Source organism: Argopecten irradians, chromosome 14, assembly GCF_041381155.1.
Source record: "Argopecten irradians isolate NY chromosome 14, Ai_NY, whole genome shotgun sequence".
Classification (NCBI taxonomy): Eukaryota; Metazoa; Mollusca; class Bivalvia; order Pectinida; family Pectinidae; genus Argopecten; species Argopecten irradians.
The window spans coordinates 30,305,676-30,594,033 of record NC_091147.1 but is presented as its reverse complement, the minus strand read 5'-3'; the positions used below and the strand labels follow the sequence as shown (position 1 = coordinate 30,594,033).

Here is a 288,358-nt window from a genome sequence, read left to right as displayed (position 1 = left end):
TTCTACGGAAGAATTACGAAAAAGAAATCGGCATTTTCATCGATCTACAAATGAAGTAAATGTAGTCCAAAAAAATCTCACTTCGAGTTATACGAACATTTTATGTATGATTTTTGTCATTCGGACCAAAAATACTTCGTTAATTACGTAGTTTACTGAATACGTTATATATATTATCAGAACGTCAAGCTCCTGTAGGCCTACATGTGATGAAAGTGGCTAAAATGTTTTTAGTGACAACCTCTATATGTGCTTTAATATGTATATATAATCTGATAATGTATACATGTGCTTATAAAATTATCGATAATTATGGATGTGGTAAATATTCATACCTTATTAACTGTCGTAAGTTGGAAGATTACGCCAGCTTGGACATTTAGAAAATGTTCATCGTCTCTCACGCGCTATTTGATCAGTTTACAAAGTTTATCCTAAATTTTCTTAGAGTTGTCTTTCTTCCATTGTGGATTTACACGTACATGTGGCATAACGCAGCCGTGATAAACAAATCTCCATTTCGTCCTGAGATTTATTTGCTCCCGAACTAATATGATTCAAATTACAAAAATCATTATTGTAAAAATTTTGATGTTTGAGGTGAAACATTTATTTCATTTTTTCCGTTGCGGGATAATTGTCACTAGTAGGGACAAAACGCGTGGGGCGAAGCGAAGCATTTTCGGGACGAAACGTCTTCATGCATTGTTAACAACATTTTCGGGACGGAGAGTCTAGATACATTGTAAACAATTCAAGTGAAAATTTTCCAACCTAAGATCATTTGGATAATGTATATGGTAAGGATATGAAAGCAGTTATCTACTTCTCCTATTTCAACATTACAGATACGCTTATTTCAGTAACTTTCATATTCAAAATTTGCTATTTAAAATTCCCGGTAAAATCAAAGTTGTTGAATACACTGCCGTTAGGAGCGCTAGTATCTGCGAGCAAGTTCTAAGCCAATCATATTGAGGAAATTGACTGAAAGAGAATTTTGCAACCACGATCACAATGGCGAGGTGATCCTCGCCAAAAATTAATGTAGTGTAACTTACTCAATTTTGGAGAAAATCAACTTTTTGTGTCCCTATTTCCCTAATGCAAATATTCACTCGGAAGGTCTTTATCACTACAGTGTTTATTCCCATTAAAAACAAGCGTTCTGACGCCCTTCGCATGTTAAGTTCATTTTACGAATTTAAAGTCAATAAAGGAAACGGAACAATATTAAGAAACTATGCACTTACAGCTCTAACATAGACATTAGTCGGACACAGAACCCGATATCGGATTATAAGAATTGGCTATAATAGTTGCAATAGGAAAATATTACGATATCAGTAAATAGATGTTTAATTTCTTTCGTTTGATTCAATTTCTAAATTTGATGACTTGATCCCGAACATTTCAGTGACGTCACTTTTAGAAGAAGCGACTGAAACGGCGGTCAGTCCCGCAATGACGTCACAATCATCGGAATGACGTCGCTTACATATTTCCCAAGGTAGTAAAAAGGAGTACACACTCATTCCGTTTAGTGAGTGCATCTTTTCTTGGTCGTCAAAGAAGCACTTCGCTTTGAGCGAAGTCGTGTAAATAACAGGCAATTTGCTTTCGTTTTGAATACCATTTTTTGTATATATATAATGAAAAATTTGCAGGATAAACATAATACACGTTCACTATCTTACAATACAAGTTTCATTTTGGTGTCGACAGTGAAAACCAAGATGACTCGGCAACAACTCCTCATCTCATCGCACAAACGGTGGCGGCATCGATATTAATTATAGCAAAATAAAAATTCCAACGTTGGAAATAATGCAAGTACATTCATTATTTACATACACCAGTACCTAGAATAACCATTTATTTCATCTAGACTAAATAATTTGCAAATCCCATACACCGCCTACAAGGAAACGTCCTTGGCCTAACGCTACCCACGATGCTCTCGATCGTGGTCTTATATTATGTAACTTTTCATGGGATATAAAATCTAGATATATCTGTTTTTGACAGTTAAATTTCTCTGAACATGTGTAAAACAAGAGGTTTCAACTGCTATTCCGAATCCGTAAAATACAATCTTGGTCACCTCAGCCAAAACACAGGGGCACGCAAATTTTGACAGAAACGTTTACTAGTAATTTGATACGTATGTCATTTAAAAGTATTGGAGACCTTTTGATATGCACGTGTGTATCATGATATTTAAAGTGGCTGCCCGCATTATTTGTTTGTGAAAAATGAATTATACGTATCTGTTATAAAATTAGGTTAGCTTTTTTATTGTCATTATTGTTATATACACTGTATGTGATATTTAAACGAGAACACATATTTTACCTAAGAAGCCAATGATATATATAATGTAAGTATCGGTTAGCTGGTAATTATAAGAGCGAAGCTCTACTAACCATAACACGTGTGTTAGCATATAGATTCCAATACATTCCAGTCCCCATTGGACTTTGAAATTGTGTCCCGCGGGAAAAGTCTCGCGCCTCCATGTAGGCAGCCATGTTTTAATTCTCGTTTTCAGCACGACGAGATTTGAAATTTCTGTACTAGACTAAATGTGTTATGAGTATACACTTTAAAATTACTGTAAGTAGTTTTAATTTATACATATACAAGAAAAACGCAATAAATGTACTGGTCCAATATATAATGCATATGTTCTCAAGCGCACTGCACCGTCAGCAGTGACGTCACAAAACCTGACGCCAAAGATGACGACACAGATTCGCGCGTATTTTTGATAGCATGGTTTTCTCTGCATCTGATAATCAAAGTACTGAAAGTACTAAATGGCTCGGTCTCGATGATAGGAGGAATATATTTCTAAGGTCAATACTACTGTAGTTTTGTACAGTAAGAAATAAATTTGGCGGGTGTTCCTTCCAGTTTGGACTTTTGAGGATTCCTTGGACACCAAGGTGTAAAATAAGAGACACATACTAAAATCTTGGAAGCCCATTCTAATATTTCCTATGATGTTATATGTCAAATGATTTTATAACAGCTTTAGCATTTTCCTTGTTATTTTGATGTTAATGAAAATATCCATTCTTAATGACTATTGTCATCAAGTTCCTGGAACCACAGAATCAGTTAACATGTATTGTTTTGCAGCAGAGAAAGACAAGAGGCATACTTTCTATGCCAAAATGTCTTAAATATAGAATATGTCTGTCCTCTAGAAGACTTATCAATATCACCATGTGATTTTTGAATGAATTGGTCAATTGGTCTACTTATAAAGTTTTGTAATTATTCTTTTGTAAAACAGCAAGTTGATTGATATACATTGTATCCGAACTTCAATTCAAACCGGATAACTTGACCATAGACCATGAAATTGATTGTACACTTTATTAACTTCAGGATTGTTTTACAAAATTACAAATGAATTTTTCTACAACATTTTTTATTTTCAAATCCCCATACCTCTGATGAGTATAATAAAACTGTTATTACAAGTGAATCAAATATTTTCAGTTTAAGATGAACAGGAAGAGATACATTCCTTTATTTCTTATAAATAGCAAACACCGATTTAATTGTTTGTTCAGCAGGTGTTTTCCCCTTTCTTTAAAAACGCTACCATTAACATTATTTTCTGTACCTAGATATGTAAACAATTCTTATAAATCTAATTCTGTATTCCATAACATCAACTGGTTTTGTTGTACCGATTTACGTCTTGAGAATATCACAATTTTTATCTTTCTGATATTAAGTTCTAAATTCATGTAACATATTTGTTGTAGACCATCAGATATTTCTGATATCATAACAGTGTTATTGGTAAATAATATAAAAAGTTTGGGATACATTCCAATATCATATACATGTACCGTAAAAACTGGTATAATTTGCGCAGGTACTTTTTAGGGCTGAAAATGCTTAAAAAATCTACTATCAGTATATTTTGCGCATCAAAAAAATGGGGAGTCCCAAAACCGATGTATGAAGGTGACAATTTCAATGCAAAATATTCCCCATAAATGCTTGACAACTTGCACAAAAAGTGTTGTATTTAGAAGAAATAACATATGAAAACCGCATTGTTTGTTTTCTTTTATTGGCCACCGTAACCTTAAACTGAAATATCTAGCAGATGTCCAAAACAGCGGCTGTCTAGTCCGCCGTACTCCGTGCACATGTCAATGTTTTGAGATATTACACATGAATAGTAATCAGGAATATTTGAAAAGAGTAGAATATTTTACTTAAATTGGCACAATAAGTAATCAGTGTGTTTGAGATCATTAACAATTAACAGCAATCAGCTAGCGGATACGTAGTTTAGCTTGCAACAATCACAGTGTGCATAATTTGTCAAGATTTGTAAGACGAATATTTTAAGTCATAAAGGTAGATTGAAAATAGGAAGGGAGATAAAATAACCAGATAAATATTTGTAGCGGGATCAGACTTGGTTGATTATCGGTGATCAGGTAGCTCAGTCGGAAGAGCTACATTTTCTTCTCTCCTGTTACAGAATTGGCACCCAACTAAATAACCAACGGTTGTGGTGTTTGAAAGGGTCTCGTATGTATTAAAAAAAGGAGGGAGGAGTGTAGCGGGACTGGACTGGGTCGATTATCGATGACCAGGTAGTTCAGTCGGTAGAGCACTCAGCTAGTGTTCGGAGAGTCGCGGGATCGAATCCCGGTCTTGCCGCTACATTTTCTCCTCTCCTGTTACATATGGTACCATACTATGCATGTAGATATTCAAGGTAAATCAACAATGTTCGCTGATCTTGCAGAATTGTCTTACAGTGTGATAATTAATGCAGTAAATGTATGTCTCATTGGTGTGATTGATTTAAAGGCAGTTCATGTGGTGACCGAAAAAAAGATAAAATCAATACTTTCAGAGTGATCAGGGAACATTGGTAGTCAAGGCGGGGAAAACATAAGACGACCTGTGTTATACAAATTAATGTTTAATTGATTTTCATTAAATTGCCTCGAAGGTGATGATTAGTGTGTTATGAACGATAAACTTAATATGTTTTTGACAAAAAATATAAACAGCTAATGTCATATTGTGTTTTAAATTTAAATAATCTTTTATTTATTCATTTCATTTCAAGCATGTACATGTCATAGAATATAAACAAATATCAGGTATATGCTTAAATCATATTACAGTTAAATTCACAATAAGGAATTTGAAGATGATGATAGTAATTATTTTCGGATTGAAAATGATTACAATATTAAGCTTCCACAGTTGAAAATTACTTCTTTTTGTTCACACAATTCTTCTCCTAGACTGTTTCCAGTTGAAATGATACATGCATGCTGACATTCTGTAAAAGATAAGGAAACAATAAATGTATTAACAGAGTAATTACTGAAAATGTTAATATCATATAATTAAACATTTTAATCATAAATAGCAATACCAGCATAGAGGAAACATTATTGAAGTCTAATTCCCGCTGTTCTTCAGTCCTCCTGTTCTTACTTTAAGAGTTTTGTCCTTCATAAATTGATTGTAATATAGCAGTTGTTATATAATGTGCACAAAGAAGTATAAATACATGTATATATATATATATATATATATATATATATATATATATACACGTATGCATGAGTACAGTGGTAAATTAACAAGTTATACAGAAAATGATGGTGCTGATCATGAAAAGCGTAAAGTCTATTTTGTTGAGTAAAAAGTTTTAAAAAAACTAAACATTGTTCACACCCTATGATGTAATCGCACTAAAACAGTGATCATGTGGGCTTTTGTGCGATTGCATTTGTACAAAGATTTTATTATAGTCTCCCAGACACATTAAAATGTGTTACATGGATTATAAAATTACAAGTTACATTTTCAACTGCACGTGGCAGGATGGACAATATATATCATTACCAATTACTAAAATATGGACAATTAATTTGGAAATTAACAATACTTATACCGTACTACTATCATAGCTTTTATTCACATTTACAAAAATACCATCATTTTTCTAATGAATAGAGACACCTTCTTCAATAATTGGATATTACAAATACCTATAAGGCCACCCATCTTATGAAGACTGGGATTACTATAATAATACTGTGGGATATATTTAATACGTATATTTTTTATTTCTTCGTGTTTACATACAAAAAGATAGTGAAATTCATCCCCGATATTTTCATTGCATAAATGGCATATTCTTTCACGTTTCTCAACATTACGCCATCTTCCAGTCTCAATTGGAATTTTTAAATTTGATGTACGGAATTTAGTTATGTATACTCTATTCATTTCCGATAATTTTATAAGATAATTTTCAAATCCAAATTCTTTTTTGTATATTAGATAAGTTTGCCCTCTTGAGGAATTTTCCACATCTGAGAACCATTTTTGTATAAACTGATCTTGAAGGCGCTGTTTCATAAAACTTTTATAAAAACTGTTAATCATTTGTATTTCATTGAGGAAGATATTTGACTGACCAGATTCATCAAAAATATTTTTAATGAAAGATATCCATTTAAATGTGTATATTCCTTCGAAATGTAACTTCGAGATTAGTTTATAAAGTATACTACTTAATTTATTTTCATTTTGTATAAGTCTATTCCAAAAACACAGCATTCTCAGTTTGATATTTATTTCGAGTGGGAATCTTCCCAGTTCCCCATACACCATAAAATCTGGAGTGCTACTTCTGACTTTAAGTATTCGTTTGCAGAATTTCAGGTGTGTTTGCTCGACTGACTTTAAATTCCCATACCCCCAAACTTCGGAACCATATAGCAGTATTGGTTCAACTAACGAATCAAATAATTTTAGTTGTAAATCTATTGGAATAGCTTGGTTACGCACCTTTTTATATATAGCGAATATTGATTTTTGGGCTTGGTCAACCAATCTGTTAATAGCGTTGGAAAAATAACCATTATATTTAAAAGTGATGCCTAAATATGTAAAAGTATCTGTTGTTTCCAAGACATGACCGTTAAGCACGAAATTATACACCTGTTTAGTTTTCCTCTTGCTGAACACTAACACTTTAGTTTTGTTAATATTTACCTGAAGTTTCCATGTATCGCAATACTGTTGAAAAATATCTAGTGCGTTTTGCATACCTTCTGGTGTTTCGGAAAGTATCACAGTATCATCTGCATAAAGTAATATGAATATTTTCAAAAATATGCTTAATTTATCAGACATTTTCTGTTCGATAGTCTCAAGGGAGCTAACTCCTGCAACCTCCATATATTGTTCTAAATCGTTTAGGAATATTGAGAAAAGAAATGGGGATAGATTTTCACCCTGGCGGACACCAACTAGGCACGGGAAACAATCAGATATTTGACCATTGTATTGTACACAAGATTTTATATTATCATACATATTATAAATTACTTTAAAACATTTTCCCTTTATTTTGCTTTTCCTAATCTTTTTCCATAAACCTACACGCCACACAGTATCAAATGCTTTTCGAAAATCAACAAAAGTGCAATACAGCTTTTTATTATTAACGAGATATAGAGATATCAGAGATTGCAAAATAAAAACATTATCCATCGTGATTCTTTCTAAATCCTGCCTGATTTTTTGAAATGAGGTTTCTTTGAATAGAGTATTTATTCAACCTTGTGTTTATGATAGAAGTAAACAATTTCCCAAGACAACTTATAAGGGTTATTGCTCTATAATTATCCGGATCTTGCTCACTTCCTTTATTTTTGTACATGGATTTATAATACCAATAGTCCAACTCTCAGGTAATAATCCTGTATCCAAAATGACATTAAAAAGTTTACAATATATAGTTAATAGTTCAGGCGGAGAGTTTTTTAAGTATTCATTTAATATCATGTCAATACCAGGGGCCTTATTGTTTTTTAACTGTTTAATAGCATTACGTAATTCAAGTTCGGTTATTTCACTATTCAATATATCATCCTCATCATCATCATCACCATCATCCCCATCATCATCACCATCATCACCATCATCATCATCAACGTCACCATCATCATCAGCATCACTACTAACTTCATCATCATCATCGCTATCATCATCATCATCATCATCATCATCATAACTTCCACTTCTATCATCATCATCATCATCATCATCATCACCATCATCATTATCATTATCATCATCATCACCACTTCTATCATCATCATTATCATTATCATCATCATCACCACTTCCATCATCATAATCATCATCACCATTATCATCATCATCATCATCATCATCACCACTTCCATCATCATCATCATCATCATCATCATCATCACACGATTAATCTTTTTGAAGTATCTATAGAAAATATCTAAGGGAATACAAGGGGATTTCTTTGTCGACTGACTAAATTTATTCAAAGTTTTCCAAAAAGCCTTAGGACTACATCTTGATAGCGTTCTCAGTTCTTTCGCACATTTCTCTTGATATTTTTTAAAATTAATATGAATTGTCTTTCGATATTCTCTTCCCTTTTTATTTAATTGTGTTTTGTTTTCTCTCGACTTATTATTTTTATAAATATTTTTAATATAATTAAATGCGTTACGGGCTACTTTACATTCTTTGTTAAACCATGGCTTACTTAGTTTACTACAAGCTTTACTTTTGTGAGCCTGGTTTACACCAAATACATTTGACGCTGTAGACGTCAGAACTTTACTCAAGTCCTCAACAATATTGTTAATATCTGTATGATTTACATCAGTAAGTGTCACTATTTCATTTAGTTTTGCATTTATATCTTGTAATTCAATATTCGAATTTAAATTAAGAGCAGATACAAAATCGTCTGTTTTCATAGAATTCCACTTAATACTAGGACAATTACTTACTTGGTTTTTAGATTGCGAGCAAATTTCATAGTTAATATTTACTTTGAAGTGAAGTTGTTTATGAACATCGGAGAACATCGGATTAAATTCACAGACTTCAAAGTCAGATACAAACTTAAAACTTGCAGCTGACAAAAGAAGATAGTCTACCACGCTTACATCTCGACATGTCGTTTCTCCTATAAATATATCTTTTCCTATACGTCCATTAGCTATAAATATAGAACATCGCTTACATAACTCAATAAGTCGTGTCCCATACCTGTTTGGATTACTGTTATCCATGCTATATCTAGTTAAAGGAACATTTTGATCAAGAAGCTGTTGAATTGAATACATGTTATTGCTATCATTATCATTATCAGAAATATTTAGTATACCAAAAAGATTTTCATCCGGTACAATATAATCAGATAATGTCGCTGATCTTGCATTAAAATCACCAGTTAATATTATGTTATGATTATGTTTAGAAAGTGCTATCAATTCATCTTCCAAATCGGTAAAGGCATTTTCTGACGAATATTTGGAATATTCTGGAGGAATGTACACACATCCAAATAAAACATTGTTATGTAGTAATGATTTGTTTTTAGTTATTTCAAACCACTGTACAAACTCCGATTCGGTTTTATGAAAATGCAAAACATCAGCCAATATCTGCTTATATATAACAATAATTCCTCCGGACTTTTTTTTACACTTCATCCTATTTGTCAAATGATAATTATAACCATTGGGTACTACAATTTCATCAAGGTTATCGGTTTTCGTCTCCACACACATAAAAATGTCATATTCTGTAATCAAAGACAGAAAATCAGGGTTATTTAACTTTGATTTTAACCCGCAGACGTTCAAAAAACCAACATGAAGTTGATCAGTTTGTGTATTGCCCGTCCCGGGGTCGTCTGGGCGACTGTCCTACATTTGGTTTACCCGTTCCTCACGTGCACGAGATCGTCCTCTGTCATTAACAATTAATGTGTCGTACACCAATTTAACCCGATTACCATTGTGTTTGAGCTCCCTCATTTTAGGGTACAAGTTGGCTCTTCGTTGCGCGATCTCAGGTGGGAATTGTTGGAAGACAGAATACTGTCGCAGATCCTTAAGGTTTTCTGGCGCTGCTTTTAACACTCTCTCACGGTCCGCGAACCTGACAAATTTCGCTATAATTCCCCTGGGCTTCCCATCGGAGCGGGGACGGAGTCGATGTACATTGTGGAATGGAATGTCATTTGCGTCTTCTAGTTTTAGATATGTCTTAACAAATTCTTTTAACACCAATTCTGTTTCTCGTCCATCGTTTTTATGTTCTGCCTGTGTCTCTGGAATACCGTTGAAAATTAAATTGTATTTCATATTGTGTGTTTGTTGTTTTAACTCTTCTTCTTTCAATGTGAAATTTTCGTATTCCAAGCTTTCATTTGCATGTTCCACATGCGCTATTCTGTTTTCCACTTCATAATGGTGTCCTTCTTGTTTTTGTAACAATTTGTCTTGTCTAGTTACAGTCTCTTTTAAGTTTTCTATTTCACATGTCATGTTTACAATCGTTTTCTCCATTTGCTCAAATTTTTGGTGAATTTGTTGTAATAAATCCAGTTTCGGTAACTGTTCACCCATAAAACTGTCAATTTTTTCTAACTTGTCACTGAGTATCTGAATATTACTAAATATCATTTGCATTGCAATATCTGGGACAGCAGGTGGTGTTGGTGGTGGTAACTGGAATCGGGTAGGTTGTCCGGCCATATATGGTGGGTACATGATGGGCCCGGGGTGCGACACAGGCGCTTGTTGAATTTGAGGTGATATAGGAAAGTCAGAATTTGACGGGCTGGCGCCAAATAGAGCAGAGTGTGCATGGGATATCGTTTGAGATAATAGTGGCGACACTTGACTTGACACTTGATTGACCGGTGTCGCGGTTACTGAAGAGGCTACTGATGTGGACGGTGTAGAGGCGCGTGGAGACGCCATATTGTCATGCGGAATGTGTGTAGACGTTACCTGTATTTTACTAGGTGGTGTAACTCCTGACCCGTCTTTCCGTTTCCTCCGTTTAGTCCGTCCGCCGTGACCCATAGTTAATAAACATATTCACATCACACAAGGCTTTCTTCATTGCTCTAATAACACATTTTTTTAAACATTTTCCTCGAAGTATGGCACCTGAGAATTTAACACGTCCATCTTACCACGCGCATGCGCAGTGATCAAGGATCAAGGATTTGTAAGACTGTGCCAGGTGGTAGAGATTAGTTCCGCTAGAGTGATCACACAATGCAAGTGAGAGTCGGGAATATGTTTATGTAAGTTTTAATTGCTAATCTCTGATGCTTGTTGGTAAAATATAACTCAGGATAATTGCTTAACAATTAACAGTTTTCTCTACATTTGTTACAGATTGAAACAGCTTTTAAGTGCCGTTTTACGGAAGAATTATGAAAAAGAAATCGGCATTTTCGTCGATCTAGTAGTCCAAAAAATATCACTTCGAGTTATATGAACATTCCATATATGATTTATGTCATTCGGCCAAAAATTTACTTCGTATTACCTAGTTTAATGAATATGCTGTATGCATATGATCAGAACGTCAAGCTCCTGTGGTGAAAATAACAAAAATGTTTTAAAAGTATGGTTTAGTGGTAATCTCTGAACGTGCTTTAGTATATAGATATAATCTGATATTTATACATGTGCTTATAAAAGTATCGATAATTATGGATGTGGTAAATATTCATACCTTATTAACTGCCGTTAGTTTTAAGATTACGCCACCTTGGACATTTACAAAATGTTCACCGTCTGTCACGTGCTATTTTATCATTAGACCAAGTTTGTCCAAAATTTTGTTAGAGTTGTCTTTCTTCCATTCAGTGTAGTTTTACGTCCATGTCATCCTGAACACATCGGGTATTATCGGGAGAATCTATTCCCCGAGGAGTTCCGGATGAAGGCCATGTGCCATAACACAGCCGTGATAAATGCATCTCAATTTCGCCATGAAATTTATTTGCTCCGAGACAATTTTGATTCAAAATACAAAATTCATTATGGTATCAGTTTTGATGTTCGAGGTGAAATATTGATTTCATTTTTTTCCGTTGCGGGATAACTGTCACTAATAGGGAGTAAACGTCTGGGGGGGGAACCAGCTTCGGAGCGAAGCATTTTTGGGACGAAACGTCTTCATTCATTGTAAACACCATTTTGGGGACGAAAAGTCTAGATACTTTGTAAACAATTCAGGTGAAAATTTTCAAACAGAAGATCTTTTGGATAGTGTATATAGTTAGGATATGAAAGCCGTAATATACTATTCCTATTTCAACGTTACAGATACGTTTATTTCAGTAACTTTCATATTCAAAATTTGCTATTTAAAATTCCCGGTAAAATCAAAGTTGTTGAATACACTGCCGCTAGGAGCGCTAGTATCTGCGAGCAATTTCTAAGCCAATCATATTGAGGAAATTGACTGTAAGAGAATTTTGCAACCACGATCACAATGGCGAGGTGACCCTCGCCAAAAAAACAAGATTGAAGTATATTGAACTATTCCATTTGGATTATTTTGAATTCTTTCTAACTATCGATAGTTATGTGCATTTCAGTGAAATATTTTATTGTTGATCTCGTAGAAAAATATAGACAATATAAAGTTATGATGTTATAATCTTTTACACGTAGCTGCGCTCTTCTGAGGTTTTGCCTTAAATTCATATCAATTAACTTACATTATATATAATAATAATAATAACAAGAGGCCCAGAGGGCCTGTATCGCTCACCTGGTTTGTAATGCCAAATAATTTTCTGAATACAGGTTCATTGTTTCTTTTCTGAAGGAATTTTAATATTAACCTCTAAATCCCCTATTGGGCCCCACCCCTCCTGCCCCCTGGGGGTCAGAGCCAAAATTTATACAAGTTCTGTTCCCCTTCCACAAAGGATGTTTCTGGCCAAATTTGGTTACAATCCATGCAGAACTCTATGAGAAGTAGCGATTTAAAGGATTTACCTCTATTTCCCCTATTGGGCCCCACCTCTCCTACCCCCAGGGGATCAGAGCCAAAATTTATACAAGTTCTGTTCCTCTTCCCCCAAGGATGTTTGTGGCCAAATTTGGTTACAATCCATGCAGAACTCTAGGACAAGTAGCGATTGATAGAATTTACCTCTATTTCCCCTATTGGGCCCCGCCCCTCCTGCCCCCTGAGGGTCAGAGCCAAAATTTATACAAGTTCTGTTCTCCTACCCCCAAGGATGTTTGTGGCCAAATTTAGTTACAATCCATACAAAACTCTAGGACAATTAAGTAGCAATTTATAGAATTTACCTATAATTCCCCTATTGGGCCCCGCCCCTCCTGCCCCGGGGACCAGAGCCAAAATTTATACAAACTCAGTTCTTATTCTCCCAAGGATATTTCTGGCCAAATTTGGTTACATTCCATGCAGAACTCTATGACTAGTAGCGAATTAAAGGATTTACCTCTATTTCCCCTATTGGGCCCCACCCCTCCAGCCCCCGGGGGGCCAGAGCCAAAATTTATACAAGTTCTGTTCCCCTTCCCCCAAGGATGTTTGTGGCCAAATTTGGTTACAATCCATGCAGAACTCTACGACAAGTAGCAATTTATAGGATTTACCTCTATTTCCCCTATTGGGCCCCGCCCCTCCTGCCCCCGGGGGGTCAGAGCCAAAATTTATACAAGTTCTGTTCCCCTTCCCCCAAGGATGTTTGTGGCCAAATTTTGTTACATTCCATTCAGAACTCTATGACAAGTAACGATTTAAAGGATTTACCTCTATTTCCCCTATTGGGCCCCGCCCCTCCTGCCCCCGGGGGGTCAGAGCCAAAATTTATACAAGTTCTGTTCCCCTTCCCCCAAGGATGTTTGTGGCAAAATTTTGTTACAATCCATGTAGAACTCTATGACAAGTAGCGATTTAAAGGATTTACCTCTATTTCCCCTATTGGGCCCCGCCCCTCCTGCCCCCGAGGGGGTCAGAGCCAAAATTTATACAAGTTCTGTTCCCCCTCCCCCAAGGATGTTTGTGGCCAAATTTGGTTACAATCCATGCAGAACTCTATGACTAGTAGCGATTTAAAGGAAATGTTGACGGACAGACGGACGGACGGACGGACGGACGGACGGACGACGGACGGACGACGGACGCCGCGCCATGACATAAGCTCACCGGCCCTTTGGGCCAGGTGAGCTAAAAATACTGTAAGAGATATCTTCATAATTCCAATTGTTCTAAAATCAGAACGACTTTTTAAGTGTTCCAGCAAAATTAATGTAGTGTAACTTACTTACTTTTGGAGAAAATCGACTTTTTGTGTCCCTATTTCCCTGATGAAATTATTCACTGTTGCCATACTTGAAAGGTCTTTATCACCACGGTGTTTATTCCCGTTGAAAACAAGCGTTCTGACGCCCTTCGCGGGTTAAGTTCATTTTACGAATTTAAAGTCAACAAAACAAGCGGAACAATATCAAGAAACAATGCACTTTCAGCACTAATATCGACATAAGTCGGACACAGAACTCGATACCGGATAATAAGAAATTCCTGTAATAGTTGTAACAGGAAAATATTACGATATCAGTAAATAAATGTTTAATTTCTTTCGTTTGATTCAATTTCTAAATTTAATGACTTGATCCCGAACATTCCAGTGACGTCACTTTTAGTAGGAGTGACTGAAACGGCGGTAAGTTCCGCCAAACAATCGCTGACATATTTCCCAAGGTAGTAAAAAGGAGTACACACTCATTCCGTTGAGTGAGTGCATCTTTTCTTGGTCGTCAAAGAAGCACTTCGCTTTGAGCGAAGTCGTGTAAATAACAGGCAATTTGCTTTCGTTTTGAATACAATTTTTTTGTATATATAATGAAAAATTTGCAGGATAAACATTAAATGCTATTACACAATAAATACATGGTCTAAATATAATAAGAAATTTTAACTTGCCTCGGTTCACTCTTCAAATCACTGGCACTGAAACGATGTTGACCGCTTTTCACCTTGAATTTTCCCGGGATGCAGACACGGTGTCACGTGATGTCAGAAAAAAATCCGATTGTACCGGTATCGGTTCCGGATTTTAGTCTCGCCCTTTTTAAAAATCGTTTCCGGTTTGGTCTTGGTCGAACATGCGATTGCATTCAATATCGAATCAAAGTACTGAAAGTACTAAATGGCTCGGTCTCAATGATTGGAGGATATATTTCTAAAGTCAACATTTTTTTGGACAATAAGAAATAAAGTTTGCTAGTGTTCCTTCCAGTTTGGACTTTTGAGGATTCCTTGGACACCAAGGTGTTAAATAAGAAACATATACTAAACTCTTAGGAGCCCATTCTAATATTTCCTATGGTGTTATATGCCAAATGACTTTATAGCATCTTTAACCTTTTCCTTGTTAATTTGATGTCAATTAAAATATCCATTCTGAATTGCTATTCTCATTAAGTTCCTGGGACCAAAGTATCAGTTAACAAGTATTGTTTTGCAGCAGAGACAGACAAGAGGCATATTTTTCTATGCCAAAATGTCTTAAATATAGAATATGTCAGTCCTCAAGAAGACTTATCAATATAGTCATACCATTTCTGAATAAACTGGTCAATTGGTCTACTTTTAACAAGTTTTTGTAATTAGTCTTTTGTAAAACAGCAAGTTGATTGATATATCCAAACATGATTTAAACTAGCTCTGATAAAATATCTTAAACATCTTACAGCCATTTAAACAAGAGCTGTCGGAGAACAGCAAAGCTCGCCTATTCAGAAGAAGTTGTTGTTCAAGTATTTACTATTTTAACATGGAAATATGACAAATTAACAGACTAAAAAAAACCTAAAGGACCCCAAATTGGTTGTATTATCACGTTCAGCATCCATACACATTAGGAAAATAAAATCATAAACATTTATGATGACTTAAGCTTAAACAATAGACTAAATAGAAACTTGCTCAAAAACTTTAACGTGAAATATGACAAATTAACAGACTCAAAAAAACCCTAAAGGGCCCAAAGTTGGTTGTATTATCACGTTCAGCATCCATACACATTAGGAAAATAAAATCAGAAACATTTATGATGACTTAAGCTTAAACAATTGACGAAACAGAAGCTTGCTCAAAAACTTTAACGTAAAATGGGACGCCAACGCTGATGCCGACGCCGACGCCGGGGTGACAACATTAGCTCCCCCTATTCTTCGAATAGGCGAGCTAAAAACGTCTGGTCTATTTTCATGTTAAGTATACATTATGCCAAAAAGTAATCATTCTACATTTTATTCCAATATCAATTGGGTATCTTGTTAGCTCGCCATAAACCATGAATTGTTTTATACACTTTTTTAACTTGAGGAAATTACAAATGATTTTTTCTACAATATTTGTATTTTCAAATCCCCATACTTCTGATGAGTATAATAAAACTGGCATTACAAGTGACTAAAATATTTTCAGTTTAAAATCAACAGGAAGGGATACATTCCTTTGTTTCTTAAAAATAGTAGACACTGATTTAATTGTTTGTTCAGCAGTTTTTTCCTTTTCTTTAAAAACGCTACCATTAATGTTAAAAAATATACATAGATATATGTATACCCTTCTTATCAAAATAATTCTATATCCCATAACTTAAACTGGTGTTGTTGGGCCAATTTACGTTTTGAGAATATTACAACTTTTATCTTTCTGATATATTAGATTATAATTTCCATGTAATGCAATAATGTAATGCAATATTATTCAAATCCGTTTAACATTTGTTGTAGAACAGTGTCATCGCCATATAAAATGATAAAAGTTTGGGATACATTTCAATATTATCTGTAAATAATTTGTCAATAGTTGTCAGACAATTAACATTCTTTTTCCGCCAGATAAGATTCCAAGTCATCAAGGTATATTGAAAATAGGAAAGGAGATATAAATAAGGTACCATACTGTGCATGTATATGTTCAATGTAAATTAACAATGTAAGCTGATCTTGCAGAATTGCCTTACAGCGTTATAATAAATGCAGTTGTCTCATTGAATTGGATATAATTGATTTAATGCAGTTCATGTGGCGACCGAAAAAGGTAAAATCACCATTTTCAGAGTGATCAGAGAAGATTGATAGTCAAGGAGGGAAAACATAAGACAACCTGTGTTATGCAAATTAATATCTAATTTATTTTGAATAAAGTACGCCGAATATGATGATTAGTGTATTATTAACAATAATCTTAATATGTTTTCTAAAAATATTAACAACTAATGTCATATTGTGTTATAAATTAAATGTTTTATTTATTCTTTTTATTTCAAGCATGTAGATGTCATAGAAAATAAACAAATACCAAGTATATGCAAATTAAAGTAAAGTTCACAAATCACAACACTAATGTGTATTGTATATATGGAATGAAGATGATGATGGTAATTATTTGGATCAAAAATGTTTACAACATTAAATGTATTATATATATGGAATTTGAATATGATGATAGTAATTATTTTCATATCAAAAACTATTACAGTACTAAGCTACCACAGTTGAAAATGATTTCTTTCATTTTGTTCACACATTTTTTCTCCTGGACTGGTTCCAATTGAAATGATACTTGCATGTAGACATTCTGTAAAACATAAGAAAACAATAAATGTATTAACAGAGTAATTACCGAAAAGGCTAATATCATATAATTAAACTTTTTTTTTATTAATAACAATACCAGTTTAGAGTAAATATTATTGAAATTTATTTTCTGTTGTTCTTTAGTCCTCCTGTTCTTTGGAGTTTTGTCCTTCATAAATTGATTGTAATACAGCAGTTGTCATATAATGTATCTGATAATGTGCACACAGAAGCATAAGTATATGCATATGCATGTGTGCATGGGCACGGTGATAAGTTTATTTTGCCGAGTAAAAAGTTCAAAGAACTAGTATTGTTTATACTCAAAGATGTAATCGCACTAAAAACAGTGATCGTGTAGGCTTTTGTGTGATTGCATTTGTAAGGGGTGTATCTCTGAACGCCAACATTTTGGATTTAGCTGTAGGGTAGTTTGTTGTGACAGTGGTTATAGTCTTTTTCCTAAAGGCAGACCCAATGCCACAGGTAAATTTACCTGTAAAAGTTACCTGTGTTGATACTTATCTAAGTGTATATTGATTAATTTTCATTTCAATAAGTGTTCATATTTAATATCAGATACATATATACATAATATATGTTTCTGTTAATATCTATGAAAATATAACAATAGAATCTATGAATGAAATTAAATTAAATTCACAATGATTTTATTTCAAGAATTTTAAAGATTTCCTTGATATATCTAAAATCTCTGGTATAAATCTCATTAGATTTTCAATAGATTGATACTAAAATCAAGCAAAATTCTTTGAAACTTATTTCACATGGAAGTAACTTTACCATTCAGTAATATCAAAGAAAAAATCCAAAAAGGAATTATCCAGTTTCAACTTAGTGTAACACTAATTTGATTAAAAGTTTAAAATAATATAAGCCTTTTGCCTGTTGAAAAGTGATATATTTCCACAAGGTCTTCCATATATGTCTGTTAAGTGACCTTATATACATATATAGTACATGTACATGTAACATCTGCGTTAATAACCTACCAAAGAGTAAGTGAATTTATGTCAAATATGATTTCCAAATTTTACTTGTACTTGACTGACCTTTTTAAGTTAACAGAACATACAATATATTTTGAAAGTTGCATTAGGATGCATCATTTATCATAATTATATAATTTTCCTGCTTTCTTATCCTAAGATGGTATTTCTAGATCAGCGTGATGTTACATTATAATGTAAATGTACATGTACATTTGTATATCATTATAGCAAAAAAGCACCCAATAATTAAACTGTTGTCCGTTAACAGCGCAGTAAAATTATATATTTTTGTGCATGTTAGAAATAACATATAAAGTTCTTTCCTATGGTTGAATTTCGGTCAAACATTGTTACTAGATACAAATTGGTATATGTACTATAATCTTTAAACAGAAAAAAATAGAAAACTGTTAATTTGGTATTCTGAGCACTAAAAGTTTGCAACATTTTGAGAATTACAAGACCTTCAACATATGGACTTGAAATAATTTTGCCAGTATTGCAACATTAACATCTATAATGTGTATTAAAATGAATATGGTTAAGACCCTAAGCAACAGTCTTCAATCTCATTTCATTTAGTATTTTTACATTATTAAGTGACTTCTAAAAATATTTTGTATCAAAAATACATATAGAGCATTAAACCCCAATGATATATTATTACCAATGTTTATAAAACATCATAATGTGTGTTTGTGTCGGCTTCAATAGATTACCAACTTAAACTATAATCAATTGCAACAGGTCAAAATTTCCGACAATATTAATTTAAACTTTTGTGTGATATTGTTTTTCTCCACTCATTTTCTAACCAAATACTTCACGGTGTACGTCTATGCGATAAGAGAAATCATGCGCAAATATTTCACCTGGAACTCAAAATGCATCGTTCTTAATAATCCACATGTAGCTCCATATTAATTCTTAGCATATTAAAGCACTGATTATATCTTTGATTAATAATTTACGTTGTATATAATACGGAATATATTGAAGGAATTTTTATCCAAAACCCACCAATGTTACCTATGATACTGATTGAAATACAGGTAAATCTCAAGTGACTTTACAGGTGAAAATAAAGACAGCTTATATGAAACAGTATATAATTGCCTTCCTATTGTTTCCTAAAACAACACCTACCTGTTGTTGATAAATATGTTGGCGTTCAGAGAACACCCCTTTGTAAGACTGTGCCAGGTGGTAGAGATTAGTTCCGCTCGAGTGATCACACAATGCAAGTGATAATCGGGAGTATGTTTATGTAAGTTTTAATTACTAATCTCTGATGATTGTTGATAAAATATAACTCAGGATAATTGCTAAACATTTAACCGTTTTCTCCACGTTTGTTGTAGATTGAAACAGTTTTTTAAGTGCCGTTCTACGGAAGAATTATGAAAAAGAAATCGGCATTTTCATCGACCTACAAATGAAGTAGTCCAAAAAAATCTCACTTCGAGTTATACGAACATTTTATGTATGATTTTTGTCATTCGGACCAAAAATACTTCGTTAATTACGTAGTTTACTGAATACGTTATATATATTATCAGAACGTCAAGCTCCTGTAGGCCTACATGTGATGAAAGTGGCTAAAATGTTTTTAGTGACAACCTCTATACGTGCTTTAATATGTATATATAATCTGATAATGTATACATGTGCTTATAAAATTATCGATAATTATGGATGTGGTAAATATTCATACCTTATTAAGGATGTATTCTGCTGAGGGGTCAAAAATTTCTTGTAAATACAGTTTTTTCTCTTATGACTTTTTTGAAAGAGGGGTTATAGACAAACAAAAAAATGCAATAAAAAATATATGTTGGTGTGCTTTTTTTTTCTCTATAGCATCTTGAAAATGGTTACTAATTTAAGCTTTTTTCATCAATTATCCATGAAAAATTAAATTATGAATAATAATTATTAAAATAAACAAAATATAAGTATCAGGTTATTTTTCTTCTTCTTCAAATTGATTCATGACTATGTCATTGACAAAGTTTGAGCAAAAAATTGTCAATGAAAATGCATGTGTTGCTATTTGTTTCATATTTTCATCCGGGAATGATTGATCATGTATCGCATGATTTAAATACATTATTTCAGCGTTTTAACTAAAATTTATCCAAATTGTTGTAAATACATATTCTCCAAAATTTTTCACATGATAAAAGAGACCTAAACGAACAAATATTTGAATAAAAAATAATAGGTTGGTGTTGAAACTTTAGAAATAATGATGACAAAAGAGAAACCAAAAAATGGCAGAGTTATCTCCCCTGGCCCAATTTCCAAAAAAACATTGCTATTCATTTGGAGCGCATCCAAATTAATGCAAACATAGCAAAAAACATTTTTTATTCTTCCAATATAGTAATAGCATATAATTAATATATTTTTTTTTCAAAAATTATATTGTTTTTTAGCTACAAATAGAAATCATATATAATAATAAATTTTGCCACATTTATCAACTGACAGAACCACAAAGTACAGGTCCTACCGTCCTAGTTATGATATCAAAATTTATTTTACATACTTATAATTATTTGAGTATGTTGAATATGTTAATTTAATAAAAGCAATTCTTTCAATAGTTTTTTTTTTAATTTCACCTATATGTATTTACTATTTTATTGTTTTCACAAGAAGAATGAATGGTGTAATACCATAACTAAGGTCAGAGAAGAAATATCCAATTTTAAATTTGATGTGAATAGTGAATTTATAAGTAGTAAGAAATTCTATAAATCATTTCAATTCCATTTCACATCTGCTTCAGACTTCTGTATCCAGTTCACTAGTATACATAAATAATTAATCAACACATGTTTAATTTACTCCACATTACAGCTAACAAGTATATGCCAGGTATATATAAAGAGTTGTCAATCACGACACAACAAAAGTGCTAGCAAGAAATTTTGTTGTTGTTGTTGTTATTTTTCTTATACATATGTATATAGTATACATGTTTAATATGTATATTCATATATTTACATTTTATGCGAGAGGTACAATATGTCAGTGATTTTGCACCAGAAATTGCCTTCATTGGCAGGAATAAGAAATTTAATCAAGACTATTCCTATACATGTGTAATGGTTCTGGATCGGTTTTAGGTACAGTAGTTTATCTGTAAATTTGAGATCCAAGATTGGAACCCATGTCTTGTCATGTATTTTTTCTGCTCCTCTTATATTACACATGTACAGTTCATGTCTATATATCCAACATGAAAGAAGCTAACACAATACTGCATTATTTATTTATTTATTTCACATAATAGAATTTCACCTGATAACATAACCAGGTATATATACCTCTTTCACATTATGTGTATGACACATGTCCAAGAAAATTTTACACCATTATGATTAATTAATTGTTAGAGTACCAAAACTGAAAATGTTTTTGGTCACAGAATTTTCATTTCCTCTTGTACACACATGTTGAACACAAATTTGCTCCTGGAGTGGTTCCTAGTCGAATAATACTGTGAAGTGCCTGCAGCCATTCTGTAATATAAAATTGAGAACATACATGTACAGATGTGTATCATGTAGGCCTTTCATGTGCCAAAGAAATATAATTTGTTACTTTCATAAATTTTACAACAATATCAGTTCAGAAAAAAATAAGAGATAAACAAGTTTTCATTCTTTTCTTAATACCCTAATCTAGTATCATTTATATATTATAGATCTAAATCTGATAAATGAATGTGTGCACATTGTACATGTACTTGCAACTGTACTTGAACTGAATGTGTGGAGGGGCTGATGGGGATATGCAATGTACAATATGTTAGCTATAGAATAAATAAGTGTTTTAAACATGGTTAATATACTGCATTTGATAATTGTGTTTAGATAATGCAATAAAGATGTAAATATATTTACATTTACAATGTACCTTATTTACTGCCGTCAGTTGGAAGATCTTGCCACTTTGAATAACTTGTTAGCCTAAGATGAACAGTCAGTATTATAAGCTGGTAAGTACTAGGTACTTAGAAGAGGCAATTGCGTGATATCGATGTCAGACAAGGCTCATTTTCAGCAACTGTATCACCAAACACACTGTCGTAAATCATCAGCATGATCCTCAGTCAACATATACCAGGGCAGCTGTCCAGTTGACGAGTTTATAATCATGAGCTCGACCGTCCGACTGCAAGTTGGTCTGTCCGGTTAGTCACCAGTCAGTTTGCTTTTAATTAAAGTGATCAAAGTTCCATGATACACTAATTCTTGGTGTCTCGTGGTTGTCTTTCTTCTAGTGTTATATAACAAGTGCACTGAGTCTATATTATCCTGCTAAAGACGACTGAAAGACGTCAATCTCACCACACACATGAAAACTCGTCCGACATTGTTTACATTTCCGGTCATTGCGCCGATGTACGATATGTCGTAAAATGATACTATTCTTCACTAAAACTAAAAATAAACACTTTTGACTTCATGGAAACATCATATTTAGTTTATATTTTAACAATAAACACCAAAATAACAAAAAGATATTTAAAAAATGTTTTACGTCATAGTAATGTTGCTAAAGAGTTACGTCCCTTTACACGGATCTGTTCACGTCAAAAACCTCACCAGAAAAATACCTTAACTGCCGTAAGTTGGAAGATTACGCCAGCTTGGACATTTAGAAAATGTTCATCGTCTCTCACGCGCTATTTGATCAGTTTAACAAAGTTTATCCTAAATTTTCTTAGAGTTGTCTTTCTTCCATTGTGGATTTACACGTACATGTGGCATAACGCAGCCGTGATAAACAAATATCCATTTCGTCCTGAGATTTATTTGCTCCCGAACTAATATGATTCAAATTACAAAAATCATTATTGTAAAAATTTTGATGTTTGAGGTGAAACATTGATTTCATTTTTTCCGTTGCGGGATAATTGTCACTAGTAGGGACAAAACGCGTGGGGCGAAGCGAAGCATTTTCGGGACGAAACGTCTTCATGCATTGTTAACAACATTTTCGGGACGGAAAGTCTAGATACATTGTAAACAATTCAAGTGAAAATTTTCCAACCTAAGATCATTTGGATAGTGTATATGGTAAGGATATGAAAGCAGTTATCTACTTCTCCTATTTCAACATTACAGATACGCTTATTTCAGTAACTTTCATATTCAAAATTTGCTATTTAAAATTCCCGGTAAAATCAAAGTTGTTGAATACACTGCCGTTAGGAGCGCTAGTATCTGCGAGCAAGTTCTAAGCCAATCATATTGAGGAAATTGACTGAATGAGAATTTTGCAACCACGATCACAATGGCGAGGTGATCCTCGCCAAAAACCAACAAAACAAGGAAGATATGGAATGAAACAGTGCTTTAATACCAAACGTCCGAGTTTATATGCCTGTCCGAGATTACATGGATTGCCCCTAATACACGTTCACTATTTTACAATACAAGTTTCATTTTGGTGTCGACAGTGAAAACCAAGATGACTCGGCAACAACTCCTCATCTCATCGCACAAACGGTGGCGGCATCGATATTAATTATAGCAAAATAAAAATTCCAACGTTGGAAATATTGCAAGTACATTCATTATTTACATACACCAGTAAAATGCAATCTTGGTCACCTCAGCCAAAACACAGGGGCACGCAAATTATGACAGAAACGTTTATTAGTAATTTGATACGTATGTCATTTAAAAGTATTGGATAACTTTTGATATGCACGTGTGTATCATGATATTTCAAGTGGCTGCCCGCATTATTTTTTTGTGAAAAATGAATTATACGTATCTGTTATAAAATTAGGTTAGCTTTTTTATTGTCATTATTGTTATATATACTTATGTGATATTTAAACGAGAACACATATTTTACCTAAGAAGCCAATGATATATATAATGTAAGTATCGGTTAGCTTGTAATATAATAATAATAATACTTTATTTATTGAGGGTAGCATATTTAGCACGGAGCTAATCTTCCATATGGCCCACACTGTGTAAACACAAATTATATACCTGGTGGTTTTATGTTGTTTTCAGATGAGCCTTGACAAATCCTTCATATGTCCATACCAAAATCTGCACATCAATTAGAATTCAAACTTGAAATAATTACATTACAAACAGTCCAACCATATAAACGAAAACAGCCTTTAACAGATTCAGAAACGGGTAGATAGGGCGCTCCAGGGAGACAGAGCCAAAAAACTATACAAATTCTGTTCCCCTTCCCCCAGAGGATGTTTCTAGCCAAATTTGGTTATGCAGAACTGTTGACACATTTAAAAATTACCTCTATTTCCCCTATTGGGTCCTGCCCCTGGGGGGGGGGGGGGGGGGGGGGGGGGGCAGAGCAAAATTTATACAAACTTTGTTTGCCTTCCCCCATGGATGTTTCTGGCCAAATTTGTATACAATCCATGTAGAACTCTAATACTACTAGCAATTTAAAGGAAATGTTGACAGACAGACGGCGCGCCATGAGATAAGCTGAACACAAGGTGAGGTGTGCCAGGTGAGCTAATGTAATAAAGATATATACTGATGGTAAGTTGACATTCTCTTTATTGCCTCTAATTTGATTAAAACAGATTTATAACAATACTACACACATGCACATACAATAAGGCCTGTGGTGGTGATATCCTGAACACAAATGCACATCAATAGATCAACTGAATTACAAAAGTCCAATGAACAGTCAAAACGGTAGATGGGCGCTCCAGGGGACGACCAAAAAATATACAAATTCTGTTCCCTTCCCCAGGATGTTCAGCAAATTGGTTAGCAAACTGTTACACATTAAAAATTACCTCTATTCCCCTATTGGGTCTGCCCCTGGGGGGGGGGGGGGGGGGGGTCGGGGGTCAGAGCAAAATTTATACAAACTTGTTTGCCTTCCCCCATGGATGTTTCTGGCCAAATTTGTATACAATCCATGTAGAACTTAATACATAGAATTTAAAGAATGTACAGACAGACGCGCCCATGAAAGCTGAACACAAGTGAGTGGCAGGTGATATGTAATAAGATATATTGATGTAAGTTGACATTCTCTTTATTGCCTCTAATTTATTAAACAGATTTATAACATACTACACACATGCACATACAATAAGGCTGTGGTGATATCCTGAACACAGCGATTGGTCACTCAACACTTCAAAGTGATTGGTCAGACCTCTGGACACTTCACAGTGATTGGTCAGAACACTAGACACTTCATAGTGATTGGTCAGAACTCTGGACACTTCACAGTGATTGGTCAGACCTTGGGACACTTCACAGTGATTGGTTAGAACACTGGACACTTCACAGTGATTGGTCAGACTTTGGGACACTACCGGTACAGTGATTGGTTAGAACACTAGACACTTCAGTGATTGGTTAGAACACTGGACACTTCACAGAGATTGGTCAGACCTCGAGACACTTCACTGTGATTGGTCAGAACACTGGACACTTCCCAGTGATTGGTCAGACCTCGAGACACTTACTGTGATCGGTCAGACCTTGGGACAATTCACAGTGATTGGTCAGACCTTGGGACACTTCACAGTGATTGGTTAGAACACTGGACACTTCACAGTGATTGGTCAGACTTTGGGACACTACCGGTACACAGTGATTGGGTAGAACACTAGACACTTCACAGTGATTGGTTAGAACACTGGACACTTCCCAGTTTTGGTCAGACCTCGAGACACTTACTGTGATTGGTCAGGCCTTGGGACACTTCCCAGTGATTGGTCAGACCTCAGGACACTTCACTGTGATTGGTCAGACCTTGGGACACTTCACTGTGATTGGTCAGACCTTGGGACACTTCACAGTGATTGGTCAGACCTCTGGACACTTCACAATAATCGGTCAGAACAGTGGACACTTCACAGTGATTGGTAAGAACACTGGACACTTCACAGTGATTGGTCAGACCTCGGGACACTTCACTTTGATTGGTCAGAACACTAGACACTTCACAGTGATTGGTCAGACCTCAGGACACTTCACAGAGATTTGTCAAAACACTGGTCACTTCACAGTGACTGGTCAGACCTTAGGTCACTTCACACAAACTAGTCAGAGCTGTGGACACTTCACCGTCATTGGTCAGAAGTAACCCTGGAAACTTCACAGTGATTGGTCAGAACACTTGACACTTCAGTGATTGGTCAGAACTCGGGACACTTCACTGTGATTGGTCAGACCTCGGGACACTTCACCTTGATTGGTCAGAAGTAACACTGAGCACTTCACAGTAATTGGTCAGAGCACTAGACATTTCACAGTGATTGGTCAGAACCAATATTTAGAATATAAGCTATATATATAGTCTACATATAACTATATAGGCTATACATATTGTCTACATATATAAGACTCTAGTCTACATATAGTTATAGACTATACATGTAGTTGACATAAATAGATAGGCTTTACATGTAGTCTACATATAAATATATAGACTATACATGTAGTCTACATATAGATATATAGGCTTTACATATAGTCTACACATAAATATATAGACTATACATATAGTCTACATATAGATATATAGGTTATACATGTAGTCTACATATAAATATATAGGCTAAACATACAGTCAACATTATGTGGGCTATACATATAGAACTGCCAGATGAATGACCAATTCCTGTGAGTATCCGCTTACACTATACAGTTAGACAGCTCACTCATGGCTGCCCAGATTGGCCAGTTTTACCAGTAAACAAATAAACCAAGCTATTTCCAGGCACGTTTTTAACAGTAAACAAACCAAGCTATTTCCAGGCAAGTTTTTACCTGTTAACAAACCAATTAAGCTATTTCCAGGGATAGAAAAACAATATTTGAACTAAGAATTTTGATCAAAGTTTGTTTCTTATGGAATGTTCATTTTATAAACTGAATTACCGGTATATACAGAATTATGAAAAATATTTGTCCTGGCTGTTCTCAACTTCGCTAGTGAAACAGGGAGAAAGTATCCCATTGGCTAGTGAAGTTAGACTGTTCTTTAAAAAAAAATTTAAAGTGGCTTATCGCTATGTGAAGTCTTAACAAGAGGCCCAGAGGGCCTGAATCGCTCACCTGGTTTTTCTTTTGTTTTTTGTAATATCACAAAGACTCATACAATTAGAAAAATTAGTAAAATTGACTCCAAAATTTGTTTTATTTTGAAACACAACCATAAAATAATGCTATAGATATCAAAAAAATATGCTATCCAATACAAAGGTTCAGAGAGGAAGGAATTTATATGAAAATAGTAGCCAAATTGACACTTTTGGCCCCACGTCTAAGGCCCCAGGGAGTCAGCCCTATACTTTGTACAATTTTAAATCCCCATCCTATAAGGATGCTACTATTGCATTATGAGTGCTCTTCCATGCTGATTTGCAGAGAAGAAGTTGTTTATATGATAACAGCAAAAATTGCTCCCTTTTGACCCCGCCCCTCAGCCCCCGGGCGGATCAGTCCCATCATTAGTACAATTTTGAATCCCCACCCTATATGGATGCTACCATTGCATTATGAGAGCTCTCCCATGCTTAGTTGCAGAGAAGAAGTCGTTTAGTTGGAAATAGCCAAATTGACCCCTTTTGACCCCGCCCCTCAGGCCCCCGGGGGGTCAGCCCCATCATTTGTACAATTTTGAATCCCCACCCTATAAAGATGCTACAAATGCATTATGGATGCTATTCCATGCTTAGTTTCAGAGAAAAAGTCGTTTATATGGAAATAGCCAAATTGACCCCTTTTGACCCCGCCCCTCAGGCCCCTAGGAGGTCAGCCCCATCATTTGTACAATTTTGAATCCCCACCCTATAAGGATGCTACCATTGCATTTTGGGTGCTATCCCATGCTTAGTTTCAGAGAAGAAGTTGTTAAATGGAAATAGCCAAATTGACCCCTTTTGGCCCCGCCCATCAGGCCCCTGGGGGGTCAGCCCCATCATTAGTACAATTTTCAGTAAGAAGCCCATAAGGATGCTACCAGTCAAATTTTGTTGAAATCCGACAAGCGGTTATGGAGAAGAAGTAGATTGTTGACGGACGGACGCCGGATGCCACGGTATGGCATAAGCTCACCTTGGTCCTTCGGACCAGGTGAGCTAACGATATACTCAACCATTTTTAGGAACAATTTAATAATTGTCTTCAAATCTTAACAAAATTCTTACTTCTGTAGCAATAATAAAATATTCCTGTGGACTTTAATATAAAATATTACGTTTTCATCCTTCATTACTTTGTATCTATACATGAAGGTCTGATGGCAGGAGATAATAAACACAACTTAAAATTTCAAAATTACGCGAATGTCATTCATCATTTATTAAATCATTTATTAAATCATTTATAAATCATTTACCCCTGGAGACATATTTGAACTCTTCTAAATTCAAAGGCTAGAACAGTTCATTATGAATTTTCAAGGGTGCATGAGTTAATAACAACTAAAATTTGAAAATGTTATAACCAATGGGCCATAAATAATTTACAAATTGATAAAATTTGATTTCACTAAAATAGAGTATCATAGAATAAAACATTTCCATTTTCAAAAAAACAATGTTGACCTTTACAACTGACATAGTATATTCATTTTAAAACATTTTCAATACACCAGTTATCAAATTAGACAGTATTTCAGAAAGCTTTCTAGTTTTTTTTAACTCAGACATGATTTTGGGTCCATTTTTGTTTACATGAAATGAGATGTGTTGACGTCAATTAGAAATACTGTTTCTTGTAATGTAGGAATGTTCACACTGATAAAAAGTGAATTGCTTTAACCAGATCCATATGCAATGCTACTATTCCAAACATTGACTAGATCTAATTCAAATATAAAGTTATGGAAAGTTTTGTTGGGACAAACAAAATACTTCAAATAAACCAGGGTCTTTTAAGTAATGCAAGTTTGAGTTACCAAGGTTCAACTACACAACTTTATTAATTAATGTATACTGGGAAGTAATTTTCAGTTTTAATAACTAACTGATGTACAGTGAAATACCTTCAAGCGTCTTGAATGGACTTTCAGATCATTAAAACCACAAATCAATAGTTTCAACCAGTCGTATTAAAATTTATCAGCTCGGCAATAGTGTCAGTCAAATTGATGGTGGAGTTTGGTTAACAGTTTGGTTTACAGCTTGGTTAACAGCTATAAGTGAACTTACCTATTTTGGCGTTTACACACTCAAGGTGTTGGTAATTTCAATCATTGCTACATAATGTTACAGTATGTTAAACAGAATGGTAAACAACTTTCTACATTTTTTGTACATATACAGTGATGACCCACATGTATATGATCTTAATTGACAGGTAGGTGAAAATTTGTGACTTTGTATCCATCAAATTAAAGTGGTAAAGTGATATTGGTGGCTTTTACAGTATACGTACTATTAGCATTAAACTTGAAATCACAGAGACCTGAGAATCACTTTTATACTACATGATTTTGACCTATATTTGTTAGCCCTAATACAGAATTCCAAATAAATTATATATTAATGAACTTATGTGATGATGAGTGACTTACAAAGAGATTTTTAATATTTTTATCTTCAAGTGTATGCTAACAAATCTTTGGTACAAAGGTGTGACCATGTCAATTTAGTAGGTCCCTTATTTGAAGTCAACATTGTTAGCACTCCACCAAAAGGAGTGTAATCAATCATGGTAATTTCCCAGGGTTACATTGGCTGTCCTTACATAATGCTACAACATTTCAAGGAGAAGTGTAATCCGGACGCTTGAATGCATTTCACTGAAAGTAAAACAAACTTGCCATCATCTGCCACTCTCAACATCTATATCTCTAAAACAATGATGTGAGCTTGATACAAAAACGTCATCTTAATTTTTTTTTTAACATAGGGTCATCAACTTAAGATATATAAAGCATTTAAAGATGCTCCACCGCAGACAGAGCATAAATGATATTCATCATTTGAACAATAATAGGTGTTTAATCGTGTGTATATATGCCTAATTAACACAAAAAATAATATAAAATAATTTATTTCGCCTTTGGTGCATGCGCAATCAGTACTTCATTCCATATAGGATATAGTGTCACGAAATTTTTTCGGGATGCAATTAATTATTTTTCATATTTTTAACTTGAAGTAAAAGTAGAAGCTCAATTTTTTCAATGGTGGTAATGGTGTAAAGTAAGTAACTTTTGTAAGTGAAGAAAAATACCCAATCGTCTGCTCCTGTTTTTGATAGTGAAAAAATCCCATTTGTCAGTGGTGGAGCATCTTTAAAATATGAATTATTTCAGACAATTAGTGATTTGGTAATATTGATCAACTTAACAATGAGGAGCGTGCAATGTCCCATTGTACTACTCAACACATATGTATTTGTAAGATCCACTTAGTACATATATATAATCAGATAAAGAAATAACTTACTAATGCCAACACTCAATTTCTGTAGATATAAAACCTTGCTTCTCTGAACTTCTCTTATTGTATTTGCATTTTACAGAGTAAGGTCCCTTGAGGGTCGGCATCGCTTGTTACATCATTATTTTGTGAGTGCAATCTTGTAAAAGTTTGATGTTAGGCTCGAAAACACATGACATCATAATTAATACCTACATGCAAGGGCAGAAAACTTAGTAATATGTAATTGTAGAATTTTCAAACCTTTGTAAATCTGCTGTAACACATGTGATAAAAATAATTTAATTTGTTGTACTAACTTAAGATATATTTGTTCACTGAAGAAAAGATGCAACAGAAGTCAGTCATTGGCCAACTGCACTGTATAAAAAGGTTTTACATTTTTTATACCATATTTGACTCAATAAACACTTCCCATTTAGCACCCCTCCAACTTTTTGTAACATCAATTTAACTACTATCTTAAATTAAATGCATACTGTAAATATATACAATAACCAAACTTGTTTCTTTAAGTTGATTTCTATATTTGCAAATTGATTTATGGCATACGTTTTGCAAAATTTTTTTGAAAGGGTACCCTAGTCCAAATTTAATTCTTTTATGTGCCCATAATTTATTTTCAGTTATCTAAGGGCTCTGGATGCTTATTGGGTCGAATACAGTACTAGTACCAGGCTAAGATACAAATACAGGTAAAATGATTGAAAAATACATATGACAAAATTATTTACTCTATAGCAAACATTTGATAAAAACATATTTCATACTATACCAGCAAGTTACATAACAAATAAAACGTGTTTAAAATCACAATGCTTATTACACTGGAGAATTGAAAACTGATGTTCCTAAATTTGCATGTACAGCAAATATTCTGGCAGCAATGTTAATAGGATGATATAGCTCAGACACATAAATCTGTACTTCAATCAAAACATAAGTAGGTGGAACTAGTGTCATATATACCCTAAGCATGAGTTAATATGATACCAATGTTATTGATGGCAAATGAATGTCAATATCTACTCAGCTATGAACCTCTCACATAACTAAACAACAAATATACAGCCGACAAAAAAAGTTATATAACACATATAAAACCATACACAAATTTCATGTTTCACTGTTACTCCAGTATGAGATTCAGTAGGTGTAGTAAAAAGAGAGTTACAAGCATGAATTTAATGTAATATGCTTGTTGTTGACTTGCTGTCCTTATGTAAATGTCTCTTAATTTAAATCATAAATCTTGCACCTACAAAAAAGCTCAACTTTAAATGTCCCATTTTACTGACAATACTGTTGAAAACAAGAAATTGATATCACTTTTATCATTCACCGTGATGATCGTCAAATTGGGATCAAAGGTTCTACAAATTTATATAATATAATATTGCAAATTCTCAAAATCCACCAAATTTTAAGTTACCTGGTACTGTTATTATTGCTTTTTTGGTGTTTGTTTTTGTTGTCTGACTGATACAAAGACTAAATTGACAAGGTTTTCAGTTCAATTGCATGTAATTAACATCAATTTGTCAAAAGTTGACTCAAATGAAAATGTTGATGTCGCCTGAACAGAAACATAAGAATTGTCTCCCCTTACTCTCAACTATAAAGAGATAAAACAAGGAAGCAGTGATCAGCTATGGGACTATCAGGAACTGAGATCAGTAAATTTAAAAATGACACCTATCCGACAAATAATACCTTCATTTTAATTAAAATTATGACATTTTAACATAATCAGTCTGAGAGGAACTGTACTAGGCTTAACATCGTATCAATACAATAGTGTGCTCAGAAGTTTAAAAATGTGCATAATGATTTCAAGAGAAAATGAATTATTCAAAATTGACACAAATCTTATTATACTTAAAACCTTAACCCAGGGTTGGTTATGATATTATAAAAATGTTGATACAAAATCTATTGAAGCTATTTCAGAAACACTCAGATGACTGCACGCCCAAACATATACACTAAATGACTTCCACACATGAATACATTGATTAGCTGGTACAGCCAGATAATAATAATTCCCTGAGACCGTCTCCGATGTTGTATTCATTAGAAAAAAGGCTGCAAATGGTTTGAGATGGAGGAGGGGGTTATTGGGGACAAAGATGGTGAGGGTCCTCTCGGCCGATAAAACTTCTCGTGAATGGAATAAAATCATGGACACAATTAAGCACATAAAAACCCTTATATGGTGATGGTATGCATATTTCATAGGGGCTTTGCTGAACTTGCTTCTTTAATATTTCAGAAAAGTTAAAAAGTATCAATATTTTCATAAAGAGCTAAATAAATAAAGTTTGAAAAGTTAAAAGATCTACTTTAGTTTGCTAAAATACTAACACTATTACAATACTGCATTTTAAACTTCAAAGTTAACCTTGAAAAAGTGAATAATATATAAAGTAGTGGAAGGTTAGTCTGTCTTTATCTATCGTGATGATAGTCCTGGAAAATTTCATCCATATTTTCAACTATCTTCATTGTAGATATTGTCACATCCTCTTTATTCAAGAAAGACTTTTTTCTTAAATTATCAGTGATAAAAAGAGATATAGAATATTTCAAGATCAAAGCCCTTCCAAGTACTTGTGAATATACATGTTATTACTCTAGAAATCAGTCACACACAATAATTGTATAGATAAGTAACTTGCCAATATATAAGCATGTTTATATTGATAAAACTTTTTGAGAAGAGATATTTTGAATATAGTAATTGCAAAAATCTTAAAAAAATGTTGGCCAAAGAGAGAAATTGATGATGTTAATGCAAAATTCAAGACCTCCAAGAATCAAATTTTGAAGCTGATTTGAATCACAGCAGTTCCTTGAAAGATTTAACTTCACTGCTGTTGCTAAGCTCAAGAACTGGGTCTCAATAAGCAGGAGATATAGATTTAATGAGCTGGCAGTGTACAGTAGATTTGAAAAATTCAGCAAAATAAAGCTCAGGCTTTAATTATGTACACACAGCTTTTTAACCTTAAAGATGCTTCACCGCTGATAAATGGTACTTTTTTCACTATCAAAAACAACAGCAGACGGTTTAGTATTTTTCTTCGGTTACAAAATTACATACTTTACACCATTATCACCATTTAAAAGTTTGAGCGTCTAATTTTACTTCAAGTTCAAAATATAACAAATAATTAATTGCATCCCGAAAAAAATCTGTGACCCTATATCCTATATGGAATGAAGTACTGATTGCGCATGCACCAAAGGCAAAATAAATTGTTTTATATTGTTTTTTTGTGTTAATAAGACAGATATATAAACGATTAAGCACCACTTGTTGTTTAAATGACGAATATCATTTATTCTCTGTCGGCGGTGGAGCATCTTTAAATAACATCTATATAAAAGTATATATATTTTCAATCTACACAACATTTGCAATTGTTATGCAGAGTTCATTTTTGGACAGGTCTGTTTTTTGTGGTTTTGTGAGCCTGTAAAAACCATGGTAACCAAATTTGTTTTTTGAAAAAATGCAAAAATTGGGATTTTCAACCCAAAATTACACCTCCTCTAGACGCACATTCGACTACCCTCTGAACCATTAATTTTGAACCCATTTTGTGGGATTTCTTTATGCAAATGTGAAGCCTGCATATAATTCTCTAGATTGAATTCACCAATTTTAGGACATATACTTTTTTTTATTTTTTTATGCATATAATAAAACAGGGGCTTTCTTCTTAATAAAAATCTCACCCGTGGCCATTCGGTCTTACTGTACACTGCTACCTAAAGTCTGCAATAAAACAAACTTATATATTTGCAAGCCGCACAATGTTGCATGTATTCCATGGATGATGCCTGTGTGTTATGACTGCTGCCAGGTACACTGCTGTACATTGCTATCATCATGCGTGGCCGTTCTGTTTGGAGCCTACATAGTCTCCATAGGCCACCATTATTTTTTCACTCCTATATCGAGTCAATCTTAAGTTCCTACGAACTTCGTTTGTTATAGGTCCGCGGAATCCACCCTTACGAAGAAGAGAGTCTATAGTCTGTTCTATATTCCATCCTGCAAGTATAAAATCATCACATGCAACAAAGTCGGGTAAAAGTGACCAGTAATACAAAGTCAGGTAAAAGTGACCAGTAATACAAAGTCAGGTAAAAGTGACCAGTAATACAAAGCCATGTGAAAGTAACCAGTAATACAAAGTCAGGTAAAACTGACCAGTAATACAAAGTCAGGTAAAAGTGACCAGTAATACAAAGTCAGGTAAAAGTAACCAGTAATACAAAGTCAGGTAAAAGTGACCAGTAATACAAAGTCAGGTAAAAATGACCAGTAATACAAAGCCAGGTAAAAGTGACCAGTAATACAAAGTCAGGTAAATGTGACGAGTGATACAAAGTCAGGTAAAAGAGTCCAGTAATACAAAGCCAGGTAAAAGTGACCAGTAATACAAAGTCAGGTAAAAGTGACCAGTAATACAAAGTCAGGTAAAAGTGACCAGTAATACAAAGCCAGATAAAAGTGACCAGCAATACAAAGTCAGGTAAAAGTGACCAGTAATACAAAGTTAGGTAAAAGTGACCAGTAATACAAAGTCAGGTAAAAGTGACCAGTAATACAAAGTCGGGTAAAAATGACCAGTAATACAAAGCCAGGTACAAGAATTCCACGGAAGTGGATGTGTCGCCTGCACAGCATCACAAAAAATAGTTATTTACAGTTGAAAATATTGTTAATAATTAGGTGAAGTTATCAAATCCCGTAAATCTTGCAAATATTGATGGATATTGACCAGTATCATCCCATCAAAGATCGCATTGATATAAAGCAATATCCCAAATTTGGTTGAAATTGGACAATAAATACTAAAGTTATTGAGCGGAAACCATGGATTTATCTGTTCTGACTATTTTTAAGTCCCGTAACTCTTGCAAATATTGAAGGATTCAACCATTATTTAACTAATCCGGATCTCATTGATATAAAGCAGTATACTAAATTTGGTTGGTATCGGACAATAAATAATTAAGTTATCACACGGAAACCGTTTCCCGGACGCCATGACTAGCCATCCTGAACCTTCGACATATAATCATGACCTAATTAGAATATTCCATTCTAATAATTTTGACAATTTCTGATCCAGAATTGACATTATTTTGCATCACAACAGAAGCTTAAAGCTTCACTCCATTTTTATAGCCACTCAGACCTTATAATTATTATGTCTCTGTGCTTGACAACACCAGTTATCTCCATACCTTGTTCAGTGGCAACTTCGGGTAAATATGTTGCTGTTTTCTTATGGCCCTTCTCATTCAAGAACTCAATCCTAATGCCATGTGTTCCAACCTTAGGGGAAAAAAATGTTAAGTTTGTAAAACATATTAAAACCAATATTGTCACAGGAAAAGTTGGATGACATTTTGGGGGATTTGAATGTTCTTATTTTGGTCCCAAATCTCCATATGTGTTACAAAATTACTTGTCTTCAGTTCAATAATGACAAATATTTTTAAATACTAAATGTGCTAATTAATAATAATATGAAAAATTTCACAACCAAAATGATGAAAAATATGTCACATTTTTTATTCATCCTAAAGGGGATTTTTTTCTTAATTTAATTATAAATTCCTTCAGTGAAATCTAAACAGTAGTAAATCAGAACTAGATTGATCTCTGAACATACTTACCTCCCAGTCTTCAAAGTCTTTGGCATCTTCAAAATTTGTGAGAATGGACACAGAAACATGTAGTTTACTAAACTCGTCCTTAGTTATTGGACTAAAACGACTGTCTTTCATAGCACTGCAATTAGGTAAAAACAAAGCAAACCAGCTAGCATGACAAAAGTCAATAGTAATTCATTTGGTGTAGCAGTCAATTTGTTGGGTTTCCCAGGGAGGCAAGAATTAGCTATGAACTGAAAGTTTCACAGGGGAAAAGCGTAATATTTTCTGAGGCCCAAGGGGAACTACTCCACAATCTTAATTTTACCTTTTCATGCCGAACACAACTTCAGCTAGTTTTTCACGACAATGGAATTTTTGCGATTTACAGTTTTAAAGGTCTATTGTACTTGCAATATTTTCTGAGTGCTTATCTTATATAATGAGTGTATTCCCTGAGGATTAGGATTATTTAAGTCTAAGGGAATATACATAATGTGCTGACAGAGTATTCCCTGAGACCACAATATGTGTGTATTATTAAGGCCTGAGAGGGTACTTACCTAGCTATAGTGACAGTGTATTCCCTGAGGCCACTGTGTGTGTGTACAATGAAGGCCTGATTGAGTACTTACCTAGCTAGTGACAGTGTTTTCCCTAAGGCCACTGTATGTGTGTATTATGAATACATCAGTGAGTTCTTACCTAGTGACAGTGTATTCCCCAAGGTCTGATATGAAGCCCCAGGGCTTTTTTTCAACATGATTTGGGGCCGAAAATCGGCCCCATTCCCCATGGCAAAACCTCTAAATTTTTCCCAATTCAAGCCTTCAATTTTCCAAAATCGAAATTTCTTTCAAAACTATCCAAAAATATTGCATGAGCTTAGTTGGTTAAGACTTTAAGTATTTGTGAATTGGCTTCAGAAAAGTACATAAAATACATTGGAAATAAAAAATTCTTATTTGTTATGCTTAATATCATAATTTTTCCCAAATCCTGGTTTTGTCGCACATTTTCCCAAATTCAAAGCCATAGGCCCCATTCCCAAAGCAGTGAGAAAAAGCCCTGAGCCCTGAGTGAGTGGTTACCTAGTGACAGTGTATTCCCTGAGGCCACTGTGTGTGTGTGTACTATGAAGACCTGAATGAGTACTTACCTAGCTAGTGACAGTGTATTCCCTTAGGCCACTGTATGTGTGTATTATGAATACATCAGTGAGTTCTTACCTAGTGACAGTGTATTCCCCAAGGTCTGATATGAAGCCCCAGGGCTTTTTTTCAACATGATTTGGGGCCGAAAATCGGCCCCATTCCCCATGGCAAAACCTCTAAATTTTTCCCAATTCAAGCCTTCAATTTTCCAAAATCGAAATTTCTTTCAAAACTATCCAAAAATATTACATGAGCTTAGTTGGTTAAGACTTTAAGTATTTGTGAATTGGCTTCAGAAAAGTACATAAAATACATTGGAAATAAAAAATTCTTATTTGTTATGCTTAATATCATAATTTTTCCCAAATCCTGGTTTTGTCGCACATTTTCCCAAATTCAAAGCCATAGGCCCCATTCCCAAAGCAGTGAGAAAAAGCCCTGAGCCCTGAGTGAGTGGTTACCTAGTGACAGTGTATTCCCTGAGGCCACTGTGTGTGGTGTACTATGAAGACCATTGAGTATGAGAAAAAGCCCTGAGCCCTGAGTGAGTGGTTACCTAGTGACAGTGTATTCCCTGAGGCCACTGTGTGTGTGTGTACTATGAAGACCTGAATGAGTACTTACCTAGCTAGTGACAGTGTATTCCCTGAGGCCACTGTATGCGAGTATTATGAATACATCAGTGAGTTCTTACCTAGTGACAGTGTATTCCCTTAGGCCACTGCATGTGTGTGTAGTATGAAGGCCTGAGTGAGTACTTACCTAGTGACAGCGTATTCCCTGAGGCCACTGTGAAGATTTGTCGCTGAGAATGTTCCTATACAACCTCGTAGACGCCGATTACTACCTATTTTCCATGTCACAAACAATGGACTGTAAAATCATAAAATTATAAATGCTTTTTATATTTATATATTTAAAGGCCCACTACCTTTCTAAAACGAGACGGATAATTTTGTTGAGTCACAAAAGTTTATGCTTAACATACTTAAATAATGATCACATTCTGAACAACACATTTAAAATATATACTGTAGTCTGTATTTGACCCAATAAGCGCCCATGTCCCTACATGCCCACCTCCTTTAGTTGTGCCAGATGGCAAAGCAGCAAAATGAATTTTCACTGATATAACATAGAAATTTACTATTGTTTGGTGTTGTCAGGGATCAATCTAGCTCTGATTTATTATCGTTTATGGGTAAATTTCCCCTCAAGGAATGAAATCCCCTCTGGCCTAAAATTCCCCTGAAGATTTAAAAATTCCCCATTTGAAGCTAAAAAATGATCGTTTTCGTAACACAATTTCCCCTTTGACTTATTTTTCATTATTTTTTTTTTTTTTTTTACTTTTGTTTGCAAATTTCTTTATATTTATCATAAAGCTACTGCATATTTCATGATACACTCAAATTCGTCATTTTTGAGCTTAAAATCTTGTTTTACTAAATTCAAAAATAGAATTAGTTGTTTTACAGTAATTTTTCATCAAAATATCAATGAATATAATTTTGGACCAAAATAAGAAGATTCAAATTCCCCTATATTTTGCCAAATTTTCCCCTATTTTGAAAAAGGGTAGTTTCCCCCGAAACCTAGATTGATCCCTGGTTGTATAACCCCATCTTAGGCAATTAATTGATATAAATTTTCTTATGTTATTATTGCGTTGTTTTTACGAATCTTTTATTTTTTATTTTGGAAAGTACCTAGTGGGCACTTGATTGATAATCAATAGCATAATACATATACAATTTATATATCAAAAGCATCAGTCAGAGGCTTGGATGAAAACTTTCAAATCAATTTCTTTTATCTATTAAAATGAAAGAAATTTACAGATTCAATCAGGAAGGGCATATTTTTTGTTTTCCGGTGATTTTCCTATTAAGTATTGCTATATGTGTAGTATATATAATAAAATTTACAATCTGTTTTATACTAACAATTATCTTAATTTTAACAAGGACATAGTCATTCAGATCCCCCGCCAATGGAGATATCAAAGCTGAAGTAAGTTTGATTGTGTGTATCTTATGTGTAGACTTATGTGTATGAAAAAAAAACAGGAAAAAGGAAGTTGAGCTAAAGAAAGATGGAGTATAATTCAAGTAGAGCGGGGCTGCAATTGTTGAATCAGGTATACAGCCTTGACATTTATATTAGACTATATACACAAAGATGGGTGGAGTTTTGCAAAGTAACATTTACCATTTACCATGATATTTTCAGCAATGTTTCCATGGTAACGGAAAAAGTGCAAAAAATGAAAACCTAAAAATAGCAAAAGGTACTACTAGACCATAAACAGAAAGTGTCTATGAAGTTTCGTGGAAATATCTCTGCTGGTTTTAGAGTTGTGCTCCGGAAATGAACCTGCTACAAAAAAATGATATTTTCAGCAATGTTTCTGTGGTTACAGAAAAAAAGCACAAAAAGTGAAAACCTAAAAATAGCAAAAGGCACTACTAGACCAAAAGAACAATGTGTCTAGATCTAAGAAGTTTCATGGAAATATCTCTGCTGGTTTTAGAGTTGTGCTCCGGAAACGATTCTTACACAAAAATCTGCCATTTTCAGCAATGTTTCCATGGTTAGAGAAAAAAGTACAAAAAGTGAAAACCTTAAAATAGCAAAAGGCACTACTAGACCATAAGACTAATGTGCCTATGGAGTTCCGTGCATATATCTCAACCAGTTTTCCAGTTATGCTGCGGAAACGAACCTGGTACAAAAATATGATATTTTCAGCAATGTTTCCATGGTTACAGAAAAAGTGCAAAAAATGAAAACCTAAAAATAGCAAAAGGCACTACTAGACCATAAGAACAATGTGTCTATGAAGTTTCATGGAAATATCTCTACTGGTTTTAGAGTTGTGCTCCAGAAACGATTCTTACACAAAAATCTGCCATTTTCAGCAATGTTTCATGGTTACAGAAAAAAGCACAAAAAGTGAAAACCTTAAAATAGCAAAAGGCACTACTAGACCATAAGATCAATGTGTCTATGAAGTTTCGTGGAAATAACTCTTCTGGTTTTAGAGTTATGCTCCAGAAACGAACCTGGTACAAAAATATGATATTTTCAGCAATGTTTCCAAGGTTACGGAAAAAATGCAAAAAATGAAAACCTAAAAATAGCAAAAGGCACTACTAGACCATAAGACCAATGTGTGTATGAAGTTTCTTGGAAATATCTCTACTGGTTTTAGAGTTATGCTCCGGAAACAATTCGTACGGACGGACAGACGGACGGACGGAACCCATTTGTATATCCCCCGTCAACTTCATTGGGCGGGGGATAATAAGGTGATCTTAGCAAAACTATATTGGTAAGTTCTAATATACATGAACACATTGAACTAACTCTGTTATCATATGGTATAAGTTATGTATGCATATATTCTATTGAATTCAGGGGTGTAAAAATCCACTAGCCCGACGCCCGGGGCTACCAAATTTTCAGCTTGGGCTAGTGGAAATTTTAGCCATACTAGCCCGGGGCTAGTGACTTTTTTCAAAGATATTTCAAAACGAAAAACATCAAAATTAAGTCATAATAACACTTTAAAACATTGCAATTCTATGTAATATTCGTATCTAACTTTAAATCTTAATCTGGAGTCATGTTGTCTAATTTATTGACGACTGTAGACAGGTACAGTAGGCCTCCCGATCACCACAGTGAATAGTGATGCATAGCATTTCATGTGAAAGTGACGTAATTTGCAATACAAGTTCTAGAAAAATAATATACAAACCATCAAATAAGTCATCTCAGCTATCAGATCAGTAAATTTTAATAGTTACAAAAATGATGTTAAAGAACTGGAATCTATTCCTCAAAAAGTCGGCAGCAAAGCCATGCCTGCAGCAGGCAGCCATATTTGTTATGGTTATTCTAATATCCGGGTCAAAGGTCAGGAATCCAGAATCCGGATTCAGGATTAAAAACATATCTTAAAATTGTGTTCTAAAAATAACACAGATTAAGGAATATCTTAATGTTTATTTGAATTAAAAAAAAGAGTAGATGCAAATAATAAAAAAAAACCCACTCAATTAAAAATATTTGAATTTCAATATTATAAATTTTTTCATTTTTTTTTTAGCTGGGCTAGTAGATATTTAGGCCGGGCTAGTGAAATTTTGGTGTCTACTAGCCCTGGGCTAGTGGTTTGAAATAAATTTTTACACCCCTGGAATTAAAGTGATAAATCACTTTTATTAATTAGTAATTGTTCTCATGATCGATGGTACATTAAACTCTTATTCTGATTAAAAAATTATAAAAAGCAAATTAGATCCTAGCTTATTAATTATGATTAATTTTATTTATAAATCAATTAATAAATTATTTAGCCTTTTTCTTGAATTGAGGTATGACCTTTTGGACAGGAAAAATGTCGACAGTACGACATGGACTTTTGGTTTTCATACACAACTGTATACGAATGTTGTGGAGGTTAACGCTTTGTTTACAACGATGGCTGTACCACCCTACAAAGTGGATGGAATCGTCCAAATCAGAAATATAAGTTCGTTTTGTCACATCTATTTTTTTCCCTGTATGACTGATTTAATTCAGAAATAAAGATAATCAATAATGTATCAACACAAAAAATATATGTAAATACCAGAAAGAGTCACAAAATTAAAATAAATACTCAGGAATGACTTAAAAACGTGTTTTTTGAACGAGCCCTATGGCATGTTTTGGTACAACTTACTATGCATCGTTGGTGAAAACTGGGTTTCTGGGCGGATCATAATTATGCAAATAACTATGCAAAACGTCAAAACAGAAGTAACACATGTCCCGGCAGGCTACACTATAACCATTTTTGAAGGTATTCGGATGGACAGCAGAACCATTACAACAAATCGATGGCATCGAATTGTTGAGTTTTTGTTTCTTCACACCACAACAGCTAGCCGCCATGATAAGTCCCTTGGATCACGCAAAACTCTCGCGAGATCCTGAATTATGAAGTTCGGGTGCTCTCGGACGCAAACATTTCCTAAAATGCATCATCTCCGATACGCTCCGCAAGATAAAACTAGACAGGAGAGGAAAAAAGACAGAATTTCTCAGGTATCTGAAACCTTTCACATCACACTAAAGTATGATGACATGGAAGATCTCCTCTCTCTGAAAATGATATAAATGAGAAATGTTCTTATATGATGAATATGCTAACTATTGATCCAATTGATTGTTTAAAGCAAATTCTACTGAAAATGTCGCATCACTCAACATCATGAAACATGCACGTGTTTCTGTTTCTAACGTTACTGTACAGTAAGCTTAGGCCTAGTGTGTTCATATTTTGAGCTACTCTGGCCCTGACATTAGACTTAGACATTTAGATGTCTGGTGTAGCTATAGGGTCAGAACGCACTACTATATGAAAACATAGAATTCGCTGACACCGTTTGGTATAGCCTAGCGCCAGGTCATCACCTAGAACGAATATATGTACCTGGCTACTCCAACAATGTTAGAGGTATATCACGACGAGACACTTTTGGAACATTACGTCGTGTCTAACCTCTAACTTCTGATAGGCCATTTACCCGATGCTGAGGGTAACATTTTCAAAGTTTGGATTGTGACTATATAAAACGTTTAAATCATATTTAAATCATCATCAATGTCAAATACCTACCTCTTTTTCATAAATCAACAAGTATTTTGACAAAATCAGCCGTAAAATCCATCTAAAACAAATATTTACATCTCCTAACGTAAACTTTCATGACCCAGACAAAACTTCATGATGAAAGCGATCCACCCGGTAAATAGAAAAAACGAATTGCAAAGTCCCCATAAAGCTTGATCTGCCTTTACTTTTACTAGCATTCTGCCCGCTTGAATTCACGTTCCGTTTTTTGAAGTAACCAGCCGCCATATTTAGAACTAGGTCAAAATGTTATGGAAAGGATTCATCATATCTAATCCGCTAAAATACTATTTTATGAGGCCTCAAGTTATGGGTTTCCTAGATAAATGGGATAATTAATACCTAAACTGTAAGTACACATCAATGTTATCACTGTTAGAGCTATAAATAATGATATTATTGCACTTTTCATTCCGCCTTCATCTGACGTCGGAAGCTGGATCAAAGAAATTACCCTTCGGAAATGAGAGTCGACAGTCAGCAAAATAACGTCCGATAAAAAAACGGCTGACCAGTCGACTCTCATGTTAATGGGAGTAGTACATGCGTATACATGCATTTACTTATTATTTTTGTCCAAAACAAACATAACTACCATTCTTAATATCTACCGTACCGCTCACACGACGTCAAATTCACAATTTGTGACTTGCCATATAAATTCCCTTCAGAAAGACCTTCATATGTATTATGTAAAAATATAATGCTTTGATGAGAATTTTAAATTTTATGTGGTTCAGTTTTATTGCCTAGTAGGTAAGCGATATCAAACAAGTACGATAAAATGCAAACAAATGTTTTATAATGGTTTGCATAATCATTACTTTGCTCCATTAGCAGTAATAGGCACCAATTGTAGCTCTAAAGACGACACCATTTTCTGTCTCAAAAGTCTTTTGAGCTACAATATTGCAGCTAGTCATCACCCTGTTCAGACTGGTTATATATTATATAAGATATTTATATGATTACAACACTTACAGTACAAAACATTACCGCCGATCTTTACCATGGGTCTTTTCAACAAATGAATAATTTATCTTTGATTATTGAGGTGTTAACTTCATATTTCTGTAGAATGAGTACTTGGGTGTTAAGTTTAGTTTTACATTTCTGTAGGATGAGCAGTGTGTTTAGTTTTATATCTCTGTAGGAGGAGTTAAATGTTTTATTTTATATCTATTTAGGATGAGTGAGGTGTTGTCTGGAGGACACACCAGCAGCGTGCTGTGTGTGGATGTCTGTGATAGTACTGTCGCGTCGGGAGGCGAGGACGGTGAGGTGTGTATCTGGAGTACAGATGGAACACTCTTCCACAAGTTCGTCAATGAGGGCACCGATTGTGGAGCTGTCTTCTTCTCCAAGGATAAAGACAATACACTTTACGCTTCCTTCGATAACAAAATTTGTGTGTTTGATCTGAGAAACTTTTCTGAACCTTTAGAAACATTTAATGTGAATCAAGATGAGGTTAACCAAATAGTAGTGGATGAGAAAGAAAATTTTCTTGCTGCTTGTGACGATTCTGGTGAAATAAAAATTCTTGATATTCAGGAAAAGAGAGTGTATAAAACTCTGAGACATAAACACACTAATATTTGTTCGTCTGTATGTTTTCGACCAAAGAAACCCTGGGAGATCCTGACAGGCGGACTGGACTCCCAGCTTGTACATTGGGATTTCTCGCGGCCTAAATGTTTAAATCAGTTTAATATGCAGGAAATGCAGACGTGTGAACAGGAGGCCTACATGGTGAATCCCCCATTCATCCATAACTTAGCAGCTTCGCGTGATGGACACTACCTGGCATGTGCCTTAGAAAATGGACTGGTAAGTGTGTTTGATATGAGGAGGAAAAACATCCGAGAACATTTCAGTCTGCATGCTCATTCTCAAGGTGCTTCACAGGTCCACTTTGTCTCTGACACGCATTTGGTTTCTGGAGGCAACGACTGCTGTGTTGTACTATGGGACCTGGAGAAATCGGCTGAATCGCCCTCACATATTGGACAAAGTAACGGCGCGAGTGCTCTGACCAACGGTCACACCCATCCAGAGGAACAGAGGAATGAAAATGTGTCAAGTTCTTGTAAACTACTGGAGATTCAACATTCTAATAAGATCAACTGGATGAAACCTTTCGAGATAAATGGCACCAGAAAACTCGCTGTGGCAGATCAAACCACCAACATAACAATATTACTACTACAATAGCATGTTTTATTGGTCATTTTATCAGAGTTTATAGTCATGATCACAGCAGCAGCATTTGAAATTAACGTTTGTCTGTGACCGGCAACTTTATAGTAGGGCAGACAATTTTTGACATCATGCAACTTGTTATTTGACCAGCAATTTTTTGGTCCAGTTCTGATAGAGTACTAAAGATATACAAAACAAAAATAGCTGTAGCATTGTAGAGAGGTTGAAGATCAAATTGTAAAAAACAGATTTTCGTAATATTCTGGTTTTCTGTCAACTTTGTTGAGAGCGCACAAAATTAAAATAGATACATGTATGTGGATATTTTTAGCCCACCATCATCAGATGGCTGTATCTCCATTTGGCAGTATCTACATTTGCCCACTTTTTATAATCTGATAATTAGCAGAATGTTTTGACAAGGATTATCATTATAGTCTATTTCAGAGAAGTTAACCTGGATTTACCTGTGAATTTCACCTGTGATACGTACTGTACTTATTCCATAAGGGTATATCATTTATGTATAGCATGGATAATATTACATGGAAAAATCTCTTTTTGTGATGTCAGTTATGTTCTTGAATTTTTTATATTAATAATATATATATAATAATAATATATAATGTATTAATAAATGATTAACACAGCAAACGTAAAATCAATATTTGGTCCTAACTTCAAAAACTTCAAAATTCCTTTCTCTCTTTTTAACAAACATATATACATGTACAAATATAAACACAGAAATTATGACTATAGTTGCTTAGTTGTAGTTCAATCAAAATATACACTTACTTGGATATGGAGCTACATGTTACGTATCTAGGTACATACACATATAAACTTTAGTGGCATATATAACAAAATCCACATTCAATATATTTACAAAAATAGTTTATATGGTAATAATTATGTAATCATGCAGTTTATGTTTACGTCTCTTTTCATTAGAAATCACCTTTGTGACAATTCTACTGAAATATTTATACTGCAATGTATCTTCATTTTTGGGAATCCCGTTGAGCCAATTTACCGACAAAAATCTTACTTTTACGTTCATAATTTGACATGTTCGAACTGTTCGAAATATGATCAATTATAAAAAAAAAATCAGTGTTCGAACTATCACTAGCTAAAAATTATCTCTATAACATTCACATCCTCTCAAACAATTTGAAATCTGCAGAAGTCTATATTCTGTAAAAATGCTTTGGTTTCATAGTGTGATAAGAGGGATCGATGCGCATTATACATGATAAAATTACTTGTCAAATCATGCAAATTCAAATGCAAATGTAAGCTTTCGCTTTTACAGTGTTACATTTAAAACAAAAGATATCTATATAAATCCAAAATATAACATATTGATTAAAAAGTATATTTAATTTATTATACTTAGCACTTATATCAGCTTTGATATTTAGGGACCATCTGGATTTTTCCAAAAATATCATCCTTGATTAAAAATAGTTTAATTATTTGAATTTCTTGTCACTGTGGAATTGGAATTTCGAGACATCTGTATAGTTTGATATATAAGATATACAATACTGTATCATGATAAAGTTAATTATATACAAGTACAAATGTATACATTTGTATCTACGTGTACATGTATATTGTTACATGTATCATCCTATAGAGTTAAATAATATCTTGTGACATACGCTGTATTCTCTCTATCGATCTGTAGCTATATAAGTGCACATGCCAACATTACTAAATATTACATATTTGTTTATAACTAATTTTTGAAATTGCAACAGTTTGTAAAAATATTCTGACACTTAATTCTCCTAAAACTTAGATGAAATTTTGTTCTTTAATCCACCATTCCAATGGTGAAGTTTATAAAAATGTAATCTATAAAATATTATTTATATTTGTCTTTCAAAACGCACAAAATATTATATACATGTAGTACTCTATTATATACATATATATTGATATCTCTCTATTTCCACACTTTTGACAAACTAGAGGTAGCTCAGGTAAACGAACACAGGTAAGCACAGGTAAAAATTATTATGGAACTGACTATAATTGGTTTTCCATTGTTCTCCTATACCAACACTTTCCTTTGGTCTCTAAAAAGTGGGCAAATGGAGAACACACCCATTTGGTGGGCTATTCCAATCGCCTTTCGTCCGTGGTCCATCGTCCGTCCGTTAACAATTCTTGTTATCGCTATTTCTCAGAATGTGCTAAAGGGATCATTCTTAAATTTCAAGCATAAGTTTCCCTAGGGCCCTAGTTGTGCATATTACATTTTAGGACCAATCGGTGAACAAGATGGCCGCCAGGCAGCCATCTTCGATTTTGATAGGTAAAGTTTGTTATCGCTATTTCTCAGAATGTGCTAAAGGAATCTGTCTTAAATTTCATGCATAAGTTTCCCTAGGGCCCTAGTTGTGCATATTACATTTTAGGACCAATCGGTGAACAAGATGGCCGCCAGGCAGCCATCTTGGATTTTGATAGGTAAAGTTTGTTATCACTATTTCTAAGAAAGTACTGAAGGGATCTGTCTCAAATTTCATATGTAGGTTCCCCTAGGGCCCTTGTTGTGCATATTACATTTGGGGAGTTATCGGTCATCAAGATGGCTGCCAGGCAGCCATCTTGGATTTGATAGTTAAAGTTTGTTATCGCTATTTCTCAGAAAGCACTGAAGGGATCTATCTCAAATTTCACATGTATGTTCCCCTAGGGCCCTAGTTGCGCATATTGTCTTTTGGGACCAATCGGTGAACAAGATGGCCGCCAGGCAGCCATCTTGGATTTTGATAGTTAAAGTTTGTTATCGCTATTTCTCAGAAAGTACTGAAGGGATATCTGTCTCAAATTTCACATGTAGGTTCCCCTAGGGCCCTAGTTGCGCATATTGTCTTTTGGGACCAATCGGTGAACAAGATGGCCGCCAGGCAGCCATCTTGGATTTTGATAGTTAAAGTTTGTTATCGCTATTTCTCAGAAAGTACTGAATTTATATCTGTCTCAAATTTCACATGTAGGTTCCCCTAGGGCCCTAGTTGCGCATATTGTCTTTTGGGACCAATCGGTGAACAAGATGGCCGCCAGGCAGCCATCTTGGATTTTGATAGTTAAAGTATGTTATCGCTATTTCTCAGAATGTACTGAAGGGATCTATCTCAAATTTCACATGTATGTTCCCCTAGGGCCCTAGTTGTGCATATTGCGTTTTGGGACCAATCGTTCAATAAGATGGCCGCCAGGCAGCCATCTTGGATTTTGATAGTTAAAGTTTGTTATCGCTATTTCTCAGAAAGTACTGAAGGGATATCTGTCTCAAATTTCACATGTAGGTTCCCCTAGGGCCCTAGTTGCGCATATTGTCTTTTGGGACCAATCGGTGAACAAGATGGCCGCCAGGCAGCCATCTTGGATTTTGATAGTTAAAGTATGTTATCGCTATTTCTCAGAATGTACTGAAGGGATCTATCTCAAACTTCATATGTAGGTTTCCCTAGGGCCCTAGTTGTGAATATTGCGATTTGGGAACTATCGATCAACAAGATGGCGGCTAAGGAGCCATCTTGGATAATTGAAGTTTGTTCCTGCTATTTGTCAGAAAATATGAAGCGATCTGTCTCAAATTTTATATGTAGTATGTTTGAAAAAGCTTGATAAGCAGAGATAAGATCCCTCTATCCATTGTCAGACATAGATCATTCTTCGGTGGGCGCCAAGATCTCTCTGGGATCTCTTGTTGTTAGTACAAGGATGAATTGTAACTTTGTAAAGACCAGTAACTTTCAGTAAGCACCATAACTTTTAAGGTCAGTCGGTGATCTGTCTCAAATTTTATATGTAGTATGTTTGAAAAAGCTTGATAAGCAGAGATAAGATCCCTCTATCCATTGTCAGACATAGATCATTCTTCGGTGGGCGCCAAGATCTCTCTGGGATCTCTTGTTGTTAGTACAAGGATGAATTGTAACTTTGTAAAGACCAGTAACTTTCAGTAAGCACCATAACTTTTAAGGTCAGTCGGTGATCTGTCTCAAATTTTATATGTAGTATGTTTGAAAAAGCTTGATAAGCAGAGATAAGATCCCTCTATCCATTGTCAGACATAGATCATTCTTCGGTGGGCGCCAAGATCTCTCTGGGATCTCTTGTTGTTAATACAAGGATGAATTGTAACTTTGTAAAGACCAGTAACTTTCAGTAAGCACCATAACTTTTAAGGTCAGTCGGTCCTTAGGACCAGGTGGAAATGTCCTTAAGGGAGAACACTGCACAGCAGTACTCTTTATAATTGTTATTAATGAAAACATAAGTAATTATTATTTTAAGTGATATTTTATGAGGATTTTTACACTTTCATGATCCTTGCAGTCTTTGTTCAAGTCTTATTTCAACTGTGATAAAAAACTTTTTTTAGGGATTTAAAATTATTGTCTCTTTTTAGATGATTCGAAATATTGAAAACACATTTTGAACTTCATTTCAAGTTCTGTTAGTGTGATTTAGCTGAAATTTGCCCCAAATGATCTGAATCCTGACATTGTCTTGACAAAATGTTGTTATTTTTCTGGTTATCTAACAGTTGCAATATTAAAAAGACATTTTTAGCCAACCATCATCAGATGGTGGGCTATTCAAATCGCCTTTCGTGGTCAGTGATCCTTCCGTCCGTCCGTCTGTCCGTTAACAATTCTTGTTACTGCTATTTCTCAGAAAGTGCTGAAGGGATCTTTTTTTAATTTCAAATGTAGATTCCCCTAGGGCCCTAGTTGTGCATATTGCATTTTGGGATCAATCGGTCAACAAGATGGTCGACTGGCGGCCATCTTCGATTGTGATAGTTAAAGTTTGTTACCACTATTTCTCAGAAAGTACTGAAGGGATCTTTGTCAAATTTCATATGTATGCTCCTTGGACCCTACTTTGTGCATATTGCATTTTGGGACCCATCGGTCGAGATTGAAGATGGCCGATCAGCGGCCATCTTGGATTTTGATAGTTAAAGTTTGTTACCGCAATTTCTCAGAAAGAACTGAAGGAATCTTTCTTAAGTTTTATATGTAGGTTCCCCTAGGGCCCTAGTTGTGCATATGGCATTTTGGTACTAATCAGTCAACAAGATGGCCGACCGGCAGCCATCTTGGATTTTGATAGTTAAAGTTTGTTACCGCTATTTCTCAGAAAGTACTGAAGGGATCTTTCTCAAATTTCATATGCATGTTCCCCTAGGACCCTAGTTGTGCATATTGCCCATTGGTGAACAAGATGGCCGCCATCTTGGATTTTGATAGTTAAAGTTTGTTACCACTATTTTTAGCTCACCTGGCCTGAAGGGCGGGTGAGCTTATGTCATGGCGGGCGTCCGTCGTCCGTCCGTCCGTCCGTCCGTTGTCAACATTTCCTTTAAATCGCTACTTGTCATAAAGTTCTGCATGGATTGTAACCAAATTTGGCCACAAACATCCTTGGGAGAGGGGGAACAGAACTTGTATAAATTTTGGCTCTGACCCCCTGGAGGCAGGAGGGGCAGGGCCCAATAGGGGAAATAGAGGTCAATCCTTTAAATCGCTACTTGTCCTAGAGTGTTGCATGGATTGTATCCAAAATTAGCCACAAACATGCTTGGGAAAAGGGGAACAGAACTTGTATAAATTTTGGCTCTGATCCCCCAGGGACAGGAGGGGCGGGGCCCAATAGGGGAAATAGAGGTAAATCCTTTAAATCGCTACTAGTCATAGAGTTCTGAATGGAATGTAACCAAATTTGGCCACAAACATCCTTGGGGAAGGGGAACAGAACTTGTATAAATTTTGGCTCTGGTCCGCCGGGGGCAGGAGGGGCGGGCCCAATAAGGGAAATAGAGGTAAATTCTTTAAATCGCTACTATTCATAGAGTTCTACATGAATTTTAATCAAATTTGACCACAAACATCCTTGGGGGAAGGGGAACAGAACTTGTATAAATTTTGGCTCTGAACCCCCAGGGACAGGAGGGGCGGGGCCCAATAGGGGAAATAGAGGTAAATCCTATTAATCGATACTTGTCCAAGAGTTCTGCATGGATTGTAACCAAATTTGGCCACAAACATCCTTTTTGGAACGGGAACAGAACTTGTATAAATTTAGGCTCTGACCCCCTGGGGGCAGGAGGGATGGGGCCCAATAGGGGATTTAGAGGTTAATATTAAAATTCCTTTACAAAAGAAACAATGAACCTGTATTCAGAACATTACTTGGCATTTCAAACCAGGTGAGCGATACAGGCCCTCTGGGCCTCTTGTTCAGAAAGTACCGAAGGGATCTTTCTCAAATTTCATGTGCAGGTTCCCCAAGGGGTCTAGTGCATTTTCGGACTTATCTGTCGGCAAGATGATCGACAGGTACCCATCTTGGATTTTGATAATTGAAGTTTGTTACTGCTGCATATCTCAGAAAGTACTGAAAGGATCTTTCTCAAGTTTCATATATAGTATGTAGTAAAAGTTTGAAAAGCAGGGAAAAGATCCCTCTTTCTGTTGTCAGACATTGATCATTCTTTGGTGGGCGCCAAGATCCCTCTGGGATCTCTTGTTATTAGTTTTATCTGCGTGATTTAACTTAAACTTGAAACAAGAAGGTCTAGAGATATCATATAAATTATATCTATATGAACATGTATATGTTGATGAAAGGTGGAACCTTTTGTAAAGATGAAGCTTTATTTTGATATGGATGTAGAAATGTATCTTATACATGGAAGTCTTGCTTCTAGGAAGGTCAGTGTGTGATTTCATCAGGAACTTTGGCTTTGATTTCAGATCTGCCATGTAATCATTCCACATTGATAAATAAAACACAATAAAACCTTTCTTGAAGCATCATGATAACAATTAACATGCAACTTGTTGATCTCTTAAGCCCACCATCATCAGATGATGGGCTATTCAAATCACCTTTTATCAGTGGTCCGGATCCGTGGTCCATCCTTCCATCCGTCCCTTAACAATTCTTGTTACCGCTATTTCTCAAAAAGTACTACAGGGATCTTTTTTCAAATTTCATATGTAGGTTTCCCTAGGACGCTAGTTGTGCATATTGCATTTTGGGACCGATCGGGCAGCCATCTTGGATTTTGATAGTTAAAGTTTGTTACCGCTATTTCTCAAATTTCATCTGTAGGTTCCCCTAGGACCCTAGTTGTGCATATTGCATTTTGGGACGGATTGGTCAACAACATCTTGGATTTGATATTTAAAGTATGTTACTGCTATTTCTCAGAAACCACTGAAGGGATCTGTCTCAAATATCATATGTAGGTTAACGTTCCCCTTGGACCCTAGTTGTACACATTGCATTTTGGGACCCATCGTTTGAAGACTGGCGGCCATCTTGGATTTTGACATATAGTTAAAGGTTGTTACCGCTATTTCTCAGAAAGTACCAAAGTGAACGGTCTCAAATTTCATATTTAGGTTCCCCTAGGACCCTAGTTGTGCATATTGCCCATTGGTGAACAAGATGGCCGACATCTTGGATTTTGATAATTGAAGTTTGTTACTGCTATTTCTCAGAAAGTACCAAAGTGATCTGTCTCAAATTTTATATGTAGTATGTTTGAAAAAGTTTAAAAAGTAGAGAAAAGAACCATCTTTCCTTTGTCAGATATATATCATTCTTTGGTGGGCGCCCTTTCGGAAAGGTAGCGGGCCTTTTAGTAATAATATGTTAGGCCTATACCTACATGTGTTATTTTAGTAGGCCTATAGTTCCATTTACAATTTAAAATATTATATTTAGAAATATTGAACCAGGAACATTCTTAACCTATATAACCGTATGTGAATATGTTGTTCAATCTATTTTCTCCTTTATTCAAGTTGACATAATTAAAAAATAATAATAATAAGGACACCATTACCATAGTCAACATATGTACTATGTACATACTTCCCGGTAGTTATACATGTAACCATTGACTTTACTGTGATCAAATGTTAAAATGCATATACATATGCATTGTGTATGAATTTACAAATAAACTATGTTTAAATCAAAAGACTGTATGGTTGCCATGCTACCAGTATTAATACTAAATATTTAGGAATAAACCACTGCAAGGACACTGGCGTTGCTTGTCAAAAGTATTTTCTTACATTAAAAGATCATGCTTGAAAGTAAATAACATAAAAACAGCTTATTAATTGATAAGAAAGGGTAGATGTGACGTAACGTAATTCCCAGAACAGGATACAAACCTCTGGAACACATTGAAAAGGTGTAAGTCCGAAGTCACTTGCGCGGTTGAAAAATGCTTGTAAATTAAACATGACCTGTTGTACATATATCTAAATCTATTATCTTCCATTATTGCACCTAGAAATATCTACATGAATTAAAGTATTGTCGATTTTACTTTTGTAAATAGCGAGCGTATACATGTAATACATATCGTTAAGTAGTACCGTAGTGTACATATGTAGTAGTGCCATAAGATTGTGATAATATTACGTTGTTGCTATCCTTTTGGGACTTTGATATAAAATTCAAGAAATGTGAAGACTACCCTGTTGTTTTTATTTCTACGTTACCCTCAAATAGAATTAGATGATTAAATAATGTCAGAATAATACCGACAACTGAAATACAGAAATGGAATGAACAGACGTAAAATTAGATTGATTAAATATCTTTAAAATCTTATTATTTTGTGTTTTTAGTGTCTAGAGTGTTGTTGCTATGGAGAGAAAATGGTTGCTATGGTGTAACTATGGGCTATAATATGGTTAAGTGTTATGAAACATGACATGGTTTCGATGATTTCTTATACACATCACAAAGTACTAACTTTCTTAAAGTTTCCACCTTAATCTACGCGTTAGAAATTTTTAAAAGCAATTCAAGTGTCTGTTTTTGCATCAATACTGTATGCTCGACGCCAGGCCTGTTGCTAGGCAACAACATAACAGAATGTATTGAAAGTGTGCATTTTATAATTCCCATATATTGATGTATATATAGTATCAAAATAAAGGCAATCTCTATTGGGGCCAAAATTGACCTTTATTGCACCTACTCCTTTCATATTTAGGTTCCCCTAGGACCTTTGTTGTGGATAATGCATTTTGGGACTAATTAGTTAACAAAATGGCCAACAGTTAGCCATCTTGGATTTTGAAAATTGAAATTTGTTACTGCGATATATCACAGAAAGTTAGGAAAGGATATTTCTCAAATTTCATATGTTGTTTGTAGTAAAAGTTTGAAAAGCAGAGAAAAGATCCATCTTTCCATTGTCAGATGTATAAGTCATTCTTTGGTGGGCACCGTGATCCCTCTGGGATCTCTTGTTTCAACTTATTTTGAATATGCTGACATGATGGGAGAATAGAGATTGTGACTAAAATTTTATTTTTGAAGAATAAGCCGTTTGTTAATATCGAAAGCACAAACTGAAAGGTTACACACACACCTTTTGGGAGAATTTTCTGAAACGTTACTTTTCGCAGAATTTTCTGAAATGTTAATTTTTGGGATAATAGACTGAAAAACTACTTTTGGAAGTGTTGACTGAAATGACACCATGGGCCTATTGTTTGATGTATATTGAAGTACCAAAATACCCTCTCATCTGTGGTGGCACAGAGGCTTCAGAACAGTGATAGTAAGTCCTGGAGTATAGAGGATGTATTTGTGCCTGGAATGCATTTTCAGGAGATGACCTGAAAATCCACACATTTGTAATTAAATTAATATTCCAGTAAAATTTGGCTACAATGTACATGTAGCTCTGGTGACATACAAACTCATATATAAAACATAGGAACCGGAAATGAAAAATACTATGAGTTAGTTATAACATGTTTTACAGAATGATGATCCACTCTGTAATCATTCCTACATTATATATTGGTAATAGTTCGTATCATCCTCTTTATTCTAAAGTAAAAACAGAATGATTTTGTTTTTTTTTTAATTTTGAAATTTATTGCTTTAAAAGTTTGTACACTAAAGTGAATTTGAGTCATATACAAATCCTATATATGCTGCTCATCAATCTATAATACCATACAACACAACGGTTTTGTTTCTCTCCAGATACTCAGCTTTGCATGTGATGTATATTAATACTTACAAAGAAGCACAACAAGTTACATAATATACTATAGGGACTTTAAATTGTACATGTCAAGGAAAAACAACTCCATATCACAGAAAACAGCTAACAAAATATACTCAGTTACAACTTCATACAGGATTCTTAATAAACTGTTTATATATAATATATAGTCAATCTAATTAAAATTAGACTTGTAATTCCGCTCCACTGCGATACTCTACGTTACGCTCCAATACAAGATCTAACGATGCCCCATTTGAAGTCACCTCAGCAAAACCTCTGGTCTAGAATCGGAACATCTCGGGACGTACTATTATCCGTTTACACATCCAAATGAATCAACCACACCGAAGATTCCGTAGGCGACACGCTGATTGGCTAACCATAGGGGTCATGCTGAGGTGACCCCGAACGGGGCATCTTTAGATCTTGTATTGGAGCATAACGTAGAGTATCGTAGTGGAGCGGAATTACAAGTCTAATTTTAATTAGATTGAATATATAGTTTGCCTAACTGTTTTTCAAACTGATTATATTTTCTGTTATTGTAAAATTAGCTTAAAATTCTTCTTCTATTGACTAGCTACCAATCAAATTATTAAACACTCCACAAACAAAGAATGATGATGGAAGGTCCATAAAATCATCAATTAACTTTCTACAAATACAGAATTTGGTGACAATATATATACAGATTTTAAATGCATATTAATTAGTATGAACCAGTAATTAGAAAGAGCTATATATTATTTGAAGTTGTAAATTTAACAGCTGTCATCATAATGATATTGTAAAGAAATATATATAAGCAGTACATGTATGAATTATTTTTCGTTAAAATATATAGATACATGTATATGACAAATATCGCCACTTATGCATACATACACTAATATATTTATATTGATACAAATAACGTCCACTATTTTCATCAAATTTAAAACAAACAATTTAAAATGTCTAGCTTAATACTTTATATACGTACATGATAAATAACATATTTTTTGTAGTATTCAAAAATTTGAAATATACAAATTATCTCCAGTAATACAGTGTTATCAAGTCAAACAATTTTTTTGTCAATCTTAACTGTCCCGAATATCACAGGTGAAATGTCAAGTATAAATGGAAGAAAAAATTTAGAAAGTGATTTCAAAATAACCACTATAATGGTCTAATATAAAAACCTTAGTTTTTTAATTACCAAGTATATTATATTTCATTCTCTACCAGAGAGTGGCATTGGACCCCTGATAACCCAGATGGTGGTGGTCTGAAATTGACTCCAGTCAACGGAACAGGGAACAAATTACTGTAACGTGATACATTAATTGACTAAGAACACAGAATTTGGCAGTCCAGAAAGTTATTTGTAATTCGGATATTTTAGGTTGGGATCGACGGTGTCCGGATTATCAAGGGTTCACTGTTAATTATATTATGAACATTGCCTGTATACATTACCACGACTTGGAGATTTGGAACAGTGGAACTTATAACAACGATAATCATTTATTAGTATAAAAATAAAAAAATTCATTTGGAAAGAGAAAAAAAAATATTAAAAAAAAAAACAACAAAAAACGGTTTTACCAGTAGTGTAAGTATCACAGTATTAATTAAACTGATAGTTATCTCCTCTTATCAGCTAAGGATCAATCCATTATGGTTGCGATACCCTATTCTTGTGAGCAATATATCAATAACAAACAATATCACAGGTGAAGTTCAGCCCCCATCTACCAAGTTTTATATCTTTTTTAACATGCTTTTTAGCCCACCATCAACAGATGGTGGGCTATTCAAATCGCTTTTTGTCCGTGGTCCGTGCTTCCGTCCGTCCGTCTTTCCGTCCGTCCTTCCGTCCGTTAACAATTCTTGTTACCGCTATTTTTCTGAAAGTACTGAAGGGATGTTTCTCAAATTTCATATGTAGGTTTCCCTCGGGCCCTAGTTGTGCATATTGTATTTTGGGACCAATCAGTCAACAAAATGGCCGCCAGGAAGCCATCTTGGATTTTGATAGTTAAAGTTTGTTACCGCTAATTCTCAGAATGTACTAAAGGGATCTTTCTCGAATTTCAGATGTAAGTTCCCCTAGGGGCCTTGTTGTGCATATTGCATTTTGGGACCAATCAGTTAACAAGATGGCCGATAGGCCGCCATCTTGGATTTTGACAGTTGAAGTTTGTTACCGCTATTTCTCAGAAAGTACTGAAGGGATCTATCTCAAATTGCATGTGCAGGTTCCCCTAGGGTCCTAGTTGTGCATATTGCATTTTGAGACCGATCGATGAACAAGATGGCCGACACTCTGCCATCTTGGATTTTGACAATTGAAGTTTGTTACCGCTATTTCTCAGAAAGTACTGAAGGGATCTGTCTCAAATTGCATGTGCAGGTTCCCCTCTAGGGGCCTAGTTGTGCATTTTGCATTTTGGGACTGAACGATGAACAAGATGGCCGACAGGCTGCCATCTTGGATTTTGACAATTGAAGTTTGTTGCAGCTATTTCTCTGAAAGTACTGAAGGGATCTGTATCAAATTGCATGTGCAGGTTCCCCTAGGGGTCTTATTGTGCATATTGCATTTTCAGACCGATTGGTGAACAAGATGGCCGACAGGACGCCATCTTGGATTTTGATAGTTGAAGCTTGTTACCACTATTTCTTAGAAAGCACTGAAGGGATCTGTCTCAAATTTCATGTGCATGTTCCCCTAGGTTCCTGGTTATGCATATTGCATTTTGGTACCGATCGGTGAACAAGATGGCCGAAAGGACGCCATCTTGGATTTTGATAATTGAAGTTTTTTTCCGCTATGTCTAAGAATGTACTGAAGGGATCTGTCACAAATTGTATGTAGAGGTTCTTCTAGGGGTCTAGTTGTGCATATTGCATTTTAGGACCGATCGGTGAACAAGAAGGCCGACTTGTAGCCATCTAGGATTTTGATAATTGAAGTTTGTTACTGTTATATATCTCAGAAAGCAGTCAAAGGATCTTTCTGAAATTTCATGTGTAGTAATATGTAGTAAAAGCTTGAAAAGCAGAGAAAAGATCCCTCTTTCCTTTGTCAAAGATTGTTCTTAGATGGGCGCCAAGATCCCTCTGGGATCTCTTGTTTATATTTATCTTCATACCAACTTATCACTTATATTTTATACATGAAAAACTTGCATCTTACACATAAATGAATCAAAATTTCAATGTTTTATAATTTCAATTATCATTATGAAATCATATCTTTCACATTTTGATACAAAACTCAGTAGTAAAATTCTACAGTGATAAGATACACTAATTATTGCTGACAAAATTAATTGAATAAGATAATAGAAAAATAAACATACATATAAATTGTATATGTATTATTGAGCTGCTTGCACTTCTAATCTGTCATCAAGTCTGACACATCTATCTAAAACAAAAACTCCTCCTCTGTAATTTCACCTTAGAATTCACTATAGAAATAAATGCAAGTGAAACTCATGCAATTTCAATCAAACAAAAAACAAACATCTAAGTATAAACCTCTTAACGTTATGGTACCAGTAATTACTTAACATAGCAAATACATCAACAGACACAATATACCTGGTACGTGTTGATTGAAAGGCCTACAGATACAATATACCTGGTACGTGTTGATTTAAAGGCCTACAGATACAATATACCTGGTATGTGTTGATTTAAAGGCCTACAGATACAATATACCTGGTACGTGTTTGTTATTTGATTTTAACTGAGGCCTTTAATAACATGTAACAGTTTTCATTAACTGACATAATACCAGACAACAATCTTTTAAGTATAAATTACATATTTGACGCCAATTACTGTGCCTTCCAGACCAGCCACATGCGTCAAGAATGCTTAATTCATAAAAAGGATTAGGAAAGATCAATTTGGTTTCTATATATATATATATGACAGGATTAGTTTTATGAGAACCCTACTGATTTGTGCAGATGTTTACCACTTTTGAGGCAGATCTATAACTTTATGAAAACCTTGGGGGAGCCTTATCACCCGTCTATGTAATTCTGCATATCAAAAGAGCAATTTTTCATGTATTCAACTGTATTCAGGGGGTAATCATGTAAAAACTCCAAACATATGGTAAAGAACTAGGAAGCGGGGTGATAAAAATTAATATGAAATCTAGTATGACACTCATTAATATTAGGCGAGTGAGTATAAAAGAAACATTTTGGTTTCAAATTTAATAAAATAAGTGAAAGTTTAAGAAGCATATGTGTAAATGATCATTACATTTCATTTTAGTCGCACACATCTGAAATCCTTTCACACACACTCATCTAGCCATCAGTACCTCGACAGTTTGGGTTGCAGTGTTATCATTGTACAGTGAAACCTACTTGAGTGACCACCTCTGTATAAAGACCACCTCTGTATAAAGGCTACCTCTGTTTAAAGACCACCTCTGTATAAAGACCACCTCTGTATAAAGGCCACCTTTGTATAAAGACCATTTTATAGGGTCCCAAATGCCTTTTTAAAACAAAAGTTGAGCTGTGTATAAAAGCCACTTTTACTGTGACCCTTGGGTGGTCATTATAGACAGGTTCAGTTTGTAAAGGGAAGCAATCCTGAGAATTTCAATACTATATAGCTGTCTCTCGTCCTTCATTTTAACGAAATGATGAAAACATTGCACCCCAAATATCACTGAGGAATACAGGAGGCAGTTCAATGGAAGATGACCCACATTGATCATTTCTTCATGGATATTAATACTTTTCTAGGAAGTACTTATAGCTATATAAGTTTTAACTCCTGTGAATTTCCCCTGCCTGGGCCCCGAAGTGATACAAGTATGAGTTTGATTGGTTTATTCTTCCTCTTGCTCAATCTCTTTCTTTGTTCCTTCCTCCTCCTGGACGTCTTCTTTCTTTTGAACTTTTGGTTCCGGTGACTTCGTCTTCTCCTGAGATGATTTTGATTGAGAGGAGGAGCCTCTCTTTGAAACTGTTGTTTTGTCCCGCGACTTTCCTCCTGTTCTCTTTCTGGCATTGCTCTAAATGTATAATATCTCATTATAGGTCTCTAAAATACTGCTCACAAATAATACATCTCGTTAGAACTGATGTTAATGTATGTAAAATAAATTACAGGCGGCCATCTTGGATTTTGATAGTTTAAGTTTGTTACCGCTATTTCTCAAAAAGTACTGAAGGGATCTTTCTCAAATTTCATATATAGGTTCCCCTAGGGCCCTAGTTGTGCATGTTGCATTTTGGGACCGATCAGTGAACAAGATGGCCGACAGGCGGCCATCTTGGATTTTGATATTTAAAGTTTGTTACCGCTATTTCTCAAAAAGTACTGAAGGGATCTTTCTCAAATTTCATATACAGGTTCCCCTAGGACCCTAGTTGTGCATAGTGCATTTTGCGACCGATCGGTAAACAAGATGACCGACTGACGGCCATCTTGGATTTTGATAGTTAAAGTTTGTTATCGCTATTTCTCAGAAAGTACTGAAGGGATCTTTCTCAAATTCCATGCATAGTTTCCCCTTGTATCCTAGTTGTGCATAGTACATTTAAGGACTGATCCATAATGCCTTTCGGGACTGATCGGTTAACAAGATGGCAGACCGGCCGCCATCTTTGATTTCATTGTTAAAGTTTGTTACCACTATTTCTTAGAAAGTACTATAGCGATCTGTCTCAAATTTTATATGTAGTGTGTTTGAAAAAGTTTGAAAAGCAGGGAAAAGATCCCTCTTTCCATTGTCAGACATAGATCATTCTTTGGTGGGCGCCAAGATCCCTCTTGGATCTCTTGTTTCTTTAAAGCTACATTTATTATTTTTACATTTTCCTAAAGCAAAGAGAATTATAACTGTACACAGAGAATACAAACCTGCTGGCGCTGTGTCACCCACCACTCTTTAGGGAAATGGGCAATGTTGTCCATGAATTTTTGGTTTTCTTCCCAATCATTGTTCCATTTCGTTACATTGTATTCTGGCATTCGACTTGTGATTCGATTCAAAATACTCTGGTTCTCTTTGGTTACACGCAACAGCTCACGCTGACGCTTTTCACGATTTAAACTGAAAGTTACCAAAACAACAATTTGTTTAGTTATTTATGTCTTCTGATGGCGATCTTCCTTACTTGTATAATGAATCTGTTTCTGATGTTATAAATATCTCCCTCAATTGTAATTATCTCCCTTACTTGTATGATGAATCTGTTTCTGATGTTATAATTACCTCCCTTACTTGTATGATGAATCTGTTTCTGATGTTACAATTACCTCCCTTACTTGTATGATGAATCTGTTTCTGAGGTTATAATTATCTACCTTATTTAGTATAATAAATCACTTCATTGAGTTGATTATCTCCCTTTGCACAATAAATTATTTTCTGTTACAATTACAAATAGCTGACCTCTACCTTACATAGTATGATAAACAGTTCCTTTTGTAATTTATTTCCCTTACATAGTATGATAAACAGTTCCTTTTGTACTTTATTTCCCTTACATAGCAAGATAAACAGTTCTTTTTGTAATTTATTTCCCTTATATAGTATGATAAACAGTTCTTTTTGTAATTTATTTCCCTTACATAGTATGATAAACAGTTCCTTTTGTAATTTATTTCCCTTACATAGTATGATAAACAGTTCCTTTTGTAATTTATTTCCCTTACATAGTATGATAAACAGTTCCTTTTGTAATTTATTTCCCTTACATAGTATGATAAACAGTTCCTTTTGTAATTTATTTCCCTTACATAGCAAGATAAACAGTTCCTTTTGTAATTTATTTCCCTTACCTAGTATGATAAACAGTTCTTTTTGTAATTTATTTCCCTTACATAGTATGATAAACAGTTCCTTTTGTAATTTATTTCCCTTACATAGCAAGATAAACAGTTCCTTTTGTAATTTATTTCCCTTACCTAGTATGATAAACAGTTCTTTTTGTAATTTATTTCCCTTACATAGTATGATAAACAGTTCTTTTTGTAATTTATTTCCCTTACATAGTATGATAAACAGTTCCTTTTGTAATTTATTACCCTTACATAGTATGATAAACAGTTCCTTTTGTAATTTATTTCCCTTACATAGTATGATAAACAGTTCCTTTTGTAATTTATTTCCCTTACATAGTATGATAAACAGGTCCTTTTGTAATTCGTTTCCCTTACATAGCAAGATAAACAGTTCCTTTTGTAAATTATTTCCCTTACCTAGTATGATAAACAGTTCCTTTTGTAATTAATTTCCCTTACATAGTATGATAAACAGTTCCTTTTGTAATTTATTTCCCTTACATAGTATGATAAACAGTTCCTTTTGTAATTTATTTCCCTTACATAGCAAGATAAACAGTTCCTTTTGTAAATTATTTCCCTTACCTAGTATGATAAACAGTTCCTTTTGTAATTTATTTCCCTTACATAGTATGATAAACAGTTCCTTTTGTAATTTATTTCCCTTACATAGTATGATAAACAGTTCCTTTTGTAATTTATTTCCCTTACATAGCAAGATAAACAGTTCCTTTTGTAATTTATTTCCCTTACCTAGTATGATAAACAGTTCTTTTTGTAATTTATTTCCCTTACATAGTATGATAAACAGTTCTTTTTGTAATTTATTTCCCTTACATAGTATGATAAACAGTTCCTTTTGTAATTTATTTCCCTTACATAGTATGATAAACAGTTCTTTTTGTAATTTATTTCCCTTACATAGTATGATAAACAGTTCTTTTTGTAATTTATTTCCCTTACATAGCAAGATAAACAGTTCCTTTTGTAATTTATTTCCCTTACCTAGTATGATAAACAGTTCCTTTTGTAATTTATTTCCCTTACATAGTATGATAAACAGTTCCTTTTGTAATTTATTTCCCTTACATAGCAAGATAAACAGTTCCTTTTGTAATTTATTTCCCTTACCTAGTATGATAAACAGTTCTTTTTGTAATTTATTTCCCTTACATAGTATGATAAACAGTTCCTTCTGTAATTTATTTTCCTTACATAGTATGATAAACAGTTCCTTTTGTAATTTATTTCCCTTACATAGCATGATAAACAGTTCCTTTTGTTTAGCTTTAATTAAAGATGCTCCATTGCTGACAAACAGTATTTTTTCGGTATCAAAATCAGAAGCAGACAAATTAATGTTTTCACAGTTACAAAAGTAACTTACTTTACACCATTACCACCATTGAAAAGTTTGAGCTTCTATTTTTACTTAAAGATGCTCCACCGCCGACAGAGCATAAATGATATTCATCATTTGAACAATAATTGGTGTTTAATCATGTATATATATGTCTAATTAATACAAAAAATAATATGAAATAATTTATTTGCCTTTGGTACATGGGCAATCAGTACTTCATTCCATATAGGATATAGTGCCACGGAATTTTTTCGGGATGCAATTAATTATTTTTGATATTTCTAACTTAAAATAATATTAGAAGCTCAAACATTTCAATTGTGGTAATGGTGTAAAGTTAGTAACTTTTGTAATTGAAGAAAAATACTAAATCGTCTGCTCCTGTTTTTTATAGTGAAAAAGTACCATTTGTCAGCGGTGGAGCATCTTTAAAGTTAAAAATATAAAAAAAATAATTAATTCTATGTGGAATGAATTGCTGATTGCCATGCACCAAAAGCCAAATAAATTATTTTATATTATTTTTGTGTTAATTAGACATATGAATTTATATTTACATTTTGCCACTGCGACTCCCATTACTCTAATGATAATCGTGATCTGCATTATGAGCCAATAATGCAGCCTAGACTTGGTGAAGTAATATCTACATAAATGAATGTGAGTCTTGTTTACTGACACCATGTTAGTCCGCGCGGGAAAATTGACATTATTGTTGAATGAACCATTTTGGTTATGAAACTGATGAAGAACTCTTTTAAATGTCTGGATACTTGAAAGTAAACTGAAAAGCCATTGAAAAACATTGAAATTTTGTTATCTTTTCAATTTTTTATAGGGACTATTTTTTATCACATTGAACTTGGCTGTTGAGGTTAATTGGCTGAAGCGGGAAATTCAAATGTTCACTCGCATCTAAATTATGTTTTACTTTGAACTAAAAAGTAAAATGTAAATATAACAATTAAAGGATTGTTAGATTGCATTTATTGGAGATATAAATGCAATATGTGTGGCAGATAAATATTCGCTATTCTATTTATCTGCCACCTAGATTGCATTTATATCTCCAATAAATGCAATCTTACAATCCTTTAATTGTTAAAGGCCCACTACCTTTCCGGAGCAAAATTTAAAGGTTTCTTAAACACAATAATAACATCAGAAAATATATACCAATGGCCTAAGATGAGGTTACAACACCAAACATATGCAAGATTTCAAGATTTCTGTCTAATGTACGATAACAGTGGAAATTCATTTCACTGTTTTGCCGTCTGGCGCAGTGATAGTCAACTACCGCGCGGCACTTAGGACGACGGCAGGAAACATAAAACGACCCGCGTTATGAAAATTAACATTTTATTTATTCTAATTAAACAGTTCTGAAGGTGATGATAAGTGTGCTAATAAACGTTACTCAAAATTATTGATCTTGTCTTGCATTCCTATTTTAAAAATTAAAAGCCGTTTCGGAAAGGTAGTGGCCCTTTAAATATACACAATTTAACACTAATTATTGTTCAAATGATAAAAAAATTGTATGCTCTGTTGGCATTCGAGCATCTTAAACCTAGTGTTTATTTATTAGTTAGGAACTGTGCTGAAATTCAACATACAACAAACCAAATATTCACCTTTTATATTCGTAGTTATTCCTATTATCTACCCGCCCCTGTGTCCTCATTACATACGACATCTTTTCTAATAGAATCCTGTTGTCCCTTTCAATAGTTGCTAGTCTCTCCTCTTCCAACTGTAAAGTTAAAATTCACAATAAAAAAAAACTTTATTCATAAATTAAAATATGTAAAAAAAGAAACAAAACAAAAAAAACTATAATATGTAGAATAAATACTGGTCCTATTTCCTAAATGGTTTGTGTGAAGTGTGCGCATGTTTAGAGAGACTGCAGTGTATTAACTCACAATACCAACAAAATGCAGTCTCCCAAAACACAAACACACTTCACACATGCAACACATGGTGTATAAATGCGAGGCCCCTAGTTGTTAACAATAATTTAAATAGATTTTGAAGGTGATTCCAGAACCCTCATTTCCAAAACTATGACAAATTCTAGTACAAAGATATCATATATAGAGGGTTTCCCACCCATAGGAAAACCATGAGCCCTGGACGCTGGCAAGTCTGGTAAATCATCGGTTCATATGTTAATCTGATCGACCAGCCTAAATATTGTCTGTTAATAATTACTGAATTACTGTTATAGTTGCACATAGAAGGATTTCAAAGAATTCAATCCTTTATCTGTAATAGTTGTCATTTTGTTTTTGATTTCTGTAGCGTACAGATGTTGACTTCGGAAAATGACAATTTATAACTAAAAGTTTTAAAGGACAATTATTCGTCTATATAAAGCTGCATGTGTTGACTTAGGAAAGATGACTTTTTATAACTTTAATTTTAAAAGGAGGATTATTCCTATAACCTGTGTCGACTAAAGAAAGATGACTATTTATAACTAAAAGTTTTAAAGGACGATTATTCATGTATATAAAGCTGCATGTGTCGACTTAGGGAAGATGACTTTTTATAATTTTCAGTTTAAAAGAATGAATATTCATATATATATATAAAGCTGCATGTGTCAACTTTGGAAAGATGACTATTTATAACTAACAGTTTTAAAGGACGATTATTCCTATATAAACTTGACAGTTTTCTCAACTTGAGATTTACAGTGTAAATATGTTCTGTATGAGGAACAAATGATATATACACAAGGCTATTATATAGGTATTTAAATGTCAACAGCGACGGCTCTATCTACCTAGGTTAACACAAGTGATACTCCTATAGACCCTTTGTGGGGGATCAGACATTTAAACATCAGAGAAAGCATTGGAGGCTTATATTTACTTCATCTTTCTAAAATATTACCCCAATTTCTTATTAAAAAGAAAATCTTGATGAATTTTTTTTTTACATATTATATACTATTTTACAGAATCATGGACATCCACAAAACAGCAAAGAAAAGCATATCAGTATTGATATTTTAAAAAGTCATGATATTTATAAATTGTATGATTTTCAATTGATTTCAAGCTAACAAGGTTTTAACATATGTTTGATACCTTCCTATATAATCAGTGAAATGTGTAATTGTCCGAATGCATGGAAAAAGGGCAGCTTTGTTACAGTTCTATGTTGGGAAATACACAAACAAATGACCTATTCACAAGCCTATTTACCTTAAAACAAATTTTAAAATTTACAACATTCCTTTGGCTCTTAATTACGTTTCCCCCAGTTTAAACAAAAGTGGCATTGTTGACTTATACGTCAACTTTCCTCTGGTACATGTAACAGGTATTATGTACTAATCATAACTTCAGGTCGTGTAATATTTAACTAAGTCACTTAGCACAGTCACTATAAATTTTAAAAAGATCATTATCAACTAAATTAAAACTATTAGGAATAACTTGCTATATCATAATGCTACTGCATATACAAGCTTTAAATAGTGTATTCACTTAATGGTAGTTTTATCTTTTTATTGATGTTTTTTTCCCCGAGAGATATAGGCCAGTTAGTTACATACTGCCCACATGTTAAAACTATCTCAATATGTCTACTTTATATATGAGAACTTTGATATTGTAAAGAAACATAAGTACAGACCGCAAATATGTAAAATGTTAAATACATACAGTTATATTCCATTGGTTGAAAATATGTGTCAGGTCCATGTGGTATTGAGGCTATAAAATATTTTGTGTACTCACCTGTAACTTTTTCAATTTCAAATGAAGATGCATGTATGTGGGTGGGGCCCTGGTGTCCACCATGGAATGCGCTGTTCTCACCTGGAAATACCAAAATGGTCCTAATTAGATTCGTGTAAACTATGACGTCTGTAATACCACACTTTAGTAAGAAAAAATGTACCAGTGTGGGCACTGGTCAATGATGGAGCTAGCGCTGGTCAAGATCAGTAACAGAACTGGTCAGTATCAAGGTCACGGTCAGAGCTGGTCAGTATCAAGGTCAGTAACAGAGCTGGTCAGTATCAACTATCAATAGGAATAGCAAAGGTTATATATATATGTAAAACTAGCTGTTTGAAGTCGCGAATAATTAACTGTTTATTCCTGGTTATCATTATGAATGAAGTTACCATGGGCAGGATCAATAGCGGTTTGAAGTCATGTCATATAAATAATTAATAAACAATTTATCACATCGGTGCCATACCTGAATACTCATGACAACAGTCTGTCAACATTTTATTGATTGACCCCATTTTTATTGGTGAATCTATGAGTAATTCCTTTTTCTGATACAGGTTTATCTAACATGGTATATTTACTATAACATTGTTTTGATAGATGCCAGCATGAGATGGGGGTATCAAGCAGTTTTAAGATTCTCAGGTTTTCTGTCTATTTAATTCTACAGTACCTGGATATCACATCAAATTATAAGGGCTAGGTATTTTAAAGGCTAAAACAAAATGTTACATATTGATAATATACTAAAAACAATATATGATATGTTATCATCTGTGTTTAACTCTGTCTATTATTATATAATTCTTAGTTATGAAAAGACATTTCTAATGCCTCTAGAGGTGACACAGATGCTTAACGTTTCCTTTCGATTGAAATGCACTTACTTGAATGATGTTCTAAGAATAAATTTGGTTTGGAATTTCCTATTTTTAAATATAACGAAAATAACAGATTGAGTTGTTAAAATGATACAGCGATACTTAAAGCATGTTTATGGATCGATAATTGATACACTGCTGAAACTCATACCGTATACGATATGTACCGTTATATCAATATATTGATCCAGCCCTACCAAATACATAAATTCATATGTCTTAAGTTTGACAAAGAGTCACCTCTGTCTATGACAGAAGGACGTAATTTCAAGTTGTACAATCATCAGTGTAATTCAGAAATTAGGAAAAACTTGTTTACTTGTTTACCAAGACAGATGTAGAAATCCTGCTGGACAATCATTTAGAGGACAATAATGTATAATAATATACTGATTATTATTTGTTTTTGTACTTTACCATTGATGACGTACAATCTGTATCATAACTGATATTTGTCTTATGATGTGGACTTAGTATTAATTAGAGGCTATCAGCCTACGTCCATGATTTTTCGTTTTTTGTTGTTGTTTTTTATCAATAGCATGCATGTACTTAGCTCACTGCCAATATACATATACTTTTTGTCATGTTGCTAATTGAGTACCTGTAATAAGACAAACACAAAAATACAGCAATCGAAACATGAATCTGATAAATCAAACGTACTACTACCAACGTAAACATATATTTTAATTCCTTATGTTTGAATTAACATCGTTTAAACACAGGATTTGTTTTTCTGATATCTTAATAAGCTCTAAATCAGTAGTAATCGGTAGTTAGATATCGATCAGCCCTTTAGATTTAATCTTATCTTACTCTCACTAAGTAAAACCGTGTGTGATATGGGGCTGAACGGACCGTAAAACTCACCTTTCTTCGATGTTCATTGTAGTATGTATCGTCCCATCTCTTTTGAAGGAGTTTATTATGGGTAGGGAGGATGGATTGATAACTTCTATGCATCCTGAATGACTATAATGACCATAAACTGCAAGCACTACACAATAACGGTAGCTTATCATTAGAGTCTCGAGGTTGCTGGTCACGTGACGAAGCCGTATCTCCATAACAACAAAGGTAAATCAGCAAACTCGAACAAATGGATATATCAATGGTATGTTAAAAGGCATTAAGACTTCACAGAATAATACTAAATACATATTTGATAAGAAAACAGTACATTTAGAAAATAATAAACGTAGCATTAATTTATAAATATTAGCAAGTGCGCGTCTTTGTCATGCAGGCGCTTGTACTTGATCTAGCTTAGGGCATACATTTTCTATTAGAGTTACTCCCCTTTATTTAACTACTAATATGAATTTAAGGCAAAGCCTCAGAAGAGCGCAGCTACATGTAAAAGATTAAGATTTTAACATCATAACTTTATATTGTCTATATTTTTCTACGAGATAACAATAACATATTTCACTGACATGCACATACTATCGATAGTTAGAAAGAATTCAAAATAGTTCAATATACTTCAATCCTGTTTTTATCAGATGCAGAGAAAACTTGGCAACATGCCATGCTATCAAAAATACGCGCGAATCTGTGCCGTCATCTTTGGCGTCAGGTTTTATGACGTCACTGACTTCATATATTGGACCAGTACATTTATTGCGTTGTTCTTGTATATGTGTAAATCAAAATTACTTACAGTAATTTTAAAACATATACTGAAAACATATTTAGTCTAGTACAGAAATTTTAAATCTCGCCGTGCTGATAACGAGAATTAATTAAAACATGGCTGCCTACATGGAGGCGCGAGAATTTTCCCGCGGGACACAATTTCAAAGTCCAAGGGGTACTGGAATGTATTGGATTCTATATGCTCACACACGTGTTATGGTTAGTAAGAGCGAAGCTCTTTCGACGCGCGAAGCGCGTCGAAAATCGAAGCTCTGTTCCGGTAACATGTACATAAGCAAAAGTACATATTGAGATCAATGACTTGCAGGCATGGATGGCTAAAAAAATTCGTACTTCCGGTTTTACCTGCGTTGCTCCGGTACTGTTCTCCCAAGTAAATATATATTTAACTAATGCAAATTCATAACAGGAGAAATGAAACATTTTTTATTATTTTTTAAAATAATAATAATATCAATTTGAAAAATAAAAGCTATGATATGTAGTCAAAATATCCCCCAAGCGAAGATGAGCACAAGGAATCATGACGTCACATCACGTCAACAAATGGCGCGAAATCATAGGATTCACAGACGCGGCACTCCAGGCCTTGCATGGACACAGAGAAAGCTTTGAGTTCGTTTCTTTGGGTTTATGCTAGACAATTAGTATATCATATAGTTCTATAGTTTGAAGTACGTCCTTTTATTTCTAAATTATGTCTTCAACATGAAATAAAAAATAAAATACACAAGTAGAGCTTCGCTCTTCCCATGCCGTGCATGATTCATATTAGAGCTTCGCTCTACGCGGCCTTCGGCCGCGCAGAGAGCTGCGCTCTTATCAAACTTTGCTCAAAGTAAAAAATTGAACATATTTTTTATTTTCAATATAAAGATATTGGTCTATGTAATAACCAGATGCGAAAAAACATACGGAGGGGAAAGTGTTTTTTATAAACCTCTCCCCAACGATAAAAAGAAAAGAAAAAAATAGAAGGGAACTGATTTTGATCACAGGAGTTTGACGTTCTGTCAATAATATATAGTGGAGCTCTATTAATATATATTCATACTATATATTATTGAGAGAACGTCAAACTTCTGTGTTTTGATCTAGACCTATGTGGCTGTAAAAAAAATGACTTTCCTCAAAGATGCTCCGCCGCCGACAAACAATATTTTGCTCTTCCAATACCAGGAGTAGGCGAATGTTGTATTTTTCTTCACTTACAAAAGTTACTTACTGATAAAATTTCGTGACACTATGTCCTACCACAGGAGTTTGACGTTCTGTCAATAATATATAGTAAAAAAAAAAATATATATATATATATATATAAATACCCCTATATAATTAGTATATAGGATGCACCAAAAGCAGAATAAATTATTTTACATTTTTTTATATAGAGATGTGTATACACCTTCCATTATACACTATACCTTGGTACCTATCGGCAATCTCCTTAACTATGGGAGATAACTTTTACACTGTGTATTGTAGTGTTGTGTATTGCAAAGATGGTCAAGAACTGTCAATGATTGCCGGTTCTCATATGCTTCACATTTTCTACACATACTTCACAGTGTATATAAACCCCTACCGCTCTATCGCTGACTTGTATCGATGTGATTTATAGACTCCAGTACTGTCACCAAATCCTCAGGTAAATTGGTACTGGATGCTACATGTACGTGTCGGTCTCAGTTGGGGTAGCACGTCTGTAATTGATTTGGTTTATCTAGTTTTGCGTCATATCAACAGCAAGGGTCATCATGTTATATTATCCCCCAATGTTATATGTTATTATATTAATTATTTGACTACACTAAGATCTACTGACTTTTACAGCCGTGCTATATAAACCCCCTTCCGCTCTATGCTTTCTCTATAACTTTGCTTCCTACTCAATTTCCTATATAGCGTGACGGCACGTAAAACTCTAACTCTCTACCGCTGACTTGTATCGATAGACTCGAGTACTGTCGCCAAATCCATAGGTAAATTGGTACTGAATGCTACGCTCCGGCCTCTCATCCAGCTTAACAAAACTGAATGACTAGTTAGCTTACAGATCTATATATCATCAACAATGCGTCTGTACCAACTTAAATACAAAACAAATATTCTTCAAATTGCATCAATATTCACTCGACTAGTATTTCTTTATTTCAGATATTTTAACAAATCTTCATATATCTAGTAAAATTGCATATGAAACTTCTTATAGATCTAGCGATGCTCATTACGTAGGGAACCGCCATACTATGTCCCGGCTGCAGACCGTATGCAAAATGTCAAAACACACGTGGGATTTATAAGATGGGTCTTAAACTGTCCTGTATTTAGGATTTTCAATAAGTGGTTTGTAAAATTATTACAGCAAAACTGACAAGCTACAAGGTTAAGTGGCATTTTTAACAGTACTTTTATTTATAATTAGCCATCAGCTTGGATCTGGAGCCGTACAGGTAGTGAGTTTTACTCACCATGTGATTATTGTAAGCCAACGTACAATGTACAGTTTGTATCTGCTATCCGATTGCTCTTTAAAGTTTGTTAATGATCTCAAACACACTTTTAACTTATTGTTGCAATTTTAAGTAACTAGATTATAATAATTTCAAATAGTTCTGATAACTCTTCATGTGTAATATCTCCAGACATTGACATGTGTACGGAGTGCGGCGGACTGGCAATATTTTGGACATGTTCTGGAAGATATATTTCAGTTACGGTGGCCAATAAAAGAAAACAAACACAGTGCAATTATATTTTGTTATTTCTTCTAAATACAAAACTTCTTTGTGCAAGTTGTCAAGCATTTATTGTGAATGTTTTGCAATGAAATTACCACCTTTATAACATCAGAGATTTCTGATAACATTGAATTTGTGGTTCCCCGGATATCCTTAATTTTACCCCAAAATTTTTGAATGCGCAAAATATACCGATAGAAGATTTTTTTCAGCATTTTCAGCCCGAAGAAAAAACTTATGTGCAAAGAACACTGATGTGTAAGTTGCACAAGTTTTTACGGTATTTGTAACAATTACGATTGTGTTTGGAACAGCTAATGTAGCCAGGTGAGGGCACCCGATATTTACCTGTGGTTGGCGACAGTTCTCGAGTCTATAAATAGCTACACAGTGAGTCGGCCAGTGTCTAGTACAAGCGTTATAAACTTCGAATCTGATTGTAAATAATAAACTTGATTGTTAGCAAAATCAATCAGATCATCTTCATCAGTACCCTAAATGTTTTTATATCGCCAGTATTCGTTCTACCTAACGCATGCGCGGCGGCAGTTTTTCAGTTTTTTTCAAAAAGCTAGCGGCTATTAGTCCGCTAAACCTGCCTATATTATTAGGCTTTTTTTTAATTTTTTTTTGCCTAATATATAGACTATATATTAGGCAAAAAAAAAAAAAAAAATTAAAAAAAAGCCTAATAATATAGGCAGGCTTAGCGGACTAAGCGGCTATATGCTAGGCCTAGTGAAAGATTAAGTTTTTGCGACCATATACGTACCCACAGGGACCTGGCACGATTTTTTAAAACTAACAGTATACATATATCAAGGATTTATAAGTATACATCCTTGACATATATATATTATATTATATTATATATACTATAATATATATATGTATATTATTGGTTGAAAATTTTCGTGCCAGGTCCCTGTGTACGTACCCGGCCTACTATACCTTACGACACCATTTTCTGTCAAAAAGTCTTTTGAGCTACAATATTGCAGCTAAGTAAATACTGCATATTTTTCCAAAATCAAAAATCTACAGTAATGTTGTAACCGTTATAGTCAATATGTTTACATTACGGTAGCTGTTCAATCAGATTGTTTATATTTCTTCAGCTGAAGTACGAGATGAAGTAAACAAAATCCTAACTTCCTCAGTATGTATTCTTACTATAACAAAACCAAAAGATATATCTGACTTAATGTGATACATGATAGTCACCTAGCTTATTGTAAATAGATATCATATACAATGTAGCTTCCATAGCTTCTATATGCCTACTAGAACGAATTTTGAGGGGAAATGGCCACGATCTTTTGACAGTGTACCAAGGATTTGTTACTACGTCCTTGGTCAAGCAGACACATGTTTTATGCATCAAAATTTCCATTAAATGATTATAATAGGCCTACATATCAAGTGCTCTGTCTCCAACGCATGCAGTATTGTAAGGAAGATAACTCAAAGTACAGATGGTCATTACAAAAAAGTTACGGTACTATTAATCAATGTAAAACAGAAAAGATATCTGTATTAATATTTTGGACATTAAAAATCAAATAAAATATGGAATAAAATGAAATATAAAATACAATGTAGGCTTATATGAAATAATATTATTTTTTCATCAATTCTTTTTAATGTTAATGACATTGCTTTTACTAGATTAAAGATAAAGATATCTATGATTTGTATTTTGATGAGAGTCAGTAAAAGGTAAATAATAGTTTCTTAAAATGAAATAAGTGACAGTTGAAACTGTAACCAGTAATCAAATGACCACGATGGATCTTCACAAGCTAGAACTAGCTTACAGCGATCCGATCACAGCGATTCAGCGATTCAAGTAGTTTATTTATTACATGTTATTTATTCTATTTACATCTTAGGAATCATGATTCAATATTAAAATTGATATTTCAAGTCATTGTTTAATTAATATTTTTTTCAAATATTACTTGAGAAGTGCATTTAAAAAAAAAATTCATATGAGAAAGATATACTTTTCATATGGATAACTAATACAGTGATTATTATTTTCATTATTGCATATATATTTTTTACCAATTATATCTTTGTGTTGATTTTAATATTTAACAATTTATATTGGCCTATAATCTCCAGTTTGGAAAAAATACGCCAATGGTTCATTTCTAATTTACTAGCATTCAGTCATTGATAAGTATGGTTATACATGACTGTAAAGTATAATCAATGTACTGTATACATAAAAATTAACATTATCAATAGACAATAAAAGGTAAGCAAATGCAAGTAAATAACTTAATACAAATTAAATAATGAGAATATAACAAATATCTGACACAACTTAGTTGCCCAGTTATTAATAGCTACAACTAAATCAATCATTTATATCCATTATGTTAAAAATGTTTTAAGCTCTCTTGTGCAAAATGTACTTACATGTTTGCTTTTGATTAATGACAGTCAAGTAAATTAATTTATTCTATCAATATATTGACAGCATATAAACTCAAGATACCTCTTGACATTTCTTTTAAATTTTAGAAAGTACATTTTTGAATACATTTATTCAGGAAATACAGTATACTGTACAAAGTTTAAGAAACATGTGGGCATTGATATTTTGGGTTTTTTGTGGTATGGAATGTACATTTCATAATATAATATTTTAAAGTTTGATGGTGGATTTGAAGTTGGAGTATGGCTTGAAGTTGGTTGTAGGTACATCGTCCGTGAGGTTCATAAGTTGAGTTGAGTTGAAAGATGAAAGACTCCAGTATTTAGTCGACGTTTTATTCTGCTGTATTTACATCAAATATACATATGGTGAAAAGGAGTACAATTTACACTGCCAGGCATTATGGACCCATGCAATGGGCCCAAACACACAAGTGTGCGTCCCCGTCTGTATGTCTCCGTATGTATCACTGGCCAGTCCAATATATATACTGATCAAATATCGCATACGTGTACAAATGACAAGTTACTCATGTTACTACAACATAACATTATGACATTGACAGCTAGGAAGAGCTAGGAAGCGACATTAGACTGACCGGTCTGACTGTTACAGACATTAGGCCTTGGGACATACATACATGTACATAGCAATATTTCTTCCTGTTTAATTACCGGTCTAGTTTTAGACAATGACAATATTATTATGGATCTCTAAATAAAACTGATTATGTTATAATAAATCACTGAAATGTTATAAGGATATCTTCATACCTAGTACTAATTTGTCCATCTATTGTCTAAATCTATCTGTATATCTGTTCATCCACTAACTTTGATTATTTTGATTTCATTATTTCATAGTATAAGATTATTCTATTGAAGCTCACATGGATGTTCTCTGAGCAAAATATGTACATGTATGTAAACAGATCAGATTTAGATAGTCCTTTTTTTCCCTTTTTTTTTTTGCACTCAAAATTGAGACGCCAGTCCTGTCTAAATCTGTGATGTAAGTGAGTTTGATTTCATGGTCAACTGTTATGGTCATTTGGCCAAAGTGTCTATATAAATTTCGAATATATTTAGATGAATAGCTTGTGAGGACATATTGAAGTCATAAGTCAAGGCCATTTGAATTACATTTTCCTTTAAACAAAATTTCCTCAAAACCATATAACTATGAGGTCTAAACAGATATACACATATCTCTATATGATCAATAAATAAGAGGCTTACAGCCCTGTCTGTGAGCTTATTACATGCTGGGATGAATGACTGCAAAACAGGTTCAAATGAATAAACTTTACCTTAACTAAAGGTCACATGAATCAAATAGCCAAATACATGTACTTTTAACTGACTTCTTGTCATTAGTTCAGATGACCTTATACATTATTAGAACTGTAGTATTAAATTTAATACAAAGTATAGGGCTTCAAAGTATCTCCAAATAATTTAATCGATTGCATTGACCTCTATTCAAAGTCACAAGGTTCAAATAAGCTATTTGTAACAAATTCCTGTTAATATTACAGCTAGGAGTACTGATATTTAACCAGTGTTATGTTTGTATTTTAAGTGATCGAGTCCAAATGTCCTGGTAGGAAGTGACTAATGCGTTCTATTGAACCCTTGTTTTTTTTTCAATCACAATGAATCTTTGTAATGTATATATAAAAACAAGAGATCCCAGAGGGATCTTGGCGCCCACCAAAGAATGATATATATCTGACAAAGGAAAGATGGATCTTTTCTCTACTTTTTAAACTTTTTCAAACATACTACATATAAAATTTGAGACAGATCGCTTCAGTACCTTTTGAGAAATAGCGGTAACAAACTTCAACTATCAAAATCCAAGATGACTCCTTGGCGGCCATCTTGTTGATCAATCGGTCCCAAATCGCAGTATGCACAACTAGGGCCCTAGGGGAACCTACATGTGAAATTTGAGAAAGATCCCTTCAGTACTTTATGAGAAATAGCGATAACAAACTTTGAATAACAAAATCCAAGATGGCTGCCTGGCGGCCATCTTGTTGACCGATCGGTCCCAAAATACAATATGCACAACTAGGTCCCTAGGGGAACCTACATATAAAATTTGAGACAGATCCCTTCAGTACTATCTGAGAAATAGCGATAACAAACTTTAACTATCAAAATCCAAGATGGCAGCCTGGCGGCCATCTTGTTCACCGATTGGTCCAAAAATGCAATATGCACAACTAGGGCCCTAAGTGAACCTACATATTAAATTTGAGAAAGATCCCTGCTGTACTTTTTGAGAAATAGGGATATCAAACCTTAACTATCAAAATCCAAAATGGCCGCCTGGCGGCCATCTTGTTTTTCCTATCAACCTCAAAATCTGTATGGCACAACTAGGGACCAAGGGTAACCTCCATGTGAAGTATGAACAAAATCCCTTTTGTAGTTCTCAAGAAATGTTGATAACAAACTTCAACTGCCAAAATCAAAGATGGCTGCCTGGCGGCCATCTTGTTTTTCCGATCAGCCACAAAATCTGTATGGCACAAATATGAACCAAGGGGACCCTCCATGTGAAGTTTGAATAAAATCCCTGCAGTAGTTTTTCAGAAATAGTGATAACAAGCATTGTTTACGGACGGACAACGGACAGACGACGGACCACGGACGCAGGGCGATTTGAATAGCCCACCATCTGATGATGGTGGGCTAATAACAAAGGTATAAAATATCCAAGGAGTTTAACAAATGACTTAAAAAGGCGTGGTTATGAGGTTATTTCGAGGAGGACAGATGGCAGAAAAGGTCAGTCTATATGTCTGGTGAGTTAACTTAAGAAACCTGATGTGCTGTTTGCCATAATTTTCATGCTTTAACACTTCTTTTCGGATAAGATCATTGGAGAATACCGGTATGTGAATGAACTTTGAGGAAGCTGTTCTATGCTTTATCTTAATTAACAAAATACCATATAGTTTTGAAATTGGGACCATTACATGTCTTTTTTATGATTTCAAATAACACCTCCTTCAGTACTTTCAGTACTTTGATTTGTATTGCATGATGAGCATCGTTTAAGCCGAGTGTGTTGAAGGTGGAGCTAAAGCATCTTTCAATGAGTACCATATTCATTTAGGAGGTACTGTACTTCCAATTTGGGTACTCAAACTTACATCTGTATAAGTACTGTACTGACTGAAACAGGGGTAGACCGGGCATGCTTAAAGCAAATATTTTTATAATGCACTGCTGACAAGTAAACAAATCATGGGATTAAAACGGAAGGCATCTATTTTGTGAAATGTAAGAGAATTCCAATTCCTGGTAAGAAGGGAACAGATTTTTTTGTTCTAACTCAGTCGAAAGGTCAGGGGTAGGCGATATTGTATGACCTTGAATGAAATGTCATTCATCTCACCAAGGTCAATTTTCTAAACGACTTCTCTTCATCAATAAAATAAAGATGCCTTAAGACTTAATATAAAATTAAGCCTGTGACATGCTGAGATGAAGGGCTACCAAGTTTATTCAAATGAATGACCTTGAGCTTCATTCAAGGTCGCAATGTTCAAATAAAGGCTAAAATATTTAAATGGCTTCTTGACTGGAGACAGAATATTGGCCTGAAGCAAGCTGGGATAAAGCGCTACCAAGTTTGTTAACAAGAGGCCCAAAGGGCCTGTATCGCTCACCTGGTTTGTAATGCCAAGTAATGTTCTAAATACAGGTTCATTGTTTCTTTTCTGAAGGAATTAGAATATTTACCTCTAATTCACCTACTGGGCCCTACCCATCCTACCCCCGGGGGGTCAGAGCCAACATTTATAGAAGTTCTGTGCCCCTTCCCCAAGGATGTTTGTGGCCAAATTTGGTTACAATCCATGCAGAACTCTAGGACAAGTAGCGATTTATAGGATTTACCTCTATTTCCCCTATTGGGCCCCACCCCTCCTGCCCCCGGGGGGTCAGAGCCAAAATTTATACAAGTTCTGTTCCCCTTCCCCCAAGGATGTTTGTGGCCAAATTTGGTTACAATCCATGCAGAACTCTAGGACAAGTAGCGATTTATAGGATTTACCTCTATTTCCCCTATTGGGCTCCACCCCTCCTGCCCCCGGGGGGTCAGAGCCAAACTTTATACAAGTTCTGTTCCCCTTCCCCCAAGGATGTTTGTGGCCAAATTTGGTTACAATCCATGCAGAACTCTAGGACAAGTAGCGATTTATAGGATTTACCTCTATTTCCCCTATTGGGCCCCGCCCCTCCTGCCCCCAGGGGGTCAGAACCAAACTTTATACAAGTTCTGTTCCCCTTCCCCCAAGGATGTTTGTGGCCAAATTTGGTTACAATCCATGCAGAACTCTAGGACAAGTAGCGATTTATAGGATTTACCTCTATTTCCCCTATTGGGCCCCGCCCCTCCTGCCCCCGGGGGGTCAGAGCCTAACTTTATACAAGTTCTGTTCCCCTTCCCCCAAGGATGTTTGTGGCCAAATTTGGTTACAATCCATGCAGAACTCTAGGACAAGTTGCGATTTATAGGATTTACCTCTATTTCCCCTATTGGGCCCTGCCCCTCCTGCCCCCGGGGGGTCAGAGCCAAACTTTATACAAGTTCTGTTCCCCTTCCCCCAAGGATGTTTGTGGCCAAATTTGGTTACAATCCATGCAGAACTCTAGGACAAGTAGCGATTTATAGGATTTACCTCTATTTCCCCTATTGGGCCCCGCCCCTCTTGCCCCCGGGTGGTCAGAGCCAAACTTTATACAAGTTCTGTTCCCCTTCCCCCAAGGATGTTTGTGGCCAAATTTGGTTAAAATCCATGCAGAACTCTATGACTAGTAGCGATTTAAAGGAAATGTTGACGGACGGACGACGGACGCCGCGCCATGACATAAGCTCACCGGCCCTTCGGGCCAGGTGAGCTAAAAAGCGTGACCTTGGCCTGCATTCAACGCTACAGTGAACAAGAGGCCCAGAGGGCCTGTATCGCTCACCTGGTTTGTAATGCCAAGTAATGTTCTGAATACAGGTTCATTGTTTCTTTTCTGAAGGAATTTTAATATTAACCTCTATTTCCCCTATTGGGCCCCGCCCCTCCCGCCCCCTGGGGGTCAGAGCCAAAATTTATACAAGTTCTGTTCCCCTTCCCCCAAGGATGTTTATGGCCAAATTTGGTCACAATCCAAGCAAAACTCTAGGACAAGAAGTGATTTATAGGATTTACCTCTATTTCCCCTATTGGGCCCCACCCCTCCTGCCCCCGGGGGGTCAGAGCCAAAATTTATACAAGTTCTGTTCCCCTTCCCCAAAGGATGTTTGTGGCCAAATTTGGTTACATTCCATTCAGAACTCTATGACTAGTAGCGATTTAAAGGATTTACCTCTATTTCCCCTATTGGGCCCCGCCCCTCCTGCCCCCGGGGGACCAGAGTCAAAATTTATACAAGTTCTGTTCCCCTTCCCCCAAGGATGTTTGTGGCCGAATTTGGTTACAATTCATGTAGAACTCTATTACAAGTAGCGATATAAAGGATTTACCTCTATTTCCCCTATTGGGCCCCGCCCCTCCTGCCCCCGGGAGACCAGAGCCAAAATTTAAACAAGTTCTGTTCCCCTTCCCCCAAGGATTTTTGTGGCTAATTTTGGTTACAATCCATGCAGAACTCTAGGACAAGTAGCGATTTAAAGGATTTACCTCTATTACCCCTATTGGGCCCCGCCCCTCCTGCCCCTGGGGGACCAGAGCCAAAATTTATACAAGTTCTGTTTCCCCTCCCCCAAGGATGTTTGTGGTCAAATTTGGTTACAATCCATGCAGAACTCTAGGACAAGTAGCGATTTATAGGATTTACCTCTATTTCCCCTATTGGGCCCCGCCCCTCCTGCCCTTGGGGGATCAGAGCCAAAATTTATACAAGTTCTGTTCCCCTTCCCCCAAGGATGTTTGTGGCCAAATTTGGTTACAATTCATGTAGAGCTCTAGGACAAGAAGAGATTTAAAGGATTTACCTCTATTTCCCCTATTGGGCCCCGCCCCTCCTGCCCCCGGGGGGTCAGAGCCAAAATTTATACAAGGTCTGTTCCCCCTCCCCCAAGGATGTTTGTGGCCAAATTTGGTTACATTCCATTCAGAACTCTATGACTAGTAGCGATTTAAAGGATTTACCTCTATTTCCCCTATTGGGCCCCGCCCCTCCTGCCCCCGGGGGACCAGAGCCAAAATTTATACAAGTTCTGTTCCCCTTCCCCCAAGGATGTTTGTGGCCAAATTTGGTTACATTCCATTCAGAACTCTATGACAAGTAGCGATTTAAAGGATTTACCTCTATTTCCCCTATTGGGCCCCGCCCCTCCTGCCCCCGGGGGACCAGAGTCAAAATTTACACAAGTTCTGTTCCCCTTCCCCCAAGGATGTTTGTGGCCGAATTTGGTTACAATTCATGTAGAACTCTATTACAAGTAGCGATATAAAGGATTTACCTCTATTTCCCCTATTGGGCCCCGCCCCTCCTTCCCCCGGGGGACCAGAGCCAAAATTTAAACAAGTTCTGTTCCCCTTCCCCCAAGGATGTTTGTGGCTAATTTTGGTTACAATCCATGCAGAACTCTAGGACAAGTAGCGATTTAAAGGATTTACCTCTATTACCCCTATTGGGCCCCGCCCCTCCTGCCCCTGGAGGACCAGAGCCAAAATTTATACAAGTTCTGTTTCCCCTCCCCCAAGGATGTTTGTGGTCAAATTTGGTTACAATCCATGCAGAACTCTAGGACAAGTAGCGATTTATAGGATTTACCTCTATTTCCCCTATTGGGCCCCGCCCCTCCTGCCCCGGGGGGACAGAGCCAAAATTTATACAAGTTCTGTTCCCCCTCCCCCAAGGATGTTTGTGGCCAAATTTGGTTACAATCCATTCAGAACTCTATGACTAGTAGCGATTTAAAGGAAATGTTGACGGACGGACGACGGACGCCGCGCCATGACATAAGCTCACCTTGCTTCAATTGCTTCATTTATATTTATATAGAGAGTCAGGTAACAATATACTATAATATTCATGTATATGTATACTGTTGATAAAAATTTCGTGCCAGGTCCCTGTGGGTACAGTAGCGATAGACATCAAATTAAAGTATACCTCAATCAACATTCAAATGCAGTTGATTTGTGCTTGTTGTCAATGTCTTATCTTAATTATGAAAATACTTCTGGTCTCGCCCTTGACCCAAATGCTGGCCTTGCCCTTGACCTAGGTGCTGGCCTCGACCCGCGTCCAGGTGCTGGCTTCGCTCCGGACCAAGGTGCTGGCCTCACCCCGGACCAAGGTGCTGGCCCACTCCGGACCCAGGTGCTGACAGGTATTTTTTGGCAACAGTATCAGCAAAATTTGAAGTGTGTCTAAAATGGAAACAGTGATAAAAACATCACAAACTCAGGTACATTTAATCTTTACAACAAACAAGATTTCATAACAAGACATATTAGAGGGAACTTGACAGCCATCATTGACATATCTTTATCAGTCAAATTAAAGTATACCTCAATCAACATTCAAATGCAGTTGATTTGTGCTTGTTGTCAATGTCTTATCTTAATTATGAAAATACTTCTGGTCTCGCCCTTGACCCAAATGCTGGCCTTGCCCTTGACCTAGGTGCTGGCCTCGACCCGGGTCCAGGTGCTGGCTTCGCTCCGGACCAAGGTGCTGGCCTCACCCCGGACCAAGGTGCTGGCCCACTCCGGACCCAGGTGCTGACAGGTATTTTTTGGCAACAGTATCAGCAAAATTTGAAGTGTGTCTAAAATGGAAACAGTGATAAAAACATCACAAACTCAGGTACATTTAATCTTTACAACAAACAAGATTTCATAACAAGACATATTAGAGGGAACTTGACAGCCATCATTGACATATATCTTTATCAGTCAAATTATCTTTTCCCCAATTTTCTTTTCTTTTCCTTCAAAACTTTATATTGATAACAATATTAAACAATATTATCAAAACATCTATAACCCCATAATACATATAATTTTTGCTTTTTCATCACAAATCATTAAATGAAATGTATTTACATTTAAGGGCCAAGGGGAACTTCTGATAATTTACGGGCGATAATGAGAAAATCTCTAAAACATTCCCTAAGACAATTCTGTTGTTGATATCGTGCCTGGTTGACCATAGTCTATTCCGATCAATCTAAAAATCACATGAATACAGGTACGTTCTGTGTTTTTTCCTCATGGATTTTAAAGATTCACTTCTTATTACCCTGTTGGGCACCGCCCCGCCTGCCTCTAGGGTCAGAGTGAAGATTTATACAAACTCTGTTCTTCCCCCGAGGATGTTTCTGATTAAATTATGATTACAATCAATAGAAACTCTAGTAGCGATTTAAAGGATTTACAATCCACTGTTTTCCCCTTTTAATTTACAAAATCTCTGCATGTTCCCCCTCCCACAAGGATATTCATGGCTGTAATCCATGCAAGAACTGTGTGATTACTTAGTAGCAGTTCAAAGGAAATGCTGACGGACGATGAACGCCGTGTCATGACATTCAGCTCACCAGCCCTTTGGGCCAGGTGAGGTAACAAGAGGCCCATGGGCCTTTACGGTCATCTGACTCATGGCACAAAACAACAAAGTCACAGTATAAAGTAGTGGTTAACAATTAATATAAATAATACAAGGAACTCCTTAGTTGAATATGTAAGTTTCTGAAATAGGTAAATGTCATTTGTTGAACAAACTTGGTTGCCCTTCATCCATATATGGTTGTAACCCATTCAAGGATTAATATAAGGAGTCAGATTTTAAAGCCAAATTTCAGCTAAGCTCCCAGTTTGGACCTCCGCCGTACTATCCCCATGGGTCTTAGCCTGGTCCTTTATAAAATATGATTGTCCTCACCTAAAGTTCCCCCTTCTGAATCAATTAAAACCCCTTTAGACCAATTTTCATTGAGATCTGGAATGAACCCGAACACAGGAAGTGGGCCAGCAGCCATCTTGAAATACCAAATTTTTTACGAAAATGTTTGCATGTTGTTCGGCATCAATTAAAACCCCCTATAGACCAATTTTCATTAAGATCAGAGACTGAAACATTAAACCAGGAAGTGGGCCAGCGGCTATCTTGGAATACAATAATCTTTACGAAAATGTTTGCACGTTGTTCGGCATCAATTAAAACCTCTATAGACCAATTTTCATTGAGATCAGAGAGTGAAACCTCTAAACAGGAAGTGGGCCAGCTAAAATTAAGAAAATTTGCCCTTTTGGGGCCCCACCCCTCAGCCCCTAGGGGTCGGACCAGGTTCATTTATATAAAATATGATTGTCCTTCCCCAATGATGTTTAACACCAAATATAAATGAAATCCATCCAAGGATGAAGGAGGAGTAGGATTTTAAAGCTTAAAATAAGAAAGTTTGCCCTTTTGGGGCCCCATCCCTCAGCCCCTAGGGGTCGGACCAGGCTCATTTATATAAAATATGATTGTCCTTGCCCAATGATGTTTCACACTAAATATAAATGAAATCCATCCAAGGATGAAGGAGGAGTAGAATTTTAAAGCTTAAAATAAGATAATTTGCCCTTTTGGGGCCCCACCCCTCAGCCCCTAGGGGTCAGACCTATCTCAAATATATACAATATGAATGTCCTTACCTAATGATGTTTCACACTAAATATGGATGAAATCCATCAAAGGATGAAGGAGGAGTAGGAATTTAAAGCTAAAATAAGAAAATTTGCCCTTTTGGGTGCCCCACCCCTCAGCTCCTAGGGGTCGGACCAGGCTCATTTATATAAAATATGATTGTCCTTCCCCAATGATGTTTCAAACCAAATATGGATGAAATCCATCAAAGAATGAAGGAGGAGTAGGCTTTTGTATGAATAGTCTTATGCACGACGCACGGCGCACGACGACGGACGAAATGCGATGACAATAGGTCATCCTGACCTTCGGTCAGATGACTTAAAAATGCAGTTTGCACAATTTAAGGGCCCCAAGAGACTAATGCTATATTTAATCTTTGAGTATGGATCGATCCTTTCAGATATTTGCTATAACATGAATTGTTTATTTATTTACGGATGGATGGACAACAGACAAAGGATGGAATGTGAATTAACACAACAATATAATGTATTGATGGTGGGTTAAAAAGCACAATCTAGTCCAATCAAGAGGAGTTGTTTCCCTTGACTAAACAAAACAAATAACAAATAAAAACAAAACGTCACCTGATAAAACAATAATTTACATAGAACATCAAAATTAATATATCGTAGACCAGTTAAGTGCAAAGAATACCCTGTTTACTTCAAATTTTGATGCAAAGGTTTCCTTTCATAAGCACTTTATGGCCATAGAAAAGAAATTATCCAAAGGCACAAGTGACATAGTGCTTTATCTAAAAAGAAATAGTCACTTTTTAGATAGCTGTCAGCATTAGCCCATGTTCGCATATAAGGGGCTAGGAATATCTAAATAAATAATGTAATTTCATATGTTACACTCATTTCTATTAGGTAGATCTTTCAGGTTATTTTTCCATAGACCGAAATTATTGAATGTAAAGTATTGTGACGTCATGCATACACAATGTTTTCACATGAAACTTTAAAAGTGGCACAGTCATTGGCCAAACTGAACTATTGGATAAGATATCAATGCGCCAAAACTCAATTTGCTTTATTACAAGAGGCCCAGAGGGCCTTTATCGCTCACCTGTTTTTTTTTAGTAATTATCACAAAGACTCTTACAATTAGAACAAGAGGCCCAGAGGGCCTGTATTGAAAAGTAAGTGAAATCACTGAAATTTATGTCTAATTAGTACTTGATTGAGTTGATTAAATTATAAGCATTATTCTCTAAACATTAAGATCTTGTGTGCACCTTTGGATAATTTTATTTCTTATGCCCTAAAGTACTTTCATGCCAAAGGCGACATTTGCATCATGACTTAAAGTAAAAAATATATGATTGAATGATAACTTTGATTACCCGTTATAGTATGTTTGATCAGATTAGAAGGCGGTTAAGTGATATTTTACTTCAAGTCCTGATTTTAAAAAAATGTCCCCTTTGGCATGTGAAGTTTGGTAAAACATCCTACCTTGGTAAATGCATATGGTATATTTCTTCTATTACATATTAAAAGATAATGCAATAAAGATGAACATTTTTTATACTCTGTGAGAATATATGACTCTTTCATATGTACATATGTAGGATAGAACTATTCCACCCGAGGGTACAGAATTTTGGGTCAGAACCGAGGCTTGCCGAGGTTTCTGACCCAAAATTCTGTACCCGAGGGTGGAATAGTTCTATCCTACATAATTTACATATGAAAGAGTTATTTTCTCACATTGCTTGTCGAGTTACTTGCACGAAAGGCGAGGCAGCCATTTTGTGACAAAATCTTAACTTCTTAAATAATTGATCGATTTTAAAAATAAGAACGCCATTCGAAAGAGCTCATCAAAGTTTGGTTTATATTCATAAATATAAACAAGAAATCTTAGTTAAAACGGTTTGAAATGCAAATTAAACAAATGAAATGGTAAATAAATCCGGCAAATCAATCGAAATAGAAGAAAAATGACGTCAACTGTGGCTGATATGACGTCATCTGATTATTCGGCAATTGTGACGTCACAGCTATGTAAGATAGATTTATCTTACATAGCTGTCTTTCATGGGACAACTCTATCTTACATGGCTAGCAATGTGAGAAATACCTATATTCATACAACAACATTATTGAGGATTTCTAAAGACAGATACACAGTTCTACAAGTTGAGGGAGTTAGTATTTTAGACTTGAGTTTATCTAGTAAGTAGTATCTTCCATGAATTACTCCTTTGCTGACTATATATATGGTTACCTCCCTTGATCAGGAAATGTCACAATACATTATTAATCAGATTATATCATAATACTCTTATATATAGTAAAAAAATAAATGACTTATAATGCACAACATTTCCAGACATTATCACATCACTTTGTGTTCGTCTTTGGGATCATGGTCAATGTTATAATCGAGATGGACAAACGCTCGCTCCACTTCTGGTAGCCGCTCCAGTCTCTGTTGTAGTGGTTCCCCGATGTTGTGTGCTTCTGATAGAGTCATATCCTGAGGAAGGACGATATCAACCTCCACTAAAAAGTTATTACCAAAGTGGAATGCCCGCACAGTTTCCACGTACTGAATTCTCGAGTCGTGGTTAATACTAATCCATGTTATTTTCTTCAGAAAGTCGGGGTTGGCCGTGAACCCTGTCAGCATCTTAGTTTGATCTGGAAAGAAATAAACAATCTTGATCAGACAAATTTGTATACTCCAGTCTGTTATAGAGGTTATAATGTATACCCCAGTCTGTTATAGAGGTTATAATGTATATCCCAGTCTGTTATAAAATTTATATTGTATACCCCAGTCTGTTATAGAGGTGATAATGTTTACCCCAGTCTGTTACTGAGGTTATAATGTATACCCCAGTCTGTTATAGAGAATATAATGTATACCCCAGTCTGTTACAGAGGTTATAATGTATACCCCAGTCTGTTATAGAGGTTATCTACATACCCCAGTCTTTTGTAAAGGTTATAATACATACCTCAGTCTGTTATAGAGGTTATTATACATACCCCAGTCTGTTATAGAGGCAATAATGTATACCCCAGTCTGTTATAGAGGTTATAATGTATACCCCAGTCTGTTACTGAGGTTATTTGGTTTGGTTTGGTTTATTTATTTTTACGTCCTATTAACAGCCAGGGTCATGTAAGGACGTGCCAGGTTTGTTGGTGGAGGAAAGCCGGAGTACCTGGAGAAAAACCAACGACCAGCGGTCAGTACCTGGCAACTGCCTCACATGGGATTCGAACCCGCATCCCAGAGGTGGAGGGCTTGTGGTAATATGTCAGGACATCTTAACCACTCGGCCACCGTGGCCCCATGAGGTTATTATGTATACCCCAGTCCGTTATAGAGTTATTATGTATACCCCAATCTGTTATAGAGGTTACAATGTTTACCCCAGCCTATTATAGACGCTATAATATTTACCCCAGTCTGTTATAGAGGTTATAATGTTTACCCCAGTCTGTTATAGAGGTTATAATGTTTACCCCAGTCTATTATAGAGGTTATAATGTTTACCCCAGTCTGTTATAGAGGTTATAATGTTTACCCCAGTCTGTTATAGAGGTTATAATGTAAACCCCAGTCTGTTATAGAGGTTATAATGTATACCCCAGTCTGTTATAGAGGTTATAATGTATACCCCAGTCTGTTATAGAGGTTATAATGTATACCCCAGTCTGTTATAGAGGTTATAATGTATACCCCAGTCTGTTATAGAGGTTATAATGTATACCCCAGTCTGTTATAGAGGTTATAATGTATACCCCAGTCTGTTATAGAGGTTATAATGTATACCCCAGTCTGTTATAGAGGTTATAATGTATACCCCAGTCTGTTATAGAGGTTATAATACATACCCCAGTCTGTTATAGAGGTTATAATGTATACCCAGTCTGTTACTGAGTGTTATAGATTATAATGTATACCCCAGTCTGTTAAAGAGGTTATAATGTATACCCCAGTCTGTTATAGAGGTTATAATGTATACCCCAGTCTGTTATAGAGGTTATATTACATACCCCAGTCTGTTTTATAATGTATACCCCAGCTGTTATGATTATATACCCCAGTCTGTTAAAGAGGTTATAATGTATACCCAGTCTGTTATAGAGGTTATAATGTAAACCCCAGTCTGTTATAGAGGTTATAATGTATACCCCAGTCTGTTATAGAGGTTATAATGTAACCCCAGTCTGTTATAGAGGTTATAATGTATACCCCAGTCCGTTATAGAGGTTATAATGTATACCCCAGTCTGTTATAGAGGTTATAATGTATACCCCAGTCTGTTATAGAGGTTATAATGTATACCCCAGTCTGTTATAGAGGTTATAATGTATACCCCAGTCTGTTATAGAGGTTATAATGTATACCCCAGTCTGTTATAGAGGTTATAATGTATACCCATTACCCCAGTCTGTTATAGAGGTTATAATGTATACCCCAGTCTGTTATAGAGGTTATAATGTATACCCCAGTCTGTTATAGAGGTTATAATTACATACCCCAGTCTGTTATAGAGGTTATAATGTATACCCCAGTCTGTTATAGAGGTTATAATACATACCCCAGTCTGTTATAGAGGTTATAATGTATACCCCAGTCTGTAATAGAGGTTATAATGTGTACCCCAGTCTGTTATAGAGGTTATAATGTATACCCCAGTCTGTTATAAGAGGTTATAATGTATACCCCAGTCTGTTATAGAGGTTATAATGTATACCCCAGTCTGTTATAGAGGTTATAATGTTACCCCAGTCTGTTATAGAGGTTATATAATACCCCAGTCTGTTATAGAGGTTATAATGTATACCCCCAGTCCTGTTATAGAGGTTATAATGTATACCCCAGTCTGTTATAGAGGTTATAATGTATACCCCAGCTCTATAGAGTTATTATTTACCCCAGGTTATAGAGGTTATAATGTATACCCCAGTCTGTTATAGAGGTTATAATGTATACCCCAGTCTGTTATAGAGGTTATAATGTATACCCCAGTCTGTTTATAGAGGTTATAATGTATACCCCAGTCTGTTATAGAGGTTATAATGTATACCCCAGTCTGTTATAGAGGTTATAATGTATACCCCAGTCTGTTATAGAGGTTATAATGTATACCCCAGTCTGTTATAGAGGTTATAATGTATACCCCAGTCTGTTATAGAGGTTATAATGTATACCCCAGTCTGTTATAGAGGTTATACATACCCAGTATACCCCAGCTGTTATAAGTATACCCATGTTATAGAGGTTATAATGTATACCCCAGTCTGTTATAGAGGTTATAATGTATACCCCAGTCTGTTATAGAGGTTATAATGTATACCCCAGTCTGTTATAGAGGTTATAATGTATACCCCAGTCTGTTATAGAGGTTATAATGTATACCCCAGTCTGTTATAGAGGTTATAATGTATACCCCAGTCTGTTATAGAGGTTATAATGTATACCCCAGTCTGTTATAGAGGTTATAATGTATACCCCAGTCTGTTATAGAGGTTATAATGTATACCCCAGTCTGTTATAGAGGTTATAATGTATACCCCAGTCTGTTATAGAGGTTATAATGTATACCCCAGTCTGTTATAGAGGTTATAATGTATACCCAGTCTGTTATAGAGGTTATAATGTATACCCCAGTCTGTTATAGAGGTTATAATGTATACCCCAGTCTGTTATAGAGGTTATAATGTATACCCCAGTCTGTTATAGAGTTTATAATGTATACCCCAGTCTGTTATAGAGGTTATAATGTATACCCCAGTCTGTTATAGAGGTTATAATGTATACCCCAGTCTGTTATAGAGGTTATAATTTAAATCCCAGCCTGTTATAGAGGTTATAATGTATACCCCAGTCTGTTATAGAGGTTATAATGTATACCCCAGTCTGTTATAGAGGTTATAATGTATACCCCAGTCTGTTATAAGGTTATAATGTAACCCCAGTCTGTTATGAGGTTATTACCCAGTCTGTTTATAGAGGTTATAATGTATACCCCAGTCTGTTATAGAGGTTATAATGTATACCCCAGTCTGTTATAGAGGTTATAATGTATACCCCAGTCTGTTATAGAGGTTATAATGTATACCCCAGTCTGTTATAGAGGTTATAATGTATACCCCAGTCTGTTATAGAGGTTATAATGTATACCCCAGTCTGTTATAGAGGTTATAATGTATACCCCAGTCTGTTATAGAGGTTATAATGTATACCCCCAGTCTGTTATAGAGGTTATAATGTATACCCCAGTCTGTTATAGAGGTTATAATGTATACCCCAGTCTGTTATAGAGGTTATAATGTATACCCCAGTCTGTTATAGAGGTTATAATGTATACCCCAGTCTGTTATAGAGGTTATAATGTATACCCCAGTCTGTTATAGAGGTTATAATGTATACCCCAGTCTGTTATAGAGGTTATAATACATACCCCAGTCTGTTATAGAGGTTATAATGTATACCCCAGTCTGTTATAGAGGTTATAATGTATACCCCAGTCTGTTATAGAGGTTATAATGTATACCCAAGTCTGTTATAGAGGTTATAATGTATACCCCAGTCTGTTATAGAGGTTATAATGTATACCCCAGTCTGTTATAGAGGTTATAATGTATACCCAGTCTGTTATGAGAAGTATAGGTTATAATGTATACCCCAGTCTGTTATAGAGGTTATAATGTATACCCCAGTCTGTTATAGAGGTTATAATGTATACCCCAGTCTTTATGGTTATAATGTATACCCCAGTCTTTTGTAAAGGTTATAATACATACCCCAGTCTGTTATAGAGGTTATAATGTATACCCCAGTCTGTTATAGAGGTTATAATGTATATACCCCAGTCTGTTATAGAGGTTATAATGTATACCCCAGTCTGTTATAGAGGTTATAATGTATACCCCAGTCTGTTATAGAGGTTATAATGTATACCCCAGTCTGTTATAGAGGTTATAATGTATACCCCAGTCTGTTATAGAGGTTATAATGTATACCCCAGTCTGTTATAGAGGTTATAATGTTTACCCCAGTCTGTTATAGAGGTTATATAATGTATACCCCAGTCTGTTATAGAGGTTATAATGTATACCCCAGTCTGTTATAGAGGTTATAATGTATACCCCAGTCTGTTATAGAGGTTATAATGTATACCCCAGTCTGTTATAGAGGTTATTATGTTTACCCCAGTCTGTTATAGAGGTTATAATGTATACCCCAGTCTGTTATAGAGGTTATAATGTTTACCCCAGTCTGTTATAGAGGTTATAATGTATACCCCAGTCTGTTATAGAGGTTATAATGTATACCCCAGTCTGTTATAGAGGTTATAATGTATACCCCAGTCTGTTATAGAGGTTATAATGTATACCCCAGTCTGTTATAGAGGTTAATAATGTATACCCCAGTCTGTTATAGAGGTTATAATGTTTACCCCAGTCTGTTATAGAGGTTATAATGTATACCCCAGTCTGTTATAGAGGTTATAATGTATACCCCAGTCTGTTATAGAGGTTATAATGTATACCCCAGTCTGTTATAGAGGTTATAATGTATACCCCAGTCTGTTATAGAGGTTATAATGTATACCCCAGTCTGTTATAGAGGTTATAATGTATACCCCAGTCTGTTATAGAGGTTATAATGTTTACCCCAGTCTGTTATAGAGGTTATAATGTATACCCCAGTCTGTTATAGAGGTTATAATGTATACCCCAGTCTGTTATAGAGGTTATTATGTATACCCCAGTCTGTTATAGAGGTTATAATGTATACCCCAGTCTGTTATAGAGGTTATAATGTATACCCCAGTCTGTTATAGAGGTTATAATGTATACCCCAGTCTGTTATAGAGGTTATAATGTATACCCCAGTCTGTTATAGAGGTTATAATGTATACCCCAGTCTGTTATAGAGGTTATAATGTATACCCCAGTCTGTTATAGAGGTTATCTACATACCCCAGTCTGTTATAGAGGTTATAATGTATACCCCAGTCTGTTATAGAGGTTATAATGTATACCCCAGTCTGTTATAGAGGTTATCTATACCCCAGTCTGTTATAGAGGTTATAATGTATACCCAGTCTGTTATAGAGGTTATAATGTATACCCCAGTCTGTTATAGAGGTTATAATGTATACCCCAGTCTGTTATAGAGGTTATAATGTATACCCCAGTCTGTTATAGAGGTTATAATGTATACCCCAGTCTGTTATAGAGGTTATAATGTATACCCCAGTCTGTTATAGAGGTTATAATGTATACCCCAGTCTGTTATAGAGGTTATAATGTATACCCCAGTCTGTTATAGAGGTTATAATGTATACCCCAGTCTGTTATAGAGGTTATAATGTATACCCCAGTCTGTTATAGAGGTTATAATGTATACCCCAGTCTGTTATAGAGGTTATAATGTATACCCCAGTCTGTTATAGAGGTTATAATGTATACCCCAGTCTGTTATAGAGGTTATAATGTATACCCCAGTCTGTTATAGAGGTTATAATGTATACCCCAGTCTGTTATAGAGGTTATAATGTATACCCCAGTCTGTTATAGAGGTTATAATGTATACCCCAGTCTGTTATAGAGGTTATAATGTTTACCCCAGTCTGTTATAGAGGTTATAATGTATACCCCAGTCTGTTATAGAGGTTATAATGTATACCCCAGTCTGTTATAGAGGTTATAATGTATACCCCAGTCTGTTATAGAGGTTATAATGTATACCCCAGTCTGTTATAGAGGTTATAATGTATACCCCAGTCTGTTATAGAGGTTATAATGTATACCCCAGTCTGTTATAGAGGTTATAATACATACCCCAGTCTGTTATAGAGGTTATAATGTATACCCCAGTCTGTTATAGAGGTTATAATGTATACCCCAGTCTGTTATAGAGGTTATAATGTATACCCCAGTCTGTTATAGAGGTTATAATGTATACCCCAGTCTGTTATAGAGGTTATTATACATACCCCAGTCTGTTATAGAGGTTATAATGTATACCCCAGTCTGTTATAGAGGTTATAATGTATACCCCAGCCTGTTATAGAGGTTATAATGTTTACCCCAGTCTGTTATAGAGGTTATAATGTATACCCCAGTCTGTTATAGAGGTTATAATGTATACCCCAGTCTGTTATAGAGGTTAATAGTATACCCCAGTTATTTAGAGTTATTATGTATACCCCAGTTCTGTTATAGAGGTTATAATGTATACCCCAGTCTGTTATAAGAGGTTATAATGTATACCCCAGTCTGTTATAGAGGTTATAATGTATACCCCAGCATGTTATAGAGGTTATAATGTATACCCCAGTCTGTTATAGAGGTTATAATGTATACCCCAGTCTGTTATAGAGGTTATAATGTATACCCCAGTCTGTTATAGAGGTTATTATCAATGTATACCCCAGTCTGTATATAAACTGAGGTTATAATGTTTACCCCAGTCTGTTATAGAGGTTATAATGTATACCCCAAAGTGAATCTACAGTTAACATTGAGGTTATAATGTTGGGTGTATAAACCCTGTATATCAGTGATTGGTCAGTTTTTATCTCCTGAAATCATTGAATTTTTGCTAAGACATATTCCAGGTGTAGATACCTGTACCGGTATATATACGAAGGGCTAGATAGTGACAACTTTTCACTTTTCATTCAACGGTTTTGTTACATGTTCATTGTGTTTGTGAATACTTTTCACGGTCAATTCTAACAATAAAACATACACATAACTTCTAAGAGTTCATTTGAATGTAGCACACCAAGAGAAATGAATCGTACTTGTATACCTTAGAAACCAAGAAAACGTAGGATGGAAGTCTGTGTTCTACCATGTGCATATGTGAGAATAAATGCTTGTGCTGTAATAAAAAAAATTCTTCTGATGATTTCCATGTGAACCTATTGTGATAAAGTTCTATCCTTTATAAACCAGACACCTGTATAAACCGAACAAATAGACTGGTCCCGTTTACATCCGGTTTAGACAAGTTATACAGTGGTAATTTAACTCATGGAGTATCCAGGTTGTAATTTCTGACACAAAAGATTTTTTTGATACATTGTGAGTTCCATTTATGATAAATATCTGTAAGTTTGACTCAAGCGAGATTTACCAAAACATTGCTAAACAAAGGGTCAAACTTTAGTGTGTTATTACCAATACTGTGAATATTTACCCAAGTAGCCACAGACTAAGGCTACAGAATTGGAAAGCACATCGTTACGGTGATCTTGGGCAAGAGCTTGTACAGTTGGCTTCAGGATTGGGCGACATAACAGGTATAGAATGAATTTGATCACTAAAAAAATAATAATAATTTGGCAATGTTACTGAAAAAAAGCATTAATACAATTCCACTTATTGTGTACAGAAGATAGAATTGAAACTAGACAAATGAGAGGAAGTTTACTAGACTCTACGACAAGTAAGTCTCTAGACAAATGAGTGGAACTTTACCAGACTCTACGACAAGTAAGTCTCTAGACAAATGAGAGGAACTTTACCAGACTCTACGACAAGTAAGTCTCTGTCATTGCACATTATGCAAATAATGATGATGAAATTCACCAGGATTTTTAACCAACTAACGTTGTCCTATGGCCAGATGTCCTGAGCCTATGTATGGTCAGTTGACTCCTTGCTCAATTCAAAATAACATCACACGATGAAGTCATAAGAAAATGTATATCAAAAAGGCAAAATTTGACCTTGACATATGACCTTGTGACTATAATAATAAGCTTTGCTTTAAATTCTGAAGAATTTGATAATGATATCAAAAATAAAAATCTCATCAGTTAACAGCAAGTAAATTGTGATTTCTTTCATGCATAAATCGAAGATAGTGACCTTGACCTCTGACATTATTACCTTGATTGACCTCTGACTTTTGATCACACCATGACAAAATGTTTAATCTAATTTTTGAGCTTTTAAAATGATTTTCGAAAAATTTCAAAAACGAAAAACAAAGTTTTGAAGTAAAAAAGTTTGAGTCCAGAACATAATAAATTTAGTAAATTTCAAATTAAATATTTCAATAGTAATTTGCTATTCCTTTCAGATTTCCAACATATAATTATAATCCAATTTAAGGTTGAAGCCTCTAAACCTACCTACAGTAGAAGCTGTTATGATGATGGTTGGTACAGTGAAGCTTGGTGGTGTGGAGTTGTGGTTTGCAAGATCTATAAACTTTTCTGCTGATTCACGGATTAACTGTAAGGATGCCAAACTCATAATGACAGACAATACCACGATAGCTATGGGCTCAAGTTTAGTTCTACCTGGAACAAACAACAACAGGCTCAAGTTTAGTTCTAACTAGAACACACATACAATGGGTTCAAGTTTAGTTCTAACTAGAACACACAAGCAATGGGCTCAAGTTTGGTTCTACCTGGAACACACATACAATGGGTTCAAGTTTAGTTCTAACTAGAACACACAAGCAATGGGCTCAAGTTTAGTTCTACCTGGAACACACAAAACATGTGTTCAAGTTCAGTTCTACCTGTAACACACATACAATGGGTTCAAGTTTAGTTCTAACTAGAACACACAAACAATGGGCTCAAATTTAGTTCTACCAGGAACAAACAAAAAAATGGGCTCAAGTTCAGTTCTATCTGGAACACACAAACAACGGGCTCAAGTTTAGCTCTATCTGGAACAAACAACAATGGGCTCAAGTTTAGTTCTACTTGGAAAACACAAGCAATGGGCTCAAGTTTAGTTCTACCTGGAACACACAAACAATGGCTCAAGTTTAGTTCTACTTGGAAAACACAAACAATGGGCTCAAGTTTAGTTCTACATGGAACACACAAACAATGGGCTAAAGTTTAATTCTAATTTTTGCATAATTGTATCAGGAATAGACCGATCTCAAAAATTATTCATGTATTCATTGACCCCGTGTCACCAACGCGAAAACGAGGCTAAACTAGGTCATCAGCAGCATCTGGCTGCTATGGACGCCTCAATGGCGGAATCTCAATCGATCGCGAAACGAGATGATTACTGTTGCGTTCCGCATTGTAATGGGAATGCAAGGATTCACATGGAACTAAGTTTTCATCGTTTCCCGTCAACTAAGAAAAAAGATCTAAGGAAAAGATGGATACTTGTAATACGTAGAGATGAAGGACCTTGCTTTAAGGTTAATGTTATTGTTAACGTGACGACACAACCAGTACTGCAGTAGGCTACCGTAACGTGTTAATTTCCACATAGGAAAGTTTTAAGAACTTGTCATCCTATTTTCCTTTATTTTTTATTTTGTTCAGCATAAAAAATAAAACACGGAATCCCATTGAAGTTTCAATAATTCAAATGTGGAATATTTCAGTGTTTACTATCCACATTCGTAGACAGTTGTAAACTTATGCCATTAATGACTGTTAGACCTACTGTAGTCAGATTCTATGAAGTATAACCATGGCCTTTTTAGATCGGTAGCAACACTGTCGTGTGTTCAAGGCACTTTAAACAAGAGGATTTTCGATGGACTATAGTAAGAAAATGTCTGAAATCCGACGTTGTTCCATCTATATTTCCTTGGACTACAACATCAACAACAAGGAAACCACCCACACACAGACACACCGTGTTGACAGAATTACCCCAGACATCTAATGCCAATGACCATACAGATCCTCAGACAGAAAATCAGGCATCTGAGTCAATAGCACCCACAGGGTAAGTTGCAAGTAAATAAACAGAAAACAAAGGGTGACCAGATTGTAACTTAACATGAAAAAATGCAGCAACCAGACCGAGGTTCAAACCCGGGACCCTTCAAACTAGTAGACACGGACACTCTACAACTTGAGCTACCTGGTCGCCAATGATCGACCCAGTCCAGTTCCGCTACAGTTCTTTACCAAATTCTTTATTGATTAAGAGATAAAAAAAATCAATGGTGGACATATGCATAGTCCACATCATTCATACTTCCTCAGTTAATTAACAATTTACAAAGTTGGTAGGTCAACTTTTAAATTAAATTTTAAAAATAGATCTAGATTCAAGCAAACATTATTATCTCTCGAGTAGATGGAAAATGTACTGAGGAACTTTACAGCTTAAATTCAGAACTGAATTTTCATTTCAATTAATCATACCAATTAATTTAAATTTGACTTATTCAATTAGTGTTTGGGATAATTTAGTGTGACATTCTGAATCTGAATAGAAGTTCTTTTTCACAGAGAGAAAAAAATCTTAAAAAGTCAATATGATGAATGAAATAAAAAAAAATATTGACGCAGTGTCTGGAACTTGCCATTTCTGTTAGGAGTTTATCGAGATAATTAAATAATCAAAATGACTGTTGATGAAATAAAACAATGAGTTCATTATATAAACAAAGAATGTTAACTTATGATTATATTTGTTTTCAGCAATAATGATATCCATGGGGATTGTAATAGGAGAATTTCAGAACATCAGAAAACCATAGAAGAACTGGAACTTGGACTTAAAGCTAAAAATGAAGAGATAGAAAATTTGAAAAAAAAAACTGTCAATTGAATTTCAAGATTTTCAAGTGATGACAATATGATAGAGTTCTATACTGGACTACCCACATACACCTTGTTTCTGGCCTTTTATAATGCTGTTAAGCCAACAAGAATGAGAAGCATCTACTATACACCAGCAGAGGAAATGAGTGCACAAGGAAGGCCGAAAGCTATGGACCCAATAGATGAGCTTTTCATGTTTTTGTGTAGACTCAAAAGTGGTTTCTTATCAGAGGACCTTGCTGTGCGTTTTCATATACACAAATCTTCCGTTAGTCGTAAAATCATTACTTGGGCAAATTACTTATACTTTATGTTAGGTGGCATCAATATTTGGCCAAGTAAAGAAACTGTGCAGTGTCACATGCCTCAAGACTTCAAATCAGCTTACCCAAACACACGCATTATCATTGACTGCACTGAGATTTTTACTGAACGACCCTCATCTCTCGCCTTAGCTTCAAAAACTTTCTCTACCTACAAGAGTCACAACACTTGGAAAGGCCTAGGTATAGCACCACATGGCGCTGTCACATTCATCTCGTCGCTGTACTCTGGATGCATGTCTGATATTGAAATAACAAAGAACTCAGGATTAATAGAACTGCTTGAGCCTGGTGATGAAATCATGGCAGTTAAGTGCTTTTTTCTTAACAAAATCCTAAAAGGAACCGGAATAACTATAGCCACACCTCATTTCCTGTCAGGTGATGGTCAGTTCAGTCCATCTCAGATAGAGGACAATCAGAAAATAGCCTCATTACGCATCCATGTTGAGCGTCACATAAAACGTCTGAAGGAATATAGACTTCTTCAGTCAACTGTGCCACTATCTATTACAGGATCAATTAACCAGTTCTGGACTGTTGCAAACATCCTCACCTTATTCAGAAGGCCATTAATCAAACAAAAGGTATACTTATTTGCTCCCGAACTAATATGATTCAAAATACAAAAATCATTATTGTAACAATTTTGATGTTTGAGGTGAAATATTGATTTCATTTTTTCCGTTGCGGGATAATTGTCACTAGTAGGGACTAAACGCGTGGGGCGAAGCGAAGCATTTTCGGGACGAAACGTCTTCATGCATTGTAAACAACATTTTCGGGACGAAAAGTCTAGATACATTGTAATCAATTCAAGTGAAAATTTTCCAACCTAAGATCATTTGGATAATGTATATAGTAAGGATATGAAAGCAGTAATCTACTATTCGTATTTCAACATTACAAATACGCTTATTTAAGTAACTTTCATATTCAAAATTAGCTATTCAAAATTCCCGGTAAAATCAAAATTGTTGAATACACTGCCGTTAGGAGCGCTAGTATCTGCGAGCAAGTTCTTAGCCAATCATATTGAGGAAATTGACCTAAAGAGAATTTTGCAACCACGATCACAAAGGCGAGGTAATCACCTCGCCAAAAATGTATTATTCAATTGGTAATCATGGTCAATAAAACATACATGTAAACAATTGGCAATGTGTTTTTACATACACATGTACTTAAAATTTCAAGGAAACAACTCAGTTATTGTTATTAACATTCACTGATTCAAAGATGAATTAGATAGATTGGGTGTAGGGTACATATGGCAATATGAATATACCTTTACACCTTATTATGTTATCAATGTTAACGTTATTCAAACAAGTTTCAATGAAAAGAAACAAATACATAGAGTTGGCATATTCTAACTCAAATAATAATGCAAGAAAAATGCATCTAATTTGTCTTTAGCTCCCTGCCAGAATTCTGCATCAAACCACACAGTCTCCAGATGACTAGCATTCTCCAGCCACACATAAAAATCACACCAGCTTAAACCGGACACTGCCATCTGCATCTGAATTTGATAATGATAATTATCAGTTGTTTTTAATTTTCTCCCTCCGTTTTCCTCCTTTAAACATTTGGACACTTAATTTCCAGTAACCCATAGGGAGGGTTTCGTGATGGGCAGTAAACCTTACGGTCAGGTGTTGCAGCCAGCCAAGGGCAGTAAGGGCTCACAATGACACCACATGGATAAACATTCACCCTATTTTCCATTTCCTGAAAAATGTTCAACAATAAACATGAATCAGCATTATATTTTTATTACGTCATCACTTAAAAAAACAAGAGGCCCAGAGGGCCTGTATCGCTCACCTGGTTTGTAATGTCAAGTCATGTTCTGAATACAGGTTCATTGTTTCTTTTCTGAAGGAATTTGAATATTTACCTCTTATTTCCCTATTGGGCCCCGCCCCTCCTGCCCCGGGGGGTCAGAGCCAAAATTTATACAAGTTCTGTTCCCCTTCCCCCAAGGATGTTTGTGGCCAAATTTGGTTACAATCCATGCAGAACTCTAGGACAAGTAGCAATTTATAGGATTTACCTCTATTTCCCCTATTGGGCCTGCCTCACCTGCCCCCGGGGGGTCAGAGCCAAAATTTATACAAGTTCTGTTCCCCTTCCCCCAAGGATGTTTCTGGCCAAATTTGGTTGGAATCCCTGTAGAACTCTAGGACAAGTAGAGATTTATAGGATTTACCTCTATTACCCTTATTGGGCCCCGCCCCTCCTGCCCGCAGGGGGTCAGAGCCAAAATTTATACAAGTTCTATTCCCCTTCCCCCAAGGATGTTTCTGGCCAAATTTGGTTACATTCCATGCAGAATTCTAGGACAAGTAGCGATTTATAGGATTTACCTCTATTACCCCTATTGGGCCCCGCCCTTCCTGCCCCTGGGGGCCCGGGTCAGAGCCAAAATTTATACAAGTTCTGTTTCCCTTCAACCAAGGATGTTTGTGGCCAAAATTAGTCACAATCCATGCGGAACTCTATGACTAGTAGCTATTTAAATTAAATGTTGACGGACGGACGGACGACGGACGCCGCGCCATGACATAAGCTCACCAGCCCTTCGGGTCAGGTGAGCTAAAAAAAGGTTGAGGTGACTCCATTTGTACAGGATGTTGACCTACCTATTATAGTACATTTGTTTTTTATTTTTGTCTTTTTTTTTTAATTGTATTACAGTTTACAAATATTTTACCACATCATTGAGATCATTGCAACATCAATCATATACACAACTAAAAGAAATACCGCCAAGAACCATACCTATCAGTTTAAGACAGGAGAACCAAAATACAATTGTTACCTGACTGTATGCCTGGGCAGCTGTAGATTCACATTCAACTCCCCTTTTCATAGCTGCTGACTGATAACTTCTAGCTGCCTTCAGTCTTTCTGCTAGTTTTTGGCCATCTGAAAAATTTGAAATAGGGTATCATTACCTTGAAAATGTATCTATGAAGATAAATTTTAAGTACATTTAAATACTTAAGGTGGTAGTCTCACATCCCCCAAAATTTTCCTGTCGTTCAATATTTTTCATATTTGATTTATGAAGTAAATATGTTGTTATGCATCTTCTGTCAAAGTTTCGAAGAAATTGAACCATCTATTTTTTCTAAATAAATATTCAAATTTGCCATTTTTGAGTAGATTCTGCACATGAAAAAACAGCATTAGTCTGTACTAAATCCGCCCAGTAAATGAAATTAATTAACAAAATGTTCTACGATATATATATTGTTTAATTGACGTGATATATATCAGTCCTTTTTTAAAAAAAATGCTTTACTTCTCGTCAGAATTAATTTCTAGTGATCATTTTTGGAGGAAATTAGGTAAAAAAGACGCAAGTAAATCACCTAAAACATTCTCACCAAAATGAAAATAAATCGAAATTGTGAAGTTCAATTTTTATAGAAAAATAACAGACTAAAAAGTGACAAAGTTGCCTTTAATCAGTCAATTTTCAAGAAAATTGAACCACAATTTGTCAAGATAGAGCATTTTTAGAACCAAAAAACCTTCATTTTTCATTGAAAAAGATGAGATTCACAATAGAGTTATCTCCCCTATAATATATACTTTTTATACATTCACTACAGAATTTTCTGTTACAATATAGCCTAGATGTCAATAGTTTTAGTTTTAAAATAATTAACAATATTTAATCAATATATATTTACCATAAAATTGCAATTTAAGACTGATAGGATTATTTGTGTTGTTATTTTTAAAAATAATAAAATAATTTATTCATAAATTCAAACTTCAGAAAAGGGGTTTTTAATCAAATCGCGGTCATTCAAATGCTTGAAGAGCTTGGGGCACTGTCATAACTCAAGCGTCTGTATGAAAAAATCATGATCTGTCTCCCTTACCATGAGACTACATTCTTAATACAATAAATGTGTTTTTTATTTTGTTTTTAGGTGTCTTTATGTTAAACTGTAACATACTCCGAGACAGACATATATTCCATAGTTGTACAAAATGAATCTACACAAGTATTTAAATAATAAGCTGTATTCCAATGCAAGGTCGGAGTACCGGAGCTTAAACTTTTCGCAATAATTTGTTTCATGAATATGTTTTGTTTTATATCCTATTAACGGCTTTTGTTAATTAATAACGGGTTAGGTCTAGGAGGTTTAGGAATACTGGAGTACCGGAGAAAAACCACCAACCAACGATCAATATCTGGGTCCAGTTTCATCAATATTCCCTAGCTTTAAGGAATTTTTTTAACTTAAAATTCTCCATAGAAAAACATTACAGAACCTGAGGAAACATTCCTTAGTTAAAGAACCTTCCTTAAATTCTGTAATGCTTTCCTATGGGGCATGTTAATTTAAGGAATTCCTTAAAGTTAAGGAATATTCATGAAACTGGACCCTGGCAACTGCCCCTGTATGGGTTTTGTACTTACAACCCATTGATGGGGGGCTAATGGTAATATGTCAGGAAATTTTATCTTATTGACCTCCATAACCCCAATTTGAAGCAAAACAGAAACAGAAATATCATACCTCTACCACTATTTTACATGAAAGTATTGTCAATATATATACCTGCATGTCTTTTAGCTATTTCTCCTGCATTGGATGCAGTCAATCTATCACTCCTTAGTTTGTGCCATCTAGGATCCTTAGATTGACTTCTTGTGCTCTCCTCTATATTTTGACACATTCAATTTCTGTGAGCGTCAGAGATTGAAGAAGTTTCAGATGTGGTTCCTGCAGGACAAATGGCACATGGGTCTCCATCACATTCCTGATTGGAAGCTGAGGAAAATCATTCATATCTATCAAATTAACAAGGTAATCGTGATCACTTGACTTCTTCTGCCGGTAGCTAATCACACTGCCTTTGGGAAAATTGCCAAACCCTGTATATACCATATCTGCTGATTTGGAGGCTACAGTTGGGAACAAAATGTCCATATCACCAATGTCACTAAGGAAGCTCTCCATATTGAAAGTCTCACCGACATTACTTGGATTGTACAGAGTTGACCGGATACCTTGAGTAGCCCTCTGTGGATCCTGACGGTCATATCCCTGAATGACTAAGTTGTCAACCCTGTCACCTTTCAGCTTTTCTCCGCAAGGAACATGCCATGTCTGAGGTAGCGAGGTCTTGGCAACGTCAGTAGGTATAAGAACTAGCTTCATCATTTTATAATGAGCTAGTTGATATAGTAGAGCAGTGATATGGCCACAGTGTCCACTTTTTCCAATGGTACATGAACAATATGCAGAGTGAACATTGTCATGAGTGATGAGAATCTGAAATGTAAACAAATAATTCACCTCACTGAGTTTTAGCTGCAATATTGTAGCTCAAAAGACTTTTAGACAGAAAATGGTGTCGTCCGAAAATGCCGGCCGAAAGGTATAGTAAGCCGGGTATGTATATTCATTCTAACTGAGTGTATACATATGGTGTGGAAGCCAGAACCTGGAGACAAACCAGTACCTCTGTAATTAGGATAAATTTGTGCAATGTGAACTGTCAAAAACTTCTTTTAAAAGGCTGGTTATAATTACATTGTGCCTTTAAACTCTTTCCTACCTAATATCCTTATACATGTACTGTATCTTTGTACATATGTACACACTTTTTATATGAGAAATATTGATAATTGTCTGAGTTTTGTAGTTTTGTAAGAATTTAATTGAAATCTTTATAGGTCGACTAATGCTGTATACGTCAAATATAAGATCTTCCTCATCTGATGGTCAAAATCAAGATACTTGAAAATTATATATAAATATATATAAATAAATTAAAACAAACAAAAAAACCCAGCAAAATCCTCTTACCTTAACATCATGAGGAGAATCATTTTTCTTTTGAGATCTGAAACATTTCCCCTTCACTAGGCAACCAGTTTCATCTTGGCAGAGATTTAAATAGTATTGGGATAAGTAACTAGGGCTGTTCTCGCGATATCACGTACACACCTATTGTTATCGTAAACGGATGAACGGTTACCGCGAGACCAAGCCGTGCGTCTGCGCACTAATAGCTGGAGGCGAGTTATCATAGTTTTAGCCCGTGAAGCTGTGTACGGCATATTTGACTACAAACCAATAAACATCGAAAAGTATCTCATAATTTTTTTACTGTTACATTAGAGACGCTCATCTCATGCATGTATATTTTACGTGTTATTTTTTATGAAAAATTGTAAAATTAAAACCTATGTATTGAAAATTCTGTAAGTAATGATCATAATGTTAGTAAATTTTGGTGATTAATGACATATTATAAAAGCTTTTCTTGATTTGTTAGAATGAAAATTACGACACATATAAATTAAATGAATTAAAACCTGGAAATTCAATTCGGCTTTAGTAAAAAAATTGCTTGGTAAAGTAGGATAGTTAAATAAATTATATTCAAATCTCTGTTGAAGCGGAATATTTACATTTCACTTAAAATTGATTTTTATTTCAATATGGTTCTATGCATTATAAATAAAGCTGTTTGGGAAAATTAAGATTAGAAAAATATTACCTAATTTACAAACTTAATGTATAGCCTTCAAGACTCAGACACAGGTAAATGGACCCCCGTTGAGTTAGTGAGGCGATGACCTGGGGCGGTGGACAGGTGTTCTGGCCAACGGTTCACCTGATGACAGTATGACACCTGTACATAGCAGTTGCAAATCACTTTCCGTTAATTAGATATCAAATTACGCTATCACAGCTCGATCGACACTATCTCTTCGCCATGATACATGTATGTTGGGTACCATCGATAATTTGTTAACACTTGTACTTGAGCTTTTAAAGTTTCCATATGTACAAACTCAACCAATAGAAAATTAATATTTGAAAACTTAATGGAAATCAGTCAATTATTGAATTCAGAGTATGTGGTTTTAATTGTGCTATCTTTCACGACCCTATCTGAACAGTATCGTCGCCAGTATAAATTTAGGGTAGCATCGATGATTTGTGTGTACAGTTTTACCTCCGAAAATTCAAAAGGTTCAATATGTTCAAATTAGATCAATTTAATATATTAACATTTAAAATTTACCAAGCAACAAATATTTGAAAACTAAATGGAAATTGGTCAATTATTGAAATCAGAGTATGCAGGTTTTATTATATTAATATTTCACGGGGCGATCGATTGTACCGATCGAGGAAGTAATCATGTCGGGATGAGGACATTCACAGTTAACATTACGTTTTAGTGTAACACCTCTACAATTATGAAAATGTGATGGATTATTCAAATAAATTACATTTTCAATAAAGAGCAAACTTTAAGCTTTTTGGTGGGTTTTTTCTGTTCATCTCCTGTAATAGCCTTGATCGCTTCATCGGACGAAGCGTAGTTTCAATATGGCGTCGTTAGACTGTACTCGACTGTAAGTTATATTAGACACGCGATGCACTCTGGGATAGCTTCCGCTGCGGGCGTCGTTAAGTAAGGCTATGAGCTACATTCTTATCCCTACTATTTAAATCTCTGATCTTGGTACACTGGAAAATAAGTCATCAGTCAAACAACTTTCCTGTTAGAATTTCATTTAGGTCTATCCAACATCAAGAACACCAAGTATTTTTCATGAATTGAAAAAAAAGGCTCAGAGTTTAAAACATCCATGCCATCAATTTAAAATATCAAAATATACATTTATAAGGGCATATGGCCTATGACAAATGTCTGTACCAAAGACATTTGTCCTAAAACAATATTGTCCGAACTTATCACCTGATGCTATATTATCTGATTATAAACTGTGATACTCGGACGAAGTTTCCTCGAGCCCCTGTGCTCCAATAATACACTTGTAACAGTTAGCTTTACCGGAGAGTCCATGTGACTGGTCCTTACAGATTTCCACCATGTACGATTCTATTAATAATAACTACAGAGATACCTATAAATCTCGGATATTTACCTATTATTGATACAAATTATTTATTAAAGAAACGTGCCATTGCTTCAAACCAATCAACGTTTAGTTAGGTAAAACCGATTTAGATTACAACATGTACCGTAACAGTTAGTGTAATACGGAGTACGGTTAAAACGGCCCCACTGCAATAACGGCCCCAGTTAAAACGGCCCCAGTCGAAACGGCCTCACTTTTATGTAGGCAGATATAAGACAAAGCTTATGACGGAACACATTGAGATTAATTAAAAGTAAATTTAAATGAATGAACATGTTTGTTGTCTATCTTATTAAAGATGGTTGGTTAGGTTAATACTGTATACCTACATATACAAGTAAATGATATTTCAAATGATGATTTTTTTTACGTTCACGATCTCTAGCAGCGTTTGATAGATCTAATATTCAAGTAAGAAATCAATTTGAAATGTCTTCAAAATACTTTTAGTATTGATTTCTCATCGATTCATGTATGGTTGAGACGAAGATATTGTTGAAAAGGGAAGTGCTAGCATTTAACTGGGAAATTACTTGTACTTGTTTAGTAGGAGTTTTTGATATTTTGACAAACGGAAAATATTGAGAATGCAGTTAAAGTAATAAATATATTCAAATCTTTAATTATTGCAATTTTTTTTAATATGTTCAGTGTGTTGATTATATACATTTGTTTTCTAAATGTTCATTGTAAAATATGTGGTAAGTTTTGCTTGTAACATTATCTTACAAAACGAATTACATGTAGCTCACATATCAGTATCTAAGAAATTACAAGAAATAGATTATCTTTCTCATTAATTAAATAGAAAACGTCCAAATGATAGTATGTGAAACATTTTGTTAAACTATTAGAAATCAAATGTACATGTGTCAAAAATTTAGTGAATTTGAGCAAATGATTGTTCTTAGTTATGAAAGACGTTAAAATAAGTTTTAATTATGTGAATTATGATAACATGCACTGAAATTTCGAAGAGAACGGCTTGAGTTTTACATGAGACCAACAGAATGTATGAGGCAGCATTGAATTGTATCCTTTATATATAGACAAGTATTGATTTACTAATATTCATGATTTGATTTGTTCTTTCCCGTACAGTTTACCGTAATTTTGTGGGATATCAGCGCCTTTACAATTACACCGTATACACTATATAATTACCATATAATTAGGTATACACTGACCACGGCTAATTCATCTTGTGGTGACAACTGTCAATCATAACTTGTTATGGGTTCAGATTCTCTATTTGCTTTGGGTTTACAGTGACGATATACGCCACACTCACACAACTTTGATAAAAACATACATTCTTGATAAAATTGAAATGTATTGTAGTAGAGAAAGAGAGCACAAAACTTGGTCTTAATCTTAATTACAGTAATGTTCTTTTCTAGGGCTAATGAAATATAGTTACAAAGATTTATTTTATTCTTTTATATTTTGTGCATTAAGTAATTGAGCATTAAGTAATTGAACTAACTTAAACATGTTGGAATATCGGACAAAAAAATGGTTTTCTAATATGAAATCTTCATACACTTTGCACTTTTAAGGAAATAAAATTCACCCTCACTATCGTTATTGCAAAATGCAATATTCTCCTTTCTCTTCTCCTTTCTATATATAATTACACCTTATGCAGATAACCGAGATGTATGCAATAATAAGATGTTTGTATGAAGTTAATTCGAAAGTATTTCCAGCAAAAGCCATCTGTATTAATGTTTTTGTTTTTTTTACCGAGGCTATGGAAAAATAAAATTAAAGCTTTCGAATGAAATATGATTGTGTCTATGACCCACAGTCCGTTCTTAGTCTCCGTGATGAACACGTATATTAAATTGTTGAAATCACTAATAACAAGAGGCCCATGGGCCTTTACGGTCATCTGACTCATGGCACAAAACAACAAAGTCACAGTATATAGTAGTGGTTAACAATTAATATAAATAATACAAGGAACTCCTTAGTTGAATATGTAAGTTTCTGAAATAGGTAAATGTCATTTGTTGAACAAACTTGGTTGCCCTTTATCCATATATGGTTGTAACCCATTCAAGGATTAATATAAGGAGTCAGATTTTAAAGCCAAATTTCAGCTAAGCTCCCAGTTTGGACCTCCGCCGTACTATCCCCGTGGGTCTTAGCCTGGTCCTTTATAAAATATGATTGTCCTCACCTTAAGTTCCCCCTTCTGAATCAATTAAAACCCCTATAGACCAATTTTCATTGAGATCTGGAATGAACCCGAACACAGGAAGTGGGCCAGCAGCCATCTTGAAATACCAAAATTTTTATGACAATGTTTGCATGTTGTTCCGCATCAATTAAAACCCCTATAGACCAATTTTCATTAAGATCAGAGACTGAAACCTTAAAACAGGAAGTGGGCCAGCGACCATCTTGGAATACAATAATCTTTACGAAAATGTTTGCACGTTGTTCGGCGTCAATTAAAACCCCTATAGATCAATTTTCATTGAGATCAGAGAGTGAAACCTGAAAACAGGAAGTGGGCCAGCTAAAATTAAGAAAATTTGCCCTTTTGGGGCCCCACCCCTCAGCCCCTAGGGGTTGGACCAGGCTCATTTATATAAAATATGATTGTCCTTTCCCAATGATGTTTCACACTAAATATAAATGAAATCCGTCCAAGGATGAAGGAGGAGTAGAATTTTAAAGCTAAAATAAGAAAATTTGCCCTTTTGGGGCCCCACCCCTCAGCCCCTAGGGGTCGGACCAGGCTCATTTATATAAAATATGATTGTCCTTCCCCAATGATGTTTCAACCAAATATGAATGAAATCCATCCAAGGATGAAGGAGGAGTAGGATTTTAAAGCTAAAATTAAGAAAATTTGCCCTTTTGGGGCCCCGCCCCTCTGACCCTAGGGGTCGGACCAGGCTCATTTATATAAAATATGATTGTCCTTCCCTTATGAAGTTTCACACCAAATATGGATGAAATCCATCAAAGGATGAAGGAGGAGTAGGATTTTAAAGCTAAAATTAAGAAAATTTGCCCTTTTGAGGCCCTGCCCCTCTGACCCTAGGGGTCGGACCATGCTCATTTATATAAAATATGATTGTCCTTCCCTAATGAAGTTTCACACCAAATATGGATGAAATCCATCAAAGGATGAAGGAGGAGTAGGAATTTAAAGCTAAAATAAGAAAATTTGCCCTTTTGGGGCCCAACCCCTCAGCCCCTAGGGGTCGGACCATGCTCATTTATACAAAATATGATTGTCCTTCCCCAATGATGTTTCAAACCAAATATGGATGAAATCCATCCAAGGATGAAGGAGGAGTAGGATTTTAAAGCTAAAATTAAGAAAATTTGCCCTTTTGAGGCCCTGCCCCTCTGACCCTAGGGGTCGGACCATGCTCATTTATATAAAATATGATTGTCCTTCCCTAATGAAGTTTCACACCAAATATGGATGAAATCCATCCAAGGATGAAGGAGGAGTAGGATTTTAAAGCTAAAATAAGAAAATTTGCCCTTTTGGTGCCCCACCCCTCAGCCCCTAGGGGTCGGACCAGGCTCATTTATATAAAATATGATTGTCCTTCCCCAATGATGTTTCAAACCAAATATGGATAAAATCCATCAAAGAATGAAGGAGGAGTAGGCTTTTGTATAAATAGTCTTACGCACGACGCACGGCGCACGGCGCACGGCGGACGGCGGACGGCGCACGGCGCACGGCGCACGACGACGGACGAAACACGATGACAATAGGTCATCCTGACCTTCGGTCAGATGACCTAAAAACTAAATGTACATCGCTAGAACCGTGACCAATTTCACGGCAATTTCGTCCAATTTGATCATTCCTTGATCTAATAATAAAATATCAGAAACAAAAGTATCCATAATTTAACATTTATTCTGCCAAAGAAATGTTTTACAGAGGTGTATAATTTACAATGTAGTGTTGTTAGAATAAATAGTTTCCAATTTGAAAAAAATACGTTGTACAAAAGAAAGAACAAAACACAGCAAGAAAACCTATCAAAGATATTAAACAATTTCACTGTAACAAGCAATGTAGAATATCTAGGCATAAATTCTACATGTATGATGAAATGATTAGTTACAAATTAGTGCCGTCAAGGATTTATATGTCTCATATACGTCCTTGGTGCCGTGTTTCGTATTTTTCTATCATTATAATGTACAAGACAATATATAAATTCTTATAAATAAAATAAACGAAATCAACGCTGAATATAAGCTGAAATAAACATGTGTTCCTTTTTTAAACATTTTTTGTAACGGGGCCGTTCTGACTGGGGCCGTTATTGCAGTGGGGCCGTTCTGACTGGGGCCGTTTTAACAGTGGGGCCGTTTTAACTGGGATTCGTGTAATACAGCTGCCTAATATTCCAACTTACCGGCAACAGAATGCACAAATTCCTCGCTGTAATATTTGAAACCTTTGGTCATTTGTTCCCTCCCGGAACTGGTTGAGCTTTTCTGGATAAAGTTCTCAACAAAACTGAACGATATGTCCGGAACAAGTGATAAATCTCTGGTGTAAACATCACCGCTCATGGAAGCCGCCATGTTTGTTTACGAAGATTGCCTTGCTTAGCCTAGTTTTGGATATTGGTGAATATTCATGAGTATCTTATTAAGGTAGGTCCATACTTTAGACTGGTTCCCTTCCCTTAGTTCTCTACTCTCCGCCAGGCTGTGCTCCGCTCAGTGAAGCGTACGCAAGGGAGGTAACTGAGGCGGGAACCAGTCTAGTCCATACTTTTGAAAATCGCGCCAATTCATATGACGCTATACCGGAAGTTGCGGAGTTGTTTTGAATTCCAGAATGGTTTCCGATACGCCACGACATCCCACTTGGATATTTTTTCAATAGGTGAAAATTGTCTACATATAATATTGAATGTTTAAAATCATTAAATAAATCAAATAAAAGCAGTGAAGTGAAAAGTATATGCTATCTCTGAGGATTTTGCGGTCCCTATCGTAAATGGGAATGGATTTTTAAACACCGGAAGTCCCGTTCGTCGCTATAAATCATAAGACGGGACCCGGCCGGACCGAAATTCCGGAATTCTAAAAAAAATCGCATACGGATTTCCTATAAACACACAATTTGGAGAATATCATAAAAACAAACAGACATAAACCAGATATAATATCACAAAAACGTATGACCTGATGTGGAATGTTTTTTTGCGGCATGATTTTCAAAAAATAGTCAAATATAACCCATCTTAGCACTGGATGAAATGGGGGTAGGGTTGCGAGTTACAAACTTCAAGCTTACAAAATTGTGAAATTTTGATCGAGGACCCCGTGTTTTTATATGATATTTGAAAAACATATTACCTTGGGCATATCATATACAAATATTGTGAAATTGACATGGGTTTTCATTTCCTTTTTGGCCTATTCATTGATTTTTTTACGGGCGAAAATATGGCAAAACATGGTAATTACGTATAGAAACGGTCCTGGGAAATAACAAAAATTAGTTAGCATTTGTAAAAATAAAATAGTTTTGTATATTGTTCTATCGTAAGAAATTTAGAACAAAAAATCAACAGGATCGAGACTACATTCACCCTAATATTACAGAAAACATAATTTTATGAATTTTTCTATTTTCGGTCAGCAAATTTGCATGGATGGTATATTTCAAGCTCAAATATCTCAAAAAGTAGTTCGAGAACACCCATTTATCTTTACAGATTTGAAATCTACATGAAAAATGCAAGAACATAAGACCTGTTAGAAAAAAATGACATGGGTTTTTCCAAAAGTATGGAGCTACCTTAATATCGGTCTATACACTGGATAATTGAACTTCAACATTAAAATCACTAAATAACAGGGTTAAAAAATTTCTATATGGAAATCTTCCAACTAATTCTTTCAGCCTATTTCTAGTCTAAAAGGTAACTTTGTTTGTTTGATTAAATTAGCGTCTTATTAAAGTTGTATGGTCTGTGACTTGTCGTATATTTGGCAAAGAAAAAGTATTCAAAGTGTTCTACGTATTTTTCTCTGCCTCTCTGAGTTTTAAACTTTCGATATTTACCGACATTTGTAAAGTTCGTATTCGCATAGTTGTTAAAGGGACATGAACCTTAAATACATGTAATTTGTTCTGTATGCTTAGATATGGTTTTCAGATGTTTATTGAATATCTTATTACAATAATTGGTTATCTAAAACGACAGGAAAACGTGGGGAATACCTACCTCAAAAATGATAAGAATAGACCGTCATATTCTATTATACTATAGTTACAAAATTCGACCGGGCCGATTCAAAATACAGAAAGATGGAATTTCCATTATAATTATTTTATTTTACACATTTGCACAATAACTGATATACAGTAAAACCCCTCTAACTCGAACCCGGATTCCTCGAATACCCCCTATTTGTCGAACTGGTCGTACGGTCCCGACCGTGTCCCTATATAATCTATGTAACAAAATCCCGGATAGCTCGAACAGCTATTCGTCGAATACCCCTTATTCCTCGAACAGAAATATATCCATGTTTGAGCAAATGCATAGTATGTACCCATGCATTCGTCGAACAGGTGTTCGGCCCTTGGTAATTGTTTACCTGTGTCACACCTGACTGTACCGACCGTCACAGATAATAGCTCACGACCTGTGTTTATACAGGTGTCGTATCAAGCCTTTCGGTAATTAAGGGATTAACGGTGTCAGTATTACCTACCTTCACGATCGCCAGTCGTTGTTTGATGCAAACTTTATTTGAATATTTCAGAAAAGGCATTAAATAATCGATGTCTCTCTCGTAATAATCTTCGCTTAAATACGAAAATAGAAAGTACGCATTGTGAAATGACAAAAGAGTCGGAAGAAATCGCTGACGTCAGACAATTTGATATTGCTACGTACATATCAGTGCGTTCCGTATCTTTTCCCGCATATTGTATTTTCGTAACTTTCCTCGTGAACACGTGTAACCTAACGCTTTTACAAGGTAGACATAGGTATCGTTGTTTGTTCGTAACTATGCTGGTTAATAACTTTATAGTGTGTATTTATTTTGTAAATGTGTTAAATGATTTTTTTTAATTAAATCATCGATATTGTACACATTGTCTGTTTAAACCAATATGGTATTTTGTACCACGTTTGACGATCGTTTACATTTGATTTACTTTGTCGTCAGTATTTTCAAACCCTCATTTTATGCAATACATATTTTTTTCAACTTGATATTGCTATCAAAAAACACTTTCATAAAAAATCCAAAATGCTGAAATTACGATAATTAAAATGTCATTACAATGTATTGTTTGTCATAGGGAGACCGGACATTTTGACTGTCAACGGTCGATCATGACCAACCTCGGATGAGTCGAATACCCTGTATTCCTCGAATTATTGATATGGTCCCCTGCTGTTCGAGTTATAGGGGTTTTACTGTATATTACTTACTAAGGTATCTGACACATCTTAAATATGTATTTTACTCAAATTTACATGGTTTATTTAGGTTCATGTCCCTTTAAACAATTTTTAACGTACAAACGTACACGTTTGAAACAGCTTGGAAGTATCCAAACTGTTCCGATCTATTCCGATCTGTACTGGTATTGCCGATATTGACCATGTGATACAGCTCGGGAGTTTCCGATCTATACAGTTATTACCGATGTCAGTCAATTGATGCAACTTGGTTTTCCGATATTACTCGAAAGTTTGATACATGGCGTTGACAGTGGCTGTTCTTTCAAAATGTGTGATATTTCATGTGACATTTACTGCTATGTCAATAGTATATTGGTGCTTTCATGGATCTGAACCATCATATGCAAGCATCCATATTAACACATTGTATGTTTTATGGAAGTTTGTGATGGCGAAAATTACAAGAAATACAACTTTAATAGTCAGGGTAATTTAAAAACAGCCTCCAATGTAATATGCAATGTGTAACCTGTATGAAATGTGTGACCAGTGTGTGTTTTGGGAAACTGCGGTTTGTTCCTATTGTGTCTTCTTGTATAGTAGAATTCTTGACCTTTTTATAGTGCTATATCACTGAAGCATGCTGCCGAAGACACCAAGCAACACATTCCACCCGGTCACATTATACTGATAACGGGCAAACCAGTCGTCCCACTCCCTTAATGCTGAGCGTTAAGCGGGAGCAGAGACTACCATTTGTATAGACTTTGGTGTGTCTCGGCCAGGGAACAGAACCCAGAGCCTATTTCACAAAGGCGAGCACTCGAGGCCAAAAGTGAGGCGGTGTCAAGGGAGACATTATGAAGAAGAAAGGTATAGAAAGAAGAGAAAAAATAAGATCCTAAATTCAGTCGCTTTTTATGATCATGCAATAGGGGCAGCAGATACAATTCTATTGCCCTAAGTGCAGGCCAATTCTAAATAAAAAAGTTGCAGAGTGAGTGACTGTAAATCATTTCAAGGTTTGAATGACTTTCAGAAAACAAAGTTTCACTGTAAATCATTAACTCGAAATTAACCATAACATTTTGTACACAAGGGTGCACTGACCTTGAGGATAGTCATAAAGGTTTATTGAACTGACCTTGAGTATCATTGTACTGACCTTGAGGATCATTGTACTGACCTTGAGTATCATTGACCTGACCTTGAGTATCATTGACCTGACCTTAAAAATCATTGTACTGACCTTGAGTATCATTGACCTGACATTGAGTATCATTGTACTGACCTTGAGGATCATTATACTGACCTTGAGGATCATTGTACTGACCTTGAGTATCATTGACCTGACATTGAGTATCATTGTACTGACCTTGAGGATCATTATACTGACCTTGAGGATCATTGTACTGACCTTGAGTATCATTGACCTGACCTTGAGTATCATTGTACTGACCTTGAGGATCATTGTACTGACCTTGAGTATCATTGACCTGACCTTAAGCATCATTGTATTCACCTTGAGTATCATTGTACTGACCTTGATTATCATTGTACTGACCTTGAGTATCATTGAAGTGCCCTTTAGAAAAGTCATAAAAGTTCACTATAATGACCTTGAGAAATGTCATAAAGGTTCACTGTGATGACCTTGAGGAAAGTCATAAAGGTTCATTGCACTGACATTGAAAATGTTCATACAGGTTCATTTGAATGACCTTGAGGAAAGGCATAAAGGTTCATTGCACTGACTTTGAGAATGTTCATAAAGGTTCATTTTAATGACCTTGAGGAAAGTCATAAAGGTTAATTGTACTGACCTTGAGGATATTCATAAAGGTTCCGATTTTTCATGGCTCTCGTTGTTGCCCAGATCACAATTCCAGATGCAAAATCAACAATACTATCGACTAAACTAGAAATAACAGATATGGAGCCTGACATGATCGCAGCTGCTAGTTTAGCTATCAACAGGACCTGAAATATAAAACAAGAGGCCCAGAGGGCCTGTATCGCTCACCTGGTTTGTAATGCCAAGTTATGTTTTGAATACAGGTTCATTGTTTCTTTTCTAAAGGAATTCAAATATTTACCTCTATTTCCACTATCAGTCCCCGCTCCTCCTGCCCTCGGGGGGTCAGAGTCAAAATTTTTACAATCTCTATTCCCCTTCCCCCAACGATGTTTCTGGCCAAATTTGGTTATATTCCATGCAGAACTCTAGGACAAGTAGCGATTTATAGGATTTACCTCTATTTCCCATATTGGGCCCCACCCCTCCTGCCCCCGGGGGGTCAGAGCCAAAATTTATACAAGTTCTGTTCCCCTTCCCCCAATGATGTTTGTGGCCAAATTTGATTACAATCCATGCAGAACTCTAGGACAAGTAGCGATTTATAGGATTTACCTCTATTTCCCCTATTGGGCCCCGCCCCTCCTGCCCCCGGGGGGTCAGAGCCAAAATTTATACAAGTTCTGTTCCCCTTCCCCCCAAGGATGTTTGTGGCCAAATTTGGTTGCATTCCATGCAGAATTCTAGGACTAGTAGCGATTTATAGGATTTACCTCTATTTCCCCTATTGGGCCCCGCCCCTCCTGCCCCCGGGGGGTCAGAGCCAAAATTTATACAAGTTCTGTTCCCCTTCCCCCAATGATGTTTGTGGCCAAATTTGATTACAATCCATGCAGAACTCTAGGACAAGAAGCGATTTATAGGATTTACCTCTATTTCCCATATTGGGCCCCGCCCCTCCTGCCCCCGGGGGTTCAGAGCCAAAATTTATACAAGTTCTGTTCCCCTTCCCCCAAGGATGTTTGTGGCCAAATTTGGTTGCATTCCATGCAGAATTCTAGGACTAGTAGCGATTTATAGGATTTACCTCTATTTCCCCTATTGGGCCCCGCCCCTCCTGCCCCCGGGGGGTCAGAGCCAAAATTTATACAAGTTCTGTTCCCCTTCCCCCAAGGATGTTTGTGGCCAAATTTGGTTACAATCCATGCAGAACTCTAGGACAAGTAGCGATTTATAGGATTTACCTCTATTTCCCCTATTGGGCCCCGCCCCTCCTGCCCCCGGGGGGTCAGAGCCAAAATTTATACAAGTTCTGTTCCCCTTCCCCCAAGGATGTTTGTGGCCAAATTTGGTTACATTCCATGCAGAATTCTAGGACAAGTAGCGATTTATAGGATTTACCTCTATTTCCCCTATTGGGCCCCGCCCCTCCTGCCCCAGGGGGGTCAGAGCTAAAATTTATACAAGTTCTGTTCCCCTTCACCCAAGAATATTTGTGGCCAAATTTGGTTACAATTCATGCAGAACTCTATGACTAGTAGCGATTTAAAGGAAATGTTGACGGACGGACGACGGACGGACGGCCGGACGGACGGACGGACGGACGACGGACGCCACGCTACGACATAAGCTCACCGGCCCTTCAGGCCAGGTGAGCTAAAAAATCAACAATACTATTGACTAAACTAGAAATAACAGATATGGAGCCTGACATGATCTAAGCCGCTAGTTTAGCTATCAGTAGGACCTGAAATATAAACAAAATCAACAAGACTATCCACTAAACTAGAATTAACTAAAATGGAGAGCCGGACATGATCACAGCTGCTAGAAGAACATTGTATAAATATAAATTAACAAGTAAAGGGAAACAACTAGTCAATAGATCGGAGTCAAATCAGTCAAATGACTGACCCCCAGAGTATCAGACTCTACCACAAGTCAGGGAGGGCCGCAGTAAATGACTGACCCACCAGGGTATCAGACTCTACCACAAGTCAGGATGGGTCCCAGTAAATGACTGACCCACCAGGGTATCAGACTCTACCACAAGTCAGGATGGACCCCAGTAAATGACTGACCTACCAGGGTATCAGACTCTACCACAAGTCAGGGAGGGCCGCAGTAAATGACTGACCCACCAGGGTATCAGACTCTACCACAAGTCAGGATGGGCCGCAGTAATTGACTGACCCACCAGGGTATCAGACTCTACCACAAGTCAGGATGGGCCCCAGTAAATGTCTGACCTACCAGGGTATCAGACTCTACCACAAGTCAGGGAGGGCCGCAGTAAATGACTGACCCACCAGGGTATCAGACTCTACCACAAGTCAGGATGGGCCCCAGTAAATGACTGACCTACCAGGGTATCAGACTCTACCACAAGTCAGGTAGGGCCGCAGTAAATGACTGACCCACCAGGGTATCAGACTCTACCACAAGTCAGGATGGGCCCCTGTAAATGACTGACCTACTAGGGTATCAGACTCTACCACAAGTCAGGAAGGGCTGCTGTAAATGACTGGCCCACCAGGGTATCAGACTCTACCGCAAGTCAGTGAGGGCCCCACTAAATGTCTGACCCACCAGGGTATCAGACTCTACCACAAGTCAGGAAGAGCCCCACTAAATGACTGACCCACCAGGGTATCAGACTCTATGACAAGTCAGGATGGGCCCCAGTAAATGACTGAGCCCCATCAGGGTATCGGACTCTACCACAAGTCAGGGAGGGCCCCACTAAAAGACCAACCCCTGTGGTATCAGGCTCCACCACAAATCAGTGAGGGCCCCGCTAAATGACTGACCTATCATTCCTGGGTATCAGACTATGAATACTACATATTGTCTCAATGGATGAATACATGATTTCCTACTTTTCCATCTCAATGTGAGGCTTAATTAAAGATGAATGTCTGAATTCCTACTTTTCTGCCTGAATGTGAGGCATATTTAAAGATGATTGTCTGAATTCCTACTTTTCCATCACAGAATTAAGCATGTAAAATTAAGGACCAAATTGATAAAATGAATGAGAATCTATAGTAATTCAATTTCCAGATGACCATCTCATGAGAAATTGCAGTAAAAATCTTTCCAAGGGAAACTTAAAGAGGAGTAATGTCTTAAGACATGGTAACAGCCATGATAAAAGAGGGAGTTAACGCTTACCAAGTTAGCAGCAAGGCTGAGCTTTGCTAAGAAGGCTGCGGAGGACTTTTTCTCTGGTTCACGACTGATTTCTTCTGGGGTTTTCCTCTCTAGTTCCTCAATATTTTCATAAGTTTCTATAAGTCCATCCTGGGCTTTGTAATAGGACCTAACAAGAAAATAATGTGTACCCGGTATTAGGATCTAACAATAAATTAATGTGTAATAGGATCTAACAATAAAATCAAAGTACTGAAAGTACTAAATGGCTCGGTCTCGATGATTGGAGGAATATATTTCTAAAGTCAACACTTTTTTTTGACAATAAGAAATAAATTTTGCTAGTGTTCCTTCCAGTTTGGACTTTTGAGGATTTCTTGGACACCAAGGTGTTAAATAAGAAACACATACTAAACTCTTGGGAGCCCATTCTAATATTTCCTATGATGTTATATGCCAAATGATTTTATAACATCTTTAACCTTTTCCTTGTTAATTTGATGTCAATTAAAATATCCATTCTGAATTGCTATTCTCATCAAGTTCCTGGCACCAAAGTATCAGTTAACAAGTATTGTTTTGCAGCAGAGACAGACAAGAGGCATATTTTTCTATGCCAAAATGTCTTAAATGTAGAATATGTCAGTCCTCTAGAAGACTTATCAATACAGTCATACCATTTCTGAATAAATTGGTCAATTGGTCTACTTTTAACAAGTTTTTGTAATTATTCTTTTGTAAAACAGCAAGTTGATTGATATAATATCCAAACATGATTTAAACTAGCTCTGGATAAAATATCTTACACATCTTACAGACATTTAAAAAACATCTGGTCCATTTTCATGTAAAGTATACATTAATTCATAAATATTACTTGATAATTTATTTGATATTATGTAGTTATGCCAAAAAGTAATCATTCTACATTTTATTTCAATATCAATTGGGTATCTTGTTAGCTCGCCATAGACCATGAATTGTTTTATACACTTTCCTAACTTGAGGAAATTACAAATGAATTTTTCTACAATATTTGTATTTTCAAATCCCAATACTTCTGATGAGTATAATAAAACTGGCATTACAAGTGACTAAAATATTTTCAGTTAAAAATAAACAGGAAGGGATACATTCCTTCCTTAGTTTCTTAAATATAGCAAACACGGATTTAATTTTTTGTTCTGCAGTTTTTGGCGAGGGTCACCTCGCCATTGTGATCGTGGTTGCGAAATTCTCTTACAGTCAATTTCCTCAATATGATTGGCTAAGAACTTGCTCGCAGATACTAGCGCTCCTAGCAGCAGTGTATTCAACAACTTTGATTTTACCGGGAATTTTAAATAGCAAATTTTGAATATGAAAGTTACTGAAATAAGCGTATCTGTAATGTTGAAATAGGAATAGTAGATTACTGCTTTGATATCCTTACCATATACATCATCCAAATGATCTTAGGTTGGAAAATTTTCACTTGAATTGTGTACAATGTATCTAGACTTTTCGTCCCGAAAATGTTGTTTTCAATACATGAAGACGTTTCGTCCCGAAAATGCTTCGCTTCGCCCCACGCGTTTAGTCCCTACTAGTGACAATTATCCCGCAACGGAAAAAATGAAATATATATTTCACATCAAACATTAAAATTGTTACAATAATGATTTTTGCACTTTGAATCATATTAGTTCGGGAGCAAATATATTTCAGGACGATATGGAGATTTGTTTATCACGACTGCGTTATGCCACATGTACGTGTAAATCCACAATGGAAGAAAGACAACTCTAACAAAATTTTGGACAAACTTGGATTACTGATAGAATAGCACGTGACAGACGGTGAACATTTTGTAAATGTCCAAGGTGGCGTAATCTTAAAACTAACGGCAGTTAATAAGGTATGAATATTTACCACATCCATTATTATCGATAATTTTATAAGCACATGTATAAATATCAGATTATATCTATATTAAAGCACGTTCAGAGATTACCACTAAACCATACTTTTAAAACATTTTAGTTATTTTCACCACAGGAGCTTGACGTTCTGATCATATACATACAGCATATTCATTAAACCAGGTAATACGAAGTATATTTATTTGGCCAAATGACATAAATCATATATGGAATGTTCATATAACTCGAAGTGATATTTTTTGGACTTCTAGATCGACGAAAATGCCGATTTCTTCTTCATAATTCTTCCGTAAAACGGCACTTAAAAAGCTGTTTCAATCTGTAACAAATGTAGAGAAAACTGTTAATTGTTTAGTAATTATCCTGAGTTATATTTTACCAACAAGCATCAGAGATTAGCAATTAAAACTTACATAAACATAGTCCCGACTCTCACTTGCATTGTGTGATCACTCGAGCGGAACTAATCTCTACCACCTGGCACAGTCTTACAAATGCAATCGCACAAAAGCCTACATGATCACTGTTTTTAGTGCGATTACATCATGTTAGTTTTTTTAAATTTTTACTCAACAAAATAGACTTTACGCTTTTCATGATCAGCACCATAATTTTCTGTATAACTTATTAATTTACCAGTGCACTGTACCCATGCATACGTGTGTATTTATACTTCTTTGTGCACATTTTATAACAACTGCTATAGACTGTATATTACAATCAATTTATGAAGGACAAAACTCTTACATGTAAGAACAGGAGGACTGAAGAACTGCGGGAATTAACTTCAATAATATTTCCTCTATGCTGGTATTGCTATTTATGATTAAAATGTTTAATTATATGATATTAGCCTTTTCAGTAATTACTCTGTTAATACATTTATTGTTTCCTTATGTTTTACAGAATGTCAGCATGCATGTATCATTTCAACAGTCTAGGAGAAGAATTGTGTGAACAAAAAGAAGTATTTTTCAACTGTGGAAGCTTAATATTGTGATCATTTTCAATCCGAAAATAATTACTATCATCGTCTTCAAATTCCTTATTGTGAATTTAACTGTAATATGATTTAAGCATATACCTGATATTTGTTTATATTCTATGACATGTACATGCTTGAAATGAAATGAAATGAATAAATTAAAGATTATTTAAATTTAAAACACAATATGACATTAGCTGTTTATATTTTTTGTCAAAAACATATTAAGCTCATCGTTCATAACACACTAATCATCACCTCCGCGACAATTTAATGAAAATCAATTAAACGTTATTTGTATAACACAGGTCGTCTTATGTTTTCCCCGCCTTGACTATCAATGTTCCCTGATCACTCTGAAAGTATTGATTTTACCTTTTTTTCGGTCACCACATGAACTGCCTTTAAATCAATCACACCAATGAGACATACATTTACTGTATTCATTATAACACTGTAAGGCAATTCTGCAAGATCAGCGAACATTGTTGATTTACCTTGAATACATTGTATCTACATGCACAATATGGTACCATTTGTAACAGGAGAGGAGAAAATGTAGCGGCAAGACCGGGATTCGATCCCGGGACTCTCCAAACACTAGCTGAGTGCTCTACCGACTGAACTACCTGGTCATCAAAAATCGACCCAGTCCAGTCCCGCTACACTCCTCCCTCCTTTTTTGAATACATACGAGACCCTTTCAAACACCACAACCGTTGGTTATTTAGTTGGGTGCCAATTCTGTAACAGGAGAGAAGAAAATATAGCTCTTCCGACTGAGCTTCCTGATCACCGATAATCAACACAGTCTGATCCCGCTACAAATATTTATCAGGTTATTTTATCTCCCTTCCTATTTTCAATCTACCTTTATGACTTAGAATCTTACCTGGTGGAAAAGAATATTTTGTCTTACAAATCTTGACAAATTATGCAGACTGTGATTGTTGCAAGCTAAACTACGTATCCGCTAGCTGATTGCTGTTGATTGTTAATGATCTCAAACACACTAATTACTTATTGTGCCAATTTAAGTTAATAGATTCTACCTTTTTCAAATATTCCTGATTACTATTCATTATGTAATATCTCAAAACATTGACATGTGCACGGAGTACGGCGGACCAGACCGCCGATGTTTTGGACATCTGCTAGATATTCCAGTTTCAGGTTACGGTGGCCAATAAAAGAAAACAAACACAATGCGGTTTTCATATGTTATTTCTTCTAAATACAACACTTTTTGTTCAAGTTGTCAAGCATTTATGGGGAATATTTTGCATTGAAATTGTCACCTTCATACATCGGTTTCGGGACTCCCTGGACATTGTTTTCCCCATTTTGTTGATGCGCAAAATATACTGATAGTAGATTTTTTAAGCATTTTCAGCCCTAAAAATATACCAGTTTTTACGGTATATGATATTGGAATGTATCCCAAACTTTTTATCATATTATTTGCCAATAACACTGTTATGATATCAGAAATATCTGATGGTCTACAACAAGTGTTACATGAATTTTAACAATATTGCATAACATGGAAATTAGAACTTAATATCAGAAAGATAAAAGGTACAACAACACCAGTTGATGTTATGAAATACAGAATTAGATCTATAAGAATTGTTTACATATCAAGGTACAGAAAATAATGTTAATGGTAGCGTTTTTAAAGATAGGGAAAAAACCTGCTGAACAAACAATTAAATAGGTGTTTGCTGTTTACAAGAAATAAAGGAATGTATCTCTTCCTGTTCATCTTAAACTGAAAATATTTGATTCACTTGTAATGACAGTTTTATTATACTCATCAGAGGTATGGGGATTTGAAAATAAAAAATGTTGTAGAAAAATTCATTTGTAATTTTGTAAAACGATCCTGAAGTTAAAGGCCCACTACCTTTCCGAAACGGTTTTTGATTTTTAAAATGGGAATGTAAAATGAGATTAATAATTTTGTCGAGTAGCAAAAGTTATTAACTTAACTTTAATACTACACTTATTATCACCTCCTAAACAATTCAATTAAAATAAATAAAATGTTAATTTTCATAACGCGGGTCGTCTTATGTTTTTCCTCGTCGTCCTAAATACCGCGCGGTAGTTGATTATCACTGCGGCAGACGGTAAAACAGCGAAATGACTCTCCATTGTTATCCTATATTACGCAGGAAATCTTGCATATGTTTGGTGTTGTAACCTCATCTTAGGCCATCGGTAGATATTTTGAGGTAATTAATGTTTTTACGAAATCTTTATATTTTGCTCCGGAAAGGTAGTGGGCCTTTAAGAAAGTGTACAAACAATTTCATGGTCTATGGTGAGCTTACAAGTTATCCGGTTTGAATTGAAGTTCGGATACAATGTATATCAATCAACTTGCTGGTTTACAAAAGAATAATTACAAAACTTGTTAAAAGTATACCAATTGACCAATTTGTTCAAAAATCACATGGTGATATTGATAAGTCTTCTAGAGGACAGACATATTCTATATTTAAGACATTTTGGCATAGAAAAGTATGCCCCATGTCTTTCTCTGCTGCAAAACAATACTTATTAACTGATACTGTGGTCCCAGGAACTTGATGACAATAGTCATTAAGAATGGATATTTTCATTAACATCAAATTAACAAGGAAAATGCAAAAGGCGTTATAACATCATTTGACATATAACATCATAAGAAATATTACGAATGGGCTTCCAAGATTTTAGTATGGGTCTCTTATTTTACACCTTGGTGTTCAAGGAATCCTTTAAAAATGTTACATTTGTAATTTGGTGTTTTTTTTTTTGCTCGATAATTTTACAGAGTGAAATTGGGAAATGACTTTAATGTAAACGGCCATCTGGATTTCAAAATGATCGGTCACGTTGAAAATTAAAATAAGCAAATCAAATTATTTATGTATCAAACACTATCACAAAATATAAGTACTAGCTCACAAATATATAAGTACTCTCACTATATTTGCTTACAAGTCAGCTTATCCATTTAAATGCATTAAAAGTGAAGATATGGCTCGCAAAGTTCGCGGCCATCTTGAAATACAAAATGGCGGTCCTTCTACATGAAGTTTAAATACTAGCAGAATGTTTCCTAAGTAATCAATATCTTAATTTTGGTGGTAGCACGTTTTTTAAAGTTTGGGTTTAGCTGGTAAGAACGTGAGTTATGGGTCACAGAAGGTGGTTTTTGGGCGGCCATTTTGAAAACCAATATTGGCGGCCGCTAAGGGCCATGATTTTTTGGAGTCCATTTTTTCCCGAAACCTTATGTCCCAAAGAAGCCATGCGCAAAGTTTCATGCTTTTTTCAAACTTTGAACGATTTTGTCGAAAAATCGACCTTAGCCGCTCCACTACTAGTTAAAAAGGGGATTTAACAGTATAAATATATTTGCATTTGATTGATTTAATCGCCTGTTATTGAGACGTTCATAACAGCATACGGAACATACATAATAAACAAGTGATAAAATAATAAGCGATATTTATATTTCCTATATATTTAATTTTATCATGATAAAAACCCAACCTTGTACATGACAAGAGATATAAACTGTCTAAACAAACAGAAGATTAAAAAAAAAGTTTATATCTTTAACAGAAGATACAGAAATGGCATATCGATATGGCTGTACTTGTGATGCATTTATACAATATATTCGACCTAAAATAACTGTAAGCACTCTTTTCCAGGTCTCGGAAATCGATTTGTGGTCTTAATTTGGTCCTTAATGCACCCTTAAATAGCGTCACTGCCAGTTTTGTTCTTGTTTTTTTGACGATTACGCCATTTGTGAGTCTTGAAAAAAATATGAATAATTTCCAATTTTCAAACTTAAATAAGAGGAAGTAAGGATGATATCCCGAAGATTATTTTTTATTATCGTTCCCGTAATTTTTGAGGACATTTATACCGTAATAATTTTTACGACACCAGTATTTCAGATCTATAATTGAAAAAATAGTCAATAAATGGTAATGTATTTCAGCATATAGTGGTTTTTTTCTTTGAATTTGAAATTACGAACAAATAGATGCGACATTTTTGATAGAACAAGATACGACCCAAGAATGAAAGATTCTCTTTATTCTACAGTAAATTAAGTCTTTTATTATCAATTGAAAGTCATCAAAATGTTTGTAAATATACTGCCAAATTAGTATGTAAAAATGTAAAATACTAGAAGTTGATTGTAAAGTGTTCTGGAATATGTTTTCACATGTAAGAATAGATTGTGATTCAGTTTCAGAAATTCAGAAGATAATTAAAGGGGAAAATATATACACAACGAAGTTGATGGATATATATATGTAGACTGTGTATTTGCAATTGTCTCCCTTTGTATGTGTGGTCATTCGTCTGTATTCCGATGAGTTTAGCGTCGGAGTGCGCATGTAGCTCAGACGGGTCCCGGCGAAGCGTCCATCAAAACAGATTCCATCCCGAAAGCAGAAGGACCCAGTCCCCTCTAATTTTTAAAACGTTGTCACGGGTGCATAAGAAGGTAGGGATGAACCATTTTACATACCGTAAACTTATATATCACATCAGAAATGGGACATGTCATGTATTATTCCGAATCGGTACCTTCGGTTGCAGCGCGTTTTGAAGCTACCGGCATTATTCGGGAAGTGTTTTCTAATTCCGGTTTCCTATTTCATTTCACTGGTTGATTGACCATTTTTGGCACAGCCTGATTGGGTTAGCGTTCAGAATCGGATCAGAAGTGGATCGGTGAGGTCAGGACGATCCACACAACATCTGTCTAGTTGTAACAGGACGAAATCGGATCCGATGTGATTAAGTTTAATTGGTTTTTTAAATCGATAATTTAGAGGATTTTTTATGTATAGCAACAAGCGAATTGTTTGTATCATGACATTTTACAGCGCTATTTCTGAGAGTGTGTCAAAGTGCATGTAAAATTAAAATAATTGAATGGCGTAACAGAAAAAATGTGTATTGAAGCTAAAAGTATACAATTGTATGTATTTTATATACAATGTATAACTAGATTATGTATGTAATTACATAATCGATATAACTAGTAAAGCAACATTGAAATACATTTGTATACAGTTATCAATATTCAATAAACAGGTAGTTGATACATCATGTAATCTAAATAAATTAATGAAGCATTTTCATTGTTAGCAATTTTAAACATTTTAAATGATAAATACAACTTTGAAGAAATTAATTAAGTATTAACATTTCAATTTATTGAAATTTTATATTCGAAGACATATGTATGTTTTCTAACTTGATATACATATAAAAAGCAACTGATACTATACCTGCATATGTATTCTCACCAAATTCAAAACGAAAAGAGAAAAAATAGTCGAGCTCAGCTTCCATGGATATAATACTAGTACTGCTGTCATGAATAGGTTGTGTTAAAATTATATTTCTGGTAGGCGCGACTAATTAACCAAATAATAGTATTGACTCACAGGCATGATTACAAAATGATAGATTTACTCAGGCATGATACAAATTTTATGTATACTAGCGTTTCAAATAAACATATTGCACAAAAAAAAAAAAAAAAAAAATGAGAAATTGCTGTAGGTAGGACTAGATTTATTTCTATACTTGAGTACTCAAATGAGAGTAGTAGGTCACATTATACATTAACTGATGTATGTTGTACTGGTTAAAGACTGTCTTAGACATACAAAAAAATATCTGTGACGGCGTGTGACCTCTATGTACATAAACAACAGGTAACCGAGGAAATCCTAAGATTAATTATATCCAGGTGTTGTTTACCAGGGAAGGTCGTCTAAGGGTCAGTAGCCCATTTTCCTCCTGACCAAATGCCACCTTCCTCTTGACCAAAATCTTTGTGTTTGGATTGAGTAAATCGGTATCCAAAGCATATGAAATCATTGTAATATTTCTCCGATGTGACATTTCACCGATGAAATTTTTTTCACATGAAATTCCATATGTAAAAAGGTGTGGGTGGGGGGGGGGGTAATTTCACTACAAATTTCATGTGCTTTTCAGGGAACATCACATGAAATTCGATTGTGAAGAAATATTGCTCAGGTGTAGGGGCAGATGGGAACATAATCAAGTGTTATTCATTTCTGATAGTGCCCCATGGACTCTATAAGGGGTAAACGATGGGGCAACGTTGGGTTGGGTGCATGGGGAAGGTAGAGAGAAAGTCGACAAGCTTAAATTTATTTATACAGGTTACATGTACATCTATAATGTTATCTTGTATATGCATATCAGCATTAAACGGCTATTTTGCCCGTCAGAATACTGAGGTAGAACATGTGGTTGATTGTTGATTCTCTAACATACAGAAACATGTGGCATATGTACATGTAAGAAGGTAATCACATGACATGTGTATATTGTACAATGAAAGATGGAATCATGTATGGGCTATATTATGGTACATGAAAGATGTAACAAACATACATATGTATCTTGTACATGTAAGATGGTAACATACAGACATGTGTATAGTGTCACATGTAAGATGTAACATAAATTGTACAGTAAAATGGTAACATACAAGACATATGTTATATTGTACATTCTAAGAGGTAACATACAGACATATAGATTTACACGTAAGATGGTTACAGTACGACAGTGTATTATGCATGTAAGATGGTAACATACAAAATATTATATTGTACATGTAAGAAATAACATACAGACATATGTATATGGTACAGTAAGGATGGTAACATTACAGACAAATGGATATTGACATTAAACATGGTAACATACAGACATATGTATAGTTGTACATGTAAGATGGTAACATACAGACATACGTATATTGTACATGTAAGATGCGTAACATACAGACTTTACTTACATGACCTTTCTACGGTAGAATTATCGAACACAAGACATCGCGTCGAACTGATTTACATCGCATCAACAAAGCAAGTAGCCCAAAAAAAAATGGAACCTTCGAGCTTATACCGAAACACTTTATCGTAATTTGTGGGAGATTTACGGTTCAAATATTTCACTATTGTTCTAATTAACGTCAGTTTCTAAAGAATAACTGCACATTGTATATATATTTATCAGAACGTCCAAGCTCCTGTAGGCCCTACATCTTGAGAATGAAAAGAGGCTAAAATTTATTTAACAGATATCAAGGTTTAGTCTCTGAACACACCTAAGACAATGTCGCTTGCTGATGTATACAATATTTTTTGAAGTCTAAGGTTTTCTCTTCTACATGCACATCAGACAAGAGCTTGGCGTACCATTTTTAGTATAAACAGCACAGACTAATCTATAATGTTTGAAACTATTCACCCCTGAAATCTTATAAAATGTGCCTGCCCAGATCAAGAAGTCCGAAGATTCCCAAATGAGTCTTCAAGGGTGGATGGTTCGAGAAGTTGAATCATCACTGCTTTTATATTGAGTCCAAAAAGGTACAGACCATAGGCACTGTGGGGGGAAACCACGAATGTAATATTGGGACATATCTGGGCACTGTTCTGTAATACGAACAACATATGTTTGTACACAATTCAGAGATACAAAAATTATTCGGTATAGATATGCATTTTGATTGAATTTGTTTGGCAGCATTTTAGGATCCCGATACTATAATTTGTCTATGAATTATTTATGTGAAAGTGAACAATTCTGATTTACCCTTGAGCGGCCCAACTGTCTGTTTACAGATGCGCCTTCGCATTGTATTATGTCTTAGGAAACTCACTTCGAGATCTAGTTGTTTGTTTGACCTATTATTAGTGCTGGGAATGTTTCATGGATCAAACTGATACCATATATGGTTTGTCACGTTCAAAGTAAAAAAAAAAAACATTGTTCTGTAATTAAACAATTTTTAAGCACAGTTGTTTAGTGGTGCAGTACCAGTGCAGTGATATCTTATCCAATAATTCAATTTGGCCAATGACTGCCGCTTTTAAAATTCCCCGCGAAACCATTTTGTATACCTGACGTCATAATTGACATACAGTTCTCTCGGGCTATGGAAAAATAACCTCAAAGATCTAAGCAATAGAAATGAGCGTAACAAATGAAATTAAATCATTCAAGGGTATTCCATGGTTGCTAAAGGAAAGTATTAATAAAATCTGTTGCCTATAAGTGATCAGCTAATGCCTTGACTGGATTTTCTTTTTTTTATTAATATGATATTAATTTTATCTATTTTTTCTATCTCGCCCTGGGATAAAAAAATTATGACGTCGCGACACAACTATCCCAACGTAGCGGTAACAGTTGCATTACGTCTCGACACAAATTCAATGACGTCACAATGACGACGACGATTTATTCAGGTCACGTTATGACATCATTGCTTGCATTGCTGACTCGTTCCTATTAGAGAAAACGACGTAGCGCACAAGGCGCACAAGGTAAAAGAAAAAGTATCTTTCACCCTCTTTTGTGTAGGCCTACGACAAGAAACCTCAACTCTGCAAAGCACTCAGTGTACAGCCTCGTGTTTGACAACTTACATTTGTACGATTATCTTACCCCCCCCCCCCCCCCCCCCCCCCGGATTACATTTTCCTGTGTCACCCCAAAGAGTGTGATCATACTGGTATTATCAACTGTACTCATAGTTTATATGTATATTGTGGTGTGACAAGTCCAAATTGTGCATTGTCCATGATAAAATAAATCGGTTATCTGTTTTATATTCATTTTGTTAAAATGCATTATATAAAAAATAATATATTTCGTCCCCAACAGATGTGCTTTGAACTAGGGACCCTCGTGTCACTGAACGGCTGGCTAACCGACTGAGCTAAGCGCGCTTTTAAAAGCTGACAACAACATTACATAATATAGTTTCAAAAGCATAAGAATAACAAATAACATTTTGAGATGATCCCCGTCAGAGTTCACATTCACAGCTCATTCTCACATCCGCTCAGTTCGTGGAAATGTCTATTAGGATTCCCATAATAAATATTAATTTCTTCGCATACAGAGCGATTTTGATGGGAGATTTTATTTTTCTATTTCATAAGAAATTATACTGGATATATTAACACCATTTTACCGATTTTAGCCCTTCTTTGCCCGACTATTCGGTTTAAATATATTTGACGGCCGAATTACGACGACCTTATCTAAACTTACCGTCACTAGCTAGTATAGTCTATTACATCGTGCACATGTCTTAAATTATAGCCAGGTCTAAATAAAATAGTTTGTGGTCGATAGCTTTGTCATTACTTACGTATTCATATGACCGGTCTTGTGTACGTATAGTGTGTCGTCTCTGATGTAGTTTACGACCGTTTTAATACGTGCAGGTCGTGTCGAACGTCAGTCACGTGATACGATTAGGAATCCGACAAAACCCGAAGTCACTGAACATGGCGGTGATTGAAGGCGCTTTATTCAAAACCAGGAATATATGATTCCTTGATTTCGACTCTCTAATAGGCCGACATATGCTTTTGGGGAGCTAAATCATCAAGTTACATGTCAATGTTTAAATATCAAATGTTTAAGTTACATATCGTTACAGTGAAATTAGCAGCAATACAACTTTAATCTCCCTTACAAACATGTTAAAGAAAAACTCTACTGTGTATTTTTTGACTTCGACAAAGCCTTTGATAAAAATTGGAGAACAGGTTTGTGGAATAAGTTATTAATTAATAATGTAAATGGTAAAATGTACAATATTATATATGATATGTATCAAGGAATTAAGTCTAAAATTAACATAAATGGTCAAAATTCGATTTTTTTTCCTTGTGATATTGGTTTAAGACAAGATGAAAATCTATCGCCTTTTCTCTTTAGTCTATATCTCAATGACGTAGAAAACTTTTTATCCTTAAACAATATTAAAGGAATTGAATGTCTCGGCAATAAGATATGGGGTTTTTCAAATATGCAATCTATTGAACAATTCTATTTAAAATTTTGTAAACTACTTCTTGGTTTGAAGAAAAGTACACCAAACTACATGGTTTATGGAGAATTGGGTACAAGACCACTTATAATTGATATAAAAATGAAGATGATTAACTACTGGTCGCCTATGATGATATCTAAAGAAAGTAAAATTAATGTTATATTGAATCATATGCTATACCATGTATTTACAAACGAAAACAGAGCAGTTCCATACTTAATTTTTATACAAAACATTTTAAATGAGTGTGGTCTTGTATATATATAGAACTTGCAGCAAAATAACTTGAATCCACAATGGATAAAAGTGCAAGTGAAACAAATATTATATGACCAATTTTTACAGAAATGGAATCATAACGTTTTTCATTCTTCAATGTCAGTATGCTATAGAATATATAAAAAAGAGTGTAATTTTGAAATATATCTTGAATTATTGAATGATAACAAAGATTATCGATGTGTAAATTAAGAACAAGAAACCATAAATTTATTGTTGAAACTGGTAGGTGGAATAATATAGAATATCAAAACAGAATTTGTCCTTTTTGTGATACAAACGATATTGGTGATGAATTTCATTATTTACTAAAATGTCCATTTTTTAAGCTGGAAAGAAGGTTCTATATTAACAAGTACTACTATACGCAACCAAATATTCTAAAATTCTCACTACTTATGAATTCTGTTAATATTAAAACATTAAGAAATTTATGTAAATTTATCAAGGTTATTTTCCAAAAGAATTTATGATTTGTCCTTCCTTATATGTACATATTTTCTACTTTTCAAATTTTTGACTATTCCGATCTCAAAATCGGTCCGGTATTCGGAATTGGGAGGGATCGGTTTAGGGAAGTTTTATATACTATTAATAAAGAGGAATTCATTCCGTTCATGACATCCATGTTCGGTTTCTAGAGGTGATCGGTTTTGAGAAGGTTCGGTTTTGGGAAGTTACACTGTACATATAATGATAATTTATATGACCAATAAACGTACTGCATCACTCTGTAGATGATTGCTTAAAACAGAGATTTAGAATAGTTTGATATACTATCTAAATGTTTGCTTAAAAGAAAGAAAATCACATATTCAAATGGTATCGGGATTACGAGACGTGCACATCTAATTATATTTATAGATCCCTTTAGACAAGGAATTATAAGTCATATTAGACTATGTATTTTAGAATTAGTTCAGTTGCATTACTTCGTTCGTAATAAATTGGCAAAGAAGCTTACAGCTTAAACAGACCGAGGATCAGGTATAATTGTGTGTATATATATAGTTGTAAATTATCTTAGCCCCATATCAGAAATACTACACTACAAAACATTCGGTTATCCCCCCCCCCCCCCCAAATCAGCAGTCGCATGAGTCGGTATACAGGTACAAATTGATCAATTTTGAGGATGGTATCTCGGCACAGCGGCCGATTTTTATGCGGTTTTGATATCATTGTCAGCAAATTAAACAGAATAACATATCAAAACATAAGCGAGCCAACATGAGCTAGGTAATTCGACAGCGGTATCGTTACCCAGACCAAGGACGTATATGAGACTTATAAATCCTTGCCCAGACGATTTTTCTTGAGATGTGCATCATGCGATTTTTACGTTGTTTTTTCTTATTGAATTTAAACGGCGCTTTAATTTTAGCTAAATTTAAGTGTCCGAATGAGAACCAGAGAGACAGCGATGGGCGATATCTTTTAGTTAACTAAATCTGCCGATATATTTGAAATTATCTGATCCATGTTACGTGTTTAGTGAATAAAAGGATAACATTAATTTATTAATTTTTAATTCATATCCAGAGATTCTGAGGGTTCATACCTCTTAGCACAGGGAAATACCGTGATCGATTGAACGACTTGGGGGGGGGGTTCATAGTTTACAAAATGTCGCTCGATTTTAGCTGAGAAATTGTCAACATTGGATTCAAATGCATGTATCTGATTGTTAACAAAGTTAAAAACTCGACGTCTACAGCTAGAATAACATCCCCTACTAACAACCAGGTATGTGTCAAAGCCGTGTTTGATCGGAATAATTTTTGACAAGACATAATCGATGGTCGGTCGTGCCTGATTTGGTTTCCCACACCTTTATAGAGGGACCTTGCATGCAGTAGCGGAAAAGTCAGTCAGAAGGTGACATCTTTTCCGCTACAACAGTAGCTAATCAAAATTCGACCCGGTTGCTTAAATTAGATCATTGCTATAATATTAAACTGAGGCCATCACAATTTGACCCAGTCGCTGAAAATTAGACTCGTCACTGAAAATTAGACCACCACTGTAAAACTAATTAGACTTGGTCATCAAAATTAGACCCGCCACTGATAATTAGACCACCGCTGCAATATTAGACTGTGGTCACCAACATTAGACCCATCACTGAAAATTAGACCCATTAGACCCATCACTGAAAATTAGATCCGGTCACTGAAAACTAGACCCATCACTGAAAACTAGACCGCTGCTGTAATATTAGACCGGGGTTATGGAAATTAGTACCATGGTATTTAATTTTAGACCAGTTTGCTCAGAATTAGCTTTTTCTGATTATTAGGTAATTTTCTATCAATATTAGGCCTGTTTTGAAAATAAGGGCAATTTTTGTCAAAATTAGGCCTTTATGGTCTTCTAGAGCTAATAGCATATATGGATTCTTAACTAAATAATAAGCTACCATGACAATAATTAAGCTTTTTTGCTTTCAAAAAAAGTATATATATTAAATGAAATTAATTCTTTCCCTCAAGTTAGAGCTGCCAAAATTTTGTATTTTCCAACCATTTTCCCAAGTTGTCTCCCTTTTACACCCTTTCAGAGACGGTGGATACAGACTATAAATAAACTGCTTAAATTGTATGAGTAAAAATAACCAATCTTATCACATAATTAAATAACATGTAGTATCTTACATATAAGCATAAGAGTACTTCAAAATAAATATATTCATAAATAATCTACTTAGAGCCGTATAAATAAGCATTGTAATATATAAATATAATTATCACTAATCTACTGAGAATAAATAAATAAAAATATATTTGTCACATTATCAAATATAAATAATATCTGTAAGCACTGAATATTTAAAAATATAATTTAATAATCTACGTCTAATAAGATTATAAATAATATAGGATATAAGACAATAGAATTATTGATATAATAATTACATAATGTATATACAAAAGTCACACAGATATGAAAAAGAACAGATCATACATACCAAGGATAAATGAAAATATATTTTAATTGTTTGAAAAGGATTTCTTTTCATTATGTGTGGATATAACTGTGGGAACAAGAGAATTATTGACCACACTTTTCCTTTGTGAGAGGTTGGAGGTATGAAGCAACCTGGGTTATTTAACAATCAATGAAAACAATGCACGTATGTATGTCGAATTGGTCGTAATTACCGCTGTCATGAAACATCTGGTTACGTCGCAACATAAAAACAAAGTTATGAAACTATATATAAATGAAGAATTGATTAAAACCTGCTCACCAGAGAAAACAGAGATAGTTGTATTAGCATGGCTGTTATGATCGCCATATCGTTCTATCATAGACTGGGTGTAGCATCTTCTCGAATCACACGCCTGCAAGTAAAACCAACCGAAGTTGATCGTACCGTGTATTACTTTGTTTTTCGCCTCGTTGTAAACATTAGGTCCCTTCACGGTAAACATCCAAGGACTGAAACGGCCTATCGTGTTCAGTAGTGTCCCAAACGCCAGCACCACGGCGGAGCCATACACAACTTTCCTAGAAAACATGGCGGATCTCCTTATCTTAGAAACAATAGTTTACGTATGTAAGGCTTCCTCCAAGTCTCGGTGTACAGGTAACGGCGCCGTATATATAGTTTAATAAATGAGTGTAACGACCTTTGTTTATATACTTATACAGGTCGATATGTCATATACGGCTCAGTGCCTCGGTAAATCATAAACTATGGGAGGAAGTAAATGTCACCAAAACCTATACAAAAAAGCCAGCGGTTTTGTTATTGAGTTGTATACAGAGCAAAACATTACGGTATCAGGATGAACAGACTGCACTGTACATTCTAAGTGATTATAATAATTGCAAATTTGGTTGATATGATATGGAATCCAATAGGTACATAGACAATAAAACACATATATCCTGTTTAATAAACTAGTGATATTTCGTATGCCTATATATCATTTCTTAGGTGTACTTGAACATGACTTAGTTGATCAAAAGCTTCTGTGCATCAGGCCTTACCTTAGATATTACTGTTGACTCGAAGATCTTTGTGTTGTTTGTAAATTTTGGTTAAATATGAAAACAATTGTATAATTCAGGTAGTCCAGAGGATTCGGTACATTCTTCTGTCACCAATTATAACCATGCCATTGCGTTTACCTGCGTCTATAGCATGTACAAGGAGCGCTGTTTTGACCGTAAACGACTTAACAAAAGAATACACATCTGTACCCGACCGACCCTAATTCTTTTACCCCTGGACCTTATTTTTGTTTCCACTTTTCTTCGAAAAAAGGGTAATTAAAAAATCGGCACTTCGCTCTCAGACTCCGGTTCCGGCCATCATTTTAGAGAGAAAGACACTTTAAAAAAATCCTCCCGACCGACTGACCCTATTTTTTGCCAATGTAACCCTAAACAGACATATTTTTTGGCCTAAGTGCTGGACAAAAAAGCACAAGAAGGGGAATATAAATATTTTAATGCTGCCTAGCAAGACTGCTAGAAGGTCCCAAGCCCTTGAAAAAGCAGAGGGGAAATAATTGTATTCGCCGAAAAAAAAACCACTGAAAAATCATGTAGTGCTGGTAGCAATTCCCATAGTGAAGTGGCTATCACACATGTCAGATTCAGATTCTTTTATTTCCTTGTTTTTAACATATTGGAGAGTTGACACAAACATATACAATATAACAATGCAGACAGTGTTGGACAATCATATAACTACATTTTGCATAACAAAACAGATACATTTTATGATTAATTATGTATATATACCATATCATAAGATACGATATCAATGATTTATAATGCACATTTCAAAACCTTGAAAGATTAATTAACTTAAATTAGAAACAAAATTATCTCGTAGCTTTAAAGATGCTCCACCGCCGACAAATGGTATATTTTCACAACCAGAGACAGTAGCCGACGAATTAGTATTTTTCTTCAGTTACAAAAGTTACTTACTTTACACCATTACCACCATTAAAAAGTTTGAGCTCCTAATTCTACTTCAAGTTAAAAATATGAAAAATAATTAATTGCATCCCGAAAAAAATCCGTGGCACTATATCCTATATGGAATGAATTACTGATTGCGCATGCACAAAAGCAATATAAATTATTTTTATATTATTTTTGTGTTAATGAGACATATATATTCTCGATTAAACACCAATTATTGTTCAAACAATTAATATCATTTATGCTATGTCGGCGGTGGAACATCTTTAAAGCCAAATCTATATACTTTCCAAACCTGTTTAACTCCTCTATATTCTGGGTTGATAATAAAAGTACCAAGTGAAACACACTAGGATGTCTATAATAATATGATTTAATATATTTTTTCTTAAATCAGAGTAACAATTACATATAAGTATAAAGTGAAATTCATCTTTAATGTCATTAGCATAACATACCTCACACAATCTTTTAATTCTCTGTCGATTCCTATATCTCCCTTGTTCAATATTTAAGTTATTTGAACTAATTCTTATACGTGCAATATTCTTCTTATGTGAATTATCAATTGATTTCGTTAAGTAAAAGTGAAGAGTGAATTTATCTATAAGATGTCTAAGAGAAACTCCTTTGATATCGTTTGTAAAAATCGTATAATCTATTCTCAATAATTTTATAAGTAACTTTATCATCTACTGTCATATTAATGCAGAGATATGTTAATCCTAATTTATTCAATCCCCACGTATATTTAAAATCCAACTGTCATCAGATCGTATTTTGTCTTCGTAGCAAGCTCTTAATGCACAGTTATTTGAGGTATGAATCTAATTATACGTAATTTTCTTAATGTTGACAATGCCAATCTTCTGAGTTCACTATATACTCAATTATAACAAGTGCTCTTCTTTACCCCTAGTATTTTTTTACAAAAAAATAAATGAACCTTTTATATATCTAAGGTTTTATGAAAACCCAGTCACTATGTGGCAGGAGACCCTGGGTTCGATTCCCGGCGGGATTTTCAGCACAATTGGTTTGTTACTGCTTTTCGGTCAGATTTTCATATATCGGAATCTTCCAAAAATCGGTATGTAATGAGTAAACAAGTGTCATCGTTGTTATTTCAGCCTCGTAGCAGGCGCGTAGATAGCACTCGAGCGATAGCCCTAACCACAAGCACAGATGCCAAAATAAGTAATTGTTATATACATGTATATATTAATAAGCATGTTTAATTGGCTGGACCAATGGTCCATTGCAATTGAATGAAAGAACCGGTACCCGCTTCCTTACAAGAAGTTGTTTGAAGATTGTAGTTTTTTTACCACTATGACCTTGAATGAAAGTCAAGGTCATTCATCTTAACAAACTTAGTAGCTGTTTGCATGTCGGCATGCTATAGGTCTAAAACAGAACTTCACATGATTTAAGGTTATTTGGCTCAGTGACCTTGAATGTTGGTCCACCTAAATACGTTTCGATATTCATATATATATTCTATATGTAAATACCATCCAGTTATATAAATGAGTTTTATTCTATAAACTATATGTAGATCCTATATGTAAATATCATCTAGCTAATGGAGTGTACGCTTCATTTTTGTCTGATATTGTTACAAGAAACCATCTACAAATGTACGTCGGTTATGCCAGAAAAATACCCGTCTTTTCTCTTTTTGTACCTTCGCCATCATATGCATGTTGGATACGGGGAACTGCAGTTACTCTAATCCGGTTCCCCCCCATGTAATGTACATGTAGTTAACAAGAAATAGTGTGGTTTTTGTGTGTGTAAATATTGATGAATTCATAACATTTAACTCTATAATGGTTTTAGTAGTCAAATCAATTTCTCTGACATTTTTATCAAAAGTATATAAATAACTAGTTTATCCTTGTACTGCAATCTAATTAAATTTAGATTGTCTTGTACTGCAACATTGACTTGTGCAAGTCTATGTGTTATACTAAAATTACGGAAACTAGCCAGTGCTTATCCGAAAGACAGCGACGCTCATTGTGATTTATCTTCCTTCGGTCGCTCCGATTACTTTAGGTGGATGCTATTTTTTGACATTCGATTCCGTCATTGTATTTCCGGATGTATAATATATATATATTATTATTATCCACTGGATAACTTTTAGTAAATTACTGCACAACGTGTCTTTCCGGTGCGATGTAAACTTCCGGTTTTAATCAAAACAACTGCATGGTGCATGTTTCACATTTTGTATGCAAGTACAACAGGTCGGAGAGAGAAGTCCTGATTCAATCAATACAAAGGAATACAACTACAGGTATAATATACTGTTACAGTAACATTGTTATTTAGCAACTCTATGCATCTCTACTGAGTACATCCCTGGACCATCTCATAGTAAAACTGGATACTTATTGTTATTTCTCAGAAAGTACTTCATGGATCATTCTCAAATTTCATATGTAGATTCCCCTAGGGCCATAGTTGTGCATATTACGTTTTGGGACCGATTGGTCAACAAGATGGCCGCCAGGCAGCCATCTTGGATTTGACAGTTAAAGTTTGTTATTGCTATTTCTCAGAAAGTGCTGAAAGGATCATTCTCAAAATTCATATGTAAAGTTAGGTTCCCCTTGGGCCCTAGTTGTGCATATTGCGTTTTGAGACCGATCGATCAAGAAGATGGCCGACAGATAGTCATCTTGAATTTTGATAGTTAAAAATTGATATTTTTCAGAAAGTACGTAAGGGATCATTCTCGAATTTCTTCTGAAGGTTCTTTGAGGGCCCTCGTTGTTCAAATTGCGATTTGAGACTGAGCAGTCAACAAGATGGCTGCCAAGCAGCCATCTTGGATTTTGATAGTTAAAGTTTGTTATCGCTATTTCTCAGAAAGTACTGCAGGGATCATTCTCAAAGGAGTAGATATGATAGGACCAGTATTTGGCCTTAATTTTTCAGGCCGAAAAAAAATAACTCTGATCCCCATCTATTTCATATCAATAAATACTCTCATACTTGCCATTCATTAAAACATATTTTTTTATAACCATGTACACGGTGTGTCCCACCTATGACGTCATCAAATTGATGATTTTCCTCTTCTTGCCAAATTTTGCTAGAAATTCATCATCTTTAATTTAGAAAAGGCTTGAAATGAATTTGGCCGCCACCTTGGAGAAACTTTACATTTTGCATGGATATGCGTAAATACACGATACACAACGTGTGAAAATCTCTTTCTGCTCCACGAAGGCGGCCACATTCATTTTTAGAGAAAACCACTCAAAAAGTATGATTTTTCAAGGATTTTTGTGAAAAATGGCGGGAAACTGCATGTTGATGATGTCATAGTGAACATAATTGGCACATGCGGGATATTTTCGAGATGTAATGTGTTAGCAAATGTATTCAGCTGTTATATGGCAAAATATGTTGTTCTTTATTGGAGAATTAATTTTGAGGCCATATTCGAGTCTTAACGTACCTTCTCCTTTCTTCTGAAGGTTCTTCGAGGGCCCTCGTTGTGCAATTTCATATGTAGGTTCCCCTAGGGCCCTAGTTGTGCATATTGCGATTTTGGGACCGATCGGTCAACAAGATGGCCACCTTACAGCCTCCTTGGATTTTGATAGATGAAGTTTGTTATTGCTATTTCTCAGAAAGTACTGAAGGGATCATTCTCGAATTTCTTCTGAAGGTTCTTTGAGGGCCCTCGTTGTGCATATTGCGATTTTAGACTGATCGGTCAACAAGATGACCACCAAGCAGCCATCGTCAACAAGATGGCCGCCAAGCAGCCATCTTGGATTTTTATAGTTGAAGTTTGTTATCGCTATTTCTCAGAAAGTACTGAAGGGATCATTCTCAAAATTCATATGTAACGTTAGGTTCCCCTTGGGCCCTAGTTGTGCATATTGCGTTTTGAGACCGATCGATCAACAAGATGGACGACAGGTAGCCATCTTTAATTTTTGATAGTTAAAAATTGTTATTTCTCAGAAAGTACTTCAGGGATCATTCTCAAATTTCGTGTGTAGGTTCCCCTAGGGCCCTAGTTGTGCATATTGCGATTTTGGGACAGATCGGTCAACAAGATTGCCACCTTGCAGCCATCTTGGATTTTTATAGTTGAAGTTTGTTATCGCTATTTCTCAGAAAGTACTGAAGGGATCATTCTCGAATTTCTTCTGAAGGTTCTTTGAGGACCCGCGTTGTGCATAATGCGATTTCAGACTGATCGGTATACAAGATGGCCGCCAAGCAGCCATCTTGGATTTTGATTGTTTAAAATTGTTATCGCTATTTCTCAGAAAGTACTGCAGGGATCATTCTCAAATTTCTTCTGAAGGTTCTTCGAGGGTCCTCGTTGTGCAATTTTGTGATTTTGGGACAGATCGTTCAACAAGATTGCCACCTTGCAGCCTCCTTGGATTTTGATAGTTGAAGTTTGTTATCGCTATTTCTCAGAAAGTACTGAAGGGATCATTCTCGAATTTCTTCTGAAGGTTCTTTGAGGGCCCTCGTTGTGCATATTGCGATTTGAGACTGATCGGTCAACAAGATGGCCGCCAAGCAGCCATCTTGGATTTTGATTGTTAAAAAGTGTGATTGCTATTTCTCAGAAAGTACTGAAGGGATCATTCTCAAAATTCATATGTAAAGTTAGGTTCCCCTTGGGCACTAGTTGTGCATATTGCGTTTTGAGACCGATCGATCAACAAGATGGCCGACAGGTAGCCATCTTTAATTTTTGATAGATAAAAATTGTTATTTCTCAGAAAGTACTTCATGGATCATTCTCAAATTTCATATGTAGATTCCCCTAGGGCCATAGTTGTGCATATTGCGATTTTGGGACCGATTGGTCAACAAGATGGCCACCTTGCAGCCATCTTGGATTTTGATAGTTGAAGTTTGTTATCGCTATTTCTCAGAAAGTACTGAAAGGATCATTATCAAATTTCTTCTGAAGGTTCTTTGAGTGCCCTCGTTGTGCAAATTGCGATTTGAGACTGATCGGTCAACAATATGGCCGCCAAGCAGCCATCTTGGATTTTGTGCTTAGTTGTGCATATTGCGCTTTGGGATTAAACGGTCAATAAGATGGTTGACAGGCTGCCTTTTTGGAATTTAGTTTAAACAATATTTATTCAAATATATACATACATATACACCAATACATACAGATAGCTAGGATAGGAAAACAAGCTAAGAGCTTATATTAATTCCTCTCCTAAAATAAAGCACGGCGTTTTGACATGGACATATACACAATAACAGAACAACCAGTGAGACAATACATTTATACTTAAGTAGAGATATTTCTCTCTCTCTCTCTATATATATATTTTTTTCTCCGTAGTACATTAAGTGTTTAATATAGAAATATACTGTCAATAGAAATTAATTTTATAGTTACTTTTCAATTAAGTGATAAATCTATATGATTTACGTATACATCTACTGCAGACATTTAAAATAATAATTTTGTGATAGTAAATGTTAAGTTATAATTATGAATTAATTATGTGGTTTGACAAGTAATATTGATTGAAACCCCAGTGAAAAAACAAGAAAACTATACAAGGTATGAATTACTAAAATCTTTTACTGTAAAAGATGAACTTCTGTACTGAAACAAAAATTTCCTCGTTCATTTTATTTTCAAATGAAGGATCACCCCATAAAAGGATATTTAAATTGTTTTTGGAATTTGATAGTTGAAGTTGTTTGTTAACTCTATTTCTCAGAAAGTGCTGAAAAGATCTGTCTCAAATTTCATATGAAGGTTCCCCTAGGTCCCTAGTTTTGCATATTGCATTGTGGGACTGAACGGTGAGCAAGATGGTCGACAGGCTGCCCTCTTGTATTTTGATAGGTGAAGATGTTACAGCTATTTCTCAGAAAGTACTGAAGCGATCTGTCTCAAAATTTATATGTAGTATGTTTCCATTGTCAGACATAGATCATTCTTTTGTGGGCGCCAAGATCCATCTGGGATCTCTTGGTAAAGAAAATTTTTGCAGGCATGTCTGTGATTGTTTCAGATTTGTTCCTCTGAGCTGCCTTAGTACTATGAGATTGTCCAGAGGTGTAGAGATCATATATGAACGGAACCTCTGGATTATCAAGGATATTTAAAGTAGACCTGCACATGTATATAACTCCCCGGCTCAATCTAGCTATGATTAACGACAGTTTATAGGTAGTTTCCCCTCAAGGAATGAATTCCCCTCTGGCCTAACATTCCCCTGAAGATTTAAAAATTCACCGCTCTGAAGCTAAAAAATGACCGTCTTTGTAATTCACCTGTGGCTTATTTTTCATTAATTTTGTAGACTTTTGTTTGCAAATTTCTTCATATTTATCATAGATACTGCATATTTTATGATAAACTCAAACTGTAATTATATGGAATCTTGCTTTACTAAATCTGAAAATTAAATTAATTGTTTAAAGATACTCCACAGCCGACAGAGCATAAATGATATTCATCATTTGAACAATAATTGGTGTTTAATCGTGTATATATATGTCTAAGTAACACAAAAAATAAAATAAAAAAGATTATTTTGCCTTTAGTGCAGGCGCAATCAGTACTTCATTCCATATAGGACATAGTGCCATGGAATTTTTTCGGGATGCAATTAATTATTTTTCATATCTTTAACTTGAAGTAAAATTAGAAGCTGAAACTTCTCAATGTTGGTATATGGCGTGCCGAACGTTGCAAAATTCAATAAGTAAAGTAAAATGTGTAAAGAAAAAAATGGTTTTGTAATATATCGTTATATGCGTTCAATATGTTTAATAGATGTGTAAAAACAATAAATGTTTGTGTATTTTTTTAATATTTATATGTAAAAATAAAATATTTGTTCAATACTTTTTTTTTGTGTGTGAAAAATACATATTTGTGTGTAAAAATATATATTTATGTGTGATTTTCACACACAAACATAAAACAACATCACACACACATATATTTTTTACACACAAACCATTTTTTTCACACACAAATATAAAAAAAATACACACAAATGTATTTTCACACACACAAAGAAATTTTGTTCACACAAATATAAAACAAAATCACACACAAATATATATTTTTACACACAAACTATTTTTTTCACACACAAATGTAGAAAAAAATGCACACAAATATTTTTTCACACTCACAATTAAAAATAATGAACACATATAACGATATATCACAAACACATTTTTTTCGCACAAATGTTTTTACTTATTGAATTTTGCAGCGTTCGGCACGCCATATTGGTAATGGTGTAAAGTAAGTAACTTTTGTAACTGAAGAAAAATACCAAATCATCTGCTACTGTTTTTGATAGTGAAAAAATACTATTTGTCAGCGTTGGAGCATCTTTAACAGTATTTTTTTGTCAAAATGAACATGATTTTGGACCAAAATAAGAAAAGTTAAATTTCTCAATATTTCTTCAAACTTTCCCGTATTTTGAAAAAGGGTAATTTCCCCTAAAACCTAGATTTATCCCTGAACTTACATGTAGTAGTAGTCACTATAGCCAGTTCGACAAACCAGACAATTCCTGAACAAAGCAACAATTGCATGCTTTGATCTAATAATTATCTAGCATACTAAAACATACATTCATGCATTATGACAATAAAACATTTATTTCAAACAAAAGTCAAAGATTCAGATATGGACGTTGATTTTCTGTGTCCATGCAGTGCCACAGGCCTAGGTAGAACGAATATACGTACCCGGCCTACTATACCTTTCGGCCGAGTACGAATTGGTCCCCATGTGTTGTAGTGGAGCACTGCCACCGAAAATCACTCGGGCACAGTTTTCTATATTTTTTTTGTAGGTTTCCGATTATTTTATGCAAATACATGCATTTACATAATATTTTTGTCCAAAACAAACAAAGTACCATTCTTTATATCTACCGTACCGCTCACAAGACGTCAAATTCACAATTTGTGAACTAGCAGTATTTATAAATTCCCTTCAGAAAGACCTTCATATGTATTATGTAAAAAAAAATTGCCTCGATGAGAATTTGATATTTTATGTGGTTCAGTTTTATTGCCGTGAAGGTAAGCGATATCAAACAAGTACGATATAATGCAAACAGACGTTTTTCTTACGGTTTTCATAATCATTACTTTGCTCCATTAGCAGTAATAGACACCAATTGTAGCTCTAAAGACGACATCATTTTCTGTCTATAAGTCTTTTGAGCTACAATATTGCAGCTAAGGCCTAGGGTGCCGCGAATTCAATATGTTGATATTTTAAATTCTTTTAGAACATATTTATTAATGAAGTCAATTTCTTCCTTTTCTGATTGTAAGTGATAGAACCTTTTTCATTAAGACACCAAGAACAAATTTACATACCTGGCCTACTATACCTTTCGGCCGGGTACGAATTGGTCCCTATGTGTCATATAGTGGAGCACTGCATCCGAAAATCACTTGGGCATAGTTTTCTATACTTTTTTGTAGGTGTCCAATTATTTTTTGCGTATACGTGCATTTACATATTATTTTTGTCAAAAACAAACATAACTACCATTCTTAATATCTACCGTACCGCTCACAAGACGTCAAATTCACAATTTGTGGACTTGTCGTATAAATTTCCTTCAGAAAGACCTTCATATGTATTATGTAAAAAAAATAATGCCTTGATGAAAATTTGATATTTTATGTGGTTCAGTTTTATTGCCTAGTAGGTAAGAGATATCAAACAAGTACGATAAAAATGCAAACCAATGTTTTATAATGGTGTGCATAATCATTACTTTGCTCCATTAGCAGTAATCGGCACCAATTGTAGCTCTAAAGACGACACCATTTTCTGTCAAAATGTCTTTTGAGCTACAATATTGCAGCTATAAGATACCTAACATATAAATGTAACGGTATGAATTGCTTCTTTTTTTTCTGCTTTTTTTTCGTAAAATGGCCAGGGCTCGCTCGGCCATCAACAGCAGACAATCAGGGGGCCCGTAGCAAATTTGAGGGGCGTGGGCCCCCGGTCTTATGTTAGCATTGATGGTCGACATAAATATGCGGAAGACACAATTAACGACAAGATAGCTTCTTCAAGCTTAAATGAAAGCCATGCAAAGTCACCAGCCGGCAGAAGAAATTGTCGAAAAGTGATACCTCGCAAATTATAGTGACACAGACTAGATTCTACTAAGTTTGCAGAATAGGAATAGGCCACCTTATTTAAGTATGGGATTATTGTTCAAAATAAAATCCCAACACAAATAAATGTACAGTCTAGGTCTACTGACATACACTTCTTGGAATGATATATGAAAAGAAATAAGAAATTCCATCAAGATAGGCTTTATTAAGACAAAATTTTGTATACTGTATTTAGGGCTTTTCACCATGTGGTGAAAAGATCTATTGTTTTTGTTCTGTTTTTAGCACACCATCATCAGATGTTGGGCTATTCAAATCGCTTTTCATCCGTTGTCCTTCGTCCGTCCTTCCGTTCATCCGTCCGTCCGTCCGTCCGTCCGTCCGTCCGTCCGTTAACATTTCTTGTTACCGCTATTTCTCAGAAAGGGCAGAAGTGATCTTTCTCAAATTTCATATGTAGGTTCCCCTAGAGCCCTAGTTGTGCATATTGCATTTTGGGACCGATCGGTCAACAAGATGGCCGCCAGGCCGCCATCTTGGATTTTGATAGTTAAAGTTTGTAACCGCTATTTCTTCGGAAAAGACTGGAGAGATCGCTCTCAAATTTCATATGTAGGTTCCGCTGGGGCCCTAGTTATGCATATTGCATTTTGGGACCGATTGGTCAACAAGATGGCCGCCAGGCCGCCATCTTGGATTTTGATAGTTAAAGTTTGTTAACGCTATTTCTCAGGAGTACTAGAGGGATCTCTCTGAAATCTTATATGTAGGTTCCCTTGTGACCCTAGTTGTGCATATTGCATTTTGGGACCGATCGGTCAACAAGATGGCCGCCAGGCCGCCATCTTGGATTTTGATAGTTAAAGTTTGTCACCGCTATTTCTCAGAAAGTACTGAAGGGATCTCTCTCAAATTTCATATGTAGGTTCCCCTGGGGCCTTAGTTGTGCATACTGCATTTTGCGACCGATCAGTCAACAAGATGGCCGCCAGGCAGCCATCTTGGATTTTGATAGTTAAAGTTTGTTACCGCTATTTCTCATAAAGTCAGGGGTTTCATTATCTTTCAAGTGAGGCGGTACAATTACAATTTCAGGGGGTACTTTTCTATACCATCTGTATGCTATATAATGTGATTTAGCCCAAATCAGGCGGTACCACAGCCAGGTTCAACCGGCAAAAAGTACCGGGTATCGCCTGTTATTGAAACCCCTGTAAAGTACTGGAGGGATCACTCTGAAATTTTATATGTAGGTTTCCCATGGACCTTAGTTGTGCATATTGCATTTTGGGACTGATCAGGCAGCCATCTTGGATTTTGATAGTTAAAGTTTGTTACCACTATTTCACATAAAGTACTGAAGGGATCTCTCTCTGTTGTGCTTATTGCATTTTGGGATTGCTCAGTCAACATGATGGCCATCAGGCCACTATCTTGGAGTTTGACAATTGAAGTTTGTTACCGCTATTCCTCAGAATTAAAGTACTGAATAGATCTCTCTCAAATTTTATATGTAAGTTCCCCTAGGACTTTAGTTGTGCATATTGCATTTCTCGGACTTATCTGTCAACAAGATGGCCGACAGATAACCATCTTGGATTTTCATAATTGAAGTTTGTTATATATCTCAGAAAATAGGATCTTTCTCAAATTTCATATGTAGTTATATGTAGTAAAAGTTTGAAAAGCAGAGAAAAGATCCTTCCATTGTCAGACGTAGATCATTCTTTGGTGGGCGCCAAGATCCCTCTGGGATCTCTTGTTTATTATTATCCTTATTATTACAAGCTAACCAATACTTACATAATATATAATTCATTTTTCGCAATATTTAATTACGTGTGGACATGACGTACAAAGCCATTATTTTACATGATGAATAATTTGCGTGCCCCTGTGCTTGGGCTGAGGTGACCAATATTACATTTCAAGGTCCCGAAATAGCAGTTGAGATGGGTTGTTTTTATCTTGTACACACGTTCCTTCCACATATTTGTAATTCTAAATGTAATTTTTAAGTAGGTCAAAAATCCAAGATGGCCGCCATGACGTCATACCTAAAAAGTTTAAAACAGCCATAACTCAAAAACCGTTTAAGATACAGCAAATATTTTTTATGTTTTATGTAGATCGTATAAAAGACTAACTTTTATTCAATTACAGCAATGAGGTCAAAGGTCAAACAATTTCTTTGATTTTTGGATATGTTATGTAGAATTGATAGTGAAACAAATAACATACAGACCACTTTTCTGTTATACGTGAACTTTCGGTTGTAAATAAGGATCAATGTTCAAAAGTGCATTTTTTTGACAAACTCATTAACAAATCTTCTTTTGAAATTCTAGAAGGCCTAGACACCTAACATTAGGCATGTGGCATGCTGACATAAATGCCTACCAAGTTTTTCAATATGATTGACCTTGACCTATATTCAAGGTCACAGGAGCCAAAACATCTAAAATATCCAAATGACTTCTGAATTTCTGGAAGGCGTAGAGATCTTATATTAGGCCTGCAGGATGCTGAAATAAATGGCTGTTAAGTTTGTTTATATAAATGACCTTGACCGTAATACCTTTTAGGTGAAAAGCCCGTCAAATTGTCCCGGTGACAATTTCTAGTTATTATTATTATTAGGGCTTTTCACTATTTGCGAAAAGACCTATTGTTTTATTGTTTTCGTTAAGTTTCTTATTCTTATTCTTATTATTATTCTTATTATTATTCTTCCTGTTTTTGTGAACGCTCTATCGGACAAACGGTATGACATAAGATAAAAATTATTTCAGTATATTTAAACCATGTATCTGAAGGTGTTCCATGAACAAAATTAAGTAGGTCAAAAAATCCGATATGGCCGCCATGACAGAAAACCTAAAAACACAAAAACTGCTATAACTCAAAAAGTATGAAAGCTATTTCAAATCTGAAGGTATTTTATTGTAAGAAATGGACATATCTAACTTTATTCCATTACATGTTAATACAAAATATGTCTCGTGAAAAAGCTCGCTAGAGGTCAAAGTTAACCTAATGTTACTATTTTTAGATTTTTTTTCATTATTCAATTTTTCTCAAACTTTTTGCATTACATCGATGCAGTATGCCATTCTGAAGATTTTAATGTCTTCAAACGTAAAATTGGTCCTCTAATTAATTTTTTATGACGTAATCAATATTTAAAGATGCTCCACCGCCGACAGAGCATAAATGGTATACATTATTTGAACAATAATTGGTGTTTAATCGTGTATATATATGCCTAATTAACACACACAATAACATAAAATAATTCATTTCGCCTTTGGTGCATGCGCAATTATTACTTCATTCCATATAAGATATAGTGCCACGGAATTTTTTCGGGATGCAATTAATTAGTTTTCATAATTATAACTTTAAGTAAAATCAGAAGCTCAAACTTTTTAATGGTGGTAATGATATAAAGTAAGTAACTTTTGTACCCGAAGAAAAATACTAAATCGTCTGCTCTTGTTTTTGATAGTGAAAAAATACCATTTGTCAGCAGTGGAGCATCTTTAACAAAGAAATTTTTGCAAATTTTGACAATTATATTTTAAACATCTCCTCTTATTCCACCAGTCCAATCAAGCCCAAACTCACACAAAATCTTACACTTATTACCGTGACCAATTCTTGTTAATATGGTGTTGATTCAAATTCAAATATGGCCGCAATTTCCGGTTGATCAATGACTTATAGTGCAAAATTGCCGTTTTCGGTGAAAATCACGAAAATATCTTCTTGTCAAGTTCTACATGGTATAGAGGCTTCATATTTTGCATGAAGTAAGCTTAGGTAATTGACTATCAAGTTTGAAAAAATAAACGAGCCTGAGCTTCATCCAAGGTCACAGAGTGCGTGTGATAGTAGAGCTATGAAAATAATCCTGTGAAAATTCAGCTCATTGAGACAGCCGTAGCTCGTTAACCGCTAAGTTAATTTCTTTCATTTTTACGCTTAAGGCTATATAGCCTTACAGCGTATTGTCATTGCCTGCGATACCGGAAATACTGGTAGGCCTAATGCCTTTTCGACTACGACAACACCTAGCGTGAAAAAGTACTACACCTCAGGTCCAAAAAAATCCGCTTTCTAAAGCAAATATGTTGTCATGGTGTAATTATGATTGCATGAAAAAAATCTGTAGTATTTCCTTAAGTGTTATATAGTTTCAAAAATGTGTCCAAAGCTATAATATCATGGTCTATTTAAGGAAAATAGTGAGAATAATTTGCATGAATGATAGCGATCGATGACCTAAATTCTCGCCAATCATTTGCATATAGGATGAACTTCTAGTTTAGATAACACTAAATAAAGGAATTGACAGGATTTAAGTATGTATAAGTAGGGTTGGTATGGGTACTAAATTTTGTCCTCGTGTACCCGAATTGAAGTATCCGATCCGTACCTAGATACTCGACATGTATTCCTACAGTATGTGAACGTATTCCTATGTGAACGTATCAACTTCGTGAGTTAGCTTAGTGGTACAATTTACCGATGTTGTTTGGGGCGATCTGCAGATGGAGCAAATTTCAATGTAATCATAATGAAATGTGAGAGATTTATTCTCCAATACTGCAAATGGCATTGGTATATCAATTTAATATCAATCGGTAACATCATACAATCGTAATGTAACAAGCTGACAGAGCCCAGAATGTCCGTGACATATGTTGTTTACCGCACATGCGCAACAGGAAGTACAAAAGAGTGACGTAGTCTTCATTCGGATAGCCTCTGGTGTTGTCATATACAGCATACCGATAGTGAAAGTAAACATGTGCGCCATTCATGATCACTTCTCCGATCATGGGAAATAAGAATTGCAACAATGTTGCTTGTGAACATGTCGTTAGCAGATGAAGTGTCATCCTTTGTGAGTATAATAGAACAAAAGAGTGCTATTTTGTACTTCTTCAGGGGCGGATTCAGGTTTTGAGGTTAGAGGGGGCGTGTGACCAAGCAAATCAGGCGAGGGGTCTGGGGGCCGCCTAGGCCCCCAGAAGCTCTAGAATAAATGGTGCAAAATCCTGCATTCTGAGGATTTCATGAACACATTTTCCAGAAAATAATTGAAGCCATTTAAGGATGTTTATTTATGGTTTTCGTCTCAAGTGTCATATTTTTTATTTGAAGTTTTGATTTAATTTTTTTCTTACAGAATTGCATTATCAAAATCTTAATATTTATATGGACATAAAGCGAAGAAGGGTGGGGGTCTGGGGGCCGCCTAGGCCCCCAGAAGCCCTCGAATAAATGCTAATAAATCCTGCTTTCTGAGGACTTCATGTACACTTTTTACAAAAAATAATTGAAGCCATGTAAAACTGTTCGTTTATTATTTTTGACGTCTAATGTCATATTTTGAATATAAAGTTACAGAATTGCACTGCCTAAAATCTAAATATTTATAGAGGCACGAAGCAAAGAAAAGGATGGGGGTCTGGGGGCCGCCTAGAACGAATATACGTACCCGGCCTACTATGCATTTACATATTATTTTTGTCCAAAACAAACATAAATACCATGCTTACTATCTACCGTACCGCTCACAAAACGTCAAAATCACATTTTGTGAGCTTGCCGTATAAATTCCCTTCTGAAAGACCTTCATATGTATAATGTAAACAAATAATGCCTCGCCTAGTAGGTAAGCTATATCTACGATAAAATGTAAAACAAACGTTTTATAATGGTTTACATAATCATCACTTTGCTCCATTTGCAGTAATAGGGAACAATTGTAGCTCTAAAGAAGACACCATTTTCAGTCTAAAATACTTTTGAGCTACAATATTGCAGCTAGGGGTCGCCTATTGAAGGTTTTTATAGGACTAATAAAAATGTATGTGAACTTTTTTAACGATATAAGCTTTTACTTTTATACATTATCTGTCAGATTAGATAATTTATTTCCACTCACATACACAATCTTCATAATTCGTGTATTGGACAATGACAGAAAAGAAGGCTAGTGGTCTTGTTTATGGCCAGACGCTGCCTGGAATTATTATTATCATCCTGTTTTCTAATAGGGAGCCTTTTGTCATGTGCATTATTTTTTTTAACATTGTTTGTCCCATCTTATAACATTATCGGTAAGATATGTTTTTGTTGAAACAAAATAGGAAGGCATCTGGCCATGGTGTGCACCCAGACCCCTAGAAGCTCTCATTTTCTGTCGCATTTGGTTCTCCATTTGGCTTGATTTTCCACTTTTTTCTTTACGCACATTTTCTTAGGACAAATAAAAAGCTTCTAGAAGCATTCGACGTCAGTAGTAATCTTGTAACTGGCGTTTTGAAAGTACGCACACATTTGTGAATTGATAGTCGGATTTAATACAGGACTTTAATGCTGAATCAAAAATGTGTAATATGTCATTTACAACCTGAAGAACGAAGGGCATGGCATATAGTCAACCAGCGAAGACTCATGGCCAGCTACAATTCCTTCCACCCACCCCCTCCCCCTTTTCTTTTATTTGCTAAGGATATCGAGATATAACCTGTCAATATTGAATATTAATGACGATAAATTATCTAATATATTGGGATTTTATCGGGTTTTTTTTAGGAAAAAGTAAATACTTGAAGGGATTTACATTGTACCTTTTAAGCGATGGTGATAAAACCTTATGTTCATGCATGTATGTACCACAAAGTCGAATACATTTAGATTTTAAAATGATAACATCAAACGGTAAAGGTAGGAAATGGAGCTTTCTGTCTAATTCTCACTCTTTATCTAATTCCTTATTTTTTTTCCCTTTTCCTTTCTCTCTCTATTTTTTTCTTTCTTCCTTCTTTTCCTTCCCTCCCCTCTTTCCTTTTCCCTTCTTTTTCCCTTTTCTTTTTTTTCTCTCTCCTATTTTAGGGGGGGCGTACGCCGGGTCCGCCCCCCCTTGGATCCGCGCCTGCTTCTTGTTACTGAATTTTACGTTTACACAGACATCTAACACTCAGTATCAGTATGTTTCGTCAGTATTTTGACGGATGCCCGGCCGGGAAGCCTACACATGGTTCCTACGTGTATTTTGACGGGTACCCGGGTACTTCCCCAACACGACCCGTGTGGCAATAATCAAGGCCTACAACATCCCATTCGTATTTGGACACAGAAACAGCAAAAATCGTAAGTGTTCATTTCGTTTTGCTTATACATGTCTACAGTAAATAAATTACACATGAAGTGAACTTACGTGTCTCTGTGTATTTCTGCTAACGTATGTGATATAGATGTTTTATTTTATTACAAGAACAAGAACATTACTTTATATTTTGGAGCAGTTTCCTTTTCAAATTCGAAGTTGACAAAAATTAACTGCTAGCATTATTTTCTAATTTTATGACATACAATTTAATGCATTTAATTCAGTAGGTATAACAGATTTAATTTGCCAAATTGTCCATATTGATACCGTGTTAATGGAGTGTCACATCACAAAACATAACAGTATGTAGGATTTTGTATAGTGTGTAACATACATGACAATGAATTAGCATATTGATGTAATCAATTAATATATAGCTACTGTTGTAGAGGAAAAGATATCACCTTCTGACTGACTCTGCTACAACAGTAGCTAATCAATATAGAGATACAATTGTAGCGGGATTGGACTGGGTCGATCATCGGTGACCAGGTAGCTCAGTCGGTAGAGCACTCGGCTAGTGCTCTGAGGGTCCCGGATTTGAATCCCGGTCTGGCCGCTACATTTTCTCCTCTCCTGTTACAAAATTGGCGCCCAACTAAATAACCCACGTTGGTGGTATTTGGAAGATTCTCGTATGTCTTCGAGGGTGAAGACTTCGAGAAAGGAGGGAGGAGTGTAGCAGGATTGGACTGGGTCAATCATCGGAGACCAGGTAGCTCAGTCGGTAGAGCACTCGGCTAGTGTTCTGAGGGTCCCGGGTTTGAATCCCGGTCTGGCCGCTACATTTTCTCCTCTCCTGTTACACAATCATGCATACACAATACATTTGTACATAATATACATGTGTGTATATGAAGTTTAAAGAGACAAGTGTAATCACTAATAAGGCTAGATTTTATTAAGACAATTATTATCTCTGATTTAAAAACTGGAAACATGAGCTTAAAATATTGGATAAAAATTAAAAATAAAAAGATTAAAAATGATGCTAATATATTAACTCAAATTACTTGTAAACAAGACTCCACAACTGACTTGAACTTAACAAAATTCTTTAAGTTTATGTTAGAGGACTCTATAACTTTTTATTGAAATTATTGCATATTTTGTTAAATTCTAAAAAATAACAGGACCCAATATTTGCTAGTCATCCACAGCAGACTCAAAATGTTGAAGAATTGAGATTATCAAGAAGCAGTGAAATAATACCGGGCATATATTAACTAGCTGCAATGGCAGATATATAAAGCTCTAGACAACTTTGTCGTCAGATCTAGGGTTACAATTCTGTCTAATTGACCATAGTGTTGCAAAACATCTAATGATGAACATGACATAATTAGCGGACTGCAGGTTTCAAGTAAATTTGCAATTGAACAGATTTACGGTATGTAAAAACATATCAAAAAGCAACGTTCAGATGGACATGTATCACTAAAGAGTAAAATAAAAATAATGTTTTGTTATGTTATGCTATGTTATTTTATTCAAGTATTTTTGAACAAACATAATTAAACACAGTTCACTTCAGTGATAGGGAAGGAGATTTGTTACGATGCGACTATGTCCCCTTGAAATAAAATTTCGATGGGACATTTGATCAGACAATGCGCCAAAACAACATTTTCTAGGGACATTGAGGCGAAAACAAAAATTAACATCAGCATGTATCATCAATGTTTTATTAGTCACTCATTAGTCAGTGTACTGTTGATTCAGCAAATAAGTAAATAATGCTAGCAGATGAATTTGTTAACTGATAATTTAACCAGAAACTGCTTCAAAATTAGAAGTAATATTAAACTTTTTTTTTCTTGTTGTAAAACAAAACATTGATTATATGTATGTTAGCAGAAATACACAGACATGTTACCTAGTTCACTTCATGTGTCATTGTTTGTCAAATACAAAATCAGAAACATAAGTGTAGAAACAAAACGAAATGAACGCTTACGAATTTTACTGTTTCTGTCTCCAAATACGGAAGGGATGTTGAAGATTACTAGCGTAATGCACGTGGTTGCGTTGTTCAGGTGTTCTTCAGATAAAGTTACGTGAATGTGATCGACCACATCGGGGGGATGCTAAAGAAATTGTCTCTGTCGCTTTCAAGCTGTTGAGTGAAAAGAATGGAAATTATCTCTCATAGATGATTTCGACCAGTACAGTATCAGATTTACATCTAGGTTCTAACGCAGGGAACTCCCTGAACAGTATCAGATTTTGCGTTATGACATCTTTGTTTACATCGGACCGCTTATACCATTGCTGAGTGTCACGTGACAAGTCGCTTATTTAGATGAAAAACGTTTACACTCGAAGGCAGAACACGATAAATAGTTACATTTTCTTAAAAAACGATAAACAAAACTCGATATTTCAACGCATTAGTGGTTTGTAATACATGTCATATAACCTCTGTATACATTTGACAAATCAGCGGGTGGGGAACCAATAAAAAAAGACTTTACGTCATCGTGTTTAGAAACTGGGGTCCGTCTCAAAAACCATAATATCTTACCGATGATCAATCAAAATGTCTAAGTATGTTTTTTGATGCGTCATTTATCCAACAAATGCGCGTATGGCGCAGGGCGCGTGGCCTTCCTTATCACTGCACTTTGATTGGCTTTCCCAAATGATTTACGTGTGTTGTTTGTTTGATTAATTAACGTCCTATTAACAGCTAGGCCTCCTATGTATGCAGTGTGTTGCGTGAATGTTGTGCGAGGTGCGTGTTTTGGGAGACTGCAGTAAATTCATGTTGTGTCTTCTTGTATAGTGGAACTGTTGCCCTTTTTATAGTGCTATATCACTGAAGCATGCAACTGAAGACACCAAACAACACCCCCACCCGGTCACATTATACTGACAACGGGCAAACCAGTCGTCCCACTCCCCTTATGCTGAACGCTAAGCAGGAGCGGAAACTACAACTTTTATAGACTTTGGTCTGTCTCGGCCAGGGGACAGAACCCAGAGCCTTCCTTTAACAGGGGCGAACGCTCATCTCAAGGCCAAAAGTGAGGCAGTGCCAATGGAGGCATTGGGAAAGATAAAGTAAGTTAGGAAGAATAGAAAAGATAAGATCCTAAATTTAGTCACCTTTTACGATCATGCAATAAGGGCAGCAGGTACAATTCTAACGCCCTACCTGCAGGGCCAACAAAAAATTGGTTACTTGTTGTTGAAGATTTCATGTGTGTAAGGGGTACCAGTGGGGAAATCATTGCAAACAAATTATCATTAGATAAACCCAGAGAAGTCTGAATGTTTTTTTCTGGTTGTTGGACATTATTCTCAGAAATCACATAAGGCGTCGCTACACGTACTGAATAGAAACATTGCCGGGAGCACGTGGAGCATCTAGATATAGCCTAACTGGTACTGTACGCTAGATGGCCATGACCTACTTGTAAAAACTGTCGGTACATGGGAGATGCTGAAACAAAGTTAGGCTTTACTTAGGGGATATCTGTGGATCTGTATGCGCTAAATTAAAGTACAGTTTTAAACCGAAAAGTTATGCTTGTATACTATGTATTTCACCAACTTGTCCAAGTACATGTAAATGTATATCAGTATAGTGTATATTTGACGGAAAACTTGTTAGCATAAGGAAAAGGCCCTCTTCACATTATGAACAACTTTATTGAAATAAATAAAAGGTTAAGTTTCATATCGCAGGTTGTATTATGTTCCTGCATCGTCATAATTACAATGGGTTAGTTGACCATTTCTGCGCCACAAGGCAAAACTTCAATTTATTATATTATAATTGTTATAAAAAGATTTTTAATTTTTTGTTTCGGAAAGGTAGCCTAGTGGCCCTTTCATGAATATCATGAAGTTGATAATCTTTTACATTGAATGTGAAAGCATTTGAATTATCATTATTCAAAAACGAGAATAAGAACTATGGCAGCTACCCTAGGTAACTGTGAAAAGAACAATTTGTCAAGCTTTCCTATCATTGCTTCCTAATAAACAATACTGTAAGGTAGCCTTCTTAGTTTTTTGGGTAGCTAACACTTGTTTTTTATGTCTACTCATCTGAATACCTGCAAATTAAATTTCTTCACTTGCCTTAAGCTCTCAGTACTTTCAGTACTTTGATTGGATATGTTATGAAGAATAAAAAATGAAACAATTAATTCAACTACCACATTTCTGTAAAACGTCAACTTCCTCTTGTAAATAAGGAACAAACTTCAAAAAAGCTTCTAAAAAATTTCTAGAAGGCCTAGAGACCTAATATTAAGCATGAAGCATGCTGACATAAATGTCTACCAAGTTTGTTAATGTGATTGACCTTGACCTATATCCATATCTTTATCTATAAGGGCACTGAGGCGAACATTTCTAAAATGTTCAAATGACTTATTGTAAAGTTCTGAAATGGTAAAGACCTGGAATTGGACGTGTTGGATGTTGAGACAAAGTGCTACCAAGCTTGTTAATGTGAATGACATTGGCTTGTAGGTGAAAAGCCCGTCAAATTGTCCAGGTGACAATTTCTGGTTGATTTTAGAATTATATATCATAATGTGCAATTTACTGCACCACGTCTTTGTCAAACTGCCATTTGGATGAATACAAAATGTACGATGGCCGACAGCGGCCGTCACCTCGTACACGCATATTAGAAAAATGTGTACCTGAAAAATGTGTACCGTGACACCTCGTACACGCGAATTAGAAAAATGTGTACATGGAAAATGTGTACCGTGACAAATCTTATGTACACATTTTTCTATAACCTACGCTGTGTCTATAATAAACTTTTCCTAAATGTGTGTTTGTGAAATATAAGCTTTTAAATAAAAGTGTTTATCAATATGGATCATTCTAAACCTGATCTCCACATACTAATACAATGAAGGATAAACTTAGCCTTAAACTTAGGATATATTTTTTTTATGTTATGGAGATATAACACAAAAATCTGAGCGTACTATAAATAAACCACTAAGCCGTTTATGATATATCTCCATAACATAAAAAATATATTCAAATTAATCCTTATAATTCAATCTACTGAAGATAATCTATGCAGAATTCCAAATTCATTTTGGGACTCTTTTTTCTATGAAATCATTACACCATTGTCTCAATTAGAAGCGACGTTGCAAACGGCGACGTCATTTTTTTCCTTTATGGGCTGAGAAAGTAAATTGTTAAGCCAATGGAAATGCTTATTACAAGCAAAATTGAATTATTGAACGATAACTTAATGTTCAAGTTTCAATTAAAGTAATAAGTGCCAAACAAAATAATGCATAACATGACAGTTACAAAAGATTACCATTATATCTCGATTCCTACATATCATGTATATTTATAAAAATAGGTAATAGAAAAATGTGCACACAAGATTTGTCACGGTATACATTTTTCAGGTACACATTTTTCTAACATGCTTGTACGAGGTGACGGCCGCTGTCGGCCATCGTAAAAATGTGCTTGCAAAGGTAATTATTTGTGGTCAAAAGATCTTCAAAATGGTATGAGGTATGGCAATGGCCTTATTTTTATTAGCTCACCTGCCCGAAGGGAGTGAGCTTATGCTATGGTGCAGCATCCGTCGTCCGTCTGTCGTCCCGCCGTCCGACGTCAACTTTTCCATTTAAACAACTTCTTCTCCAAAACTTGGAGACCTAGAGTCCTGAAATTTGACTTATAGCATGCTGGGATAGAGGGCTACCAAGTTTGTTCAAATGAATGACATTGACCTTCATTCAAGGTCACAGAGGTCAAAAAGGCTAAAATCTTTAAACAAGTTCTTCTTAATAACCAAACAGCCTAGGGACCTGATATTGGGCCTGTGGCATGCTGGGATCAAGGGCTACCAAATTTGTTCAAATGAATGACCTTGAACTTCATTCAAGGTCACAGGGGTCAAAAAGGCTAAAATCTTTAAACGACTTCTTCTTAATAACTAAGAGGCATTGGGACCTGGTATTGGGCCTGTGACATGCTGGGATCAATGCCTACCCAGTTTGTTCATATGAATGACCTTGACTTTATTTCAAGGTCACAGGGGTCAAATAGGCTAAAAAAATAATGACTTCTCTTTAATAACCAAGAGGGCTAGAGACCTGATATTAGGCATGTGGCATGCTGGAATAGAGGGCTACCAAGTGTGTTCAAATGAATGACCTTGATCTTCATTCAAGGTCACAGGGGTCAAAAAGGCAAAAATCTTTAAACGACTTCTTCTTAATAACCAAACAGCCTAGGGACCTGATATTGGGTCTGTGGTATACTGGGATACAGGGCTACCAAATTTGTTCAAATGAATGACCTTGAACTTCATTCAAGGTCACAGGGGTCAAAAAGGCTAAAACCCTTTAAACAACTTCTTAATAACCAAGAGGCTTTGGGTCCTGATATTGGGCCTGTGACATGCTGGGATCAAGGGCTACCAAGTTTGTTCAAATGAATGACCTTGACCTTTATTCAAGGTAACAGGGGTCAAATAGGCTAAAATCTTTAAACGACTTCTTCTCAAGAACCAGAAGGCCCAGAGTACTGATATTTGGCCTGTAGGATGCTGGGATGAAGGGCTACCAAATTTGTTCAAATAAATGACCTTGACCATCATTCAAAGTCACAGGGGTCAAATAGGCTAAAACCCTGTAAACAACTTCTTGTGAATAACTAAGAGGCCTAGAGACCTGATATTAGGCCTCTGGCATGCTGGGATGAAGTTTTACCAATTTTGTTCAAATAAAGGACCTTGACCTTCATTCAAGGTAACGAGGGTCAAGTAGGCTTAAATCTTTAAACGACTTCTTCTCAAGAACCAGCAGGCCCAGGGTACTGATATTGAGCCTGTGACATGCTGGGATGAAGGGCTACCAAGTTTGTTCAAATAAATGACCTTGACCTTCATTCAAGGTTACAGGGGTCAAATAGGCTAAAATCCTTTAAACAACTTCTTGTGAATAACTAAGAGTCCTAGAGACCTGATATTAGGCCTGTGGCATGCTGGGATGAATGGCTACCAAGTTTGTTCAAATGAATTACCTTGATCTTCATTCAAGGTCATGGGGGTCAAATAGGCCAAATTCTTTAAATGACTTCTTCTCAAGAACCAGAAGGCCTAGTGTACTGATATTGGGCATGTAGCATGCTGGGATGAAGGGCTACCAAGTTTGTTCAAATAAATGACCTTGACCTTCATTCAAGGTCACAGGGGTCAAATAGGCTAAAACCCTGTAAACAACTTCTTGTGAATAACTAAGAGGCCTAGAGACCTGATATTAGGCCTCTGGCATGCTGGGATGAAGTTTTACCAATTTTGTTCAAATAAAGGACCTTGACCTTCATTCAAGGTAACGAGGGTCAAGTAGGCTTAAATCTTTAAACGACTTCTTCTCAAGAACCAGAAGGCCCAGGGTACTGATATTGAGCCTGTGACATGCTGGGATGAAGGGCTACCAAGTTTGTTCAAATGAATGACCTTGACCTTCATTCAAGGTCACAGGGGTCAAAAAGGCTAGAATCTTTAAACGACTTCTTCTCAAGATCCAGAAGGCCTAGTGTACTGATATTGGGCATGTAGCATGCTGGGATGAAGGGCTATCAAGTTTGTTCAAATGAATGACCTTTACCTTCAATCAGGGTCACAGGGGTGAAAAAGGCTAAAATCTTTAAACAACTTCTTCACAAGAACTAAATGGCCAGGATACTCATATTGGGCCTACTGCATGCTGGGATGAAGGGCTACCAAGTTTGTTCAAATAAAAGACCTTGACCTTCATATAAGGACACAGGGGTCAAATAGGCTAAAATCCTTTAAACAACTTCTTGTGAATAACTAAGAGGCTTTGGAGACCTGATATTGGGCCTGTGACATGCTTGGATGAAGGGCTACAAATTTGTTCAAATGAATGGCCTTGACCTTTATTCAAGGTCAGGGGTCAAAAAGGCTAAAATCTTTAAACGACTTCTTCTCAAGAACCAGAAGGCCCAGGGTACTGATATTTGGCCTGTAGGATGCTGGGATGAAGGGCTACCAAGTTTGTTCAAATAAATGACCTTGACCATCATTCAAAGTCACAGGGGTCAAATAGGCTAAAACCCTGTAAACAACTTCTTGTGAATAACTAAGAGGCCTAGAGACCTGATATTAGGCCTCTGGCATGCTGGGATGAAGTTTTACCAATTTTGTTCAAATAAAGGACCTTGACCTTCATTCAAGGTAACGAGGGTCAAGTAGGCTTAAATCTTTAAACGACTTCTTCTCAAGAACCAGCAGGCCCAGGGTACTGATATTGAGCCTGTGACATGCTGGGATGAAGGGCTACCAAGTTTGTTCAAATAAATGACCTTGACCTTCATTCAAGGTTACAGGGGTCAAATAGGCTAAAATCCTTTAAACAACTTCTTGTGAATAACTAAGAGTCCTAGAGACCTGATATTAGGCCTGTGGCATGCTGGGATGAATGGCTACCAAGTTTGTTCAAATGAATTACCTTGATCTTCATTCAAGGTCATGGGGGTCAAATAGGCCAAATTCTTTAAATGACTTCTTCTCAAGAACCAGAAGGCCTAGTGTACTGATATTGGGCATGTAGCATGCTGGGATGAAGGGCTACCAAGTTTGTTCAAATAAATGACCTTGACCTTCATTCAAGGTCACAGGGGTCAAATAGGCTAAAACCCTGTAAACAACTTCTTGTGAATAACTAAGAGGCCTAGAGACCTGATATTAGGCCTCTGGCATGCTGGGATGAAGTTTTACCAATTTTGTTCAAATAAAGGACCTTGACCTTCATTCAAGGTAACGAGGGTCAAGTAGGCTTAAATCTTTAAACGACTTCTTCTCAAGAACCAGAAGGCCCAGGGTACTGATATTGAGCCTGTGACATGCTGGGATGAAGGGCTACCAAGTTTGTTCAAATGAATGACCTTGACCTTCATTCAAGGTCACAGGGGTCAAAAAGGCTAGAATCTTTAAACGACTTCTTCTCAAGATCCAGAAGGCCTAGTGTACTGATATTGGGCATGTAGCATGCTGGGATGAAGGGCTATCAAGTTTGTTCAAATGAATGACCTTTACCTTCAATCAGGGTCACAGGGGTGAAAAAGGCTAAAATCTTTAAACAACTTCTTCACAAGAACTAAATGGCCCAGGATACTCATATTGGGCCTACTGCATGCTGGGATGAAGGGCTACCAAGTTTGTTCAAATAAAAGACCTTGACCTTCATATAAGGACACAGGGGTCAAATAGGCTAAAATCCTTTAAACAACTTCTTGTGAATAACTAAGAGGCCTGGAGACCTGATATTGGGCCTTTGACATGCTTGGATGAAGGGCTATCAAATTTGTTCAAATGAATGGCCTTGATCTTCATTCAAGGTCATGGGGGTCAAAAAGGCTAAAATCTTTAAACAACTTCTTTTCAAGACCCAGAAGGCACATGGTACTGATATTGGGCCTGTAGCATGCTGGGATGAAGGGCTACCAAGTTTGTTCAAATGAATGACCTTGACCTTCATTCAAGGTCACAGGGGTCAAATAGGCTAAAATCTTTAAATGACTTCTTCTCAAGAACTAGAAGGCCAACTTAAGGGTACTGATATTGGACATGTAGCATGCTTGTATGAAGGGCTATCAAGTTTATTCAAATGAATGACCTTGATCTTCATTTAAGGTCACGGGCGGCAAATAGACTAAAATCTTTAAATGACTTCTTCTCAAGAACCAGAATGCCCATGGTACTGATATTGAGCATGTAGCATGCTGGGATGAAGGGCTACCAAGTTTGTTTTAATGAATTACCTTGACCTTCAATCAAGGTCACAGAGGTCAAATAGGCTAAAGTCTTTAAACGACTATGTTGTATTGTACTAATTGTCAGATGACCGTTAAGGCCCATGGGCCTCTTGTTAGAAAACATATTTAGTTTATCGTTAAAAATACACTAATCATCATCTTCGGCATAATTTATTCAAAATAAATTAAATATTGATTTGCATAACACATGTTGTCTTATGTTTTCCCTCCTTGACTATCAATCGTCTCTGATCACTCTGAAAGTGGTGATTTTACCTTTTTTTGGTCACCACATGGACTGCCCTTAAATCAATTACATCCAACGCAATGAGACATACTGCATTTATTATAACGCTGTAAGACAATTCTGCAAGATCAGCTTACATTGTTTATTTACCTTGAACATACATTGCACAGTATGGTACCTTATTTATATCTCCTTTCCTATTTTCAATCTACCTTGATGACTTAGAATCTTATCTTGCGGAAAAAGAATGTTAATTGTTTGATTTGATTTGATTTGATTTTAAACATATTTTTATTGTCGTAAAGTATTGACAACAGGGATTGGACACAAGTTTTGCCAACTTAGTAACGACCTCTCCCTAATACATAATATGAATATATACATAATGGACAGCAATGAAGACAATACATATGCATAATATGAATCAAAATTTTCTATTTTAAGAATGAAGGAGAAAAGGGAAATATAGAGGAGTATAGGAGAGGAGAATAGTTATTTATTAAGTTATAATTATTTGTAAAAGTGATAATTGTATACATAGTTATCTGACTGGCTGGGAAACACCGATCGGTTACTTCCTTAAAAACGTTAATTGTTTGACAACTATTGACAAATTATTTATAGATAATATTGATATGTATCCCAAACTTTTTATCATTTTATATGCCGATGACACTGTTCTACAACAAATGTTAAACGGATTTGAACAATGGTGCATTACATGGAAATTATAACCTAATATCAGAAAGATAAAAGTTGTAATATTCTCAAAAACGTAAATTGGCCCAACAACACCAGTTTACGTTACGGGATATAGAATTATTTTGATAAGAAGGGTATACATATCTAGGTATATTTTTTTAATATTAATGGTAGCGTTTTTAAAGAAAAGGAAAAAACTGCTGAACAAACAATTAAATCCGTGTTTGCTATTTTTAAGAAACTAAGGAATGTATCTCTTCCTATTGATTTAAACTGAAAATATTTTAGTCTCTTGTAATGCCAATTTCATTATATTCATCAGAAGTATGGGGATTTGAAAATACAAATATTGTAGAAAAATTCATTTATAATTTCCTCAAGTTACGAAAGTATATAAAACAATTCATGGTCTGTGGCGAGCTAACAAGATACCCAATTGATAGTAAATAAATTGTAGAATGATTACTTTTTGGCATAACTACACAACATCAAATAAATTACCAAGTAATATTTTTAAAGTAATGTATTTTTTACATGAAAATGGACCAGATGTTTTTTAAATGGCTGTAAGATGTTTAAGATATTTTATCCAGAGCTAGTTTAAATCATGTTTGGATATATCAATCAACTTGCTGTTTTACAAAATAATAATTACAAAAACTTGTTAAAAGTAGACCAATTGACCAATTGATAAGTCTTCGAGAGGACTGACATATTCTATATTTAAGACATTTTGGCATAGAAAAATGTGCCTCTTGTCTGTCTCTGCTGCAAAACAATACATGCTAAACTGATACTGTGGTCCCAGGAACTTGATGAGAATAGCAATTCAAAATGGATATTTTAATTGACATCAAATTAAGAAGGAAAAGGTTAAAGATGCTATAAAATAATTTGGCATATAACATCATAGGAAATATTAGAATGGGCTCCCAAGAGTTTAGTATGTGTTTCTTATTTAACACCTTGGTGTCCAAGGAATCCACAAAAGTCCAAACTGGAAGGGACACTAAAGAATTATTTTTTTCTTAATGTCCAAAAAAGTGTTGACTTGAGAAATATATTCCTCCAATCATCGAGACCGAGCCATTTAGTACTTTCAGTACTTTGGTTATGTCATATAATATGAGGCGCCCTTTTATATTCATTCATCTTTTTCACATACATGTATAATTTGATTTTCATATATGTAAAACATCTGTAACATAAGGCAATTCTGTCTATCCTCAACTTCCCCAAGAGTCACTCAAGATACAAATGTACATGTAGGCCACATATCGTGAGATTTTGATACTTGCAAATGGTATAGAAGCGAACTCATACTTATTAAATTCATGTACAGGTAGAAAAAGGACATCTAAGTTGATTTTATTAACTCAAGTTTAGCAATACCAAGCAGCATTACCAAGTATTATTTTCAGGGGCTATACAATTCCTGAAAATCATTTTCCGTCACGGAGCATTGCCACCACTCCCCCGAACCCACTGGGCTTGCACATGTAAAAACCTTTAGCTACGCCCCTGGAAAGAGCTTCGCTCTTTAATATATTTATCATATACATGTACTGTATGCATTGGAGACCCCAGTTTAATTGATGGTACATTCATTATCACATTGGAGACCCCAGTTTAATTCTTTGTTAGTAGTCTTGACAGAAATATGAATTTTCCAGTCGAATTTTTTCTAAAGATAAATTGTTGTGTAGCAGGTTTTAATTGTAGATAGTAATACAGTCGACTTTTGGGTTCGCTCTAGGCAGAATTGCTCTTTGGCTCAGTAGGAACAGCGACGCACCAGTAAGTCCAAGGCTAGAACTACTACTAGACTCATCAATCGTAGTTATTCGGTAGGTATTCACCAACATATCCAAGGCTAGAACTACTACTAGACTCATCAATCGTAGTTATTCGGTAGGTATTCACCAACATATCCAAGGCTAGAACTACTACTAGACTCATCAATCGTAGTTATTCGGTAGGTATTCACCAACATATCCAAGGCTAGAACTACTACTAGACTCATCAATCGTAGTTATTCGGTAGGTATTCACCAACATATCCAAGGCTAGAACTACTACTAGACTCATCAATCGTAGTTATTTGGTAGGTACACACCAACATATCCAAGGCTAGAACTACTACTAGACTCATCAATCGTAGTTATTCGGTAGCTACCCACCAACATATCCAAGGCTAGAACTACTACTAGACTCATCAATCGTAGTTATTCGGTAGGTATTCACCAACATATCCAAGGCTAGAACTACTACTAGACTCATCAATCGTAGTTATTCGGTAGGTACTCACCCACATATCCAAGGCTAGAACTACTACTAGACTCATCAATCGTAGTTATTTGGTAGGTAATTACCAACATATCCAAGGCTAGAACTACTACTAGACTCATCAATCGTAGTTATTCGGTAAGTTTCCACCAACATATCTCAAGGCTAGAACTACTACTAGACTCATCAATCGTAGTTATTCGGTTAGGTACTCACCAACATATCCAAGGCTAGAACTACTACTAGACTCATCAATCGTAGTTATTCGGTAGGTATCCACCAACATATCCAAGGCTAGAACTACTACTAGACTCATCAATCGTAGTTATTCGGTAGGTACTCACCAACATATCCAAGGCTAGAACTACTACTAGACTCATCAATCGTAGTTATTCGGTAGGTACTCACCAACATATCCAAGGCTAGAACTACTACTAGACTCATCAATCGTAGTTATTCGGTAGGTACTCACCAACATATCCAAGGCTAGAACTACTACTAGACTCATCAATCGTAGTTATTCGGTAGGTATTCACCAACATATCCAAGGCTAGAACTACTACTAGACTCATCAATCGTAGTTATTCAGTAGGTACTCACCCACATATCCAAGGCTAGAACTACTACTAGACTCATCAATCGTAGTTATTCGGTAGGTACTCACCAACATATCCAAGGCTAGAACTACTACTAGACTCATCAATCGTAGTTATTCGGTAGGTACTCACCAACATATCCAAGGCTAGAACTACTACTAGACTCATCAATCGTAGTTATTCGGTAGGTACTCACCCACATATCCAAGGCTAGAACTACTACTAGACTCATCAATCGTAGTTATTCGGTAGGTACTCACCCACATATCCAAGGCTAGAACTACTACTAGACTCATCAATCGTAGTTATTCGGTAGGTACTCACCAACATATCCAAGGCTAGAACTACTACTAGACTCATCAATCGTAGTTATTCGGTAGGTACTCACCCACATATCCAAGGCTAGAACTACTACTAGACTCATCAATCGTAGTTATTCGGTAGGTACTCACCAACATATCCAAGGCTAGAACTACTACTAGACTCATCAATCATAGTTATTCGGTAGGTACTCACCAACATATCCAAGGCTAGAAACTACTACTAGACTCATCAATCGTAGTTATTCAGTAGGTACTCACCAACATATCCAAGGCTAGAACTACTACTAGACTCATCAATCGTAGTTATTTGGTAGGTAATCACCAACATATCCAAGGCTAGAACTACTACTAGACTCATCAATCGTAGTTATTCGGTAGGTATTCACCATCATATCCAAGGCTAGAACTACTACTAGACTCATCAATCGTAGTTATTCGGTAGGTACTCACCAACATATCCAAGGCTAGAACTACTACTAGACTCATCAATCATAGTTATTTGGTAGGTAATCACCAACATATCCAAGGCTAGAACTACTACTAGACTCATCAATCGTAGTTATTTGGTAGGTACTCACCAACATATCCAAGGCTAGAACTACTACTAGACTCATCAATCGTAGTTATTGGTAGGTATTATCCAAGTAGAACTACTACTAGACCATCAATCAGTTATTTGGTAGGTATTCACCAACAATCCAAGGCTAGAACTACTACTAGACTCATCAATCATAGTTATTCGGTAGGTACTCCACCAACATATCCATGGCTAGAACTACTACTAGACTCATCAATCGTAGTTATTCGGTAGGTACACACCAACATATCCAAGGCTAGAACTACTACTAGACTCATCAATCATAGTTATTCGGTAGGTACTCACCAACATATCCAAGGCTAGAACTACTACTACTAGACTCATCAATCGTAGTTATTCGGTAGGTACTCACCAACATATCCAAGGCTAGAACTACTACTAGACTCATCAATCGTAGTTATTCGGTAGGTACTCACCAACATATCCAAGGCTAGAACTACTACTAGACTCATCAATCGTAGTTATTCGGTAGGTATTCACCAACATATCCAAGGCTAGAACTACTACTAGACTCATCAATCGTAGTTATTCGGTAGGTACTCACCCACATATCCAAGGCTAGAACTACTACTAGAACTCATCAATCGTAGTTATTTCGGTAGGTACTCACCAACATATCCAAGGCTAGAACTACTACTAGACTCATCAATCGTAGTTATTCGGTAGGTACTCACCAACATATCCAAGGCTAGAACTACTACTAGACTCATCAATCGTAGTTATTCGGTAGGTATTCACCAACATATCCAAGGCTAGAACTACTACTAGACTCATCAATCGTAGTTATTCGGTAGGTACTCACCACATATTAAGGCTAGAACTACTACTAGACTCATCAATCGTAGTTATTCGGTAGGACCACCAACATATCCAAGGCTAGAACTACTACTAGACTCATCAATCGTAGTTATTTGGTAGGTACTCACCAACATATCCAAGGCTAGAACTACTACTAGACTCATCAATCGTAGTTATTCAGTAGGTACTCACCCACATATCCAAGGCTAGAACTACTACTAGACTCATCAATCGTAGTTATTCGGTAGGTACTCACCAACATATCCAAGGCTAGAACTACTACTAGACTCATCAATCGTAGTTATTCGGTAGGTACTCACCAACATATCCAAGGCTAGAACTACTACTAGACTCATCAATCGTAGTTATTCGGTAGGTATTCACAACATCTACTACAAGACTCATCAATCATAGTTATTCAGTAGGTACTCACCAACATATCCAAGGCTAGAACTACTACTAGACTCATCAATCGTAGTTATTCGGTAGGTACACACCCACATATCCAAGGCTAGAACTACTACTAGACTCATCAATCATAGTTATTCCGTAGGTACTCACACCACATATCCAAGGCTAGAACTACTACTAGACTCATCAATGATAGTTATTCGGTAGGTACTCACCAACATATCAAGGCTAGAACTACTACTAGACTCATCAATCATAGTTATTCGGTAGGTACTCACCAACATATCCAAGGCTAGAACTACTACTAGACTCATCAATCATAGTTATTCGGTAGGTACTCACCAACATATCCAAGGCTAGAACTACTACTAGACTCATCAATCGTAGTTATTCGGTAGGTACTCACCAACATATCCAAGGCTAGAACTACTACTAGACTCATCAATCGTAGTTATTCGGTAGGTATTCACCAACATATCCAAGGCTAGAACTACTACTAGACTCATCAATCGTAGTTATTTGGTAGGTACTCACCAACATATCCAAGGCTAGAACTACTACTAGACTCATCAATCGTAGTTATTCGGTAGGTACTCACCAACATATCCAAGGCTAGAACTACTACTAGACTCATCAATCGTAGTTATTCGGTAGGTACTCACCAACATATCCAAGGCTAGAACTACTACTAGACTCATCAATCGTAGTTATTCGGTAGGTACTCACCAACATATCCAAGGCTAGAACTACTACTAGACTCATCAATCGTAGTTATTCGGTAGGTACTCACCCACATATCCAAGGCTAGAACTACTACTAGACTCATCAATCGTAGTTATTCGGTAGGTACTCACCAACATATCCAAGGCTAGAACTACTACTAGACTCATCAATCGTAGTTATTCAGTAGGTACTCACCAACATATCCAAGGCTAGAACTACTACTAGACTCATCAATCGTAGTTATTCGGTAGGTACTCACCAACATATCCAAGGCTAGAACTACTACTAGACTCATCAATCATAGTTATTCGGTAGGTACTCACCAACATATCCAAGGCTAGAACTACTACTAGACTCATCAATCGTAGTTATTCGGTAGGTACTCACCAACATATCCAAGGCTAGAACTACTACTAGACTCATCAATCGTAGTTATTCGGTAGGTACTCACCAACATATCCAAGGCTAGAACTACTACTAGACTCATCAATCGTAGTTATTCGGTAGGTACTCACCCACATATCCAAGGCTAGAACTACTACTAGACTCATCAATCGTAGTTATTCGGTAGGTACTCACCAACATATCCAAGGCTAGAACTACTACTAGACTCATCAATCGTAGTTATTATTGGTAGGTACTCACCAACATATCCAAGGCTAGAACTACTACTAGACTCATCAATCGTAGTTATTTGGTAGGTACTCACCAACATATCCAAGGCTAGAACTACTACTAGACTCATCAATCGTAGTTATTCGGTAGGTACTCACCAACATATCCAAGGCTAGAACTACTACTAGACTCATCAATCGTAGTTATTCGGTAGGTACTCACCAACATATCCAAGGCTAGAACTACTACTAGACTCATCAATCGTAGTTATTCAGTAGGTACTCACCAACATATCCAAGGCTAGAACTACTACTAGACTCATCAATCGTAGTTATTCGGTAGGTACTCACCAACATATCCAAGGCTAGAACTACTACTAGACTCATCAATCATAGTTATTCGGTAGGTACTCACCCACATATCCAAGGCTAGAACTACTACTAGACTCATCAATCGTAGTTATTCGTAGGTACTCACCAACATATCCAAGGCTAGAACTACTACTAGACTCATCAATCGTAGTTATTCGGTAGGTACTCACCCACATATCCAAGGCTAGAACTACTACTAGACTCATCAATCGTAGTTATTTGGTAGGTACTCACCAACATATCCAAGGCTAGAACTACTACTAGACTCATCAATCGTAGTTATTTGGTAGGTACTCACCAACATATCCAAGGCTAGAACTACTACTAGACACATCAATCGTAATTATTCAGTAGGTACTCACCCAAATATCCAAGGCTAGAACTACTACTAGACTCATCAATCGTAGTTATTCGGTAGGTACTCACCAACATATCCAAGGCTAGAACTACTACTAGACTCATCAATCATAGTTATTTGGTAGGTACTCACCAACATATCCAAGGCTAGAACTACTACTAGACTCATCAATCGTAGTTATTCGGTAGGTACTCACCAACATATCCAAGGCTAGAACTACTACTAGACTCATCAATCGTAGTTATTTGGTAGGTACTCACCAACACATATCCAAGGCTAGAACTACTACTAGACTCATCAATCGTAGTTATTCAGTAGGTACTCACCAACATATCCAAGGCTAGAACTACTACTAGACTCATCAATCGTAGTTATTCGGTAGGTACTCACCAACATATCCAAGGCTAGAACTACTACTAGACTCATCAATCATAGTTATTCGGTAGGTACTCACCAACATATCCAAGGCTAGAACTACTACTAGACTCATCAATCGTAGTTATTCGGTAGGTATTCACCAACATATCCAAGGCTAGAACTACTACTAGACTCATCAATCGTAGTTATTCAGTAGGTACTCACCCACATATCCAAGGCTAGAACTACTACTAGACTCATCAATCGTAGTTATTCGGTAGGTACTCACCATTATATCCAAGGCTAGAACTACTACTAGACTCATCAATCATAGTTATTCGGTAGGTACTCACCCACATATCCAAGGCTAGAACTACTACTAGACTCATCAATCGTAGTTATTCGGTAGGTATTCACCAACATATCCAAGGCTAGAACTACTACTAGACTCATCAATCGTAGTTATTCGGTAGGTACTCACCAACATATCCAAGGCTAGAACTACTACTAGACTCATCAATCGTAGTTATTCAGTAGGTACTCACCCACATATCCAAGGCTAGAACTACTACTAGACTCATCAATCGTAGTTATTCGGTAGGTATTCACCAACATATCCAAGGCTAGAACTACTACTAGACTCATCAATCGTAGTTATTCGGTAGGTACTCACCAACATATCCAAGGCTAGAACTACTACTAGACTCATCAATCGTAGTTATTTGGTAGGTACTCACCAACATATCCAAGGCTAGAACTACTACTAGACTCATCAATCGTAGTTATTCGGTAGGTACTCACCAACATATCCAAGGCTAGAACTACTACTAGACTCATCAATCGTAGTTATTCGGTAGGTACTCACCAACATATCCAAGGCTAGAACTACTACTAGACTCATCAATCGTAGTTATTCGGTAGGTACTCACCCACATATCCAAGGCTAGAACTACTACTAGACTCATCAATCGTAGTTATTCGGTAGGTACTCACCAACATATCCAAGGCTAGAACTACTACTAGACTCATCAATCGTAGTTATTCGGTAGGTACTCACCAACATATCCAAGGCTAGAACTACTACTAGACTCATCAATCGTAGTTATTCGGTAGGTATTCACCAACATATCCAAGGCTAGAACTACTACTAGACTCATCAATCGTAGTTATTCGGTAGGTACTCACCAACATATCCAAGGCTAGAACTACTACTAGACTCATCAATCATAGTTATTTGGTAGGTATTCACCAACATATCCAAGGCTAGAACTACTACTAGACTCATCAATCATAGTTATTCGGTAGTTACTCACCAACATATCCAAGGCTAGAACTACTACTAGACTCATCAATCGTAGTTATTCAGGTACTCACAACATATCCAAGGCTAGAACTACTACTAGACTCATCAATCATAGTTATTCCGTAGGTACTCACCAACATATCCAAGGCTAGAACTACTACTAGACTCATCAATCGTAGTTATTCGGTAGGTACTCACCAACATATCCAAGGCTAGAACTACTACTAGACTCATCAATCGTAGTTATTCGGTAGGTACTCACCAACATATCCAAGGCTAGAACTACTACTAGACTCATCAATCGTAGTTATTCGGTAGGTACTCACCAACATATCCAAGGCTAGAACTACTACTAGACTCATCAATCGTAGTTATTCGGTAGGTACTCACCAACATATCCAAGGCTAGAACTACTACTAGACTCATCAATCGTAGTTATTCGGTAGGTACTCACCAACATATCCAAGGCTAGAACTACTACTAGAATCATCAATCGTAGTTATTCGGTAGGTACTCACCAACATATCCAAGGCTAGAACTACTACTAGACTCATCAATCGTAGTTATTCGGTAGGTACTCACCAACATATCCAAGGCTAGAACTACTACTAGACTCATCAATCGTAGTTATTCGGTAGGTACTCACCAACATATCCAAGGCTAGAACTACTACTAGACTCATCAATCGTAGTTATTCGGTAGGTACTCACCAACATAGATACCAATATGGACCTAGAAGATCATGAACAGAACTTTAAACAGTATTAATTTATTAAATGTTCCTTTCAACTGTAATCATTAAATAAAATTATGATGCAATACTTTTTCATTGTTTAACTTTGTAGAAATATTTGTTTATATTAGTCCTCTAGATCCAGTGATTATAATTCTTGCATCCATATGCCTGCCCATTTGTTTGTCAGGGCTTGTGAGATAGCTTTTCAAGTACTTTTAAAATATAAGGATTTTTTTTACATATAGCAATATAGATACCATTGTCTTAGGATTTCTAAATTCTACTTTACAAGAGAGTAGACTCAACATATAAATCAAACCATAAAACTAGCAAGTTATCTGAAATGTTACAAATCTTTTTGTCTGAACCAAATTTCACATTTATTGTGTATGTGTAACTTGTACATCGACCATTTATGTATCAATACTGTAGTAACAGTGATTACAAACACATAGACTAAAATGTAGTATGTAGTACTATGTACATCTGTCTTTGATTTGAGTTCTAAACAAAAAAGTGGTACCTATTGGGAAGTTGTGACTTGGGCGGGGGGGGGGGGGGGGGGGGTGAAATACAGAAGAAATAGCTACGCATGGAAAAAAGAAAGATATACAGTACCATATGGATTCAAAGTTGCTCCAAAATCAATGAGACTAAATAACCAAAAAAAAAGAGCCATGTAAACCCCAAATATGCAATGACCAGATCGATGATAAAGCACCCTTCCACCACTTCCAGTTATCTGTAGCTATTTCTTCTATATTTCAACCCCCCACTCAAGTTACAACTTTCCAACCTCATGATTCTTCTGTCTTTTAGCCCCCCCCCCCCCCCCCCCCCCCCCCCCCACACCATACCTGATTGATTGTCATGTTATTTCAGGTTCCTATTCAGGTATTATTCCGAAAAACCAAAAAGGGTATACACACTGTGTACTCTCAAAGGAGGGGAACCACTTCATTCAAAAATGGAATTTACAATTTCATCTTAATTTTGAAATTTTCAATTTAATTATTAATTACTGGACTATTAAAACAGTATAGAACCCCTCGGCTACAGACAAAGTACTGTGGTACACATTTCTCTTAATTAATTACTTTTCTTCCAACTCAATCATCTTTTTCTCCAGAGCACAAAAAAGAACAGGAAACAACAGAAAAGGAAAGTAACATACATGTAGGCCTATATGTTTTCTGGAAATATATATGATGTGCTAATTCTCACAGCATAGGCCTACATGAATGTGAAGAATTAAATATTATCAATGTTTGAGAGAATTTCCTAGTTGTAATTCTATAGCAGCTACATAGATAAATTAATTAAATCTCTGCAAAAAACTACACGAATAATTGAACACATATATTGTACTTGTAAAATATCTATGTATGAGCTAATTTATTTTCACATCTTTGACAGCTACATGTATGGACGTTGTATGGAACGTTTTCGTGTGGTTTTAAATGGGAAATTATGTTACGATTATTTGTATTTAACCTTCATGATTCGGTTGATGTAAAATACGACGAATGCGATGCTGCAATAATTGCCCCTTGCCGGGGCCCCATCTCTGCATCGGCCGAATATTTGTGTCGATTTCCATGTATAAAGATGCTTTTATCGAAAAATGATTACAAAGCATTGTCATTAATGTAAGAATACTTCATTTGCATCAAATGTATCATCTCAAAACAACAATTTACATACCGCATTAGTGGTTTATCACACGAAACGAAACCGACACGACTGAGAAACACATGTCCATATTGACATTTCCACGCAGCCTCGTTTTCAAAGAGTGTGGCGAATTTATATTTAGAACTGTGCTAAATTTACACGGGGCTTCCCCAAAATTTCAATGGTCAAAACTGGACACCGTAAACAGAACTTGACCATCATTATGGTATACAATGACTTTTGGAAGGCCAAAGAACGCATTTAGACTGGTTTCCTTTGCCCGACTATTCACTGTAAGACATAGATCATCAGTGATGGGTTTTTTTTTCTTCAGAAAATGGTGTAAAATTCAAACTAGCAGAGAAACTTTAAGGCACAAGATAAGGAAATTTCAGTGAAATCCTTTGAATGATTAGACAGATCTAGTACAGTTGGTAGTAGACTAAAGGTTACACCCTTGTGCACACGGAGTACACTACGTTTAGACTACAGGTAGACACAGAGTGCACTACGTTTAGACTACAGGTAGACACGGAGTGCACAAGATTTAGACTACAGGTAGACATGGAGTGCACAAGATTTAGACTACAGGTAGACACGGACTGCACTACGTGTGAACACGGTGTCCACTACAGGTGGACATGGTGTTCAGGTACATTCAGATCTAGACAGACAAGGTGATGTGTTACAGTTAGGGATCGGGAAAGAATACGTTCTTCAATTTGAAATAATACATAATTATAATTTTTTAGTGTTTATTTTTTTTAATTACAACATCTACAATTTAATGTACAGTATATATAACTATATGATACGATATTTTTTAGTATACATGAAAAAAACCTTTTCACTACTTAAAGATTAATTTATATTCATAAGTATTTGTCTATTTAATTTTATATCAGAAGTTTCCATTTCATATCTTAAATTGTCTATATTACGTTTTCAAAAGTCAATGTTTTATGGGTAAATTGAATTAAATATATATATATATATATCATTTACATGAAATAGTTAATACAAGCATTTTCACAAGTCAAAAACAACTTTGAATTGCAGCAAAAACCAGTCCTATTGTGCTTTTGAGACACTTTTTCTTTTTTAATAAGCTATCAGTAATACAATCATATACCGGGTAATACATAGCTTTTAAATAAAAAGATTTGGTGCCGATCAATCAGTTGTCTAGCGATACCCTTGTAGATCGTCTTTCATTAAAAATATATACACTTTTATTATATTTTTCTTTGCTATTTTAAGTTCTAAACATATTGTACGAAAAAATAGCATAATTACATATTCTTTATTAAAAACTGAACGTCTTTAAAAGATCATGCAGAATAAATCCACTTCAAACTTTATGACGTAGCTACATGTATAGTGTACCTACAAGTACCCAATTCAGCTTGTTTTAATTCTAATTACCGGTAAACACAATATGTTTATGATCCCAACCCCGCAAGTTATCTTGACCGTATATTGCGTCATTGTCCAATAATTATAACTTGTCAAACATACAGGTAAGCCACAATATCCAGCTACACAGGTACCTCAAGGTGACCATCGATAGATGGCCAGAGGGCAGAAATCGTTGCCTTCTGTGTTTAATGGGGGGCAGTATCTTTATATAATATGTGGTTTTAGAATTGTTTCAATGGAAGTTTGTTAAGACAAACAAATATACTTAACCGTTTAAAAATCATATAGGTTTATGAGTTTGAAACACATAAGTACCATTCTTATTAGATACATGTACATGCTTGTTGTAGAGCCCGGGAGGGGGGGGGGGGTATTTAGATTGGGATGAGGTAAAAACTAGCTGGCAAAACATAAAGTATTTGATTCTGAATACATCTCAATTATTGTCATGACAGGCAGCCGTGAAGTGGAGCTGACGGGAGCTGTCCAATGCGTAAATCAAGCATGTCTGTTACAACCTTGAATTTACCAATTACACATTTATATATTATAATCAAATTTAATTCAGATTAGGTACTTTTTTATGTACATAGTCATGATAATCAGGTTTCTGATATATGTAAAAAGCCAGTGTAAAAATAATAAATTAATGAAAAGATATTGGATGAAATATGATATTCCAATAATCTTGAAATAAATGTTTTAGTTAATTATACACTTGGTATTTTGATTATTTTTAATTTTAATATATAAAGCTTAATTATCAAATAAATTAAAATGCACTAACAGTTAAAACACATCTCCCTATTGACTAACATTGTTGTAGAACTGTACGTATTTGTGTGATGAGTACAATGTATGTATGTAGAGAGGCTGCCACCTAAGTACAGCATGCTATAAATGGACCTCCTGGGGTTGGGATAAGGTACTACAGGTATACAGGTTGTTAGTCTGTGATACACTTGACTGAACATATTGAAGGGTGCCCAAAGAAGGCCCCAGGCCCCTGGCTCCACTCTGACCAATGTTAGGTAATTTAGATTACCATACCCGTGTGGTTGATGGAACAGTATGAAGTCCAAGTGACCATGGCAACTGCAGTCCTAGCCTAGTAGGGTTCAACCTTTCGAGCAGGCATATTTTAAGTATACGATATACTACATGTATGGATCACACATTGTTATCACGTAACTCACGCGGTTTGTAAAAGAAGGTCAGAATAGGATATTGTCAAATTATTAAGAGTTTCTAGAATTAAAATAATTGTGACAAATTCAGAATCTAATCAAGAACTATGAATCTACAGTTTAAATGGGTAGAAGTTGGATTTATTTTGATTCTGTCTTATTATTTTTATTATCAGGCATGTGATCTACATTTTAGCGATCGGTCCTTCGAACAGTGTTGATGCTCACGAGCAGCCACATGCACGATACTAAATTTTTGCTTTCTTAAGCCAGTGCTTACAGGTTCCTCAATCGGTTGACACAATAAAATGTAATTTCGAATGCCGATTTCTAACGTCTATGGACGATTTCTCATATTTCCAATGCTTTGCAACGCGCCAGGTTCAATGTAGCAAATGTATACGTATTATACATTTGACAGGATTAAAACTATTTCGCGCACCTTGCCGTTTAGAAAACTATATTCCATACATACATAGTTAAACATTTTATGAAGAATTTAATTTGTTAATGTTTATATGTCCTTGCTTTTATTATGCCCATCAATAGATCCTTTTTAATCAAAATATTTTGCCGATCAAAATATCTCTTGGGCGACGATTTGCTAACACTGAAAATCTTACTCCACGCAAGGTTCATCACTTTATGCGTTCGAAAAAGAATTTTATCTTTAAACTACATATCACCAGCTAAGAAAAATAGTTTTTACTGGGAAAATGCGGACTTGAACTATCCATTGATGAGACATAACCAGTACGTGGTTTACCGTACGCAGTCAATTTGCAACGAAGTTAATTTGCTTTTATAAATTCTAATAAACGTCCTTATTTATAAATTAAATTGTATGATAATATATATTGATACATTTTACTTTATATGTATCTATTCAAATAAACATTACAGTACGAATGATTTCCAGTAATTAATGGCAATTTTATGTTGCAATAAGTATTATGCTTCTGATCGCAATAAATATTTCTATATGTCCATATAGACTTTAGAATAAATACATATTTTCTCATATCTCTGTGGCACATCATCTAGTCTGTCTGTGGTCTGGATGTAGTGGACATTTTACCTGGACACGATGTCCACCTGTAGTGGACACCGTGTTCACACGTAGTGCACTCCGTGTCTACCTGTAGTCTAAATCTTGTGCACTCCGTGTCTACCTGTAGTCTAAACCTCGTGCACTCCGTGTCTACCTGTAGTCTAAACCTCGTGCACTCCGTGTCCACTCGTAGTCACACCGTGTGCACAATGTGTAACCTTTAGTCTACTACCAACTGTACGTGGTCCTTCAATATTTGACTCGGCTAGATAGACCGTCTCTATAATATTTAAATGATGTTACCAACATTAGTCCCGGTCGCTGAAAATTTGACCACCGCTATAAAATTAGGCTGAGGTCATCAAAATTCGACCCAGGCGCTTAAATTAGATCATTGCTGTAATATTAGACTGTCTGAAGCCATCACAATTTGACCCAGTCGCTGAAAGTTAGACTCGTCACTGAAAATTAGACCAACACTATAAAATTAGACTTGGGTCATCAAAATTAGACCCGCCACTGAAAATTAGACCACCGCTGCAATATTAGACTGTGGTCATCAAAATTAGACCGGTCACTGAAAATTAGACTCATCTCTGAAAATTAGACCCATCACTGAAAATTAGACCAGGTCACTGAAAATTAGACCCATCACTGAAAATTAGACCCATCACTGAAAATTAGACCGCTACTGTAATATTAGACCGGGGTCATGGAAATTAGTACCATGGTGGTTATTTTAGACCAGTTTGCTCAGAATTAGACTTTTTCTGATTATTAGGTAATTTTCTCTAAATATTTGGCCTGTTTTGAAAATTAGGGCAATTTTTGTCAAAATTAGGCCTTTATGGTACATCTGGTCCCATAGTAAGTGCAGGGAATTCCTAGTGATGTAACATATATAGTGACTTAATTCAGTCATTTATACTAAGCTGAAGAGAAACATCGTCTCATTTATATTAACTTTATTGAAAATATAGAATAGACACGGATTTAAAGAAGGAAAGGACTTTTTTAAATGCAAGAAGTAAGAAACTTGATATCTAGCAAGGCATGACATGAACAATGGAGACATAATGACTGAAGTATTGGAATATTTCCTTCAGAGACAAAACGAAAATCAAAACCAGGAAAGACTTCTAAATTCAACACCTACCAACAAGTGGAGAAACAAAAAAAAAAGAACCAAAAGATTATTCTGACTGCACACGTGTCTTTAGAGAAATTGTGTGACGGTACACAAAATAATTCTAGGATATGCCAAGAAATGTCCATGTTGAGAAAAGTAACAAGCACGGGAAAATATAGAAGTCACACAACACTTGTACATGTACATACTTCATAGTTTTAGTGGGTTTTTTGTGCGGAGACCGATGTTATAACTTGGTGTGGGCAATTGAATTTTTTTTTCATATTTTTTCAAGTCCAGTTTAGATAGAAACTGAAATATTCATACAATAAAGCAATTGATGCCCCGTGATGGACCGACATGACGAGTTGCCCACCCTCGAGTCGTCATGTCCCCCGAGGGCGAAGTAATTTCACCCGAGGACTACACCCTCGGGTGACATAACAACTCTCTGATGGTCAGTTCGTCATGTCACTTCATCACTGGGTCATCAATATATAACGCTGACAATATATAACGAATGTAATACAAAAGACTAACAATATATAATGAACGTATTACAAAATACTGACAATATATAATGAATGTATTACAAAATGATGACAATATATAATAAATGTATTACAAAATACTGACAATTTATAATGAACGTATTACAAAATACTGACAATATATAATAAATGTATTACAAAATACTGACAATTTATAATGAACGTATTACAAAATACTGACAATATATAATAAATGTATTACAAAATACTGACAATATATAATGAATGTATTACAAAATACTGACAATATATAATGAATGTATAACAAAATACTGACATTATATAATGAATGTATTACGAAAGACTGACAATATATATTGAATGTATTACAAAAGAGTGACAATATATAATGAATGTATTACAAAAGACTGACAATATATAATTAATGTATTACAATATACTGACAATTTATAATGAACGTATTACAAAATACTGACAATATATATTGAATGTATTACAAAAGACTGACAAAATATAATGAATGTATTACAAAAGACTGACAATATATAACTAGATATTGTCATAGACAATTTGGCGGGCTTTTCACTATATTTAGTTTACAATACCGTCATTGCCAGGTAAGTTAAGAACTAGATAATGCATGGGTTTTGAAGTTGTAACCAATAAATGACCTTTACTTTCAGCCCTGAATAAAAGTGTTTTAGTGAAAATCTGCATGAAGTTTGATCAGCCGAAGAGAACTCTCATCTTAATCCAATTCATATTTCCAAATTCGTTGGAGCAAATGATAACGAGATCGAATGCGCCTTAACGTCATCTGACTTGCGGTGTTATTAAGTATATACACCCCGGTATGTATATCTAAACTCTGGACCCTGTAGATTATCTTCAAATAACATAATTGCATGAAATCTGTAAAACCAACGATAAGTTAGTTATGACCATTTAAACAATTTATTTATGATATGTGTATTGGACCCCTGTGAATATGGGCCAAGGTCATTCCTAGTATCTGACTTTATAGCCCATCCCCTGGACATCTTATATATGAAATATGAAGATCCTAGACCTTACAGAACTTCAGGAGAAAAGTTTTCAAGTTTATTGTTAAAAACAGGAACCGGAGGGGGGGGGGGGGGGGGGGGGGGGGGGGGGGGGGGGGGGGGGGGGGGGGGGGGGGGGGGGGGGGCTAAACATTTGACCCTTACCGAAAACCGAAAGTTGCCATTTTTTGTAATAACATGTAGAGAAAAAAAGTTTACGCTTAAGATTATCTGCAAAAAAATATTATTAGATGAAATCTGTGAAAAGAACTGCTAGTGAGTTATAAGCATTTTTAAATTTTAAGATATGACGTTATAGCGGCCATTTTGTTTTTTTGATGAAGATGAAAATCGTATCAAACGTTAGAGAACATTAGAGGGATCTTTTCTATAGCAATTGCAGACTATATTTGTCATTTAGTTCGGCAATATATAATGTTAAACATTTTGGCGGGAATTTAGCAAAGATCAAAGGATTGCTCAAAATGGCATACAGCATTAACCGGAAGTGCTACCGAAAAATAAAAGGCACCAAATTCATCAGAATGACATTCTGCATCGATATGTAAAAAGAAATTCCGCAAAATAAAAAAAATACAAATTCGTGAACTTTGACCCCATAGCGAACTTTTTTGTTTGACCTTTGACCTAATTGCTGCTGTTGAATAAAAGTTAGTCTTTTATTCGATCTACATAAAACATCAAAAATATTTGCTGTATCTTAAACGGTTTTTGAGTTATGGCTGTTTTAAACTTTTTAGGTATGACCTCATGGCGGCCATCTTGGATTTTTTACCTTCTTAAAAATCTTGCGGTCACCTCTTCAACTCATGCCATACAATATAACAATAAGGCCATTGGCATGTATACCTCTTACCATTTTGAAGATCCTTTGGACACAAATAGAATAATAATAATAATAATTACTTACATAATGTATACTAATACTAATAAAGATACTGTTAGAGGTATCTTCATAATTCCAACTGTTCCGAAATCAGAATGATTTTTTAGTGTTCCAGCAAAATTAATGTATTTTATTTTTCTTACTTTTTGAGAAATCAACTTTTTATGTCCCTGTTCCCCGATGCAAAAATTCACTTGGAAGGTCTTTATCACTACGGTGTTGATTCCGGTTGAAAACAAGCGTTCTTACGCCCTTCGAATTTGCGAATTCAAACTCAAAAAAAGTAGCGGAACAATATCAATAAACCAGATATTTTCAGCACTAATATCGAGATTAACCAGGCATAGAACTCGATACCAGGTAATAAGAATTTCCTGTAACAGTTGCGATATGAAAATATTGCGATGTGAGTAAATAAATGATTAATTTCTTTATTCTGATTACCATTTCTAAATTTGACGATTTGATCCCGAACATTCCAATGACGTCACTTTTTTGTCCTCTATGAGCCCGGGTGATTCGACCTTGCAAGCTGACGTTTTGAAGGATTAAATAAGCATTCATTTGTGGTATTATGGTGGCAATTTGCACTCATATACAGCTTAACATAGTTTAAAATAATAGTGTTACTTTATCTTGAAACATTTCATTATTTAAACGTCACTTTGACAAAAAGAAAAAGAAACAGTAGGCCTACGTAGGCTACAATGTAAATATTACAGCTTTTGTGGATACAGCTAGTGCTTCGTTTAGTAGATAAAATTCATGAAATATTGCACAAAAACATCATTAACATGTTTCTGAAACATATAATTAATGATTGAATTGAATATGTTTGACATTGTGTGTAAAAAATCTATTTTGGTCTTTCGCCGTCGAAAACCGATGAAACCGCGGTACCACTGGGTTGCGAGCCTCTTGTTTCACTTTTCTTCAAGCTGAAACAACAGCTACATGCACATTACATTAACAAATTTTTATTTTTCCTATTAGGAAATACTAAATCATACATCATCAAAAAAATAACAATATTATCTTCTTCTTATAAAAAAAATCACTGTATGTAAAAAAACAGAAATCTGGCTTAATGTTACCGTGCAGATCTTCCGATCTTTCGATTCTCACCACCGGCGGCATTTTTAATTTTTTTTTTAATATGTCATGCAAACATGCCTATTCAAACTATTCACAATATCTGGCGAGGGCTACATGTACATGTAGCTGTATTACTACAAAATAAATAGTTATATATCTGAGGATTTACATTGGATATATACACGGTCAGTATCTTACAGTAGCTAGGCCAAGGACGTATCCTTGAATAAGTATGTTAGTTTTATTTTGGTGTCGACACGGAAAGACGAGATGACTCCTGTCTCCTGGACATTAAAACAAATCATTTATTTCATCTTGGCAAATGATAATTTGAAAATTCCATATACCGCCTGCAAAGAGACGTCCTAGGCCTATCGCTTACCACAATGCACTCGATCGTGGTCTTATACATATGTATTATGTAACTTTTCATCAATCATTTGATCCAGATATATCTGTCTTCGACAGTTATAATTAGAATTTTGAATATGTGGAAGGAACGTGTGTACAAGATAACAAGAGGCCCATGGGCCTTAGCGGTCACCTGAGTTCAGACACAGAATGAAACAAAGACATGCATATAAACACTATAAATATATATTGGCCCATCAGGCCCTTGAAGTCAGTCGGTGATTTTATAAATTTTTAATCTATGAAGATTATTTGGTTCCATCAAATCTGTGAATTCAGGAGAAAGATTTTTGAAATGTTATCCATTTTGACCCCTTTTGGCCCCACCCCTCTCGCCCCTGGGGGTCGGCCAGGACCAATATGGATATGATGTTAAATGCTATCTCAAGCTAATAATTCTAACCTAGATTGACTAATTTCCTATGAAAACTAAGCAAATCATGTTCCTAAATGTGTTTTCCTATATAAACTATAGTAAATTTGACCCCCTCCTTAGGGGAAAATCTGAGATCCCAGGGCCATGAAATTCACAAATTTTTGTAAAGGGCCTTAAGACCTTCCAATCTATCAAGAGTATCTGGTTCCATCAAATCTGTGAATTCAAAAAGAAGATTTTTGAAATTACCATTTTGACCCCTTTTGGCTCCGCCCCTCTGGCCCCTGGGGGTCAGCCATGACCAGTATGGATATGATGTTAAAATGCTATTTCAGGCTAATAATTCTAACCCAGTTTGACTAATTTCCTATGAAAATTAGGCAAATAATGTTCATAAATGTGTTTTTCCTATATAAACTTAAGTAAACTTGACCCCCTCCCCAGGGGGAAACATGAGACCCCAGGGTCATATTATTCACAATTTTTGTAAAGGACTTTAAGACCTTTCCATCTATGCAGAGTATTTGATTCTACCAGTTCCAGAATTTCAGAAGAAGATTTTTGAAGTTTTAGCCTATTTGACCGGTTTTGGGACCGCCCCTAAGGCCCCTGGGGATCAGTCATGGAAAATTTGGTAATAAGATTCAATGGCCATCACATAGGGATAATTCTGACTACAATTGACTAATTTCCTATTATAATGACTAAATAATGCTCAAAAATGTGTTTTCCATATATAAACTTATATATAGTAAACTTAACCCCCTCCCTAGGGGGAAACCTGAGACTCAAGGGTCATATAATTCACAATTTTCATAAAACACCTTAAGACCTGTCCATCTATGAAGAGTATTTGATTCTACCATTTCCAGTATTTAAGAAGAAGATTTTTAAAGTTTTAGCCTATTTGCCCATTTTGGCCCCGCCCCTCTGCCCCGAGGGGGTTGACCAGGACCAATATAGATATGATATTAAAATGTTATCTCATGCTTATAATTCTAAACAAGTTTGACTCATTTCGTATTAAAATTGAGCAAAAAATGCTCATAAATGTGTTTTCACTATATAAACTATAGTAAACTTGACCCCCTCCCCAGGGGGAAACGTGAGACCCCAGGGTCATATAATTCACAATTTTTGTAAAGGACCTCAAGACCTTTCCATCTATGAAGAGTATGTGATTCTACCATTTCCAGAATTTCAGAAGAAGATTTTTGAAGATATAGCCTATTTGACCCCTTTTGACCCCGCCCCTAAGGCCCCTGGGGGTCAGTCATGGAAAATTGGTTAATAGGATTCAATGGCAATCTCATACTGATAATTCTGACAATATTTGACTCATTTCCTATTACAAATGATCAAATAATACTCAAAAATGTGTTTTCCCTATATAAACTATAGTAAACTTAACCCCCTCCCCACGGGGAAACCTGAGACCCCAGGGTCATATAATTCACAAATTTGTAAAGGACCTTATGACCTTTCTATCTATGAAGAGTATTTAATTCCATCACATCTGTGAGTGGAGAAGAAGATTTTTGAAATTTTAGTCAATTTTACCCCTTTTGGCCCCTCCCATAGCTCCCTGGGGGGTGGGGACCATATAATTCACAATTTTGATTGGCCTTATGCCTTAGAAGGTTTGTGCAAAATTTCATTGAAATTGCTTCGGCAGTTTTGGAGAAGAAGTCGAAAATGTAAATTGTTTACGGACATACGACGCACGACGGACGACGGACGACGCACGACGACGGACAAAAGGCGATTAGAATAGGTCACTTGAGACTTCGTCTCAGGTGACCTAAAAACCCATCTCAACTGCTATTCCGGGACCGTGAAATGTAATAATATTGGTCACCTCAGCCCAACCACAGGGGCACGCAAATTATTCATCATGTAAAATAATTCCTATGTACGTCATGTCCACATGACTGAAAATTGCGAAAAATGAATAATATATTATGTAAGTATCGGTTAGCTTGTAATAATAATGATAACTAGATTTGATCGCGATCAAAACACGGGATTTCCACCTATGTAATGATATAAGTAATGTTAGCGAACAGACGATTGCTTTAATACTCTTTTCCTTCGCTTCAAGTCGAATTCTTGAACGAACGGTCGATCTCATTCAATATTCATCAGAAAGCGTTTCTTACGAAAGTAGTCTGGTCCAACCAAAAAACAAATTTAGGGGAATACCCTTTTCAAGATTTCATATAGAGGTGAATATATCGGAGCCTGCTGATTGGATATATTCAGGGTATATCAGTTAATGGTTAATGTGTGGGTCGGGCAATACATGAAGATGTAAAATTTGTAAAGAATTTTGATGTGAATTTGTTTGGTTCTGTGGTTTCAAAACTGCCGGGTATTTTCCCCAACATAGCACCGTATTGCTTAAACATCCGGTGTCACAGGTGACAGCTCTGCCACACACAAAATGTTTTGAACCTGTCAGTTATTGGGTTTGTGCATTACCTTTTTTGTTTGTTTGCTTGTTTGATTAAATGTACGTCCTATTAATAGCTAGGTTCACGTAAAGACGGCCTCCCATACATGCGGTGTAGCTACACATGTACATGTACGTGTATTAACGCAAACATGGCGATTGTATACATTGTTCATGTAGAACTAAAGGGACTAAATCGCTAAAAAATCATGTAATAAAAGATAAAAAGAGTTATAGGACTAAAATTAATTGTAAAAGTTGTGTACTTTGTGTTAATAACAATATTTAAAAGTTTATATAACAATTTTGTTCAAAATGGAGAAAAACTGAAAATAAATAGGACCGACCTAGTCACTATTTCATATTATTATCTTTCGGCGAGTGTAAACAACCCCTATGTGCATGCGCGACGCATGAACATTCCAAACATCCGATCGAAGGAAATTTCATCTGTCTAATGGACATATCTACTATCGACTGAAAACACAAATTTATCGACTACAGGTTCCTGATTACTGTGTTAATCTAATAAACGTTGAAACGTATGCAAAGTTTTGTGAAGAGTTTCTAAGTGTAAATAATCCTATACTGTACAGGTTTTTGTAGCCATAAAGAAGGGTTTTCATTATATTATATGGTTTTATACTTGCTTCTACCATTATTTTATTTTCATTTGTCATGATATTATGTACTATTCCGCTAAACCTGCCAATATTATTAGGCTTTTAAAAATAGCCTAATATATAGACTTTATAATAAGGAAAAATGACGAAAAACTAATATTATAGGCATGTTTAGCGGACTAAGTAAGTACGTGTATTTCTTTTATCATTATATCAATATTTGACATTCCATATACATTGTATATCCTTAGTTATAATGTCTATCCGTCTAATGGGCATTCCCTATATATCTCTAGTTATAGTCTTTGTCCGTCTAATGGACTTTCCTTATATAGCCCTAGCTATAATATATATCCGTCTAATGGAAATTCCCTATATATCCTTAGTTATAGTGTCTATCCGTCTAATGGGCATTCCCTATATATACCTAGTTATAGTCTCTATCCGTCTAATGGACATTCCCCTATATGTCACTAGTTATATAACTTTTTTACACCCGATTTACTTAAAAAAAATCAGCCTAACTATATATATAAATTTTATGTGTACTTTTATGTATTCAAAGCAAAAATATACCTTACATATACATTGTAGACCTATGTACATATATGTTTGCTTAATAATGTACATGTACACCTGTATTCATGTATAATATATATACATAATTAACGGGTGAAAATACCTCTCACTTCTTGTCATATTTCCATCAAATACTCTAAAGCTTCATAGAACTATGCTGTTTTATTTGGCAATGTAGATACAGGGGCGTAGGAAGCGGGTGTGGGAGGTGGGGGCGGGGTTGGAGGGGGTCAGGGGGGGGGGGGGGGCAAGGACGAGGACATACATTTCTTGTTTTCGCCGACTGAAATGTTCTAAAATTGCACATTTGAAAGAAAAAAGGGTCCTCCTGCACATTTTCGTGAACTAGACTTAAAATGTCAATCAGGGGGTTCTACTACGTACTATTTAAAAAAATGTCTCTTAAAAGATTCATCTGTTTATATGACTTAGCAAAACAATTAATTCATTATTATTTTGTGTTAAACAACAATGTACCGATGGTGTGAAGCCAGTATGTTCAGATCGAGTTGCATAGATATGACGGCATTCACAATTACCAATTCTTAATGCAGGTAAATTTAAATAAAAAAAGTATTATGTTAAGAACGCTTTAAAATCATTAAAATATATCGTAAAACTCATCACAGCCATTCTAAATCTAATATTTTACCCGGGGGAGACCCTCGGACCTCCTCAAACACCCAAATCTCGCGCCATCAGGCGCTCCCACATTCATCAAAATGCATCGTAAAATTCTAAATCGTAATATTTTTTTCTCGTAGGAGATTGTCGCCCCCCCAACACCAAAATATCGCACCTTTGGCGCTAGCATGGCAATTTGCGTATTCATTAGTTTCCGTTTATCGACGCCACTGTCTATAAATGTGTACAAGGATTCTACTCAACGATATATGAAAAAAGTTTATAAAGTATATATGGTTGTGTGTTGAATTAAAGAATCAATCTCCTCCTGCGGGTGCGGGGCGAGGAGGGGGGTCCAAATATTGAGGACCTTTGCACCCCTCCCCCCCCCCCCCATTACGTTTCTTTCTACGCCACTGAGATACGCTGTAAATGTATCGGCTATTACGCTTAATCAGGCCAATGTAACCGATAAAATATAAGTTGCCTCTTAGTGGTGTTATTACATCTATATCCATTAGCCGGATGAGATTTTCAGCGACCTCGATTCCGAACTCAATGATGCACTCGGTTCTTTCCGTTGTAAACATTCAATGCCGACAGATACAATTTCTTGTTGTGTTTGGCGATATTTTAACGTTGATAAACATTGCCAATAGTTCAAATTAAATGTTGTAATTTTGAAAACTTTCTAATTTCAGGTATAAGAACGTTTGAAGGAAGTCAAAAACCCTAAGAAATCTATGTAAATCTAATGATTTAGTAACTTTAAAACATCTCGAAATTAAAGTAGAATACTGGGGTATTATCGACCATTTAAGTATGAATTCACAATAATGAAACGATGTATTTCAGCACCACAAACAAACATTGCTGATCCGATAAATTCATTTAAGATGCATCGTTTTACATAAGTTCCATGCATACAAATGTTATGACTTTAAGAAAATCTTCAAGGTCACACAGATTTATCAACTGTATATTATCGACCACATCCGGGTATTATCGACCAACTATAAAGATGCTCCAATAACCTTTACTATTTTTGAAAATATCTATTTTACAAAACAACTCAATTCAAAAATAATAAATTTATTTAGATCTACTGTTCATAAAATAAATTCTTGAAAGAACTGATATTTTCGGCATTTCAAGTAGGCCTAGTAAAGAACCTGCCGCATTTGTCCGACCTTAAGGTCTTATTAACAGAAGTCGCATGTAAACCTGTACGCCTCGATATCAGCCTCCCGACGGAGATTGATCAAGGTTATATCGGAGCTGCACAGAATATGCCACCACAAATTACATGTAACACATGCAACCCATTCAGACACTCTTCCACCGGTCGACTGACAGCCAGGGCAGAAATGTGAATCGGCGTCGGACTCGAAGTCTTCAAGAAACTCCTCCTCACTATCCGTGTCGAACAGCTTCTTGCACGATCGCTTTAATGCTCTTTTGCTTTGTTCCTTTTCTTCTCTAATTCGTTTTCGTTCCTCTGCACGTTCTTGCTTAGCTTTTCTTTTTTCTTACTTTTTTTGCTTGTTTTCAATTCTCTTTTCAGCCCTTTCTTTCTTATTGCGTTCCTCCTCAATTTTCTCTTCCTCTTTCTGCTTGAACATTTCAAGTGTCTCATGTCCGGATAAAGCCTTTGGCAGTTTTTTCCGCTTTGACTTGTTTTTTCCTGTTTTAATTTCTGGAATCACAAGCGTTTGGAACGCTGCAGATACGGCATGCTCATTGCGTGTCATATTCCCAACGACGGCTGAAACATGCACATCTGCAATATCACGTTGAACAATAACGTTCTCTTTGTCACAGTCCTTGTCGTTTGTGGTTGAGTGTTTTGCCTGACAAGACAAGGCAACAGCGTTAGGCCTATTATCACTCAAATTGATGTCATTGGTACCTGCATCCCCGTCATCAGTTTCTTCTGCTTCTCTTTCTTTGGTTTCTAATTTTTCTTTGGAGATAAGTTTGCAAGGACCCAATTTGCTTTGGTCTATGCCTTCTGCTGTTAAGGGAAATAATCCTGAACGCTTAAACGCATGGGCGGCGTTAGAAAGTGTGGCACATGTCTCCCAAGATTGCTTGAAGACTTTTGGGAAGTCATACTTTGTGAAAGCCTTTCCAAGATTATCCATTTGCCATTGCTTGACATTTCCTCTCCATGCTGATTTCATTGGTGGGAAATCAGCATGGGTAGCGTTTGGCAAAAGGCAGTACAGAATAATATGATTTTCAGCACAAAATCTGGCTGCTTCCGCCGTCATATGAGTACTGTGGCCGTCCACAAACAGAATCACAGGCTTTTCAATGGTCTTTTCCTCAACGAAACTGTTGATCACGGCCAGAAAGCTCAGGAAAAGTTCCCTGTCCATCTATCCATTTTCAGAGTGAGCATATATTGCTTCGGGAAACTCTTTTATCCCCGTATCTCTAAATCGTTGTCCCGGATATACAATTAACGGAGCGACGTAATCCCCGAGAGCATTGAAACAAGCCATAACAGTAATTTGTTGTTTGCTGTTAGACACGACTTGGTAAACATGTTTTGCGCCTGTTTAAGATAACACCTTGCCCAACTTCATGCATAAAGGAAAATCGGACTCGTCGGCGTTGAATAACCGTCTTGGGTTCTTAATAAGAAGTTCCCAGTTTTGAATGTCTTTTTCCAAAAAGGCTAAAGGCCATCATACCACGCCTGTACCATTGGCATTGAAATTGCAGCGCGCTCGTGTCCAAGTGCCTGTGGAATTTCATGAATGCCGTGTACCAGTCATACCCAGGCAAGTTGTCTTTGGATGGTGTTTTCCTTCCATCCAGATCTATAATTCGTTTAACCTCAAAGCACAGTTCTTTCCTGGTTATAGGATACCCTATTTCCGCCATGAGGTTGGCGTAATTTACCAGAGTGCTCTCTTCTGCCTTCGTTAACACAGGTTTCGGGCCAGGTTTTGTTGGTTCCAAAGGGACCCTGTTTGCCAGCTTGTCTAGAAGGGTTGTTTTAGGAACAGAGTATGTCCTAGATGCCATTGATTTCCCCATCCCGTTTCTTACAGCTTCAATTGCTAAGGCCATATTTTTAGACGAGTATTGAACTTCTTCACAGAGAGTTGAGATGCCATTTCTAAGAGAAAGAGAACATAAAGTTGAAAAGTAAAATTTCAACTAAAACGTTGAATATTTTTATCAGTAAAACACATGCACAAAATCTCTTTGTCTTAATTCGCTCAACACCAGTCAAACTATCCGAACAAATTCACAGATTTAAACATATTTCGTATACTGGTACATGTACATGTACATGCAGACATGTCAGAGGTCACCTGTCCGATCCAATCACGTGGGTTTCCCGGGTACTCTTGTTTCCTCGCACAGTAAGACCACTCGCGCTCTTCCATCCGATCCAAATAGGGTGATTTATTTAAGCTGTATAGCTTGTTTCGCAATTGTTGTAAAATAAATAGTTTATATTCTACATGCAGACAAAGTTCTTGATAAATATGTAACACGAAGGCAAAACAACAGTTTGTAATTATTAAAATTATTTTTGGAACGTTCAGTATCAAATTATTATACTAACTGTACTAAAGGAAAATTGTAATTAAACGAATATATTCTTTATCTTACATTTCTATAGCTGTAATTGTTTTCACATATATCAATAAATCAAAGGTCACCTTGTGATGAGCCCCGTTGCAAAAAAAAAAAAAAAAAAAGCTAAAAAAAAATGTTTTATGTCCTTTTCACCGCACAACAAGTCTTTGAAAACGATATTAAGACAAGAAAATATAAATTGATGGGCTAGCATGAGGTTACAACACGGAAAAACGCCCCCTAATGTAATCTATGTTAACAGTGTTCAACTTAATGTCGCTAGTGTCCGTCTGGTGCAGTGATCGTCAACTACCGTGTCCTTATAAATATAATTTATTAGGTCGATGCTGGGAATCATAACTATGACCCGAATTATTAAAGAAATAACATTGTTTAATTAAATGAAAAGGATGGTAATAAGTGTATTATTAAACTGAAGCTAAAATATATACATTGTAGTTTACGTCTCTGCAAAATTATCAATCTCAATTCCCATTTTAAAACTAAAAATTTGTTTCGGATTTGTAGTGGACCTTTGATTGAGAAAAAAAATGAAGAAAATTAAAAACAATATCTAACCGGCGTGATTTGAACCCTCCGTGAGACCTACTAAAACTATTCCCTGCTAACCATTACACAAATGTTTACCGGATACTAACTGTAGTAAATACATTGTATATATATGTTGCGCAGTAAAATCTGTGTCACTAGCCAACTGTCGTTAATACACGGAGATTGTGATTTCGTCTGGATATTATCGACCCTTCTATTTTTTGGTATCTGAGCTACCTGTCCATGTTTTCTTTGAATATTTCAACAAATACCTGTCAGTTATCACTGATTGAACACAAAATTGAAGCTGTAAACGATTATATTTAAATCAAGTTTTAATCAGAAAAATTGTCGATAATACACGGAGGTCGATAATACCCCAGTATGCTCTATTCAAGTTGGGTATAGATAACAACCAGCCAAATGAAAAAAAGACCTTCGAAACGGCCCGTAGATTGAGCACAGGACAGAATTTTAACCGCGCCGCTGATTGGCTGGCTAATCTTGAATTTCAAAAGTAAAATGTTTTCTGACAGGTAATTATTCCTTGATAACCATGATATGAATTTGGAAATTCAGATTGAGATTTAGGTTCAAAATATCAATTTTGATAATGAATAGGTAAACACATTAGAATTTCAGGTTTTTTAAAGTGCAAAAATTCTCCTTTTCTTATGAAGATCTTGGACCAATGCGGAATAACTCTTACAATATTATTAGTATTAGAGTATTAAAGGATTATCTCCCTTTGGTCACATCTTGTAATCTCAACTAAATACACATCACCCAACGCACAAAATAAAATCGCTGAAAGGACAATTGATGTCCTATACCTCCGTCATTTTGAATCATATGACCTTGAAATTAGTCATTTTATGTGTCTGAGAGCATGCTCTTTCACATTCGATTCAAAACCTTTCTCTTGGAAATTTCTTAAATCACGGTAAAATTTACGTTAAAAAAGTGAACAAAACGCCATATTCGGAGGGCTATATTTCGGCCATTTTCTAATTCGTGATTTTGAAATTATAACCCTGTACAGACAATATATCAATGTCTACATTTACATAAAATCAACACCCTAAATTAAATGATAAAGGCCCTACGAGCTCACAAATTACGGGAAAAAAATAAGTAAATGGAACAAATGGACATATTTGGAGAGCTATATTTCCGCCATTTTTCTATATAACCCCTTTAAAATCCATAACTTTTGAAGACAAAAGTTCATACAACGGAGGTATGAAAAATCAACACTGTACATACAGGTATTATGGCGTTGAAACGTCTCGCGCAGGGACTAAAATTTCGATTTTTAATGTCCTATAACTCCGCCATTTTGGATCATATGACCTTGAAATTGGTCATTTTATGTTCCTGAGAGCATGATCTGTCATATGCGCCCTTCAAAACTTTTCTGTGACAAATTTCGTTTTTGACCTTTGTTTGACTCCGTAGCAAACTCTTGACCTTGACATAATCTCTGATAACATGGCATGGGAAAAGCACTCGCAATGTCAGGATCTGTCTGAATAACTTAACATGAACGATGTATGTGTTATGTTATGTTCAGTGTATGGTTGTGTTTTGTTGTTTTGTGGTTGTGTGTTTTTGTGATGTGTGTTGTTTGTTTGTGGTGTTGTTGTGTGTTGTTTTGTTGTTGTGTGATGTTGTGTTGTTATGTTATGTGGTGTTGTGTTGTTGTGTTGTGTTGTTATGTGTGGTTGTGTCATGTTATTGTGTTGTGTGTCATTAGTGGGTTGCTGTGTGGCTGTGTTTTGTGTTGTGTTGTTGTGTGCTGTGTTGTTGTTCCGTGTTTGTGTAAAGTGTTGTTACGTGATGTTTTTATGATGTGTTGTTACGTTATGTTGTGTACTGTTGTGTTGTTGTCGGGTTTTGTGTTGCTGTGTATTGTTGTGTTGTTAGGTGTTGTTGTATGTTGTATTGTGGTTGTGTTGTGTGTTGTTGTGTTGTGGTATGATGTTTTGTTGTGTGATTTTGTGTTGTGTTATGTTGTGTGATGTTGTGTTGTGTTGTGTGATGTTGTTGTGTGTTATTGTGTTGTTTATGAGTGGTGTTGTATTGTTGTTGCGTGGTTGTGTGTCGTGGTTGTGTTGTGTTATGTGTTGTTGTGTTATGTTTTGTTACGTTGTGATGTGTTGTGATTTGTGTTGTGTTTTTGTGGTGTTGTGTGTTGTTGTTGGGTGGTGTTGTGTTGTTGTTGTGTGTTTGCGTGATGTGTATTTGTGTTATGTTGTGTGATGTTGTGTTGTGTGATGTTGTGTTGTGTGATGTTGTGTTGTGTGATGTTGTGTTGTGTGATGTTGTGTTGTGTGACGTTGTGTTGTGTAGTGTTGTTCTTGGATGTTGTTGTATTGTTGTTGCGTGGTTGTGTGTTGTGGTGTTGTTGTGTTGTGTGTTGTGTGATGTTTTGTTGTGATGTTGTGTCGTATTGTTGTGTAATGCTGTCTTGTGTTGTGTGTTTTGTGATGTTGTGTTTAGTGTGATGCGTTGTTGTGTTGTGTGATGTTATGTTGTGTTATGTTATGTTGTTTGATGTTTTGTTGTGTGATGTTGTGTTATTTTGTTGTGTTTTGTTGTGTGATGTGATGTGTTGTTGTGTTGTGTAGTGTTGTTGTGTTGTTGGTGTGTTGCTGTGCTGTGTGATGTTGTGGTGTCGTGTTGTGTTGTTGTGTAAAAACGAGTTCTTATGGGGTCACTTTTCAACGGGGTCTATTTTCAACGGGTCGGTGTAAAAAGTGCGCTGAAAGTTCAGTTTTCAACGGTTTTCGGGGTCATTTTTCAAAGTTGAAAAATGACCCGAGGTCAGTTTTCAAAGGGGGTCCATTTTCAACGTTACACCGGCCGAGTTATAGACCTTCGCATTGTATTACATATCAGGAGAGAGAAAAAATTCTATAGAGTAAAATGCCTGTGGTCTAACGGTGATACTTCCATTATAGTATTACTTTATATTTCAGAGACTTGGCTTGCTCGGAGAATCGGGGAACAAACAATTGAGGTATTCGCATTATTGTTTAATTTGGCGGGGCTAGCAGGTACTGGAATCCTTATCTATACGTGGCAATCACAAACACGACTGCGGTATATGATCACACTGGTTACAGCAACCGTACTACTGACATCAGGTACAGTATCGTCTGTATTCTATCACACTGGTTACAGTCACCGTACTACTAACATCAGGTGAGGTATAGTCTGTAGTCTATCACACTGGTTACAGCAACCGTACTAACATCAGGTACAGTATATAGTCTATAGTCTATCACACTGGTTACAGCAAACGTACTACTAACACCAAGTACAGTATATAGTCTATCACACGTGTTGCAGCCACCGTACAGTATAGTCTATAGTCTATCACACTGATTACAGTCACCGTACTACTGACATCAGGTACAGTATCGTCTGTAGTCTATCACACTGGTTACAGCAACCGTACTACTAACATCAGGTACAGTATATAGTCTATAGTCTATCACACTGGTTACAGCAAACGTACTACTAACACGTAGTACAGTATATAGTCTATCACACGTGTTGCAGCCACCGTACTACTAACATCAGGTACAGTATAGTCTATAGTCTATCACACTGGTAAAAGTCACCAGTTTGTAGTCTATCAACTGGTTGCAGAAACCGTACTACTGACATCAGGTACAGTATAGTCTATAGTCTATCAACTGGTTGCAGAAACCGTACTACTGACATCAGGTACAGTATAGTTTGTAGTCTATCACACTGATTACAGTCACCGTACTACTGACATCAGGTACAGTATAGCCTGTAGTCTATCACAATGTTTACAGCAACCGTACTACTAACATCAGGTACAGTATAGTCTATAGTTTATCAAATTGGTGACAGTCACCGTACTACTGACATCAGGTACAGTATAGTCTGTAGTCTATCAGACTGATTACAGTCACCGTACTACTGACATCAGGTACAGAATAGTCTATAGTCTATCACACTGATTACAGCAACCGTACTACTGACATCAGGTACAGTATAGTCTATAGTCTATTACATTGGTTACAGTCACCGTACTACTGACATATTGTACAATATAGTCTATAGTCTATCACAATGGTTACATCTACCTTACTACTGACATCAGGTACAATATAGTCTGTAGTCTATCACACTGGTTACAGTCACCGTACTACTGACATCAGGTACAGTATAGTCTGTAGTCTATCACACTGGTTACAGTCACCGTACTACTAAATCAGGTACAGTATAGTCTATAGTCTATCACACTGGTTACAGCAACCGTACTACTGACATCAGGTACAGTATAGTCTATAGTCTATCACACTGGTTACAGCAACCGTACTACTGACATCAGGTACAGTATAGTCTGTAGTTTATCACACTGGTTACAGTCACCGTACTACTAACATCAGGTACAGTATAGTCTGTAGTCTATCACACTGGTTACAGTCACCGTACTACTAAATCAGGTACAGTATAGTCCGTGACTCTCAAAGAATAGCCACATACTTCTCACCAATGGAGATTAGTGTAACATGTTCAATTAAATTGTTCATGTATACATGAAAAGTGAAATTCTAATAGAAGTCTATTTTTATTTCATAAAATTTATCCAATTTTATTACAAATTGCATATATCTCTTAAACATCACATTTGTTCGTTAGTGATTTTCACTTTGTTTCAAGTCTTGAAAAAGTACTTACAAACTTTGTTACAATTTTGTATAATGCATTGATTTTGTTATGACAGTGTATAAGGTATGATAGAAGGTGTCGTATGACAAACTTTTCAGACATCTGATGTTAAACTTAGAGTGTTATCACATGGCATGTATCCAAATTGATACCCATAAAGAAAAACGTTTAAATATAAGAAAACTCTATATCTATGGATATAATATGATTTTACTGTATGAAAGGGCTGTAGTTGTGCTTATTATATAGAGAATATATCTTGTATCTTACAATACAAGGTTAATCGTAGTGCGAGGCTTTGCCGAGTCATCTCGGCTTTCAGTGTAGAGCGCCAGAATAAACTTTGCATTGTAATATACTTACCGTATATTCTGTTTATCCTGCAACCATTTCCTTATAGACGACATTCAAAACGAAAGGTATTCACCGGCTATTCACTTGTTTTCAATCGAAGTGAGACGCTTCTTTAAACCGAATGAGAGTAACCCTTTTACTACCGTGGAAAATATGTAAGCGCTTTCGCAAACAGTCCTAGTAATTATGCTCAGATTGTATTGTCATTTGAAAAAAACGTGTAAATACTGGAAAAAAACCCAATTATTATCCATTAAATAATTACTTATAGCAATACATACATTTGCCATAAGCCAAGAAAAAGACGACTCTGCAATACGGAGATGTATATGCCGTACAAATAACGTCATTCCCGTGAATGTGACGTCACGTGTTGGTGGAACTGAATGACTTTTCATTCACTGAAGGTTAAAGTTAGAAAAGGTTTTGTCAAATGTGGAACAAATTCACGTGATCGTATTGACAAATAAAACATTTCGTACTGACGGATGAAGTTTATGCGGCAGTGACAGTAGTTATATCGGTCAGTAAGTAAGACCCCCTGTTATGATTTATGTGATGTTTCATTGATTTAGGTTCATTGTTACATGTTGTATCTACCATAGAAACACAACCAGATATGTTTTTTAATGGTTGTAATAATTTCTAATGAAAAAAAAACCTACAGAAAAGATTATGGGTCTATAAGTTACAAGGCAGTTTTTTTCGGGTCAATAATGATATTAGACTGAATAGCGCACTTTATTAGCTCACCTGGTCCAAAGGACCGAGGTGAGCTTATGGGATACCGCAGCGTCCGGCGTCCGTCCGTCCGTCGTCCGTCAACAATCGATTTCTTCTCCATAACCGCTGGTCGGATTTCAATAAAATTTGACTGGTAGCATCCTTATGGGCTACTAACTGAAAATTGTACAAATGATGGGGCTGACCCCCCGGGGGCCTGAGGGGCGGGGCCAAAAGGGGTCAATTTGGCTATTTCCATATAAACGACTTCTTCTCTGAAACCAAGCATGGGATAGCACCCATAATGCAATGGTAGCATCCTTATAGGGTGGGGATTCAAATTGTACAAATGATGGGGCTGACCCCCCGGGGGCCTGAGGGGCGGGGTCAAATGGGGTCAATTTGGCTATTTCCATATAAACGACTTCTTCTCTGAAACTAAGTATGGTATAGCACCCATAATGCAATGGTAGCATCCTTATAGGGTGGGGATTCAAAATTGTGCAAATGATAGGGCTGACCTCCCGGGGGCCTGAGGGGCGGGGTCAAAAGGGGTCAATTTGGCTATTTCCATATAAATGACTTCTTCTCTGCAACTAAGCATGGTATAGCACCCATAATGCAATGGTAGCATCCTTGTAGGCTGGGGATTCCAAATTGAGCAAATAATAGAGCTGACCCCCGAGGGCCTGATGGGCGGGGTCAAAAGTGGTCAATTTCCATATAAATGACTTTTTCTCTGCAACTTAACATGGGATTGCGCTCATAATGCAATGGTTACATCCTTATAGGGTTTCACTTTGGATTTAAAATTTTGCAAATGATGGGGCTGACCCCCCGGGAGCCTGAAGGGTGGGGTCAAAAGGGGTCAATTTAGCTATTTCCATATAAACGACTTCTTCTCTGCAACTAAGAATGGAAGAGCACTTATAATGCAATGGTAGCATCCTTATAGGGTTGGGATTTGAAATTGTACAAATGATAGGGCTGACCCCTAGGGCCTTAAAAGGCAATAGATGCGAGGTCAAAAAGGTCAGTTAGGCTACTATTTTCATATAAATTACTTTGTCTCTGAACCTATGTATTGGATAGCATATTTGTATGGTATCAATAGCATCATTGTATGGTTGTGATTCAAAATTAAACTTTGGGAGTCAATTTTGCTTATTTTTCTAATTGTCAGATTCTTGTGATAATTACTAACAAAAAGCCAGGTGAGCGATACAGGCCCTCTGGGCCTCTTGTTAGAAAAAATTGGGTGAGGCAACAGTATATTTCTTTCCTGTTGAGTGTTTATATCCTGTGTTTAATTATTTAACAAATTCTCTTTCGCGTGGCCTAGAAGAAAAGGATAGTACAAAAAGTACTTGTTGTGCGTCACATTTTCAGTATTTCACACATTTCAGACCAAGTTATCAATTTCAAAGTTATGTTTCAGAGAAAATAACAAATATTTGCATAAGACAAATCATAATTATCAATAAATGATTCATGTTTGGCGTCATCACTGGGAAATGGGGTAAACTTTTTCCACAAAAAGGTTTCAGCTGTTTTCTCAATGGGAATAATTCACGTACCACATGATACCCTATAACATTTCTGCGGGACCATTGCTTCTATAGGTGATGGAATGACGTCAAAAGGGTATCAATTTGGGTACAGTATAAATTTGGATACAATGACGTTACACTACACAATGATCTGAAACGATTTTGACATAAAAACGTAGTTTTTGCAATGCTGGATATTACATTATGAACACATATCCAAAATTTCTGGAGAAAGTTTAAAGGTTGTCTAGTCAACTAGATCTAATCCTCTGATATATTTCAGCCGCATTGGAATGGGCCAATCTGGGAGAAGTGTTGGCTGAGATGGGAAGCATAGTGCGATACAATGACCCTAAGATACAGCTCTTCACGCCCTCCTCTCTCGTGCTGTCCGGACTCGGGTCCACGTGCATGTTTGCTGTCAGTGTGTTGTATTACCTGGCAGTGATGATGATCATTTACCAACACAGTGACATCACAAATACACGAGCCACAGAAAATCGTGGACAAGATGCCAACGGCGGAAGTGACTTCACACCCGCGCCATCTCAAAGTCACATCGAAAGTTTGGAGGTGCAAGTAAACACTGATCAAACAAGTGTATAAATGATTTAATTCTCTGTATACGTTTATTATATCTCATTGTATGAATCATTTGGAATATTTCGAATTTACTTGTTAATTGGTAATGAAAGAAAAATATATAAATTTTGCCTGTATTGTTATAGTGATATTGATAGGTTATAGTATTCATCACCATGCTGGCTGCCTTCTAAAATGGGTTTTAAGAAAAGTGAAGCAAATAGTTTATATATTTATTCCAAATATGTGTCTAGTCTGCAAATTGATAATTATCATTTTCCGAGCACAACACTCAAATAAATAATGATTTGATTACTGTGTGCGTAGTTCGTTTTTTCCGAATGACTGCAAATTAGTCAAATAGTGCACTTTTATGCGTTATTCTATTTCAAAACACATGTTAGGTGAGCGAAAAAAGTTTTATCAGTAATGCTGAAGTTTGTCAATAAACTTTCAAATCGAACCGATAGAAATTGAGATGTTCAAAATATATTTTTTCAAGATGGCGGCTGTAGCGGTCATCTATGATTTTCGAAAAATAACCATAATTTGTCGCGACCATGTCAGGATCATTTTAGACATATTTCAGCCAATTTGCACCAGTAGAACTTGAGAAAAAGTTCAAAATGTGTTTTCAAGATGGCATGTGTGGCGGCCATCTTGACTTGCGAATTGACCCAAAAATAACAACATTATGTCGGGATCCCATTGATTTCGACTAACGCCTACTTTTGGATTCTCGAAAATCCAGCAGGTTGATGACAGCTGATTTGTGCACATTTATAACACCTTTCGGAAGATACCTCTTTAAGAGATTACCGTTTGGAATTTCGTGTGTTCCAGAAACGCATAAAATCAAATTAATTTGCACTGTGGAGTATTTAACATGAGATAAATAAAACGATTTATATTTTCACATCGGGAAACCCCTAGATATATGCTTCAATAAACGGAGCCCATTTTATTTGTATGTACAATTGTATTGTCCATTGATACATTGGCGGGAATTTGTATCACTTTTATAATTAGTGGCTGTTCAAAATGCCTGTCTGAGCGAAACGATATCATTCAATTTTAATGTTACAAATGTCATATGAGGTCAATATTGAACCATAAAAATTTAATTAAGATTGTAAATATAAAGTTTAAGTATATTTCTGGTGGGTCTATCGAAGGATAATTATTGTTGTGTAGCATCATTTCATCCCGATCCCGTAACTCAGATGTAAATACCACACGGAAACCTTTGCATTACTAATATTTTTGATTTGTATTATTCAGTATACTACTATAAGGAGACATACGACATGAAATTTTGGACGATGTCAACGACAACATGATCGTCTGGATGAATGTCGTAATTCTCATACCCTGCCGTCATATCCCAGATATTTAGAAACGTGACATTTTTTTTGAGATTGGAAAACTCTTCTGACTAGATCTGTTGATGAACACGAGCCAGGTAGTCGAGGGATTCTATAATTTCCCGCGATAGAGTAGCATGTGGCCCTTTTATATAAATACTCACTTCCGGCGATCTTCACAATAACCTTTGGGCAGCATTGCTAATGCCCCGGATGTGTTGTCTGAATACATGTGGCGGTGTCCGTACATGGTGTGCCCACATATGAATCAAAACAACACTGTTGTTTTTACTGCCGATGTTGTCTAGTCTAGTTGCAATAGACTGTAGTGCTTTTGTTGTTAGATATTGAGAGTTAAAAAAAGGATGTTCATGAGGGAACCAAGATAACGATATATTATTTGAATAATTATGTTCGAAAACAAAATGAACGTACGGCCCTATCGCCGGAGGACCGGGAAACAAGTCTAATTTTAATTGTGCAGTAAAATAGGAGACTATCTGTCTGGTAGTGGAATCCCCTATGATCAGGACATGTCTTCCATTCAAGCATTTTACATAGGATTTCGCCGACCACTTCATTCGACCGTGACAATTTAATGAATTCCAAGTTTGTTTGTAGTAAAACCCAGCTGGTTCATTCCATGTAGAAATCTTTGGTCTGCTGTAGCACGGGATATTTATCCTAGTCATAATGTCTTTCTCTGTAGAAAACAAACACATGTAAGAGTAAGTCTTTTGAAAATAAAAACAAATCTGACATAAAATGTCAACACAGACTAATAATGTTCTATCTAGGCGGTGGCAATTTTGTCAAATATTTTTCTAAGATTGTATTTAACGTTAGACGATTATCTAAAACAGTAAATTACCTTGACTTTGTGTTGTACACTTCCTGCCTTGACCTTTGTGTTACCTTACCTCTACCTTGACCTTTGTATTGTACACTTCCTTGACATATATGTTGTACGAGACCTTGCATTTTGTGTTGAACACTACCTTGACCTTTGCGTTGTACACTACCATGATCTTTGTGTTGCATACTACATTGACCTTTGTGTTGCATACTACCATGACCTTTGTGTAGTTCACTACCTTGACCTTTGTCTTGCACACTACATTGACCTTTGCGTTGTACACTACCTTGACCTATGTGTTGTACACTACGCTGACCTTTATGTTGTACATTACCTTGACCTTTGCGTTGTACACTACCTTGACCTTTATGTTATACACAAAATTGACCTTTCTAATGTATACTACCTTGACCTTTGTGTTGTACATTACCTTGACCTTTGTGTTGTATATTACCTTGAGCTTTGTGTTGTACACTACATTGACATTAATGCTGTACACTACCTCTAACTGATATTGATATCATATTTGTTTTTTTTTGTCCTTGTGAGTATGACTTTCTGATATCATATTTGTTTATCTTTGTCCTGGTGCGTATGACTTTCTGTTATCATATTTGTATATCTTTGCCCTAGTGAGTATGACTTTCTGATATCATATTTGTTTGTCTTTGTCCTGGTAAGTATAATTTTCTGTTATCATACTAGTTGGGCGACACCTGAAGGAGTGTCGCGGATGAAATGAAGAGAAGAGAAATGGGAAATAACTCTTGTTGTTATTCTTAAAAGGGACCAATTTCATAAGGTTATGGAAAATATACCAGAGTTTGAAGTCATATCAGGATTTTAGTCTATTTGACCGGTGTGACCATGAATAAAGGTCAAGGTTATTTATTTAAAAAAAAACCTTGGTAGTTCATTATATAATATATACTAGCAGTTAACCTGAAAGATACATTTTAATTGATTTTCTATAAAAACACCAACAAAGGAAGGTAATCAAAAAATGATAAATCCTTTTAAGCTACATCCTCAATATTCCATGGGTTACTATCACTGACGTAATATCCACCCCTTGACTATCTCATAGTAAAATTGGAACCACTTCAGAAGAAAAAACTGACCAATCACAGGCTTGCAGAAATTAGGGCTTGATCAATATATCGATATACCGATATGTATCAGTTTTCACCAGTGTACCGAATATCGATATGCAAACATGTTGGATATCGCTGTATCGTTTTACATCTCACCCTACTGTTTTTGTTATAGAAATAGGAAATTCCAAACAAAATTTATTCTAAAACATCATTCAAGTAAGAGCATTTCAATCAATTGGAAGTGTTTAAGGCATCTGTGTCACCTAGATGGATTAGAAATGCCTTTTCATAACTAAGAATACAAATTGACATGAATCAATTAACACAGATGATAAACCGAATCAAATGTTTTGTAGATTTTTTTTCTGGTTATATAATGTTTTATCAAAATTGTCTTTTATTGTCACAATATTCAAAACACATTGGTCAACTGAATTTGAAAAAGAGGTCCACTGTGTCGTCAATACATATCGTATCGTTATAGACCTTCCAATACCCAGCCCTAGCAGAAATCATTTTTGGCTGCATCCTAAATACTCCAGGGGTTACTATCACTGACGCAATATCCACCCATGGACTAATATCTAATATAGTAAAATTGGAGGCAGTTCAAAAGAAATCAAGAAGCCCAAGAGGCATTATTAATTAAAAGAAACCTCTTTTGGACCTACTCCTCAGGCCCCTGTGGGTCAGTCATGGAAAATATGCTAATAGGATTCAATGGCCATATCATATTGATAATTCTGACAACATTTGACTCATTTTCTATTACAAATGACCAAATAATGTTCAAAATTATCAAAACTATAGTAAACTAGACTCCTTCCCCAGGGGGAAACATGAGACTCCAGGGTCATAGATAATTCAAAAGTTTTGTGAAGGACCTTAAGACCTTTCCATCTATGAAGAGTATTTGATTATACCATTTCCAGAATTTTAGAAGAGGTTTTTGAAGTTTTAGCCTATCATATTTGACCCCATTTAGCCCCACCCCTCAGGTCCCTGGGGGTCAGTCATGAAAAATTTGTTAATAGGATTCAATGGCCATCTCATACTGATAATTCTGACAACATTTGATTCATTTTCTATTACAAATGACCAAATAATGCTCAAAAATGTGTTTTACCTACAAGTTATAGTAAACTTGACCCCCTCCCCAGGGGGAAACGTGAATTCATCTATGAAGAGTATTTGATTCCACTATTTCCTGAATTTTAGAAGAAGATTGTTGAAGTTTTAGCCTAATTGACCCCTTTTGGCCCCAACCCTCAGGTCCCTAGGAGACCATATAATTCACAATTTTGATTAACCTTTTGCCATGAAAAGGCAAAATTAGATTAGGTCACTGAAGACTTCATCTCAGGTGACCTCAAAACTGAGTCCTGCATAGACTTCCTTTCAAGATTGCAGAGAAAGTGCCACCCAACTTCAAACCAACACATATGTACAGTGAACCACATTATACAATTCCTTTGATGTACGTAAAATAATCTAATTCCTGTGTCTTCTGTTGGCTGCAGTTTCATTGACGATTTGCCAGGTGTAATATAGCCACGCCTCTACCCGCAAACTTTCTATTCAATGTCGGAACAAACAATGCGGTTTGATTGACAGCTGGCGATCAGTTAATTATGAAATAGTGCAGGGGTAAATATAATGTCAGTGATAGTAACCCCTGGCGTATGGAGAATGATTAGGCTATTACTCTGCTGTTTTCTTAAATAAAGGGATTTCTTAAATAAAGGGAGACTTAAAACTTGAATGTGGCATTTTATAATTGTCCCTATGACATACAATTAAGCAAGGAGTTCATCATAATTGCTATTGCCGCCTGGAATATGCATTTTCATGAATAATCATGTAAAAGTCTCTACTAGCTACCCCCATTTTATCGAAAATAAGTAAACAAATTGGTAATAATAGACAATATCGCCTAGCTGGACACTCATTCTCTTACAAATACATACATTTTAGAGAACAAGAAATGTTAAACAGTTTTTTACTGACAGCTGGTTGATGGTTTTTCTCCGGGTTCTCCGGCTTTCCTCCACAATCAAACCTGGCACAATCTTAAATGACCCTGGCTGTTAATAGGATGTTAAACTAATAAAAAAAGAGAACTCTATTCTTCATTCGAATTGGAACACATATGGTACCAGGTAATTAAATTATTTTAAATCCTTGATACTGCTGAAGGATAAGAAAATCAGTTAAATAAATCATCACATTAATGATCTATTTGTAGCTTTTTGTGTATACTCACAAAATGAATTACCTGGTATGTACCTTTCATGCTTCTCTTTTGTTTTATTAATCATTTACATCAATAGATAACACAGTATATTTATTTTTTATATTGAGGAAGATTACCTATATATATATATATGTATATATAAACATGTAGGTACTAGTATTTAAGATAGTTACTGTTTCCAAGTGTTATTCATTACAGATGAAAAAAAATGTCAAGAGCAAGCAAATCATATATTTAAAAGTCTATACCTTAACCGAAATGGCTTTCAATTTATTATTCTTTTCAATATTGTTTTTTGATTTAGAAAAATTTGAAAACTCAAATTTAAAATTTATCTGGTTTCTAAAATGCTTAAAACTGATGAGGCTGTTACAAGTTTGACAATCACTGTATAGTGAGTGTTATAACTACAGTGTAGGTCTCCTTTCTCTAGATATTGTATGATATGAAAAAAACCCAGAAAAACTATTGTTATTTTGGAAATAAAATGTCAAAATGTCCTTTAAGTCTTGTGGTATATCAAATTTCATAAATTTCAGTTTATTAATTTCAAATGATGTAGCAATGAGTGTATTATATTTATCACATAACTAGTATTAATCAAAACATAGTAAAAGCTTCAGTATTTCTTACAGGAAAAAAAGGGTGCTTAGTTTAAAGCGCACCTTGACCTCAATAAATGTATTAAATGACCACCAGATCAAAGTACAGGGGCACTTAGAAGATATCAACAACTTCCTTCTCGAGGGAGATTTGTCTTCAGTGGAAGCTGAAGGGGAAGCTGAGTGATTTTGCTATTTCATGTTGAAATACACATCATGCAAAGAGGCAGATAATAATTCAACTGAGACCTGAAGAAATATAACTTTTTTTTTTATTTATTTGAGATGTAACGTTAAAAACACTGGGATTGAATGTGGCTTGTATTGCCAATACAGTAGTCGAATTGTACGATTCATGTCGTTTTAATGTTACTTCAGTTAAAGGCCCACTACCTTTTCGGAGTAAAACATAAAGGTTCCTTTAAAGCAATAATGACATCAGAAAATATATACCGATGTCCTAAGATGAGCTTACAACACCAAACATATGCAAGATTTTCTCCGTAAATTCATATATAACAATGGAGTTTTGTCGTCTGGTGCAGTAACAGTCAACTACCGTGCGGTATTTAGGACGACGGCGAAACATAAGACGACCCGCGTTATGAAAATTTACATTTTATTTAATTTAATCAAATTGTTCAGAAGGTGGATGATACGTGTACTATTAACGGTAAGTTAATAACTTTTGTGACTCTACAAAGCTATCGATCTCGTTTTACATTCCTATTTTAACAAGAGGCCTATGGGCCTTAACGTTCACCTGATATTTGATAAAAATTAGTTATGTAATTTACCAGCCAACTGATGTCTTTTGTTCACGAAATAGGAACATACATCTAATAGGTCTACATACAAATTTTCATTAAGCTTGGTGAATATTTATTCACATTACCATGTTCACAAGGTTCAATAATTATTATTGCAAAGGGTTATAACTCCGTAATTTACTGCCGAATCAAGCCGATTTTCGAACTCGTCCGAGATCTTTCCAATATTAGTCTACATATCAAGTTTCATTAAGCTCGGTGAATATTTATTCAAATTACCGCGTTCACAAGGAAATGTTAACGGACGTCGCACGACGGACGACGCCGGACAAAAGACTATCGCAATAGGTCACCATGACCTATGGTCAGGTGACCTAAAATTAAAAGCCATTTCGGAAAGGTAGTGGGCCTTTAAGGAACAAAGAGTTTGGGTTTGTTTGTTTTTTTTTTTTTTTTATGATGACAAAAACTGGAATTGTTACGTAACGATGACACAAAAGAGGTGAAACCAGTTTTTCTTTCGGCTGAATTACTTTGCTGATTAGTATGCATGCACAATGTCCCTCCTTCTTTCTCGAGATTTTGCCATCAATATACCTCGCAGATGATTATTTTAGAATTCAACATATTCGCCGTAATAAGCGCCCCTCCCTTTTTCTGGCGAAAAGTTGAAGTTGTATAAACGCCACCATCCCACGGATTTAAGAATGTTTTACTACATGTGATGACTCTAATATCAGCATTGTATCTCATATTACATGAACTTGCAGGTCGTTTACGTTTAAATCACGACATGATAATGCGTCTCAAAGGATAAAAGACATATACATGTCCTTTCTACGGTGGCTGATTTATGCCAAAATTAAATATCTTAATTCTCGGGGCGAAAAGACGAAAAATGGAAAGTGAAGCACGCTAATTAGCGCCTTTAATTTTCGCCTTCAAAAATCTCGTCTTTTCGCCCCGAAAAGACGAAAATTAACAAACCTTAATTTTCTTCTTTTCGCCCCGAAAAGATACAATTTTGTTTGTTTGTTTAGTTTTACGTCCTATTAACAGCCAGGGTCATGTAAGGTTTGTTGGTGGAGGAAAGCCGGAGTACCCGGAGAAAAACCACAGGTCAGCGGTCAGTACCTGGCAACTGCCCCACATGGGATTCGAACCCGCATCCCAGAGGTGGAGGGCTTGTGGTTATATGTCGGGACATCTTAACCACTCGGCCACCGCGCCCCCACCGAAAAGATACAAATTAAAGATATACTTTGTCATCTTTCATATACGACGAAGATTATAATGTAATTTCTTATGTTCAATTATGAAGACCACGTCGTGTATGTAGTCAAAATTTCTTTTTAAATGATACACAGTACATTGTACCTACTGATTGACTGTTATAATTAACTGTATTTGAGCAATTTCTTGGTACAAGTCCAAGTCAACAGAATTTCCAGAGAGCACAAAATCTAAAGGAGATTACGGAAGCCGTCTGGCTCCACACCAAAAAATATATTTATTGTGTTACCTCACAATAATATTGTGAGAGAACACAATCTTATTGTGAGGCCACACAATCTTATTGTGAGGCCACACAATAATTATTGTGAGGCCACACAATAATTAATGTGAGGCCACACAATAATTATTGTGAGGGAACACAATCTTATTGTAAGGGAACACAATCTTATTGTAAGGCCACACAATATTATTGTGAGGGAACACAATCTTATTGTAAGGGAACACAATCTTATTGTGAGGCCACACAAGAATTATTGAAACATGCGTCTGCTATATAATGATTTTAAAGCTTTGTTTGCAAACAAAAAAGGTATTCTCAGCTTTATTTGGCCACATTACAACAAACTAATAATTCAGGGCATTAAACACACATATTCTATAGTACATGTATTATATGAATTCTCCGTTAACGACATACATTCCTATATATACCAGTCAATATTTCGGTAAATAAATATCACATCGCGTTTCAGAACTCATCAAAATATTACAATACTGCATGTCCATGTCGGTTTCCATGTTCATGTACACTCCACTTGTATATAGCAATAAGAAATAAGTTTAATTGACTGTCCACATACTATGATATATGACTACAGACCAAAGAAAATTTGACATATAAATGTTGAACTGCCAAAGGGTACCAGCGTCATATGAAATATGGTATGTATATTCAGTTCACACTTGAAATCAAGTAGAGGCTTCAAGTGTAAGATCTGCAGTGATCTCGTACTTGGTGTGTAAATTAATTTAGAACACTTTAGCATAAAAGGGAGTGAGACTACTGGTTTGCCAGTTGTCAGTATAATGATCGAGGGGATGTATCTCAGCCGGCATGTTTCAGTGAGATAGCACTATAAATGGACAAGAGATTCCACAACTGCAGTATATGGTCAGTGCATATACATAATTACATATACATAACAGAATATTTCCACTGCTTATATCTAAAGCAAAATTATATCCGTTAAAAGCAGCACTGAAACTAGTGACCGCTGCTCCAAAAGCATCTGTCGTTAGCCACATACAATGTATACAGTCTCAATAAAGATGACCTATATACAAATCGGTCGTTATACACAGGTGGTCGTTATACACAGGTAGTCATATACGCAGGTTTTACTGTATTATCAAACAAAACGCTATATCCATTCCAGGGTCGTTTCGGTACTTTACTGAAGCGTGTCAGTTCTAGATTATTGTTTTTAATCGCAACTAAACTGAATTGACAACTTCACGTGCGAATGTGCGTACATGTAGATATGCAATGCCCATATTTGCAATTAGTCTACGCGACTGTCGTGCTAATATTAGGAGATGACACAGAAATCGGGGTTTGGATCACCGTGCTTAACGCCTATGTATGTCTTGAAATTACCAATCGAAAATCATTCTAATTATAACTATAAGCAATCTGTCTGTAATTTTGCTACCATCGCTCGAAAATGGGAAATAAACCCATGGAATTTGTCCCATGCATGAAATATATAAAAAAGACGTGGCCAAATACTTTTGGCACGGTGTATTGCCAAGTATGCATCGACACTATCTAAGTGCCTAAAAGTGACACGTGCAACGTATTGAACAATGAATATATGGTTGTACAGGTCACTGTGCGTGTATATGATCAATATAGATGTGCGATAAATTGGATCAGTACTTATATCATTTCATAAGTCTGTCGGAATTTGCATGTATCAGACTGCTTAAATGTTATATAATAAAATAAGTTTATGATGATTTATTTTTGTTCGCAAAGATCTATTTTTCTTTTGGGTCCGAACGATTCGGTGAAAACCCATAAATTACACACGTTCGACGTCACTTCCATCGGCGAATCGCACATCAATATCTTAGACGTGATCACTCTCGGCGAGAGAAAATAGATATTTGCAAACACTAATAGATAATCGCTTTTGGAGCGCGGTCACTAATTTCTGTGCTATTTTTAACGGATATATTTTTGCTTTAGATGTAGGTAGTGGAAATACATGTATTCTGTTATGTATATGTAATTATGTAAATACATTGACCATATACTGCAGTTAAATGTGTTTGTGGGGGATAGTACCATACGCTTTTTAGGCTGATTAACGTTGATAACCTTTACGATTATATATACAGTTTCAGACGCATCTCTAGGACCCACTCTTTGACATTCTGGTCCTCGACATAACTTTCTAGACCAGACAGACTTCAGAAAAGAGCTCCTTTATTCCGCGAATGGCATCTTCTTACGAAGAATCCCGAGGATATATTCTTCTGTACTCCTAAAAGTTTCTGTATTTTTTTTTTACCGTCAGTGCGTTGTTAAAGTGTTTCCATTTGTTGCTAAATGATTTTGGGCGCAATTTATAGTTGTTTGATTAGGTTTTATGTCATTATTATCTAATAGTTTTTATTCGTGCTGTGTCTCTTTGCAATAGTGGAATCTCTTGTCCATTTATAGTGCTATCTCACTGAAACATGCCGGCTGAGACACAACCCCGCGGTCATTATACTGACAACGGGCAAACCAGTAGTCTCATTCCATTTTATGCTAAAGTGTTCTTAATTACTTTACACTCAAAGTACGAGATCGCTGCAGATCTTACACTTGAAGCCTCTACTTGACAGTGTGAACTGAATATACATACCATATTTCATATGACGGCGGTACCCTTTGGCAGTTTCACATTTATATGTCAAAATTTCTTTGGTCTGTAGTCAGATATCATAGTATGTGGACAGTCAATCAAACTTGTTTCTTATTGCTATATACAAGTGTAGTGTATATAACCTCAAACTTCATAAAACATAATTATGTACAAAAATGACACGGACTTGCAGTATTGTATTTTTTTTTTTTTTTTTTTTTTTTATTTTTTTTTTTTTTTTTTAGTTCTAAAACGTGATGTGATATTTATTTACCGAAATATTGACTGGTATATATATATACATATGTATAGGAATGTATACCGTTAACGCTATGGAGAATCCATATAATACATGTACTATAGAATATTTGTGTTTAATGCCCTGAATTATTAGTTTGTTGTACTGTGACCAAATAAAGCTGAGAATACCCTTTTTGTTTGCAAACAAAGCTTCTAAAATCATTATATAGCAGACGCATGTTTCAATAATTATTGTGTGGCCTCACAATAATATTGTGTGGCCTCACAATAATATTGTGTGGCCTTACAATAAGATTGTGTTCCCTTACAATAAGATTGTGTTCCCTCACAATAATTATTGTGTGGCCTCATAATAATTATTGTGTTCCACACCAAAAAATATATTTATTGTGTTACCTCACAATAATATTGTGAGGCCACACAATACTATTGTGAGGGAACACAATCTTATTGTGAGGCCACACAATAATTATTGTGAGGCCACACAATAATTAATGTGAGGCCACACAATAATTATTGTGAGGCCACACAATAATTATTGTGAGGGAACACAATTTTATTGTAAGGCCACACAATATTATTGTGAGGGAACACAATATTATTGTAAGGGAACACAATCTTATTGTGAGGCCACACAATAATTATTGAAACATGCGTCTGCTATATAATGATTTTAAAGCTTTGTTTGCAAACAAAAAAGGTATTCTCAGCTTTATTTGGCCACATTACAACAAACTAATAATTCAGGGCATTAAACACACATATTCTATAGTACATGTATTATATGAATTCTCCGTTAACGACATACATTCCTATATATACTAGTCAATATTTCGGTAAATAAATATCACATCGCGTTTCAGAACTCATCAAAATATTACAATACTGCATGTCCATGTCGGTTTCCATGTTCATGTACACTCCACTTGTATATAGCAATAAGAAATAAGTTTAATTGACTGTCCACATACTATGATATATGACTACAGACCAAAGAAAATTTGACATATAAATGTTGAACTGCCAAAGGGTACCCAGCGTCATATGAAAATATGGTATGTATATTCAGTTCACACTTGAAATCAAGTAGAGGCTTCAAGTGTAAGATCTGCAGTGATCTCGTACTTGGTGTGTAAATTAATTTAGAACACTTTAGCATAAAAGGGAGTGAGACTACTGGTTTGCCAGTTGTCAGTATAATGATCGAGGGGATGTATCTCAGCCGGCATGTTTCAGTGAGATAGCACTATAAATGGACAAGAGATTCCACAACTGCAGTATATGGTCAGTGCATATACATAATTACATATACATAACAGAATATTTCCACTGCTTATATCTAAAGCAAAATTATATCCGTTAAAAGCAGCACTGAAACTAGTGACCGCTGCTCCAAAAGCATCTGTCGTTAGCCACATACAATGTATACAGTCTCAATAAAGATGACCTATATACAAATCGGTCGTTATACACAGGTGGTCGTTATACACAGGTAGTCATATACGCAGGTTTTACTGTATTATCAAACAAAACGCTATATCCATTCCAGGGTCGTTTCGGTACTTTACTGAAGCGTGTCAGTTCTAGATTATTGTTTTTAATCGCAACTAAACTGAATTGACAACTTCACGTGCGTACATGTAGATATGCAATGCCCATATTTGCAATTAGTCTACGCGACTGTCGTGCTAATATTAGGAGATGACACAGAAATCGGGGTTTGGATCACCGTGCTTAACGCCTATGTATGTCTTGAAATTACCAATCGAAAATCATTCTAATTATAACTATAAGCAATCTGTCTGTAATTTTGCTACCATCGCTCGAAAATGGGAAATAAACCCATGGAATTTGTCCCATGCATGAAATATATAAAAAAGACGTGGCCAAATACTTTTGGCACGGTGTATTGCCAAGTATGCATCGACACTATCTAAGTGCCTAAAAGTGACACGTGCAACGTATTGAACAATGAATATATGGTTGTACAGGTCACTGTGCGTGTATATGATCAATATAGATGTGCGATAAATTGGATCAGTACTTATATCATTTCATAAGTCTGTCGGAATTTGCATGTATCAGACTGCTCAAATGTTATATAATAAAATAAGTTTATGATGATTTATTTTTGTTTGCAAAGATCTATTTTTCTTTTGGGTCCGAACGATTCGGTGAAAACCCATAAATTACACACGTTCGACGTCACTTCCATCGGCGAATCGCACATCAATATCTTAGACGTGATCACTCTCGGCGAGAGAAAATAGATATTTGCAAACACTAATAGATAATCGCTTTTGGAGCGCGGTCACTAATTTCTGTGCTATTTTTAACGGATATATTTTTGCTTTAGATGTAGGTAGTGGAAATACATGTATTCTGTTATGTATATGTAATTATGTAAATACATTGACCATATACTGCAGTTAAATGTGTTTGTGTGGGATAGTACCATACGCTTTTTAGGCTGATTAACGTTGATAACCTTTACGATTATATATACAGTTTCAGACGCATCTCTAGGACCCACTCTTTGACATTCTGGTCCTCGACATAACTTTCTAGACCAGACAGACTTCAGAAAAGAGCTCCTATATTCCGCGAATGGCATCTTCTTACGAAGAATCCCGAGGATATATTCTTCTGTACTCCTAAAAGTTTCTGTATTTTTTTTTTTTACCGTCAGTGCGGTTGTTAAAGTGTTTCCATTTGTTGCTAAATGATTTTGGGCGCAATTTATAGTTGTTTGATTAGGTTTTATGTCATTATTAACTAATAGTTTTTATTCGTGCTGTGTCTCTTTGCAATAGTGGAATCTCTTGTCCATTTATAGTGCTATCTCACTGAAACATGCCGGCTGAGACACAACCCCGCGGTCATTATACTGACAACGGGCAAACCAGTAGTCTCATTCCATTTTATGCTAAAGTGTTCTTAATTACTTTACACTCAAAGTACGAGATCGCTGCAGATCTTACACTTGAAGCCTCTACTTGACAGTGTGAACTGAATATACATACCATATTTCATATGACGCCGGTACCCTTTGGCAGTTTCACATTTATATGTCAAAATTTCTTTGGTCGGTAGTCAGATATCATAGTATGACAGTCTCTCAAACTTGTTTCTTATTGCTATATACAAGTGTAGTGTATATAACCTCAAACTTCATAAAACATAATTATGTACAAAAATGACACGGACTTGCAGTATTGTATTTTTTTTTTATTTTATTTTTTTTATTTTTTTTTTTTTTTTTTAGTTCTAAAACGTGATGTGATATTTATTTACCGAAATATTGACTGGTATATATATATACATATGTATAGGAATGTATACCGTTAACGCTATGGAGAATCCATATAATACATGTACTATAGAATATGTGTGTTTAATGCCCTGAATTATTAGTTTGTTGTACTGTGACCAAATAAAGCTGAGAATACCCTTTTTGTTTGCAAACAAAGCTTCTAAAATCATTATATAGCAGACGCATGTTTCAATAATTATTGTGTGGCCTCACAATAAGATTGTGTTCCCTCACAATAATATTGTGTGGCCTCACAATAATATTGTGTGGCCTTACAATAAGATTGTGTTCCCTTACAATAAGATTGTGTTCCCTCACAATAATTATTGTGTGGCCTCATAATAATTATTGTGTTCCACACCAAAAAATATATTTATTGTGTTACCTCACAATAATATTGTGAGGCCACACAATACTATTGTGAGGGAACACAATCTTATTGTGAGGCCACACAATAATTATTGTGAGGCCACACAATAATTAATGTGAGGCCACACAATAATTATTGTGAGGGAACACAATCTTATTGTAAGGGAACACAATCTTATTGTAAGGCCACACAATATTATTGTGAGGGAACACAATCTTATTGTAAGGGAACACAATCTTATTGTGAGGCCACACAATAATTATTGAAACATGCGTCTGCTATATAATGATTTTAAAGCTTTGTTTGCAAACAAAAAAGGTATTCTCAGCTTTATTTGGCCACATTACAACAAACTAATAATTCAGGGCATTAAACACACATATTCTATAGTACATGTATTATATGAATTCTCCGTTAACGACATACATTCCTATATATACTAGTCAATATTTCGGTAAATAAATATCACATCGCGTTTCAGAACTCATCAAAATATTACAATACTGCATGTCCATGTCGGTTTCCATGTTCATGTACACTCCACTTGTATATAGCAATAAGAAATAAGTTTAATTGACTGTCCACATACTATGATATATGACTACAGACCAAAGAAAATTTGACATATAAATGTTGAACTGCCAAAGGGTACCAGCGTCATATGAAATATGGTATGTATATTCAGTTCACACTTGAAATCAAGTAGAGGCTTCAAGTGTAAGATCTGCAGTGATCTCGTACTTGGTGTGTAAATTAATTTAGAACACTTTAGCATAAAAGGGAGTGAGACTACTGGTTTGCCAGTTGTCAGTATAATGATCGAGGGGATGTATCTCAGCCGGCATGTTTCAGTGAGATAGCACTATAAATGGACAAGAGATTCCACAACTGCAGTATATGGTCAGTGCATATACATAATTACATATACATAACAGAATATTTCCACTGCTTATATCTAAAGCAAAATTATATCCGTTAAAAGCAGCACTGAAACTAGTGACCGCTGCTCCAAAAGCATCTGTCGTTAGCCACATACAATGTATACAGTCTCAATAAAGATGACCTATATACAAATCGGTCGTTATACACAGGTGGTCGTTATACACAGGTAGTCATATACGCAGGTTTTACTGTATTATCAAACAAAACGCTATATCCATTCCAGGGTCGTTTCGGTACTTTACTGAAGCGTGTCAGTTCTAGATTATTGTTTTTAATCGCAACTAAACTGAATTGACAACTTCACGTGCGAATGTGCGTACATGTAGATATGCAATGCCCATATTTGCAATTAGTCTACGCGACTGTCGTGCTAATATTAGGAGATCGCTCGAAAATGGGAAATAAACCCATGGAATTTGTCCCATGCATGAAATATATAAAAAAAGACGTGGCCAAATACTTTTGGCACGGTGTATTGCCAAGTATGCATCGACACTATCTAAGTGCCTAAAAGTGACACGTGCAACGTATTGAACAATGAATATATGGTTGTACAGGTCACTGTGCGTGTATATGATCAATATAGATGTGCGATAAATTGGATCAGTACTTATATCATTTCATAAGTCTGTCGGAATTTGCATGTATCAGACTGCTTAAATGTTATATAATAAAATAAGTTTATGATGATTTTTTTTTGTTCGCAAAGATCTATTTTTCTTTTGGGTCCGAACGATTCGGTGAAAACCCATAAATTACACACGTTCGACGTCACTTCCATCGGCGAATCGCACATCAATATCTTAGACGTGATCACTCTCGGCGAGAGAAAATAGATATTTGCAAACACTAATAGATAATCGCTTTTGGAGCGCGGTCACTAATTTCTGTGCTATTTTTAACGGATATATTTTTGCTTTAGATGTAGGTAGTGGAAATACATGTATTCTGTTATGTATATGTAATTATGTAAATACATTGACCATATACTGCAGTTAAATGTGTTTGTGTGGGATAGTACCATACGCTTTTTAGGCTGATTAACGTTGATAAACCTTTACGATTATATATACAGTTTCAGACGCATCTCTAGGACCCACTCTTTGACATTCTGGTCCTCGACATAACTTTCTAGACCAGACAGACTTCAGAAAAGAGCTCCTATATTCCGCGAATGGCATCTTCTTACGAAGAATCCCGAGGATATATTCTTCTGTACTCCTAAAAGTTTCTGTATTTTTTTTTTTTTACCGTCAGTGCGTTGTTAAAGTGTTTCCATTTGTTGCTAAATGATTTTGGGCGCAATTTATAGTTGTTTGATTAGGTTTTATGTCATTATTAACTAATAGTTTTTATTCGTGCTGTGTCTCTTTGCAATAGTGGAATCTCTTGTCCATTTATAGTGCTATCTCACTGAAACATGCCGGCTGAGACACAACCCCGCGGTCATTATACTGCAACGGGCAAACCAGTAGTCTCATTCCATTTTATGCTAAAGTGTTCTTAATTACTTTACACTCAAAGTACGAGATCGCTGCAGATCTTACACTTGAAGCCTCTACTTGACAGTGTGAACTGAATATACATACCATATTTCATATGACGCCGGTACCCTTTGGCAGTTTCACATTTATATGTCAAAATTTCTTTGGTCTGTAGTCAGATATCATAGTATGTGGACAGTCAATCAAACTTGTTTCTTATTGCTATATACAAGTGTAGTGTATATAACCTCAAACTTCATAAAACATAATTATGTACAAAAATGACACGGACTTGCAGTATTGTATTTTTTTTTATTTTATTTTTTTTTATTTTTTTTTTTTAGTTCTAAAACGTGCTGTGATATTTATTTACCGAAATATTGACTGGTATATATATATATATACATATGTATAGGAATGTATGCCGTTAACCCTATGGAGAATCCATATAATACATGTACTATAGAATGTGTGTGTTTAATGCCCTGAATTATTAGTTTGTTGTACTGTGACCAAATAAAGCTGAGAATACCCTTTTTGTTTGCAAACAAAGCTTCTAAAATCATTATATAGCAGACGCATGTTTCAATAATTATTGTGTGGCCTCACAATAAGATTGTGTTCCCTCACAATAATATTGTGTGGCCTCACAATAATATTGTGTGGCCTCACAATAATATTGTGTGGCCTTACAATAAGATTGTGTTCCCTTACAATAATTATTGTGTGGCCTCATAATAATTATTGTGTACCCTCACAATAAGATTGTGTTACCTCACAATAGTATTGTGCCTCACAATATTATTGTGAGGGAACACAATAAATATATTTTTTGGTGTGGAGCCAGACGGCTTCCGTATAAAAGTTTTTTTGCCTATATATTTTGTAAATATCGACTAAAAATGAGATTTATGACTTGTGTTTTTCTATTGGACATTGCGAAAAAACGAGCACACGGTCATATCATAAATTTACCAATTTGAAATGAAAAGTTATGTAGATTTTTTTCTTGCACATACATGTACGCTCTTCACGATCAGACGAATAACGTCAAGGCTTGAAGGGTGTCCCACAATATTCATGATATGAATGTGTCAATGTCGGCAAGAGTGTACCAGTGCTGTAAACATTTCATCAGCATCTTCCATGCTTTCAATAATGGGAATTTGGTCTGGATGCATACCACTTAAATGTTGCAAAACTATTCTTAAATCATAAGAACAACCATGTGTTGGCAATTTTTCAGTAAATTCGTCCATTAGTTTATCAACTGTTTCCTCTGAGCAATACGTCACGTTGTGATCTTATTCGATGCGAGTTCCAGGTTTGCATAAACACATCCAGCTGGTTCTGAATTGTATTCAGTACCTAATATATTCAATATGAAGTACATTGCCTTCATCAAATATACCCATGTCCTTCATGCCCTCAAATTTTGCTTTCCAAAAGTCGGTGAAAGAGAGGCGAAATGTTCCACATAACCTTTCGATCCTTTGGTTACCACTGGACCTTCCTCAACCAGAGAAACCAGGAAACTGTTCACGCCTCTATAATGATCTCTGTGGTGCATAAGCTCACTTTCTTCGTGACAAACCGTAGATAAATAACTGTGCTACGTTAGAAACAACTCAACAAGTAAATGATTTTCAAGTTGTCTTTTTATCAACAAGTTAGAAAGACAATATTAAAATAAAACGACTTGTTTTAAAAACTGTAACGACACATTCTCTTTTGTCAACATGTGAAATTAATTAGGCTGGACGGAACAACGTAAAATTGGTATTTCTAGTTCAACGTCGGAATTTGAGAATGTTGAAGAAGTTGATGTCATTTTTTTTCTCAACTTTTGCAAATGTAAAAGTCGGTTTGTTGACATAAATATCGACAAGTCGTAAAATGTTAATGCGTCAAGGTCATATCTAATTCGGAAAGTAGACTTGTCTACAATGCTACTTCTTGTTATTAACTTTACAACAGGTGACCAATATACGCTTCCATACATATCCCTTATGATTGACGTCATGTCGACATTTCTTTGTCGACTTGTACAGATACAAATCGATAGGCGACTTAGAAAAGTCGTTTGTATCAAAGATTTTAGACCATGTCGATTTTATAATTACGACTTGTCATTGAAATAAAAAGAAGTCGATATAGTCCAGTAAAGATAAATAATTGCAACAGAATTTTTTCTTTATACAAGAAAAAAAGTCGCCACAAATAAAAATTTGGGAAAGTGTTTTACTTGACCCCCAAAAAATCAGAAAAATAGGGATATTTACATAATTTGCCAACTTTGAAGCCAAATATAAACTTACATGATTATCACGAGATACCAGAAAACTAATGTACGACAAGAACGTTATAAGGACAGCACAGATTTCCAAAAACATAAGTTTAAATCAACACAGGGAAAAAGTATGACAGCATGAACATTGCATAATTATGTCCTTGCAACAGCCATATATGCTTTTGTTGGATTTTTTAAGATAAAAAAATTGTTATTATTAACAATACCATTGATACTCATTTTGGTGGAATCTTTTTAAATAAAACTTATTAAAGGCTTTAAAAGTAAAACATTTTACTTTCACTACCTGAGATAATATGGTTGCTCAAAGTTGGTCTTTTGGCCTTTTCCAAGGACACTTGGAAGTCCAAATTGAATGATATGTCGTTATCATTCAAGAATTATTCAGTAAGTACCGCCTCAAGTGTTTAGATAGTTATTAATTCAGATTCTATGTAGGCTAACTCACCTAAAAGCTGTTTGATTATTGGCAAGTACTATGAATAATGATTACTTAACTAAAAGTGAATGAACTTTATTTGACGGTGTATGTTGTTTATTCACATTCAAGAACTTAATTATCGAATGGTGTCAGAAGTTTTAGAAGAAAAAAAGAACCGTAATAGAGAATAGATAAAGAGAAATATTTCAAATGTATCAGAAGTGGTTTGGTTTGGTTTGATTGGATGTTTTAGGTCAAGATTTAGGTTACAACCCCTACTCGAGACCTCCCCTCCTCCTTTCACAACAAGGGCTTGGGACGGCTACGGCGGAGTTAATCAGAAGTGGGATATAAACAGAGGCTATATGAGAGATAGAGTGGTCGATCGTTGGTTATGGAATTTATTCCACACGAGTAAGTCCAGTTACATTAGACACGAGCTTTAGCAAGTGTTTTTTTTTTTAAAATCAATTTTAATTTACTGAAACCTTATTGTAGTACCTCAATTGTTTTTAATTAAAAACACATCGTATATTTAATAACTTTGACGGCTGATTTCATCGGCAGTTTCTACAACGAGCGGCGGAGAACATAAGGATTGATCTGCATTTACATTGCGAATACAGAAGTATGAACGTAGTTGGCAACGAACATTGTCTATGGAGCGCGTTAGTGCTCCATTAAGAATATGTTCGTTGCCAACTCCGTTCATACTAACGTATTTGCAATGAAAATGAAAATCAATACTTAAATTTACATCCATGACATGGTTTTCTACATCAGGGACGCTATACATGTATTTATAATTCTGGTCTTATTACGTTTCTCGCCAATTTCCGGTGTCGTCCTAATTTTAATAAACATTCATATCTTGTTCCGGAAAGGTAGTAGCAACTTAACGAACCAAGGTTTTTCTGAAGCCTTATGACCCACTGATAACGAAATCGAGAGGTAACATTGTATAAACTGGGATGAACTTCCGGTTATGACGTCATCAAGATGGCCGCCATCTCGTATTTTCACTAAAGATTGAAAAATAGTCATAACATTGACATTTTTCAACCGAAGAAGACAAATGAGGCATCAAAATGACCACAATAGAACAACAAATACATATCAGGACCATATATTCCAATATATGTAGTTATTTCTACGCAGGAAATGAAAAAATCGGATTTTAAGCTCAAAAATGGTAATTTTTTAGCAAATTTTTCATATTTGGCTTGACGCAGCAAAAATGTTTGTCAACAGCAAACTATTATTTCTAATCAGTTATTTGACCTCTTATCAATCAGTAAAAACAACACCAACAAAAAAACAATGTTAACATTGTATAAGCTCCGGTTATGACGTCATCAAGATGGCCGCCATCTCGAATTTCACTAACAATTGAAAAATAGTCATAGCATTAACATTTTTCAACCGAAGTAGACAAATGAGGTATCAAAATGATCATAATAGAACATCAAATTCATATCGGGACCATATAATCCAATATATGTAGTGATTTCTACGCAGGAAATGAAAAAATAGGATTTTAAGCTCAAAAATGATAATTTTTTAGCAAATTTTTCATATTTGGCTTTACGCAGCTATAATTGTTTCCCAACAAGAAACTATTATTCGTAATCAGTTATTTGACCTCTTATCAATTAGTAAAAACAACAACAACAAAAATATATAGAAATTCAAAAGAGAAATGATTGTTATACCATCATTTGGTTTACAAAACATCACCGGGTGCGTATACAGGGTACATGATTGCTGTTTTTTCCAAACCGCTGACACTACAGTTTCCGGATGTCTTAGAACTTCCTGAAGATAACATTGGCAATTGACGATCCATATCTTAACACATTTGAATTTTAAGGTGGCTTAATATCTAAGTGGGACTTGACAATTTCCTAACAAAATCCATTTTCGTGTTCGAAAGTTTGTAGACTAGTAGCGTCTCAAAATGAATTTTTACTGCACAACGCCAACTAATAGGGTATCAAATTAAAACTGAAGAAAGCATTTGTTTCCGTTAATACCACGACACTTTCCGAAATTTGTTTCTTTTAGAAATAGCGCATCCACTGTTAACTTTATTTGTCTGTGTGTAACGTAAGGAAATGTCAGATGGTTACTGCAGTATCACATATTTCTTTCAATAGTTCTTAATGATAAGCATTATCTTTGTGCGTGCTTTCTCGCCAGAGTGTCGATGAGCTGATGAGCTGATGTGACATTACATTACCGGTTTACCATCGTGGTTCTAACTTCTCAACCGTCCATGGCCAGAGGTAACATCAAGAACATCGGGTTCGCGGATGTTGGAGCTCATCCTGTTTTTCAACCTAGTGATTCACATATCGTATATGATGTTCCAGACCTCTCCGGTAGGATGGAAAAGACACCAGAGCCACATTCTGCGAAGGGTTGAGTTGCATCTCCTTAATTCGTATGAAGCACAATTCCTCATTCTTGTGAACCCTCAGTGACCATAGATGACACAGGTGAATTATTTGAGGTCATAAATGAGGTCTACAGTGAAGTTCCTCTCTTTGCCAAGTCTGGAGAGCACTGTAGAAAACTTTTTTCTGGAGAGTTTTCAATGGTGTATCCACGCATACACCAGATGCGACACAACCAGTACCTTCAAGGGACATGGGAAAGTCTGACCAATGAAAAACATTTAACATTAATGACCTCATTAAAGACCTCGAGGATATCAACTGTGCCATCTATAGTCGCACGAGTGTCCACAAGGTTGATGAATGGTGCTTGAATCATTCCACCATTCGAAGAATCTGGATCTGGTGTAATTTCCTGAGAAGTCTGAAACAGCATATACGATATGTTAGAATCTGAAGGAAATCCCACATCCCTGAACCTGTTGTTCCTGATATAAACTCTGGCCATGGATGGGCCATGAAAGATGACAGGCTAGAACACCACTGGTAATGTAGTGTCACATCATCTCATCGACATCGAAGACGACGCTCTGGCTTTCGACGAATTAGATACTGATATCTCGATTACTCTGATTTGGACTGCATGTACCAGCTACCAGACATGCCGAGTCACGTCAGAGGATAGTGCAGTGAGGTGGGAAAGCATGCACAATGATAATGGTTATAATTGAGAACCAGTGAAAGAAATATGTGACATTGTGGTAACTATCTGACATTTTGCTAATAATATGCATAGGAAATAAACGAAACTGTGACTTGTCCTACCCGAGGCTAGATATTCTGTCAACTTTACATTCATGTTTCCTACTTATAAATCGTCAATAGTCAAACTTACTTAAGGAACTTGTAATACACCAGGAAACTGTAGTGTCAGCGGTTTGGAGTTAGAAAAATAGCATATACCCAGTATACGCACCCAGTGATGTTTTGTAAACTTAATGATGGTATAACAATAATTCTTTTTTGTATCTCTATATATATTTTATTGTTTTACTGAGTGATTAGAGGTCAAATAACTGTTTACGAATAATAGTTTCTTGTTGGGAAACAATTATAGCTGCGTAAAGCCAAATATGAAAAATTTGCTAAAAAATTATCATTTTTGAGCTTAAAATCCTATTTTTTCATTTCCTGCGTAGAAATCACTACATATATTAGATTACATGGTCCCGATATGAATTTGATGTTCTATTATGATCATTTTGATACCTCATTTGTCTACTTCGGTTGAAAAATGTTAATGCTATGACTATTTTTCAATTGTTAGTGAAATTCGAGATGGCGGCCATCTTGATGACGTCATAACCGGAGCTTATACAATGTTAACATTGTTTTTTTGTTGGTGTTGTTTTTACTGATTGATAAGAGGTCAAATAACTGATTAGAAATAATAGTTTGCTGTTGACAAACATTTTTGCTGCGTCAAGCCAAATATGAAAAATTTGCTAAAAAATTACCATTTTTTGAGCTTAAAATCCGATTTTTTCATTTCCTGCGTAGAAATAGCTACATATATTGGAATATATGGTCCTGATATGTATTTGTTGTTCTATTGTGGTCATTTTGATGCCTCATTTGTCTTCTTCGGTTGAAAAATGTCAATGTTATGACTATTTTTCAATCTTTAGTGAAATACGAGATGGCGGCCATCTTGATGACGTCATAACCGGAAGTTCATCCCAGTTTATACAATGTTACCTCTCGATTTCGTTATCAGTGGGTCATAAGGCTTCAGAAAAACCTTGGTTCGTTAAGTTGTGGGGGGGGTGCACGTAGACCCCCCCTAGATCCCGGCCTACCACGTAAACTATGTCCGTTTGCTTCTTAAGGGACGAACTCCATTTCTCTGTGTATCAAAAGTTATTTTGAGCTATGCTACATGATATTGCTGCTACGTGCTCACATCAGGTAGCTCCTTACACAATTGGAGGTCCAGCGTGAATCTTTACATTCAAATTCAGATTTTTAATAAGCGAATACTATTGGAGAATTATTTTACGTAACACTCTCCAATCTCTGTAGGGATTTGAACTCAGTATTGCACCCAGTTGGGTTTACTGTATTTTTTTTAAATAAATGACTAACGGTATACAGTTAGGACGTGAACAATTTTTCATACATCTGACCTCGGTCTAGGGTGTTAATAGGATGGACATTTCCTTAATGGAAATTGATAATGACATGTGGGATGGTCATTTATGCATATAAAATGTACGTCATTATCTCCGACTTATCCATTGTACCGACATCCGACAGGCAAAGGTAATCAGACCAATTGGGGTGTCGGTATTTGCTATTGACGTACTTATGCCTCATTCCAGGATCCTAAGTGAAATTGTAGTGGATCTGGAACGCGGAAACACTATAATCTCTTATCTATTATTAAAAACAAAATCCTGGCTAGAGCACTATCACGATAGATAATTATATCATGTCTATGTTGGAGAACCTATTGGATGGGGGTATAATGGTATCGACTCTCAATTGCAGTTTAAGGCTTTGCTGGATAATCGAAACTTTGACTTGATCTATTATTGCGTTAATGCAATTAAGAGTGTTTAAGTAACAATGGGACTGATTTTTGATTAATGGATACTATTCAATATTTAATAACGATCTTTCATTTTCACTTAATAATAAGTATAAGTTAGTGATATATATTATATTTATCGTCTTCCTCCTGCCTGTGTTATAACATTGAAAACATATCTTAACCGCAAGAAGTATAAAAACTTGCAGAGATGTTACTGGGGGTTACTATTTTATGAACATCGCTTTCTAATAAGACGGCCCCCCGAGTGATGGACCAATGAAAGTTTATGGAGAAACAGGAAAATGTCTTGCTCTTGGCTCTTTTGTATTTAACTAAAGACCCGACAGATTGATCAATAAGATAGGTTTGGTCTCATGTTGGATTTGTTGTGCATCTATGTTTCTGGAAACAACTTTCAAGTCTTGTCATGTGAGTTGACTCTCCGACTGTTAATGTCTCTCTCTATGTCCCAGTTACACAGTCGCTGGTCCATTAATCTCGCATTAGGGAATCTCCAATAATTGAGATTTAATTGTTTATTTTTTGTTATCGTGTTGGGGTAAACATAACTATTTCTTTTTAGTATTAATTCTTTAATTTATGTTCTTGCTTTCGTTATGTTCCATAGGCATTTTGATTTGAATTAAGGAAATCGTTGGTTAACTCTTTTGGGCAACGAATTTCATTCAATATTCATACAAACGATTCCTAATTACTAAACTGATTCTTTTCCTAATTTTAAGCACTTATCGTCACCCTTATTAAGAAAAGGCAGGAGACTGTATCCTGTATTAGCTAAACACTAGCAGCAAGCCAAGATTTTTTTTCTTTTTATAATTGTTGAATAAATTGGAGCAATTAGTGTACTTGGTTGATGTAGAAAAAAAAAATAATTACAATGAGTGCTGTCTTTTATAAGGGACGGCGTGGTGTTAAATCCTTTTTTTTTTCTTCCCATTTTCTGAACACCGTAAATGGAGATATTTCCCCCAGAAGAAACAGAAATTGTTGGACGGCGCTTAGTCAGGTGCTGTGAGGACATAAAACAATAAGCGTTAAAACTCTTGGTTTGCAATTCCTTGTATGGAAAACATTAAAACCCATGCAGAACTGTTCACATGTAAATTCTGGTTCAGGGACTTGAAGGCGATCGGATTCAATATACATGCTTTTGTGTACCATTAAAGAAGCAGATCATTGTTTATTCATGGGATCAAAATTAATATCTATTTCCAAATTATCGTTGGGTTTCTTTTTAGATTAAACTAGGGTGTTTATCCCAAAATATTTGTTTTGTGATGTATCACTTACTATTAGACGTCACTTCAATTGAAGACATTTCAAAACAGATTATAAATTACAACACCATAAAATGTAGTTGATATGAGTAATGGTATCCGGAAAATTTCCCTGTGATGATTAAGTCATATGTTGTTAGATAAGCATATCCTCGACTATTATGTTTATTATGGTGGTGGCTGATTACGGCCATCTCGTGTTGTTGTGTTGTCGCCTTGTCGTGTTGTCGCCTTGTCGAGTTGTCGCGGTCTCAAACTGTGACAACCCGAGATTTAACAGTTAAAATGTCGACTTGTCGCGTTTTCGAACCGCGACAAGTCGACAACACGACAAGACGACAAGTCGACAACACGACAAGTCGACATTTCAAACACGCTAATTAGCGCGTACAGAATCTCGTGTTGTCGCGGTAAAATGTCGACTTGTCGTGTTGTCGAGTTGTCGACTTGTCGTGTTGTCGCCTTGTCGTGTTGTCGACTTGTCGTGTTGTCGAGTTGTCGAACTTGTCGCCTTCCTGTTACACATGCGCAAACAATGGATAACACTCGCCATATTGGATTGCTAATGAAAATAATTGTGTGCATGTGGTTGTAGCTAGATGAAGATATTTGATAGCAATTTCTTTACCGAGAGTTGTCAAAGTATTTTTTCTCTGAACTATGAATTTCAATAATTTGTTTTATTATATGATAATCGTGTAATAATGGTCTGATTAGTAAGCAGTAATCGTCATCTGTTAATTTTAAGGTCACTTGAACCGCTAAGGCCTAATAGTTTGAAGGCCCGTTAATCCGAAAATTAGAAAATATTGCAATTATGTAGTTGTTTTACTTCATGTAAATTTATAGTTTGACATGTTTTCAATAAATTGTGATAAATACATTTTTCGGGAATTCTTTAAAATTATTTAACTGCAAACTTCTATGGACGGCAAGTTGTGATTTCTTCAATGAGCATTGCATGATAAAAAATAAATCAAAATTATAAATAAAAAAAATCATAAAGAGATAGAAAATATCTTACATTTTATAAGATGTCACATAAATATACATTTTATGAATTATCTTACAAACATACGCCTAATGTAAAGCTTATGTGTACTGCAATTTGATTGCATTAGGGATAACATGGCTGCATGAATGGATGATATATATCACCAATTCTAACCTGCCTACATGTTTGAAATATGTATTTCACGACTTATTTTTGTGTTTCCTGCTTCCTTTTACTTGTTTATTCTCTCCTTTTTCAATGATGAAAATGGTTCGCATAATGGCAATTTCAGGGAAACTAATAACCAGGATTGCAGTGTAAATATACACTCTTTCATATCGGATACGTTTACGTACATGTATTGCAAGATTATGTTTTTTTCACAATTTCATTTCGTTTTTTGTCGGTGACCCTACGTTACATTTGTGATAATTGTAGCGTAGTGCAGTGCAATCATCCGTGGGTCACATAGAGATGATGTCAATCTAGAGTTACACACATATCTTAGCAAGTTTACTACTGAGTCTTGTAATTAAGTCTGTACATTTATATCGGTTATCGGACTATCAGACTTTCCGACTTATGGGCCTTAGGACTAACGGTCGTTCGGACTAACGGACGTTCAGATTAACAGGCCTTCGGACTATTAAGGATAAGGTGGTCACCCAGGCAGGTGACCTATCGACATCACTTTTATTTGTCGTCTATCACCATTAAACATAACAATTCGATCACCTTCTCAACTGGTCCGAATTCAACTAAGCCTGTTAGGGAACATGTTTAGGATAAGTTGAAGTGTAAAAATCAAGCGGCTGATCTCAACAGGGTAACAGATCTACATATTTGAAAAATCTTATAATGTTGCCACGCCTAGGAATCAAAGTTCAATATACGCTATTCGGATAATATATACATGTACCTATATCATGGTTTATGTATGACGGCTGGGAACATTTTGTTTTATTAATTACCCGATTTTATGTGTTGATTAATTAAGTTATATGTGTCGTAACTAGGCATGCATTTTTTTCTTCAAGAAACTATTGAAAACCATCAGGTTCTTTTAAGGTGTGATAATCATTCAAATGGTCAGAAAACCATGTACGATGCCTTGTAAACATTATTTGCAAGTCAGAATTTATGTCTTATGTATGTTAAGATAAATGCATACCTGCAGTTCTCACTTTATAATTTCTTATTACTTTATAAAAATGTTAAATGAAATTGTAGACCACATCTTGGCTTCATAGCCTGACCGCATATGTACTGTCAAAATCATTTTCAGTTCTTATTCATACTTATAAATGTAATTTTCGAAAGGTTGATGGTGAATAAAATATCAAAAAGCTCTTGATTCGTAAGTATGAAAATTACGGCACATATATACAGCTTTTAAGACCAACTACCTTTCCGAAACGAAAAATTCAATTAGCGTTTGCTTCTTAATTGTTTTTATTTTCATGATATGAATTAACAAAATAGTAGCACATCTAAAATTAAAAACAAAATCAATTTTTTTTCTTATATTGGTGATCCAATATAGACACAGGATTAATTGTCTACATGTAGATGGCGACCCAATAATTTGGACCCACCAGAGTGTCATGCATAGACTATTTTGGACGTTTTATGAGTTTAAATACAAAAATCGGTAAAATCGTAATCTACATGGTGATATATATATTGAGAAGGATGGATAGATCCCGAGACAAACAAAACGTAGTCCACCTATATGAAGTTTTAGCGGTTAAAATCATATTTATAGTAAATCTTCACAAAAACGGTTACTACCGTTGGTAAGAGCAATAATTTCCTTTTCAAAATCCTACACAACTATTCAAAGTGCTGTCACTAAGACGAAATCAGCCGAAAAATTATGCAAATATTATAAGCCGGATTTGATCTTCATTATATAAATGTTTGCACATTATATAAAGATAGTTGCACATCATAGAGTGTATCCATCCTCGATACTCCAGGGCTTCCGATCACTTACGATATCTACACCCCTGGACTATCTCATAGTGAAATTGAAGGCAGCTCAGCGGAAAACATTTGACCAATCACAGGCTAGCAAAGATTTCCTTTGAAGACTACAGAGAGAGCGACGCCTCACATCAAAGCCACACAGTTAACCACAGTGTACCGTAATACGGCTCTTTTGATGTACATCAAATGACTAAGTTACCTGTTCTATTCTGTTGCCTTCAGTTTTACTATGAGATAGTCCAGGGGTGTAGAGATCGTAAGTGATCGGAACCCCTGGAATATCGAGGATGCATATAAAGAAGTGTGTACAGAATTTAAAGAAATTTGTACCGAATATAAAGTTTAATTTTAGCTACATAATATAAAGGAAAAGGCATCGAATATCTCGATATAACGACGGAGCATAATGGTAAATGTATCAAATATAACACAGGAATTACCGAATATAAAGATAAAAGCACTGCAGATATACATGCATAAGGATGTATATATGTTGTTGTCCCGCCCTGGTAGAATAAATAATAACCCAGACCATAGCCCGAGGTCATTATTTTAAATTATACCAGGGCGGTATAACACACCATATGAACCGAAACTGAGGTCCTTATTTTTTATACTAGATATTATTTTCTTTGGCAAGTATCAAAGCATTCTCTAATGTGCATGTTACTTACAAGAAAAAACATCGACCATAGGACACCACCCTGAAGAACTCAATGTTTGCGTAATGTAACTTGAGTTGCTTTTATTGACTTTGCACTCGGACCATATTAACACAGGTCAATTATACTTGGATGTATCATAATTAGCCAAGCCTCTCTTAACCACAAATTGATCGCTTTGAGAAAGATTATATAATTATGATATTCATTTCGTAAAATGAACACATGTTTTATGTATTAGGAATTTCTAGACCCAGAAATACTAATTGTGTACTTTTCTTTTGCAAGAGTTCCATTATATTAAATGTCTACTGGAAGTATCTATGCTACAGCATTTGATTACTATTGTATGAATTACTGTAGTCAAAATGCACAATCAAACTTTCGAGGGTTAAATCTTGCTGTATTACAATAAACAAATTTTATAAATAAGAATATTAACATTATATACGTTGTGATGCATGCAGATGATCAAAATAGATGAACTAATTACCAGAAAGATGGGGCACAACACCTTATCTGTTCTATAACGCTTTGGACTAAATGAAAGTTTTAATGATTTTTTTCTTATCGTTTTAAATCAAAATCTTTATTAGATCTTAAATTAAGGTTATTGTTTGATGTACTGCACACATAACCTATTACAGTAATTAGTAATAATAGATAATATTTCGTCTTATCATCCGTGTTCTCTTCAATTCTTCAAATTGAATAATAAGTTTTAACCGATTAATAACACAATATTTTGTAAAGGAGATTTTACAATATTAAGTTAATATACATGTACATTTGTCCTCTCTGTTACTGTTCATTGTACAAACATTTTTGTTCTGTGTTCTGACAATATCCTTTGTTTTGTTAATATTCAATTAATTTAATATTATGATTTCCGTTAAGTATAATACATTTCAAAAGAGTTAACAATGGGGAAAAATATAATTTTTTAACAATTTTGAACATCGAATATCTTACATGTACAAACACACCAAATATTCACAAGCACTGACTTCAGTTTTCTATATTCAAAGATAGTGGTTATTTCATATGATTTGCGCATGTGTAACAGGAAGGCGACAAGTCGACAACACGACAAGGCGACAACACGACAAGTCGACAACTCGACAACACGACAACACGACAAGTCGACATTTTACCGCGACAACACGAGATTCTGTACGCGCTAATTAGCGTGTTTGAAATGTCGACTTGTCGTGTTGTCGACTTGTCGTCTTGTCGTGTTGTCGACTTGTCGCGGTTCGAAAACGCGACAAGTCGACATTTTAACCGTTAAATCTCGGGTTGTCGCAGTTTGAGACCGCGACAACTCGACAAGGCGACAACACGACAAGGCGACAACACAACAACACGAGATGGCCGTAATCAGCCACCATAGTTTATTTTCCGGTGATAATAACCCTGACTACAGAGTCTCCTTCGAAGACATTCGACTACGAGTCTGCAAGGTCAAGGTCAATCCTGCTGTTATCTATGCTCAGAGTAAAGCATTGGAAACGGCCAACGCCAAATACCCCTTTACTCAGACCTCTGTTAAGCAGATGGCCATACCGTCGGGAGCAACTAGCTTCACGTACGACAACATCTTCCAGGGAATGAGACCCAATCAGGTAGTCGTGGGATTCGTAAAATCGACGGGAGTCACTGGTGATTATGAGGAAAACCCCTGGTTCTTCCAGGGCTATGACGTCACGGACATCGCGCTATACGTAGACGGGAATTGCGTGGGTGGTAATCCATTCAAACCGAAATATGGAACGGACACTCAAACCATTTCGGTTCTGAGGAGCATGCTCCAGTCGACAGGAAAGTGGCTAGACGATGGTGGATCCAACATCCAGAGAGACGACATCAATCAGGGCTACGCGCTATACACCTTCGACCTGGAACCTAAGTTCAGAGGAAGTCAATATCTGACGTTGCTAAAGCAGGGTAACGTCAGACTGGAAGTGACTTTCGGTACTGCCTTGACAGACACCGTTTCCTGCCTTTTATATGCGGAATTTCAAAATTGTTTCGAGGTCAACGCTGCGAGGGACATTCTGATACCATGAATACACAGGAGCTGAAGTGTGCAATCGAATGTGATTCAGAAATGAGACGTAAGGTGCGCGGAGTGTTTGCTAGAGATGATATAACGAGACCGACGTACTTTCCGAGTGGATGTATTGTAAACACGGATACTAGCAACCTTCCTGGACAGCATTGGGTGGCATTCTTCTACGAATCTGCAAAACAATCGGAGTTCTTTGATAGTTACGGACATTCTGCCAAGTACTTCGGTTTTCACGCTCATGATCATAACAGGAAACGCTTACAGAGTGCTAGTTCTGACACCTGCGGACAATATTGTCTGTATTATCTATCAAAAAGATGTAGAGGTATGTCAATGGAGTTGATTCTTAAGGATTTCGGGGATAATCTCGAGGAAAACGATATATTTGTACAAAATAATCGGAACACATCTAGTATAGCGGACCCCATTTTTTCCGCGAAATATCACGAGTTTATTGACGGCGACCTGTATATATAGAGACCGCGTGAGCGGGCGGTCAAAAATTAAAAATATGGGTTTTTATGCAAAAAAATGTTAAAATTTGAGCTTACCGTGTCCTTTTTTGGTTAAAAACTGAAGTTTTCAACAAAGTTTTTAACTAGGGATCATGCGGAAAACATTGTAGACTGTACGAGAAAAAAATTCGGGATTTCGTTTTGGTTGTTAGCCGAGCACGCGCTGAACATGCGCAATGAGTGATTTTACGGACTTTGATTTTATTTGTAAACAGAAGTACACGTGTAGTTTACGATGGTGACGATTCGAATGAATGATATATGACAGAAATAATGAAAACGTGGCAATATCCATCCACTGGCTTATTGAAATTGGATCATTATTCAGTTTGTCAGGTAAATATTGCTCAACAGAGGAAAATTTGGCGTGGAAAAGACAGCGACTCAGTGTTCACATGTGCTGGCCATGGTCCAAACATTATCGAAGATCACACTGAGGCCAAAGTTCCTTTCAAACGTCCTAGAATTGTTTTTTTTAGATATTTCAAATGCTACAAAAACAGTTAAGATGAGTTCAAGATGTAAAATTGAGGTTTTTTTTTTCTTTTCTCGGGGGTTTCACCCCCGAACCCCCGTCGGCTCTTCGAAGCGGTGATTCAAAATGGCGACATATTTACATGACCCGTAGCAACCTCTGACATGCGCACTGATTATTATGTTTCTAAACTTCCGGGGTCCGCTATACTAGAAACTTCCCCATTTCCCACTATACCTAGTGCTTATCGGTATTGTTTTAACAAAATTAATGGTCAACAAACTTGTTGTGCAGAAACTAATAATCAATAAATATATCTAGAGAGATTCTGTTTGTTTCTTCATTTACGAGTTGATCATGGATTGGTATATACGCGAAAGTCTCGTCAAATTTCAGTCACCCTGTAGGATCATGGTAGCTGGACCATCGGGTAGTGGAAAGACGAGGTTAACTATGAAGATTCTAGAACATGCCAACGGTATGTTCAGCGAACCCGTTAAACGAATAATCGTCTGTTATGACACCTGGCAACCAATGTTTCAGGAGATGCAGAACAAGATAGATATCACGTTTCATAAGGGGTTACCAAACGAGGAACAGTTTGATGAATGGAGCTCTACGGAAGGGCATAAGATTCTAGTTGTTGATAATTGTATGAGTCAGGGTGTGAATTCTTCGGATTTGGAAAAAATGTTTTGTGTAAAATCTCATCACTTGAAATTTACCGTCATCTTCCTAGTACAGAACCTGTATTACAGATCAAAGGCTATGAGGACTTTGAGTCTAAACACGTCTTACTTCGTTCTCTTCAAGAACTATAGAGATCAATTACAATTAGAAACACTAGGAAGACAGATGTTTCCAGGTCGGCTGTCGTATTTCAGAAGTTCGTTCAAAGCAGCAACATCTGAGTCCTTTGGTTATCTAGTAGCAGACGTATCTTCCGTCAGACCTACGGCTAATGTTGAAGGTGCTCTCATTGACCTTCCACCATTACGAACAAAGGTATTGGTTGGTGAGGACACAATTTTGTACTTTCCGAAATGAGACATTTCGTCGATTTCTGGTTATCCGCTTCGAATGAACAAAGGAAGTTGATACTATCGACTTTAACGAAGGAACAGCTACGGTTTATCACCGAAGTTATATATAACACAATCACCGGAAACATTCATATTACAGCGGAAGACAAGAAGAAGCTATCAAGGTATAAACGCGGCATATCGACTGTGTTAAGTAAAAAACATTACACGGAGAGAGCGTCGTCGAAGAATAACCAGTGCGATCAGAATATTACCGATCTTTTTCAAGCATTACATAAAATGGCACGAGAAATGATATTGGTTCCGGTGTTAAAATACCAAGAACTCGTAAAGAAAGGGAAAGGTACGAAGGACGAAGAAATTGAAGAAAACGAATTGAGAACATTAGACAAAGGGGCTGATCCGCGTGACGATACAAAAGACGAAACAGGCGGGGCAGAGATAAAGGATCATGTAGTTAAAGACAAGGCGAGTGATGTTGTGATAGATAAACGAACCAATAAGGATCCTGTAGTTAACGACATGATGGGGGAGGTTGTGATAGATGAAGGAACCAATAAGAATCCGTTGAGAAGGAGTAGGCGTGTTAAGAAGAAGTCACAGAAGGGTGGGAAACTTTTTGTGAAATCGACACCGAACCAATTCATGCGGAAATTACATACAAAACGTGAATGGCATTCGTTCAACGTAAAGCTGGTGAAGCGAAAACGTATTTGATTGGTTGAGTGTACGAACAGAGCTGTGTAGATAATATTACAACATCTAAAGCAGTGAAGCGGAAACCTATCTGATAAACATACACAATACCTATGTTATGGATCGTGGTCGTATTTCATCAATGTAAGGAAGCAGACTGTCCTCACAGCTAACTTCTCCTCTCATCATGGCGGACATATCCGATCTCCTAAACAAAATCGTCAGGGAGACGAACGTGCTAAAGAAACGCTAACAGAACTAAAAAGGAAATTGGATACAGTCGACATATCATCCAGCTCTATCAAAAAGGTGAAGACTGGCATTAGAGATGAAGACGTATCCTATCATTGCGAAGTGTGTGAAAAGAAATTCAATACGTTAAACCAGCTTAAACGTCATACACAGTGTCATTATATACAGAAAAAATGTGCGAGAAGGTATTTAACAGTCAAACAAATTTAGTAAAACATGTGACTGACATACACAAAAGGAATATCGAATATAAGTGTGAAACCTGTGGTAAATCATTCAGCAACGGAAGTAATTTAAAAAGACACGTAAAAAACATGCATGCAGAAAAGGGAACACTTTATACGTGCTGCCTGTGTCAAAAGGCATTCGGTAGAAAAGACAATTTAAAAGTGGATATGAGAAACTGTGTGGATAAATCATCCCTTCATAAGCAACCAAGTGGTGTAACGTCGTCAGCTGTACGGTCTGATCCATTAACAGGGCCTTCTGATGATTTGAGACATACAGATGTGAAACCTTCAGACAGAGAGATAACTGAGACGTTTTCACAACCAGAGAGTGGTGTGCTATCTTCACCACCCAAGTCCTCGATTATTTCAGGAGGATCTCACAGTGACCGGCAACAGCTTAACGACACGACAGTTGATAATCGACAGCATCCTCGCATCGGGAACATCCGACCCTCGGATAGGGGCTGATGTGATACACAGAGAAAACAGTAGGGACGGGTACAAACTTAAACACAAATTCGCAGACGAAAGTAGTCAAAACGGAAGTGCTCGTGTAAGGGAGATTTACCCCAACTTTGAGGATAACCTAGACATATTGACATTTTTCGCCAACACGAAGGAAGAGATAATAGAACATTTAATTGATGTATGCAAACAATTGAATGGTTATGTTATATATATTTACATATTGGTCTTCTTTGGCATAGTAAAACGAGTCTGTATTCATATCACTGTAAGTCGGGTCAGGTAACATAGCAACGACAAGCATAGTTAGGCGGATGAATATTACAATCAAAATGGCCCCTGGCTACTTCTTTGTTTACTTCACGCTCCAACGAGATTTCATCAAAACAAAAACACATGTACTATGAGCTCCCCTTTCATAACAAACACAAACCATTTATGTACCAAAACACACAAAAAGTTCTATAAATGATATTAAACCATTAAAAAAAACACATTTTTCCGACGCATGCCCATCATCAACATAAAAAGAATCGTCTGCTCAACAATCATCATGATCATGGAGCAAAATATGTCGGACACTGATGAGAGTCTTAAAGACATGGACATTGGTCAGTTCAATGTCCCTTTGCCGGATGGACTCAGTTTTAGTGATGAAGATTCCTTTGATGAGTTGTTTTCAAGTAACATTGTTATTGAGGCATCCGATAATGCTTCGAACATAGAAATTGAGAAAATGTTGAGAGATTTGAGACAGAGCGAAGACATCCAGATTCCCCAGCCAGGATTACCTGCTATGCCGGCGCCTAAGCCAAGATTTAAAAGTTTCTCAGAAGAAGAAATTGAAGAGTTCACCATATCCGCTCAAGCGAAAAGTACTCAAAAGAACACTTTGTGGGGAATGAAAATATTCCAAGGTAAGCTTTGATCAAAGGTGTAAAACTGCAATAAATAAACAAGGAGTTAAAAAAATGAAAAAAAAATTGCAGAAACCTGGTATCCAGCTGATAGTTCTCTCTCGGTGTTGTTAAAATTTAACCCGTGTAAAACGCCGGAACAGCTTCGGAAATTACAAGTAATTGCATCTTCAATTATATCGCAATTATCAAGTAATACCGATTACACAGGAGAAAAGTAATATAAACTTTGTTTTTTGTTTTTTTCTCCCTGCAGACTGGAGTAACGAGGTATATGGGCATACCACAGATATGCATGACATCACTGCAGAAAACCTGGCAACCAAACTAAAAAAATTCTACTGTGAAGCTACCCCTAGAAATGTACAAAAACGAAACCAAAATTTGACAGAAAAACAAGCCGAAGTCTACCATAAGAACACCATGATAAACATTAGAGCCGCCATCAACCGTCATTTACAAGACTTGAAAAGAGATATCGATATTGTTAGAGACAAACAGTTTAAACCCGCCAATAAAACCCTTGATGGCCTATTAAAAGTCAGAATGACAACAGGGGCATCCAGAGCAACAAAACACAAAGAAGTAATACCTGAAAATGACATGAAAAAAATCAGCACTTACCTGCAAGGGTCCATTAATTCTCCTTACATCCTCCGACAGGCGGTTTGGTTTAATTTGGCGTTACATTTCGTTTCTCGTGGGCTTGAATTCCACAAGCAACTGCGCCTAGATTCATTTGCGTTTTCCGAGGACGAAAACGGAAATTTTGTGACCCTCAGGCACTTAACTCACCAAAAAAATCACACTGGAGGTATTTCAAAATCTGAGGATGAAAACACAAAAAAAATGTATGCTGTCCCGTCTGCCGGCCAGTTTTGTCCCGTGTCATTGTTGAAATTACTGATAGATAAAACTGACCCATCAGCAGAAATGTTGTTCAATCAATATCACAAGAATGCTCTCCCAAATGCAGTTTGGTACACTCAGAAACCACTTGCTCCAAGAACATTCGTCGGCTTCATGCCAGAAATTTGCAAACACAGCGGTGTAAAAAAATACACCGCACACTGCCTCCGCGCGACGGCTATTACTGCCATGAATGACTCGGGCTTTGAAGCGCGGCATATCATGTTCATGTCTGGACACAGGTCAGAAGCTGCTATACGATCCTACAACCGAACATGTTCTGATCAACAAAAGAAGTCGTTGTCAAATACACTGTCTTGCTTAGCATCTGGCGAAACTCCTCAAAATTCAGCTTCAAATTCTGAAATCGTCCCACGACCACGTGTGTTACAACCTTCCCACACAGTCACACGTAATCTTGACGAAGTTAGGTCTAGTACTAACCTGATGCCGAATGTCGGTGCCTTGGATGAAAACAAAGCGTATTCCTCCTCCGTTATGTCTAATTATACTTCCACGGGGATGCTAACTAACTCCGTATTCCACGGATGCACATTTAACTTTTCCAACTGACGAATCCAGCTCGTTTTACAAATGGCGTGTCTCTGCAGTGTCACGCGCCGCTTCACAGTAACAGTGTTATCAATGCGCGGACTTGCCGACAGTTTGAATATAATAACACAGCGACGTATTAAAAGGCGTTTAATTCACTTTCGGAAACGATTAAATGTTTGAAGAAAAACAAATTGTGTTGAATTTTTATTATTTAAAACTCGAATGAAATAAAATTTTACGTAAATCGTAACCAAAACCCAGGGATTATATTTACCCAGTTCCAGTAGCTGCATAGACTACCGTAGCTACTCTACTTAGCAACCAATATATTGTTTCAAAACCATTAAAATAGCTACTTTAGAGGACAAAAAATGTAAATATAAGTATTGAAAAGCGTTTTTATTGTGTTTACGGTGGTATGAATGCAATGTGGATACAGTCATATTATACATGTAGCGCTAACGCGCTACATTAAATATGACTGTATCCACATTGCATTCATACCACCGTAAACACAAGTATTGAAAAGCGTTTTTATTGTGTTTACGGTGGTATGAATGCAATGTGGATACAGTCATATTATACATGTAGCGCTAACGCGCTACATTAAATATGACTGTATCCACATTGCATTCATACCACCGTAAACACAATAAAAACGCTTTTCAATCCTTATATGAACTATGTACTGTTTCTCTTGAAAAAGAAGATAAAGAAGGTAATGTAAGTCAGACCATGCCTCACTTTTTAAGTAGGGCGTATGTACAAATGGCGAATGAAAGTGACTTAGAACACAATGTAAACGAAGCTTTTCAAAAAATGTACGCCTCTTTCGAAGAATTTATTCGAAAGGGATCAGGTTGGGTTTTGAAAAGGGTAGTAAAATTAGAGGTTCGCTTGGCAAATTATTCGCCTATTGGTGGTTCTTCCTACATTCCAACCCCGTCTACGTTTAGTAATAGTAGAAGCCTAACAAACGTTCAAAACAATGACGAGTTTTGCTTCAAGTGGTCTATACTAGCTTCTCTCCACCCTGTATCCTACTTACCTGAACGTGTATCAAATTACATACAGTACGAAAACGATCTCGACATGACCGGTATGACCTACCCCATTCCCATCTCGCAAGTATCTAAATTCGAGAAACTAAATCAAATCAGCGTTAACGTATTCGGATGCGAAGGCCGAGACATATTTCCCATGCATGTAACGCAGATGCGTGAAACTCGACACCATGTAAATCTTCTATTCTTGCGAGAAGATGAAAAATCACATTACTGTCTCATTCGCGATCTAAACTCCTTCTTGTCCAGAACAAAGAAAGTCAGAAACAAAACATATTTCTGTCAATACTGTCTTCAAGGTTTCGTGCGAGAGGATTTGTTAGATAAACACGTAGAAAATTGTGCGCGGCACGATCCTCAATGTATAGAATTTCCGGAAAATGACATGTTAAAATTCGAAGACTTTCGAAAGCAGCTGAAGGCACCCTTCGTTCTGTTTTGCGATTTCGAGGCGTTCGTACAACCCATGGACTCGTGTGAAAATGATCCGAGTATATCGAGCACAACGAAAACTGCTCAATTCGAACCATGTAGTTTTGGATATCAACGTGTATGTATAGACGATAAATATACAAAGCCTCCGGCTATTTACAGAGGTCAGGACGTAACTAGAACGTTTTTAGAATATTTATTGGACGAGGCAGAAGAAATCAAAGAAATATTAGGTATTGTGGAACCGATGATCATGCGTCCAAAAGACGAACGAGATTTCAAAACAAGTTCGCGGTGTCATATGTGTGGAAAGTGTTTCACAAAAGAGTGCAAGAAGGTCCACGATCACTGTCATATCACAGGACTCTATCGAGGTGCAGCTCACGAGTCCTGTAACCTGAATTATAAATACCCATCATACATTCCATGCGTATTTCATAATTTACGCGGGTATGACAGTCACCTGATCTGTCAGAGCGTTGGTCTATTTCAGGATATCCAATGCATACCGAATAACACAGAAAAATACATTTCGTTTTCTCTTGGCCCCTTACGTTTCATCGATTCATTTCAATTCATGTCACAGAGTCTTGAAACATTAACGGAAAACTTGGCTAAGAATGATCTTTCTCATTTCAAACACTTTTCTAAAGAATTTTCTGTGTCGGAGACTACACTGTTGCTTCGCAAGGGTGTATACCCATATGAATACTTAGATTGTGCGGAAAAATTTACAGAAACGCAACTCCCGTCTAAAGAGTGCTTTTACAGCAGTCTAACCAAGAGTCACATTTCGGAGGAAGACTACGTACACGCACAAAAGGTGTGGAAAGAAATGAAAATAAACAACCTCGGCGAATATCAAGACCTATATCTGAAAACCGACGTATTGCTGCTTGCAGACGTCTTCGAGAATTTCAGAGCAATGTGTTTGGGCTATTACGGTCTAGATGCGGCGCATTTCTTTACCGCTCCCGGTCTCGCTTGGAGTTCAGCGTTACGTATGACGAGAGTTAGTCTTGATCTGATCAAAGATCCGGATATGTACCTTTTCTTTGAAGCAGGAATCCGTGGTGGTGTCTCGATGATATCGAATAAATACGCGGAAGCAAACAACCCTCGTCTGTCAGACACATACAACCCACTTAAACCAACGTCGTACATCATGTACACCGATTGTAATAATCTCTATGGTAAAGCAGTGTCTGAACCTCTACCTGCAGGCGGTTTTAGGTAGGTGGACGACGTCACAAACATCAACGTCATGAAAGTTGAGGATAATGACGCGCATGGTTTTCTATTAGAGGTGGACTTGGAATACTCATCCTCATTACACGACTCTCATAGCGATTACCCGCTCGCGCCGATTAAAAAAAACCGTTCGCGCCGATGAATTGTCGCCCGCGAGTCGACGACTTTGGAGAGAACTCCACCCCGATTCTCATGTCGATGGGAAGTTGTGATGGGGTCACCACTGAGAAACTGATACCAACTCTTGAAGACAGGGTGAAATACGTTTTGCCATTATCGAAATCTTAAACAATATTTGAAATTGGGGATAAAACTCGTCAAGATTCATAGAATACTACAATTCGAACAGACTCCGTGGCTCAAGAAATACATAGATTTTAACAGTGAGAAACGGAAACATGCAAAAAACGATTTCGAGAAAGATTTCTTTAAACTGATGAACAATGCCGTATTTGGCAAGACAATGGAAACGTGAGGAAACGTGGTGACATCAAACTAACCCACAATGAGATCAAATTCAAAAAGTACGTAGCGCGACCTTCCTTTAAGAGATTCACCATCTTTGATGAAAATCTAACTGCAGTCGAAAATCAGAAGGTCAAACTGACATTGAACAAACCTGTTTACGTTGGACAAGCGATTTTAGACCTGTCTAAAGTTGTCATGTATGATTTTTATTATGGTTACTAGAAAGAGACATATGGCAATGACCTTACCCTCCTGATGACGGATACCGACAGTCTCCTCTACCACGTGACATGTGATGACGTGTATTCAGACATGTACCGAGACAGACACAAATTCGATCTAAGCAATTATCCCTCTGAAAGCCCCTATTTCGATCAAACGTGTAAGAAAGTACCAGGCTTTTTTAAGGATGAATGTGGTGGAAATGTGCTTTGTCAGTTCGTAGGACTTAGAGCCAAAATGTACAGTTACAAATATGCAGTAGATGAAATCGGTGATACTACATTTCGTGAGAAACAGATCGCCAAAGGTATAAAGAAGGCAACGATAAAACGTGACCTACGTCACGAAATGTACAAAGAATGTCTTTTTAGCCCACCATCATCAGATGGTGGGCTATTCAAATCGCCTTTCGTCCGTGGTCCGTCGTCCGTCCGTCCTTCCGTCCGTCCGTCCGTCCTTCCGTCCGTCCGTCCGTCCGTAACAATTCTTGTTACCGCTATTTCTCAGAAAGTACAGAAGGGAGCTTTCTCAAATTTCACATGTAGGTTCCCCTAGGGCCCTAGTTGTGCATATTGCATTTTGGGACCAATCGGTCAACAAGATGGCCGACTGGCGGCCATCTTGGATTTTGATAGTTAAAGTTTGTTACCGCTATTTCTCAGAAAGTTTTGAAGGGATCTTTCTCAAATTTCACATGTAGGTTCCCCTAGGGCCCTAGTTGTGCATATTGCATTTTGGGACCAATCGGTCAACAAGATGGCCGACTGGCGGCCATCTTGGATTTTGATAGTTAAAGTTTGTTACCGCTATTTCTCAGAAAGTACTTAAGGGATCTGTCTCAAATTTCACATGTAGGTTCCCCTAGGGCCCTAGTTGTGCATATTGCATTTTGGGACCAATCGGTCAACAAGATGGCCGACTGGCGGCCATCTTGGATTTTGATAGTTAAAGTTTGTTACCGCTATTTCTCAGAAAGTTTTGAAGGGATCTTTCTCAAATTTCATATGTTGGTTCTCCTAGGGCCCTAGTTGTGCATATTGCATTTTGGGACCAATCGGTCAACAAGATGGCCGACTGGCGGCCATCTTGGATTTTGATAGTTAAAGTTTGTTACCGCTATTTCTCAGAAAGTTTTGAAGGGATCTTTCTCAAATTTCATATGTTGGTTCTCCTAGGGCCCTAGTTGTGCATATTGCATTTTGGGACCAATCGGTCAACAAGATGGCCGACTGGCGGCCATCTTGGATTTTGATAGTTAAAGTTTGTTACCGCTATTTCTCAGAAAGTTTTGAAGGGATCTTTCTCAAAATTCATATGTAGGTTCCCCTAGGGCCCTAGTTGTGCATATTGCATTTTGGGACAGATCGGTCAACAAGATGGCCGACTGGCGGCCATCTTGGATTTTGATAGTTAAAGTTTGTTACCGCTATTTCTCAGAAAGTACTTAAGGGATCTTTCTCAAATATCATATGTTGGTTCTCCTAGGGCCCTAGTTGTGCATATTGCATTTTGGGACCAATCGGTCAACAAGATGGCCGACTGGCGGCCATCTTGGATTTTGATAGTTAAAGTTTGTTACCGCTATTTCTCAGAAAGTACTTAAGGGATCTTTCTCAAATTTCATATGTAGGTTCCCCTAGGGCCCTAGTTGTGCATATTGCATTTTGGGACCAATCGGTCAACAAGATGGCCGACTGGCGGCCATCTTGGATTTTGATAGTTAAAGTTTGTTACCGCTATTTCTCAGAAAGTACTGAAGGGATCTCTCTCAAATTTCATATGCATGTTCCCCTTGAACCCTTGTTGTGCATATTGCATTTTGGGAGTGATCGGTCAACAAGATAGCCGACTGGCGGCCATCTTGGATTTTGATAGTTAAAGTTTGTTAACACTATTTCCCAGAAAGTACTGAAGGAATCTTTCTCAAATTTTATATGTAGGTTCCCCTACGACCCTAGTTGTGCATATTGCATTTTGGGACAGATCGGTCAGCAAGATGATCGACAGGTAGCCATCTTGAATTTTGATAATTGAAGTTTGTTACTGCTACATATCTCAGAAAGTACTGAAAAGATCTTTCTCAAGGTTCATATATAGTATGTAGTAAAAGTTTGAAAAGCAGGGAAAAGATCCCTCTTTCTGTTGTCAGACATAGATCATTCTTTGGTGGGCGCCAAGATCCCTCTGGGATCTCTTGTTTAAAACAATCAAAGCTTTCGTCAGATGGCTACGATTCGTAGTGATAAACATCAGCTTTACGTGTATTGCATCAACAAAGCCGGACTTGTGCCTTTGACGACAAAAGATTTGTTCTCGACAATGGTGTCGCAACTTTAGCATTTGGCCATTACAGTATACAGTAGACATTGTTTTGAATGTTAGGGTTTTATCAAGTTAATTGTTATGCGCATGTATTGTATAGCAGAATGTTGTTGATCGATGTACTCTATTTATAACTGTTTTCTAAATTCGCTTGTAGCTATCTTATGTTCATCATTTATGTATGTAACGACTATTTCAAAAATAAATTAATATCTTATGTTTGGATGGTTGTTTTCTTGTTATTGCTGAAATATATTAACACCAAGATTTATTAAAGGTTACGGTCAAGGGTCATGGAGCAAGTTTGCAAAAAAAAATTTTTTTCATGGCGATTTACAGGGCGACTTCTAAATCTATCCTATATATTTATACTAAGATCAGCATTACTGACAGGGACGCTGCAATGTGAATGCATGTCTGTCTGTAGATGTAAAGGATCTTCTGTTTCAAACTTGATAGTGTTAACCAACATGGCATTGGGATAATGTTGATTAAAAGTTAAAGGTCACTCGATCATGAAACAAACTCGGCAAACCTTATCTGTCCTTGATAATCTAGGATCAATATCAGGACAACTTCTAACGCTATCCTATATATTTAATCCAAGACGGCTTCCAAGATCAGGGTGACTTATGCCCGGATCAGGACGACTTTCAGGACGACTTCCAACGTTATCCTATATATATATACCAAGATCAGGACGACTTCCAGGACGACTTCCAACGTTATCCTATATATTTATATTAAGATCAGGACGACTTTCAGGACGACTTCCAACGTTATCCTATATTATTTATACCAAGATCAGGACGACTTTCAGGACGACTTCCAACTTTATCCTATATATTCATACCAAGATCAGGACGAGATCAGGACGACTTCTAACACCCTTAATATATAACTACTTCAGAGTTTCTAGAATTAAAATAATTGTGACAAATTCAGAATCTAATCAACAACTATGAATCTACAGTTTAAATGGGTAGAAGTTGGATTTATTTTGATTGTCTGTTTAATTTATTATCAGGCATGTGACCTACATTTTTGCGATCGGTCCTTTGAACAGTGTTGATGCTCACGAGCAGCCATATGCCCGATACTAAATTTTTCTCTATTCTATAAGCCAGTGCTTACAGGTTCCTCAATCGGTTGACACAATAAAATGTAATTTCTAATGCCCATTTTTAACGTCTATGGACGATTTCACATATTTCCAATGCTTTGCAACGCGCCAGGTTCTATGTAGCAAATGTATACGTATTATACATTTGACAGGATTAAAACTATTTCGCGCACCTTGCCGTTTAGAAAACTATATTCCATACATACATAGTTAAACGTTTTATGAAGAATTTAATTTGTTTATGTTTATCATGATATCCTTGCTTTTATTATGCCCATCAATATATCCTTTTTAATCAAAATATTTTGCCGATCAAAATATCTCTTGGACAACGATTTGTTAACACTGAAAATCTTACTCCCTGCAAGGTTCATCACTTTATGCGTTCGAAAAAGAATTTCATCCTTAAACTACATATCACTAGCTAAGAAAAATGGTTTTTACTGGGAAAATGCGGACTTGAACTATCCATTGATGAGACATAACCAGTACGTGGTTTACCGTACGCAGTTAATTTGCAACGCAATTAATTTGCTTTTATAACTTCTAATAAACGTCCTTATTTATAAATTAAATTGTATGATAATATATATTGATACATTTTACTTTATGTGTATCTATTCAAATAAACATTACAGTACGAATGATTTCCAGTAATTAACGGCAATTTTATGTTGCAATAAATATTATGTTTCTGATCGCAATAAATATTTCTATCTGTCAAAGTCCATATAGACTTCAGAATAAATACATATTTTCTCATATCTCTGTGGCACATCATCTAGTCTGTCTGTGGTCTGGATGTAGTGGACATTTTACCTGGACACGATGTCCACCTGTAGTGGACACCGTGTTCACACGTAGTGCACTCCGTGTCTACCTGTAGTCTAAATCATGTGCACTCCGTGTCTACCTGTAGTCTAAACCTCGTGCACTCCGTGTCTACCTGTAGTCTAAACCTCGTGCACTCCGTGTCCACTCGTAGTTCACACCGTGTGCACAATGTGTAACCTTTAGTCTACTACCAACTGTATTCCGGGACCGTGAAATGTAATATTGGTCACCTCAGCCAAAGCACAGGGGCACGCAAATTATTCATTATGTAAACTAATTCCTATGTACGTCATGTCCACATGACTGAAAATTATATATTATGTAAATATCGGTTAGCTTGTAATAATAATAATAATAATAATAGACTTTATTTAGAGTCGATAACACTTTGAGTCAGAGACTCGTCTTCCAAGTGGTCGACATAAAAATATACAATATTTACAACATGGAATATATCATAGACAATACATATTACAGCGTTGCATGTATTATTATAATGGATATCACAGTCAGATTATCACAGAAAATAGTAAAAATTAAAAAGGCACTCATAAAGCTCATGGTGCATAAATATATGGAAAAATAATAAAAACACATCTTAATGAATTAGTGTCTAATATACATATATGCCAATATGACAAAAGAATAAATATTGACAGAATATATGCTATTATAGCATTATTAAAATTGATTTTGTTTGATTAATTAACGATAGTTTATTAAGACGATAAAAGAACAAAGTGCTGGGTTTACTAAAAATAGGTATTATGAAGCAAATGAAACAGTGATTATTGGGATACATGTAGGAAGTGTTTTTTGCATTCGTATTTGAATTTGGAGAGTTTTGTATTTTTAGAAACACTTTCTGGTAGACCATTCCATAGTGATGGTCCACTATACCTAAATGAGCTCTTAATTTTTTTCTGTTTTAAATCTAGGTAATAAGTATTTCCCTGAAGTGGCTGATCTAGTCTTCTTTTCATGAATATAGGATACTAAATTGTTACAATCTAAATAATTAGGACATAATTTGTTAATAACTTTAAACATAAGAATACACTCATTATATTTTACTCTTTTGCTAAAAGGTAGCCATTTTAATTTACAAAGAAGTTCCTCACCTGATACGGTATAATCTTCGTCTAAATTAATACGAAGTATTCTCTTTTGCATTCGTTCAAGTTTGCTTATGTATAGCTGGCTACAATGGCCCCAAACATTTGAACAATAATCAAGGTAAGGTAAAATGAAACAATTAAAAAACGTAATTCTAGATGAAATTGGTAAAAATTTCTTTATACGACATAATTGATGAATTTTAAAAATTGACCTTTTTTATAACATCTTGGGCATGTTTATCCCAAGTAAGGGTATCATCAATGCAAACACCAAGTAATTTTTCATGTTTGACATTTTCTAACTTACTGTTGTTGTCAGATACATCACATAATATATTAATCTCATTTGAAATCCTTTGTTTTTTTTGTTTACTTCCTATTAACATAACTTTTGTTTTTTCAGTGTTAATGACCATTTTGTTAGTTTCACACCAACTTTTAACATTTACGAAGTCAGATTGTAGACAAGACTCAATAACATCAGTTTTCTTGTCTGCTACTTGCATGGATGTGTCATCAGCATACATAAAAACTTCACATTGTTTACAATGGAGAGGCATATCGTTTACATATAATAAAAACATCAGGGGACCAATAATCGAACCCTGTGGTACGCCAGTTAAAATTTCACATGGGTCGCTAAGCGATGATTTAAAACATACAGTCTGAAAACGATTGGACAGGTACGACGTAAAAAACTTTCACAAATCAATATACATAACACCAATGAGGTTTCCTTTATCAATTTCCTCGTACCATCTATTGGATAATGCTGTAAGAGCAGTTGGACATGAATGTTTACTCCTAAATCCAGACTGGTTTTCAATAATAAGGTTGAATTTAGTTAAAAAATCATAGAAGGTAGAGTGCACATGTTTTTCTAAAATCTTTGATAATAATGGCAGGATTGAAATAGGTCTATAGTTGGTAACACTACTTTTTTCACCCTTTTTGTAGATAGGATTGACTTTAGCATGTTTAAGTTGATCGGAAAATACATTTTGACTTATACACATGTTTAACAATGAGGTAATAGGTTCAGCAATGACAGTAGCTGATATTTTTAAATATTTGGCGGATATACCATCTAGTCCTGTAGCTTTAGTACAGTCAATACTGGACAGAAACTTGGAAACAAAAGATAATGAGATTTCTGGTTATATCGTATACAGTGTCCACAGGTAGGTGTCTAGATACAAAAGCTTTTATAGTACTTAGACTATCAGGTAAATGTGTTGATTCATTATCAGAGATATACTCTTTGACAATATTGGTAAAAAAATTGTTAAAGTTATTTGCAATTTCATTCTGTTCATCAATTTGCATGTCATTTGAGGTAATAAAATCAGGTTTAGTTTCCGGTTTATTTGGAACTAATTTTTTAAAATATTTCCAATATTTGTTTAGGCTCTTTTTTACAGGCATCTAGGACATTTCTGAAAAAATCACTTTTGGCTTTTTTGGTTAAAGAAGTAACTTTGTTTCTCCATTTACGATACAAATCAAGATTGTTCATGTTCTTATGATTGTCTCTGATTTTCATGGATGTGCTTATGTCCTCATTCCACCATTCTGGAATGGATTTGTATTTTACTCTCTTCTCTTTGAGTAGAGCATGTTTGTCAAGCACATTCAGTAAAAGTCGTAGTCCAGGAATCAAATGCAAGGTTAACATCATCATTTATATCCTGCGGGAGGCTTGAAAGGCAGACTCTAAGCTCGAACAGAAATTTTCTTCATTAAAAGTTTTAGGTACATCTATACTTAATGGTGTTTATTAACTGTTTGTTTCACATTTCGCATGATACTTTTTGAACGGCAAAATACAGGTTTATGGTCACTTATGTTAACGTTAGAAGTATCACAACAGGTAAAGATCCCTGGGAGTATTGAGTCCATATATGGTCTATACATGTAGAAGTATTGTTAGTTACTCTCGTAGGTACTGTAACTACATTGTATAGGCCAACACTTTCCATATCAACACTTAACTTCCGGTTTTCTGGGGATGCGATGAACAAATCAACATTAATAAATAAATAATTTTAAAATAATTTTTTGTTTGTTTGTTTGTTTGATTAATTAACGTCCTATTAACAGCTATGGTCATGTAAGGACGGCCTCCCATGTATGCGGTGTGTTGCGTGTATGTTGTGCGAAGTGCGTGTTTCGGGAGACTGCGGTATATTCATGTTGTGTCTTCTTGTATAAGTGGAACTTTTGCCCTTTTTATAGTGCTATATCACTGGAGCAATGCCGCCGAAGACACCAAGCAACACACCCCACCCGGTCACATTATACTGACAACGGGCGAACCAGTCGTCCCACTCCCTGTATGCTGAACGCTAAGCAGGGAGCAGAAACTACCACTTTTATAGACTTTGGTGTGTCTCGGCCAGGGGTACAGAACCCAGAGCCTTCCTCACAGGGGCGAACGCTTAACTCAAGGCAAAAGTGAGGCGGTGCCAAGGAGGCATTAGGAAAGATAAAGGGTCAGTTAGGAAGAATAGAAAAGATAAGATCCTAAATTTAGTCGCCTTTTACGATCATGCAATAGGGACAGCAGGTAGAATTCTAACGCCCTACCTGCAGGGCCACCCCATTAGAATAACATCAACGGGATTCGGCTGCAGCCTTTTCTACATTGGCCACCAAAATGTTCATTCCAGTCACTTCTGAAGTTCGGTGGTTTGTAGAATGAACTAACCATCTGCGGTCTGGTGTTTGGTTAGACAGATCTCTATCCAACATATTTCAAGGCCGCTATGATTTAGACCAGGTCTTTCTTTGTATTTTAATGTCTTCTCTGATGAGAGAATCCTACTCCACCACCACTTCTATTAGCCTGATCACGCCGAATCAAATCATATCCTGGAATACTATAGCTACTACTGCAGTGGTTACTATTTAACCAAGTCTCACATAATCCAACAACACTATTGGTTTTGACTGTAAAATTTGATATGAAAATTTCTTCAAAGTGATTTTGGAAGACTTCTCACATTCCAGGTTATAAACGAAAGTCCCTTTGGTAAATTGCTCGGTAGAAGATTGGATACCCTCCTAAATATTGAGTACAAGGCTCCCTTGTACAATTAATCACAAACCAGGAGAGCAAGAGTTTTGAGTTGTCGTTCAGTATAGTATGACCAGTATTGGTAAGGGTCATTGACTGTGCCAAGGACTTTAACGACGTCCTCGGTAGAATCAGAAAACGTTTGTCCTTCCTAATGTCCATTACGCTCTACCCATGTGATTGTAACCAAAATTGGGGTATATTCCACACAAAACTTAACCATTCTAGATTCTGCTGAGGTAACCAAATATCTTATCCAAAATTTGCAAAAATGTTTTATCCTTGAAGTCCAGTCCACTTTTGAAATGCTTGGTCCATTCATTCCGATATGGACCAAGGCATTTCAAAAGTGGACTGGTATCCATAGTCCTGTAATATGATACATGTAGGTTTCAATAATCGTTATTTATCGTCGCCATGTGAATCATTTTGGCTAAAATCGGAATCTCGTTCCGGCAATATATTAGGCAATAAAAAGCCTAATGTAAAGTCAGGCTAAGCGAAGTAGGCAAATGCACGTTAATTTCTATCAGAATAAGTCGGAACTTTCTCAGCGACTCGTGACATGGATGAGTTTTTCACATGTAAAAGTGAAAATCAAAACAAATAATGAATTATTTTCTTATATGTAATACGAGTCCAATGCTTCAGATTTTTTTTTCCAATATATCATAATGTGAAACTAAAAGCACGTAGTATGTATTCTTATCCCTAATATAAAACTACTTTCTTCAACATGTAGTACAATTTCGACAGGAAATTCAAATCTATAAATACTGTAACAGTAGTTCCCTGGGCAATAAAGTATATTCTATCAGAAGCTTTGAACTTCTAAATTATAAAACCTCTAACGCTGTCTGTGGTATTGAGTGTGTAATTAAATATATGTTGGTTGAATGGTTATCGTTCTGCACTGAACCATGGTAAGAGTCAATGTTTGAATAAACATTTTAACCTCTATGACCGTCCACTTACTAGAAAAAATGACTATCAGACCAATAGTCCTATACTGAGCACACCGTTCCTCACACAGGGGCTAGATGCGGACCTATGGCACAGCAAACACCACGAGAGAAAACAATATGCCCCATCCCACGACCACTTATCGATATGATAGGTGGTCGTGGGATGGGGGATATACTCGGAAAAGATTATATTTTTCCCTTTTGCTGTTGTATGTGACAAAGGTGCGCGCCTTGCCCTGTGGTTCCGCTGGGAACAAAATAATCACTATATAAGACGTCTTTATACAGCTGCGTCTTATGAAAAGACGCGAAAAGAAAACAACTAAAATTACTTAGAGAATACCTTTTTTAAGACTTTTTTTGCGTCATGTACCTGCGCCACGTTGTAGTTAAACTAATATATTCGTCATTGTTCATTTGATAGAAACGACGTATTCGTAACCATTGGCATGTCGACAACTGTAAAGTTCGGTAACCTAATGAACTCTTCAGAAGCCATGGGATATCAATATTTTTTCATTATTTTTTTTTATACAATAAACATGTAAATCACACAATCAACATATTCAGTACATTATTTTCCAGTTTTCAATACATTCACTCTCAAGCTTCAAAAACAATATACATTGTGTAAACACCAACTGAATTCACAATTTTTCAACTTGTATCACAGACAAAACACACATTTTGTATCTTCAATACTATTATTGTACATTCATTTTTTTCAAAAAACATTTTTCAATGCATTCCAAACATAATGATATTTTATTCATCCTCAAAAAGGCTCTAATCTTATTGATAACACATTGTTTATTTTCCATTATGTTTTCAAATTTTATTTCGTTTCTCGACTTCCAAATTGACCATTTCGCAGAAAGAATGATCATATTCACAACTAAATTTAATTCATTTTTTAAATTGTAGGAACAAAAAATAATATCCTTTTCCGACAGAATATAATTTATATGACGATCAGGTATTTTACTAATGACAATATTTATCAATGGAACTTAACTTTTCCAAATTTCTTTTGTGAATATACATCTAACATTACAAGTTTTACAAAAATGACATTTCCCATCTGATAGACCCATTTTCATAAGTTTGTAATTAGTACAGACTATATTGTGGATGCATTTCCATTGGAAATCTGTACACTTTCTATCTGCAATTGATGAATTTTATATTTTCTATATATTTTTCAAATTAATGTTTTCATTTTCGTGTAATGATTGCCATTTCTGTTGTGCTTTTGGTTTATAATTTGATTGCAATAAAATATCACTCATAATTTTGTTAGTTTATGTGGTTCTATAACATTGTCTGCTTTTTTCAGTAGTAAGTTTTCGTATTTATAATCAGGTTTAAAATAATTCGTGTTGTCTACACCTTTTAAAATATCTATCCATTTCTTTGATATCGCTTTCTTGAGAATTCTGATATCCAGTTTTCCTTATGTATTGATTTTTGTAGTATATCTGATGATATAAATGTGTTATTTTGAGAATTCCATATGTCTGTGATTGTTGTTTTGTTAGATTGCGTCCAGTTTTTAAAGAATAATGGGTTCCTTTTGTAGATGATATTAGTGTTTCCAAATAGTGTTTGATTATTTAATGCAGTTTTGTCAGAAGTAATTGATAGACATTTTAGGAAGTATTGCCACTCAGTTAGCTGAGCTTTATAAAAGTCTGGTAATTTAGAAATATCTAAAGATTTTTAGTTACTGCCTAAGAAAAACTCAATGCCAAACTTAGTATCATACCTCTGAAGCCAGAATTTTCCCAGGGCATTCTAGTTTGTGGCTCTGAGTTCAAATTTTTGTAAATGTTTTTAATGCTCTTTTTCTTGCATATCATTTCGACGTCAGTCTTATTTAATCCACCCTTTATTTTAACTCTGTAACAAGTTTCTTTCGATACCTTATTTACTTTACTATTCCAGAGAAATTAAAATAAAAGTTTATTTATCAAATGTTTGTATTGGTTGGAATAATTGTTTGCGCTAACTCGTATGTAATGGTGGATAAGATAAGTGAGTTAATTATTAAAACTTTTCCTTGTAGAGTGAGATTCAGCTTTTCCCTTTTATTTATTAGAGATTTAATCCTTTGCAATTTTCTTTCCAAATTAATTCCTGAGCGATATTTGTCCCATGTGTTATTCCTAATGCTTTTATATTTTTGACCCATTTTATTTCATCAAATCTTGGAGATCTTTGTTTCCAAACACCTAAATATATTCCCTTAGTTTTCTAATAATTGATTTTTGCTCCAGAGGCTTTTTCATATATTCTGAGTGTTTTAAATGCTTCAGTTAAACTTTTTTTGTTCCTACAAATAATTGAGAGTCATCAGCAAACATACTTATTTAAGCTTCTATGGATTGATTTTGAACGCTTGGTATAGTGATGCATGTGATATCTTTATTCTTGCGTATAGAACACGCTAAGGGTTCAGCTTGAATTATGTAGATTAAAGTGTATGGACAACCTTGCTTTACTGAGCGGCTTAATTTAAAGAATTTTGAGAGAAAAAAACATTCGTTAAAATTTGACTGTAGGAGTTAATATAAGTCATTTTTATCCAATGGATAAATTTATCGCCAAAACCAAATCTTTCCAGGCATATTCTAACCCATTCCCATTCCACCATATAAAAAGCTTTTTCCTGATCTAAAAAAATAACTCCTCCCTCCATGTTTTCAAACTGTGCATATTCTGTAATATCTTGAATTAAGCGTATATTTTCTTCAATGTTTCTTGCTTTCACAAAGTCTTTTTGGTCTGGGTGTATGCTAGAAGGTAGTAATGTTTTAATTCTTTCAGCTATAATTTTTGTTATTATCTTATAGTCATTGTTGATTAGGGTAATTGGTCGCCAATTCCTTCACGTTCACCTTGCTTATACAAATAGTGTTATTATTCCTCTATTCTGGCTATAGGTTAATTTATTAGTTTGAAAAATATGTGTTATTACTTCTCAAAGTTCATGTTTTATGAGGTACCAGTATTTTTTTTTATAAAACTCTGAAATAATACCATCTGTACCAGGTGCTTTATTACATTTTAAATTATCAATTGCTTTCTTTATTTTAATTTCGGTAGGTAGTAAGTCACAACCGTTTTTTTAATATCAGCTATTTCCTTATCAACATTTTGTAAAAGTTATATTGCTTTTTCATTATTAATTCCTTCTGTTGTAAATAGATTAGAGTAAAAAAGGACCTGTTCTTTAAGAATATCTTCAATATTACTTTTATAAATCCCATCTTTGCATTTAATAGACTTCCATTTTTTGTTAATCCCTCTACTGTTTTCAATACAAAAAATATGAGGTAGACATACATGTATATCCTTCTTCAAACCATGTTACTCTTGAACGGATTCTAGCAGCTGTTTTCTTTATAGAAGGATTCCAAAATTTCTTGGATATGTTTCGATCTTTCATTGTTAAAGCTTGATAAATGTGTCATTGTATAAAATTTAGAATGGAGAAAGTACGAGTTTCATAGCAAATGCGGTATAAGAGATAATGCGACTTTTCTCTAGAACACACCTGAAGCCCCAAGCCATTGACCCCGATTCGGGACCCCTGACCTCTGACGTCACGAGGACAACGGGACCTACTCTACTCGCATAAGATAGAGTGGCGATTTTCTGTGTCTGCCATCTATCTGTTTGTAAATATCGATTTTTACAGACACAAGTACCTGTGTACATGTCCATACCTATTCAATATATCCTCAATCACATATATGAGTTTGGAATACGCTTGAAAATAGGGATTTATACCATGCATATATTGATGAACCTGTCGTAGATAAATGAACATTTCTGCGCGATTTCTGCACAATTATACACAATATAATGTGTATAATAATCCACGTACGTTGTACGGTATTTGGAACCACATATACATGAATATTATGTAAAGGATTCTTGACTATGTTATCCAAAACCCGACTCGGGTCGTTGTACTGGTCAAACCCGCTTAACAAATTTCTGACTTTTTCATATAACCTACCCATACGAATTAAGTTATGATTCTAAACAGAATTTTTTGCATATATGTAAATGCGTCTACTAATTGCGTTATATCTGAAATCGATCCATTTTTTTTTTACGAAATACATTCAGCTTTCACATTATACAATACATCCGACGACTTGTTGATATTTCGCTCAAGTTCATTTATTAATTGAAAAAATAAATCATGCCCGAGTCAGACGAAAAAAAGACTGAAGATGTTTATGTCTAATCCAAGTTGCAGATATCAAGTACAGAACAAAATCAGAACTGTACTTCCGAATAGCCAATGTCGTGCTGCGTTTATCTCTTTACCTGTATACTGCAGTAACTAAAACGCGTGGTCAGCCGAGACTAATGAGCAGGCTAATAACCTGATAACGTAAGAAAGGTGTTTAGTGACCTGTCACGCTTCGTTGATTAGCTCACGTCAGGTGTCAAAAGTAAGATCTCAGGTAAGTTAGCGATGGCCCATCATTTAATTGTTGTATAATGTCATATTTGTTTACACTTATAAATCCTTAGTTTACAGTAAAATACCGTTCGAACATAACATACAACAAGTGTATAAATCACTAGACGTATACATAATTGTATATTTCAAAATGACCAATGTATACATTTGTCTCGTATATATATTTCTAGTTATATGTATATGGATTTTTATAACAGAAACTACAAAATTATTTACAAATGGCATGTCGAGAAAGAACAATGCAAATATGATGCACAATGTCAGAATTTTGATATTTCTTGTTCGTAGTTGCTAGATTTTGGATATCCAATTCTTTGTGAATTTTGGTCAATATCGATCATTATATAATACTAATAATAATAATCTATATGACCAATAAATGTACTGTTGAATATAAAATAACACGTTCTCATTCATGTACATGTAGCTATAAAAGGAAGATAGACTCGTTACAGCTATAAATGAATTATGTATTTTAAATTCAATTTCTCAAGTGGTTTATTGGTTTTATTTACTCCCCCTCCCAATTTATGTCTATGATATTTACGTGTATTGAACTATGAAATACATTTAACACCTTTTCTTTTCGTTATGCTGATTCTTGAAATCCATAGGCCAAGTGAATTTTTATTTATACAGAAACATATTCAAATGGATAATTATATGACCATCATTTTTCGAATTCGTCTCTTTTCATATGACAATATGAAAGTTGATTATTCCCCAGGTTTGATAATTTAGTAAGCTGTTAAAACAGAGATAAGATCTCTACTTAAAAGTTTTTATACAAGGTACACCTGGCTTATACCAGAAACATAAATAACTTATAATTTCCGCTAATCTACTTATGTATTTAGCATGATTTCAGTTGCAATATTTCCTATTTTATATATAATCAAATCGTCACCATAACTGTATACTGTAGATATATCTGTAAAATTCTCGTAACCCCATTTTAGGAATACATATATGACCAAACACCTCACTGACGTTGTCCTCGTGACATCACATCCGGTTATCCCCCAAATCAGCGTGAGCGGCCGATTCCCTGATTAGCAGTTGATACACAGGTAAAAATCGAGCACTTCGGAGGGCGGTATCTCGGTACTGAAGCGGCCGATTTTGATGCGGTTTTCAACATTCTTGTCAGGGGATCAAACAGAATAACATATCTAAATATCATTTTCCATTCCATGTACACTTGAAGGTCAGGGTTGGTTTGTAATTTTTAGTTGTTTTTTTTTTATTTGATCTTCCTAAACATTTAACATTTACTAACAGTAATACAAATATCTTTGATTTTTAATTTTGTTATATCCCACCATTCCTCAAGTGACTCAAATTCTCGCTTATTATTTTTCCATATGTTCCAGAAATCTGTAAAGGCTTTTTAAAAAAAAGAGTACTATCAATTACCTTGAACCAATAACCTGGACCTTTTTTACTGTCATTTAGATGTATATTAAACATAGAACACCATAATGATATGTTTAAGTAAAGGGACAGTATTCTATCGATGTTGTTTTAACAGTTGCATCAAGATCTATTGAAGCATAAAATCTATATATTCGGGATCTTTTATTGCCCCTTCTAAAGGTAAATGACTTTTTATTTGGATTCCTACTTATTCATACATCTTCAATTTCCAATCCAGTTACCAAATCTTCTAATTCGTCTTTTTCAGAATCATGTTGATATCTTGTGCTATCTCTATCAAGTATCCATATGCCATGTGAAGATGCATTTGATAAGTTTTACAAACGCCTTCGAGGAAACAGCTCAGTGGTCGTTACAAACACCTCGGGGAAACAGTTTTCACTTTTTACTTATAATGACTGTGGCGCACCTTCTATATATAAGGACAGATTTAAAGGTTAATTTGCGCTTCATCTTCTATAATTTAATGATGAAGCCATGCTTCTTTCCACAGTAATTCATCAACAGTTTTGGCCAAAGCCCATTTCAATGCACGTAGCACGGACAAGGGAACCCGGATTACAAAATAGTGATAGATCTGTTATTTTGAACAATTAATTATTATCATGTTTTTAAATAGTAAGTGGACAATTTAAAATTCAATATTTTGTATGGATAAGTTAAAACTGATGACAATTAATGCTAATGGGTTAAATGTCAAAGAAAACGGTCAAATTTTTTTTATAGGTTCAGAAAGGTTAAAACTCGTATAATCCTCTGTCAAGAAACTCATTGTGGAGACAATAAATCTTTATTTAAATGGAATGGTGAATGGGATAGCGGAATCTATTGGTCCAATGGATCATCTGCTTCAAGAGGTGTAGCAAACTGAAATATTGAGACACAAAGATGGAAGGTACATTATACATACATTTGAGCACAATGGGCATTTAATGACATTAGTAAATATATATGCACCGAACTATTCTAACCAAAAGAAAACTTTTTTTCTATCATTTGAAACAGGAATTATCCAAAAATAAGGACAATGGAAATAAATTAATAATTGGGGGGGGGGGGGGGGGGGGGAGGATTTCAATTGTGTAACTAATTGCGTACTTGATAGAGATAGCACAAGAGATCAACATGATTCTGGAAAAGACGAATTAGAACATTTGGTAACTGGATTGGAAATTGAAGAGATCATGGAGAAAGAGGTATCCAAACAAAAACTCATTTACCTTTAGAAGGGGCAATAAAAGATCACGAATATAAAGATTTTATACTTCAATAGATCTTGATGCAAATGTTAAAACAACACCGATAGAATATACTGTCCCTTTACTAAAACATATCATTATGGTTTTCCATATTTAATATACATCTAAATGACAGTAAAAAGGTCCAGGTTATTGGAAAATAATTGATAGTACTCTTTTTAAAAATGCCTGTACACATTTTTGGAACATATAGAAAAATAATAAGCGAGAATTTGAGTCACTTGAGGAATGGTAGGATATAACAAAATTAAAAATCAAAGATATTTGTATTACTGTTAGTAAAATGTTAAATGTTAAGGAAGATCAAATAAAAAAAAACTAGAACAAAAATTACAAACCAACCCTGACCTTAAAAGAAAGATCAAAACATATCCAACAAATTTTGGAATCCATCTATAAAGAAAACAGCTGCTGGAATCCGTTCAAGAGTAAAATGGTTTGAAGAAGGATATATATCTACCTCATTTTTTTTGTATTGAAAACAGTAGAGGGGTTAACAAATAATGGAAATCTGTAAAATACTCGGTATCAACAAAACTTGTACAACCCCATACAGACCACAGTCTGACGGAATGATCGAACGGGCCAATCGCACAATTGAGTCTATGCTATCAGCATTTGTCTCTAAAAATCTTAAGGATTAGGACGAATACCTTTACCTACTAATGATGGCATACCGTTCAGCTGATCATGAGTCACTGGGAGTGTCACCAAATGAAATGATCTTTGGCCGATCAATTACACTACCAGTAGATCTTGTACTGGGCAGGGTTGAGGCTGAAATAGACAAAATACATACAGATTATGACCTATCAAAAAGGCTAGACAAAATACACGAATTTGCTCGTGAAAAACTAAAAATATCAACCACACACATGAAGAAGAATCATGATAGGAATCTCAATCTCAACAAGTATGAAAAAGGAGATCCAATATGGTTATATAATTCACGGAAAGCAAATGGTTCAAAACTGTGTTGCCTGTGGGAAGGTCCATATGTAGTGTTAGACAGATTAAATGACGCTATATACAGAGTAAAAAAGGGTCCCAAATCAAAACCAAAAGTGGTTCATCATAACTATCTTAAACCCTATGAGGGTAAGAATAAACCTAATTGGTAAAGGGGGATGACTCTGTAAAGTACAACTATACTAAGTAAGTTACAAGCAGTTTACCAGATTAATTTCTTGATTGCAGGTCACGGAATTCCAGTGCATTAGATGCGAGAGGGAATTTGGAAAAAGGTCGCTCTGCGAAAGGCACCTGACATCCTCCCACTCGGGTTTCGGGTACCGATGTTCCATTTGTAAGATGACATTCTCCCGCCCAGATTCCAAGCACGCCGGCTGTCCTAGAGGTCCATTGCATATTGTGAAAAGGGAAACTATGAAATTCGGAGAGGAGGAAAGACAAGAGTTTGAGTCCTTCCAACAGAACCGACATAAGGACGTCCTGGTGATTAGGAAGCCTCAAGTTTTCGATGAGGGAATCCGCAAGACTAAGCAACCTATTAAGGATGTCATTGCTCCGGTCCAGTCAAAACCCAACAGAGGAAAGCCGACTGAGCTTACTCTGAAGCGGAAGGCTGTAGAGGACGTGGTGGTCGAACTTGAGTGTGCCCCCGTCAGGAAACCAACCAAACCTAAGGCCGTCTACAACAAGTTCCGTAAAGTGGAGAGTACGGCGACATCAGTGAGTGGCTCCACCGTGCATCCAGCCGATTTAGCAATAACATTGGACTCAGAGGAATTAGAGGAATATGCCGTTTCTGAAACAAGTGCAAATGTAAGATATGAGCCAACAAAGATCCTCTCAAAGATTGACACCAAATTGGCCACCATCGCAGTCAACCAGAGTCAGAGAGTAATGCTGAACGTGGGAGGGACTCATTTTGAGACATGCCCCAACACCCTCCTCACAGAACCTACATCAGTCTTGGCAAGGATGATGGATGACCGTGGGAAAACGGTTCAACCTTACAATAAGGAGAGTGTGTTCACATATTTTCTGGATAGGGATCCTAAGCATTATAGGACCATATTAAATTACCTTAGAAATCCCAATAGTGAACTCCTATTGCCCGTCACCCGTTTTCACCTCAAAGAACTTTTGGCCGAGTGTGACTACTTGGAAATCGACACCCTAGGGGACGCTGTAAAGCAACAGTTAGAGGAAATGTAAACTGGACAATACATAGACAGTGTCATCAATGTTAAATTTATTAAGACTTTTAAAGAATCACATATAGAAAGGACACTCAAATTTCAAAATGTAACTATTATTAGTAGATATCTAAATAATCATCATTATTCAAATTCACATCAAATATTTTTCTTTTAAATAATCAATTCATCAAAGAAAATGGATTATGAAAAATATATTTTTACTTTAATATCATAAAGCAATTTAAATTTAATTAAATATATTACTACATATTTATTACAATATTAACTTCAGAAATAACTGGATGTCCATTACTTTAATCATTCAGAGTTGAGACAATTTGTACATATGTTACTACATTAATAATCATTGTTGTTTGTTACTTACAGTTTTACTTGCCTGAGGGGGAAAAATCCAAAGAAAATCCTCCATATAAATTCATTTTCCAAATTTCATAATGGCTTTGTTGAATTATATGCATATGGGTTACTACTGGAGAAAATCCTCTAAGTCATTTAAGTAATCGGGAATTGCCCGGCTGTGAACATGTCGTCTGCGGTGCGCACATGCTCCAGCCTCGTTCTGAAATCAAAAATTAATTGCCAATTAAGTGGCAAAAAATTGCAAATATTTCGAAAGTTACATTCGGGACGAATGTCTTACAAGGAATGGGGCAATGTTACGAATATTAGATACCCTTAATAAAAAGACAAAGTCGTCAAAATGTGAATGAATCGAAATATATGACTGACGTAACGGTTTTGACCGGTACGCATGTTACATAACATGGCAGAAATCGAATGTGGTTTATTTACCATAATTGACCACGGAAGAGAAGTTAATACATCTGACAAATGTTAAAAGGGGTAATTAATTCACTCATATACAGGATGTAATGTATTAACAAGTCTGAAGTGATTAAATAAGATCAAATCCAGTTGAAGCTGTCCGGTAAATTGGCAGGGTGCCAAAACCCGGAAGTCTGCTTACTTTACGCTTTGGATGTAAAAACGAAGTGAAATATGACAATTATACAATAACTACGGCAACGGAACATACATGGAAACCTTATTGAACGATTCATAAGGTATTTACCTTGTTTAAAGAGTTTTCGATGGTTATTTTAATGATAGTCCACTCACGAAGAAAGGCGTCAACAACAATGACAGTTGGAACTCTCCTGTGCGTGAAACCGGAAGAAGTCGATCGCACGCGCTGCCGCGAAAAGTATAAATAGCGGTTGCCTCCCTTCTATCAAGGCATTCCAATCTTAGACGGAGCTTAGCCCGCAGACTTGATAGGAATCAAAGGCAAATGATCTAAAACCACAATAATGGTTGACAGCGAATCGGAAATGGTAAGGAAATAGGAAACGAGTCTTATTTTCAATCCTGGTTTAGTTGTTACACCAAGGTTGCTCTTATTATTAGAACCAATATGTGGTTTTACTCTTTACCAATATTTTAATGGTAACTCAGGTAAACCGGTATCGGTTACCAACAAAAACTATCTTAGAGAATTAAGTTCTCTATTGGAATTTTTATGGTATTGGTAATTTTTACCAGATAACCAGTATTTGTTCAATTTCTAAATAATGAAATTAATATAATTTATCTACTTTGTAAAAATTCCTTGAAAATACTTGGGAACCGGTAACGGTTAACAGAGAACCGGTATCGGTTACAGAACCGGTACTGGTAACAAAACCGGATCCGGTATCACTAAAATTAAAGGAATAAATATTGGTTATATATGGTTTTAAACCAATTGACCAGTACATCTATACATATTGCTAATGTATATTTACCAAAAATAAGTGGTATCTAAATTTCAGTGTCTATAGTCATTATCAGAACCAGAATATTTCACCAAGAGCAACCATGGTTACTTCACCAGAATTGGAAAATTCTGGGAATGGGTTCTATTACACTAAAGAAAGACAAGACAAATCTCCATAATAATTTGAATTACTAGAAAAAGTTGGTGGATTCATCATTGGTATTTTAATGTCTTCAAATTATGTCATAAAATATCTTTAAAACAGAACATCTTGAGTCTGGTTTTGCCTTTGGTCGAAACGCTTAGTCTGGGACGAATCTTCTAAAAACGTTTTGTGCTCCTTATTCTGATTAAAGATAATCAGATAAGGTTTGGCAAAATAAGCACACACGGAAAAAAACGTTACACCAGTCTACTTTTGAAATGCCTTGGTCCATATCGGAATGAATGGACCAAGGCATTTCAAAAGTGGACTGGACTTCAAGGATAAAACGTTTTTGCCAAATTTTGGATAAGATATTTGGTTACCTCAGCAGAATCTAGAATGGTTAAGTTTTGTGTGATATATACAAGTAGGGCGTAATGGACATTAGGAAGGACAAACGTTTTCTGATTCTACCTAATTCTCCACGCTTAAAGTCATTAGATAAATGTACCCACAGTTGAAGGCGTTTTGATTGGTGGAAATTTCAATCTTTGACTCGATCTACACAAAGCGAGGACGTCGTTAAAGGGCCACTACCTTTCCGGAACAAGATATGAATGTTTATTAAAATTAGGACGACACCGGAAATTGGCGGGAAATATAATAAGACCAGAATTATAAATACATGTATTAACAGTTTATTTTTTATTAAATGGTTTAGAACGAAATGTCAAGTGTAGTATTAAGACTAATTATAAGCTGTTATTTTTTGCGGCTCTGCAAAATTAATAAAGGGATGGTGTCATACAGATATATTTACATATGCCCCTATATAGTCAACGGGAGGGGAGTTGCGTTCAAATTAGCGTAAACGCAATGACGTATGAATACAAACGCAGTGCAGGTTCGGACTACTTCTAGTTCACGCTTCGATAAGATTTTGCGTCATAAGTTGACGGATTTTAAAATAACAATAAAGAGTTTTTATTAGATCCAATTAAATATGTATTTGACATCAAAACAAAACATGTGTTCAAGCATTGTAACGGTAATAAACTACAAAACGAATCGCTGGTCGGGGCTACAACCGGGGGGCTTTCCTCAGGAATGTTCGGGGAATCCCATAGTTACGTCAGATCTACATGTGTGTACGGTCACTCATCTCACCTAAATATACAGAACATCTGATTGTCGGTGAATAATTCTGGGAGCGTCTAAGCGAACAATAGGTTAACAGATCATATACAGGTTTCCAGAAAAAAAACATTACAGGTAGCCTATCCGAAACAGTATCATCAGCTTAAATGGCCCCGTCTTTGCATTCAAAATAGGCCTACACACACGCAAATACTTGTCTATCCTCCGTACAATAAAATAAAAGTCATGACTGCGAAGAATTTAGTGTATATCGCATTCTTAGAACGATACATACATGACAAACATTCAGCAGCTCAACGGTCATACCATCAATAGGCTTTATCACAGTCACTTTCCTCGGTTGAAAATCAAATATGGCGGCTCGCTACACTTCGGACCGCATCACTACCCTGACAACGATACATACCGGTAGTCGTTCCGCCTTGGTTATCTCAATATTATTCGAAATGGACATTATTAATATATATTATCAAATGAAAAAAAATATATGTTGAAAATAATTGAAAAGTGTCATTGTTGTATTTCAAACCAAACTGCAGCTATAACATTCAACAATCGGAACTATATCTTCGGTCATCCTGACTACCGTAGTTACCCAACTTAGCAACCATCACCGTTTTAAATTGTACGTAAAGGTAGATTTATTTATGTAAATATATAGATTGAACAGTGTTTTGATTGCGTTAAAGGTGGTATGAACGCAATGGGATACAGACATATTCTACATGTAGCGCTAACGCGCTACATTGAATATGTCTGTATGCCATTGCGTTCATACCACCTTTAACGCAATCAAAACACTGTTCAATCTCTATATATTTACATCTCTTCCTTCTTGAGCTTAATAACGTCATGTTGCATTCAAACGAGCATAAACGCAGTTGACGTAACATAGCAACCAACGTTAACGTAGTTGATAGCGTCCCTGATGTAGAAAACCATGTCATGGATGTAAATATAAGTATTGATTTTCATTTTCATTGCGAATACGTTAGTGTGAACCATAATATGGTGGCTGATAACGGCCATCTCGTTTTGTTGAGTTGTCGCCTTGTCGTGTTGTCGCCTTGTCGAGTTGTCGCGGTCTCAAACTGCGACAACCCGAGATTTAACAGTTAAAATGTCGACTTGTCGCATTTTCGAACCGCGACAAGTCGACAAGACGACAAGATGACAAGACGACAACACGACAAGTCGAGATTTCAAACACGCTAATTAGCGCGTACAGAATCTCGTGTTGTCGCGGTAAAATGTCGACTTGTCGTGTTGTCGAGTTGTCGTGTTGTCGCCTTGTCGTCGCCTTGTCGTGTTGTCGACTTGTCGTGTTGTCGACTTGTCGCCTTCGTTACACATGCGCAAATCATAATATGAAACAGCCCCTATCTTTGAATATAAAAAAACTGAAGTCAGTGCTTGTGAATATTTGGTGTGTTTGTAAGATATTCGATGTACAAAATTGTTTAAAAATTATATTTTTCCCCATTGTTAACTCTTTTGAAAAGTGTTACACTTAACGGAAATTATTATAATATTAAATTAATTGAATATTAACAAAACAAAGGATGGTGTCAGAACACAGAACAAAAATTTTTGTACAATGAACAGTAACAGAGAGGACAAATGTACATGTATATCAACTTAATATTGTAAAATCTCCTTTACAAAATATTGTGTTATTAATCGGTTAAAACTTATTATTCAATTTGAAGAATTGAAGAGAACACGGATGATAAGACGAAATATGATCTATTATTACTAATTACTGTAATAGATTATGTGTGTAGTACATCAAATAATAATCTTAATTTAAGATCTAATAAAGAATTTGATGTAAAACGATTAGAAAAAATCATAAAAACTTTCATTTAGTTCAAAGCGTTATAGAACAGATAAGGCATTGTGCCCCATCTTTCTGGTAATTAGTTCATGTATTTTGATCATCAGCATGCATCACATTATGTAAATATTTTTTTTATAAAATTTATATATTGTACAGTAATACAGTAAGATCTAACCCTGGGAAGTTTGAATGTGTAACTTGACTACAGTAATTCATACAATAGTATACAAATGCTGGAGCATAGATACTTCCAGGGGATATCAATTTTAATGGAACTCTTGCAAAAGAAAAGTACACAATTAGAGTATTTCTGGGTCTAGAAATTCCTAATACACAACACATGTGTCCAGTTTCCGAAACGAATATCATAATTATATTATAATCTTTCTCAAAGCGATCAATTTGTGGTTAAGGGAGGCTTGGCATTCAAGTGTAATTGACCTGTGTTAATATGATCCGAATGCAAAGTCAATAACAGCAACTCAACTTACATTACGCAAACATTGCGTTCTTCAGGGTGGTGTCCTATGGTCAATGCTTTTTCTTGTAACTAACATGCACATTAGAGAATGGTTTCATACTTGCCAGTGAAAATACATATCTAGTACAAAAAATAAGGACCTCAGTTTCGGTTCATATGGTGTTATACCGCCCTGGTATAATTTAAAATAATGACCTCGGGCTACGGTCTGGTTTATTATTTATTCTACCAGGGCGGGATAACAACATATATACATCCTTTTACATGTATATCTGCAGTGCTTTTATCTTTATATTCGGTGATTCCGTGGTTATATTCAATACATTTACCATTATTCTCCGTCGTCATATCGAGATATTCGATGCCTTTTCCTTTATATCATGTAGCTAAAATTAAACTTTATATTCGGTACAAATTTCTTTAAATTCTGTACACACTTCTTTATATGATGTGCAACCTTCTTTATATAATGTGCAAACATTTATATGATGAAGATCAAAGCCGGTGCAAATGCAAATGTGAGGAGTCTGCATATTGCTAGGGTCACAGGTAGAAACGGATGGAGTATGGATATTCTCAGGATGACACTTGAAAACGGAAGGAGTCTACATTATTAATTCTAAATGTCACACTTTCAAAGCATACACATTTATTAACAAATTGTGTCACACCAAAGACATATTTTTTTACTGAAAATGTTCGTATTAGATTGTAAGTGTATATGTACATGTATATCAAACACCTACATATGTATCTCGATATATCCTCAAAATATCATAAACGGCACTCCGATGTGGTATCATGAGTGTAGGTCATTTAAACACCATGTGTTATTACATATATTGACTAGAATGTCAACATTTCCCATATTGACGTTGTGGTAATACCTAATATCGTCTGCTAGAGCTTTTACAGTCCATTTATTAAATTATGCCATTTTTTTTGCCTCGCACATGCGCAATGAGTCACGGGTTACACTTGAAAACGGTCACAAATGAAAATGCCACACCGGCTAATTTCTGTTTGTCTCGGGATCTATCCATCCTTCGCAATATATATCACCATGTAGATTACGATTTTAACGACTTTTGTATTTGAACTCATAAAACGTCTAAAATGGTCTATGCATGACACTCCGGTGGGTTCAAATTATTGGATCGCCATCTACATGTAGACAATTAATCCTATGTCTACATTGGATCACCAGTATCAGAAAAAAAATTGATTTTGTTTTTATTTTAGATGTGCTACTATTTTGTTAATTCATATTATGAAAACGAAAACAATTAAGAAGCAAACGCTAATTGAAATCTTCGTTTCGGAAAGGTATATGTATTGGCTCTTTAAAGCTTTATATATGTGCCGTAATTTTCATACTCACGAATCAAGAGCTTTTGGATATTTTATTCACCATCAACCTTTTAAAAATTATATTTATGAATAAGTAACTGAAAATGATTTTGACATTACGTATGCAGTCAGGCTATGAAGCAAAGATATGGTCTACACTTTCATTTAACATTTTTATAAAATAATAAGAAATTGTAAAGTGATTACTGCAGGTATGCATTCATATTAACATACATAAGACATAAATTCTGACTTGTAAATAATGTTTGCAAGGCATCGTACATTGTTTTCTGACCATTTGAATGATTATCACACCTTAAAACAACCTGATGGTTTTCAATAGTTTCCTGAAGAAAAAATTGCATGCCCAGTAACGGCACATATAACTTAACCAATCAATACATAAAATAGGGTAATTAATAAAACAAAATGTTCCTAGCCGCCATACATCATCTATGATATAGGTACATGTATATATATGAATAGCGTATATTGAACTTTGATTCCTTATAGGCGTGGCAACATTATAAGATTTTTCAAATATCTACATATATATGTAGATCTGCTACCCTGTTGAGATCAGCCGCTTGATTTTTACTCTTTACCTCATCCTAAACATGTTCCCTAACAGTTGAGAAGATGATGAAATTGTCATGTTTAATGGTGATAGACGACAAATAAAAGGGATGTCGATAGGTCACCTGCCTGGGTGTCCACCTTGTCCTTAAGGCTTAATAGACCGAAGGTCCGTTAGTCCGAAAGACCGTTAGTCCTAAGGCCTATTAGTCCGAAAGTCTGATAGTCCGATAACCGATATAAATGTACAGACTTTAATTAAAAGACTCAGTAGTAAACTTGCTAAGATATGTGTAACTCTAGATTGACACCATCTTCAGTGACCCACGGTTGATTGCACTACACTATTTATCACAAATATAGCGTAGGGTCATCGACAAAAAACGAAATGTGACTAATTTTAAAAATTATGAAAAAAAAAAATCTTGCAATACATGTACGTAAACGTATCCGATATGAAAGAGTGTATATGTACACTGCAATCCTGGTTATTAGTTTCCCAGAAATTACCATTATGCGAACCATTTTCATCATTGAAAAAGGGGAGAATAAACAAGTAAAAGAAAGAAGAAGGAAACACAAAAATAAGTCGTGAAATACATATTTCAAACATGTATACAGGTTAGAATTGGTGATATATATCATCATCCATCCATGCATCCATGTTATCCCTAATGCAATCAAATTACAGGGGACATTAGCTTTACATTAGGCATTTTATTAAGATAATTAATAAAATGTATATATTTTTCTTTTTATGTTTTTTTTTTTATTTTATTTTTTTTTATAATAATAATGTATTTTTTTATCAGACAATACTCATTGAAGAAATCACAACTTGTCGTCCATAGAAGTTTACAGTTAAATAACTTTAAAGAATTGCCGAAAAATGAATTTATCACAATTTATTGAAAACATGTCAAACTATGAATTTACATGAAGTAAAACAACAGATAACGATTACTGCGTACTAATCAGACGGCATGACCAGGCCATCATTACACGATTATCATATAATAAATAAATTATTGAAATTCATAATTCAGATAAAAATACTTTGACAACTCTCGGTAAAGAAATTGCTACAAACACATGCACACAGTTATTTTCATTAGAAATTCAATATAGCGAGTGTTATCCATTGTTTGCGCATGTGTAACAGGAAGGCGGCAAGTCGACAACACGGCAAGGCGACAACACGACAAGTCGAACTCGACAACACGACAAGACGACATTTTACCGCGACAACACGAGATTCTGTACGCGCTAATTAGCGTGTTTGAAATCTCGACTTGTCGTGTTGTCGACTTGTCGTCTTGTCGTCTTGTCGTCTTGTCGTCTTGTCGACTTGTCGCGGTTCGAAAACGCGACAAGTCGACATTTTAGCTGTTAAATGTCAGGTTGTCGCAGTTTGAGACCGCGACAACTCGACAAGGCGACAACACGACAAGACGACAACACGACAAGGCGACAACATAACAACACGAGATGGCCGTAATCAGCCACCATATAAAACGCATCAAAAGACGACTGGGATTGAAAACAAATATGTGTGAAAGTCCTTTGGATGTGATTGTAGAAAAATATTGATGTTGCGTAAAGAAGGTTATTCAAATCTCGAATACAGATCCATGTGGCGTATGCTGAATGTATTTCACAGAATACGTGCTACACACGTAGCTACGGTGGATCATCTTTAATGTTGCGATTCATGTACTAAGTTTGTGGAGATTCACTTTCAGGGAATGAAAATTTTACACAATTAACTTTCGATGTATCGTCAAACCTCTTCAAAGTTCTCGCTGTATCAAACCTTTTGCTTGGTCCTGAATTTCTTCACACCATTCCATTTCAATCCTTGGCGTTAATACGGTAGTAAATTGATCGGTCTAAATCAATGTATTTGTGTATGTTGTATCCAAGTACTTTCGGTTCCTCCTTTATAATTCCAATTTTATAACGCGTTTTTGTTTTTGTAACCAACAGTGTATGAACGAAAGTGTATAGTATAATCATTAGTTGCTTTTTGTATCGTACATGACTTGTGAGTATCGAAGCGGGATGATATACATAATAGACGTCCTTATAACATGTATATTAACAAATTTATGAACATGATTTTGAAAAGAATGTTAGCAATAGAACATGATTTTGAAAAGAATGTTAGCAAAAGAAGTATAATCACTGAATTACGATCAAAACTGCGATGTGTTTTCGGAGGAAATTGCGTTTTCCTCCGTTTTTCCTGAACTAAATTTTATAATTGTAACTTAAATGAGTAATTTGATTACAGTTTCTTCATTCTACATTATTCGTAATTAGAAAGCGGCTTAAACATAACTTAAAATATGCATACTACTATGCAGATAGAACAGTTTGTTAAAGCGCCATCCCTGGATGTTCTTTTGCAAGTTAGTAAAAAGGATTTACTGTTATTGGGTAAACATTTAGGCTAACTATCAAAACTAATTTGAGGAAAGCTGAAATAAGGAATGTAATTATAAGATATTTTGATGACAATGACAAATTTGACTCTAGTGCATTAGATAGTAAAGACGAAACAGTCAATTCAGAAATTCAAATTAGACAAATGGAACTTGAACATGAAATGAAACTAAGACAAATGGAAATAGAAAAGGAATTAAAAGAAAAAGAAAGAGATCAGATGTTAGAGCTAGAGAAGCATAAAATTCAAGCTGAAACAGAACTTAGAATGAAAGAATTAGAACTAGCATCTCAGGACAGTTCAAGTAATCCAACTTTTAGGGGTTTACAAGGAAACAGAGGTTTTGATGTTAGTAGAAACATAAGGTTAGTTCCTCCTTTTCAAGAGAAAGAAGTTGACAAGTATTTTCTGCATTTTGAGAAAATAGCTGATAGTATGAAATGGCCTGAAGATAAGCTTACAATGCTTCTTCAGAGTGTCCTGATTGGTAAAGCTAGAGACATTTATTCTTCTTTATCTGTAGATGAGATCTCAAATTACCAAGTAGTCAAGAAAGCTATTTTGAAAGCTTATGAGTTAGTTCCTGAGGCTTACCGCCAGTAATTTCGAAACTCGAGAAAGAGAGATGAACAAACTCATGTAGAATTTGCCAGAGAAAAAGAACAATTATTTAATAGGTGGTGTGATTCTAAAGAAATTGATGAGGATTTCGGTAAATCGAGGCAATTATTGTTGATAGAGGAGTTTAAACGTTGTGTCCACATAAACATAAAAACTCACTTAGATGAGAGAAAAGGTGAAGCAGCTACAATGGCTGATGATTACGCTCTCACCCACAAAGGCTCATTTGTTAAAAACAGTTCTCAAGACAAAAACAGTACCACAGGTACTAGTAAATTTGGTCAGCCTAGGAACCCAACCTTTAGTGGGCCTTCTAACGAAAAACCTAAATTAGGTGATAAGACTAAGTCTGATTCTAAAACAGATCAAAGGGCAGGTGTGGGGTCTCCTTCTGGTCCTGTTTGTAATTACTGCAAGAAAGTAGGACATATTATGTCTGAATGTTATTATCTCCAGCGTAAGGGGCAAAGGCGTAAACAGTCAGTTCCTTCTGTGTTAGCTATGTCAAAGCCTAGTCAGAAACTTAGTGATATTGTGGAAGATTCTAAAGTGTCTGTTGAGATTAAGAGCTCAGAGTCTTATAGTGTCTTGGAGAAGTACTCTCCATTCATTTCTGAAGGTTTTGTTTCACTTATTAGTGATATCACCAACTTGAAACCTGTGAAGATTTTGAGAGATACTGGGGCTTCTCATTCTTTAATATAAGATGGTGTAGTGCCTTTGTCTGAGGAGACCTCATCTGGTAGTAGTGTTTTGCTTCAAGGTGTAGAGTTAGGTTTTGTTAATGTGCCTCTCCATTGTGTTTATTTAAAGTCAGACTTGGTAACTGGGCCTATCACCATTGGTGTTAGACCGGAACTTCCCATAGAGGGCGTGTCGCTCATTTTAGGCAATGACTTATCTGGAGAGAAAGTTAGGGTAGATCCCTTAGTGTCCAGTATTCCAGATAAAACAGGTGATGCTGAGAATATTCAACAGGAATTTCCTGGTATTTTCCCTTCTTGTGCTGTAACTCGTTCAATGAGTAAGAAGGTTTCTGATGTTGCAGTAGTTGAGGATCATTATAGTCCAGGGTTAGGTGACACTTTCTTGGCTCATGATATAGAGGATATCGGGGGCAAGTGTGATCTTTTCAGCAATCCTGTAGACTTTGATAGTGATGGAGTTGTTCCTAACAAGGGTACTTCTTTGTCTGACATGATGAGTAAATCATCTTTGTCTAGAGAGGAGCTTATAGTAGAACAGGAAAAAGATCCTGAAATCTCCGTACTGTGTTATCGGGCTTTGAGAGAGGAGGAGGCGGAGAAAGTCCCGGTTTGTTACTTCCGTAGGTCATGCGTGTTGATGCGCAAGTGGCGCCCCCTGATGTGTCTCCTGAAGAAGACTGGAAGGTTGTCAATCAAATAGTTGTCCCACCGAGGTATAGGCAAGATATTCTGAGTTTGTCTCATGACGTACCTATGGCAGGGCATTTAGGTGTGACCAAGACTTATAACAGGATCTTAGATCACGTCTTTTGGCCCAAGTTGAAACGGGATGTGGCTGATTTTTGTAGGTCTTGTCATACTTGTCAGGTGGTAGGGAAACCTAATCAGAAAATCCCTGTTGCACCTTTGCATCCCATTATAGCATTTGAGGAACCATTTAGTAGAGTCATTATAGACTGTGTAGGTCCTCTACCCAAAACAAAGTCTGGGAATGAGTATCTTTTAACTATTATGTGTGCTTCCACACGCTTTCCTGAAGCCATTCCACTCAGAAATATTAAGGCCCCTAACATAGTCAAGGCTTTGGTTAAATACTTTACACTGGATGGTCTTCCAAAAGCTGTCCAATCGGACCAAGGTTCGAATTTCATGTCTGGGATTTTTCAACAAGTCATGTACCAGCTCCAGATCAAGCAGTATAAGTCTAGTGCTTATCATCCAGAGTCTCAGGGTGCTTTAGAACGTTTTCATCAGACATTGAAGAATATGATGAGATCTTATTGTTTTGAAAACAAAAGAGATTGGGACGAAGGCATACACATGTTGTTGTTTGGCGTTAGAGAATCTGTACAAGAATCTCTTGGTTTCAGTCCCTTTGAACTTGTGTTTGGACACACTGTACGTGGTCCGTTGAAATTTTGAAAGACAAAATTTTGGACGAACATTCTAAAGTGAATCTCTTAGAGTATGTGTCTAACTTTAAGCAAATGTTGACAAGGGCATGTGAATTGGCAAAAGAAAATTTGGCCCTTACTCAAACCAAAATGAAAACATGGTATGATAAAGATGCCCGTGCAAGAAGTTTTGATCCAGGTGACAAAATTTTGGCTTTATTACCAATACCGAGTCAGCCTTTGCAAGCTAGATATTTTGGACCTTATGTTGTTGAGAAAAAGGTCGATGATGTTAACTACATTGTACAAACTCCAGGGAGGCGCAAGAAAACTCAATTATGTCATGTTAAAGTGCTTAAGAAATATGTAGATAGAGAAGAGAGCAAGACCTCTCAACCTATTGCTACTTTGGCCTCTGTACCATTGTAACGTTTTCGACCCTTATGGTCCTTTCACATTTGAGTTCTCTACATGTACATGTAGATATACACCTTGTGATAGCCACTCTTGTGGTCGGGTCCCGCTTTGTACCGTTACATACAATTTTTAGTTCGTTCCCAGCCTAGCACTGAACCGGAAGAAAACCAAAACAGAGTTTTACATCCAAATTGTTTTATTTATTAAAACATGAAATATTATGCCAGATTTATGATGGTTACATCTCCAGTGTATAGAAGAACCTTATAGGGTACAAGATGGTTGCTGTTACATAATATACATGTAAGTTCCTATAAACTACACACATACCAATACCAGTTTCAGAACGATCTCCATGGACATTGACATGTTTTTTATACTTTTAAATTTTACCTCTTTGCTATATAATATTAAATATATATACCCAAAGACTGGAAGCATATATTTAAAAAGCTAGGTATTTAAAAATCCGGTAATATCCGGATCGGTATAGACATCGTCTATAACTAGATCGGGTTACGTAATCTACCGGTGCTGAACCAGATCGGGTACACGCCTGGAACCGGTGCTGGTTCAAATATGTATCAGAAGTTTGTCAATGGAAACCTTTCGTTACCAGTATTGGTTAATTCACTGATCTAATTATGTACCATATTGCATTCTGAATCTGCCATGGTGAACAAGGGCTATTAGATCGCTCTGTGAATTGTAAAATGACAGTGCTTGTCTGACTGAGTCTGACTGTGTTTGAAACTGGAAGGGTCCAAACGATCACCCTTGTCAGCGCCGGTAGCTGGCATTTAATTTGTATAAATATGTTTCGTATTTTTAGGTATGCGATTCCCTGTGTATCAATTTACAGAGAATACATTTCAATGTTATCTTTAAATTAAGTAAGAAATAATAATTGCCAACAATATGACATTTTATGTATATATAAGAATATAAGAATTCGTGTAAGTAATGGATTGGAACAATGCCGAAATTTCCGAAGAAATTACAGCTCTTCCGAATGCCTCGGACTTCATTCGGCGCTTCTCATTTAAACACGGTATGTTTCCATTGTTAAAATCTTGTCGTTTTTGTCAATTAAGATAGCAGGTTTAGTTAGCATGTAAATAACGGTAGCTTACAATGTTAACATAAATTTATACAAATACTTTCTATGCACTATATATTTTAAACGGGCTGATCTAGGTCTTGGTGTGCAGGGGGGCGGGGCACAATTTGAGCACAGGAGTTTGACGTTCTGTCAATTATATATTGTATACATATATAAAAATACCCCTATATATAGTATATAGGGGTATTTTTTTATATATGTATACTATATATTATTGACAGAACGTCAAACTCCTGTGATTTGAGGGAAAAAAATCCCATATGATGGCATTGAGAATTCATTATGCTATTATTCTCAGATCTCAGCAAAATGTCGTATAGGCCTACTGCTTGTAAAAGTAATAATGTAAAGATGCTATAGCTTGTAGCCAAAAACACTCTCTAAGTGTTTAATTCAACAAATAACAACAAGAAACCTATATCAACATACAAATTATATTCTGACTTCATGCATTAAATTCAATTGTTATTTTTTAAACAATGATCATCACTTACAAGACTAGAATTGTGAAAGATTTTTAAGCTACACATTGAATTATTAATGATATATATATATATTCTTATGAATGATTGGAGTCCTACATCTTATAATTTAAAAAAAACTTGTTAAATTAAAATATGAAACCAATAATTTATATATTACACTACTACTACTATCACATTAGGTACTACTGCAGTAAGTCATAAGACTTAGCATTATATACTTTTATACATCAACACTATCATCATATTAGCTACTACTGCAGTAATTAAATCATAGACTTACAAACTGTGTACATTACCAACATACTACAAACCACAAGGTTGATGTGAAACTATTATCACATTAATAACTACTATTTTCATAAAATAATACTTAATAACATCATTATCACATATATCACCTATTGCTACTACTTCAGAAAGTCTTAAAATTGATAATATGATGTTAAATGTCTCTAATGTCAGTTAACACTCCATTGTATAAGTCTAATCCTCAAACAGGATATTTGGGACCTGCATTCTCCTTGGGTGTTTCCTGGCAAATTCTGTCACAATGTCAGTGACCCTATCACTGTCCTATGGATTGGATAAACATCAGTGCAAGAGCACTTAGTCTGTCCTGTCCCATGGTTGATCTCGGATAGGTTTTAAGAGTCGCAGACAACTTAAATACTTCTCTCACACTCACAGCTTGTCACCGGAAAAGGTTCCACATATCTTTAGAATGATGTGAATGATTCACATCATTCTAAGGATATGTAGATGTTTGAAAAGAAATCTTTGTCACAAGCCTTGGTGGTGGCAGAGAGGGATGAGGGTTTTTCTAGATTTTCCTTCCAAAATATTTTCCACTGTAGCAGGTAGAAAATCAATGAAGACGTGGAAGGCATCATGGCGTTTGACCCACCTATAGTTCTACATAACTCTTATGAGTTTGTGACGCTTGTTTATATAGAAAGAACAATATTCTTGTGATTAAGCAAGTGATTAAGATGTCTCGACATACTATATCACAAGCCCTCCACCTCTGAGTTGCAAGTTTGAATCCCATGTGGGGTAGTTGCCAGGTACTGACCACTGGTCTGTTTTTTCTCCGGGTACTCCGACTTTCCTCTACCATCTAAATCTTGCACAAATATTTTGCAAACTTTTAAATTAGATAAAGTTCTACCATATTCAATATTCCAGATGTTATTATCAATGACGTTATATCCACCTCTGGACTTTCTAATAGTAAAACTGGAGATGGTTCAGTTTAAAATCTGCTTTCAGCATATTAGCTGAATGAGACATTCAAATTCTTGGCTTTTAATATAAATATTTAATCTCATTCAGCTAATATGCTGAAAACAAACATTAGACCGAGTTTGTACATGTATGTTTACGTAATCCACTACAAGTTACTTTTTAAATTTAGGAAATAGGATTTTTACTTCTAAAATTATACCTAAATTGCAATCAAATAATTGTAACGTAATTACTAAGCAGGCTGATGTCTTGGAGGAAGTTAAGAAATTTTATTAAAAATTGTATGATTCTAATGATGAAATAGCAGATGTAAATTTAAATGAGCTCTTAGATCCTTAAAATATAAATAAGATTAATGAACATGATTCTGAAAATTTAGAAGATCATATCACACTAGAAGAGTCTGGTAAAACACTTAAAAACATGAAAAATAATAAATCTCCATGGATAGATGGTTTCACAGTAGAGTTCTTTAAATGTTTCTGGAAATCCATAGGTAATTTTGTTGTTCTTTCTATAAAGTTAGGTTATAAGAATGGTATTTTATCTATCTCACAACAAGGAGGCATTATTTTATGTATTCCAAAGGGAGATAAACCCATTTTATCGCTCACCTGGTTTGTAATGTCAAGTAATGTTCTGAATACAGATTCATTTACCTCTACTTGATTTATAGGGCGACTACCCCTCCTGGTATCAAATTTGGTTTTAATCTATGCAGAACACTAGGACAAGTAGCGATTTATAGGATTAACCTCTATTTCCCCTAATGGGCCATGCCCCTCCTGCCCCCGGGGGGTCAGAGCCAAAATTCATACAAGCTCTGTTCCCCTTCCCCAAAGGATGTTTAGCAAATCTAAAGGCTCCAAAGTGTTTTATAATAGTCTGATAAAAACCAATATTGTACCATCAGGACAAAAGAAATTCCATTTATGATTATAAAAAAAACACAAAATTCCAGTGGTTTCAATGTAGAGTTAATCATACGTATTCTGGCAACTAATTCTTTCTTATTTAAAGCTCAAATTGTTCAGTCACCTATATATGTGTACACTTTGCAACTCGGAATATGAAACTATTACACACTTGCTTTGGGAATGTCAAGAGGTGCAAAAACTTCTTGTGAGTCTTGAAACCCTTTTAGACACTTTTTTTCTTCCTTTTAGTTTCAATAAAAAATCTTTCCTTTTTGGGCTTCTCCTTCAAAATGTAAATAGTATTTTTTTTTAGAATTGATAATGAAATACTCATTATAGTGAAACACTATATATATAATGCGTTAATGTCTTCACAAATCTTTAAATTCTCTACTTAATGCTATTCAAGACTATCATAATGCTCAAAAATGTTTGGCTTATAACAAAGGAAATGTTTATGTAGTGAAATTTTGAAAGGAATGGCAAAAATGGGAAAAACTTGTTTTGCTATAATTAATGTATAATTAATTAATTTTCTTTCTCCTCTCTGTTTCTCTCTCTCATATGGACCAGTAAAATCTTATATATCAACCACACAAGCCAATGATATCTCTTTGGTCTACAGTCAAGCCCCTAATCGGAGTAGGGGCAAGATTATCTCCCCTTACAATTTCCAACAATGACATGTTGTCAATATTGGGTATGTAGCTTGCTTGAATGAAGGGCTTATAAGTTTGTTTAAATGAATGACATTGACTGTCATTCAAGGTCACAGGGGTCAAATGGCTATAATATTTAAACCACTTCTTACCAATAACTAAGATGCCTAGAAACTCGATATTTGATCTTAATATCTTGCTTGGATGAAGGGCTTATATAAATAGAACATGCAATAGGTTGATCAAATAAATGACCTTGACCAATGACCATCATTCTAAATCACAGGGATCAGATAGGCTGAAAAAAAAGTTTTGTCACTTTGGGCATGCAGCTTGCTAGAATGAAGAGCTAATATGTTGTTCAAATGAATGACCTTAACTGTTATTCAATGTTGCATGGGTTAAATAGGCTAAAATCTTTAAACCACATGGACAGCACAATTTAATGACAATACATGTATTCTTGATAATTACTCATAAATACAAAACACAACAGTAACAGAAGAGTCTTAGATATATAGACTCAGATAGTGTAAGTGTGAATGGAGTTGCAAAATTGCAAGCAATTCTTGGACAGAATTATTTCTGTAAAAAATTTCACAATTTTTTGCTAAAGTTAAAATCTGTGTAATGCAATAATAATAGAAATCCCCAATTTCTGGTAGTAGTATAATCTATTCATTTTGGAATAAGAGAGAAATTCATCTTGTAACAGTAATGACTTTGATACTCAATCTAGTTTTGCAAAGATTTTTAAAACTGAAAGTGGGACATTTTTGTAGAATGCCTCATATATAAATAATTTCATTTTAAAAGGAAGTGTTTAATACTGCTTATTGCTTGATTTTGCAATCATTGAATGATAAATACACTGTATATATGGCATGAATCAAATTGCTTTCAAATGATTTAATTCTGATATTGAGTTGTCAGCACAGAAATCCCAAACATTTTTAACAACTAATAAACAATGTATTCAGTATTTCCCCCTATCCTGTTACTATAAATGTTACTTATTTGGTTGATTGTAAGGTCTAAAGGTCCCTCTACCAAAATGGTGAATTTCATGGCCGTGGGGTATCAGATTTTCTCATGGGGAGGGGGGCAAATTTACTATAGTTTATATAGGGAAAACACATTCATGAGCATTATTTGCTCAGTTTTCATAGGAAATGAATAAAACTTTGGGTGCAATTGGGCCAATAATATAGTGTTTACAATGTATATAATGTCTTTTGTTTCATTCTGTATCAGAACTCATGATCAGGTGACCGTTTGTAATCATTTGTTATCATTTAATCAATATAGTAGGTAAGCATAGAACTACAGGTACTTACACAAATGTCATACACTTTTACACTACATTTATCCTCAATATTCCAAGGGTTACTATCACTGCTGTTATATCCACCCCTAGAATATTTCATAGCAAAACCGTTCTGTTGAAAAAAAACCCTGACCAATTACAGGCCTGTTGAGATTTCCTTTGAAGATCAGAGAGAGCTACACCCAAATTCAAAACCACACAGTCAACTATGGTGAAGTTATACCGCTCTTTAGATGTACATCAAAGAATCAAATTACCTGTGTTTTTGTGGCCTCCAATTTTCCTATGAGATAGTCCAGAGGTGGATATAACGTCAGAAATAGTAACCCCTAGAGTATGAAGGATAATCTACACTCAAGCTTCTATAATCTTTTATTGTATGCTACTCACTGCATTCATAATGGCTTTAATGGGGGTGGGGGACAAAAACTGAGTCAGTGTCAAAACAAAATGCATGAGAAACAAAGAGAACAAAAAATATATATACATGTTGATAAATATTGATTTTAAAGAGGATAAAAATATACACAAAATTTAAAAGAACACCAACAATCACACACACAACAGAGTTTTTACACACACACACACACACACACACACACACACACACACACACCCACACCCTCACCCACACACACCCTCACACACAAATACACACAAATGAAAAGAAGAAGAAGAAGAAGAAGAAGAAGGAAAAGATGAAAAAATAGTTTATTAGTCTTGTATTTCTATTTCAAAGGATATTTTATTGAAGCTTCTTTCATAGTTTAACTGAATGATAGAACGTACAACTTGTATATTATAAAACAATATATGACAGCATAGATGTATAGTTACAAATATTATTACTTCGAATTGATATTAAATTCGATGTATGAGTTGTCATGTTATAGACTTGGGCATACACAAGACATTTATTTAAATTTCATGAAAAAAAAACATGCATGTATTTGATACCAATATTCGTTTTCTCTTTCCAAGTACACTGTATCTGTAGATATATATTTTTATAAGCAAAATAATTTAGTCAAGTTTTAAAAGCTGAACTATTAAAATTATTCATATTTTTTTGATTTAGTCAATATGGAATAAAAACAGCATCCAATAATTAAAATTATTCATATTTTTTTGATTTAGTCAATATGGAATAAAAACAGCATCCAATACATTGTATTATGTCAAATCTTTCTAGAAGGTTTTGGAATATATTACCAAAACAAGAGACATGTGGTCCTATATGGTCATCTGATTCGACAGCTATGACATTGAATGAAGGTCAAGGACATCCAGCTTGTAGGCCTTCATCCCAGCATGTCACAGTCCCAATATCAGGTATCTAGGCTTAGGCCTCTTAGATATTCACAAAAAAATTGTGTAAAGATTTGACATTCTCACCCCTGTGACATTGAATGAAGGTCAAGGTTATTCATTTGAATAAAATTGGTATACCTTCATACCAGCATGATCGATACATGTCTAATATGAGTAACGCCTTTCGGTAATTGAGAAGAAGTTGCAATTGTTTGGATGAAAAGTTCAGTCAGATGATCTAATATATAGGTGCATGTATATGTGTATACCTATATATGACTTAACACTGCATATCTATATATACCCAATGTAGATAGGTAATATTAAGGTGACAATGTTAAATGGATAGAATAATTATTAGTGTGGTCATTCAACTACTACTAATACTTTTTTGTTGAAAACTATTATTAAAAACAAAGTTACTTATAAAATACATTGTATCTATTATACAGTGTATTATAATAATTAAATACATATATCAAGTCCAAGAAAAGGGAAAATATAAGAATTAATTAGATATTTCAATTTGTTAGTCAGTAACAGAAACAACAAAATCATACATGTATGGAAGAATTAATTATATAGCATTTAACAACAAGTTTATTGTTGTAAATTTATATGGGGGAGATATATATACATGTGATATATATATACATGTGATATATATATAGACATGTGATAGATATATAGACATGTGATAGATATATAGACATGTGATAGTTATATAGACATGTGATAGATATATAGACATGTGATAGATATATAGACATGTGATAGATATATAGACATGTGATAGTTATATAGACATGTGATAGATATATAGACATGTGATAGATATAGACAGGTGGTAGTTATATAGACATGTGATAGATATATAGACGTGATAGATATATATAGATGTGATAGATATATAGACATGTGATAGATATAGACATGTGATAGATATATATAGATGTGATAGATATATAGATGTGATATATATATAGACATGTGATAGATATATAGACATGTGGTAGTTATATAGACATGTGATAGTTATATAGACATGTGATAGATATATAGACATGTGATAGTTATATAGACATGTGATAGATATATAGACATTTAATTGAATGTAAAATTATTTCCAAGGTCACTTTACATGTATATGTACAATTTTAAATACACATCTGTACATCCCAATTATACCCCCCCAAAAAAGTACATGTACAATGGATATGGTTTTGAGGAGAGGGAGAAACCAACATCATATTTCTTAAATTTAGAAAACAAAAATTTCACTTCTAAGATCATACCTAAAATACAAAAAGATAATGGAAATATTATAACTAAACAAGAGGAAGTCCAGTCTGAAGTAAGATTATTTTATGGAAATCTTTATAAGTTTAGGGAGACTGATACTATTGACTTAGAAGTACATTTAGAAAATTGTAATATTCCAAAATTAAGTAATATTGAGTCAGATAGCTTAGAGGGTAAGATAACGTTTGAGGAAGCAGGAAAAGTTCTAAGAGGTATGAAAAATAATAAAAGTCCAGGGTCAGATGGTTTCACTTCAGAATTTTTAAAAGTTTTTTGGAAAAAGTTAGGTAGTTTTGTTGTGCGCTCTTTAAATCATGGTTTTTTAGTAGGTCAATGTTCAGTTACCCAAAGACATGGAATTATTGTGTGTATTCCCAAGGGAGATAAGCCACGCCACTTCTTAAAAAACTGGAGGCCAATTACTCTCTTAAATATTACATATAAAATTGCTTCAGGGGTAATTTCACAAAGAATCAAAACAGTTTTAGGTAAAATTATCAATGAAGATCAGACTGGCTTTTTATCTGGTAGGTATCTGCACAGTGTATGATGTAATGCAATATGTTGAAGATTTTAATATTCCAGGTATGTTGATGTTAGTAGATTTCAAAAAGGCTTTTGAGTCCGTTTCATGGAGATTTATTGATAAAGTTTTTTAACTATTTGAACTTTGGACCAGAAATAAGAAAGTGGTTAAAATTATTTAACAATAATGTATATTCTTCAATTAAGCAAGGGGGGATTTATCGGAACGTATCAGTATTGAAAGAGGTTGCCATCAAGGAGATCCAATAGCTCCCTACATTTTTATTATATGTGCAGAAGTGCTAGCTGCAAGAATTAAAAATAATAATCATATTAAAGGCATTGATGTAGATAATGTACCAATTTTGAATGTGCAATATGCAGATGACACTGGTTTGATACTAGATGGGTCAGAGAGGTCTCTTAATGAGTCTAAATCGGAGTTGAATAACTATGCAAAAATTTCAGGTTTAAATATTAATACTAGTAAAACACACGTTATATGGTTAGGGAGCTATAAATACAGTGATGTAACATATAGGCCAGATTTGAATTTACAGTGAGGGAAAACCACATTTACATTTTTGGGGGTTGAATTTTCAGTTGATTTAGATCAGACACCAAAAATGAATTTTGACAAAAAAATTCTAAAACTCAAATCACTTCTTACTGCTTGGAAGAGGCGGAGCTTGACTCCGATTGGGAAAATCAATGTTATTAAATCTTTATTGATCTCGTAACTTAATTATCTATTTATAACCTTACCAAACCCACCAGAAAAACATTTAGCTACAATAAATTCTTTAAAAGCAAAAAGGGTGTGAAAGACTTCTATAGGTTTATCATAACTCCATCAACAACTCCAACAGGTACTAGAAAATGGAATTTGAGCTTTAACTTTGATATAGAAATGTGGTTAAAAATATATACTCTTCCATTTAAGGTAACAAAAAATTACAAATTGATATGGTTTCAAGTCAGAATTATTCATCATATATTAGTTACTAATACCTTCCTTCATAAGATAGGAATAAATCCTAGTCCTATGTGTACTTTATGTAATACTAAAAGGGAGACAATTATACATTGCCTATGGGAATGCAATGAGGTGCAAACTCTGCTTCAAAATTTTGAAACGTTATTAGATTTATTGTTTATTCCCTTTGCATATAATAAAGATTCATTTCTTTTTGGAATAGTTTTACAAAATTTTGATAATTATGAAACATTACATTTATAAAACCATGTCTTAGCAACTCTTTAAATACCAATGCTCTTATTAATGTAATTAAGGATAATTTTTTAGTTCATATATAGTTAATATATGTTTTTTAGTCAAAATGACCGTGTTAAAAGGCAATTTGAAATAGGCTGGAGGAAATGGAAACCTTTATTGGACCTTTGAGTATATACCTTTACCCTAGTCTTTCACTTAGTCTTTTACTACTGCTAACTTACTTTAATTTTCTTTTTAATCTTTTGTTTGGGTTTATATAGCTGATCAGCACAAAGATTCTTCAGAACATTTTTTTTTTATCTATTTAGTATAAATATATTTAAACTGTAATATACATGTATGTGTAACGGTACCTCCTCCTCCCTCTTCTTTCTTCTTCCTTCTTATCTTTCTTCTTTAGTATGTCTGCTTGTCTGTCTGTCTGTCTGTCTATAAGTATGTGAGTGTGTGTGTGTGTGTGTGTGTGCGAGAGAGAGAGTGAGAGCATGCATATATGTGCGTAATGGTTGTATATATGTTATGGTGCTATATATGTTCTGTTATGCTAAGTATTTGTGTGTCATGCAATGCCACTGCCATGATGCTTATGCATATGTATGTACACATGTTTTGTATTATGTATGCATCATGCAGGAGTGTATGTATACATGTATGAGGGTACATATGTGCATATGTATGTGTGTATGCTTGTGTACACATGTGATGTTAGAGTTTGTTTGTATGCATGTACCTATGCATGCATGCACGTATGTATGTATGTATGTATGTCTGCATGCATGTATGTGTATTGTGTCATGTTAGTACACATACATGCATATTATGCAGATTATATTAACACCATGGCATGCTATGTAATGTTTTATATATGATGTATCATAACGTACAACTTGGTGTTTTAAGTATTGTGAATGAGTGTGTATGCAAGTGTTTGTGTGTTCGGTGTCCATTTATATATACTGTGTAAAATGTTTGAAAATAAAAAATTTAAAAAAAAAAGAATTCAAAATCTACGATATAAAATTCTCCATAGAATTCTAACTACAAATACTTTTTTACACCAAATTAATGTAATTGATGATGATTATGTACCTTCTGTAAGAACTCTTCAGAGACTTTTGAACACTTACTGTTTTATTGTGGCAAAGTAGACAAAATATGGAAAGAATTCAAAAATTGGTTAAATAATATAAGCCAAAACAACTTTCATATAGGTGAAGATTTGGGAATAAGAGATATACTATTTATTTGTGAAATCGGACCACCTGTTATTAATCATTTGATACTAATAATCAAATACCATATTTATAACTGTCGCTTCAGGAAGATCCAACCAAATTTTGAGAGCTGTAAGAAACAGTTTTGTAAAATAAAACAAATTGAAAAAATAGTGGCTACTGAAAATAACACTGTTAATGAATTTACCCAAAAATGGTTCCCCTTAACTATTTAACTACTTTATTAATTTTTTTTAAAATGAAAAATATCAGAAAAACAAACATTTGTTTTTTTTTTATATTATGGGCAACTAGATATTTTTCTTGTGCTAAAAAAAGGTGTTGTTTATGTTTGTGTTATTTTGTTGTTGTTTTGTTGTCTCCTATACATGTGGCATATGTGGAACTATCTATGTACCAATTATGGTTACAACAAAATTAGCTCTTCAAGAAGGTCAATATCTCATACTACCCTAGCCAATAAATTGCAAAAAATATATTTAAGAAAATGTGCTTATGACATATATGAACCTTCTTATGTATGAAATCTTATAAGGATTAATTCATTGGCTTTTATTAAAGTTACACATATACAATGCATGTATGTATACCCATGGTATGTGTGAATATATGTATATGAGTTAATTTAATTTCCCTATATTGCATATGCAGAATTGTTTTACTTCTTAATTTTTATCAACCAGTTTTAACTGACCCTTGTGGTAACACAATGGACTTTTATGGGTCATGGTGCTGCTGAAGATAAAAATAATTTGTTACTGCTATTGTGAAAAATTTATACATGTATGTGTTAAGTCTGTATTAGGGCCCAAAAGTGCGCGAACAACTATATATGTAAAAATACATGTAATATATGTGTACTGGTATAGGAAAATGAGTAATGGAACATATATGTATTTTTGAGGTATTTTTGAGGTTCCCCATTGATGATTGATACTGTACCTAGCGTCTTTTGTACACATACATGTAAGCAATTTATGTCTAAAGTTTCAGAAAATTAACAAGGTACGTGTATTTATAATAACATGACATAATCTTCAATCAGATGAATGCGACCATTATTGCATAGACACAGATTTAACTAGTTGTATTACGTACATGTCGTACGGCTCCTCTTGTCTGTTAAACGTTTTGAATATCGACTAAAGGAGACTCAAAACGATGCATAATTATGTTATAACATTATACTCTGTAACATCCACATGTTTAACTGTCTCAGGGGCCGCGGTGGCCGAGTGGTTAAGATGTCCCGACATATTACCACAAGCCCTCCACCTCTGGGATGCGGGTTCGAATCCCATGTGGGGCAGTTGCCAGGTACTGACCGCTGAACGGTGGTTTTTCTCCGGGTACTCCGGCTTTCCTCCACCAACAAACCTGGCACGTCCTTACATGACCCTGGCTGTTAATAGGACGTAAAACTAAACAAACAAGTTTAACTGTCTCAAAAGAAGTAGAGATTCTCTGTGCTACTTTCGGTTTGTGAATACATTCGAACTCCTCGGACTGTTTGAATGATTAGTTCCGGAGGCAAAATACGAAACGAAAGGGTAAAGGTCAAAACAAGGGTGATCATAAGCCAAATTGTTGAAACTGCCGCTACACGGCTATTTATAGTGAAAAACGTTGCCCGTGACAACGAGCTCGCGCTACTAAACTTAGTATCCCGCCTCCCGCACTAGAGAGTTCCGATTTCTCGCGGAAGATGACAACAGTCAGACGAGTCACAGAATCACGTAAAAGTTGTGTTTACAATGAAAATACCCATGGAAATATTGGATTAATTACTTACTTAAGACTTAAGGTATATATACTGTTTGCGAATTTGACTGAATATACTTGAAACTCTTATAATCGTACCTGAGTCGAGGCGGATCCATCCGGTGCCCCACTCGGACATGCTAAACAGCAATCGACACAAAAACCCGAATAGTTTTCTAACTTCTACGTTATATTGATATATATTTTGATAAATATGAGAGAACAATATTCGTTACACCATCACAAAGTGAAAGTACAGCTGATATTTGTAAATTAGACCAGAGATTTAAATACTATTTAAATCTCTGATTAGACTTAGATGGTGGTGTACATGTACAAGATGTAGGTTTAGACTGTGGTGTTAAGTTACAGAACTCAGATGTGCTCGCGAACTTGGACAAGAAACTATGTCATCTATCAGAAAAGGAACGCAATGACCTGAAAGATTTGATACTTGAGTATAAACATTTGTTTCCGGATACACCAGGCAAAACAGATGCTATCTAACATGACGTGGATGTAGGCGATGCGCCACCTGTCAAGCAACATCCTTACCGTGTCAATCCTTTGAAAGAAGAACATTTAAAGAAAGAAATTCAATACATGTTGGACAATGATATTATTGAACCAAGCAAAAGTGAATGGAGCTCTCCATGTGTTCTGGTGCCAAAGCCAGACAAGACATACCGGTTCTGTACCGACTTCAGAAAAGTAAACTCTGTCAGTAAAACAGATTCAGGATATTGGCAGGTGCCATTAACAGAAAGAGCTAA

At 35.5% G+C, this 288,358-nt stretch overlaps 9 protein-coding genes and 2 long non-coding RNA genes across 11 annotated transcripts; 5 read left to right on the top strand and 6 right to left on the bottom strand.

The window, feature by feature from the left end:
* Positions 1–21,798: 21,798 nt before the first annotated feature.
* LOC138307570 (uncharacterized) lies at positions 21,799–25,168 on the bottom strand. Its single transcript, XR_011206007.1, has 2 exons — positions 22,457–25,168; positions 21,799–22,059 (listed from the first exon to the last, which is right to left on the bottom strand). It is a non-coding gene; the product is annotated as an uncharacterized lncRNA (long non-coding RNA).
* A 3,678-nt stretch (positions 25,169–28,846) lies between these two features.
* On the bottom strand, positions 28,847–42,781 carry LOC138307568 (nuclear protein AMMECR1-like). Its single transcript, XM_069248368.1, has 5 exons — positions 42,528–42,781; positions 38,558–38,668; positions 36,666–36,780; positions 36,231–36,321; positions 28,847–35,028 (listed from the first exon to the last, which is right to left on the bottom strand). Exons 1-5 carry the CDS (start codon positions 42,737–42,739, stop codon positions 34,862–34,864), a joined length of 696 nt encoding a protein of 231 aa, XP_069104469.1. The 5' UTR covers positions 42,740–42,781; the 3' UTR covers positions 28,847–34,861.
* LOC138307567 (WD repeat-containing protein 53-like) lies at positions 42,774–54,356 on the top strand. The gene is made up of 2 exons (XM_069248367.1): positions 42,774–42,892; positions 44,669–54,356. The coding sequence occupies exon 2, from the start codon at positions 44,670–44,672 to the stop codon at positions 45,693–45,695; it is 1,026 nt and encodes a 341-aa protein (XP_069104468.1). The 5' UTR covers positions 42,774–42,892; position 44,669; the 3' UTR covers positions 45,696–54,356.
* A 1,453-nt stretch (positions 54,357–55,809) lies between these two features.
* Positions 55,810–69,666, bottom strand: LOC138307569 (sperm axonemal maintenance protein CFAP97D1-like). Its single transcript, XM_069248369.1, has 5 exons — positions 69,468–69,666; positions 67,711–67,791; positions 65,593–65,711; positions 61,666–61,858; positions 55,810–60,814 (listed from the first exon to the last, which is right to left on the bottom strand). The coding sequence occupies exons 1-5, from the start codon at positions 69,558–69,560 to the stop codon at positions 60,629–60,631; spliced, it is 672 nt and encodes a 223-aa protein (XP_069104470.1). The 5' UTR covers positions 69,561–69,666; the 3' UTR covers positions 55,810–60,628.
* A 6,098-nt stretch (positions 69,667–75,764) lies between these two features.
* LOC138307153 (uncharacterized) lies at positions 75,765–191,252 on the bottom strand. The gene is made up of 7 exons (XM_069247782.1): positions 190,513–191,252; positions 182,790–182,802; positions 119,316–119,498; positions 116,170–116,326; positions 96,237–96,407; positions 95,277–95,419; positions 75,765–87,838 (listed from the first exon to the last, which is right to left on the bottom strand). Exons 1-7 carry the CDS (start codon positions 191,250–191,252, stop codon positions 87,455–87,457), a joined length of 1,791 nt encoding a protein of 596 aa, XP_069103883.1. The 3' UTR covers positions 75,765–87,454.
* LOC138307424 (uncharacterized) lies at positions 98,637–105,937 on the bottom strand. Its single transcript, XM_069248166.1, has 4 exons — positions 104,818–105,937; positions 103,564–104,280; positions 101,799–101,905; positions 98,637–100,705 (listed from the first exon to the last, which is right to left on the bottom strand). The coding sequence occupies exons 2-4, from the start codon at positions 103,679–103,681 to the stop codon at positions 100,556–100,558; spliced, it is 375 nt and encodes a 124-aa protein (XP_069104267.1). The 5' UTR covers positions 103,682–104,280; positions 104,818–105,937; the 3' UTR covers positions 98,637–100,555.
* Positions 191,253–192,294: 1,042 nt separating the features above from the next.
* On the top strand, positions 192,295–201,366 carry LOC138307152 (uncharacterized). Its single transcript, XM_069247781.1, has 3 exons — positions 192,295–192,325; positions 196,113–196,280; positions 200,755–201,366. Exons 1-3 carry the CDS (start codon positions 192,295–192,297, stop codon positions 201,075–201,077), a joined length of 522 nt encoding a protein of 173 aa, XP_069103882.1. The 3' UTR covers positions 201,078–201,366.
* Positions 201,367–232,551: 31,185 nt separating this feature from the next.
* Positions 232,552–233,250, top strand: LOC138307151 (uncharacterized protein F54H12.2-like). The gene has a single exon (XM_069247780.1). The coding sequence runs from the start codon at positions 232,552–232,554 to the stop codon at positions 233,248–233,250; it is 699 nt and encodes a 232-aa protein (XP_069103881.1).
* Positions 233,251–237,141: 3,891 nt separating this feature from the next.
* LOC138307149 (uncharacterized) lies at positions 237,142–239,565 on the top strand. The gene is made up of 2 exons (XM_069247779.1): positions 237,142–237,850; positions 238,014–239,565. The coding sequence occupies exons 1-2, from the start codon at positions 237,437–237,439 to the stop codon at positions 239,325–239,327; spliced, it is 1,728 nt and encodes a 575-aa protein (XP_069103880.1). The 5' UTR covers positions 237,142–237,436; the 3' UTR covers positions 239,328–239,565.
* Positions 239,566–240,401: 836 nt separating this feature from the next.
* On the top strand, positions 240,402–242,042 carry LOC138307148 (uncharacterized). The gene has a single exon (XM_069247778.1). The coding sequence runs from the start codon at positions 240,402–240,404 to the stop codon at positions 242,040–242,042; it is 1,641 nt and encodes a 546-aa protein (XP_069103879.1).
* A 17,972-nt stretch (positions 242,043–260,014) lies between these two features.
* LOC138308323 (uncharacterized) lies at positions 260,015–261,520 on the bottom strand. The gene is made up of 3 exons (XR_011206111.1): positions 261,431–261,520; positions 260,557–261,149; positions 260,015–260,158 (listed from the first exon to the last, which is right to left on the bottom strand). It is a non-coding gene; the product is annotated as an uncharacterized lncRNA (long non-coding RNA).
* Between the last annotated feature and the right edge of the window lie 26,838 nt (positions 261,521–288,358).

What these genes read in the sequence shown, in the direction of transcription:
- LOC138307568 (XM_069248368.1), bottom strand. Translation starts at nt 42,739, where the DNA reads ATGGCGGCTAGCTGTTGTGGTGTGAAGAAACAAAAACTCAACAATTCG. An exon ending in AAGACTTTGAAGACTGGGAG is followed by an intron (nt 36,322 to 36,665) that starts GTAAGTATGTTC and finishes TTTTCCCCTAAG; the next exon opens with GTTGGAACACATGGCATTAG. An exon ending in CGAAGTTGCCACTGAACAAG is followed by an intron (nt 35,029 to 36,230) that starts GTATGGAGATAA and finishes TTATACTTGCAG; the next exon opens with GATGGAATATAGAACAGACT.
- LOC138307567 (XM_069248367.1), top strand. Translation starts at nt 44,670, where the DNA reads ATGAGTGAGGTGTTGTCTGGAGGACACACCAGCAGCGTGCTGTGTGTG.
- LOC138307569 (XM_069248369.1), bottom strand. Translation starts at nt 69,560, where the DNA reads ATGCATAGAAGTTATCAATCCATCCTCCCTACCCATAATAAACTCCTT. An exon ending in TGAAATTGAAAAAGTTACAG is followed by an intron (nt 65,712 to 67,710) that starts GTGAGTACACAA and finishes TTAACTTTACAG; the next exon opens with TTGGAAGAGGAGAGACTAGC. An exon ending in GGGTGACACAGCGCCAGCAG is followed by an intron (nt 60,815 to 61,665) that starts GTTTGTATTCTC and finishes TTATACATTTAG; the next exon opens with AGCAATGCCAGAAAGAGAAC.
- LOC138307424 (XM_069248166.1), bottom strand. Translation starts at nt 103,681, where the DNA reads ATGTGTCAAAATATAGAGGAGAGCACAAGAAGTCAATCTAAGGATCCT. An exon ending in AATAGCTAAAAGACATGCAG is followed by an intron (nt 101,906 to 103,563) that starts GTATATATATTG and finishes CAAATTTTTCAG; the next exon opens with ATGGCCAAAAACTAGCAGAA. An exon ending in CTGCCCAGGCATACAGTCAG is followed by an intron (nt 100,706 to 101,798) that starts GTAACAATTGTA and finishes AACATTTTTCAG; the next exon opens with GAAATGGAAAATAGGGTGAA.
- LOC138307153 (XM_069247782.1), bottom strand. Translation starts at nt 191,252, where the DNA reads ATGACGGCGGAAGCAGCCAGATTTTGTGCTGAAAATCATATTATTCTG. An exon ending in CCTTTATGAATATCCTCAAG is followed by an intron (nt 96,408 to 116,169) that starts GTCAGTACAATT and finishes TGTTTGTTCCAG; the next exon opens with GTAGAACTAAACTTGAGCCC. An exon ending in CATAACAGCTTCTACTGTAG is followed by an intron (nt 95,420 to 96,236) that starts GTAGGTTTAGAG and finishes TTATTTTTTTAG; the next exon opens with TGATCAAATTCATTCTATAC.
- LOC138307152 (XM_069247781.1), top strand. Translation starts at nt 192,295, where the DNA reads ATGTCAGAGGTCACCTGTCCGATCCAATCAC. An exon ending in CACCTGTCCGATCCAATCAC is followed by an intron (nt 192,326 to 196,112) that starts GTGGGTTTCCCG and finishes TTTATATTTCAG; the next exon opens with AGACTTGGCTTGCTCGGAGA. An exon ending in AACCGTACTACTGACATCAG is followed by an intron (nt 196,281 to 200,754) that starts GTACAGTATCGT and finishes GATATATTTCAG; the next exon opens with CCGCATTGGAATGGGCCAAT.
- LOC138307151 (XM_069247780.1), top strand. Translation starts at nt 232,552, where the DNA reads ATGGCCGTAATCAGCCACCATAGTTTATTTTCCGGTGATAATAACCCT.
- LOC138307149 (XM_069247779.1), top strand. Translation starts at nt 237,437, where the DNA reads ATGCCCATCATCAACATAAAAAGAATCGTCTGCTCAACAATCATCATG. An exon ending in TGAAAATATTCCAAGGTAAG is followed by an intron (nt 237,851 to 238,013) that starts CTTTGATCAAAG and finishes AAGTAATTGCAT; the next exon opens with CTTCAATTATATCGCAATTA.
- LOC138307148 (XM_069247778.1), top strand. Translation starts at nt 240,402, where the DNA reads ATGACCGGTATGACCTACCCCATTCCCATCTCGCAAGTATCTAAATTC.